This window comes from Pseudonaja textilis, chromosome Z (assembly GCF_049901715.1).
Source record: "Pseudonaja textilis isolate UNSWEBS1 chromosome Z, rPseTex1.2, whole genome shotgun sequence".
Classification (NCBI taxonomy): Eukaryota; Metazoa; Chordata; class Lepidosauria; order Squamata; family Elapidae; genus Pseudonaja; species Pseudonaja textilis.
In genome coordinates, this window is record NC_142008.1 from 91,868,885 (window position 1) to 92,157,242 (window position 288,358).

A 288,358-nucleotide genomic window follows, 5' to 3' on the forward strand; every position below is an offset into this window, starting at 1 on the left:
TCTATTGGACACTGAAAATGAAATTGACAAAGTTCTATTTTTAAAAGGAGTGCATCATTGAAGTGATTATTTCTCTTCCAATAGTAGCTCTTTCCAAGCCTCCTGTTGCTTCAGGAGGTAGACAACACTTGGCAGATATTGTCAATTCAAAAGCTAAGCAGGATTGGGCATGATTAAAATTTGTTTGGGAGTCTACCAAGAGCTGGACTTGAAACTACAGAATAACCAAACAAGAATAGAGGGGAAAGCAGCCTATCAAAAAAACAATGGTAAACATATCCATCCAATTGCCAAGACAATTGTATGATGGGTTCACGTATGCATAAGGAGTTACACTTGATTTTAAGTCCATTTTCCCAAATGTAAAGCTCAGGAAAGTTAATAGGTGAAGAACTGCAACTTCTCTGATAGAAACAGCATAAATAATAGAAGTAGGTAATAAATATTATCTATTTCTAGATGAACTCTAAAATGGGAGCCCATAGAAGTTACACATGCCCGTGAAGCAAAGTCTGAAAAAATTCTGCTCAAATCTAGTCCCATAAATTATCTGGATAGGAAAAAAAGTGGGACAGATATATAAGCTACTGCAAGATACATAAGCTATTACAGGTTGGATAATCTTCAGAATAGAACTATAATAAATATATATATTCACAAGGAAATATTGGCTGAATGGCAAAATGTATCTTAGTTTATGAAATGCTCACTGCTATAAGGGAATACTTATACTCCCTGCTTCCTGAGAAAAATGTTCGGCTGGATGCCAGCAGCAATGACATATCTTTAATCATGGGGTTGCTTCATTCATATGGAAAGCAGGAAGGGGGGATTACAATGTTTACTGAATGGGAGTGGGGGAGAGTAGCTGAATTCTTCCCATTTCTCTGCTGTGTCCTGCTCCAGGCATTTTTCTCATGTGGTGAGGGAAAATTCCCAGGACAACAAACTGTGACAGAATTGGGAAGGATTCAACAGCCTCACCCATGCATTCCAAGTTTGAAATTAAAATTACACACACCTATAGATGCCATATAACCCACCTAGTCATGTTTAACACAAACCTGTACAAAAATAGAACAAGACTTTTTTTAAATTAGTTGCATGTCAGAAATAGTAAGGTTTCTAGGACATTCCTGCCAGCTTAAAACATACACACACACACATTAGACATCCTAGTTCGTTATTTTAATAGTAATTTAATTCTTTCTTAGAAATTGGTAATGTAAAAAAGAGGTGCATAATCTTTTGACAGGATATTTTTTGGGGGTCCCATTTAACACGTTGAGGAAATATAAATGTCTCAGAAAGTGTTGAATGAGGGGAATCATAGACATGAGATCAAGGCCAGAAATTTTCATTTTGGGGGGAATAGGTAGAGCACAGTTATGATCCACTTTAAGCCCGTGTGAGGATTTTAGTTTTTATGTGTTTCTGCTTCATAATGTCAGGAGATGATGCTGTCCATTATCAGCAGTCATCCCGCCAGCACAGAAGTAGACATTCGAGGCCATCAGGGTTTCAGGGCCTTATAAGATCCCCAACATCTAATAATATTTGCATTCTACAGAGGATCTACTTTCTGGAGGATGATAATGTTAGCATTTCAGATACATTATCTTCAGTACTGTAACCTCTGAGACTAATTCTAAAAACAGAACATTGGTGTTTCATGATAAATGTTTCTTAGCACTTTCTTTAAATTATAATTCCATAGAATCTTGGAGGACTGTTGTAGGGCTATCTTAGATGCATTTTTTTTCACAAGGACAAAGAATATGTTCGAATGTGTCAAAATCAGGAAAATGCAGCATTCATCTATGATTCTGTGAAGTATCATTCATAGGAGTTAGCCAAAATGAGCTTGGGGACAATTGTAACACAGCTAACTAGTTTCAATAATTTTGCTTTCATTAATCTATAGTTCTAATCTAGTGCTGTAAAATTCAGTATAGGGAAAAATAATTACTCCACAGAGTAAATAAGTACATATTAACAATAGATTAATCCTCAGAATTGATTCTTCTAATATATACGCTGTATACAATAGTTTGGAGAGCCAAGGCTTTTTTTCATAAAATCACACCTGTATATGTTAAGCTAGAACATTCTCAATTACAAAGGCTGTGTTCACACAATTAAGCCTTAGTTAGTTGATAAGTTGGCGTCAAGAGCTGGTTTCACTCAGTGCAAAGATTCAGATCATGGTTTATAATCTCAGTAATTGAGTTCATACATTGAACATTGTAATGTGGCTTCTTTAATTTCATATACTGTAAACAAAATATGTATAAATAAAGACCAGAGTCATGTTTTTTTTTCTGTTGCAGCTTCCTTGCAGAACTCAAGCAGGCTGTCTATTTAAAAGGTTGTCTACACACAGAGATATTAAGCATACCATTGTTGTTTTTATCTGAAAAAGGGACCAATTTTGTAGATGTTCAAAATTGATTGACAAAGAACAGGAGGAAGTTTGTCTAGCAACTTTTCCAGTTTCCAGCCAATCAGTAGCTTCAACTGCAAACAGGATGAACCGGTTTCTCCTTAGCTTGATTCGGGGAAGAATGTATGTCTAACCATAATACTGTGAATGAGCTTCATTAGCAAGCTTATCATTAAAATTATGTACATCTGGATTCACTCTTTATACAGTATTTGTCTTGGAGCTAATTGATAATAACCCAGGAATTGTATATTAAGTGAAAATATAAAGGAGAACAAACTCAGTATTCAGTTAATCAAAGTTCCAAGCTTAAAAACCTAACTGCCATTGAAGTGCAATACTATTCTTAAAATTACAGATAAGAACCATGTTGAATGTTTGCACTGGCTACATATACTCCCAGCACACTTCAAGGTATTTATTATAGCTAATAAAACGCCATATCTTTTGTATTATTGATCTTGAGACCTTTGTCCCTTCTCTTCTGTCCCATAATACTATATTTTCATATAGATGGGGAGGGGGGGAACACCGTCTAAATGTCATCTAGGGTAAGATATGGTCAACAAAACTCTACAGTAACAACTTTGGTGGGGTTCAGAGGCCTAAATCCATTCCCAAAGAAACATTAAATCTACTCCAAAAGAAATACAAGATAAATTTGGAAAATATTAGAAGACCTGCTTGCTTTGTGACTTAGGAAGGAATAAATGATATCAGTTACTAGTACACAGATTATTCTAGTTTGACTAGCACTGATGATGTTGTCTTGTTTGGGTAATGAAACATCTGCATGAAAACAACCAAGCTCAGAGAACACCAAGAACCCCTCAATTCTAGCTTGCTTGTTTTTATTTTTGCTTGCTCTATCACCTGCCATGAACCTTTGGGATGGAATCTCAGGGGTGTTAAACTGGCGGCCCTCAGGCTGGATGGTTCATGCACAGGCTATGCCCACCCCAGCTCTGCAAAGGGGAAAAACGTCATGATACATCATGTAATGGCAATGGGATGCCAGGAGTTTGACACCCGTGGAGTGTGCCAGAAAAGTTTGTTACCTTTTTTATTGCCTATCTCCGAAATTTTTAATATTACAAAATTATCAGATAGTAATTTGTCCATTGGTTTCCTTCCCAGGAAATATGGGATATAGATTTTCTGGCATATAGGCCCATATATAACCCTTAATACTTCTTAGGGAAAATAAGAAAAAAAATCACAGGCAAGTTCATTTGATGTGTTTTTCTTAGTAGTGGGAATGTTAGTTGCTTAGAGATTGCTTGGATATTTTATGAAATCGAGCATTTTTTAAATCAACTTGTCTATTGACAGAGAAAATGACTGTACAAATGCTTCTCTGATTGATATATATTCAGCTAACAGATAGACATAGGATTTGGTAAGCGGGCCAATAATGCATGAGTTATGAAATTCCTCTAAATGCTTCTTGCAACTTAATGCAAGGTATTAAAATCCTAATCTACATTTGCAGTATGTAGCTCCACATCACACATACAATAGAGATATTGAGTATTTCAAGCATGTGCTGTGATGCACATGCATATGAATAATAAGCAAGTTTGGATGCTCTTCAAAGATGGCCAGAAGCCGGTGAAATGGATGAGAATGAGAAATGAGCAACTTAATTCCGAGAAAAGGGATGTGATACTGGCTAAAAATATGGCTGATCTCAGCAGTAATTTGCAATTGGTTATGGAAAGGTCTGCTCAAATTTATAATTTGGGGGGTTCCTTTTGGTCCTATAACCATGTAGGTTATAATGATAGCTAGAAATATGCTTTGTTTGGATATGTCAGTTTGCCTGGTAATCATATGGTTATCTTCCAGGCTAAACAACTGTACTAGACAGCCCAGAAATCTCAGCTTTTCCTACTGACTTCCTAAGTTTAGATTAACATATAAGCTTTCTAAAACTTTTATGAATGGGAACAGATTATTTGAAGAATATTCCACATGTTATAAGGCTACTTTTGCCTTAAGGACAAATTCAGAGGTATAAATATGTAATAAATCTCAGAGATCACAAGGATGGCATTTTTTTATAATGACTCTTCGTTTTGAGAATTTCCTTCCCTCAAAACTTTGTTCAATACCCTAAGTTTAGCAGAGTTCACTGTTTTATCAGATCTTTCATTAAATTGTCTCTGGCTTTCCTCTTCCATCCCCAAATGGTTCTGCTGCTGTTTTTAGAAATTCAAAATACATTTCTATTGTCTTGTTTAAATGCTATTTTCCTGTATGCCACTTTCAAAGGACATACCTTGAAAGGCAGCTTATATGTAATTTTTTCCTCTTTAACTCTGCAGCCTTTAATTCTGGAAACTGCCTAAGATAATTACAATAAATAAATTGATCACTGGGCAATCAACTTTGTCAGAAATATTTTTGTCTGAGTACTGTCTTTGTAGCAAGCAACCAAATATTAAAAAAACAAATACTTAAAGTAGGAGTCACCCCAAAACAAAACAAATGAACTAGCAACTGTTGCTGTTTCTGGAGACTCTAAATTCAAATAGTTCTTTTAAAAAAGGAGGATTTCTTGCTTTTAACATTTTCGTGCACTTTTTTGGTAGAAACTGCTGGCTTCTCTCTTCTATCTGTCAAGGTCAGCTTCTCTTAACAACATCCTGTCTATTGTAATGCTCAAATAGCTTATGACCTGGCTTGAGATTGATTCCTTAAGAGCCATCAAGCCCCATCCACTGCTGTAGAATAAATTCTTTTTCAAATTCCTTTCCTGAAATGCTATTTAGTCCTATTTTTTCCTACTGCCTTCTCTGAATACAATTTGGCAGGGTACCCCTTGAGGCTGTTTGAATAGAGATTGGTTTTAGCCTTAAATGTGACATTTTAAAAAAGTTATTTTGCACTGTTTGTAACAAAAACAAAAACATAAATACTAGGGGGTAGCAAAAGGTTATGGGAACTGTTTAAGAATATTTTTTTTGAGCAGTCCTTTGGCTTTATCAATAAATCTTTGCTAGATGATATAGACCACATATTCTCAGAAGCTCTGTACTTTCCCATCTTTTTCCTACTCTGGCTAAAACTTTGTTTTATATTCTGGTTTTGAAATACAAAACCAAAAATATCTTCTCCTTCTCTATTACTACATCAGAGCCCCTAACTTTTTAATAATCCTATTACTAGAATATATCAATTAATCAATATCCTATCCTGTTTCTTATTCCATTTATCGCTTTCTATATCTGCCAACCTTTTCATATAGACTCTTTGATGTACTATTTAGAGTGAGGATGGGAGAAGATTCCACAGAAAAATCATATCCTGGAAAATCGCAGATTACGACGAGTGAAAGAATTTATATAATCAGCAACTGAGTTATCTTACCCTTCTTGCAAATTGGCTAACAGTTGATGTACACCAGGGTTGAAAGGATGTGTTGCAACTTCACAGCTTTAAACAAATCCAAAGAATAAAGGGGCATTAGAAAGAGACTGTGAAGCAGAGGCAGTATTCAGCAGGTTCTGACCAGTTCTGGAGAACCAGTAGCGGAAATTTTGAGTAGTTTGGAGAACCAGCAAATACCACCTCTGACTGGAGATTTTACAGTATCCCTTGCCATGCCCACAAAACTAGTATTTAAAAGTTTGAATCCCACCACTGCTATGAAGGTGATAGATCCAAAATATAGGTAAGAAATAGATCTGGTCTGAATGGTCACCAGCTACAGATCTAATCACAAAAGCAAATTCTGTTTTGTATAAAACTTTAAGGGAAATTTTTAAGATGTGGGTTGGTCAGGTTAATGGTAAAATCTGCTTCATGTTCAGTTAGCTCTCATTTCTTACTTGGATATATGGCTTGGTTTGAGATTAGAGAAGGCTTTTTACCAGAGGCCCAAATACTGGTTCAGCTCCAGCAGGTCCGACTTTAGGTTCAGGTTGAGGAAGTGATGGTGTAGGATGCTGAAGCAGAGTGGTCCCAATGGTCCGCCTTCTTCTGAAACATTCTAAAAATGCAAACCTTGCATTGGCAGAAGATGGCACCATATGGTGGTACCATAATACCCTTGAGCCATCAATGAATCCTGGTTACTAATGCATTGTTATTTTAGATGCATCCCTTTAAGAGCTTGAGATCAAATGTATAAGGGGCTGGTGGAGGATAAGAGATGAACATTCATTTCTAATATTGATACATTCTGATATATGCTTTCTCTGTCATCAGAATCTATCCTTTATGCCTGGAACACAAAACACTTTCACAAAGGCCACCTTCCTTCACCTGCCTCTTCAAATCCCCTCTTTTCTTCTTCTTATCTCTTTTCTTCAACTGAAGGAGAACCTACTTGAACCTACTTGAATCCCATTCCTACCTATGACTGCTCACTATTGAATCTGGGCTGTCAGGAATAGTAGCTACCATCATAAGAGCTCTGTTCCCATAACATATGGAACAACAAACTATGAACACATTTTAACATAGTATATTGGGCAAATCCAACCCATATTCCAAATGTCATACAAATAAAGAAAGATGGGTTGAATGTACCATGGTTAAATTAACAGTGAGTGAATGGATTATATGAACACAACCAGTGAAGCTTTTTGTTATTATCTTAAGGATATGGTTTTTAAAAGATTTAATTTCCCCATATTTCTGTGTAGTAATTATTAGAACAGGCTGCTCAGAGAGCTATGAAGGGAAGATTACGAATGACAATCACATGATTGTGAGGTGTTACAATCATTGTAAGAGTGAACTGGCTTGCCAAGCTCCAAGATTGCAATCACATGACTGCAGAGATGCTGAGGTGGTTGGAACTTCAAGGACTGATTGTAAGTCCCAGTCATTAGCATTGTTGGAGCTTAAAATGGTTGTTGAATGAGTTGTCATTAAATAAGGATTATTATCTCCTGCTTAAACTATTAATTTAACAACTATTCAAAGTTACAATAGCAGTGAAAAAAGTAACTTATTACCAGTCCTCGAACTTATGATTGCTGCAGCATTCTCATGGTCATATAATCAGATTTTGGGCACTTGACAAACAGCAAGTATTTATGATGGCTGCAGTACCTTGGGATCCTGTAATCACCATTGATGACCTTCCCAGTTGGCTTCTCATGAGCAAAGTCAATAGAGCTTGCCAGATTTGTTTAATGACTGTGTGATTAATGGAATATCTGCAGTGATTTGTTTAACAATCGTGGCAAAAAAATATCATAAGATTAGATGTGACTTAACAACAGTCTTGCTTAGCAGTAGAAATTTTGGTCTCAGTTGTGGTTGAAAGTTGAGGATATCTATACCTGTAATGTAAATTCTTTGACCTCGCTGCAAGTTATTTCATGCATGCAAGTTAAAACTTGTTGAAGTACTAAGCTTGGGTCTAGTGCAAGGTGAAACATTATAAACACAAAGGTTCTATTAGAAAATAAAGTACAATAGAGGATATTGATACAAATAGGATAGATCTGACAAAAGGAAGGAAGGATGGCGGCTGAAATCCCTTACACCTTTGATACATATTTCCTTTTAGGAAATGCAAAATTATAAGGTAAACTTGCCAGATGCTTTGCAGATTTTAACTGGTAAAGCTCTGTGCTAGATGGCTGTACATTGGATCATTTGTTAAAGTCTACAGGTGAAGCTACTATTACATAAAAGCAAGGTTAGTTGACAATCATAAAGGAATTGAGAGAAGCTACAGACATTTTAAAAATTGGGTATGTGGGAGAGCAATTTATTATAAACGGGCCCCATGGAAGCTTGCTGAAAATTTCTCATTATTTCTAAATGATAAGGTCTCCCCTCTTCATCACCACACCCCAGTCTTCCAGTATTCAGTTACAGTCATTGCTGCTGACAAGCAGTCTTGAAATTAAAGACTGATATATTTGCAAAAGAAATTGTAAATACTAGGTGGGCGTTGAGGGGTGGGGGAGTGAGGGGGTGGTAATTGCATGAAAGTCAGTTTTAACAAAAGGGAGCTAATACTCATTAGCTATGCAATAGGTTATGAATCTCCTGGGGATCAAGGAAATGTGCAGAGTTGGGTGAGGTTGGACATACATTGTTGATTTGAATAGAGGAGAATGTTGTTATTAATGACAGCTGAAATAAAACACCCAAGTCTCTTAGCCCTTTCCAGGAACAAGGGAAATACTATTTTGGCATCTTTAGTATAGGACAAGGAGAATATTTATGACAATAGTTAAACTGAATTATTCAATTATAAAAATATAATGTAGCCCTTTTCTGTAGTGTAGCCAGGGGAGTGGAAGAAAAGACAGGTGAATAGGTGTGTTCCTCTTTTGATACAAAAAAAGTAAAATGCAAAATAAAATGGTATGATTCTGCTATTTTTTGACATCAGGTTATATTCATGCCCATGAAATTAAATGGCAAAAAAATCTTACTTAAGACGTGCTGTATCCTTTAAAATTTTGAAACTATGCTAGGAGACTCAAGTGGGAGTTGTACTTCAGAGCATTAAGAAGGTGGTAGATTAGGCAATGCTATTGTACATAGACATATAATAAACAGAAATATATTTTTCTCATTCAGCAATAACATCAAGGTGCTATTCTTTTTTTCCTTTAAAGGATAAAATTACCATGTTCTGTATGACAGCAGTAGACTGAGTTCAGTTTTGTTAAACTTATTCTATTTTTTTTATTTAGTATTCCTGATGTCCACCAGATGTTTAATTATATGGATTCCGTTTTCAGGCCATATGCCAATGATGTGTCTAGTCACATATAAGCTAGCACTAACATCTTTAAAAAGCTGGATCTACCAATGGCCAGAATATAACACTTGCCTCAGGTGTGAATTATTGAGTGGTATTGGCTAATACATGTTTGCTAGCGTGTATTATGCTAGCAAACAAGTATAAGAGCAATTGGTATTTCCAATTTCTTGTTTCAAGAGCCCCAATGTCTTGGGGAGTTTCAGTGTCTGCATTTTGACAAAGACAAGCCATTTCTTGCTGCTTTTTTTCAGACAGAAAATTGTCTTAGGTCAAACCTGCTCTGAGGAAACTGCTGTATACCAATAATGTATTAAAACGTGCCATTATAACCATCAGTAATGTTGCAACCTTAATCAGTACAATCTGAGTAAACTTTGCAAGAACTATTACACCAATTTTATAGGATGTCCACACACTTCCCATTTGTTGCACGGGTTTAGATGATGGTGTTAATTTACAAAGCCCACAATGGTTTGGGTTCCCAGCACTTGCAGCAATCCAGAGTCAGGCCTTTTATAAAACCTTATTAGTGTGCCCTCGTGGCAATGGGCTTTTCCAGCAATTCTGGATTGCTGTTCCCAAGGAAGTATATCTGGTGCTAATGTTATTGTCTTTCAGCTCCAGGTAAAGTCAGAGTTCGATTCTCTCCCCCTTTTAATATATCTGTTAATTATAAATGTTCATGCTATAGAAGAACTTTTGACAATTAGGATGGCAGTCATAATATTTTTTATTTTTATTTACTCTGCTTTTGAGTTATTTTGTAATTTTATCAGATGCCAATGCTTTGTATGCCACCCTGAAAACATTTAGGCTGGATTTTTTTTTTGTTGTTGACCCAAAATTTATTCATCTTCTAGTGATTTCTCTGAAAATACATAATGGATTTATATTCCCAAGAAGGGTTGTGGAATGCTACAGAAGGATGAAACTAGGAGACAAAAAATGGTACTGCTTGGAAATAAGTGGATATTAATCACTGTTCCAGATCAAAAAGCAAATATTACAGGCACCCCTGTCTGAGGATGCGACCTGGACTTTACCTGTATGTTCCTCTGATGTCCACAGTTGTATCCAAACCACCTCTTTGAATGAGAAAATCTGCATTGCCCCACAGCAGGGGAAGTTTCAATAGGCAAATAAGCTCTGATTATAAGCACATCCTAAAGAATTAATTTTAAAGAAGAAGAAACAATCCAAGTCAGGCATGTGCATCACAACTGAAACATCTGGGGGAATAATGTGGCTTTGGACCTGACATATAAAATTATTTGCTTTGTTTCTGTACTATAAAACCACAGAAATTGAAACAAACAATTGCCCCCTTCACCAAAATATCTTCTCAGCTTGCAGTGGCCATTTTTAAAAACAAATTATGCAACATCCTGAATTCCACAACTATAAAATTTGGGGCTAAAGGAAAGAGAAAGGAGAACATAGTGAATTAAAACAGAAGATGATCTAAGAAAACCTTATAAAGAGGGTATAATTGTGTTAGCAGTTAAGACTGGTAGAGAATATGGTGCCTTAATCCAGGCCTACCATATTATCTCCTCTGTAAACCTTAATTTTTTTCAACAAAAACTACCTGTCTCTTTAACACCTTCATTTCAGGCAGGTACAGTAGATTAAATGTTTCTGCTGTGCATCTAGGTCCAGTTAAAAGGAAATTACTGCACCTGTTGAATATTTGTCTCTCATAAAGCAGTTTATTGCCAGAGACATCTTTCCTGGAAATATAATTAAAGTGTGGAAGTCTTAATTTTACGGGAGAAGTTGCATAATTGAAAATGTGAACAAAAGCCTATATTTATTTAGGAAGCAATCATAATTAAACGTTTGGTCAATGAAAAACATTCAGAGGGCAAGCTGTTCCATTGGTTGATTGTTCTCAAGGTCAGAAAGTTTCTCCTTATTTCCAGGTTAAATATCTCCTTGTTCAGTTTCCATCCATTATTCCTTGACTGGCCTACAGGTGCTTTAGAAAATAGCTTGACCTCTTTCTCTCTGTGGCAGCCCCTCAAATATTGGAAGACCGCTATCATGTCTCCCCTGGTCCTTCTCTTCACTAGACTAGCCAAGCCCAGTTCCTGCAACCAGTGTTAGTAAGAAAATAGATAAAAAGGCTTTTGGAAGAGCATGAGTTATAAAAGGAAAAAAATGTCTCTCCCATAAGAATCCATGTTTTGGGAATAGCAATTTGACAGTAAAATCATCATCTAGATTCTAGAATCTTCTTTGGGATGCTGGTATGGAAGAAAAATGGGTGGGTGGTGCCTTAAAATCATCTTCCTGAGAGCTTCTATCTGGCTGCCCACTGGGACAGAATTAAAGACTTTTCAAGCAAAGTTGAATGAATTCTGGTTTTAATCAGCATCAGAGGGAGTCCAATTATAATCGGGATGTTGGCAAATTACTGATATTCCTGGGTTTTTCAGGAGGAAGTGAATCTCAATGGAGGCTCAGATAATTAAGGATTCTAGGGTTTCACAACTACCCTTCAAATGGGAGCAATGGATAATAAAATTTTGTTGTATAGAAAAGAAAACAGCAAAGAAAAATGATTAATACCAAGATAATGCTCATACATGAAAATAGAGAATTTAAGATAAATTCAAGAGAATTGGCTTCAGAGGAATTTACTTTTCAAGGGTTTTCATATCCACAAGTAGGAAACAGGTTTAATATAGATAAAACATTATCAGGTATGGAAAAACATGTAATGAAATTTGAAGAGGGATTATAGACAAATAATAAAAATGTATTTGCTAAAATGTGCAAACTTCTGTTGAGAATTTGAAATGAAAGAAAGGCAGGCTGAGGATTCATAGAAAAATGGGCTAAGCATTTTGATTATAATATGCAAATGGATCAATGAGAAAGAATGTGATTAAAAGGACTAAAGTTAACATTGTCTTATAACTTAAGAGAGATTTTTTATAAAATGATGTTACATTGGCATAGGTTATCAGAGAAATTATCTAAAAAATATAAAGGCTCTTTTAGTTGTTGGAAAGCATGAAAAGATATTTTTACCATGCCTGGTGCACTTGTAAGAAAGTGAAAAAATATTGGATACAAATAGACATCATGGTGCAGAGTCAGATTTTAAGTCTCTTTCTGAAGGCCAAAAGGGATCTCACTCCAGCAGCAGAGATTCCAAAGAATGGAGGCCATAGAAAAAAAACTAACAGTAATAGTATAAGAGAGTTGGAAGGGACCTTGCAGATCTTTTAGTCCACGGTCCCCAACATTTACACCTTGGCAGCCCAGTAGGGGGGAGGGGAACAGGCCCACACAAGTGGCGGGCTGGCATCTGCGGATGTACACACCAGTCCGCCACTCATGCAAATTGAGCTGCATACATGCACACATGCACCATACAACTGCCCACACTGCCCGGTTCCAAATAGGCCATGGCCCGGTAGTGAGCCATGGCCCAGGGGTTGGGGATTCCTGTTCTAGTCCAATCCCGGGCTTAAGCAGGAGACCCTATACCAGTGATGGCTAACCTTTTCCACATTGAGTGCCAACACTTGTGCGTGTGCGTGCATGCGGTTGCATGCCTGCACCCATGATGCAATGCACATGTGATTCCTCCCCTGCACATGCATGCATGACCCCTGCGTATGCACCGCACACCTCTGTGCATGCAACCCTCCCACATGCTGCATGCCTCTGCACATGTGCGTGCTTCTCCTACACACATGTCTCCCCCCGCGCATGCACAGCTGATACCCGACAATAAGCTGGCTGGCGGGGGGACGCACATGCACAGTGAGGCTTTTCCGGGTGACCTCTCAGGTGCTGGCAGAAGTGGTTCTGCATGCCACTTCCGACACACGCGCTATAGGTTCGCCATCACAGCCCTATACCATTTCTGACAAATCATTGTCCAATCTCTTCTTAAAAACCTCCTCCCACAATTTCTGCAAGCAAGTCGTTCCACTGATTAATTGTTCAAATTTCTCCTTAGTTCTAAGTTGCTTCTCTTCTTGATTAGTTTCCACCCATTGCTTCTTGTCCTGACTTTGGAGAATAGGTTGACTTTGTGATATTCTTTGTGAAATTTAAACTGAGATATTGAAACACTGCTATCATGTCACCCCAGTCCTTCTTTTCATTAAACTAGACATACCCAATTCCAGCAACTGTTTTTTATATGTTTTACCTCCAGTCCCCTAATCATCTTTGTTGCTCTTCTTTGTGCTCTTTCTAGAGCCTCAACATCTTGTGACAGCCAAAACTGGGTGCAATATTCCAAGTGTGATCTTACCAAGGCATTATAAAATTTGTGTGGCCTTCATTCTAGGCAGGGGTGGGATTCTACCAGTTCACACCTATTCGCTAGAATTGGTGGTTAACATTCTAAGCAGTTCGGAGAACCAGTTGTTAGAAGAAATTTCTGGCCTAATCCTGTAAGGAAGGCAGGAAGGAAACATTCTGGTGTTGCTTACAGAAACTGCCTCTCCGTTAACCCTTATTACATTCTTGGCAGGACTAGACTTCCTGTCTCAGGAACTTCTCTGGAGTTTTTTTCCTCCTTTGCTGGTACTTTGCTTGTGTGGAGTGATCGTTCAAAGTTACAATGGCACTGAAAAAAGTGACTTATCACCATTTTTCACACTTATGACTGTTGCAGCATCCCCACAGTCATGAGAGGCCAGGCGAGGAGATGTGTGCCTCGATGTGAGTGATATTGAGTTGACCACGCCCAGTCAATAACATGACCACCAAGTCACATCCACCCAGTCACATGACCACCAAGCCACGCCCACCAACTAAAGCTATGCCCACAGAACCAGTTGTTAAAAATTTGAATCCCACCCCTGATTTTAGGCCTCTGTTCATACAGCTGAGTGCTGCATTGTCTTTTTAAAGCAGCTGCAGCACGCTGCTGCCTCATATTTAAGTGATTGTTCCTAGGATTCCAAGATCCCGCTTCCAGTTACTACTATTGAGTCAGGTATCACCTATACTATACCTGCGCATTTTGTTTTTCTTGTCTAAATGTAGGATTTTACTTTTATCAACACTAAATTTCATTTTGTTAGAAAGGGCCCAGTGTTCAACTCTACCAAGTTCCTTCTGGATCCTGAGTCTACCTTCTGGAGTATTAGCTATTCCTGCCAGATTAGTGTCATCTGCAATTTTGATGAGTTTCCCTTCTAAATCATTGATGAAGAGATTGAAGAGTATTGGATCTAAGACAGAGCTTTGGGGGCACTCCACTGTATACTCCCCTCCATGTAGATGCAGTTCCATTGAGGACTACACATGTGGCTTTTTTAGCCAATTACAAATCCATCTGGTAGTGAGTTATCTAACCTACATTTTTTCTATTTTGTCAAGTGGTAGGTTGTAGTCTACTTTATCAAATGCCTTACTGAAATCCAAGTAAATTATATCCACAGCATTTTGCTGTCCGCTACACTGTCATCTAAAATTTCTTGACAAACGGGATCCATGGTAGGTCTACTGGATGAATAATCAATTAGAGTAGGCCCATCAACATTTGTGTATATATATGGTAATTGCAGTTAAATTATTGTGTGCAGAAAATTGGAAAAATACATAAATATCCATAATGGAGGAGTTGATGTAGAACTTGTAGAAATGACCAAATTGTTTGATTGGAGAAAGAGTAACAATAACTATAAAATACTGGAAATCCTTTATGGAATTTTTGCTGAAAATTGATAAAAAATAAACTGGTGATTTCTGGATTTATCAATTAAATTGGAAGTTATTTCTTTCAGTATCTCCCCCCACTTTTTTTTCTCTGTTGTCTATTGTTTTCAATAGTTTATCTTTCTTTACCACTTTTCCTCTATACTTTTTCATATTTATTTTTAACATTGTTTTTTTTAAAAAAATCTTCTTTAATTAAAAAAAACTATAGAAAAAGAAAAGAAAAGGAGAGTTGTCTGAAAGCCAGAATATCTGGCTTGCAGTTCTTCCTCTTGGAGGAGAAAGAATATTTCTGGGAAAAATAACTAGAGATGAATTATGAACTCCAAACTTTGCCTTCTGAATGTCTTGTGCTCAGTTTACCTCAGGAACTGATCATGGCTGTGCTATGTTGGGAGCATTATGGGAGATGCTTACAATTGGACTCTCCCTCTTTACAGTGTCTTTCTCTTATGTCTTTCTCCCACCCTCCCTCCCCATAGGGACTGTTTACAAGCTACTCTTGCTTACTTACCCTGAGCTATCCCCTAGGGAGAAAGGTGGAGGTTATGTGTAAATTGTGTTATGTACGTGGTGTGATGATCTCAGCTTGACTAGGGGCTTATCAGGGCCAGACGGAGCTTGCACTTGGGGAGGGGGGTGGCCAGACACTGCTTATTTGCAGAGGATAAAGTGTACTGTACAGGCAGAGGCAACGTCACCCAGGCATGAAGTATCTTTTCCTTCCACTCTCCTCTCCCCCCACACCCATCCTGCGTCTACATAGGACACTGGCTTGCAACCCATCCATTCCCCGGACGGCAAAGTTTAGTTCTCAAAGGATGGCCAGATCTTTCCCTCCCTTCAGCCAGTTTTGGGTGGAAAGAATCGGATGTTTTGTCCCTATGACAGAGGAGATTGGGATTATGGTGAATGCCTCTTCTTTTAAGATTTGAGGGTGATTGAAGTCTTTTGGGGGGAGGGGGCATGCAATGGCAAATTTCCTTCCCTATTCTTCCTCTCCATTCCTGCTTGAAGTCACCAGGAATTGAGCTCAACTGTAAAGCCTGTTTACCTTTTTTTTGATACAGTAACATCAGGAACATCAGAACTGCCAGCAGGCATATTAAGCTGACCACTTTTGAGCATATATGAAGTTATCTTCTTCCCCCAATAAGAACAAACTGTTCTACAGTGACCTAAGTGTAAAATATGCCTATGATGAATGTGTGTATAGGAGCATAAGTCACTGATATGAAGTATTTTCAGAATCTGCCTGAGGACAAAGTGCATCTGGGTTCTTGGAAAACAAGAATGTGGAGAAAAAAAATTTTTTTTTTTACAAATGTAGGCAAATGACTTTGAGAAAAAAAGTCTGGGTATAACCCTCCTTCCCACTTAACTTCCTTCAATCTTGACAACAGAGCTGGCCCCAAATGTTTTGCATTCCATGTAGAGAAGTTGATTGGGCTGGTAGTTGAGGCTTGCTTTTTTTTCAACATAGGCTCTGCCACTGCACTCAAAGGCAATAAGCTAAGGAGGGGACAAAGAAGCACACAGTCTTATTTATGTCTTATGCCCTGCAGCTACCTCTCAACAAGGGCTACTTGAAAGAGTCACCTTGCTTTGCCTAATAGCTGAGCTGACCCTGTTTGATGACTGTCCCTAACATTTTGGCTGTGAACCAGGAAGTATTATTTTCTATATTAGCTATCTTGGTTTAGAAGCACTCAGCAGTAAAGAAAAGGGAGAGTTACTCAGAAAATTCTGATATAATTTAGGCCCCAACTTTGTTTTCTGTCTCCAATTATTAAATTCTAGTTAAGGTCAATTATAGGTTCTTCGATAAACCACAGTTAAGTAAATCATGGTTTAGTACAATGTACAAATTATCTGGGAAAATGAAAGGCACAAAGGGAGCAGTGGAGAGAAAGATTCATAACAAGGAAAGGACTTTGCCTTAATGAACTTAGAAAGGAAGGAGGGGAGGTAGAGGAAGAGGAAGAGGAGGGAGAAGGAGAAGGAGAAGGAGAGGGAGAAGGAGGGGAAGAGGAAGAAGAGGAGGACAGGAAGGAGGAGGAAAATTATGCTAAGAGTTGTAGCCAATTCTATTGTTTTTTTTTTATAAATGTACACACTCCACATACATTTTTTGTTCAAAGCCATGAGTGTTGCTTTATGTCTATGACATTTGAAATTACTTTACCCAAGCATTGTACAAAAGCTAATAATTTGACACAGTGCTTTCTTTTCTTTAATTGTCCAAATTAAGGTCTTCCAGTGGGAAAAAGAGTATGACACTGATGCTGATTCCCAGGATTCCTATGGCACTTTAAAACAATATTTTTTTTTTTATTCTGGGATTAAAATTGCCGCCAAAATTGCCATCAGATGAGAATGAAATCTGGGGAAAAAGCATATATGTTACACTGGGGGTCGGGGGAGAAGATCTATTGGCAGACTCAAACCCTGGGTGAACAGACTCAGAATAAAGGTTTTTGCAGGGACAGTAAAGAAAATCTTCAAAATGGCGTTTGTAGCCATGCAATCAAGTCCTTTATACATGCACAAAGATTGCAGACACTTAATGACTCAGGATTTGGCTGTCTGTCATTGCATTTAAATGTCATGCTAATCCATCGTTCCATTTGTTTCATTTTGGTTTACTATGTTGTATAAAACACACATATAGTAGTTTGCAAACTATCAATTAATAAAAAAAAATATATATCCCTTTTTACAAGCCAGTAATCCCTTAAATCAGGACTGTTATGTCCTGAGAACTCTAGGAGTTCTCACTCAGGTCCACTCACTTTGAGTGGGCGTTCTTCCCCTTCCTCATTGGCTGGTTCTCCCCAGCAGCCAGCTATAAAAGCAGGCTGCGGGGTCCAACCAGTCGCTGATTGCTGCGAGCCAGTTCCTGGCGTGGCAAGCACGGTCAGCCCTTTATTGTTATAATAAAGTATTGTTGCACTCATGCTCTGGTTCAGCCTCTCATTGCTCAAACTTAACAAGGACAACTGTATGGAGCTATCCTGTTAATTTTGGTCAATTCAGTAGATCACGCTTAGGTGTAATATGCATATCAGGCTGGCATAAAGTAGCTTTATGCATATACATTAAAGAGAAAGTTAGAAGGAGAAATTGGAATTCAGCAGGTATTTATAACAGGAATTAAAATGAATTGTGGGACAAAACCAGCTTTCATTCAGAGGAAAATTTTGGTTTGGTTTTACAGTTTATATTTTTTTCAAAGCTGTGAAAAAACATGGATTTAGCTTAAATGGCTGTGAAATTTAATTGGTTGAGTGATTGAAAGGTTTTGTATACTATCTCCAAACATGATAATTAAAATGCCTCAATAAAGAATATACAAGAGGTGTGCATGTCTACATGTTTAATTTATGGAATTTATGCATGTAGAATCCAGCCTATCTTTGAGCAGAATTTGATGCAAAATCAGGATGTGTAAGCCACTATTTTATAATTAATAAGTGTTAGATAGTTCAGTTCCTTAGACATAGTTTGCTGTTTATGTCAGTAATGGATTCTAATCACTCTTTGTATGTAGTTCTTCATTGCATGTAACTATGTAGGTAAATGTATTGTTGGCAGAGGCACCACCAGTACTGTATCTTAGGACTAAATCTAAGGGACAAATTTTTTAGGGCTAAATCTAAGGGTGAAATCTTTAGAACTTTGTCCAAATGTCAAATCCCAAATCAGGAATAACTGAAATAACATTTCCAGCATCTTTGGGCATGCATTTCGTCAGTCATGAATGGACTATTACTATACCCCATACATTGAGACTTATATCAAATTGAAAAGTTTGGAAAATTAGGAAAGGGTGCTCCTAAGAGTTTATCCTTGGAAAAATTATGAAATTATGTTATGTGTTGCCAACCCTTTTTTAAAAAATACTCAAGATAGTCACTCAACTTATATACCAATTGTCTCCTCTGTACATTTGTAGTTAGAAAGAAGAGATTGACTCCTCTTCCCTATTTTCATATGAAGCCTCCATGGCTATGAGAACTAAGAAGGTTTTGCAACACAGCTCTTTTATCAGCAAAGTTCAATTTCGAAACAATCACCTTCACCAGAGCAGATGCAAAGAACTTGGCTGTTTCTTCTGATTTATGTACAGTCAGCCAGGCAAATGCCTGTAGCAGAAATATCTTAGAAAGTTCCAGAATATTTGCATATTCCCTCTGTGTGTGTGTGTGTGTGTGTGTGTATCAGCAAATCCTGCCATCATATTAAGTTGCACAATTTAGAAGTGTATGTGCTTCTTTTGTGCATGTATATTGGGTTTATCTTATATATCATGAGTATCTCTGTACAGATTTATGCACTGAGTTTACATATAAATCAGTTTACATGATGATTATACAGAGCAGGTGCATTTTTTAATCATTTAAGTATACATAATCTGTGTACATCTACAGTTTGTATGTGTGTGTGTGTGTGTGTGTGTGTGTGCGCGTGTGTGCATGTGTGTATTGCGTGTGTGTCCATCCAGGCTGGACATTTATATATGATGTATGTTTTGTGCCACTTTCACAGTTGTTTGGGTTAATTTGTAAAACATTTTCATCTTAGAATCATAGCACTATTGCAAATGTGTTTATGATATCAATATCTTGACATTTTTTTCAAGTTCTTTGAATATGATGGAAATCTGTCTAATTCTTCCCTCACAAACTTATTACTCCCCTTAAATTCTTCAGGCCAAGGATCTTCATTTCTTTTACATCTCATTTTTAATTTTTCTTTCAATTCTTCTACAACTTATTTTCTCAGAGATTCTTTATGAGAAGACACAAGTGTAATTCTTTTGGATTTGCAATTGTGCCATTGAAGACTCCCTGGTTTTCCATTATTAATCAATCAATATTGTTTTCTTCTATAGATCTGAATAGTAGGTTATAAATGTTTTAAATCTAAAAGAGGCAACCAATGAAGTTCTAGCTCCAGCTTCCCAGCCCCAGAAATATATATACCAAGACTGAAATATGATAGCAAAATGGACATTTCTCTCTCTCTCTCTCTCTCTCTCTCTTTGTGTGTGTGTGTGTGAGAGAGAGAGAAAGAGAGAGAAAGAGAGAGAAAGAATGATTCTGTATCCATGTACAATGAACTTATTTTTAATCTTCAAAAACCCAGTTTTTCAACCAGTAATCCCTACCTCTGAGAATGTCCTTGGGTTCTGCTCTAAGAATTTTCAGTGGCAGAAAGAATCAGTTATTAAAATGTGTTCGCAGCCAGTGGAAAAAAAGAATATCTTTATTTCAGTCATCAAATAGTATATAGCGGATAGTACTTAGTACCTAGTTAATATGATATAATCTACAGGGCATGAAGGGAAAACATAAAACTACAAATAAGCAAACATCTTTCTCTCCTCATCCAATAGGCCTGCTTTCACAAAATGGTTATGCAGCAGATATTTATGTCTTGTTCTAAGGTGAGGAAAGAGACAGTGTTCATATGTTATACTAAGCAAAATGTGGATGTGATCTGAGAGCCCATGGTAGTTTATACAATAAAACATAATAAACCAAAGCAAGGATTGATGTTTTGTTTGAATTCACTCTAAATCTCCAAGAAGAAGGAAAGAAGAGGCAGATTCCACTTTCCTAATCAAAAGAAATCCTTTTTCTCTGGCCTGAATAATTTGCCACTGCCCTGCAATTAAAGCTATCTCTTTGAGCACAAAAGCCTTACTTGCTTCCAAACTAGATGGGTAATTTGCACAGAGAAATCACCCCAAATATCCAGGTTCATTGAACAGTGTCATGAACTGACCGATAAGATGTTTATTGGTCTATAAGAGTGAGTTAATAATTATAAAGATTGTTGATATTTATAATTTATAGATGTGGTCCATAATTATACCAAACATTTTTACTGTTCAGATAAATTCACTAAAGTTGCAGCAAATGTGAGACTTCACATCTAATGAAGAATAGTGAACTCCCATGTAATTCCAGAAGACATGCAGAATTGATACTATGAAGTGAATCTCAAGTTTTGTACACATTAGAGAAATTAAAAATCAAGGTTTTATAAGTTGAAAAATACTAGCAGTGATTCAGTGGTGGGTTTCAAATTTGTTTACTACTGGTTCTGTGGGCGCGGCTTAGTGGTTTGGCATGACATAGCTTGTTGGGTGTGGCAGGAGAAGGATAATGTAAAATATCCATTCTCTCCCAACTCCTGGGGGAAGGTTACTGCAAAATCTCCATTCCCTCCTCACCCCATTAACCTGCTTTCCAGCTCCATTTTCCTGTGCAGAGCAACAAAAGAAGACCCAGCTGATCAGCTGGGACTTGGGAGGCAGTGAATAGATGGGAGCGGGGCCAGTCAGAGGTGGCATTTGCCAGTTCTCCAAACTACTCAAAATTTCTGCTACCGGTTCTCCAGAACTGGTCAGAATCTGCTGAATACCACCTCTGCTGTGGTTAAGTTTGAATGTTAGAACTATTTCCCTTTAAAATTTGAAGCCTCCTCTTCATAAAGCAATCAAATCAAAAAATACTTGGCTTTACTTCCAATTGCCAGAGATGATCAGTACAATGATGGTTCATTGAGACCTTTGGTGATGGAGAATGAGTCTAGGTGCTTCAACCTTTCCATCTGTTATTGCCATCTTTCATCTTTTATCAGTTTTATTGTATTTTTTTTTGTTTGATTGGGGTGAACCACCCAGAGTTGTTGTAAACTGTATTTGAGTTTTAATAAATTGTTGTTGTTGTTACTGTTACGGTAGCATTACCTTTGTGTTCTACCTTGACCTCCCTGGGTATATTTTTTGGCTGAACAAGGCACAAGCTATGTCTTTGACATGATCCAACAGACCTTTAAATTCTCTCAAGCCTATAACAGCTCCTGCCACCTCCGTTTTGCCAGTGCTCCTCAGCAGACACACCAAATGGTTCTTCTGAAGTGGATTAACAACCAAGGAATTTTCACAACTGGATGGTGCTCATATAATTATTATTTGGATCTTTGATTCTTTTCTTCCTTTGGATTTTTAAAAATTGTTATGCTATATAATTATTTAATCTTGTGAATAAATAAGTAAATAAATAGTCATCTGTTCAGTTGAGTTGCTGCTCCCTCCTTATGTCAATTTTTCATCTTAAGGTCCTTCTGAACACAGTTTGCCTTTGGCGAGAAGACCAATGCCAAGTACTATACAGTAGGTACTGAGGAGCTCCACCCTTTTCTAATTCTTGTTACTGTGCCACTATCTTCTCCTAGCAATGGGCCCACACCTTCCTTTTTCTTCCTTTTACTACTACTATTGCAAACAAAGCCCTTTTTGTTGCTTTAACTTCTCCAAGACAGCTCTCTTTCTGCCACAATTAGCTACCAGCTGATACACCTCCCTGGTTTCCATACCAGTTTCCATTTCCTGTACCATTTCCATTCCTTTTAATGCTTAGTTTAACTGAAAGCTCCCAATGCATCTGTGATAGTTTCTTCTTTTGCTAAAGCTTAATTATTTTTGTAATCGGAATGATGTGCAATTATGTTTCCAATTTCTTATTTTCTAGCCTTTCCCAACTCTCCTACCTTCCCTTAGACCTCAGGAATTGTGTCCATGTGATTAAGCATTTTCTAGTTATACTAAAATGGATACCACAAAACTTAGCATATTCAGTTACTATTACGTTAGCGAAGTATTTCCCAACTTTATCAGTTTTAAATGTGTGGATTTCAACTTCCATTGGAGGTTGGAGAATTCTGGGAATTGAAGCTCACACGTCTTAAAGTTGCTAAGGTTGAGAAATACTGCTGTAGTGTTTTGTACTCTAAGATGCCATTATCATTCAGCCACTTCTCTTTCTTCAGAGGTCTCCTCGGCACACTCTTATGAAGTGATTGAGCATTCTAGATTAGACCATTCTTCAGAATGTCCTCTTTGGAGTATTCTTAACAAACTTGTCAATTTGGAAAGGATTTCTTTAAGGATAACTTGTTTATAAAACACCGTGGTGATGCTAAGCAGAGCAATGGCTATACCTTTATGGCAAGGGCTGTGAGTTTGCCAGATTGCCAGTTAAAGCAAACAATACTAAACTTCAAGACTCCAACTGCATTTTTCATGCATATCCCAGTGCCAAATAGTAAGAGTGTCTGCTGCTAAATTTTCAGCAAGTGTGGCTCAGGCTGCCCAATCCATTCTCCAGGTATATAAAAACAAGTTCATAGCTAGATTGTGTCATTGAATCTAAATTCCATAAAATAAATATAGGCTGGAACTGAAATAAATAAGAGGCAGAATTATTTTATGCATTTGTGCATCAAGCTAAGCTGCAGTTCCATTTATTATGATTTGTTGAATAAACAGCAGTGGCTGGATTTGTTCATAAAGTTAAGCCAAAAATGCTCATTTTCAGACCACACTGACTTGCTCAACATGCTCAGCTAATATCAACCACTTGATTTGTGTTCTTGTCAATCTATTTGGATATAAAGTGTCAAAATGACTAACATTAAGTAAAATTTAAGAGAAATAATGAAATAAGGGCACTTTTCACTATTTTTTAAAATAACATTTCGCATTAATATGAAATACTAAGATGCTTTACACTAATTAAATGTTCACTTGGGACTTCTGAGGCTTAGTGCAATAAAATACATCACTGGAAAAAGCACTTTTGCATTTTTCAGTCTAGAAAACTTTCATTGACTTTCTATATATAATCTGTATTTTCCGGAAGACTAGTAAGATAATGCAAGAAAGCAATGAAGCCATTCTTCGCATACAGCATCATCCAAATTCTATGACTTAAATTCAAGGAGACTTAATGTTTATGAAATAATTTCATTGGTGTATCATTATTTTGCAGGGAGATATTGATATGAACTATACATTTTTCATGTTCTGATCCATTCAAATTGATTTATAAAACGTGATAGCAAAATGATGGCATGGTAAATAAACATATCTAGATTTGCTCATAAGCTAAATCAAAATAAAAAAATGGCTTAGCAGGATATGTGAATCTTGCCACATATCTTGCCAGATTATTAAGGAAAAAACACCCTTGAAAGTATTTAAACAAAACTGAGGTTGCTGCATTGCAGCAATCAAAGTTACTATGTTCTTTCTTTAGAATTCTTTATTAGCCAACTGTGATTGGACACACAGGGAATTTGTCTTTGGTGCGTATGCTCTCAGTGTACAAAAAGGAAAAAAAATACATCATCAAGAATCATAAGATACAACACTTAGTGATAGTTATAGGCTACTAATAAGCAATCAAATCATACTAGGAAACAAATAAAACAATATAAATTGTAATGATACAAGCAACATAGTTATAGTCATATGTGGGAAGAGATATTATAGGAAGTGTTATTATAATCTAGTAGTACAGGAATAATAGTAATACAGTCTTAGTAAATAAATTGACAGTGTTGTGGGAATTAGTTGTTTAGCAGAGTGATGGCATTCAGGAAAAAACTGTCCTTGTGTCTAGTTGTTCTGGCGTGCAGTGCTCTATAGCGTCATTTTGAGGGCAGAAGTTGAAACAATTTATGTCCAGGATGTGAGGGGTCTGTAGATATTTTCACAGCCCTCTTTTTGACTCGTGCAATATACAGTTCCTCAATGGAAGGCAGGTTGGTAGCAATTGTTTTTTCTGCAGTTATAATTATTCGTTGAAGTCTGTGTCTGTCTTGTTTGGTTGCAGAGCCAAACCAGACCGTTGTAGAGGTGCAGATGACAGACTCAATAATTCCTCTGTAGAATTGAATCAGCAGCTCTTTGGGCAGTTTGAGCTTTCTGAGTTGGCGCGGAAAGAACATTCTTTGTTGTGCTTTTTTGATGACAGTTTGATATTAGATGTCTATTTTAAAGAGATATGATAGAACCTAGAAACGTGAAGGTCTCTACTGTTGATACTGTGTTGTCTAGTATTGTAAGAGACGGTTGTATAGGAGGGTTTCTCCTAAAATCTATCACCATTTCTACGGTTTTGAGTGTGTTTAGTTCAAGATTGTTCTGGTTGTACCACAAGACCAGTTGTTCAACCTCCTGTCTGTATTTAGATTCATTGTTGTCTCAAATGAGACCAATCACTGTTGTATCATCTGCAAACTTCAGTACTTTAACAGAGGAATCTTTTGAGATGCAGTCATTGGTATATAGAGAGAAGAGAAGTGGAGAGAGTACACAGGTCTGGGGGACACCTGTGCTAATTGTATAGGTATCTGATGTGATTTTGCCTAGCTTCACCTGCTAGGTGAATTCAATATTCAAAATTCATGAACTAGCAATATTAGCTTCTGCTTGGAAACAATCAGTAATCCATAATAATGTATAGTTTTGATGTAGGATTCTGGGGCTTTATTATTTCACTTTTGATGCCTTTGTCATATAAGATAACCATTATAAATAAGTATAGAATGATGAAAGAGATAATAGAACGAGAAAACAATTTCCCAGTATTGTACTAAAAAGTAACTTAGTAAACTGTAAATCAATTAAATAACAAGGATTAAATAAGGAATATATTATCAATGACAAAAGATTATTGAAATGTGATCCAACAATTTATAAGAATCCAATATTAATGCACAAGATTGGGAAAAGGAGCCTGGTGATCCCAAGTAAGACCTTTTGAACTTCTAATCAACTTCTGCTAATAGTGACTTTTTTTTCATCTTTTCATGGGGTGGCGTGTTCAGCTTCTTTGATAAAAGACCCAGCTGAATTTCTTACTTCCAGGAAGAACTACTTGTGGTGTCTTTGGACACAACTTTACATCTTTCTCATTCTTTAAAGCAATGTATTTCATTTCAATCTTGGCAACTTTAAGATGTGTGGATTTCAATTCCCAGAATTCCCCATATCTAAAGTTGCCAAGTTGAGAAACACTGTTTAAATCACAACAATGCCCTCTAAGCTTCTAAAAATGAGTCCTCTTGAAACTGCCTTCATTGGAGCAGAGATTGTTTACAATTTGTAAACAATCTGATTGGCTGATCCAGTTTTAAAGCAAAGTTCAATCCAGTCCAGTCCCAAGTCTAGTCAATTTTCTCTCGTCTCTCAACGATTTCTGCTATGGATATGACATAAACACTTCCACAACAGCTTTGCTGTAGCTGGCATGCTCCTTACTCTCTGGCCACTGGGCAAAACCACACATTGCCATTTTTTTCAAAACTTGGAATTAGCAGAGCAGAGCAAAGTCAGGCAGGGATTATTCAAAATACTCTTAGTTTAACATTCCTCAGAAGAACTTACAATCTATTTTTAAGCACAGGTTTTCTTCTTTCTTGAGAAAGTGTTAAACTAATGTTTAAAAAAAAAAACAGGATTAGCACACTCTACAGAGAATCCCAGTGCTGCAAAGAAAATTGATTTAAACCAGGTTCTACCTGAACTTATTGCTGATTCTATCCCAAAATTAAAGGTTTCTGCTCATAGGAGTATACTTTTTATGGTTTTTGTTACTTGGGGAGAAATGAAACTTGGGGACTCCTGGTGCCATTTTACATACTTGGTCAGTTTATGTCTACAGAGATTCTCAGTCATCCAAGTAATAGTTGTTTCAAAGGTGATTTTTTTTAAAGAAGGCAACTGTCCAAGTTGCCTTTTGAAGAAAAAAAAAACTCCTTTGAGACATACTTGGTGGGTTATTTCTGCTGTTGCCATGATCAGAAGTGGATCTGTTGGCCTCTCAATAAGATATTTAGCTAGAAATCCATTGATTGTATGCATTCCGATGGTTACAAATGGCTACCGAATTCCACTTGTAGAACAGGTAGTCCTTGATTTGCAGCCGGTTTCTTAGTGACTGCATGAAGCTACAACTGATCCAAAAAAGGGAGTTACAATCCGGATTCAATGGTCCTCTCTGCGCATGAGTGAATTTCTGGTGCAAACATTTGTAGCCATTTGGTCATGTGACCAACCCATTTTACATCCTATATCATATCGAAATAGCTTGACTGATAGATCTTAGGGAAAGAAGAGAGAGCTTAGGTGAAACAGGAGGAAACACTTTTCCAATGATGATTGTATCTCCTGTACCACCATTGAGACCTTCCCTTGGTCTATTTCTGAACCTGGGTTTATTACTTTTCTAAATCTACGTCCTGAAATAGTTTGGTTGACCACTTGCAGGAAGAAAGGATGGGTGAGGATTAAAGTGGGAGAGAGTTCTACCTCTAGTGATAAGTTATGGACAGGGAGCACCTCTCTATCCGTAACTAGTAACTGGGGCACCTAGAAAAGCGGTCCTATACTCTCTCTCTCTCTCTCTCTCTCTCTCAGGCATCCGGCCATATCCAGTTGACCTGCCACAGGTTAAAAAGAGGTTGTTTTTCCTGAAAGCGGATGATATTTTGTGGAAGGAAAAATAAAGCCGGGAGAATTCACCAATTGCTTTTGAAACCTTGCCCAGCATTAAAAATGAAGGACAGTACCAGATCCAGGCTCAACTGTTGGGACAGGGGTTCCTTTTCCTTTGAACTTTCTCAAGGACAGCTTATTAATACAGTCTTGAGGCAAAGCCCTTTTTGTGCATCAGTGCTCTGAGAGGCTTCCTGCAAGTCTGTAGGTTAACCTTAGACATCACTCCTTTTGAAAGAGTGGTGTTCAGACTGGGATTTTGGCGTTGAGTAACCAAACACAATGGTAAACATTTTGATAAGCTAAAATGTTACATACAAATGGCCGACATGAGGGTAAAAGGAGCAAGGCTACAAGTCCTCAGTGCTATGTGGAGGAGGCTGCTTCTAAATGGAGAGGCAACTATGTTATTCCTGAATACCAGCTGCTGTGGAATAACAACAGGAAAGGAGTATACAGCGCATCCACGTCCTGCCTGTGGGTTTCCCAAAGGAATCAGTTTGGCCACTGTGGGAAACAGGATGTGGCATCCAGATAGACCTTTGGTCTGATCCAGCTGATCTCCTTGGGCTCTCTTGCACGCAAAACGGAATGCCATATCTATCATGAACGACTGAATGAATAATCACACAATAATTTTTTTTAAAAAAACTTGTTTTAGAAATGTGATGGGCTTCTCTGATGTTATATCTGAGAGGGGAAAAATTAATTGAGACAATTTGTGCAACAGGCACATACTGGGACATTTAGTACAATATTTTTTCCTTTTAGATCATTGTGTCTTTTTTTCTGCCTGGTAATGATGCAATTGATACTATTTGATTTGATCATGTCAAGTACTGTATTATAGTTTCTATAATATGTAACATTTTTAATTTAAATCATGGCAAGGGGTCCACAGAGAGGGGTTTAAAAAAAAGTGAAGATAGCAACCGGAACAATGCAAACAAAGCCCCTACCCTGCTTTAAACATATGCTAACACATTGAAAGGGGTAGGATTTGAGTTGAACTTTTTGACCTACAAAGCTGGCTGGGGAATTCTGGGAGTTGAAGTCTGCCAGGCTTAAAGTTGCTAAGGTTGGAGACCCCTGCTACAGATAACCCTACATCTGCAAGTCTTTACCCCTCTATCCCCATTTTCTCCTTTACCTCATACACACGAATTGTTCTACAAAGTAGCATGTGCTATTTTAGAAGCTACTGGTAGCACTCAAATTACGACCACAATTGAGCCCCAAATATATGCTGTTAAGTGAGAAATTTGTTGAGTGAGTTTTGCCCCATATTACAACTTTTTTGTCACCTCTGTTAAGTGAATCATTGAAGTTGTTAGAGTAAACACATGGTTGTTTAAGTGAATCTGGTTTTCCATTGACTTTGCTTGTCAGAAGTTCGCCAAAGGGAACCACATGACCCAGGGACACTGCAACCGTTAAATATATGAACTACTTGTCAAACATCCAAATGTAAGTCATATGACATAGGGACGCTGCAATGGTCATAAGTGTGAAAAATGATCATAAGTCACTTTTTTTCAGTTCCGTTGTAACTTAGAACAATCACTAAACAAACTGTTGTGTCGAATACTACTGAGATGTAGATTTGTATGCGTTAAAAAAAAGTTATTGCATATCAGTGTTTCTTAAACTGTTAATCTCTCAAGACTTCTTCCCAATTTTAAAAATTAAAATTGATGCATTCTCTGTCACTACTTTGCATGATTGTTTGAAAGAATATCCATTTTCTATTAATTTTCAACACAGACTGGTGGATAATTTTGATTTCACAGCCCTGCAGAAGATATTGTAAGACATCCAAGGGTCCTAGGACCATATTTTAAGAAATACTGCCTTATATCATGCAAACTGGATATAATACAGATAGTGTTGTGGTTAGCCAGCAGCAGGTGCAGACGGCTGAGGAGAGTGAAGACTCAGATGAGGGGCCAGGACCATTAGGGAGTGGACTGCTGCCTTCAGAGATTGTGGGGTCTGGCAGCAGCAATGAGGAAGTTCCTGAGGAGCCTGTGCCAAGTGCATGTGCACGCAGGGCTGCTTGTAGGAAAGAGCAGCTGCAACAGCATGGGCAAATCGGGAGTAAGGCTGCAAGGTAATGGCCCCTCCTTAAAAAAGATAAAAGCCAGCTGTGAATCAGACGTTTTTTGTAGGAAGTAAAAAAGTTTTGAAAACTCCAGCCTCGTGGACATTGCAGTATCTTAAATTGGTTATTGAAGACTCTTGTGTTGTAAAATATTTCTTATCTGTTATTCTTGGCAGCCTCAAACAGTTTTGGCGAGGCTTGTGCTTATCAAAGTTAATTAGTTTGCAGCAGCCTTTTAACCAGGGATTCATAAGAATCATTAAAAGGTTTCTGTTCCCTTTGGTTCGTGTTTGTTTTATTGGAAAAGGATTTGGGTCAGAACAGATAGTCCTCGACTTACAACCACAATTGTGCTCAAAATTTTGGTTGCTAAATGAGACATTTCTTAAGTGAATTTTGCCTCATTTTACGATCTTCCTTGTACAGTTGTTAAGTGAATCACTGCAGTGTTAAATTAGTAACTTGGTTCTTAAACGAATCTGGCTTTTCCATTGACATTGTTTGTAAGAAAATGGCAAAAGGTGACCACATGACCCCAGGACACTGTAACAATAATAAATGTGAGTCAGGTGCCACATGTCTGAATTTTGATCACGTGACTATGGCAATGTTGAAATGGTTGGTAAGTGTAAAAAACAGTCATAAGTCACCTTTTTCAGTGTAACTTTGAACAGTCACTAAATGAACTGTTGTAAATTGAGGATAACTGTATGATGTAAATTGAGATACCTGTATGATGCAAGTTGGTAAGAATTTAAAAACCTGTTGAAGCAGACTGAGAAAGGGCTGGGAGCCAACAGTGTTAAGAAAAAATTAAACCCAGATTAACAAGGCATAGTTCTTGAGTTAGTGATACTGTTGGTAAGTTGTATGTTAGGCTATGAACTAAGAAAGATGGTAAGAGATCTGGACGCAAAGGTGGCATTCAGCAGGTTCTGACCGGTTCTGAAGAACCGGTAGCGGAAATTTTGAGTAGTTCAGAGAACCAGCAAATACCACCTCTGACTGGAGATTTTACAGTATCTCTCCCCTGCCACGCCCACCAAGCCATGCCCACAGAACCAGTGGTTAAAAAAAAAAAAAGAATCCCACCTGGAGACTAACGCGTATGATTAAGAGAACTGGGTATGTCTAGTCAAGTGAAGAGAAGGATAGGGATCATATGACAGCAATCTTCTCATATTGAAAGGGCTGTCACAGAAAAGAGGGAATCAACCTATTCTCCTAAGCATATGAGGTCCAGACAAAAAGTAAGGGGTGGAAGATCGTTAAACAAATATCCAGTCTAGAATTAAGGAAAATTTTGCTGACAGAGAGAACAATTAATTAATGGAATGACTTGCTTCAGTAAGTTGTGGGTGCTTCATTGCTGAAGTCTTTCAAGAAGAGACTGAATGGCCATTTGTCTGGAATAGTACAAGACAGAGTGGAGAACGATGGCCTTTTTATGACTTGTGGACTTCAATTCCCAGAAATCACAAATAATAAAAGGTCCATCGTTTCCCAGCTCTGATATAGTTTCCTGCTTGAACATAGGGTTGGACTAGATGACTTCTAGGGTCCCTTCCAAACCAATTATTTTATGTTCACTGAGGAAATAGTAATAAGATTCTACTGATAATTGATAATTGGGCTAATTTTCATCTAGGTTATCTTAAATAATGAGTACCGTTGTTATTCTTTACTCTTTTTGCTCAAAGACTGCATTCACATTACATACAATCTAATTGATTGTTCTGTTTATACAAGTGACTTAGGTTCACACAACACAGTAAGACAATTATATCCTACAATGATCACATCAGCTACCAAGCCTAAATCAAATAAAACAGATTACGGCTTAATTATGTATTTCAATACTGTTTTGTTTGCTTCAGGCTTAATTATGTGTGAAGATATTCAACTGTGGCTTTAATAAAAAAAAAATCCAGTTTAAAGTGTGGCATAAACCCAGTCAAAATTACTATTACTAAATGCTAATATTAATATGGCAAAAATTATAAAGCTATGTGAAATGCTTTCAAGATTAAAAAAAAAGTCCAGTATAGTATATAAATTATACTGAAAATCCCAGCTCTAGCCACGTGTGTGGTATAGCTCTGCCTACTTCATATTTGCTCCACCCACTACAGTTTTGCTCCTCTTAAAACGTCTGGAGGGTAAGTAGTCCCCTCTTACAAAGGTTGTTGACGTCTGCCCTATGGTAAGAAGAGCATACTTTCCTAAGTACAGTAGTGAGTGTTGTGTTTCGTTTATTTCCTCTTAGGCTCGTGCGCTTTTTCAACTGTATGACAGGCAGAACTTGGCATGCAGCTGGGTAATCACTGGCGTAAACACTTTATCTGTTTGATTCTTCTTGGTTGCACAAGCTGTAAAAGTCTTTCCAGCTGGGGGTAGAATTTGGCCACGCTGACAGGGAACTCTAGATTTATTCATATACACATAAGGTGTATTTTTTTTTTAAAGATTGCTCGAAACAAATTATTGCTAGGATTGGAGTAGAATGTACCCTTATTTGGAAATAAGCCTAGTTGAAGAAATCGGGACATAGGTTTCCGAGAAAGCGTACATGGACAGAACGCTCGGATAAGCTCTTCGCTGTTCGAACATGATGCGAATTTCCACTTTTTCATATATGCCTCTGTAACGCAGAGAAAAATGTGCACGGGGGCTGCGAAGAACCGTGGAAGGCGCGGTGTTTTGCTGGGGATCGAACCTCCTCCCTCCTTTCCTTTGCAGGAGGAAAATCGCTGTGCGCGCGGCGGCCGTTCTGGCACAGCGCGTCCTCGGCCTGCAGGGTGCAGGCGTTAGCCAAGGCGGCCGCGGTGGCGGTGGGGAGGGATGGGGAGAGGGGGAGGAGGAGGAGGAGCCAGGCCGGCCTCCTTCCCTTCGGCTCTCGAGTCCATTTCCCCAGCTCTAGTGACACAAACGCACCAGGCGAGCGCCGCTGCTGCCCGAGCCCGGATCTTACAAACCCCTCTTGGCCGTCTTCTCTACCGATCCCCTCCCTTGGGGCTGCAGCGAAGGAGCGCGCGGGGAAACTCCAGCTTGCGAGGGGAGGGGGGGGCAGGACGCCAGCTTCCTGCTTGCAAAGAAGGGGGGGCGGGGGGAGAAAGAAGAAGACGGAGAGCAGCCGCCGCCGCCGCCGCCTCCTCGCCAGAGGTAGGTTACGGGGGTGAAAGGAGCGAATTGCGGATCTCTGCGCTTCTTAAGGGAAAGCTTCGTATACGCTTGTGAACCCCAATATGTCTTCCCTTCTCGGCCCCCCACCCTCTTCCAGCTGTCTCCACCCTGCACTCCCCGTCCCCTCGCAGCTGTTCCTGTCACTGCCAACGTTGCAAATCTAGAAGAGATTAGGCAGGGGTGGTGGGAAAAAGATGCGCCCCCCTCTTTTCCCATATAGGGATTTTTCGCTTGTGGAATCTTGTGGAGTGAAACCTCGTCTCCTCTCCCCCCCTTTAATCTCATCATTTAATGTTTCTCCCTCCCGTTTGGCTCACGCTCTCTCTCTCCACATACATACATACATACATACATACATACATACATACATACATACATACATACGTACGTACTCCCTTCTCTTTTCAGCAAGGGAGGGAAAGAGGGAAGACTTTAAGGAGAGGCAGAAATGAGAAAAAGGGAGACACTTTTCTTTCCAAAGAGAGACGCTTGTTTATTTATTGCACTTTCTGGAGATCGGTGCTGATTTGGGATTTCTGATAATTTGGGGGGGGGGGGAGGCTAAAAATTGGTTTGTTCAGAAGTGATGATCTCAAAATCAAATTTATTTTTAACACCCCAAATTAAGAATTTGCTTACTAACACTAACCCCCTCCTCGCAAGAGATGGTGGCAGGGTTAATTCCCCACTTTTTTTCCTTCTTGCATGAATTTGATTTCTTACTGTTTGCATCTCTGGTACTAATCTCAGGAAGGTATCTCTGTTTTTGCATATTGTTGTTTTTAAATGCAAAGATTGTTTGCAAAGGCTGAAAATAGGAAATTAGTTTTGACATTTGCATTGATGGGGGGGGTAGAAGAGTTAGAAAAAAGGAGGGTATTTTTTTCTATTTGTGTTTAAAGGGGGAAATATAGGTAAATATTTTCTTTAAAAATAAGGACGTTTGGCATGTGGCTGGTGGTCACAAGTCTAGGGGGGCTGTAGGGGGGATTGCGTTTTTAATGTTGGCAGCAAGGCCCATTTTCTGGTAGAGCTAGATTTAACTTTCCTATTCCATTTTTTTTAAATAGGGGAAGGGCTCAGGGTGAGTGAAGTGTCCCCCTTTTGGCTTGAGGGGGTGGTGGAAGGGGGACTTTGTGTTGAAAAGGAACCCATGCAGCAGGGATCCTGTTCTTAAAGAAAGGGGGATTCTGAGGGGCGACTGTGCTGTCAGAGAGACATCTGTCTGTAGGGGAACATGGTTAGAGTGGCGGATTAATCCTGAGCATTTAATGCATGTCAATGTTTAAAAATCAGAAGCTTTGAGATGTCTGCAAATGCTTCTGCGTAGCTCTCAATTTTATTTAAAATTGAAAGAGAAAGCTGAGCAGAGATTGATAATAAATCTAAATTATATCTCAGTTTATGTCCATGTTGGTCCCAGTCAGCATGCAAGTTTTTGCATGTGTCTTGAAAGGAAGGGCCTTGTGCCGCCCTGCCTCCAGTTTTGTCAGTGTTGCTGCTTTCCCAGCTTTCTTTCCTCCCCTGCTTTGTGAGGGAGAAAATGGGTATACATCAGTTTGCTTATGGTGCAGGTTGATGGTTGGGGGTTGTAGGGGAAGGAAAGATAGCTATTTTTCCCTTTAAAGACCAGTCCAGAGATCACCCCTTGCGTGGATCATCAAAAGGTAATTAGGCAGGTATCTTTTCAACCAGATACCAGCAGATGTCTTTCAACCACTTCTGACATTCATATATTATTGATTGTTTTTTTTTTAAAAAGCAATATCCAACTGGAATGTAACAATTTGGCGGCAAATGTGGGGAAAATTTCTTTCTGGTAAAGAAGTCAACTTCCAACCTGGAACAAGACTAAAGGCATATTTATGGGGTTTTTCATTGGGCATGGATAGTTCTAGTTAATTTTTCTACTAAGTAGGAAGATTTTGTCATATCTTTATTTGCCACTTCATCATCCCATGGCAATTACGCTGGCTTCACATCCAGATCTCCCTTTGCAAGTTTTTTTTAATTGCTGCTTTATGTAGTATTAATTGTCGCTTTCCTTTCCTCTTTTATCCTGCATATAGAAATGTGGGAGAATGAAAAAATATATATTAAGGTTGCCTTTTAATATCATTAAAAGGGAATGTAATACTAGCAAAGTTTTTTTTTTTAAATCTATAAAAGACTTTGAAGGAAGTTACAAGCATTAAGTGGATAGTGGTTGCCCTTAGAAGAGCAGAGGTCATGATCTGGAAATGACCTCAGCTTTGCCCACCCTAAAACAGCTTGCAGTGGCAATAAGCAAGTAAAGAGGTTAGTGCAGGCCAAGAGTATGACTTATTTAGAAGTCAAGGCAGGGAATTAAAACCAGAATTTTTTTTTTTTCTTATATTAGAAGAGCGACTTTTGTGAACAAGGCAAAAAGGTAAGGCAACCATGAGGTATTCTTATTGCTGTGCATCTACCCCATACGTGTGTAATATGAATGCAGATCTTCGCACTACTTAGACTGAAGGTAAACCTTCTATGTGTACCATATTAACAATATCTGAATCTTCTACCAACTAGCAATATTAATGTATACATTCAAAATGTGCACAAGAGCAATTTAATTAATCTCGCTGTAGTATGTAAAAACACTCTTGCTAGATTTGAAACTTGTGTGTGAAATTCTTGGTTTTTCTCTCTCTCTCTCTGTGCTCTCTCTCACACTCTCTGCCTGCCTGTCTGTCTCTCTCTCTCTCACACACACACACATTCACTCACACTCACTCACTCTTAAGTAGTTATCACCTTCTGGAGAACAAAATTAGCTTATGACCAAATTGCATTGTTCTAAAATGTTCCTCCCCTTAAATTGGCTTTGGAGATCAAGCTATGATGTCTATAGATTATAGGAACTATAGTCTGGGAAATTTGGCAGGCATCAGATTAAGGACAACCATCTGAAACAACTGGAACTTGGCAACAAAATGGGAATGTATAGTTTTAGCAGCTGTTATGAAAGAGAGAGAAATAGCTTTTAAATTTCACATAAACGGAAGAAATACCACAACCCCAAAATTGGTGCCCTTTACTTTAAAACAAGATATTCAGAATCAGTTGTGGTTACTTGGCCAAGGGATGTTGCTCTTCCCCCCAACTCACCCAGTGATCTGTGTTAGTAGACGTAACATTTTGTTTTGATTATGGTTCATATGTAAGTTAAGCTTGTCTTGGAGAGCAGTTATAAACTTGTTTTTGAGATGGGGAGGGGGGGGGAAGGTCTCATACATTTCAAAGATGGGTGGGTGCTTTGCCCTGCTGCAACTAGATTTGGGCAGTATTTAATAGATCCCATTTAAGGCTTCTAGAAGTGCTTGCATGGGGATTAAATTGTAGTAGGTGATACATAATGTGGTTTTTCCTGGTAGCTTTGCAACAACAACCAAACAGGTTTCCCTACCTGTAAAAATTAATAGTTGAGTGCTTGGCTGAAGTGGCTGAGCCATGGTATACTTGAAGTGTTCTAGCATAGTTTTTATATATCAGTGCCATACTGTCCTCTTCATCTCACCTGGGTTGACCTTTGGCTAGGGTGACCCTGAAATGCTTTTTTTCAGGACCTCCACTCCATATTGACTGTGGTTGAAGCTTCAGGTACTACAGAGAGTACAATAAAAACTACAGAAACTATTACAGACTCAGCTTTTCTTTTCACACTTACATTTGTAAAATTTCTTATTATATTATAATTGTTCCCATTGCTCTGAGATGTCCCACATCAGTTTCTACTTGATGTCACTGGCTTCTGGGTTAATTTTCTTGTTAAATGTTTTTATATGCTTTTATACATTATTATTACTCTCTACTGTTTTGAACTTATCCATTGTTCATATTTACCTCAGATTGATGCAGTGAGCGCATACGAGCATGTTATGGTGATTGGGTTTTTTGCTTGCAGAAGTGCTCTATTTGATAATATTCTGTGTGTGTGTGTGTGTGTGTGTGTGTGTGTGTGTGTATGTGCTTTCCACATAATCCCGATATCATTAATGGACAGTTTCCATATCTGCTTAAGAAAAGGCAAATAGCCTTATGGAGGACAAGACTAAAAGGTAATAACTTGACCAGGACCAATTGAAATACATCATTTGATTTTTATTCTTGTATATCAAAATCTAATGATTTCTCCCTTAAATCATCCTGTTGTCTGCTTCAGAAGAAACTTTAACCTTTTATTAAAGACCAACCAGAGTTTTACTAATGTAATAGAAGAGTCTTCCCGAAGAGTCTGTGGGGGCAGACAGCCATTGGCAATAGCACCATCCTGTGGTATCTGAAATTGAGGCCAGTTGGTTTTCAAGTTGTTGATCCAGATATGGTAACTTTTCCCCATACATGAGGAAATTTTAGGAGCAGGCAGACCTAGCCAAAAAAAAAAAAGTGTCTCACAATTGATGAATAAGAGTATAGTATATGGTTGCTAATAAAGCCATTTCCTATAATGTATGCTTTTTCAATTAATATATTATTTCAATTTTAATTGATGCAATAATGAAAATTATTAGCAGAATTCAAACATGGTGATTTTTTTGTGACATCATCTGCTATGCTGATAGACATAGGTGGGAGTATGCCAATCAGTAAAATCGTGATTTCTCTTATGATATTAAATGACTTTAAACTCATGATTTATTTTAGAGTTAAGGATCACAAGTGTAGTTCAATATAATTATGAACAGGAGAGCATCATTTGTCTGTACTTTGTATGATTTAGTTCTAGTTTAACCAGCTGAATCTCTCATCAGTTGATTGAGATGCAATATTCAGACAATTTAAAAAAGGAATAAAAATAAACCAGAAGCTTTCCATGACTATCTTTCTAACCTACCAGTATTTATTAAAATTGGATTTGCATTGTATGTAGCCATTGTCAGGTGGGATTCAGGGTCAAAGTGTTTTGCAAATTGTTCAATAAAGAAAAAGAATGTATGTTTGTATGTAAAGTATTTGATATTTGAATATTACTCCTGGGTTCTTCACAGTCTTTAACTAAGGAAACTGCTATGTCAAAGAGTTTAAGAAATCCATATATATACTATCTTTATAATGTATATTGGATTTTTTTCTCTCTTTAAAAAATATATAGAAAAACTGATGTCTAGAAATGAAGTGAGGCATTAAGTATTTAAAAACTCACTCCAATATCAGAGATATTTCCTCTTTATTTTTATGTTCAATGTTGAGAAGTGTATAGCACTTGAAATACTGTATTGTTAGGAAACATAATCCTTTTAAACAAATGTTGATGGAGTAGATCCTAATAAAAGTACTTTGAACCTAGATGACAGTTTCTGTTATTAAGAGTGTGTCATTTCTATAACTCAGTAAATCTTTACAACAGTCCCGTTAGATGGGTAAATATTATATTGCAGATGAGGGAAAAGAGAATATGATGTTTCCTAAAATAACCTGATGAATTCATGTCAGGAGTGAAATTTGTTTTGCACAAACGACTTACTCCTAGCCATTTTGCCAAATGTGGTAATCATGAATTCTGGGTTGTGTTTCTTTAGATTGTATGGTTTAGAGACAATTCAGATTAGTTTACTGTGTTTGTTGCCTTGGTTCTTTTGATTTCTGCCTGTTTTGACTAGGCAAAATGCTGACTTTGTGCGGGCAAGCCCCTCATCATGGTTTTGGGGAAAATACATCTGATTTCTGCAATGTTCAGGAAAGACCAAACTGTTGGAAGGAGCCATCAAGGAGCTGATCTGGGGAGAACTCCTTGATTAGATGCAAGTCAAGTGGTCTAGCTCCCCTCTCAACCCCCCTCCCACTGCTGTGGCCTAGCCTGTATTAAGGCCATGTACAGTTCTGTACAAACATAGTATAAGCAACCTCAGCTGAGGCTTGGTCCTGCCCCAGGCTGCTGCCTTCTTTTCAAATCTTGTGTCCTTCTGAGAGCTTTCTTGCATGCTCTGTCTTCTGGAAGTGGGGCAGAGTTCACTATTGCTGGCATGAACGGTGGCTGTGTGTGGGTTAGTGCGTGTGAGTGTGGTACATGGGCGGAGATATGTCAGCTGAAACGCACGTGGAAAGCCTCTGTCGCTGTAGTTTGATTTAAATGGTTGTTTCCATCACAGAGGAAGAAAAAAGGAGGTGCGGGGTGGGGTGAGGGAGGTGAGGGATAGACATTATTTGAGAGGCAGGAAAAACGAATGTTTAGTCTGAGGATGCTTCCAAGGAGGTTAGAGTCGTACAGGAACACCACCGGAATGAATGTTCAAGGAGAAAAGCTGTGTTGGGTGAAGATTGTCACATTTGTATCTTATGATTCTTGATGTATTTTATTTTTTCTTATGTACACTGAGAGCATATGCACTAAAGACAAATTTCTTGTGTGTCCAATCACACTTGGCCAATAAAGAATTTCTATTCTTTTTTTAAAAATAATTTTATTGTATTTTTTTCACAATGACAAGTCTCTTGTACATTTTTACAACACTGTGATACTGACCATTTCATGTATATCTACATACATTTCTACTTTTAGTTCTTATTTGTATTGTCTAATCAGCTATACTATTTATCCCAGACAGTATGGTATTCCGATTCCTCTCTATTTTGCAATTCCAATGTAAGTTTAACCATCTCTGCACAAACCAACACTTACTTTATTACCATACTGGGGTACTGTCCAATTTCTAATTTTGTGCAAAAGCAATTCTTGTCCTGTCACTATATGCACTATAATATATTTGGTTTTTTCATTAAGTTCTCCTCTAATTATTCCTAATAAAAACGTTTCAGGTTTAAGTTCAAAAACCTTAAGTTTGAAGACCTATAATTTCCTGTAGCCAAATTTTATTTTTACCCAGTATTTCCTCGCTTTAAGGTACAGCCACCACATATGAAAGTAGGTAACATATTTTTGTTTGCACTCGCAGTATTCTAGATTCATATTTGGGTATATCTTTGCCAATCTTGCCTGTGCTAAATGCCAACAATAAAACATTTTATAGAAGTTTTCCTTGTATGCAGCAGACATTGTTAATTTATAATTTTTTGTCTGCAATTTTTTCCCAATCTTCTAGTTGAATATTATACCCAAAGTTCCTTGCCCAGACTATCCCAGATCCTTTTACTATTTCTTCTTCTCTATCGAATCTTAACAAATAATTATACATTTTCATTATAAATTTTTCTTCTGATCCTAGTAGAATTTTATCTAATTGTTGTTGTTCCCTATCAATGCCATATTCTTCTAAGTCTTTTTCTTATATCTCCTCTGCAATTGTAAATATGGCTACCAATCTGTATTTATTCCTTGCTCTCTCAATTTTTGTTTTGTTTTCAGCTTCCCTTGTTTGTCTAATAGTTCACTGTATCTTACCATTTTGTCTAGGCCAAGTATATAGTATTGTCTAGCCAGCCGTGTATTTTAATGTAATATTTTTTCTTGATTTTCCCCCAGATCTGTATAAGTGCATCCCTAATTTGATGTCTGTGAAAATATGAGTGTGTTTTGCTTTTTTTCTCCCAGATAAAGGCATGCATCCTGTCTGCAAATCATGGCCTTCTAATGTTAAAATTCTTTTATTTTTCAAATGAATCCACTCCCTTATCCATGTTAACGCCGCGGCATGATAATATAATTCCCAATCTGGGAGTCTGAAGCCACCTCAATGCCTACTATCCTGCATTAATTTCATTTTTATTTGGGGTTTTTAAGAATTCTATTCTATTCTATTTACTCTCTCAACCCTCATTTGTTCAATCTTGGGCCTACCTCCTTCCTATTTAACCACAGGAGTGCTTTCTCTAGAACTCTTTTCCAATTTGCCCCATCTGTAGAGCTGTGACTGCAACTCCCCTTACTAGTAAGCACAGTGGCTATGCTGGCTGAGATGATGGTTTGAACTCCAGGTTCTTTTGAGGCTTATCAGACTTGGTGGGAATAATTATTCCATTTCTGCATTAGAATTTAATTCAGGCTTCTTCACAGTATGGAAATTTGCCTCATATGGCACTAATACACATGCTGTGATAGTAGCCATTCCTAAATTTACCAAGGAATCTGGAAGGAACAAGGAATCAAAACAGGATAAATAAGCTACCTTTATTGTAAATAACTGATCACCATTTAGCACCTAGAAGGACCTGCATCCTAGGCAAAATACTTGAAACTAGGAAAACTGCCTATTTTCTGGAGTTCAGTTCATCTGCTATAGCTACCTGGACTTGGTTTTCCCTTTCAAATACTTTTTTGGTAATGTCTAGGCTCACTTTTTGTAATGCATCGAATTCGTATTTTTTTGGATCAGTGATCTAGATTTCCTGAGATATTTAGCTGCCCGAGACTATATATGGAATCTTCATATCACATATAGAAAATAACTGAACATTTTGTATATAATATAAAATAACTTGAACATATTGTACATTTATCTTGTTGATGGAGCAATACTCCCTATTATCTTTAGAATTTTAGTTAGAGGACAGGTAGGGTGCATAGCACACAGGTTTAACATTCACTATTCATTGGGGTACCTTATCTGCTGACCTTTCTCATTATAAACAGCTCACAATGTGGTATAATATTAATCCTAGAACAGAGGTCACCAACCTTTTGGACCTCAGGGACTACCAAACTCAAAATTTTAAATCCCGCGGACCAGATACCCTGGGAAAATCCCCCCAAAAAATCTGCAGGAAAATCCCCCACTTTGTTTTCTTACCAATCGATCATTCTTTATTTGGGATCGCAGGATACCATCTCCAGCTCCATTCTCAGGGGGAGAGAGAGAGAGAGAGACAGACAGACTTTTGGCTTCACGCAAGGAAAGCAGCAGAAGTCTTTCTTTCTCTCCCCCCAAACTCCACCAGAAATGAGTCTTTGCCAGCATAGCCTCTTGAAACAGGAGGCCTTGCGGGGTCCCAAAGACTCATTTATGACAGAGTTTTGGGGAGAGAAAGAAGGACTTTAGCTGCTTTTCTTGTGTGCAGCCAAAAGCAGTAGAAAGAAGCGGAAAGAAGCAGCCCAGTGGCCAGGCCAGGCACGTGTGGCAAGTTCCCCCTCTGCCCTTTCCCCCTCCCCTCACTACCTCATGTTGTTCACAATGCAAGCGACTCAAGCCTTGTGTTCCTGCATAGCCTGGATTAATTGCTTTGGGGGGTGCTTTGAGGTGACTTTTCTCTGCAGACCACCAAAATTTTCTCATGGACCACCAGTGGTCCCCGGCCCATTAGTTGGCAACGAGAGTCCTAGAAATTTGTCAGGATAGAATGACAGTGTTTAATTATTGAAAGAAGAAATATTCATACTCAGAATTATACTGGAAGTTTGCATGCTATTTTAGAAAGAAGCCAGAACCTTAATTCTGAATTATGTTAATTATGTTAATCATTAATATATGGGAAATCACATTGCACATTTGTGGGACATTCATCACTACATAAGAGGAAAGCATCAGCATGTGTGGAAAATGCCATGGTGTGTAAGGATACATAGGAAAATGAACCCCATTTTGTTTTGAACATATTCAATAGGTACATGACACTGATTTTTAGAAGAGAAAATTGGGATGCGGGTGCTGTGTGGTAGGCCAGGGATCCTTCCCCGCTTGCCTGCCTTCACCCCTAGCCTACCATGCAGCACCTGTGCCCCAGATGCCCTCCAGATCCTTCCCCGCTGCCTGCCTTCGACCCTGGCCTACCACATGGTGCCCGGCCCCCAGCTGCTTTCCGGCTTCTTTTCCACTTGCCTGCCTTCACACCTGGCCTACCATGCAGCACCTGCGCCCCAGATGCCCTCTGGATCCTTCCCCGCTTGCCTGCCTTTGACCCTAGTCTACCATGCGGTGCCTTTGCCCCAGCTGCTCTCTGGTTCCTTCCCCACTTGCCTACCTTCGCTGCTTGCCTGGTAAGTTGTCATGTATAGGGACAAAGGGACCGAATGGGAGCCTCCCTCCCCTCCCTCTTTTGGACAGTTTTAGAAAGAAAGGGCTGGGAACTTAAAGCTTCCCTTGCAGGCCCTGCCTTGCTTGCCCCCGCTCTCGCCGACAGCTCCAGGCTGGGCAGCATTTTGGCTTTCCCAGTTGGCCGCGACCCCAATCCCTGCCTGCCCTTCCTGCTGCAACTGGTGGCAGAGACGAAGATGAACTAGGTTGAGCCGCTGCTGTTGGGCCACTCCTACAGCCCGCATCTTGTCCCGCCTGGACTTGCCTGCCCCAACTGCCAGCAGATTGGGGCGGCCAGGGGCTGCTAGGTTACACTGCCCAGATCACCCCTCTCCCACCCGCTCGGTCAGGTTGTGGGAATGCCTGGCCTTCCAGCTGTCCCCCCACCCTCTAGAATGGCAGGGGCAGAGAACAAGGGATCACCTGGCAGCGGGGAGGGAGAGGGACAAGTGGCGGCTGCTAGCAGAGAGGGGAGAGTGTGAGATTGGTGTTTCTGGGCTGAGGGGAGCTGGGAAACGTCTGGGTCTGGTTCACTCTCTTTCTGTTGCACCTGCGTGTTCTCCAGCTGACGTGAACGGGTACTATGTGTTGCCAGTGCTTCTGCTAGTATGCTGAGGCTTCATTAAGGTGAGGGGGAAGGTGGTTGTATAGCCATGCACTTTTGGTTGCCCACTGCCACCTTCTTGTCCATAATTTCCTGGCAATGCCCATGACATCTCCTGGCTCTAACAGTTATGGAAAATCCGTGTAATATCATTAGAACAGAAGGTATATTAAATGTATGGCAGAAAGTAGAGTTTGGGTGTGTGGGGTTGAAGGTATATAGTTTTAGAAGAGGTGTGTGTGTGTGTATGTGTGTGTGTGTATGTACACATGCAGTATATATAGTATCTAATGTATCTTTTTGTGTGCCTATACACATTATACCATGTAATGTGTATGTACACATATTGCATATATACATAGGATTAAATAGTGTATTTTAGATGTTCAGTAGTAGTAAATAAATAGAGAGGGACCTTGTATAATTTTTGTTGGTATACTGCTGTTGGTATTCTGCTGTTTAAAAATTATTAATCGTTTGTGTCCCATTTTCTTTTTGCTGGTCTGTGATCTTAATAAAGATTTAATTGAACAACTTAGGACTCTCTTCTTCAGTATTCTGAGTGACTTGATGGATACAAAAGAGATGTCTGTCTGCTAAATCCATAAATGAGCAACAAAAGTAAAACAACAATAAAAAGGTATCAAGTGAAAAGGAGGAGATTTCCTTTTTAAAAAAAAAAAAAAAATGTTTGTAGTAGGAGAAAAATGCATTTCAAATATGAGGGCCATTGTGTCTATGTATGTATATACATGAAAATATATCCAGATGAAAATATGCAAATTTATACCTTTTTAAAAATAGTTTGAAATGGTGCTAGCGAAGACTTTATAATGCAGGCATATCTAAGGACAGAAGGGCAGTGTTATCCTTTCCTACTACACACTCGGATATACAAGATGAAAAGCAACCCAAAGGGATAGATGTATGGCATAAAGGCAAACCTTGTTTGTGTGTGTGTGTGTGTGTGTGTGTGTGTGTTGTGTGTGTATGTGTTTAAACCAAGCAAGTATGGTGATGCACTAATATCATCAGAAGGGGGAAGGCTAGAATTTAGATTCTTTTGTACCAATTTGGCGAGGTGCTGGGCTACTTGAAGGAGCACTTTTGTCTACACATTTCTTACATCTTATTTTATATAGATGGCATTCCTTAGGGGTAATGCTTGTTCTTCTTACATGCCCTCGAGAGCATCATGTGGGTTTTTATAGATATTAATATATATTAACCAGCTCTTGAATAGATGTTTTTTGTTAGCCATTAATTTGCTATGCTGCAACAAATTAATATTTTTAATGTTGTAATGTAAGCTGTCCAAAGTTGCCTCATGGTGAGATGGGCAGCTAAATACACAAATAAATAATAAAATAAATAAATAACAAAATAAATAAATAAATAATAAAATAAAAGTAATCCTTGACCTGTGACTGTAATTGGGCCCAAATTTACAGTCATAAGTCATTGCATTCTTAAGCTGAAATATGACATGAATGGACCTGATTTTTTTTTGGCATTTTTTTGCTGTAGTCATGAAGTAAGTGCCACAGTTGTTAAATGAATCCGTTTTATTTCTTGAGCATTTTTTGTTGGAAACCAGAAGTAAGCATCAGAAACCAGCAAAGTACATTGAAAATTGTCAACGTGAGGTGCAAAGGGCTCCAAAGGTGAGCTGGTTGCCAAGCACCTATACGGGTATATGGAGTAAAGCAAAAAAACAAGTCCTTGGCTTCCATACATCATGAAATACATTCCTGGTGCCCAAGATTTTGAGTTATATATATAGCCTATGCCTATATTGGTAGTCCTCAACTTACAACCACAATTGAGCCCAAAATTTCTGTTGATCAATGAGACATTTGTTAAGTAAGTTTTGCCCAGTTTAATGACTTTCCTTGCCCATAGTTGTTAAGTGAATCTTGTAGTTGTTAGTTACTAACCCAGTTGTTAAGTGAATCTGATTTTCTGATTAGCTTTGTTTATCAGAGGTGGCAAAAGGTGATCACATGACTCTGGTGCAACCATCCTAAATATGAGTCAGTTGCCAAGCCTCTGAAGTTTGATCATGTAACAATGAGGATGCTGCAACATTTGTAAATGTGAAAAATGGTCATAAATCACCTTTTTCAGTGATGTTGTAACTTCATTGTTGTTAAATGAACTACTTTAAATCAAGGACTACCTGTAATTGTGGGATGTGGTCATTTTTTAAAAAATCAACTAAATATTTGAGCTGATTAAAAGTATAAATATTTAATAAGGACAATGTCAAACTATGTGTTACATACCCATACCCACATATCTAATGGAGATACAAAGAAAAAAGTAGTTTGGAATATTGACAATTTGAGCTATGGAACATGGGTGTTCATCATCTTCTATATCTTTTAAATCAGATGTTTTTGACACATATTTACGAGGAGGGGAAAAGCAATTGTTTGCTTTTTAAGCAAAAAAGCAGCCTGAGAGCCACAGATAATAATAATAAAAAATTAAGTACTCCTTGCCTGTTTCTCCCTTCTTAATTCCCTAAATGGGAAAGGGAAATTTTCAACCTACAAGGGACAACTTGATAGTGAAGAAAGAAAGTTGCTTATAGCTATGATTGTGTCGTGGATATAGAATGAATTGCTGCTAGTTTAAATGCATGATTTTGGACTTTAAGGTGGCAGGAACTTATTTTTTTCGGGTTGCATGTGTACTGTTCTGTCAGTAATGAGTCTTCAAATCAAGCTTTACTTTGATTCTTAGTGATTTCAGGATATGTTCATGTAACTCTCTTGGTATTAGTATAAAAGTGGTTCACTCCTATCTTCTGGGACTTTTGATTTGTTTGTTTGTTTTTTTCAAGTCTACTTGAAATCTTGGGTTTCCCCATTCACGTACTAAGTAATTTCAGCCCAATTTTTCCAGATTAATCAAGGTTAGTTAGGTGTTATACATCTCTGTGTTTAAAAATGAAATTTCTGACCAGCTTGATATTATAATAACTTAAAAATCAAATATGGTCTCAGTAGGGAAGAGCAACGTTTAGGCATTTTCATATTTGCATCTTGTAAGTATTTAAAAGTATTGGAAGTTGGATGCCGTATTCAGAAATAGTTGCATGTGGTCTATCTGAAGGCTCTGTGGTATGCAATAATCAATTAATAAGAACTAGAAAGGCTCTTTGAACCCTGATTCTATTTTGTGGTAGCCTTGTTTACTTATGGCTATATTATCTATATATTAGGCCTGGGGCTTAGTTTTGTGACAGCAGGGTCTGAGTCTGACACAGATAGTTGAAGCTCATGTGGGTCAAAGGTAGGACACATGGTCATGGATAGACTGGAAGTCAAATATCAGTTTATTTAATTTGGTTTTGAAAACTAGAGTTGAAGCAAGGAGAGGGAAGCGGTAAGTTTATTTTCATTTCATAAAAATCAAGTCTAACGCTAATGAATAAACTGCTTACCAGTAGATTCTATGCCAGTTATCACAGTGGGCTGTACTTCGTTGATTAATTCTCCCTTTTAGCTAGCATCTCAGTCTTTTCGTGTTGACTGGATAGATAATGTCTGTTAAAAGAATCATTTGGAAAAAATGAAAACATTACAATTAGTGAGAGCAACTCATTACACAGAATGTAGAAAGCTGAACGCTCCTCCCCCCATTAGCATTCAGATGACGTATAGGATTTTAGTTTACAACTCATTGTTTCAAATTGTAGGGGTAAAATGTTTTTCTTTAACTCCAATATGACCTGTGGCATCATATTAGATCTAACTATAGTACAGGAATTAGTTTTGCAAACCCTGTATGTTTCCATTGGCTTACATCTAGTATGATAGTTTAATGTGCATCTTAAAAATTGTGGATTATCTGGTAATGAGACTTTCATATGTGTATTAGTAAAAGGTAATGATTGGATATCAAGTATTGGATGTCCCAGCATAAAACTCTATTTGGTGTTTACAATGCAAGTCGTCCTTGACTTACAATCACAGTTGGGATCAAAACTTCGATTGCAGTATCCCACAGTCATGTGATTGTCATTTGAGACTTTCCCAGCCAGTTTCCAACAAGCAAAGTCAACATGAGAAACCAAATTTGCTTAGCAACCATGTAATTCACTTAATGGCCACAGCAAAAAAGTTTTAAAATTGGACACATCTCATTTAATTGCTTTGTTAACAATGAAAGCTTTAATCCCAACTGTGATTGTAAGTCAAGGACTACCTGCATTGTAAATATCAAATAGAGTTTCATGCTGGAATATCCAATGTTTGATATTTTGCTAATACCCTTATGAAAGATCCAATCAGATCCAATCAGGATCAGAATAGAGCTGGAAGGGGTCTTCTTGTCCAACCCCTTGCAATTCTATACAATTTCAGAAAGGCTATGAAAGGTTTCTTAAAAACCTCCAGTGCTGAACCTAGAACTTCTGAAGCCAAGCTGTTCCACTGGTTAATTGTCCTCACTTGTTAGGAAATTTCTCTTTAATTTGTTTCTTGTCTTGCCTTTGGTGCTTTGGAAAATAAGTTGATCATCCATCATAAATATATACCAGTATATTTGCCAAATGCCCAAATATTAATCATGTGATTGTGGGACACTGCAACACTCATAAGTGTATGGAGTGGCTATAAATCACTTTTATTCAGCACTAATATAACTTTGAATGGCCACTAAATAAATTGTCGTAAGTTGAGGACTTCCTGTTTGGCTAAATGCTCAAATAAGCAATTTGATCTCATTGTTATTTTGGAATAGCCAAATTTTGCTTGGGAACCCAAAAGTAGGGCTGGAGAAAGAAAAAAACATGTGATTTTATGTAGTATGACTGGAAATAAGACACATTATACTATATATTTTTATTGGCTGTAAAATACCTGAAGCTTGCTGCATCGTATACTAAATTGCAAGTTTCCTATGGCTAGATAAGAAAAACATCTTGATGAGGAATCCTAATTAGGTGTTTCTGATATTTTGAATTTTGTCCAAACCAGAGTTAGATCTGAAATGATATTAACCACAGGCCGAGATGGAGAAAAATCTGGTGCCAAATTGGCTCACAAAACAGCCTTACTCCATTCAATTAATCAAAAGGATGACACAACACTTTGCTGGGAACAGTTGAGATCACTGCGATTACCTTTTGGTTCCTTCCACATTCAGAGGCTATAATTTCTAGCCAGGGAGATACGATGCACCTCTGATCTTAACCTTTGCAATAAAGAAATCCAACCTGTTCTGTTTTGTAATGCCATGGGACATATCTTTGTATTTCCTGTAGATTTCTGTAGATGAAGCTTGTTATTGAAGCCCGTTTATGCACCTATCTCTCCTCTTCATAATCGGTAAGATTTCCTATTTTTCAAAATTTGGAACTAAAGCAGTAGCACTTTTAATTAGGAAAGTGAGGTTCCAATATCACCTAAAGCAGGGATCCCCAACCCCCAGTCTGTGGCCCAGTACCAGGTCAGAGCCTGTTGGGAATTGGGCCTCATGAGCGGTGGGCAAATACACACACACACACACCAGTACGTGAAGCTCTTTTTGTGCCAGCAGCAGGCACACATGTAAACCATCCTCTCTCCTATCACCACAGAGTCGGAAAGATTGGGGGCCATTGTCCGAAAGGATGCAATTAATAAGTGTGTTGTACTGTGTAAAATAGTTATGTATCCTTGCATTTTCTGTGTGTCTGATGAGGAATTCAGTTCTCTCCCCTTTTTCATCTCCCTATTCGAATTTCCTTTTTCAATTGTCAAAAACATCAAGCGGTGGTTTCTCTTGCCTCTCTGCCAAAAGAAAAAAAAAACTAAATATAAATTAAAAAACTTGGGGGGGGGAATCTTATTTTTATTGTCACTGCTTGTTGGGGTGGTAGAGAAAATGGGAGGAAGAAAGGAGTGATAGTGGAAAAGAACTGATCTCTTTTCCTGGGTGCTGCTTCTGTTACTACTTCCCTTTGTTGCTCTGGGTGCAATATCAGGAAACAGTGCTGCAGCAGATTGGGCTGAATGACCTTTTCTCTGCGTGGCACAAGTGTTGATAGCTGTACTTCTCTGCTGGCTGATTTTCGGGGATAGAGGGTCTTCCTTGGAAGTCAAGCAGCTTTTGCATTGCTAATTCTAAGGGGACTGGTTTGGACAAAACTCCACAGCACTTTTTTGTACGGCTGTTGATAAAAATAGGATCACCAACATTATTGCCAATGTTCGATGACAGATATGGCACAAGAAGTAGAAGAATTATTGATGTATTGCATTACTTAGTAATTTGTTTATCTAAAATTACTTATTTACTGGATTTAATCAGTCACTTTGAGACAGCCTATGCAACACTATATAACATAATAAAATAATCTCAGTTAATACTCCAAGATCAAACCCTATTTCGAAAGCAGCAGGAAAAATAATCATTAATTTAAATCTGGAACAAGATACTTTGGCTTCTTTCTAGGGCAAAATATAATACAAGACAATTCGAGTAACTCAAAATTGTCCTGAGCTACAGCTTGTTGATAAGCCACAGTGACTATGTTTTGAACACATGCTAAGCCAAAACCAAATAAACCACTTAAGGCTCAGCATACCCTTGAACTTGAATGTTCTTCATTGTGCATTGCCCCATCTGGACTTTTATAGGGATCTGGGCATTTTCATTCCTTTTTCCCTAAAGGAAATCTGTTAAAGAAGGAAATATAGAATAACTGCATTGACACATTGTGCTAAGCTAAGATGGTTTGGTTATTTTTCTCTTAAGCAATATATAACATGCCCACTGCAGACAATGGGTTCACTTAATGACCATGGGTTCACTTAACAACCACCATAAAAACGTTACAAAGTTGCATCGGTCATAGAATGATCTGTTTAACAATTGGAACAACTTGCGACCATAATCCTGGGCTTACTTATGGTTGTAAGTCAAGGACTACTTATAAGCAGGTGCGTGCAACCTCTCTTCCTATTATAGTCCTGATTAAAACTCAAGTTCTCTCCCATTACCAATAGCAAAAATCTGCAGGGACAAAGACTTAAAATCTTATCCTATCCTATGGTCCCCGTTGACTCAGAGACTCATCCCTCTTTTCATGTCTGCTGTTCTTTTTTAATCCGAAAGGTCTAAAGATGTTATTAATTTCATCTTGAATTTCGCTCTTAAATTTATCACTCCAGCATAGCTATGAATGGGCCTGTGTTCCCCTGATCTAAGTGCTGTTAATGGCTACAAGTTACAATATGCATCTATTTTTAGAAGAAAGGCTTTAGCTCTGTGGTAAAGGAGTAGATCTTGGAACCTCTAGTCAAAAGGATCACGTAACAGGGCTGGGAAATACTTCTGTCTGACATTCTGCCTGAGACTTTCCCCAGTCTGGTGCCCTTGAAGATGTATTGATTTGGTACGAACTGGAGTACAAAATATTGGGATAAATGGAATATTCAGCTCATTAAATTTATACCTCATAAACCACCCACACCTGCAGAATGTGGACAGCAGTGAAAATCTGAAAAAACGTTGAGAGGAAATAAAATTGGTAGCCTTCAGCCATTCCAGCTTAAAAAAAAAAAACAATTGGCAAGATTCACACAATACATTCTCACCCCTGAAATAAGGCTAGTTCTACCCTTTTCTATAAGATTCTCAAGACCTGGCTTATCTTAAAGTGGTATGTATTTAATTTTCTCTCCTGAACCAGATGGTTGTGTTTTTAATATAACTCATTGTTTTTATATATTTATTGTTTTATTTTAATGATTGTACACTGCCCAGAGTAACTTCCTATGAGGTGGCATACATATTAAATAAATACGCTGCACTCGATTAAAGTAGGAGTTGATAATTTGTGGTTCTATGTGTCATAGAACATAAGCGTTGTTTTACCATATTGTATGAACCAGGACGTTAAGTTATAATGTATAATTGGGCGCAACACATACCGTAAGAAGTATTTTTAATTTGAGTTTGTTTAGCAGATAAACCTGGACCCTGATTTATTTTTATTTTTTCATCTTATATGTTGGGAAATTCACATAATATGGTAAACTCTAAACCGGGTTGCTGTGCTCAGACAATATGTTGAGTCACTAACTACCTAACTCAATTTTAGTCTACTGCAGCTTTGTATATGAACCCAGCATTTTTTTTTTTTCATATACTAACTTCTCTTTGTGGTTTGTTGCCCACTTCATCTTTCTCCTTTTCTCTCTTTCACTTACAAATCTTTCTCTACCCCAAACCTCATCCTATCCCAATATATTAAAAAACACACCATTGTGTGGTTGGTATGTTGATTGCGGCTTATGAACTGCCAAGTGAAATCCTATGATGTAAACGTTAAAGAGCCTTTCCTAATCTGATACCTTAATGTGTTGCATTATAGCTTCCAGAATTAGCCTCTAATTTAATGGGACAATGGCCTTAGGTAAATTCATGTCATACTTTCCTTACAGAATTATAAGGATAGTTGAGATAATGTATGTGGTGTGCTTTGACTGCTCACAAATAAGCAATATAATACTTTAGCATTTGCTTCTGGGCCATTTTCATGGCCCACTGTCCCCTATTTTCATGGGGCATCTTTTAATAGAAGGCCACGGCCAGTGAGTGATTTAGATCCTTTCCCCTCCATGTGCTCCTGCCTTGTTAGAACCCATATATACATCTTTAAAAGATTCTTTAAGAGATGGTGATTCTCAGAAAGTAGATGCAAAATAGCTTTTGCTAGAGCAGAGAAACAAATGTCTGATTTTATATAGGTGCAAAGGATACGAGGTTGTGCAGCTCATTAACCTTCTCTCAACATCTACCTCAACCAGGGCGATCTTCCTTTCAACTGCCACTCCAAGAAAGGGTTCAGAGTGCCATTGCCTTAGTCTCATTCCAGCCCCTCACCAAATACACTACACTGGCTTTTTTGCATTAGTAGTTAGAAACCAGATGTGGGACTGAGCCTGGTGTTGTGCATGAGCATTAGGAAAGGCTAATAGAATTGAAAAAGGGGCTCCAAAGACTAAAACCTGAATTTTCCAGTTTTCACAACTAGTCAGTTAAGTGGTAAACCTCTCTCTTTATGATTATCGCTTCAAACAACAGTTGGCGCATTGGTCACCTGATCACAAAGTCAACATATCCGAGGGGGAGTAGTGAGAAGGATGTCGCCATGGGACTAGAGGAAGGTCTCACCCTTGTGTAATGCCAAGAGGCCTCTTCACACCACAAAAGCTGACCTCTTATTTCTAATACTGTGTTTCTCGGAAGACCATGAGGCCCCTCCAAGCTGTTGAACACAAGTTCCGTATCTAGTGGCATTGCAAGCTACATTTCCTGTCTGGGATTGTCTTTGCAACATCTTTGCTTGATGGAGAAACTGAGGCCACCCTTTTCCCCTTAAAACTATTTCTGCCCCCCTCCCCAACTGCTTTTTTACTCATTTTGCTTCTTTACTATCTAGGATGAACTATTGTACCAGTTACTGTGGAGAAGTTTGCTTAATTTTATTTACTTTAAAATAGTTTTAGTGTATAAGTTATATAAATAAGTTATCCTTAACAAAGGGAGTAGGACTTAGTCTACTAGTTGATATGTTGGTTTCTTATATTCTCAACTTTCTGGATTCATTCCCCCATTTAAAAAAAGTGGGGGGGATGTCTAATCTTGTTAGAGTTGTTCAACATGACATAACTTTTCCTTTAGATTCCAGACAATTCACTAAATAGTTTTTAAATTTAAATGTTTTATATTTTGGTTTTGCAATTACCTGTTTACTTAAAAGATTGTTGCTTTGGTCATTCTGCTTTGTTTTACTTAGACCCTGTTTACTGATTTTCTTGCTGTGAGACAAGTAGTGTATTGAAACAGCCTTTTGAAACTTGATGCTTTCCAAGTGGATTGGATTACGTTTTTGCAAACTGCAGTTAAAATTTCTGGAGTGTGCCAGGTTAGGGAAGCCTGTGTTAGATTCATGCTTATTTTGGATTATTAGGAGCATAATCTGTGATGTGAGAGCCACTTTGGTTAGTGGTTAAGGTATCAGGTTAGAAACTTGGGAGACTGAATTCTAGCCCCATTTTTACCCAAAAAACCAGCTGGGTGGACTTCAGCCAATCACACACTCAGTCCTAGGAAGAAACAGATGATGGCAAACCACTTCCCAAAACCCTTGCCAAGAAAACTGCAGGGTTTGTCCAACCAGATGTCAGTTGTCAAAAACTGACTTGAAGGTGTACACACAGAGACAAATAAATTAAATAAATCTGTGAAGTGCTGTCACAAAGCCTCTATCTGTACTTGAAGAGGGTCAAAAATGCTTTTAAAACAAACTGTCCTGCAATTGCTCTTTTGCTGTGGACTGAGGAAATCATATAGTGGATGCTGCAAAATTTCCTGTTTATTAATATACTTCATATAAGGGGTGCTGTTTGCAGTATATTTTTACCAACTAAATCAACATTTTACAATGTATTGCTCTCTCTACTTGAAGAACTAGAATTCCCACCATCCCAGTCAAAATAGGCCATTTTGTATAATTAAATAATGAATTTAATTCCTGTATGTGACCCTGTAGAAAAACTGCACATATTTATACAAATGAAGTATTTATAGAGTTAGACGAATTCTTTGGAAAATATAAACATTCTTTAAGGGAAAAAATTGAAGCGGGAGACTTTTAGTTAAGACAGTGAAAATGCTCACTGGGTACACTAAGCTGATTATTAGTGGAAAATAAACATTAAAATATTGGTAAGGAAAAATAAAAATTTAGTGCAGGTAATCCTTGGTTTATAACAGTACATTTAATCATCATTCAAAATTACAACAGCACTGAAAAAGGTGACATAATCATTTTTTACACTTTTCACATTTTTCATCCTTGCAGCCGTCCCCATGGTCAGATGATCAAAAATCAGAACTGACTCGCATTTATGACAATTATAGTGTCCTGGGCTCATATAATCCCCTTTTGTGACTTTCACAAAAGTCAATAAGGAAGCCAGATTTACTTAATAACTGTGACAAGAAAGGTTGTAAAATGGGCCAAAATTTAGTTAACAACTGTCTCAATTAGCAACAGAAATTTTGGATTCAATTGTGGTTGTAAGTCAAGGACTATCTGTATTATGGAAGCTAACATACCTTTCTGACTGGAGTCTGGAACTGAAGTATTCTATGTTGTAGCATTTTGTTGTAGATACCAATTTTTAAATTTCAGAATTCCTAATTAAGTACTCAAGCATTTGGAAGTAAATGGAACCATTAACTAAACAACATAATTTATGCATACGACAATGCATACGACAAGCTGCTCACAAAAAATATATATAATTTTGAAAATTAAGGAAAACAAGACTTTAGAAAATGCCCAACTATTTTCATCCAGAAAGAAAAGAATCTCCACAGCAGTTGATTTGAGAGGAGAAAAAATATAAAAGGCTTCAAACAACCAGAAGTTAGATGGACATTGTGCAATTCAGTGTTAAGTCTGTGCCAACCTTTAAGAAAGCAACTGGAGGGAAAATCAGCTTATCTCCCCCTTCTCCAACCACATCCATAATGAAAAAGTGAAAATTGAAAGCAGATAATTGTCCAAATTAAGATCCTGGCAGCCTATAATAAGTATCTGATAGGGTTTAAAAATTAGAGATGTAGCCAGTAAAAATATTGCCTACAATGATGCTTCAGAGTTTATTAAGTCCTTTGAATTTTTAATATTTCTGCACAAATATGACCTAAAACATGATCCATATAAGTCCTAAACTTACATTTAGAGGGCCCAATTAAATAAATGAATAAAAACATTGTACTTGTTCATTAGGAAAATAATCCAAAGCTACTTATTTGTGAGTGGCAAAAGTATGTGAAACTTTGCTTTCTATAACTGGGTTGGGCAGCACTAACTGCAACTAAATTTTATGGTGGACTGGTGATCAATCTGGCACATTGGTTTGGAAGAATTTTAGCCCATTCCTCCTCTCAGAATACCTTAACCTCTGGAATGATGGAGGACTTCCTTGCATGAATTGCCCACTTCAGGTTCTTCCACATTTTCATATGATTCAAATTAGGACTTTGACTTGACTATTCCAAAACATTAACTTTCTTTCAACCATCTTTGGTTCTATGACTTTTGTGCTTTCAGTTGTTACTTACTGCATAACTCATTTTCTCTTGAGCTTCAATTTCATGGACATATACTGTACATTGACATTTGCCTGTAGTATTTGCTGACACAATTCCAGATTCACAGTTGTGTTAATAATGGCAAGCTATTTGATCCAGTGGCAGCACAGCAGGCCCATACCAGGATACTGTCATCACCGTTTTCACATATGTGGTAAGGCTTTCATGGTAGTGTTTTCACCAAGCATAATGCTTTTCATTCAAGCCAAAAATGTCTAGTTTGATCTTTTATGTCAACATAAATTCTTCCAGTAGCCTTCTGGCTTATCTGCACAGACTTTTGCAAAATGTAGATGAGCAACAATGTTCTCTTTAGAGAATGCTTGTTTTCTTGCAACTCTGCCATGCACTGCTCATAATGGTGGTCTCATGAGCACTGACATTCACCAATGCAAGAGGGGCCTTTAGTTCTATGGATGTTAGCTTGAGATTTTTTGAGACCCTTCCAAGTATTACATGCCTTGCTCTTGGCATGATCTTGATTGGTTAACTACTCTTGGAGAGGTAATAATGGTGTTGGATTGCCTTCATTTGTATACAATCTCATGACAGTAGATGGGTGGAGTCCAAATTGTCTTGGAAAAGTTTTATAATATTCCCCTGCCTGTTGAGCATCAACAACTGTTTTTCAGAGATCCTCTGTTTGAGTCATTACACATTTCCACACATCTGGTCAGGCTTTGATAACAAATACCCAGAATTCTTGTCCCTACACATATCTGATTATCATTGATTAAAACACTGACTATTATTTTTCCTTTAAATGAGCTAATGATGTTAGAGGTTTACATATTTTTGCATTACACAGAGGTTAGTTTCAATAAAGCAATAAACAAGTGTAAGGTTTTGACTTATTGACTTAACTGAATTATCTTTATGCTGTTTTAGGACGTGGAGAACAGATAACTTTTTACTGAAAATGCAAATGGGTTCACAACTTTTAACTACCACTGTACATAAGAAAGTTTCAGAAGAATTGGGAAGGAAAGGAGGTTAAGACCCCATCCCTTTTTGCACTTTACAGAATTGTAATGCATTGTTCCCTTTCCCATGATTCTTTGCTAAAAGCTTTTTGGAGGAGACTGGTTTCAATTTTGCTGTGGGGCTAGAATAGGGGTGTCAATCTCGATTTAATTAAAGGCTGCATCAGGGTTGTGTTTGACCTTGGGAGGCTGGGGGGCATGGCTGGAGGTGTGGCCAGCTTTACGTCAGATGTTGAAGTTCCGTTTCAGGCCCTGATGGCCTCTTGCAGTCCTCTGCCAGAAAAAACGGAGCCGGGGAGACTTCGCGCAGCTGCAGTGACCTCCCGCAGCCCTCTGACAGCCCTCTCCCCGAGCTCCATGTTTGTTGGCAGAGGCACCACAGGCCAGTCCTTTGTTGTTTCCAGGGCGGACCCACAGGCCAGATCTAAGTACCCTACGGGCCTTGAGTTTGACAGCCCTGGGCTAGAATGATCTTTCTAGAGTCTCCAGTTTGACAGTGACCAGACAACAGCTGTGTTCCAAGAAGCCCTGCATATCTTCTGGGTTTCCCATTTAGATTTCCCATAATAGCCACAGTAGCACTACTTTGAAGGGCTTGGAAAAATTGAAATAGTGGCTAAATTCACTGTTCTCTGCTACTTAGAATGAAGGAGAGTAAAGAAAACTGAAAAAAAAGCAGCTGTGTCTAACTCTGACCCTATACAGTTTCATTAGGAGGCAGCTGGCTGTTTCTTGGGGACTTCATGGCTGAGACGTCAAGCTGATCCCTATTGGCCTTTTCTTGCTGTTTGCCCCAATAATTAGAGCTATCTCCCTAAGTGGAGGATCCTTTCTGATGGCATTATTAATAGCCAAGTTTCTACTTTTTACAGTTAAGTCATGGTAAATTATGTAAAGTCCGATTTCTTGAAACCTTTGTCCTCCTTCTCCTAGAATGGCCTTTCTGTCCTTTAGTTTTTGCTGGGTACGTAACTTATGTTGCCCAATGGTACTCTTTGCTTTAAAAACAAAACCATTCCCATAAAGTTTTTAGACAAGAAAATCAACCTTGAGGTTGCTCAAGGAAGCCACCCCCCCACCCACCCCTTCTTTTTGGCTTCCACTCCCAAGTCAAAAAGGTAAAAGATAAAAAAGGGAAGCTTAAGGGTGGGGGGAAAACAGCAAGTCACAGCTTTTATTAAAAGCTATTTTTCTTGTTTTTCTGGGTGGTGGTGGGTCGGGACTTGACATGTAGAGAGGGGAACAAGAAAGAAGAATCCTTCTTTTCCCACAAGAAAATTGAAGACATCGGAATTTTATAATTACTGTGGGAAATAGGGAGTTGTAGCAGACATATCAATTAGGGATATTCAGGTAGTCCTTGACTTATAATCATTTATTTAGAAAATGTTTGAAGTTACAGTGGCACTGAAAAAAATTGTCTTACAACCATTCCTCGCATTTATGATCATCACAGCATCCTTACAGTCGTGATTAAAATTTAGAGACTTGGAAACCAGCATGTATTTGTGATAGTTGAAGCATCTTGGAATTATATGATCACAATTTGTTACCTTTCCAGCTGATTTCTTGTGACAAACTCAGTGGAGAAGCTAGATTTACTTCATGACCACAAGATTGACTTAACAACTGCAATTTTCTTCTTCCTAGCATATTCCCGCAAGTGCAGGTCTGCTTTTCGGATCATTGAATGCCACTTTGCACAGTCAGCTACATCTCCAGGGTACAGGCCCACGACTTGCATATCACTTAACAATTGCAATGATTGGCTTAATTTTGGCAAAACAGATTGTAAAATTAGGCACAATTCACTTATCAACCGCCATGCTTAGCAGTGGAAATGCTGGCCCCAATTGTGGTCATAAGTCAAGGACTACCTGTAGTAATCAGGTTTGTACATATCTGCTCATCAATTATGCAAGTAATTAAAAACCTCTATATACAAGCAGCCTTTCTTTAGTTGAGACCGGCAGCTTGGTTGTTCAGCAAGGTAATCAAGTGGATTACAAATTGGGGATGCGGTGGCTCGGATAAGATGCTGAGCTTCTCGATCAGGAAGGTCGGCAGTTCAGCAATTCAAATCCCTAGCACTGCATAACAGAGTGAGCTCCCATTACTTGTCACAGCTTCTGCCAACCTAGCAGTTCGAAATGCTAGATCACGGAGACGTCTTCGGACAGCGCTGGCTCTTTGGCTTTGTAACAGAGATAAGCACCACCCTCGAGAGCCAGAAACAACTAGCATGTATGTGCAAGGGGAACGTTTATCTTTATATACAAGCAGTCCTATACAAGCAGTCCTTTGGTTGTTCAGCAAAGTAATCACCAAGAGGAACTACAACTGAAATTACAATCTTATTTTAGTTTTCCTTTGCTTTATCTGCAAAGATCATAAATGTGAGGATTGTCCATAATACTATTTTTTCATCTTCACCATAACTGAATAGTTGCTAAATGAGACAGTTGCTGTATAAGGACTACCTGTCTATATCTCCTTTGATTACTCTTAATTCAGGTTGAGTGATCACCATGTACGGTCATTTTAGGCATTGTAACTAGTGCCTTCAAAATACAGGACATTGCTTATCATTAAAGCTGCCTTGTAAGTTTTTAGACGATCACAGTGTAGTGACAGTGTTACTGTATGTGTAGCAGTTTCAGTTACCCGAAATGTTTCTATGAAAATGATGTGAGTGACTGGATTCACATATTGTGCAAGGACATGTTTTCCTTAACTGTGTTTAGTAAATAAACACAGCTTAACTTCATATGATTCCAAGGCTATATTCATACCAGCTGCTTAAGCCCCTTCTGAATTAACTTAGTTTTGGGGTTAGCACAATTTGCTGAATCAAACTAATAAAACAGGTTGGATTTATTCAAGGTGGCTGAACCACAAAAGAACTAAGTTTGGTATGTTGTGCAGAGGCAGGAATCAGAATTTTAGTCAACCTGGTAAGCATGTTGTATGGATCCAGCCCAAATGTTTCTGAACTGAAGTTTCTATCATCCTCATTTGCCATACTTTCTGAGAAAGTTGTATATCTATAGTATGCAGAACAGAACAGGTTCCCTTTCTCTGGTTTAACTTCTTGTCCATCTGTTACATGGCCAAATCTGTTTTACATGGTAACCTTTCATGTGATATCTACACCTTGGATTCTTTCAGGTAACTGTATTTTTCTTAAACTGATATCAAATTAGTTTATTGTAATGTTGTTTGTCATTGTATGCCACTGTACTTCACAAAGAAGTTTAAGCTTTGAAGCCTGGCTTTTAAAGTACAATGGTTTCATTACATTAAGATACAAACAAGCATATTTTGGTTTAGTATAACCTGTGAACCTAGTCATGTAGTTGTGCAAACATGGAGGAAAGAAAAATACAGAAAGAGATAAGTGTTTTTACTGGATAGTAAAGGGTGCCATCAGAATATGAGATTCAAATTTCCATGTAAAAATCCTCCACTGTTAGATTTGAAAAAGAGGGGATTTTAATTATATGGAAAGAGGAAATGATTGAAAGTCTGTGATGTTTGTGAAATCATTCCTGTAAAAAGTATTCACATAATAGATTTAAGAGCTTGGATAATCCAATCTTGTTTGTGGGCACCCTGAAAATCTACCTTTGTGTTGTTATTCTTAGAACTGCTTTTTCTGGTAGCATCTGAAAGCTGTGAACTCAAAAGGATCGATTTCCCCCTCCCGTGTCTTGAGTCATGTCAACCCAGGGACTTATCCCGTCAGTTCATGTCCTACAGATATAGGTCAGCTGTTTTCTGGATCAATTGCCAGGTCTGCCTGTGATGGGCCAAAACAAGAGAGTTCCCTTTTTGCTTCCTATTCTTGGAAACGAGAATATGCATGCACATCACATGATCAGTCATTGTCTTTTCATCATGTTCTTTTTCTTTACTCATCTTTGACAAGTTTCACAATAACTCATCCACCCCATGCAGGGGCGTGCATATTACAGGGAGAATATGGTGTGACCTCCATTAATACTTCCATGTTCTTACGTTCTGATTCTTGTTCTGACCTGACAGAAGTGGTGTTGGGTAACCTGGGATTGTGGTTTTGTTGTGGGGACAGGCACTCTAAGTGACTCATTGTCTTTTCTACTGCTGGGACCACTCCGTTGGCTTTGCTTATGTCATCCTTGTGGCATCCTCCTTCCAAACCAGAGTGCTGGCAGTTTCAGCAGCTGCTGTCCCTAAATACTTCGGATTCCAATTGGATATAGTAATGGAGGGCTCAAGATAGATTGTCTTGGGCAGCAGAGGGAGAGAGCATATATCAAAGGACCTGGCATACGTACACTCATAAGTTCATTTGCACATCTATTTACACAGAGCTGTGTGTGCATTTCCTTTATAAGTTGGAACAATCCCATAACTTCTCCACCTGCAAGCCTTTTCCCATCAAAACATAAGATCAAACCTGACTGAAATCCATATCTGGATGCATGGACATATGCCACTTGTCTTTTGCAAGCATTGTACTGACTGGATCTGTTCACTGTGCTAAGTTAAATATGTGATTTGATTGATTTTGACTTAGCATGTTGTGTGTTCCTAGCTTTTTGACTTTCAAGGCTTAATTTTTTTCTTGTCATATTGGGTGAGGTATCAATTAATGGTTCAGAAAATCACGGCAGAAATCAACCTCTGGTTTTCTACAATTTTATAATCTAAATGTATTTGTATGTATGTGCACATGTATAAATTTCCAGGGTACGGTAAGATAGCAATAGCAATAGCACTTAAATTTTTATACCACTTCACAGTGCTTTATAGCCCCCTCTAAGAGGTTTACATAGTCAGGCTATTGCCCCCAACAATTTGGGTCCTCATTTTACTGACTTTGGAAGGATGGAAGGCTGAGTCAACCTTGATCTGTTCAGAATTGAACTCCTGGAGTAAGCAGTGAGTTAGCTTGAATTATTGCATTCTAACCACTGTGCCACCATGGCATCTTTATTAATGAAAAATAAAATAACAAACCGCGTTATCTTGATGCTTTCTTCCTCATAATCAAGTCATATTTGCTACAATTAATCTTCCAAATATATAACTACAGCCAAGCATCTATATAGCTGTGATGAACTTGATATTGTTAATGTATTACATCAAAATGTTTAATAGTCAAGTAATAATGTTCACTCAAGTATTAATTTTATTCTCTAAAAGTATATATTGACTGGAATGCACATTTCAACCAAGCCACTGTACCCGTACCTCAAAAGGTAAGTAAAGATGCAGAGTGAGAAAAGTACTTCTTCAGAAAAGCTAACGGTATATATTTTCCCTTGTTTTGGTGCAATTTTTTTAAAAGGACCAATTAAACATATATGGTAAGTAGCCTTTAGATTCTATCACATACACTGCCGTCCTTGTAAGCCCATAAGCCATACACCAAGTTATATCTATTTAATCAAATTTTTATGGCAATTCATCTCATGGAAAGTGACTCTGGGCAATGTGTTACAATCCAATAAAACAGAAAATTTATCTGTCGACTTTAGTGTATATTTCTTCTTATGCTAAGTAAACATCGATACTGGCAATTATATTTTGATTGTCAACTGTTAGAGTAGAATCCTCCTGGAACTATCAAAACCAAACTCTTTTTATATTTAATTATACAGAGTATTTTTAAAAATCCATCTGGCTATGGAATAATGATTCCCAGATAATATGCTGAGGCATACAATATGTCAGTAAAATTGCTAGGGTGCCGTAAGTTAATAACAATAACAAGGATGAAATATTTTTGATGATTTGAAAACATTTGTATTACTGAGTAGACTTCCTTGTGTTTCTCTCCACATTGGTTGCCCTCACATTCATTTCTACCAGTAAGCCTATATCTGAGGTGTTTAATTTTGCCATCCTCAGCATTGGCTGATATTGTTAATTGCTTCCAGAATAATTGGCACCATTCTGAAAAGTTAATAATTGTTATCACCTGAATTAAGCCATCATAACTTGTTCAATGAACACAATTTAAGACAAATCATTACCTCTGAGATCTTATTCTATAGTATAATGTGATTTTAGTGTACAGTATATGGTACAACTCTAGTGATTATAATTTTATAAGCCATGATTTATGACTTAGCACCTCTTGGTAAACTCACCAAACTGTTTGTTCATCTATCCTGTTTTGCAACCTGAATTAATCTCTTCAAGGTTTCAGAAGACTCTTACTTGGGAATGTTGGAAAATGAACCTAGCTCTATTGACTTGAAAAGCAGATTAATAACTATTTGCTTTAATTTGAAAGGATGTGGCCCTTTGACGTTAGTTGACTTTTATCATGTATATATGACTGAAACAGTAAGAGGATTTCTCCACAATTTTTTATATTAGAATGTTTTCTGGAAAAAAAAATCTGCCTCCTTATCATTTGTGATGATTCACAAATTTGGTGTGTTTCGTCCATGCTGCATCGAGAGCCCAGGATGGGTTGATTCCTTCCTATGATGCCATAGCTGAGTCTGTACTAAGATATAAAAGATAGCCTCTGGGAGAGACCCCAGCTTTTGACTCAGCTCCTTTCAGTCAGTAGCTGTGTCTCTGAAAGTGTTCTGTTAGATGCAATCACCAGCAATCTTCAGTACTTTTTTCCTCTATTCAAGCAGCTCCCAGGGATCTGGGTAGCTGGTCTTTCAGGAGAGCCCTGTAACGTTGGGAGCAGCGTCACAGAGCTCTGTGCAGGCAAGCTGGCAGCATCTGTAGACCTCCCTCACGCCTGCGGTTTGGAGCAATCGTAAAAACGATTGGCAAACTGATAAGAGCACAAGCCAGCTGATCGTGTGGCTGGTTGCTGTGTTTTTCCCTTGCTGACTTCGCTCGGGGCTTTGTATAGCCTAAGGAGCGATTCTTCAATCTTGGAGCCTGTTTTCCTGTAGTCGGTGGCCATCTTGGATTCAAGCCTTCCACCACAAGGTGAGCGGCCATTTTGTAAGCCCGGCGGCCATTTATACCCTAAGGGGCTTAATAGAAAAATTTCTAAACAGCTTCTTTCCAACGCAAGAGCCTTTTTTTTTTTACAAATGGAGCAAGATAAGACTCTGGCAGAGCTTTCCCCCCCCCCAGTGGAACAGTCTCTTAAGCCCAATAGGAGAAAAAGACGTAGGCAACGCACCCAATCAGTCCAGAGGGAGGTGGCTGCTAAAATCAAAGCTAAGGCTCTAGCCCCTAAGAAGGCAACTCGGGCTGAATTGAGGGCAGGGAAGTACAGACATGCAGCTCTAGAGAGGCAGTTCAACAGAACTATTCAACAGAAGGGAGTGCAACTACAGCATGTTTCAGGTGATACTCATGGACCCCAACCAAGCCCTCCCAGAGGAGGAGAAGTTATCTATGAGCCTTTCCATCCTCCATCCTGGTCTCCTGAGGCTCTTGCAGTACAGTCAGATCCTCAGGATTTAAGCAGATCTGGGCCTTATTTCCAACAGGCTTTTCTGCCCTATGCTCCTCCCCCTCCATCCAGGCCTCGAACCTCTCCTCAATCTAGGCCTGAAGCCACCTTCACTCCCACAGCAGTGGGCCTTCGGCCCTCTGCCTCTACCTTTGAGCTAGACCAAGGGATATCCAAGATGTAGTCTCATCAGCCATTAGGCAGGGATTGGCTGAAGGCTTCAAGTAAATTCTTCAACCTCTGGAAAAGGTTCGGGCCCTTCTCCCTTCTCAATCTATAAGTTCCTTGCCTCATCATCCTGATTTACACAGGCCTCAGGACCCCAGGGTCCATTCTTCTCTACCAGAATGGGAGGAGGTTGATGAGGAAGGAAGGCCTTCACCATCTGAACACAGTTACTCTTCTCATTCAGAGTGCAAAGAGGGTGAGATTTTTGACCAAAATCTTTCAGAGGAAGAGGATTCTCGTCCAGAGCAGACATCCTCTGCATTGGTCTTCAAACCTACTCTCTTCAAACCATTACTCAGCAAGGCCTTGGTCACTGCCAAGCTGTCGCCAGAGGAAGTGGCTCCCGAGCCACAAGGAAATCCCTCTAGTCAAGGGGATTCACTCTTCTCCAAGCCTGTATTGCATGCAGAGGTTTTGCCTTCTCCCATTTTGTTCCTGGACATGGTCAAGGAACAGCGCACTTCTCCTTCGGCAGGTCCTCGCCCATCTTCTCTAGATAAGCGTTTGTACAATGTCAGCGCAGCTCTGGACAATGCCCTGGCACTGCCTTCTGTCGACATTCCGGTTCTGGCCTCATTCTCATCTTCTGGCACTCCCACGGAGCCAGAAGATATCCTGAAACCGGATGATAAACGTTCCGAACAGACCCTCAAGTGCAATCACCAGGCTGCTGCTTGGGCTGTTCGGGCTTCAACAGCAGGATCCTTCTTCACCAGGGCATCCATACGGTGGCTGCGCCAACTCCAGAATAGATTGCCTGCTTCTGACCTTCAGTCTCACCAAGGCCTTAATAAGATTATTGCAGCGGCGGAATTCACTGCGGATGCCACTCTCAATTTCACCATATTTGCATTAAAGGCCATGGCATCTTCTGTAGCAGCAAGAAGACTTTTATGGCTCTGAAATTGGCAGGCGGAGTCACGCCGAAAATGGAAGCTGGCTTCAGTCCCTTTCGCAGGCGATAAGCTTTTTGGCGATGCTCTGGAACCTTATCTCATCGAAACCAGAGATAAACATAAAATTCTCTCTTCCTCTGGGAAGAAAGCCGATTATCGCTCTGCTCCTTATCGCCCTCCTGCCTTCCGAGTGGAGACCTCATCTCGCTTCCCCTGCTCTCACAGACCATACTCCCAATGCCAAGACCAACAGGCGGAAACATCTGGCAGGCAACAACCTGCTGGTAAATGGCCCTTTCGGGTGGGGAGGGGGGCATTCCTTCTGTCGCTCTAAGTAATCCCTCGTTCTCCCCACCCATCGGAGGTTGCCTAGCCTTCTTTGCCTCCAAATGGGAGGAGTCAGTGATGGACACCTGGGTGCTCAGCACTATTGGGTCAGGGTTACAGTTGGACTTCCTAAACCCCCCAATTTTTTTGATCTGTCCTGTGTCTCGGGACATTTCCAGGCAAGCCCTCATGAATCAGGCCATTCAGCACCTTCTTGAAATCAGGGCTATTCAACCTGTTCCTCCATCTCAACGGGGATGGGGCTTTACTCTCACCTTTTCATCGTTCCCAAAGCCTCGAGGGTGGCGAGCCATCCTTGATCTAAAATTTCTCAACCAATTTGTAAAATACAGGCGATTTAAAATGCAGACTCTGCATTCTATTTTAGAGAACGTTCAGGAGGGCGACCTCCTCTCTTCCATTGATCTCACTGAGGCTTACCTCCACATCCCAATTTGGCCTCATCATCGCCAGTTTCTCCGTTTCTGTTATCAGAATACCCATTACCACTATCGAGCACTTCCCTTTGGCCTCTCATCGGCTCCAAGGGTCTTCACAAAGGTTCTGGCAGCATTGGTGGCATCTCTGCGTTCTATTCCAGTGAGGATCCAATGCTACTTGGACGACATTTTGATTCTTTCCTCTTCCATCCTTGTGGCCCATCGGGATCTGCAAATTACCCTGTCATGTCTCCAAAGCCACGGATTTTCCATCAACACCAAAAAGAGCCAGCTCTCTCCTGCAACAAAATTACAATATTTGGGAGCAGTCATCGATAACATGTCGTGCCAGGTTTTCCTGTCCCTGGCTCGTGGAAAGAGCCTTGCAGAGATCATCAGCCAGATCCAGCAACATCAAATTGTCCCCCTGTCGCTGCTGTCCAAACTTCTGGGGGAGATGGTTTCCTGTATTGGCATCGTCCTGTGGGCTCGGCTCCACTCCCGAGCCCTCCAGTGTTCCTGCTTCCCTACCAACTAGCAGGAACCAGCCACTCATCCATCAAGGTCCCACTCCCGCCACAAATCCGGAGATCTCTCAATTGGTGGCATTCCCCATGTATCTGGAGGGGACTCCTGTTCAGGGACCCAGACAGGCTAGTGATAACCACCGATGCCAGCCTCCTGGGTTGGGGTTCCCATATGCAGGGCCAGATAGCTCAGGGTGTTTGGTCCAGATCAGAACAGACCCTTCCCATAAATTGGCTAGAGCTCGGAGCTATTTTTCTGGCTCTCAAGCATTTCAGGCAATCAGTGACTGGCTCTCATGTTCTAGTCCTTATGGACAACATGGCTGCAAAGGCTCATGTCAACCAGCAAGGGGGGGACAAGGTCAAAGCCCTCATGAGAGAGGCTCTACGGCTGGGGTTATGGGAAGAGAAACACCTGTTATCGATCTCGGCGGACCATATCTCCGGGGTCGACAACTTTCAGGCCGACTGGCTCAGCAGGAGCCTAGTCGACCAGGCAGAATGGTCCATTCCTCCGTCTCTATTCAGGGATCTTTCCCTCAGATTCGGAATACCGGAGGTGGATCTTTTCTCCACTCCTCAAAACACCGAAGTCACCAGATTCTTCACCAGGTTTCCTTGCCAGGGAGCGGAGGGGACCAATGCTCTTTGGTGCAGATGGCCCAAGGGTCTCCTCTATGCCTTTCCCCCACTTCCCATCTTTCTGGCAGTAATTCGGAAGATGTTGGAGGAACGTGCGGAGCTCCTCCTCCTGGGAACCTATTGGCCAAGGAGGCCCTGGTTTGCGGACCTGGTCAACCTATCAGTGGCTTCTCCTTGGAGAATCCCTGCCCATCTAATCTCCCTTCACCAGGGGCCCTGCTCCACCCAGAGCCCCAGTGGTTCAAGCTGACCGTGTGGCACTTGAGCGGCAGCGGCTAGAGGAGGCTGATCTTCCAGAAGGGGTCATCCTCACTATCCTGGCTTCTCGCAAACCTATAAGGCGCATCTATGATGCCACCTGGAAGGCTTTTTCCCGATGGTGCCTCAGGGAGGGTCTTTCTCCTGCTTCAGCCCAGTTGGCAGAAGTTCTTAGCTTCCTTCAGCATGGGCTGGAGAAAGGTTTGGCCCCCAACACCTTACGCAGGCAGGTTGCGGCCCTCTCCTCAGTCCTTTCATGGGGTTCGCTTCCTTCCTTATCCCATCACACTCCAGTCAGGAGGTTTTTGAAAGAGGCTTCCAACCTGCAACCTCCGGTGGTTCACAGGTATCCTTCCTGGGACCTTCATTTGGTCCTTAATGCCCTTACAAAGTCCCCCTTTGAACCCCTTAGAACAGTGTCTCTCCGTTTCCTGACTGTGAAGGTAGTGTTCCTTGTTGCCATCACTTCTGCCAGGAGGGTTTCCGAGCTTGCTGCTCTTTCCATCAGACAGGACTTTTGTTCCTTTCATGATGATAGGGTTGTTCTTCGTCTGGACCCCTCACTTATTCCACAGGTTAACACCTGGTTTCACAGATCCCAGGACATTGTTTTGCCTGACTTCTGGCCTCTCCCGCACCATGACTTAGAGCAGCAGTGGCACATGCTAGACGTAAGAACGGCTCTTAGAATATACATTAAGTGCACTTCCTCCTTCAGGAAATTGGAAGCCATGTTTGTTTCCTTTTTCCCTTCTCACTTGGGGCACGAGGCCTCTTCTCCTACTATTAGCAGGTGGGTCAGGTCTTGCATTTAGCAGGCCTACAAAGCTGCGGCCCTTCCGGTTTCCGGAGGTCTGATGGCGCACTCTACCAGAAGCACGGCCACTTCTGCTGCCTGGGCAACCCAAGCATCCTTGGAGAAGATTTGTCATGTGGCCATATGGACATCCCTGTCTCCTTTCATCAGACACTACCATCCGGATGCTTTTGCCTCAGCGACTACAGCCTTCGGCAGACGGGTGCTTCAATGAGTGGTTCCACAGTCGGTGTGATGAGCCAGACGAGGACCTGCCTGTGGACATGCAAGCTTTGGTATGTCCCATCCTGGGCTCTCGATGCAACATGGAGGAGAATGGGCGTTGGTAGAAGATACTGTGAACGCCCTTTCTATCTATGCAACGAGAGAGCTCAGCCCCTCCCGTGATTCGTCCGGAGAGGGTAAGACATATTTCTGTGTTTATTTTGGGCTTTCAGAGACATCTTTCAGTCTGTCTAGTATCTTCGCCAAAGCTGGGGTCTCTCCCAGGGGCTGGCTTTTATATCTTAGTACAGACTCAGCTATGACATCATAGGAAGGAGAAAACCCATCCTGGGCTCTCTCGCAGCATAGATAGAAAGGGCGTTCACGGTAACTTCTACCAACGCCCGTTTCCTTGTCTGGAGTACTATCCTTTGTAATACATATTTTACAGATGTATGTTCCTGGTTTATTTAGGTTTAAATTTTATGTATAGTCAATGTATTTTTCTTGGTGTTATTCATATAAATTTCATGTATAACATACTGTACATATCTGGAAAGTTGTTTTAATAGCTAAAAGCTGTTTCTTGAAATAATGGAGTGTGAATGAAATATAGGGGTTAAGTTGTTGCCCTAGGAGTAGGGAAACCAAGGTTCTAATCTGCCCTCAGCCATGGAAACTCATTGGGTAACCATTGGCCGGTCAATGTCTCTCAGCCTAACCTATTTCACAAGGGTTGTAGCTATGGAGAAAATTAGTCAGAAGTACTATATATGGCTCTTTGAAAGATAGGATGTAAATAAATACTGGCTTCTGTAAATTGCATTTAGTGTAGCTATTATTCAAACCTTTTTGAAGCTTTGATTTGTTCTTTAATGTTATACGTGTAAATAATAACATAACAGCATGCATTTCCCTTATATTATTTTGATTTTAAGGGGGAAAGCATTTGAAAAGCTGTGGTACTGACATTTTAGCATTTTTGAATAGAAATGCATGTAAATATATATGATCTATAGAGAAAGTCACCTAAAATGATAATTATACTGCTAATTTTAGATTTGGCTCTTGTTCTTTCATTTCATTGGTTCAATTTGATGTGTGTTTATTCCTTATAATGTATTAATTTTACAAGACAATAGAAAGCAGTAGAAGGAAACAAGCAGAGAGGCCCTTCAGTTCAGTTCTGGCACAGGTGAATGAACTAGCTGATGCAGAAGCACACTATTACACTAGTTACACTCTTACACTGCAAGCCATGTAACAAAACTGTTGTCATGTTCTTAGATTTAGCCACTGGATATGTACTTCATAATAGCTAAAGCAAAAGCCTGTGACGTGCTTTAGATGAGATACTGTTTTTTTTTTAAAAAAAACTATAATTTTGGCTGGGTCCATAATATGACATTCAAATTACTAATGGGATTTGGTACATGGAATGTAGATACATTTGCTGGTTTCTCTGGTGGAATATAGTCCAGAGTCAGGAGGGATGGACCCTTTCCTAGACGGCAAAGAGACAATGGAGTTTGGAAGGGAGGTAGGGAGAGTGCAAAGACGGATACTCCCTCCCCCAACAGTTCACAAAATATATCTAATTGTTGTGCAGATAGTTGCTTTATTCTAACATGATTCTGCTAGCAGTGAAACAACAATAAAGAACTACTAAGCACTAAGTCACTCCACATGTTGTGCTCAGTTCTTGGGTGTGATCCTTTCTGGCAAAAAAATGCCCATTCAGAAAAATGGGTTTACAGTTACCTGGTATTTGCTTAATGACCATAGATTTATTAATTATTGATGCAAAATAATGTGATAAATCAGGTCCAATCAGTTGGGTACCTCGACTTACAACAGTAATGACTTACAACTGGAAATCTGGTCCCATTGCAGTAGTATTTAATCTGTGCTTTATATGAAGAGCTAGATACTTACAATTCCTATAAATGTCCTATTTCAAATTGAGCATGTATTCCAGTACTTACTGTAGAATACAGTAGATAGAGTTCTGGAGATTCCAGGCCTATTTGAAAATCTTCCTCAAATGATAACAGTTGTAATTAATGATATGGTACTCTCATATTATTTTCTCTCAGCCTAGATGGAAAGAAAAGACCATGGAGTAGGATGTAGCTGGCAACATTTATATATGTTGGCAGGATTTTTCATCTTGGTGTCCTTATGCATGGGATTATCATATCCAGTATTTTGAGCTTGGCCAGTTTGGGGAACACCCATTTATACATGCTTTTTGTAATTAGAATCAGATTCAGCATGTGATTGAAGCAGGTAGAATTTTTAAAATAAGATTTTTCTAATAAAAAATGACACCCCCTCCCATTTGTGGAATTTCTTTACTGAAGAAGACAATGAGGTTTATTTATTCTGGTTTTAGAAGGGTAAAGAAAATCTTTGTGTAATCTGGCCTTGTTGTTTGGCCAGCTTTGGGGGGATAGGAAGGATGCAGGTTATAGGGTGCAAGGATGTAAAATTTTATTTTAATTAGCTATTGTGCAACTTTTTTCTTGGCAAGGATGGGCAGAGTAGATATTTACTGTTCATGACAGCATTGAGAAATGTGTGAATGTAAGAAAAACAGTTTACGCTTAGTGGTATAGAGAAAAATTGCATAGGCTTAAGTAATAGAAAATTTTATAGGAATATGAGAGTTGGTTGATTAATGTGCTAAAATAAATGGAATGCTTACAAATTGTTCCATGCGAGCAGGAAGTAAGACAAGAATGATTTTTGTGTGTGTGTAAATAGGTATGTAGATAAATTGTAATGATTTTTTGTGAGTGTTGTGGGTGGGTAGATATTATTTTTTTATATGTACTGTAAGCCAGGGGTGGAATTCAAATTTTTTAACAACCAGTTCTGTGGATGTGGCTTAGTTGGTGGGCGTGGCTTGGTGGTCATGTGACTGGGTGGATGTGGCTTAATGGTCATGTTATTGGCTGGGCATGGCCAACTCAGTATCACTCACATCAAGGCATGCATCTCCTCGCCTGACCTCTCATGACTGTGGGGAGTCTGCAACAGTCATAAGTGTGAAAAATGGTCATAAGTCACTTTTTTCAGTGCCATTGTAACTTTGAATGATCACTCCACACAAGCAAAGTACCAGCAAAGGAAGGAAAAAAACTCCAGAGAAGTTCCTGAGACAGGAAGTCTAGTCCTGCCAAGAATGTAATAAGGTTTAACGGAGAGGCAGTTTCTGTAAGCAACACCAGAATGTTTCTTTCCTGCCTTCCTTACAGGATTAGGCCAGTAATTTCTTCTAACTGGTTCTCTGAACTGCTTAGAATGTTAACAACTGGTTCTAGTGAATAGGTGCGAACTGGTAGAATCCCACCCCTGCTGTAAGCTAGAGACAAAACCTCACTAATTTGGGAATGAAATAGAACAGAACTCTTAAGTGTTTTCTTTCTCCTCTGGACCATGCTGTTCCAGAAAATGGTAAATCCTCTGAATCATAAATACAGAGATGTCCTGGATATGGTGAATTTTGCATACCCTAAATATAATTATGCTATGTTATTGGCAGAGAATACAGATGAGCTGCACTAAATGTTAAGTTAGATTGGGTAACACAAAAAGGAGTGTCAATATGAAAACATATATATTGAAGACCAAGAAAATGGAACACTTGCAAATTATATACAAGTGGGAAAAATTAGAGCAAGTAAGTAAATTTGTTTATCTTAATAAATATTTCTAAAGTCAGAGAAATGAATAAGGAAATGTTAATATGAGCAAATACCGGTAAAATTGTATGCAATCTTATGAGAAATGACTGTTTATTGAAAGAAGTGAAAGTGATTGGGGATAAGATATTGCTTCTGCCTATGTCCATATATAAAAGATATATCAAAAGAAGCATAATAATGAACTGAATGCAATGGGAATGGAGAACTTAAGTATGTAATAAAACAAGAAATCAGATCGAGAATGAATGGGTGGGAAATGAATTGTTTTAGACTAAAACAAGAGTGTTTTGAATATATAGAAAATAAATGAATAAAATAAAATATTAAAGTAAGTAAATATGCTTTTATTATCCATGCCTAGAGTTCAAAAGCAATAAAACATTTAAATGTGTTAGCAAATGCAGTTGTTCTGTAATCCATTTTTGTAAATGCTATTGTTTGCCAGTACATCTGCAAGACCAGCCAATATATATTTATACCTATTCTCACTACGCTCTTCCTGTTACTCACATACACATCCTGACTAGATATCCCCCCCTTTTTTTGGTCTTTGGGGAGTAATGGACTTGTACTATCCTTATAAACTGTAAAGTGTTTTCCACATTAAGCTAAGTAGGCCAGGATCCTCACACAAGTCAATTAACACTGTTATCTGATGTCCTTTTCTTCTCATCCAGATAGGTGCTGCCTGATAATTTAGATCAATCTACAAATGAGATGCTAAAGGAAGAAAAGTGGGAAATGGGGGGAAATGATAAGTTGTTTGAGTAAGATGAATATAGAACTTTAACACTTCTAATTGAATTTGTGTTAATGTATAGATCCTTAGGCCATCCATTGCAGCCTTATGTTGGAAATTTTGGTGCACAGGTGGTACCCCAGTTAAGAATCAGTTCTGTTCCTAAGCCTGCCTTTAACTTAATTTTGTATGTAAGATCAGAACTCATACTTATAAATGGGCTGCCTATTACTAAAAATGGCAGATGGCATTCCCCTTCCTTGAGTGGACACACTGCTGAAGCCATGCCATGTTTTCTTGAACTGCTGAAAACAGACTATATATTAAAAACATGGAGCTTCAGCAGTTCATGAAAACATCGTGTGGCAGTTGCAGTTCATTAGCTCAAGGAAGGAGAATGTTGTCTGCCATATTTAGAAATACTGTAGCCAGCCCATTTGTAAGTACGAGTTGTCCATAAATCAGACATTCTTAGCCCAAGGATACCCTATAAAAAAGATGGTCTTCATATAGCTCCTCACGTGAAGTTTAATCGACTTTTAAATAAATTAGAATCTTTCAAATGTTTGGCTTGTTTCCATCTCCTGAAATTTGAGTTTGTTTAATGTATAGTGACACTGATGCACAAGATTGTTTCAGAGTATGGAAGAAAAGATCCTTGCCCTGAGGAATTTACAGTCTAAAACAGCCTTATCCAGCCTGATATGCTACAAACATAGACAGACTATAACCTGAAGCTATTATGACCCTAGAATTTCTGAATTTAATTCATTTCCCCTCCAAGGGATTTACAAATTGAGGTTTTTATGATATATTCTAGAATTTTCCCAGTATTAATATCAGACCAGCTGATTTATAGTTTGTTGAATCATCTTTCCTCCCATTTTTTTTAATAAACTCCTTTTCCTCTTAATTTCTTCTCTCATGGGATCCAACTTACTGTTGTACTGGGTTTGTTAAGACCTTTTTTAAAAGTCCAATTTAAGTGTTTAACCTTTGCTTGTTTCTATTTCCTTTTAGAATAAAGGACAATAGTATTGCACAGTCATTCTATCCCTGTTTTTGTTACTTCCATTTCTCAACTGTATCCTTTATTAATTAAAATCTAATCAGAAGTTGATACTTTTGTGTGTGTGTCCCCATTCTCTAAAACAGAAAGATGTCAGTAAAATAAGTCAGGAATTTACTGGAAGGGCCCTACTTGGAAACATTTGTCTCCCAGCAGATGTTGGGGTAATTAAATTCTCCCATCACTATGATTTCATGCCTTTTTGAAAAATATTTGCAATTTGCTTTTGGAAGGCATCATCAACATCTCTTGGATTGGGAGGGTGACAGCAGACACTAATAGCAGTATTGCTTTTATTTATTCCTCTGCTTAATTTAATCCAAATGTTTTCTCAGTATTCCAGATTCTTTCATGTGCATTTCTAAAAAAGAATGGATATTTTTAACATAGTTCTATTTATCTTCCCTTTCCTTTCCTTTTGAACAAATAGTGTCCTTCAGTTACTATATTCCATTCAATAGAGTTGTGCTACCAGATAATCTTTTTATGTTTATAATTGTCTTTATATTAGTACATTTATTACATTATAAGCCACCCAGAGTCATCTTGATCCATGAGGTTGGTAGCATATAAATTTAATGAACAAACAAGCATACCTGCTAGATTGTATTAATTCAAACTCATCTTACTTATTTTATATACCCTAAATACTTATGTATGGATAGGAAAGACCATAAACTTTATGAATCAATATTCCTTCTGTTTTTCTTTAAAAGACTTCCTTTCAACAACTCTTCTGCAGTAGTTTTTAGAATGCAAAACTTCTCTTTTATTCAGTTTAAAACCACCCTGATCAATCATGACATGTTTTGGCTAGATGTATATTTTTATCAGTTCTTAGGAAGTGCAACTCATTCTATAGTTCATTATCTAAATATTTTCAACCATGATCTCAAAACATCAATTTTTCCCAGTATTTTGTAGCCAACCTACTTTGGTGTTATTTTTTTCTCTTTCTAGTTCTTCTCCATGGACTGGAAATCTGGATGAGAAAATCACCTGAGCTCTCAGGAACTTTAACTTCTCTCAGAGTTTTTCCACACACAAATATGTAGCATTGGACCTTTTCCTCAATGAATAAATAAACAAGCGTAATACTTTTGATTCATTTGTTTAGTTGGGTTCTCTTTATGTGGTTTCAGGACTTACATGGGGAACAGATCACATTTTAGGTCATATATTTGTATTGCTTTATGCAGCAATGCAAATATACAAAAGGGTTCAGAAATTTTAAAGCACCAGGGTACCTATTTCCTTCATGCTACTAATATATCAGACTTCTTTGTGTTACTCTGATGGAATTGGCATCACAATCTCTTTCCACCTTAACATTTAATGATGTGAGTTCTGGAAATTGTGATGCAATCTGTAGAGGCATTTTTGCACGTGAGGCTTGAAAGTGACTTGTGCTTAAATTGGTGCTCAAAGAGAACATGCAATTTGATTCCCTTTCAGTTATCTGTCACTTTTTCTGAGTCTTAATGTCATGAGTGCAAGCAGTCTTGGTCTTCAAGATGCCACTGAACTTGCAGCTGCTCTTCTAGTTTGTCACCTCTCTTCCGAATCTTTTTTTCTGGTTTGTCAGCATTGTTCTTGAACTGCGTATTAGGCTGGGTATGTTCCATACTTAACTATGCGCTCTGGATTTTACACTCCTTTAAATATAGTTGTTTTTCCTCAGTTGTATAAATCATCACATTGGCATGAATTCTCTTTTCCTTTCTCCTGATGAGTTCCCCGCTTTTTGTAAGTCATGGGAAAGGGCAGAGAAGCTATGCAGGCTGAGGAGCCAGGCTTGAAAATTTTATTCATTGCTTCTTTGGATTCTATGTTTCAGTAAGCATTGCCCATGTTGTTGATTTTCAAGCACATTTTTCCAATGTAAGAGTTGGAAACTGACTTTAAAAATACACACAGAAGAGGAAAACATAAGCCAAGCTAACCATTAAAAAAAATAGTTTATTCAAAATTGATCGTAGGCTGGGATTTTTATTTAATAAAATTTAATAGGTCAAGTCAAAGCTCATACAACTTGCAAATTTTCAAACTTTACACAATCTTAATCAGTTAAGATCTAAAAATAGAACTGATGAGGAAAAGGGAACAAAATAAGAATTTAATATCAAATCCCATGGTTGATGTTTACATTGAGTGGTGATATTTTCAAGAACCTGAATTCTGTACCTGGGCTTATCCTTTCAACTGCAACACATAATTGTTCTGGAACCCTGAAGATAAATCTTAGAAACTTCACTCTTCTCCCATGAGAAGAGCATCCAGAAGTGGGAGGTGCTTCAGTCTCTTCTGGAAAGTCTGGGCTTAAAACTCCGGACGCTCTTCCTCCTCCATGGGACACCTCCCCAGTGTCCCCCAGTTTTAGCTCAGTCTTTATGGTAAGAGGTTGCGCACTCCCTGACTGGAACGGTTTCTGATTCAGCTACTCAAATTTCAGGTTTGTTCTTGGGTTAATTTGGCTTGTAAATTTTTTCCCCAATTAATTTGCGATTTCAAGACTTGTGGCTCTATTAGGTTATCCCCCCGGTCAGCTGAGAGCAGTTCTTTGTGACAGGCGGAGCCTGCCACTCTACAGGCAGCCTGAGACGGCAGAGTCAGGCAATTAGCTTATCCCCCCGATCATTTTATCTCTGCGATCTTGGCGGAGCACTTGCAGCCGCGGCTCTCTCCTCCGTGCCGTTTTGACTGAGGATCATTTAGAGAGTCAGCAGCAGCGGCTCGTTAAACTGCACAGGCAATCAACATCGGAGATTCTGCCTTCCCGCCATTTTCAATGCCTGGCTTCAAGTTCGCGCCTAAATACACAGGCGCCATTCCCCACTGGTTTCCCATCTTGGGGACCGGGGCAAGTACCTTCCCACTCCACTTTCCTGGGATTATTTCTTCTTTATCTTGCTAGCGTTGGATAAGCAGGCTAATTCTTAAACAGGAATTTCTTTACAATTCCTTTTGAATCATTACATTGAAGTGAAGCCGCAAGTGCCATTTCAAACAGCGGGACGTTTTTTTGACAGGAAAGTATCCATCCAGATCCTGTATAGCTGGTTTCCCTTGTTGGGGACCAGGGATCCAGAATATTTTTGCTTGGAGCGATTGGGGGTTTCCCTTGTTGGGGACCCTTAGATATAAAAACTCATTTTTATATAAAACTCAGTATAGATCAGGGGTGGGCAAACTATGGCCCGGGGGCCACATCCGGCCCGCTGGTCTTTTTAATCCGGCCCGCTGAAGATTGGTACAGAATTAAGGTTTGATGTGAATGATTGAATGATTGCATTCATTTGATTTGACTTGTAATGACAGGCATTTCGACACCAGGTGGCGACCCGTCTGTCAAATTTTAAAAGTCAATGAGGCCCCCGAGCCAAAACGTTTGCCCACCCCTGGGATGGATAGATGGATAGATAGATAGATAGATATAGATATAGATGTAGATATAGATGTATGTGTGTATAGATATATAGATATATATATAGGCTTACACTCCTGGGAAACGTTCTACTTTCAACCACGGGATAGGCATCACTCCTAAGTACTACTACTACTACTACTACTAATAATAATAATAATAATTTAATAAAACAAAAAGAAATTAAAGTTAAAGGCACAAGAATCAGTCATCCACAATGGAAGGTGACAACGTCTTTCGCTCCAAGACAAATAAGTCCTGAGATAAGTCAGTGGGCCCCAAAAAGTCCTCTAAGGCAGTGGATAAGGATGCCCATAGACAGCACCAAGTCTTGGAAAGACAGTGGCAGAAACGGGCCAGAGAGGCGGACAAGATGGCTATGAGACATCAACCTTGCTGGGTTCCTTGCTACCTTTCCAGCAATCTGGAAGAGACACTTCCAACGTCTGGATAAAGGTACTGCACAATGTTCTCCGATCGCTCCGCTGGTGGTCGGAAAACACAATAAACAAGCAGTGTCATTTCAAGGAACCTTGCAGGACAACGATCACAACCGATGCCAGCCTGGTAGGATGGGGAGCTCACTTCCAATCCCACATTACACAGGGAACTTGGACTATTTCTGAACAATCACAAAGCATCAACTTATTGGAGCTGCGAGCAGTTCATCTGGCATTACGCAGTTTTCTACCCCTTTTCCAATCACGCCACGTTCTGGTCTTGACAGACAATATCACAACCAAGGCCCACGTAAACAGACAGGGGGGTACCCATTCCAAACTTCTGATCCTGGAGACTACCAGGTTGTTCAAGTGGGCCGAGACCAATCTGCTTTCGCTCAAGGCAGAGCCTATAGCAGGGGCCTTAAACACACAAGTGGACTGGCTCAGCAGGGCCATGATAGATCAGCCAGAGTGGCGCCTACACCCATCTGTCTTCCAGGAAGCAGTGCAGAGGTTTGGGCAATCGGTGATCGATCTATTTGCCTCTCCCCTCAACACCCAATTACCCCGCTATATTTCAAGTTACCCGACTTGGGGCGGAGGCTGTAAATGCCCTGTGATGTCAGTGGCCTCCCGGACTTCTATATGCGTTTCCTCCACTTCCTGTAATACCCAGGTTGATCCAGAAGTTATTGGAGGAACGAGTGGAATTGATATTGGTTGCCCCTTACTGGCCCAGGTGAACATGGTTCGTGGACTTACGGGACCTGTCGAGCCAACCACCTTGGAAAATTCCACCGTCAAGGGTTTCCCTCTTGCAAGGGCCAGTACTTCAACCGGACCCACAATGGCTCAGCTTAGCCGTATGGAGGTTGAGCGGAGCCATTTAAGGACCCAACAGATTTCAGAGGATGCCATTGCCAACATACAAGCATCCAGACGGTCCTCAACAAATTGTATATTCGAGGCTATGTAGTCTGCTTTCTGTGACCAAGGGCCTGTCTCCAAATACTTTATGCAGACAGGTGGCGGCCTTAGCCTCGGTGATATCCTGGGGTAACCTTCGTTCCATAGCGCACCATCCACATGTCCGCAGCTTTCTTAAGGGTGCTGCAAACTTACGACCTCCTGTAATTCACCGCTATCCCACTTGGGAGCTCAACAAGGTGTTAACTGCACTTACATTTGGCCCATTCGAGCCTTTAAGAACCGCTAGTCTCAAATTCCTGACATATAAGGTGGTCTTCTTAATTGCAATCACATCAGCAAGGAGGATTTCCGAATTGGCAGCATTGTCGATGAGAAAGGACCTGCGCGTGTTTCATGTGGACAGAGTCGTTCTCAGATTGGATCCATCGTTCACCCCTAAAGTAAATTCAGTCCTCCACAGAGCGCAGGAGTTGGTGCTTCCAAATTTTTGTCCGAAACCATCTCATAGACTGGAGCATCAATGGCATCAATTTGACTTTTGAAGGGTGTTGAGCATCTATCTGGACCGCATGGCGGCATTTCGAAAATCTGAGGCTCTATTCATATCCTTCAATCCATCAACTTTAGGACACAAGGTGTCGTCGACGTCTATAGGTAGATGGTTGAGAGCCACCATAGCTAAAAGTTATGAATGCCAGTCCATCTCAGTTCCTAAGGGCATTACAGCTCACTCAACAAGGAGTGCGGCAACATCAGCAGCATGGGCCACAAGGGCTTCCATAGACGAAATTTGCAGAGCGGCAACTTGGGCTTCACCATCGCCCTTTGTCCGAAATTATAAGATTGATGTCTATGCCTCAGCGGATGCTTCATTTGGCAGAAGAGTCCTGCAGAGGGTCCACAGAGTTTAGGAGTGGATTTTGATCCAGACGGAGTCCCTCTCTAAGGACAGGACAGGCTTTGGTATGTCCCACTTCTGGATGCTCTGAACAGCTCATGGGAGAAAGGGCGTTGGTACTTACCTGAGCTGTGAAGAGCATCCAGCCCCACCCATTTCTTTCCGTCTGGTGGGGTTCCGTTCCAGTCAGGGATCCAGATTAGGTGATGAGTTCTGGACTTTGGCACTCAGTCTTCGCAAAACTGGGGGACGCTGGGGAGGTGTCCCATGGAGGAGGAGGAGCGTCCCAGAGTTTTAAGCCCAGCCTTTCCAGAAGAGACTGAAGCACCTCCCACTTATGAAGCACCTCCCACTTCTCCCACTTCACAGCTCACAGAGAATGGGTGTATCAGGTAAGTACCAACGCCCTTTCTAATTGTAGCATTACACTGACAACTTGTATTGAACTGCTTATTCTCTCTGAAAAGTGATGTTGACTCTGCCACTTTTCAGTTTCATTACATTTCTGTGCAAAACATAATGTTCACTTCTGTATTAGTTTGCATTTTTAAAAAATAATAACATCAAATCCCAAACCAATTTTCATATCTATTTCCCCTAGCACTTTGTACACTTTTAAGATTATGTCTCAGTCAAGGAAATGTGAATTAAATAGGTTCGCAAAATAAATGGATTTCTTATATATGCCTACAATATTAGGTTTTGGAGGCTCTGTTATAATCAGGAGAGAATGTAAATAAGTAGTCACCTCCAACTGGATTTTTCTTCATTTGGTTCTATTGGATTTATTGATGTTTCTCTGATAATTAAACAAATAGTTGGCTTCCTTAGCATCCTCTTACCTGATCTACTTTAGGACTCTGGGAAGATGAGTTGTCGCAGTGGTTAATTCAGAAAACACCTTCTGTTGTATATTTTTACAACATGAGTGCATTATGTTCCTGGGATTCAAAATCATACATGGTACTTGTTGGAGGTGTCGGGGAAACATTTTGGCAAGGCAATGGGCATTTGGGCTTGGTAACAGGAGAAGGTGGACCATCTGGAATAAAATGTATTCTAGTTTTCTTAAATTTCCTCTTTTCTTCAATTTGATTTCCATACTCAATTCTTTCATTTCTCATTCAGTTTTAAAGTAATGGTTTTTGTTTAAATTTGTTGGAAATTGGTGGCAGTTAAGAAAGTAGATTTGGGATTGGAGAAAAAACTTAGGGAGTTGCTCATTGTATATCCATGTTTAAACACCAGTTTTATACAGGCAGACAACTCTGCTTCAACTTTAAAAGGGTTTCATGCATTATTTGGGTTATCTTCAGATTTCTGAGTTTCTCATATTTTTATCATCCTGAAGACAATTATGGTATGAATGGGACTGATTTAAGATTTTGGAATTTATAAAAGGACTCATATCTCACATATCTGAGTTCACTACTTTAATATTCCTCATATTCCTTTGGAGGAATAAGTTCTTTCAGGGTTGTTGTTTTTTAAATATGGCCTTTTATACAGCTCTGGGATAAGAGGTCAGATCCACTTTTTTTAAAAAGAGTACTGTGATTTGTTCCATTTGTGCTTAATATTTTGTAAAAACTGTGATGGTTATCATCACATATTAAATTGTAGCTATATAATATAACCATAGTTTAATGTGATGTATGAATCAGAGAAAGAAAAAAGCTGAATAGGGAGGGATGTGTAAACTGTACAGAATGATAATAAGATTCTGCTCAGAGTTGCTCACCAATGATTGTTCATAGAAGTGGAAGGTCATGAAGTCATGAACCTCTTATTTCTCTCCTGATCAGAAGACCACATACACAATAGGGACTAACTTCAAGTATGCTAGAATACTATTTCTAGATTTTCTAACAAAGCAGTTCCCCAAATCCTCTATTATTATGACCCCAGCTCATCCTGGATGGCATTTAGGTTCCCATCATATCTGGAGGACACCAACTGTGCAGATGTTTGTACTAAGAGCCCTTAGGGCCAAAGGGCAAGTTTAGCTCTCATCCCTCATGCCCTTTGGATCATTCTTTTCATTTCCTCTTAATAGAAAATAGTTGTCATTCAGTTATATGATGTCAAAACATTATCAGTCTCATTACTTGTAATGAGCTTTTGTTTTAAAAGATAGCATACAATATTTTAAAATGAAATGAAGTACAATAAAACAAACTCTTTTGAGGTAAAATAAAAAGATTGACCTAGGCTTCTATATTTGATGTGTACCCTTCTTTAATTATTAGGGGAGATAAAAGAGAATTTGCATCTTTCGTAATTTGAACTGAAATTCCTTGATCAAGGTTTTGGAAGTTATGAATTTTGGAGATAAATTTATAAGATAGGTAAGATCTATTTATACTTCACAGAAAGCACAAATAATTGTTAACGGAAATGTAACAAAACCCTGTGAATTACACAAAGGAACAAGCAGGGATGTCCATTATTTCCTCTTTGGTTATTTACGTTTTTGATGACTTTGGTACTGGAAAATCCTTTAAAAGGAATTGAAATATAATGGACAGATTAAAATAATTTGGTACTTTTGTAGGATTAATGAACAGAAAATGAAGATGTTAATTAAATGTGAAAATAAAAGATGAACAGAACAGTTTTAAAATATAAAAGGTAAAATATCTGGGTATCACTATGATAGACATAAATTGTATACTATTTAAAAGTAACTGTTAAAATTTAGAAAAAAATAAAAACTGTACTAATATAGGAAAAATTGTAACTGTCATTGCTAAGAAAAATTTCTCTGATAAAAATGAGTATCTTACCAGAATGATGTGTTTGTTTCAGAAAATGCCTGTTTTGACAATTGATGCACCTTTTAAAGAGTGACATATATGATGTTACAAGATGCAAAGACAAGAGGAAAACTGGGTCTACTTGATTTGAAGTTTTAGTTTGCAGCCTGTTGTATGGTTTGAATGAAAGAGTAATTGTTGCTGAGAAACATATTGCTTTTGGAGTAAGAAAGATATGACATGATATATGTGGATTTTACAGATTATTATGTTAGCTGTGACATATTGAGAATTATTTTCATTAAAATAATTTGAGGGTATATCAGTATAGGGCCAAAGGAATTATTGGGTTTGTACCATGATAAATTACAAAACAGTTAGTTGTGGGAAGATTCATCCCCTGAACTCTGAATGTCCCATTAAGCACTTATTTTGGATTCAGCAATATTACCAAGCATTTAGCAACGTTCTTCAGAATCTATAATCTTAAGGGCTCCCTATATTTTTTAAAAATTAAACTGTTTCTTTGCAACCCAAAGAAAACTAGATTGAAATTGTTCAGTTTGGATTTTAAAAGTTTGCTTGTGATCCAGTTTGCTTTATTCCCCTACATTTATCTTATCCCTGCCAATAAATCTCAGTTGCAACTCCAAGCCCTTCCCTTGTATAGTTTTTTAAAATCTCTAAGATTTATTATAGCCACATGGATTCTTTCAGTTGTTGGCTCCAAGTCTCTCTTGCAGATACATTCATATCCACGTGTCCAAATTTCTGCCTTTTTGCCTGAATCTGTTTTTTTATGCCACAGTACCGTATCAAAAAAGGGCTTCCCTGCTGCACCCAATGCTCTCCTTCAGCCACCCCTTTGCTTCCAGGTGCATCTTGGCTCCCTTTCAGCTGTGGAGTTCGGCCATGGTTTGTTTTGCAGCTGCAAATATCCTGAGTCAGCAGGAAAAATCCATGTTGGGTGCAGGGATAGTGGGAATTGGGAGCCAGCCAGGCAGTTGCATGTTAAGAGGGTTATTTAAATGATTGGAAAAGGAACTAGTTTATCTCCTGCAGAGTATTTTTTTTTGTTCTTTGGGGCCTTAATTTGAATTTGGATGCTCACCAAGACTAAGCTTGAGCCTAATTTCAACCTAAAATGTGCAGAGAAGTGATAGGGATGTAGTTTTGTTTTCTGTAAAGAAGACAGGTTTTGAACATGCACAGAGCACTTTTCCTTAAAAAAACAAAGAAGCAGAACAAATTGCACACAGCTAGATGAACATATGCATCCTTGACACAACATAAAAGGTTATTTAGGCTAATTGAAGATTGGAAACAATTTTGCAGCCACGACTTGCGCTTAGTTTACAGGGCTAAGGAGATGGGGTCATGATGCCACTAAGAGGATACCTTTTAGGAGAAGTTGAAGGCCATATGGCACTTATTTTACCTTTAACACCTAATCCCCATCCCTCACAAAAGCACAGCTTTCATAAAAATGGAATTAAAAATGGAGGGAGCTGGGAGCACTTTGGGTGATGACCAGGATGTTGTGGCAGGATTACAAGTTGCTGTTGGCCATGAGTTGAAAATCCTGACAAGAAGGTTTGATTCACACATTGCACTAAATCACAAAATTGGTTGCTTGAGTTTGATTAGCATCCTGGGTGAAATCGTGATTTCAAACCCTGGTTAATGGTTTGGTATGTTTTGTAAAATCAAACTATTCTATAATGATTAAGAAAACCATTATGAAATAAAGCTTGGCTTAGCATAATGTGTGAACTATATCAGAGTCTAGTGCTTTAAGATATTGATAGTGGAGAATTGATTACAAGCTGAGTCAACTGCCCTTATTTTCACACCACTGTCTTGTCTTTGCTATAGGCTATTCCTATAGTCATTCTAGGTTCCTTTTGAGAATTTGAGGAAAAGACTGGCTTGCTGATCTTTTTAGCAAGACTCAATTATAATTAAATACAAGCTATGTTGTGGAGATAGTGGAAAAGTAAATTCATTTCTTGAAGATTTATATGTGTTGAATTGGTTTTGGATAAATTTCGGTGGCTGGTTTGCAAAACGCTTCCAATTAATATAAATGGGCATTGGCTATCAGTAGTTTGCAGTTCAGAGTATAGTGTTAAATCAGTCATTGTCTTAGCAAGTTAAGTAAATCAGATCATCATATTAAGCCCTAATTTATTTTTATATGGGTTTAGCATATTATGTAAATACATTACTTTTTTGAATTTATGTATCCACTCATCTCAATCTTGTGATCTCTAAAAAATCAAAATCACATACAATGTCCATTAACATTCTAGCCTGATGTCTAAGCTTAAACCAGATCTTTACAGAAGACTAACAGTGTCAGTGCCATCCTGATTTCAGGGGGGATGCTGTTCCAAAGAGCAAGCACCACAATAGAGAAGTCTCATTTCCTGCATCTTTTTCCCGGAAGGTATATGGAGCATTCCCACCCTGCAAGATCTGTTGTTGTTAGTTGTGAAGTCATGTCTGACCCATCTTGGCCCCATGGACAATGTTCCTCTAGCCTTCCTGTCCTCTACCATCTTTTGGAGTCCATTTAAGCTCACGCCTACTGCTTCAGTGACTCCATCCAGCCACCTCATTCTCTGTCACCCCCTTCTTCTATTGCCCTCAGTCTTCCCCAGCATTAGGCTCTTCTCCAATGAGTCCTTTCTAGAATAGACAAATTCCCATTCTGTGCCCACTGTAATAATCAGTATAAATTTTCTCCTGCCTACAGTTAGCTAGTCTGAAACCTGATGATTGGGACCTTTGTGCTGCAAGTTATTACCCTCTCAACATCCTTCTATTAAAAGGAAAAGTTGGAAATCAGATTAAAATTGTCTAAATTCATTGAATCTGGCAATTACTTCCTGAGTTCCTGAATATTATTATGTTTACAAGTTGAATTTAAGTTTAAGCAGATTTTGTGAACTGTGCCAATGTGTGTAGTCAGAAAATAGCGAGAAGTTGCTCTCCCCATAGTTGACCTTTAAAAAATAACCAGATATATTGGTCTGCATTTTGAGAGATCCTGTGGTTCCTGTTGCTCTAAAGGAAGACATTGTCTGGTAAAATGAGACTGATTGATATCAGTAAAATGAGGTAAAATGAGACTGAGTAATATCTTTGTAATAATCAGATGGTGATATTTTATTTTTCAGAAACCTTGGATGAAATAAGATAATTTGGAAATGTTTTAGTTTGGCATCCAGATTAACTTCAGGATTGCAGGTGAGTAAGCTCGGATACAGTATTAATGTAACTCATTCTGTGGCTTGTTCAGCTTTAATTTAGCATGTTTGTGCTTTGTTATCCAAGTTTTTGTGCTTTGTAAACCAAGAATCTGTTATTGTAGGTGTTCTGTGTTCTAAATGAGGTGTTATGTCTGCATGGTGTCTGTTTCTTAGTCTGGTTTGCCTTATTGGGTTGACATCGGTCTTGCAAGTCTCAATGTGCTCCCATTCCTCTTTTATCTCCATGAGAATTAAGGGTTTGAGGGCTGCCTAAGGCATTTTTAAAAATTACTTTCTTTCTTGACTTATTTATCTCATCATTGCCTTGCTAACCGATTTTCCCTATGCCCTTCATAGCCACCTTTATCACATTAGGCTAGTACAACCTTATGCCACAAGTGTACCGTCTAACTGGACCATCTTCCATAATTATCAACCAGCATGAACATTTTCTGAAAATTTTGAAGCTAACACCTCACATTGGATGTACCACGACCATTCTAACTCTGCCACAAAATCATCAACAAAATCCTGTACTAAATCTTGGTCTGAAACCCAATTCAAATCAGTCTAGATAATCTGTTTCCTCCAGAGTTCTTGTCAGCTGCAGACCAATTACACCCCCCCCCCTCTTCTCAGCAACCTTCTCTGAAAAGGGAAGATTGGAGACTAGTTAGTATCTATCAAAAACTGTTCGGTCCATGAATGTAGTCTTGAGGAAGGGGGCGCAGCACCCCCTCTTTCAAGGCAGAAAGCATCATTCTCCCTTTCAGGGAGGCCAACAACATGGTCTGGACTTAACTGTAGGCCACTTCCCTGGTCCTTTCACAATCTAAAAGGACCCAGAATCAAGTAAATAGGTGTCTGATCTATCAGCATGGAGAACACTACTTCCTCAGCAGTCTTCAGCTCAAATTCATTCCAAAATAATTCTATACATCATTCTCTTTATATAAAATGATAATGCCAGTCTCTTCACTAAATGGCTGCCTTCAGGTATGATTTAATGTATTGTTGTTTATATTAAATTATTTGTTGCCTGTTTTAAGTTTATTTTTTATTCAGTTGGAGGGGTTCTGGGATTCACCCAAAAAGCTTTCACAAGCTGTTTATCATAAACAATTATGTTTAATTTTTTAAAAAAAATATAATTCAATTATCTAAAAAATAATGAAATCTATAGCATACTTTCAAAATTAAATTCAAAAAGTGGACAGGTTTTACTTAACACCGGGAAAAATATTTTCCCAATAGTACCTAACATGAAAGATAAAATTGATGAAAGCACTGGATCATAAGGGATTGTGCAAATGAAAGAATTTGTTCCATTTTGAATGACTTTTTTGTGGTTTTGCCTAATAGTACATATCAGTAATGGCAAACCACTTGGGTTTTCCATATTAAAAATCTGGAAAATGCTTAAGTTGACTTTGCTGATGTGTCACACTTTACACCCCCACCCCCCCAAAAAGAGAGAGAAACAATTCTCTATCTGCTGTCACTCCATCTAGGCCTGAACAACAGCACTTAGCACGCCAAGTCCGGGCCTGATGTGGAGGCTTAGATCTTGACTTCAGCCCTAGCATCACCACTGCCACTCAAAAAGCCCTCCTTGCACCATTCCCCAAGGTGCATGAGGTTTGGGGAATGGCATGATTGTTCACTATAGCAGAGCACTCCCCAGGATTTTCTGCACACCACTTAGCCCCAGGGGATGTTCCTCTTTCTGTTGACCTGCCCTGTGGCCTGTCTTTTTTAAAGTAATTTTGGAGAATGCACTTCCATTGTCTCTGCAGCCCCCCAAAACTGTGTGAAAGCATGCCCAGTTCTTCTGTGAATTTCAGAGGCTGCAGAGGCCAGGCAAGAGCCTTCTCAAAAGTTACTTGAAAAAAGAAGGCCTTCTGTAACTTGAAGCAGCCTCTGCTGCCTCCAAAAATCACACAAGAAAGAAGTGTGCTTTTGAGAATTATTGTCAGATGTGGGTGAATACTGGTGTGACATCCAAAATGTCCTGATGTGTCACCTTTGACAGGTGTGCCATATGTTTACTGTAACAGATTATTCAATACTAAATGTTCTTGAATTGTTCTTATTGAGATCCATCCTAAATTGTACTAAATATAAAGAATATAATGGACAGCGATTGTGATTGGCCTGCTAAAGTACAGGCAAAGGAGTTAATTAAGTGAACTGTTGAAGTAATAATTTTAAAAAACCTATTCTATTGAATTAAGGATTAGTCATCATCTACATCACTTGTTTCCAATCAGTGAAATGTGCTCATTTGTGAAGAAATTGGAGGCAAGTATATTGAAAATGCAACAAAAATGTTTTGACATGTATTTTTTCTTATTTTATGATTATATAATGTATTTTTAATTTCATTTTTATAAATACAAGCACTGTAATTTTTAACTGAGATTTAGATCTAAATTTAAAACTAATTTTAGAATTAGATTTAAATAATATATTGTATTTTTTGGTGTATAAGACACACTTTTTTCCCTCCAAAAATAGGTGGAAATATCGTGCGTCTTATACACCAAAACTCCGCCCACTTGCTGGCCCCCCATCTTTTGCCTCTGCCTTCCAGCAATTTGCCTCCTTGCAGCAAACAGCCTGGTCTGCTTCAGCACATCCTGATTAGCACAAGCAGCTGACTTGGCCTCCCGACAAACAGCTGTCTCAGGCTACAGGGATCCCCATCGCCTATTGCCACCTTGGCACACCCCATTTTTGGCCTCCACATCCTGTTTTTGGCCATGTGCCCTGTTTTCAGCCTCCACATGCCCTGTTTTCGGCCTATTCCAATCCCCACCTCCTGGAAAGGGGCCGAAAATTGGCCACACGGAGGCTGAAAACAGGGTGCAATAGGCGATGGGAATCCCTATAGCCTGAAACAGCTGATCATTGGGAGGCTGATTCAAGTGACAATCAGCTGCTTGTGCTAATCAGGCTCTGCTGAAGCTGACCAGGCTGTTAGCTGTTTGTTGTAAGGAGACATATTAGGCAGAGGCAGAGGCAGAGGCAGATTTTTTTTTCCTTATTTTCCTCCCCAAATGCTGCCTTATATTTCAGAGCATCTTATAATCTGAAAAATATGGTACATGAGGAAATAGAAGTGGAACTCATGAAATTTGCAGACAGCACCAAGCTGGCAGGAATAGCCAACACCCCATAAGACAAGCTCAAGATCCAAAAATATCTTGATAGATTTAAAAGCTATTATTTGATCCAGAACAGTTACCTGATTTTCAAATATTCTATTCTTTGGTCGGTGATTAAGGAAATTATGGCCTTGTATCTCCAAATGTACCTGGATCAAATTGTTTTTCTGGACCTATTTCAATCAAAATTTCATCTAGGATTTTGTATTGAGGCTGATCTAGTCACCTTTGGGTAAGTGACATTTATCAGAAACAGGAAGGAAATATATCCCTGCTTGTTGTCTTGAAACTCTAGACTAGATGGTTTTCAGTATTATTTACCACTGTATCCTTAACCCCTAAATCTCTGGTCTGTAGTATGGTTACCTGTTCTGATAATATTAATATGAAACCTTTGGGAGAACATATTTGGAGCAGGACGCCATTAAATATAGAAAGAGTGTTTCACAATTTGGGAAATCTGCTTGAGCCCCAGTTATGAGTTAATTTGTAGACTGTAATTATAAAAAGGAATATATATGGAAAATTATGGCCACTGTGCCAGTAGATCAGATTCAGAAACCCTAATTCAAGCTCCCAATAGCATTTTTAAAGCCTTATATACATAGTGGTTGACTCTCTCTTTGACCACTTTGGTGGTGGCTCCCTTTCCTTGGAATACTGTATCTCACTTCCAGATCTATTACATTTTCTAAGAGCTGTGAAAATATGGTTCTTTAGAAAGGCTTTTGGGACAAGCAAGATAATGTCGTCTCTGAATTGCAGTATCTTGAATTAACTGATGGATAATTGTAGTAATTAATTGTTATTTTTACTTATTCCTAGTATAATATCATAAGCTATTCAGAGTTTACAGAAATGGAACAGCATGTAAGTTCAGCATGCTCAGGTATCCAAATAAAGAAGAAGAAGCCGTTTTGAAAAGTAGTTATGGTTAGGAAGTCAACTACGACAAGAAAGGACTTTCAGTTATCTTAATTTTGTTACGTTTTGTATTCCCCATTTATAATTGCTGCAAGCCACCTTAAATGTTGGACTAAAAGCACAATATAAATTCTAAAATGAATTAATTAATCGCTGAAGCCTCCAATTATGCAGGTGTGGGACCTGAATTAAATACTCTGTGATCTGCAAGGTAGTATGAAAATCATTAACATGGTACATGGTTGAAATATAGGACTCTGAGGAGCGTGGTATGGAATTATGTATTTTGGCCACATAGAATTTTAGTAACTTTGATAGTTGATGATAGCAACTTTTCAGCGTGGAATATCAAATTTTAAACTATCATATCTACAAAGTATGGGCCATTATGTTTGTAAACACAGCCATATGTTAGATATTTGAAGCAAGTTGTGGATTGCATTATATATTTATTTTTGAATAAAATCTAAGTGATAATTTGGCACAGGTGGAAGTTCTATAAGAAATTCATTACCAAACTACATAGTTCTTATGTTTGTTAGTCCTTGTGAGTTTTTTTGGAATATATTCTAAATTACTGGGTTTTTTTTAAAGGGGTACTAATCCTATAAGGAAATTTAATTATAAATGTATCTCCTGCATTACAGTCTGAGCGGTTATAAAATAGTGCTGATAATTTCTTCTACCATATTCTCCAACAACAACTATGCAACTGGGAGAGTGAGGGGAAAATATTTTTTTTTACTTTTCTTTACGGCTTTTTCTTGGCTAGTATGAAATGGCAAGTTGAAATGAAACGCTCTGCTATTCCAGTTCCATTGCTTATTTGCATATTTTGAAAGTGAAGGAAGAAGGATTTCATCAATTTGGGAAGGAAATGCATGTTGGGAATTCTATGGTTCAACTGTTATATCAGGGAAATAGGCAGTTGGGGTGGCTATTCTGTTATTGTCCATCTGGTGTGCGGCACATAAACCTAAATTCTCTTGTAAAATATTTCCATGCTTTTTTATATAAAAGCTTTTAAACCTCATTGGTATGAACTATTACAGTTGTCTTCAGCTTGCAACCACAATTGAGACCAGAATTTCGATTGTTAAGCCATGTAATTGTTAAGTGAGTTTTTCCCAATTTTACAACTTTTTTTGGCCATGATTGTTAAGCAAATCACAGCAGTTGTTAAAGCAATCTGGCAGTGTTAAATAAATCCTCCTTCTCCTATTATCTTTTTTGGTAGAAGTTACCTGGGGAAATCACAAAAGGTGAGCATGTGACCTTTTCAGCCTTCATAAATACATGCCAGTTGCCAAATGCCCAAATATTGTTCATATAGTTGTGAAGAAGCTATGACAGTTGTTAAGTGCAAGGACTATTTATAAGTCACATTTTTCAGGGCCGTTGTAACTTTGAACTGTCACTAAATGAGTGGTTGTAAATTGAGGACTACCTGTGCAGTCTGAAAAATTGTGTGAGACTACATATATTGATGCAAGGGGGACTATTTGACTTGTGTTCATATTTCTTCTAGGACTGGTTCTCAACTTGAATCTGTTGCATTTGAAATAACTAGTTCAAAACCCAGTATAGGTTAAAATTTTGACCTCAACATGCTCTTTTCAGACTGTAATTCGTATCTTCCCAAAATAGCAATTTAATGCATAGAACAGCTTGCATATCCCTAATCAAGCAAGTAAGGGATGCACTCTGCTGTGCCACAATGGGAATAAATTAGGGAATTATTTGCAACAATTCTAGAGTGAAAGCTTCCTTTTTGCGGCAAAAACAGTACTCTTTTTTCACCTGGCAAGAATGAATGTATTCTGGTATAAAGTTTCCATGGATTGATGAATAATAAATGTATTAGCTTTTAAAGTGTGTGCAACTTTAAAACCTCCCATGGCATGGTGAACTGTCTTGTCCTTCTACTCATGCCAGCAGAGGAGGCCTGCTGTGGATCCTGTCAGTCAAGGAACTCCAGAAGAGCCTTCTAACTCTCTGGAACATTTTGTCCCTCAGGGTGAGGTCTGTCTCCACCCCCCTGTTTCCCAGAGGCTTGAAGACCTGGCTCCGTTGGCCTGGGATCCCAATAGGGGAGTATAACATTGGAGCTGGCTACTGAGCTAATTAGCTGACTCCACCTCCTCCCTGTACTTTCTCTTCCCCCTCCTCCCATCTTTTAATTCATATTGTTTTATTGTTTATTGTTTCATTGATTTGTTATTGATATGCTTACATTTTTATCATTTTTGATAAATGATGAGCCTTGGTGACGTAATGGTTAGAGTGCAGTACTGCAGGCTACTTCTGCTGACTGCTGGTTGACTGCAATTTGGCAGTTCAAATCTCACTAGGCTCAAGGTTGACTCAGCCTTCCATCCTTCTGAGGTGGGTAAAATGAGGACCTAAATTGTTGAGGGAAATATGCTGACTCTGTAGACCGCTTAGAGAGGGCTTTAAAACACTGTGAAGCTATATATAATTCTAAGTGCTATTGCTACTTTTTTTTGTTTTACTGTTGTAAGATGCCCAGAGTAGCCCCACAGTGAGATGGGCAGCAAATAAATTTAACAAATAAAATAAACTCTCTAAGACAGAAATAAAAAAAAATCTGAAACCCTGGCATTGCCACTCTTCCAAATGTTCACTTTGAGGCCTGCAATACAGTGAAAGGTGGCAATACAAACTTATGACTGCAGAGAAGGGGCCGGCCCTCAGGGGGACTACCTCTCAGATCTTGATGTTCTGTCTAGTGTGATGGACAGATGGCCCTTGGGCAAGTTTTCTCAAATGTTCACTGTCCTTGTTTCTTAACTCTAAATACTTATTTGTCTTCTGGTTGCCTCTGATCTCCTACTGCCTTTTGAATGATGTTGGGCATAAACTTAAAAAAGAATGGAATGGATGGAATCATCCTTCATGATGAGAAAATGAAATGCTGCTATTGGGGAGAATTCTCTTCCCTTTCCCAATTCCAACTTGGAGGAGAAGAAAGGGCTGATTTTTGGCACTTGGCTGTTGAGAAGCACTTTGGCATCTTAGCACACATATGGCCAGCCTCTGTGTCTCTCCCGTAAGTTGAAGGGAGGTTGCTTAAAATTCGTTTTGGCTCTCCCTTCCGAAGGCCTCTATGGTTCAATTGCTCAACCATCACAGTCATTGTAAAATAAGGGAAGAAAATTGTGACAAACATGGGCCAAGGTAAAGCAAAGATGAGCGGAAGATTATTGTATGTAATCCCTATGAAAATCTGATTTTGTCAGCATCCAGCTTGCTTAGAAGAATATTTTGGGCTGTGAATAGGGCCCCAGAGTGCGTGCAATACAATTTGATGTGCAGTTTGCCTCAAATCAAATTAACATACTTGTGCATATCTTTTTCCTAATTAAGAATTTTTTTAAAAAAGACTTTAATTTGCAAATCCAAAATTAATAGAAGTTTTTATCCAGAAAAATTGGTAGATTTCAGAATGTTTAGGAATAAAATATGTTCATGTGTGGATCTGTCTGTAAAGCTCTGTTGTGGAAAGGAACATAGATACAGTACAAGTAATTCCTTCCTGTTGAAGTTTTGCTTGCCAGCTCCTTTGCAAGACATATTTAGTATGCTGACCCTGGCCCATGTTTATGTGGAAACTATGATGGCTTCCTATAAAAGATAGTTTGAGACAGATTATGCTGTGTTGATTGACACTGTTATATGCCTCCATCCCAGTATATAAACTTAATTTTATTCTCCAATCCAGACAAGGAGTTCCTGGGGCCTGGTTTTATGCCGTTCCTTGTTGGATGGAGGAATGGAAAATATGCACAGTGGGGAAGGAGTTAATTATGTTCTGATCTTGCTAGGGCAGCTAGTGTAGTGTTCTCCCCTTTTCTCACACTTTTAAAAAATATAATACATTACAATTCCCCACTATGTCTATATTCTACTTGCTATTTCTGCTGGTATAATTAATACTTAATCAAAAAAAACATGGAGGGAAATTACTTTGAAAAGTTGACATATCCCATATATGTCTCTCAACTTGAATTTGGCCCTAGAAATGCCCCCGTTGTCCTCTGTTGAAAATCTGGCATATTTTTATAGCATCACCTAAAGAATTTATCCCTTAAGCCCAAGTTCTTATGCCAATTAGATATTTAAATTGTCCTGTTTTCTGCAGTTCTTCTAAAAGACAAATGTATCCTATAGTGTCTCTTCAGTCAGGAAAACAATTAGGAATCTTTCTCCAGCTGGCATCTTTGAGATATGCTGAGAAATGCAATTGTCAGAATTCTTAACAAACATGGCCATGGGGAATTCTAAGGGCTAGGTAGTCCTGCACATCTGGAAAGAGCCAGTTTTGGGGAAAGCTAGTCTTGCCTGTGAAAACTGTTAATCGAATTTAGAGCGAGCATTGATTAAAAAAAACTAAAGATGCATATGTAGTTTGGTGATGCAGCAGATATAATATGATATTGCATAAAACCATAGGGAAGAGATTTCAGGTTTGATTACGTTTCCATTTGCAGGAAAAGAACATTATTTTCATAAAACAGTCTGTCAGATTTTTTTATTTGATAAAAATTATCTTTTTTATTTTTTCTAAAATCTTAGCTTTGTATATGCATAAGAAAGACTTTGTTTAATGTTTGAAATCTTTATGCATGTTTCAGTAAATGTTTTCCAATCTTGAGGAGATGCATTTCAGAAATAATATGTGGGATAGTGCTGTGTGCCTGGAAGAGTACGCCTGAGAATCTTCGGATTGCAGTGGGATAGAAGTATAGTTAAATAAGTACATAACTATATCAACCTGAAAAAGTTCCCATGCTGATATGGTATACTCTCTCCCCCCAAATACTGTCAGTATATCTGCATGTTCTGAAATAGTATCTTGAACTTGTCCTGTTTCCAATTCTGAGCAGATTCAATAGCTTGATGTATAATTTGAGAATCTTGTCATTTGTGTTTTTCAGTCAATTCTGTGTGCCGATCTTATTTAGAAACTGAAGTTTGTATAATTCCAGTCTCAAAATAATTATGCAACACTATTAAAAATGTTGCTAGGAATTAATTTAATATCCTGGCCATTTAAATATGTGATATATTTGCAATAAACATAGGAGAAGTGGCCTTGCATCTTTCAGTCACCTTTTTTTCATAGATTATCTGTAGCTGAATATAGGGAGGCCTCGATTTATAAGAGTTCATTTAGTGACTGTTCAAAGTTATAACATCACTGAAAAAAGTGACTTATTTTTCACACTTACGACCGTTGTAGCATCCCATGGTCACATGATTTACATTCAGATGCTTGACAACTGACTCCCATTTATCACAGTTGCAGTGTTCTGGAGTCATGTGATCATTTTTTGTGACCTTCTGATAAGCAAAGTCAATGAGGAAACCAGATTCACTTAACAACCGTGTTACTAATTTAACACATAAAGTGATTCACTTAACAAGTGTGACAAAAAAGTTGTAAAATGGGACAAAACTCACTTAACAGATTTCTCATTTAGCGACATAAATTTTGGACTCAATTGTGGATGTAAGTCGAGGACTACCTGTAATCATGGGATTTATTGCCCATGCTGGCTGGGTATGTGAAAATTGTTTTCCAGTGCAATTGTAAAGTTTTGAGTTGGAACCTCATAGATGTGATTGGACATTTTAATTTGCAGAGTGATTTGGAAGTATTTTTCTTGTAAATGACATTCAAAGTTATCATTTCTATTAGTTTTCTGTTCTTTTTAAATGGTGTTTATGAATATGTTGTACATCATCCTGAGTAGCTTCTGCAACTGAAGTGGCTTAGACACTGATTAAATAATACTACCATGCAGGATGCATACATCCAGGACATCAGACGTGACAGATTAAATGTAATATGTGTTCCATGGTTGAGAATGCTTATCTGTTTTGAGAGATGTCCACACGCACACCTACCCCCATCCGTTGGTCTAGCTACTCCAATCAGATTGTCCCATTGATGGTTAATTACCTTTTATTGTTCACATAGGCTTAGCTAAATCTTGCTAATTCCTTCTGATTTATCCTTGTTGATCAGTTGATATCCGTGGTAATGTGATGGGGAGAGGACCTCCATCTGTTCAAGCGTTGGCGTACTAGGGGTTCAATTGCTGCCTATAAGAATAGAGATTTCTTATTTTCCCACCATCCATTATTAAAAATGTTCCCAGTCCCTCTACTTATTTGCTGGGAAAACATCAGTAAAGGATATTCTCAGAAAGTTCTGGTAAAAGGGGAGCACAGAATGGAATAATAAAATCCCACTCTGCGTACTTTTTAGGTAAAAAGAAGACTTAAAAAGATTAATAGTAATATTTTCCATCCTCTCATAAAATAAATATATTCCACTCTTTTGCTGAAACTTTTTTATCTTCAAAAAACAGCAGATGCAATCCAGGTTCCTATCATACCTTTTCTAACCCAGAAATTTCTATAATTTCATGCTGTTGCCTAGATTCTGATTGTATTATTTTCCCCTAGTGATTAATATAAACAGTAATTAAAATCTATCTACAAAATATCTGGCAAGTCATTTTGTCTATAAAATGAGAATGAAAAATTATATACTAGTAGCCCACTTTGGGTAAGGCAGTCAAAGAGAATCAGGACATTGGCCCTCTAAACTAGATGGTATAAACTCTAAAGCCATGAATGTTTGTAATTTGTCATGAGAAGAAGTTCCCAGTAGGCAAAGATTATGTACTCTGTGTAGTTTCCTGAATCACTTTTATGATTATCTGAAGCAGATTTAACTATTCAAAATAAATAGATATTCACAAATTTCCACGATTATAGAAATTAATGAGATTTGGCTAATGTAGTATAAATGCTAAAGTTACTTCTTCAAAATACTACTTTTCAGTGGAATTTTCAAAGAAGTTTACAACACTGTTAAACAATTAAAAACAACTATTGATGTAGAACTTTAGTGCCTCTGAGATGATGTAATTAAGAATATAGTAAAGAGTTGCAAGGCTATGTCATCATAACAGAGAAATGTGGAAGTTGGAAATTTCTGGAAGAAGCATCTTTTATCCTTAATTACCATGCCTGACTACTAATGTAAAACTATTTGAAATTGATTTTAACAGTCTCAGTCTGACACTAACAGTCTTAAATGACACTTTGCAATTTGGGGAATAAATAAGAAGACATTGAAAAGTATTTGGGCAAATGTTTCTAGCTTAACCACATCTTCAGTACAATAATGTTAGCTCTGTTTACTCATTTGTATTGTTAGATGAAAGAGATTATAAAACCTGTAGATTAAAGTAACATATCTAATAGGAGGTCAACTCACCCGCCCAATTTTGCGGGGCTATGTGTGGAAATAATCCAATACTGTTTTGAATTATTATTTGAAACAGTTCACCAACAATTGCTGATGCCAGTTCAGTCCAATGTTTAAAAGTACTATAACCTGAAAGATCATAATATCTTGATATATTAGGCAATCAGTTTTTAGTGAAATGCTTGAGATTGTTCAAATTGTATTTTATTAATTATTGCAAATGGCCTAAGAAATGAAAATAAGTTCCTGTGAAATTTAGTCAATTATTCTGATGACAGGAGCCGTATATTATGTATCCAATTTACAGTGTTGAGATGCAGTGGTGGGATATCATCAAAAGCAGATAACTGCAAGCCCAGGTATATGAGGTAATTATAGCAGCTCTACATAAAGCCATTTGAGGAGGAAATCTTGCAGATATTCAGCCAGATAAATTTTGTAACATTTAACAGGTATTTCATTTTTTGTCTAGCTTTCCTTTACTTCATATATGGATAAAAAAGTAGAATTTTTGACTACTAAAAATGTACTCAGGCTAGGTTTTTTTTAGAATTTCTCTGCAATACTGAGTTGGAAGATGTGATACTGAGAGCTATGAATTCAGTGTATTCAGCTTTATAGAAGGATAAAGGAATAAGATTCTGTGACTTAAAGAAAGCTTGGAGTAAGGATATTTGGATTGCATTCATATCTCTGCTCCGAGGGGTGGGGTTTTCTATATGATTTTAGAAAAGTGTTTTTCAAACTTGGTAACTTTAAGATGTGTAGATGACAACTCCCAGTTTCCTAGCCAGAATTCTGGGAGTTGAAGTCCACACATCAAGACTTAAAAACACTGTTTTAGAAAAAGGAGGCAGTCTCTTATGTTTTCTTCCCAGCTCCTGATGTTGGAAACAGATGGAGCTTAGCAAACTGCTAGTGTTCTTCATAGTGTGGTTTGTTTTTTTTTTACAGAAAATGTATGGAATATGCAAAATTCAGGGCCTCAATCAACAGAGTTTCCACTACATGCATTGAAATGTCACTATGGAGAGAACTTTTCTTATAAGAGCAAATTGATATGAATTTGGTAAAGGCAGCTATTTGCACTACTGCGCCTTCCTGCCTTCACACAATTGCAGGCCACAAATAATAAAAATGTACATTAGCATAGTGAAAAATTCCTTGATTGTCTTTGAAGTCAAATAAGTGTTACACAGCCAAAATGCTAGTCTTGTGTTTGTAAAAAATGGGTTGTAAAGTTGTCTAAGCCAGCTACAAATTGAAAGCCTATTCTGTTAGGAGACATTACTGAGCAAATAGATTAGGGCATCTTAAATACAGCACAGAGGCTTGAAGTGGTTCCTGCTGTTCTTTTCTATTCTTGAAATAGTTGTATTTGGCTGAAAACTGAAGTTCAGGACTCTCCTTTTTTGTCTCTAGAAAATCTTTCCATCCATACCACGGCTTGCATGTATGAATATGAACAAGAAGTACAAATAATCCTTGACTTAGGGCCAGTTGCTTAGCACTGAAGTTAAAACACATCTCCCCAGAGAGATGTATGAGCTGATTCTGAAGTTTGCAAATGGCTGCTTCCTCTCATGATCATCTGATCACATTTTGGGCACTTGGCAACCAGCCTGCATTTATAGCCATTTGCAAATATCCAAATGTTTTTGCCAAAAACCAGCAACTTCCCATTTTTGGGAAAAATGGCACATAGCAAAAAAATGGTTTGTTTAACAACCACAGTTTTCATTTTACAAATCCTGCATTCATTTAACAACTGTTGGGTTAGCTTAAAAACTACTGCAACAAAGGTTGTTGAATAGGGTCAGTCACATGGCATTCCACCTTAGGACCATGATGACTTATGACCATAATGGCCAGATTTCATTACGGTCATAAGCTGAGGACCTATAGGTATATTGGTATGATTGTTAATTGAAGAAGACCTTCATTTCTTTTTCCTTCATTTTGATTCACTTATTTTCTCCAGATGACAATGAATAAAAGTTTCAGTCTGCTAGCAGTGGCCTGGGCCCAAGCCACATGCTGCAAAGAATCCCCGCTCCCCCCCCTAGCATTTCCATGTCCCTGTGAAGGACATGAATTCTGTGTATGTCTTTGGCATGCTGCCAGTCTCTATACTTGGCAGTGGCTGTTGTGCACCAATCCCGAATGTAATAAACACTCAGCTTGGCTCTCCCACCCATGGTATTTACACTTCGTGATATAAGTTCCATGGCTTGGCAGAAGTAGCAGGTGGGTGGGGGGACAGTTAGTGAGCTGGGAGTCTGCACAGGAAAGGCAAGGACGCTTGGGAAGGATGAAAAGCGGGAGTGATTTGGCTTGGAGGGCAGTTAGAGGTAAAATCTTGAGAATTGTTGACTGGAGATGAGGCCTTGCCAAATGTTTGAGAGCTAGTAAGGCTTACTGATCAAGGAAAGTGGGAATCAGGAGGAGGAGAGCCCTATTAATCTGTGGTAGAACACTTTTCTGACCAACAATTTTTATTAAAAAGTGTTAGCTTTCATGCACTGCGGCTCCCTTCGTCATGTGTTTCAAATCTTGCTTCTGTTGTTAATTCACTGGATGATGTTTGACAATCACCCTCTTGTCGCCCCACATTTGAAACAAGTGAGTAATAACGTATGCCTTGAGAGAGTGCAAAGGGTTTTAACAAGTTAACACATAGAAAGTATTTGCAGCCTTCTAAAATACTATGTTAATACTATTACTGTTTTCCCTATTTGTTTTTGGAAACTGGTTTTTTACTTAAATGGGAGCTACTGTTCATACTCACTTTCTCTAAGAACATTCCCCAGTTTTAACATGGTTAGGGAATGACAGCTTCTTGCATTGCATATCGTAAGGATGATGACATGACTTTCCCCAAAATTTATTTCAGGCAGATGTCACCAAACTGGGTTTTCAAATGTGCAGTTAACCTGGCAAACAATTCTGGTGAAATTGTAGCATTTGGGGGCGTGGGGAGAAATAAATCGGACAATTCAGCTTCAGAATGTTTTGATATAAATCTTTAGAATTCTAGTATGGATTGTCTTGAATTTGAAATTGTGTGTGTGTGTGTGTATTTGTTTTCACCTTATTTTTCAGTGTTTATATAAACGTGTAACTACTGTTTTAAATTCTAGCAGTTACAGAATTTGCGAAATTTCCAAAAGTAATAATTCCATATTTTGGGAACATTTCAAGTTTCTAAAAAACTGGAGAAGGGGTAGGCGCACACTCAAAAAGAAAGAGGTTTGATTGTGCTCAGAATACTTAGAACTGAGTGACATGCATCCTAATGTTCTTCCTCCTTATCCCACGGTTTCCTTTCTGCCGCCTTACATGGCGCTACAATCCTGTATTCCTGCAGACTTTATGATTCATGATTCCTCCTGTGCATACCTGACTGAGTTGAACCCATGGAATGAACTCTTTGTCCTATAAGGCTTGAGAAGAGAATGTTTTGTGTTCTGATACCTTGTATTGCTTCAGTCACCAGTATGTGCTACCTTCAGCATTATATTACCTCCCCTACCCACCACCCACAAGTTTGTTACATACCCAATACAAGAATCTCGAAGCCTCTTTTAGTTTTAACTTAACAACTCTATTTTTCCCCAGAGCTGGGAGCAGAATGCTAAATTCTGAAAAACCACCATGTTCTATTTTTAATTTTTCCTAGATAGCTAGATACCTCTGGGAAGTATATTGCCTGAAGTTTTGGTTTGGGCTGATAGAGAAGCTGATTTTTTGTAAATACTAGTGCTCAGCATGATCTACTTCACAAGGCTGTTGTAAAGATAAAATGACAGGGATGCATATGCTAGAGAAAAGTCATACTATCAATACAATTAGAGATGGATATATGGACACACACACACATACACAACTGGTTCCTACTTTAACAGTTTGCACACTCATCAACCCTGTTCTAGCAGGCAATATCTATTTTCTTATCCATACTACAAATTGTTTTGTGTCTTAATCCTCTCTTTCTCAAATCCTAATATTTGAGACTAAAAAATTAGCAGTTCTGTAGTAGTATTAATACTTGGGGCTTTGATAAGGTTTTTTATCTAGACTTTTAAACTAACTGCAGTATTTCTGAGGATCAACATTATTAACCCCAAATGAGGCTATGGAAGTAATGATTTACCTATGTATTATTTCTTTATTAGATTTTTATCCTGCCTTTTAAAACTTTATAAATAACTCAAAGTGGAAAATATATATAATATTCCTCCCTCCTCCTATTTTCTGTATAACAACCCTATGAGGTAGATTCGGCTGAGAGAGAATGACTAACCCAGTCACCCATCTGGAACTAGAATTCACAGTCTCCTGGCTTCTAGATCAGTATTGTAACCACTAAACCATACTGGCTCATTGCCTATGTTACTAGATGCATTCATGACAAGGCTATTTATACCTTTTACACTAGAAACTAGGAATCTGGGTATTTACTCTCTTGCCTGGTTCCCCTGAATATAGTAGAAATAGACCCCAGATACCTTTCTATTTTCTTCATTCGCTTCTCCCTTGGCTTTCAAATCAAAGTTGAATGTTGGGATTTTAAATTCAGACTTACATGTACCATTTGTAAGGGACAAGGTCACAGCACTGCGAGAGTTAACATGATCTATCTCTTTGTCTCCCCCCCCCGCCCCCCCCCAACAACCATATCTGTCTAGGGCTGGGTCATGCCAGAAACTGACTAAGCCGGATTGTGCAACAATTTTCCCCCACTGCACTCCCTGCCCCCAACTGCCTGGGGCGGCTGCTGTTGCTTCTGCTGCTACAGCAGACAGCTAGGGACTGGGGTGTGTGTGGCTGGGGGCTTTTCAAGGGGGAGAGGTGTGCCCAAGGTGGGGCAGCCAGGTGGCCAAGGGGGAGAACAAAGGAAGGGGGGCTTGTCTTATTTACCCAGCCTTGAGTATTTACTTGGGATGGGCAGGGAAAATGGAGGAGAGGGGAGTGGAGAGAGGAAGAAGGGGCCTTGAGTTGATGAATGGGGTTCTCTAGCAATTCTAGAAGGGGGAGGCTCTATTGAATTAGAAGAGGGGTGAAAGAGAGGCTGCAAATCTCTAGAAGGAGAAATCCTTAGCACACAGAACTTTAATCATGATTAGTTGAAATGAAATGAAAAAAAAAATTGAGGTGACAGCGGTAGAAAATGTGAACCTGTATATCAAAACCACTTTCTGTCCTTATTTTGGAGATTCAAGATTTGCTGTTATTGTATGAAATCCAAATTCAGGATAGGTTGGGATAGAAGAGTTTCAGATAGTGCCTGTTCTGTGACTATATTGGCACATTGTACTAACTAGCCCAACCTATAATGTAGTTTGCATTTAAGTTGGGTGCAAATTGTAAACCATGATTTATAAATTAGAATGATATGCAGATGTTGCTAGTTGTGAATTATTCAGTAAACCTAGATTAGTCAACCACTGTGATGTGTGTCAGCCTATGCTAGGAACTGTGTGTTTAAGAGCACTGGAGATAGAATGGAACATGAAATTTGCCGTGTCTTGCTTTTTGTTTATTTTTCTTTGTTTGACTTTTAATTTCACAGCAGCTTTGTGCAGTAGGTTAAGCCATGAACTAAATAACACAAAACTAAATAACACAGAAATGCCAAACATTAAGGCACTATTCTAGCCGGCTGCATCCACGGTCTTAGGCAGCTTTGATTTCTTTTTTTAACACCTTCCTGTGCTTTTTTTTGCCAATAGGTATGCAATGATATTATCTCCAGGGAAACTATAAGGATGATCCAGAGTTTCCAGATGAAGTGCTTATGACACAGTGTGCAATTGAATTCCATCCCTGAGCAGTAGCTAGGTGAAAAAATGGTGACATACTGAGAAAAGGTGTTAAACTTGGACTAATCAGTGGTCTAATTCTTGTTCTGAGAATGGCACAGGAAACTAAAGCTATATTATTGGAATGCAAAATTGACATTTGCTTCCAGTTTAAGTTACTCCTCATGCAACAAAACCTAGAGAAACATTTGGGTAATGATGTGGCTATGTTGGGACAATTTTAAAAATATATGATCTTTGTGGCTATTGATCATTCTTCCATAAGCAGACCACCAGCTTGGGGGAAGAATAGTGCATCAGCAAGGCAAAGAGACAGTATTAGTTGTCAAGGATAAATTGATGTTTTCCTGTGAGAACAGCTAAACAGCTGAGATCATGGAAAATTAACTGGTGCTCTTAAGGTGTTTATTTCTTTGCACAATCACAAGCTTGCACAACCAGGGTGTTTGCACAATAGTCAAGTTGAAGGATGTTTACAAGGAGAATGACAAATTTGCTTGAAGAACACCTGCAGACTTTCATAAAGGTTACTAAATTAATGGATAAGAGATTCGTGCTTTGAATATCATATAATTTGAGGCAGAGTAGCCTTCAGTGACCATTCTGTTGGCCAGCTATCCCAGTATGTAAGATATTCATATTATTCCTGCTGGAGAAAGGAGGTAATTTAAAAAAAAATGGTTTTCTTAATGCACAGTGTTCCAACTGTACAAATGCCCTGGGCAAACAAACTAGTGCACTTGACTTGCAAGATTGCAATAGTGGAACTCCCTTAGTTTATTTTATGCAGGATGCATTGTAATATGTTTCCTGTGATTATGGGGAGGAACTAGTTTATAAGCATTTAGTCTTCACTATTTTCTGAGAAGAATATCTATAGTTATCTACCTAGAGATGGATTTAATTGTTTTGCAGGCAAAAAGATCCAGTATTTGTAAAAGAAACTTGTTGGAAACCCTTGAGAATTATTGGTAGTCAAGTATAGATATAAAAAAGGCAATTTCCTGTCCAGTCGTTCCCAACTCTAGGGGCAATGCTCATCTACGTTTTCATCTGAGGAAATCAGTGCTGTCTGAAGATGCTTCCGTGGTCTTGTGACAAGCATGACTAGATGCTGAGGTGGATGGAACACTGTTACCTTCTCAGCAAAATGGTACCTATTTATCTTCTTTCATTTTGTATGTTTTTGAAGGTTTGCAAGAGTTGGTGCAGGAATAGGAGTGCTTGGGTCTCAAACTGCCAATTTTTTGGTCAAGATGCCAACATTTTAACCAGTAGGCTACTGCATGTATGTGGAGTACAATTTTCAGAGTTCAAAACATTGTCATCAAAGTATTTTTTAGAGGATACCTGCTTGGGCTAGATAATGAGTTTAGATAAACTGGTGTTTTGACTCAGTGCAAAGCTTCTTCTCTCCATTCCCCACAAGATATGTTTTATATTTAATTTTTTTAAGTTCTCTACTGAACTCCAAATTTTCCTTTATATACATGGAAACATTTTCAAGTTGCTCTTTTACAAAGCAATTGTGGGGGAGGAGAGAATATATTTATATAAGAATAATCAGGCTGTTTTGAAATATGGAAGATGATCCTTTACTCTCTTTGTTCATGTGGCGTGCAAATGTATAGCAAAGCTGAAAATGACTCTTAACCATTATGAAGCAACCACATTATCATTCTACCTTTGAAGTAATTTTGTACTGTGAGCCTCCGGCATCTTCTCCCTCAGGTCTTTTGCACTAACAGGTCACCACTTGCCTTTCTAGAATGCAGGCAGAAGCACTAGAAAACTGTGTTTTAACCACTGAATATTAATTGCATGCAAGCTTAGGTAGCCAAAGGATTTCTGTAGGCCAAACTTTTAACACTAGAAGAACAAAGTGGCCACCTAGGCATCAGAAAATACAAGGCTTTGAGAAGTTGAAAAGTAGAGGTGTGTCTCCATACCAGTGGTAGAATTGAAATTTTTTTACTACTGGTTCTGTGGGTGTGGTTTATTTGGTGGGTGTGGCTTGTGGTCATGTGACTGGGTGGGCATGCTTGGTAGTCATGTGACTGGGTGGGCATGGCTTGGTGGTCATGTGACTGGGTGGGTGTGGCCAACTCAATGTCCCTCACATGAAGGGGTGCCTCACCTGGCCCCTCCCCTCCCAATCATTCCTTGTCACCCAGCCTCAACTTATCTATACTTCTGTAAATATGTTGTTCACCTTTTTTGACTTTATTATCTGCATACTATAGTTGTACTTTTATGGACCACTGAAAGGAGGAAATGGCCCACCTGCTTTACTCAAGGGTATGATAGGCAACAGTCTTTTAAGGGGCTGCCACAAAGAAAGGGGGACAATGTATTTTCCAAAGAAGCAGAATGCAAACAAGAAGCAATGGATGGAAACTGAACAGAGAGGAGCAACCTAAAACTAAGGAGAAAATTCCTGTGAGAACAATTAACCAGTGGAACTGCCTGTCTCCAGAAGTTCTGGGTGCTCAATCACTGAAAGTTTTTAAGAAAAGACTGGACAGCCATTTCTCTGAAATGGTATAGGGTTCACCTCAAGGTCCCTTCTAAGTGTTATTCTGTTAGTCTGACACCTTTCCCAGGATCTTTACTCAGAGTTTGCCATCCTCAGTTTTCTTGCCTGAGCTGGGGGTTGGACTAGAAGACCTCCAAAGTCCCTTCAACTCTTGTTAAACACATGTGTATTTTATGCTCTGGACTATTGACATTGAATGCATGTAAACCCTGAAAAATATGTGGTAGCCCTGGGCAAAAGAAAGGCAGAAAAATCACTCTAGGTGTAGAGTGAAAATATTAACACATGATAAATAATGGAACAATTAAAAATAATAGCACAGAGTTTTATCTCTCTCTCTCTTCCTATTTCTTTCTTTCTCAACCTTTCTGTTTCTGTTTCTCTCTCTCTCTCTCTCTCTCTCTCTCTCTCTCACACACACACACACACACACACACACACACACACACTTAACAGACAAGCATTTTGGAAGAAGCTCCTTTAAATTTCTCCAAGGCTTGAGTGGATTCACCCACCCCCTGTCAGACTGCACTCCTTCTCACTCCAGCACTTTAACTCATAAGGGGAAAGCGATACTTGCAGCGTCCATGGGGAATCCTTGGAGAAGTTTTTAAAAGACCTGCTTCCAAAATGCATTTCTTTTACGTTGCAAAAGTGCTCCAAGGCTCGATTCACCCGCACTCGCTCTGTCAGACCACACTCTTTCTCATTCCAGACACTTTAACTCACACAGGGAAAGTGATACTTGCAGCATCCATGCCTTTCTTCCTTTTCCCTGGGGAGAAAGAGGACGTGGGGAATGGAAAGCTAGGAGAGCGATCACACGTGAGTGACCGGGTGACCGGTTTGGGGGCGTGGCCAGCCAGGGATCGCCACCGGTTCGGCGACCCATGCCAAATAACCGCTACCAGTTCGCCTGAATAGGTGCGAACCGGTTGAATAGCACCTCTACTTCATACCTACCAAGCTAGTCTACTGTGATGGTAAACGTGGTAGATGTGGCTAGGGTGCTGATTGGGGATGAAAGGAGCTGTAGTGTTTAGCATCCAAAAGGCACTAAATGAAGAAGGTTGGTAAATAGCATGGAAAAGAGGTGTGTTCTTCATCCCAGCTAGCAGACTATCTTGGCCAATGTTTCTTTTAGGCTAGAATGTTTTGGAGATTGTGGGGGACTAAAACTACAAACATGGGTAAGTTTTACCCCAATAGAATCATGAATAAAGCCCATTTTCTGTCCCCCTCTTATATTTTACTGCTTTTTAAATAATTGAAGTTATAAAAATGCAAATTTTTATATGCAGTTTTCTGTGTTTCCCTGTCCCTCTCTCTCCCCCAAATTTCTTGTGTATAGATTCATATTGGCCTCAAACATATGGAGGAGAAACACAAAACTGTTAGATTTTTAAGAGTTATATGACAAATTAATAGATGAAGGACTTCCCAGCATGGAAATATAGTGGTATAGAAGTTGCATCATTGAATCTCTGGGAAATGTAAGTTTAAGGATGGAAAGGAATAATATACAAAGCTTTTTGGCTATCATTAGTTCTCTTTGCTGTGGGTTATAGGTTTTTACATCAACATACTTTAATCTTTCATGTTAAAAGGTCTTCTGGCATACATATTCTTTTGGAAAGTGTTGAAAAGTGTTTTCCAAAGGAAGTCATGGAAAGAAAGGCTCAAGTGTTGGTGCAAAGCCAAAGCATTCTGAGATGGTTTCCGGATTCTCCTGCTTAGCTGTAACTCAATGATACTGCCAACCATCAATCAGTTACCAGTTCTATCCTTTTCTTATTTTAGCTGGAATCAGACAGACATATACCTTTCTAGTCTGCCTCTGTGCATAGAGTTTGCCCTCTGTTTTGATGCACGCTCTATGTATTACTTGATATGGTATTTTTATTTCCTTGGACTTTAATAACTTCACAAGTAGCTGGACTGTGGCATCTTGCTTCTTGTATGCCATAGTACTAGAGAATAGAACTTCCTGCACACAAAAATGGGATTCTCTGGGTTAATTCCCCTTGTTTCCAAGCTTTAGACTTTATGTTACTTAGACCAATTAAAATTAACCTGTAGCCTAGAATGTTTTCGTGTGGAACACAGGCTTCTGTGGTACATGAGACCACATTATCTAATTTTAGTATATTGTGCAAATTAAATGCACACACACACACACACACACACGCACACACACACTTGTTTTCTTAAGTTTTTGCGGCTATTTATATGTATGGTATTCAGCTTTGTTCAGGTATTTTCCCACATCATTATAGTTGTGCTTTTAAAGTTGTAGTGACGTTTCGGCAGAATCTCATCTGCCATCATCAGGCTTGTGTATTGTGTTCGTCTGTGAGTCAGGCTGAAGTCGATGCTATGACCTGTGACTTTCATGTGTTGGACTAGTGAGGAAGTGTGTTCCAGCTTTTTTACTGCATTTTTGTGTTCATCCAGCATCAACTTCAGTGGCGCCAAAACCCCAGCCACTATAGAAAACCCCAACAACAGAATTATCAGAGATTGAAAAAAGACCTGAAAGCATGAATAGAAGAGATGACTCCACCAGACTGTCAATTATCTGGAAGCCTGCACTCACAAACAAAAAAAATCTCCACACCACAAGCCAAGCAAACACCTGGGCTCAAACAGACACCCCCCCCGATACCTCCAGCTCAAACACACCCCAACCAGGCACCCAGATAAAACCTAGCTTCCTAATCAATGATAGCCGTCCATTTACCCAAAGCCAAGCTGCACTAAAAGCCTCCAATACAGGAAACACAATGTTGCCAGCCAATCAAGACAAAAAAATGCTACAAAACAGACAGAAGATATTAGAAACACCAATCAAGTAGAACACAACAAACCCCAAGACCAATAAACACAGACCAAGACTCCCAACCAATCAAGATGAAGAAAAAAACATTCTAATACAGCAGTAGGCTAGCACGAAATTTAAAACAGAAATGGCTGTGAAAGTCTGACTCACAGACAAACACAATACAGAAGCCTGATGATGGCAGATGAGAGTATGCCGAAACGTCGCTACAACTTTAAAAACACAACTGTAATGACGTGGAAAAATACCCGAACAAAGCTGAATACCATACATACATACATACATACATACATACATACATACATACATACATACATACATACTGTACATACATACAATCTTTATTGTTCAGACAGATGTGACAAGTTTGGGAGAATACTGTTAACCTGTCTAATTGCTAAAAATTTAATTTGACCCACTTTGGCTTCATTGTTATTTGCAATACACTGTTTGCATGGATTTTGAATGCATCTTTCAGTTCCTAGGCATTAAAGGTAAAGGTGAAGTTGCCCCCTATCCAGTTATGTCTGACTCTAGGGGGCAGTACTCATCTCCATTTCTTAGCCCAAGGAACCTCCATGGGTCATGTGGCCAGCATGACTATATGCTGAGGCACACAGAATGCTGTTGCCTTCCTACTGAACTGGTACCTATTTATTTACTTGCATTTGCATGTTTTTGGGCTGCCAGCTGGGAAGGAGCTGGGGATGGGACAGGAGCTTACCCTGTGATGTGGCCCTTGGGCCTTAAACACAGGCTGTCAGCTTTCCAGCTGACAAGCTCAGAGTTTTTAACCATGGAGCCATCGCTCCCACTTCTTGGGAATGGAAACTTACAAAACAAAAACTGTCAATTTACAAATCTTTGAATTCTGCAATCAAAGTAATGTGCATGTAACTAATCCTCAACTTATTTTTTTTTAATTTTTATTGGTTTTTAAAACAAACATGAACAAACAAAACATAAAAACATCAAGCCATCTTCCATATATATACATACAGCGTGCCAGTTGGTTTACAAATTGTTTTGTGCTTCCATTTCGTAGTCTTCAATTACAATTACATCGTATATACTCTTGTACTTTCAATCAAATATTAAATACATTAATATCATTATTAATCAATCATTTGACTATACTTTTATTTATTCATGTTTTACAAAATAATCATATTTTACTTAATTTGTTTTATAACAGTTCATATTATCATCCCAAATCTATCCTAAAATCATTTTGTAGATATAATAAGAAAAGAATATATCTTTATATCTTTATTATTTTCTAAGAATCTACATATTTCATTACTATATGTTATTGTCTAACCATTGATAGAATAGATCCCAAATTTTATAAAATTGTTTATCATCTTGTTCTCTAATTTCAAATGTCAATCTACTCATTTCAGCACATTCCAATATTTTCTTAATGATTTCATCCTGTGATGGTGTTTTCTCATTTTTCCAGTTTTTAGCAAATACAATCCTAGCTGCTGTTAATACATTTACAATCAGGTATTTCAATTCTTTACTATATATTTCAGGTAAAATTCCCAATAAAAAATCTCTGGTTTCAAATCTATATGCTTTTTTGTCATTTTTTCCAACCACGTGTGGATTTTACTCCAAAATTTTTTAGCATCCGCACATGTCCACCACATATGGTAATATGAGCCAGGTGTCTGATGACATTTCCAACATTTTTCGGATTTATTCTTGAACATTCTTGCTATTCTTGTCGGGGGAAAATGCCACCTGTAAAACATCTTATACAAATTTTCTTTATATGCTGTTTTGACATTGTCATTTTATAATTTTGAGACCACAGTTTTTGCCATTTCTCTAGATCAATCCCATACCCAAAATTCTTCCCCCAAGCAATCGTAGTTTCTTTAACTTGTTCTTCTTCTAGTTTAATTTCTAATATCCATACAAATCCATACAATTTTTTAATCACCTTTTCATCAGTACCTGTCAAAATCTTATCTAAGTCAGTCAGTTTATCATAGAAATCTTTTGTTTTAGAATCTTTATCATACCTTGAATGTATTTGCCCATATGAAAACCAATTCATCTTTATACCTTGTTCCTCTAGTTTTTGTATAGATTTGAGTTCACCCTTTTCATTCAATATTTCACCATATCTAACTGTTTGTTCCTTTTTGTATATTATAGGATAAGAAAATGCTTCAATAGCCGATTACCAGACTGGAATTTTCAAATAACATTGTCTTTTAATCTTCTCCCAGTTTAACCACAGAGACTCCTGTATATAATGTCTTCTAAAGTACCCCTGTGTTTTAGTTCCTTTGTACCATAAAAAAGCATGCCACCCCAATAACAGATCATGTCCTTCTAATGTCAACAATCTAGTATTTCTTAGTGTTATCCATTCCTTAACCCACATCAAATTTGTAGCTTGGTAGTACAACTCCTAATTAGGCAAACCAAATCCTCCTCTTATTCTAGCATCTTGCAAAAGTTTTAACTTTATTCTCGCTTTCTTACGACTAATCCTCAACTTATGACCACAGTTGGGCTCACAATGTGTATTGCTACGCGACAGTTAAGTGAATTTTGCCCCCATTTTATGACCCTTCTTGCCATAGCTATTAAGTGAATATAATTGTTAAATTAACACGGTTGTTAAATGAATCTGGTTTCTCCGTTGTCTTTGCTTGTCAGAAGGTGATCACCTGACCTCATGACACTGCAACTATCATAAATATGAGTCAGTTATCATCTGTATTTTAATCATGTGACCATGGAGATGCTGCAACAGTTGTAAGTGTGAAAAATAGTTATAACTTATAAGTCACTTTTTCATATTTCAGTGCTGTTGTAACTTTCTACGGTCATTAAATGAACTGTTATAAGTCAAGGACTATCTGTATACAAAGAATATACATAGCTCTTACATTACGTTGCTTCGCCTTCTTCAATATGGAAGGATTTGTACTCATATGCTTTATGTTGAAAGTTCCAAGTGAGGAGCTTGTTATCCCCACTTAAAATAGGAAGCAGTTTTTGTGTCAAAATCAATCTCATGTGGATTATGGACAATGATGGGTACCCTAATAAAAAGAGATAACAAACCAGGTGACTATGAAATGTAGTCACAAATAGCCATTTATCAAAAAGCAATCTAGCCTTCTTAGAATTCTGACTGTCATACTGCATAATTTTATTCTACCAACTCTTTCTCTGAAAAGCAGCAGCTTTCATACCGGATTCTTAAAAACTCAAAAGTGCTTAGAAAGTTGCTTACAGTGTCCTACGTGTCCTAATAACTGCTTCTCAGCCATTTTGCGGATTCAATTCCTGCAAGATACAATTGTTAAATAGTACAGATCTTTCTCTGTATGCACAAAGTGATGTTGCAGCTGAAGTCTGGGAGTAGTGGGGACATTATGTCAAGTTAGAGTAGGTAGGCAAAAATATTTTTAGGGGGATGGGAACAACATGATTCATAAGGAGGCTGAAAGACCCAAGTTGTTGTATGCTGAAAATTAAATATGTAAACAGCTGTCAGAACAACATAAAGTGAAGAGTTAAAAAACATGCATTGTGGTTAGGTTTTTACAACTTATAAAAATAATAAGGCGTAGATTTAAAATCCTAAAATGAATATATTGTTGAATGGTGAAAGAAAGGTGGTTTCTTCCCAAAAGATGATCCAAGTGAAAAACAATTTGAACCAAAAGTCCATTCTACAATATGCTGTAATGTTGAAAATCTCATAGACATGAGCAATTTGGGGCTCTTGTCCTGGAACCCTAAGAATTCTTATGAGCATGTAAATTTTTGAAAGTAATTATGACTTGATGAATACTTAGTATTTAGAATGGTCCAATATCATACGCCCTACTAATACAGCAAAGTATCGTATTTCCAGAGCTGAATCATAATTGTATGAGGTGAAATTTTAATGGTCATACGGTTGTACTCATTTAGGGCATAAGCCTATTTCATTACTCTCAGTTAAGTGTTTCTTATTTTAATATTGTCAAGCATGTGTAGTTGAGGATTATATTAAAAGAAAAGGGTAAAAAACTACCTCTGTCTCTTTAATGTGGAATAGATATTGGAAAATGATCACTATTACTGACAAATACTTTCTCACAAGGCAAAAGTATTCTTAGTCATAAGTTGCCATAATCAGAACAAACCACAAACAATAGATTGAAAAACAAGAAATGAAACAATGTCCTCACACTAGCAATAATACCATTATTTGCACCTACACCAAATGGACAAAAAACAAATCATGACTGTAAATGAGAATGAGTGTAATGTAATAGATCATAGGATCTCTGAGGATAGTTGGCCACAACTCCAGTCTAGCAAAAGATTCACCGGAAAACTTCAGTTGCTATCTCTCATTTTTTATTCTGCTATAAATACAGTAATTAATGATCGGTCAGTGTTTTTCAACCTTGCCATTTTAAAATGTATTAATTTTCAGCTTCCAGAGTTCCCAGCCAATGTGTTGACTGGAGAATTCTGGGAGTTAAAGTCCACACAACTTAAAATGATCAAAGTTGAAAAATATTGATACAGACATATCTTCACAGCTATTTTGAGACTTACAACTTGTGTCAATTCTGACATCATGGTGAAGGGAGCTGTGTGTGTGAATTGTGTGCATGAATACATCCATTCATCCATCCATACATATACCACTGACAAACTCTGAAGAAGAAAAGGGCGTTGGTACTTACCTGATAAGCCCGTTCTCTGTGAGCTGTGAAGAATATCCAGAAGTGGGAGGTGCTTCAGTCTCTTCTGGAAAGGCTGGGCTTAAAACTCCGGGATGCTCCTCCTCCTCCATGGGTCACCTCCCCAGCGTCCCCCAGTTTTGCAAAGACTGAGTGCCAAAGTCCAGAACTCATCACCTAATCTGGATCCCTAACTGGAACGGAACCCCCCAGATGGAAAGAAATGGGTGGGGCTGGATGCTCTTCACAGCTCACAGAGAACGGGCGTATCAGGTAAATACCAACACCCTTTCTCCCATGAGCTGTTCAGAGCATCCAGAAGTGGGACATACCAAAGCTTGGCCTGTCCTTAGGGAGGGACTCTGTCTGGATCGAAATCCACTCCTAAACTCTGTGGACCCATGCTGCTGATGTTGCCGCACTCCTTGCCGAGTGGGCTGTAATGCTCTTAGGAACTGAGATGGACTAGCATTCGTAACTTTTAGCTATGGTGGCTCTCAACCCTCTACCGATGGTCGTCGACGACACCTTTTGTCCTAAAGTGGATGGGTTGAAGGATAGGAATAGAGCCTCAGATTTTCGAAATGCCGCCGTGCAGTCTAGATAGATGCTTAAGGCCCTTCAAACGTCAAATTGATGCCATTGATGCTCCAGTCTATGAGATGGTTTCGGACAAAAATTTGGAAGCACCAACTCCTGCGCTCTATGGAAGCCTGAATTTACTTTAGGAGTGAACGATGGATCCAGTCGAAGAATCACTCTGTCCGCAAAAAGCACGCACAGGTCCTTTCTCATTGACAGTGTCGCCAATTCAGAAATTCTCCTTGCTGATGTGATTGCAATTAGGAAGGCCACCTTATATGTCAGGAATTTAAGACTAGCGGTTCTTAAAGGCTCGAACGGGCCAGTTGTAAATGCGGTTAACACCTTGTTGAGGTCCCAGGTGGGATAGCGGTGAATTACAGGAGGTCGTAAGTTTGCAGCACCCTTAAGAAAGCTGCGGACATGTGGATGGTGCGCTATGGAACGGAGGTCACCCCAGGCTATCACCGAGGCTAAAGCCTCCATCTGTCTGTGTAAAGTATTTGGATCTGGGAACATATGGGCCTTGATAGTAGGGCCGAAAGGAACCGCTTCGAAACGACTGGGGCGTTCTGTTTTCAGACCTCCGAAAAAGAGGGGGAAGCACTTTTTTCTTGTTTCTATTCTCTATAAGGAGGGGCTCCAAGACACTGCCAAATAATTTATCCCCTGATATTGGGGCTGATGCCAACTTGCATTTATGCTTGGTATTCGCCTGCCAATGCCTGAGCCATAGCAGTCTCCGTGCTGATACGTGAGATGCTATGGCCCTAGATGAGAATTTGACTGCATTAAATGTGGCGTCGGTGGAGAATTCTGCTGTTGCAATAATTTTAGCTATGTCCTGGTGGGCTCTGACATTTGACATCAGCAATATGTCCCTCAAGTGGAAGAGTCATCGTAGGGAGGACCGTGTAAAAAAGGACTCCACTGTAGCTGCCCTAATGGCCCAGGCGTCAGAAACGTGCGCCTTACGGAGTGCCAACTCTGCTGTCTTTTCTTCCGGTCTCAGGGCTTCCTTGGCCTCGTTGGGGAAGGTTGAACAAGAGGCTAGTGCCACAATGGGCTCATCCACCTCCGGCGTTTTAAGAAAATTTGAAAACTCTGGTGCCAAATTAGAATATCGTTTATCATACCCTACTGGGGCTGGGTATGATGCTGCTGATGCCCATTGATTTTGTACTAATTCAGCAAACATACGAGGGACAGGAGTAGTTTCTGCCTCATTAGCCAGTTGTGAGAATATTAGACCCTCGGATTCGTCCTGAGACCCTGTTGACAATGGATGAGGGTTTGATGTGCCTAGTTTAGCGGTGTTCTTTGCCTTGAACAGTAAGGATTTAAAGAGGTGCGGGCAAAAAAGGCCAGAAAAGGTAGGTTGGTCCGGAATGAGGCCTTCGTCGTCCAACATTCCCCATTCTAGTGGGTCAGCCTCTGACAACACCAAGTTCATCTGATGGATCAACCCCACCTCCATGGGGACATCCTGATCCTCAAATTCCACCTCCTCCCGAAGCCCCTGGGCTAGTATGTTAGGAATGTTGGGGAATACCTGAGTTTGATGTTGTCCCATATGCGCAAAGGATCGAGCGGACAGGGATCCCACATCTGAAGCGGCCGAGAAGTGTCTGGTCCTGATGAATTGCTGAACTCCAGCCGCAATGCCCCTTTGAATCGCCATCTCCATCCATTGCCTCATTTTGATGGGGATAGTCTCAGGTAATCCCTCCTCCTGTCTTAGGCCGGCAACTGTAAGGGTGAAGGTTGCCTCTGGGATTAGCCGGGCAGTACTCATTGGAGGAGATATGCCCATGGGAGGTTGTCCAGAAATAGCCTGCCTGGGCTGGGTAGATAAGTCCAAGGGCCCCAACAATGGACTTGGGTCCTGATCAGATTGTTGTGTCATAGCCATCTTGTCTGCCTCCCTGGCTCGTTTCTGCAATTGCCTTTCCAAAGCTAGGTGCAGTCTATGGGCATCCTTATCCGCCGCCTTAGAGGCCTTTTTGGGGCCCACTGGCTTATATCGGGACTTATTTGTCTTGGAGCGGAAAGCGTTGTCACCTTCCATTGTGGATTACTGATTCTCTTGCCTCTGACTTTAATTTTTAGTTAATTTTTTTTAAATTATTATTATTAATATTGTTATTAATATTTGTACTTTGGGGTGATGCCTTCCCCTGTGGTTGAAAGTAGAACACTCCTCCAGGAGAGTATGTGTGTATGTATGTATGTGTGTGTGTGTGCGTGCGCACACACACACACACACACACACACATACACATATACTCGCCCGTATACATACACGTGTGCCTATATCTATATGTAAAACTGTGCATATGGTAAACAGTATCTAAGGGTCCCCAACAAGGGAAACCCCCAAGCGTTCCAAGCGAGAACTTTCTGGATCCCTGGTCCCCAACAAGGGAAACCAGCTATACAGGATCTGAGGTGGATTTTTTCCTGGCAAAACAAAACCTCCCGCTGTTTAAAATGGCACTTGTGGCTTTACTCCAAAGAAATGATCCAAAGGCAATTGCAAGGAAATTCCTGTTTAATGACTAGCCTGCTTATCCAACGTTAGCCAGACAAGGGAGAGCTAAACCCAGGGAGAACGAAGTAGAAAGGTACTGCCCCAGTCCCCAAAAAGGGAAACCAGCCGGGAATGGCGCCTGTGATATTTAGGCGCGAACTTGAGCCAGCTGTTGAAAAAGGCGGGAAACCAGAATCTCCGCTGCTAATGTCTGAGAAGTCTAATGAGCCGCTGCTGCTGAGGCTTTAACTTGCGAGTTAAATGCTCCTGTCAGACGAAACGGCAAGGTGAAGTGAGCCGCGGCTGCGAGCGCTCTGCTACGATCGCAGAGAAGACGATCGGAAAGTTAGATAAAGTCCATGGAGTGGCAGGCTCTGCTAGTTACAAAGAAACTGTTTTTAAACTGATAGAGGCAACCTAATAGAGGCACAAGCCTGAAAAAAGCCAAATTAAATGGGGAAGATTTTTACAAGCCGAAATAACCCTAGAGCAAACCTGAATCAGAAAACCGTTCCAGTCAGGGAGTGCACAACCTCTTACCATGAAGGCTGAGCTAAAACTGGGGGATGCTGGGGAGGTGTCCCATGGAGGAGGAGGAGGAGCATCCCAGAGTTTTAAGCCCAGCCTTTCCAGAAGAGACTGAAGCACCTCCCACTTCTGGATGCTCTGAACAGCTCACGGGAGAACTGGGAGTACATTAATTGTATATACTGTTAGTGAACTAGCTAGGACCAGATTTTCTATTATATGGTTAAAGTAAACCGTAACTTACTTGAAGTTAAAGTTAGGTTATCTTTCTTGAATATAACAATTAGTGAAATAATTAAAACATATTCAACACTTCCCACCTCCTTGTGGTTGAAAAAGAGATAACTGATAACTCATGCAGCCTCATTTTATATATTAGTCTTGCCTTCCTTACCTGCTGAGCTCAAGATGTATTGGTCTAAACTGTAGTTTTGTTTAAAATCAAATCTTATTCGGTATCTATAAAGCACTTTTATAACGTACAACATGGATTCACCTACACTACAGTACAATGGACTTGCTTTCTCCCCTCCCACTTTATTGGCTTTTAAAACTGCAGGATGGAGTATATGTTTAACTTTATAATGTCTGTGTTTGCACAGCACACTTAACCAGGTCAGTTAAAGACTGTGGCTGCATATGTGCAATGTGGGAAACTTGCTTAGTTTCAACTTTGGATTTTTTCCCTTGGTTAGTTTGAGAGAAGGTGGTTGCGTTGTAGTGTGTTGTAAGATGCTACATCTGTTTAGTCAGCTTATGTATTGTAAAAACCCCAAAAGATTTAATTCAAAAATTAATACATGTATACTCAAACCATGCGTTATGCCTCCTTAAGCAAAGAATTGGGTGACACAGCCTTGAAAAAAACTGAATTTTTTTAAAAAATACTGTTAAATACTGTTTGTATGCATTTGTTAACTTTTGGCTCGCTGGTGTCATTCTCCCCTTGCAGGAAGATGGGACCTGTTTGATAAGCCCACCCCAGGTAACTGACGGATCTAATAGGTTCCAGAAGTATATTGGCATTTTCCCCAAGGATCTTGTGAGCAGATTATCTGGGGTCACTGGCTGGAATGGGTGGCTGGCTGGACTGTATTTCCCCTATGTGTGTTAGTCTAGAGAGCTCCTTGGTTTGCTGAGGATCACTGGGAGATAAATTGCTAGACTAGATATCTGGAGTGCCACTGGAAGACTTGGAGTGAGTCTACCCAGCATAATAAGAATCTACGTTAGGAACTACTTTGTGGCAGTAAGGTAGCAAAATATCAATATTTTTCTGCCCTTGTTGCATCTGCTGATAGTTATCCAGCAGTCCTATTTAGGGTGACCTGATCCCTGCTGTGTAGGGACAGACCATGGGATTATCTGCAGGACTGATGTAAGGAATAAGATGGATGTCTGGCAGGTAAAGTTGCTCAGTTCTGGTCCAAGTTGGAATTTGACTCACCCAGTCTTGTGGTGAGACCTAGGATAAGTTTAAGTTAGTGATTCCTGAGGAAATAGAAAAGATTCTTTGCATTTTTAGTTTGGCCACCTATTTCTTCGACCCAGGTCTTTCCTTGATTAGGTAGGCAGGTAGGCAGGTGATTTGTGGTTGAGTCCATGCTGTGAAGCCTCTTTGAGGAAGATATTCCCTCCAGATTGAACTATTGTCCCATTTTAACATTCCTTTCTAGGCAAGTTGTTGAAAAGGTGGTCAGACTACATCTGCTAAGGAATAATCTGGAGGAAACAGATTATCTGGGTCCATGTCAGTCAGGTTTCAGGCTGGGATTCAGTATAAAAACAACTTCAGTTGCATTTGTCAGTGACCTGTGTCAGAGCCAAGATGGAGGCAATGCATCCACCCTTGTGTTCCTGTATCCCTCAGCAGCTTTTATTACCATCATCTGTGTAGTCTTCTGGATCTGTTGTGGGGCATCGTTTAGTGATTCTCTTCCTTCTATGCAAATTCCAGTCAGTAGTTGGTGGGGAGGAGGCTGCTTCCTAAACTCTTCCTTTATTGGATGCCACAGAACTTGAAGCTCTCTCCCCTCCTGTTCAACTTCTGGGTGAGGCCATCTGCTGGTTAGAGGTTGGATATTATCAGCATTCTATTTTTTTAACCCCAGGTTGCCTAAGTGTGTCAAATTCCTGCCTTAATTCCTGGTAGCTGTGTGGGTATGCAAGAAAACAAAAAATCTGCCTCTGCCTCCCAGCCCCAGCATGTGGCTCATCAGGGCGCCGCTCCATTGTGCCCACCACTGGGCAGCTGAACAACAGCTGTATCTCGGCCTCCCATAGCCCTGCCAATTACAACAGGCTGGCTGACCAGAAACAGTGCTTTTGCTGCCTCCTCTGTGTCTGCTGCCTCTGCTGGGGAACGCTGGAACCTTTGTCGGGTTATTGCTGCCGTTTGTTGCCACTGCCTATAGGTGGTTGGATTGGCCTCCCAGAATATCACTAATTAGCTGTTTGAGGCAGTGGGGAATCACTGTTGCTGGTGCCACTTATTGCTGCCATGGCAGTTGTGGCAGGTAGTGGCGATCCTCGCTGCCTGGAAGAGCTGATTGGCCATATTCCAGGAAGCTGATCCAACCACCGAGCATCTGCGATAGCTGGAGAATGCTGGCAAAGGCTCCAGCATTCTCTGGCAGAGGCAGCAGACAGGCGCCCCGCATGGAGGCCGATAATGGGGCACACAGAGGCCGAAAATGGCCGAAGGGTGGGCATCGGCGGATGGGTGGGACATCGGCAATATTCACTCCATAAGACGCACAGACATTTCCACCCACATTTGGGAAACAAAACAGTGTGTCTCATGGAGCAAAAAATACAGTAGTTCACCAATTATACCCTATCATAGACTGAGAGGCCCATCAAGCAATCACTTCCTGATCACACCTTACTCATCTCATGGCTTGACAACTTTAACTGATCCAGAATGTAGGAATGCTAACAGTGGTGGACATGCTTCAGTATACTGATGTGGCACCCATGCTCCATGAGCTACACTGGCTACTTCTGTCCTTCTGGGTATGGATCAGGGTGTTCAATATGACTGAGTTATCCAAGGAACCACTTATTTTCTTTGGTCTCTGCCTTGCTGATGCAAGTTGATAGGAGTGTGTAATCCGGGTCCTCTCAATTAACAAGCCATTGTTTGGGATTCAGGAAGTGTGCCTTTTCTATTGCACCCTGGAGGTGACTCCATTCTGATGGTGTTCTACAGAGTCTTGAGGATTCTATGCATGTTAATTATAGCCCTTTATAATTAGGCCGTGCTTCACATTCAAATGCAAAAATATGTCTTGGACACTGCAAGAACACAAAAGTTTCAGCCAGAGTAATTTAAACAATTGTGAAGAAAGGACACTGCTGTCTCCATATGCTCCATAGTACCTCTCTTCCTTTGTAGTTGGAGAGATGCTCTGCTTTATTTCTTCCCTGGTGAAGTACTCTGCAGTATTTTGAGATATGTTGGTAGTATTTTTCTTCTTAAGCTATAGTTAACTAAGCCAGAGCTACACAATCTTCCCACATTTTATTACTTAGCATAATGTTGTACCATCACATTCAAAAAGTATTACATTATAAATTGCTGCTTAACATATTTGAGGTAGTTTCTAGAATCAAATATATTTGAGAATTTAAATTTTTGCCGAGCATTGGCTCAGGTTAAACTTCGGTTTTTTGTAGTTGATTGCAATAAACACTTGCTCAAAGAATAAATTGCCAGTATTTATAAAAGAAATGCTTGGACCCAAACTTGCTAGAGAATAATGTGTACATTATGAATAAAAGAATGTAAGCAATGAATAATAATAACAATATACAATTAATAATAAATGCTATAGTGCCTTTGGTATGTATATTTGCTCAACAAAACATAAGCCAAAGATGATCTTTGAAATACTGTAATGAGAAGATAGCATAATATTTATCTGAAAAACAATATTTCTGTTTTCAGGTTTGAAGAGCTGAATTGTAAATTGCTTTGTGATAGACCAGTGTGGTTTTACTCATGCTCAAAATACTTTAAAAAAAAAAAGAATGAAAATATTATTTTTGATATGTTCTTACTTTGCATGTATCATTAAAAGTTAATTCCAGAATAAAAATGTAAGAATACATTTCCTAAATCTTAGGTGAAAGACTCTCCTATCATAGTGGGAAATTCTACTTTCTGCTGTGGATTGAAAAGGACTGTAGAAACTCTAAGAACTTTAGAGAGGAAATGTTTTGCTAGTTTTGTATTAGTAATTGCACCTCTTTTATTACAGAAGTAGCACAGAACAAATCTATGAATCATCTCCTACTTTGCATAGAAAATTGAGGAGGGACTGTTTCCCTCTTGAGGATATAACGGGTTCTACAAACACAGAGGTTTGCCCATTGACACCTGCTTTGTGTTTCTTTTGATGCTCTGATAAATTGTCAAAACTTCAACTACGTTTTTCTTGGCAAAAGCTCCAGAAATTTTATTCACTCACATTATAGTTCCATGACATTTTGAGCTTGTTTATATTGTTGCTTTTTCATTGAGTTGAAGATTGGAATCATTATAAAAATGGAACTATGCTGCGATGAGACTGGAAGGTTGCCACACCCGAAAAATAGAGGAGCAATGAGGTAATTGTAATCCATGCAGTGGTATTCCCTGTAACTCTATAGTCCTTTCTTGAGGCACCAGTGATCAGGATCAAATGATCCTACTTTGGACACATTATGTGAAGACCTAGCTTTCTGGAGAAGGTTCTGATGCTGGGAAAGAGGAAAAGAAACTGAAGAAGAGGACAACCAGTAGCAAGGGGATGGACTTAGTTACAGATGGGTGTACTATTGAAAAACTTGAAGGACCAGTTTAGGAACAGATTATCATGAAGAATATCTGTGTGTCCAGCAAAAATCAATGAGTCAGAATCAGTCAGGCTGTGGTTTGGCTCACTAGCTGGATTCCCTTGGCATCCTCTCTTTTTCAGTGTGTGTACACTCTTACCTTCTAGAACTCAGTCCATGACTGGTGGATGCAGCAATGCCTTCAATAGTATGCCCGTATATATTAGAGAGTTTTCCAAAATCTCCCTGGTGATTTTCAGATTCCCTGCTCCACCTATGCTTTTCTACTTTTTCATTTATAATATGTGTTAAATTATAATTAACATGTATTTATTATGATATAGAAATCGGGCAGCAGGAAAACAATATACTGGTTTCTAGTAATATCTTTGTTTATAAGAGCTCCTTTCATTGCTACATAACCTCATGGAGATTCTTAGAGAATAAAAATGATCGTTGGCTGCAACCCAGGGCTTGCTTATTTATTCAATTTATTTATGAAACAGATTTATATAGCCATCCAATCTACTACATACAGTGACTCTGGGTGGCGTACAGCATTAAAAATCCACAGTTTGAACCCTACCCATCCCATGATGCCAACAATCAGCCAAATTACTTAATTAACTCCAGAGCCCTTTGACAAAACCATGTCTTTAGAAAAACAGATGGGGGAGGGTCAGTCTTATTTTGGATAATATTCCAAAGAGGGGAGCCACCACAGGAAAAGCCCTTTTTCTAGGTCCTACCAGATACACTTCTTTGATAGTTGCCAGTTGTAGGAAGTATCTGCCCCCCCGCCCCCCCCAAAATAAAGATAAACACAGGATGCTGAAGAGCATTGTCACCAATTTGCTGTTTAATTGCTTTATGGCAGGTAGCCCTAATATAGAACCCCTTGTTTATTAATGTCCAAGCTCCTCCATTCGTGACATTTTGTTAGATATTTCCACTATTCACAAAATGTGAGAATGCTTAAATTGTGGCTAGATATGTCTACGTTGTGAGTCGAGAAATACCCAGTTCTCTTTTTTCCTTACCTATGTACAATAGCAATAGCACTTAGACTTATACACCACTTCACAGTGCTTCGTAGCCTTCTCTAAGTGGTTTATAGAGTCAGCATACTGCCCCCAACCAACTGGATCCTCATTTTATCGATCTTGGAAGGCTGGAAGGCTGAGTCAGCCTTGAGCTGGTGGTCAAAATTGAATTGCTAACAAACAGCAGAAATAGCCTGCTATACTACATTCTAAACACTGTTCCACCACAATACTTACTTACTTACTTACTTACTTTCCTTCCTTCCTTCCTTCCTTCTTCCTTCCTTCCTTCCTTCTTTTTTTCTTTTCTCTCTTTCTTTTTCTCCCTCTCTCACACTTTCTTTTCCTTCCTTCCTCTCTTCTTTGCCTGCTTCTCTTTCTTTTCTTCCTCCCTCCCTTCCCTTTCTCTCTTCCTTTGCCCCCCTTTTTTCCCATTCTTCCTTCCTTAGTTGATAATCTCCAGTGGGTTCATGCCAAAGCAAGACTGTTACTCTCCTGTTTCCTAGTCATTGCCTTTAACAGCTATTTCAAATGGCTCTCCATACAAAATTGCAAACATAAAAACATTGCGGTGAACCAATTTCTTTCATCTTTAGCTCTTCTCCAATCCCAATGGTCTACAAATAAAGGATGATATTTCTTTTGCTGTTTTCTATGGTAGTCCTATTTTACCTTGTCTCTGTGGTTCTTTGAACTTGAGTACTGATCTCTTGGACTACAAAGACTTAGATGCTACTATATTCACTGAGATAATATATATATAAACAAATGTACTATAGGGACACAACAGCACTCATTCATTGCTACACTGTTATTACACAAGTAATAACAATGTGACAATGAATGAATGCTGTTGTGTCCCTATAGTGGTTTTGGCCAGATACCTTGATTTAATTGCCATCTACTTTTCATGACAGGTGTACATATTAATAGTTCAATGTGTTACTTAAAATGTGGACATTTAAAAAGGAAGAACCATAGTTATATATAGGTGCTTAAACAGGTAGGCTATATGTAATCCCATCATATGATCAGTACACTTCATATTGTATTTCTTCATTAGCCATTATTTAATTTATCAGAGATAAACATGTTAAAAAAGCAGCACAATCCATGGAGAATAGGTCTCAAGAATATAGCCAATTCTGTTTAATTTCAAAATTCTGATTGGAATGAGAAGGAAAGTACTAAAAGCATCCATCCCCCAACAATATTTTTCTATACCTATTCTATGAATAGGTGAAAATAAGTATAGTTTAAAAACTATAAAAGAGGGCTAGTACTTGGTAAAAATTGAGAATTGCTCTCTGTGTCCTTATGTTCAGTAGTGGGTATATGCAGGGAAGATGGAGTAGCTTTGAAGTAAATGAACTCCTAAATGATACAATTGTATCTTCTTTTATTGCCTTCTGAAACACAAGCTAAAGATAAATAAAGACAAACAAGCTGGATAAATAAATTCATGAATTTTAAGCCTAGACTTCTAGTAATCATGTCAGAAGTAAAAGCTGGCACTCTCCTTCTTTTCACTTTCTCCCCTGCAGTTGGCTGCTAATTCCAGAAATGAGGTGTCAGGAGCTGAAATCACACCACAGTATTATTTTCAGTATTAGAGTTTAAATGCTGCTTTCTAGTTTTGCCTTTAACCTTCCACAAAAGTAACTTTTCTACTCACATTCTTATTTTCATTAAAATGAAACAATAGAGGGACACATGCAAGTGAATAGTCCTCATGAAATTCTGTTTCGGAGTTATTAGATTCTGTAAAAGAATCAATATTGTGCAATTTGTCCTGAACTTAGAGGGAAAAAATTGAATATCTTTGCAGATTCTGCTGCATAACACATCTTATTTCTCTCCCTTCCCCCAAGCTTAGCATGTGGATTAATCATATTGAAGTTAGGCCAACACATCTTTCTCCTGGTATTTCAGCTGTTCCTGGCAGGGCCTCAAGTAGTGTGTTCCTAGCTGAATCCCCATCGCTGTCTTCATTTCCTGTATTTTAAGTGTGCCACAACTGTTGCAAGTGTGGAAACCACACAAGCACTGTTTATTGCATGTTCATTAACCACACTGAGGTTGTTTATTGCATGTTTATTGCATGTTCAATAACCGCAACGAGAGTGACTTGGAGGGAAGAATAACTTGATTCTCCCCCCTTCCCAATGGCAAATGCCATTCTGTCTTTTAATACCCTTTATCCCAAACGATTTGAATTCTGCAAATTCCTCCATGTTGCCATGGGCAACTGAAAGTAATCAATGTGTTCAAAATTTTGAATAGTTTAGGAATCTACTTTTAAGAGAAACAATACTTGTTTTCAGAATTTTCTTGTCTAGTCTGTTTTTTATAAGTTGGGGAGAACTTTGATGTAACATGCTGGCAAAAATTAAGTCAGTCTTATTGGCATGAATGAGGTAGTAACACTCCAATTGCAAAAAGGATATAGCGCCTCCCTTTTACTCGCTACTCTCCACCCGTCTATCTTTTTGTTATCATATTGATATATTCTCATTGTGTTATTTTTCATTGTTTATTTTATTGTTCTATTATTTTACTTCTGTTTACTCTGTCTTCATTTTTTCCTTTTTATGGTTGTAAGATGCCTAGAGTAGCCCCATGGAGAGATGGCAAATAGATTTAATAAATAAATAATATATAGAATCAGTGGTGGGCAGTCTCAGAGCAGAATGTCCAAACTTCCACAGGTAATTCCTCGATCTATGGCAACAATTGGGTTTAGAATTTCAGTTTCTATGCAGTGCAGTCGTTAAGCAAGTCATCATGTGACCAGATCATTTTTATTATGGTTGTTAACTGAGCCATGAGGTTGCTAAGCAAATCTGGATTCCTCAGTTATCTTTGCTTATTGACCGGGAAGGTCGCAAATCACAATCATGTGACTGAAAGGCACCGCAACTATCATAAATACTAGCTGATTGTCAAGCACTTGAATTGCAATCGCATGACCATGAGGGTGGTACAATGGTCATAGGTTTGAAGATGGATCTTGAATTACTTTTTCCAAGGCGGTTATGACTTTGAACCTTTGTTAAATGAATGATAGCAAGGGGAGGACTAGGGGTAGTCCTCCACTTATGACCACAGTAGAGTCCAAGGAAGACAATTGTTAAGTGAGATGTGCCCCATTTTATAATCTGTTTTGCCGTGGTTGTTAAGTAAATCTGGCTTACCCCATTGACTTTGCTTGTAAAAAAAACTAGTTGGAAAAGCTACAGCAGGTGATCGCATGATCCCAGGACATTTCATCTGTCAGAAATACATGCTGTTTGCCAAGCGCCTAAATTTCGATCATGAGACCCTGTTGCAACAGTAGTAAGTGTGAAAATTAGTCATGCTACTTTTTTTCATTGTAACTTCAAACCATCTCTAAACAAATGGTTGTAAATTGAGAGGCAGAATGTCAATCTCAATAATAGCAGTGCTTCATCTTCCCATATGAATTACCATGGATTTTCCAACTTGGTGCCCATGAGGTACATTGGAACTGCAGTTTCCAGCTTGTATGAAGGGAACAAAACTGAGCAAGAGAAAGGAGAATCCAGGACTCTCCAAATGTCAATGTTCATTTCTCCACCATCACCAACCAGCATTGCCAGGCATCAGGACAAATGGAAATTATAGTTAAACAACATATGGGGTATCAGAGGTTTTTGCTCCCATTTTACTATGTAGGAAGATTTTAGTAGGTAAGAACAACACGGAACCACAGAAATTTAACCTCAAGATCTTCTCTCCCCGGGGGTCAGCTTTTCAGGTATAGGAAATCTTCATTTAGTAACTTCCTCGTTTAGTGATTGTTCACAGAAGTAACTTTGAGACCAATCCACACATTTATGAATTTCCCGAGACTGTAAAGCAAAGGAGAGCTGAAGTAAAGTCATAAGTCGCAGTTTCATTTGGTGATTATTTTGTTTAACAATTGATTTGTTGGTTCCAATTCTGATCGGTATATGAGGATTTTGTGTATTCAGAACATTAAATTTACTTACATAAAAAGTAATAACTCCTTTGACTGAAGGTCAAATCTTAATAACTTCATGGACATATCTATGTACCTAATTTTCTTGATAAAAACAGAATGTGGCATACCATTGGGTTTTTTTAGATGCTTTTTGATGAGGACCTCCTGCTCAGAAATTTCCTGATGACTTCTCATCCAGGCAGATCTGACCCCACTTAACTCTTTCAAGAGCGGCCAGGTTCTAGCCAAAACTTTATTTTATTGGTACTTATTTATTAACATTTACTAAATTTATCTTAGCAAGGAAATGCAAATACATTTTTAAAGCTTATTTTTTATTTATAAAATGTACTAGTTTTCAACTAATATTTTTCATAATTTGTCTTTGTAACAGGTTGAATTATTCAACCTATGCATCATGCCTGAAAGAATGTGGTATCTATTCACATTATTAGCCATATATCTATGAATACATTGTATAGGATGTTTTGGAAGCTGAACTTAATATATGTCACAAAGATGTCTAAATAATGGCCTCTTATTGCAACAATACGCACTGCAACAGATAATCAGGGACCTTATAGGTCATCTAGTCCAACCCCTCCGCCCAAGCTGGAGACCCTACACCAGGGGTCACCAACCTTTTGAACCTCAGGGACCACCAAACTCATAATTTTAGATCCCAGTTCTGTGGGTATGGCCTAATTTGTGGTTGTGGCTTGGTTATGTGAGTGGCTGGGCATGGCCTGTATGTAAATATTATAAATATTTATATAAATATTGAATGTTTTATAAAGAAAGAGCAACCCAAAATCAGGCAAAGCAGGCAGATTGAGTTGCTCACAGAATTACAGATTTGTTCAGAGATCTATCTATCTGCAGTCTGTCTGTCACATAAAATGTGCTTGCAAGCAAACTCATAAAATTTGCTAGCAAGTAAACTCACAAAATTAACTCATAACACACCATGCATGTAAATATTGATTTTTTTTATAAAAAAGAGTAACTTTTACCCAAAAGCAGGCAAAGCAGGAAGATTGAGTTGCTCACAGACTTATTCAATGATCTATCTATCTGCCATCGGCTAGCTCAGTCTCTCAAATTTGCTTGCTGTCAGTCTGCACTGAATTTGCTTGCAAGCAAACCTTCAGTCCTAAGGGAGGTTTGGCTGTGCTGAGCCGAAGATCTAAAGACTAGCTTAAGAAATCCAACCATTTCCTCCTTCCTAGCTAATCTAAATCTCCCGGCACAGCAGAACAGATGATGGTTGGAAAAAGGAAAAATAGCAATTTAGCAGGCAAATTTACCGGGTAAGGAGTGAGTGGGCGGGGAGGGTTCCCGCGGGCCATGTGGGCGGTGCAGCATTGTGTTTCTGTGCAGCCTGGATTAATTGCTTTGTGGGGGTGCTCTGGGGGTGAGATTTCTCTGCGGCCCACCAAAATGGGCTGCGGCCCACCAGTTGGCAACCACTGTTCTAAATCATGTGTTGCCAGTAACAGAACTTTACATTCAAGTCTAGGGCTCTGAGTTAACAAGATTTGATGAATATGCTAAGCATTTTGTGGATTAGTTTCCACTTTCATGGGGATGACAGCAACGCTGATACATTGTCATCGCTCTTTAGCCCCAAAACCTGTGGTAGAAATCTTTTTTTTTTACTACCATTTCAGTGGGCGTGGCTTGGTGGGCGTGGCAGGGGAAGGAGACTGTAAAATCTCCAGTCAGAGGTGGTATTTGCTGGTTCTCCAAATTATTCAAAATTTTCGCTACCGGTTCTCCAGAACTGGTCAGAACCTGCTGAATACTACTTCTGCCCAAAACATCTGGTTCCTCCATGGCTTAACCGTGGTGGCATTTTCTGAAGACTCTCCTTTTAAGAAAAAAAAAATGATCTGCTGTCATTCCAATAATCTTCTCAAATACATTAAGGAAAACTGGTAATGAATACATTTTGTGATGAGGCCAAAGCTGGTATAGCATAATGACAAAACTAGGACAAAAATTAGAATACCGCTTCTGCCGTGTAATCTTTGGGTGACTATAGACAGAACTTCTACTATCTCTGCCTCTACAATTTTGGCAGGCAGTGACATTAAAATGAAGCATTTATAGTGTTATGAAACTGCTACGTAATTATAATTACTATTACACCTGTTTCCTGCTCTTGATAGTGTCACAGTTCAGACTAAACAGGACAGCTCTTATTTATCTGGCTTCACCTTTTCCTTTATGTGATCTCATCCCCTTGCCTGTGCTTTATTCCCTTTATCATCTGGATGAATTGATCTTCAGCTCCCAAAATTCCCAGTTAGGTTGTGGAAGCACTAGGATGTGATAAAATGGAAGATAACAATGTTTTGGGGGTTTTTTTGGGGGGGGGGGAGAAGGATTTCCTTTCTTTAAAAACCCTTTAAAAGGCTTGAAGATAATATCGCTACTAAATAAGTTTCTGCATTTTTGTGAATTATATAATTGCTCAGTATTAATGTGAAAGTGAACTTCAACCTTATAAAATAAACAATGGTGTGTTTTCAACATGATGGTTAAATCAATTAATAAAGGTAGAATGATACTTCTACAGCAGCTCATAGATTTGCATTGCTGAATTCAAAATAGTGTGTCTCCTGTCCATTTTCTTTCTAGTTATTAACTTCTTCCTTGTATACAGAAGGACTTGGTGATCTATTTTTTGATTTAACTGTGTCCTCTCTCCCATCCTTACCATGATTTTCCTTTCCCAACTTGAACTCTGTCTATATCCTTGCGAAATTTCAATTCCCAATTCATTGCAAGAGAGTTGAGTCCTAATGAAGAGGTCATTTGAGGATAAAGCTGGGCCTCCCAGCATTTTTTCCTCTCTCTTCCCCCAATTTTTTCCCCTTTTAGGGAGGCCAGCAGGGCTTGACTGTTTTCACATTTCCTTTGATGATAACACAGGTTTGGCAATGTGCCAAAGAGCTGCAGGTCTCCTTACAGAGAGCTTTGCATGTAACATGTTAAGGCTGAAACAGCAACAGCAGGAGGAGGGAGAATAAAACACTGCTTGGAAAAATAGGGGATGCAAGGAGAGAGGGGAAGTAAAGGAAGAGCTGAGGCTTAGCATATCTTTACTAACTGGGAATAGAAGAGATGAGGTTCCAAACAATAGCCAATCACTTATGAGTGGTTTGGAAAAAAACTGAGGCCATTTTTTTCTTATGTTCATATGTTTTCTTTCGTTTATATATCTATTACTTGCCACAGTTGCTGTGGTAATACTTTTTATATAAAGGTTTCCCCTGTCCAGTCGTGGCGGATTCAAAGGGACAGTGCTCATCTGCGATTCTCAGCTGAGGGAGCCTGTGTTGCCTGAGATACGCTTCTGTCATCATGTGGCCAGCATGAAAATATGGAATGGAGTAACCTTTTCCGCCAAAGTGGTACCTATTTATCTACTCACATTTGCATGCTGCTAGGTTGGCAGGAGCTGGTGAGAATAGCGGGAGTTCACCCCACCACGCGGCACTCAGGTCTCGAACCCAGGCTGTCAGCTTTCCGGCATCTTAACTGCTGAGCCACCACACTGCCCCTTTCTATATAATATTCCTGCTACCCATCTCAATATAATCTTACCCAGTATAATTTCTACTCTATGCTACATGTATAAACATAGAGTGATAGCGTGTCATAAATATGCTAAAAACTAATAGATGCATTAGGGCAACCTTGTTTTAATTTGTCTGAAGGAGAGATAGGAAGCTTGTGACCCTCCACAAGTTTCCGAATTTCAGCTTCCTTAACCTTTATCACCATGATAGTTGTGTATCTGGTAACTTTAGTTGATATCATTGGGTGGGGGCATATCTTAGGAAGAAGTCAGTGTAGACATTTCTAAATTGGGAGGTCCAAGGAATCAACTAAGCTAATCAACTATGTCTAGGGAAATGACAGATTATATAAATGATCACCATGTTTCAAGGATGCATATGGAGAACAAATTTTAGAGCTAAATCTTGCTTTTGAGCCAGCTCCAGCAGTTCTTCAGCTCTAGCTCCCTGCTAGGAAGAAGATGATCCTATTTAAGCCACAACTCTCCTATCTTTGGGCCATTACATTTTTCTAACAGGGAGATTTATTTCTTATGGACAAGTCTTTGTTAGTTATGCAAAACTAATAGTGTTCACTTTGAAGTAGAGTTTTTTAAAAACGAGGATAGACGCAATCCTTTTAGCAGTTTTCCCTCTCCCTTCCCCCATCTGCTTCTCAGCCTGATTCGTTTTTGACTTCGGTAGGTGCGTGTTTATTTTTGTGACCATTTTGTCTAGAGAGCCTGAGCTTCAGCACAGGGGATTTTGACAGGTTTTCTGATACTACTGGGCATAGAAAGAACCTTCTGCTTTCTCTGCGGTACAAGAGGCACATGGGGCTGTTATGGAACCAAATGCCAATACTTTTATGAAGCTCCATTAATACTGATCAGCTTTCCTCAGTCCAGTTCCTGGGGTGTGGTGGGCTTTTGGCTATGCAGCTTTGGAATTCTGACACTGCAGTCCTGTCATATCGGGGGATGCAAAGTTTGCTTTTTAAGAGGAATTTTACAAGTTCAGAAAAGAGATTTTTCAGCCTCTATCATCTGGGATAACATAACTGAACTAGGACAAGTTCAAGGCATTTTGCTTGGGGTCAAAGGCAAATGGATGCCCTATTGTGCTGCCTTCTATTCTCAAATTGATGGACAGAGAGTTTGCTTTTTCTTTTATCTCTAATAATGAACTAGAGGGAGGCAAGGCCACTTAGGCTTCACAAAACAGTGCTTCCACGGGCCACGACTGCTGTCTCATTTATTCTAATGGCAGATTCAGTGGTGAACTACATATCTCTTTTCATAAAACTCTTTATACCTGATGCTGAATGTAGACAAGAGAACATAACTGTTCACTACGCTGGGTTCATAAAATTTCCAAATGATTTGGTTTGGCTGTTGTGCGAGATGGACTTTGATCTGGTCATTTTTTCCATATACCACATGTCACTTGTACATGCTATTTCAAAGAGGCTTGTTCCATTGGCTCAGATTGTTGAGTTTAAAGTCCTACATCTATATTCCAATTGGCATGGATATGTTAGAGCTGTCCATAAAACACCAAAGCTGATAACAGAAACCATGTGGCTGCAGCTTCAGACTAAATAACTGATTGCATTTACCTGCTGTGGACTACTGTTTTTCAATTGCTGGAGTCACACATTAACTGAAATTATATTTTAGTTTCTTTGCGTGATGTGTGAACCCAGCTAAACATAAACTATAGGTATTATAAATTATATTAATCAATCAACAATGGCTCTTAAAATCCTGACTTAGTATATCATATGTGAATTCAGCTATGAAGTCCCAGAATAGAAGTATATAGTAGAATGTTGGTTAGACACTGAGCTAAGTTTGATTTATTGATTATATGCTGTCTAGTCATTTTCAGCTCCTAGCAACCACACTCATAGATTTTCTCTATGACAACTATCCCTAACCCGTTTTTTTATGTCTCCCAATAGAGCTCTCATCGCCACTGTAAACTAAATCCATCCACCTTGCTGCTGGTCATCCTCTTAACTTCCACCTTCCACCCAGCATTAAAGCCCTTTCCAGAGAGCGGAGACTTTCTATAATGTGTCCAAAGTAGGATAATTTGAGCTTGTGGTCATTTGTGCCTCGAGTGAGATGTCCGGGTTAATTTGTTTGATGAGCCATCAGTTTGTTTTCTTGACAGTCCACAGTACCCTCAGCCAAGTTACATGTTTCTAATGTTTTTTAAGAGGACAATAATGGGATCATTAATTATTTTTAATTATATTTTAATAAATGAGATTACCAAGCCTTACAAACAAACAAAAAAGTTAGTGGTTCTCAATGTCTGTTCCTTAGTAATAAAATGCAAGCATAATAAGAATCTGTAATGCTTTTTATTATGCTCTAAGGTATTATTTTTATTTTATTTTATTTTAATTTGATTTTTCAATTGCTTACAAGGTAATAGGTGTAAGAATAAACATAGTTATGAATACATGAAATGGATACATATAAGGAAAATAAAAGAAACAATAGGACAGGGATAGTAGGCACATTGGTGCACTTCTACACGCCCCCTTTTTGGTTACACTTATATACAATGGCTCTTATATGATAGAAAGACACTGAGATGCTGTTTATACTGTTAACATTATAACTTGTAGAAGGAGTTAAGAGTGAAAGATAATGGTTTTCTTAGAAAACATCGAACTTATTTGCAGGAACTTACTGATTAATAGCTCACATTCTTGATAATTATTCTATACTAGTTCTGAAGATTTGCAGCAAGAACATGATACATAGAAGCAAATGTTGCATTTCAACATTTTCAGTTCTTTAGAAAATCAATAATATTTATGATTATTGACCAGCAAAATTTAAAAGAACAAAACAAACAAAAGCCGAGTGAAGCAAATAAATGCAATAATATGTTAATTAATATACCAATAGTATACTTTAGGAAAGATTAAACCTCTAAGCTTTAGAGACGAGCTATATTGAACTCCCACTAGCTCTAGTCAGTAAAAAGGGATAAGGAGGTGAACTAAAAAAATAAGAGCACGAATTTATTAGCATCTGCATTACTGAGTCAGACTCATGAAGGAAAGCAACTATTTACTGAGCCTGCCAGATTTGAGCTGCAGAAATCCCGATGACCACCATTTGGCAAAAAAGAGAATTTGCTGAATTTCATTCCCGTTGTTTCGTCATTATTCAGATTTTTGAAATCAAGGCTGGGAGGGACAATATTCTTTAATATGCAGTATTATTAATATAGTTACTCAGATTTACTTATAGTAGGACCTGACTGGCTGTTCCCACTGAAGTAACTGAAATACAGTTTGCATTTTTTAGGTGGGACAAGTTCTCCAATGAGCTGTTCAGAGCATCCAGTAGTGGGAGGTCCTTCAGTCTCTGCTTGGATAGGCTGGGCTTAATTGCGAGGATGCTCCTCCTCCTCAATGGGACTCTTCCCAAGTGTCCCCCAGTTTTTGCTCAGCCTTCGTAGGACTAGACAGCTTTTTCCTTGGCCGGAATAGGAGCAAAGACTACAAATACTGTATATTGCAGGTTTGGTCTAAATTTCTACCAATTAGACTCCACATATCACCTAAGAGTCAAAGGAGCTTCTGACGTCATTCTTTCCATCTGGCCATCGGAGCTTGTATACAGACCGTTGGGGAGAGATCTTGGCATACTCACAGCAGTCTGAGGCAATTCCTCGCTGAAATTCCGATCATCAGCCCTTGCCGTTGCAACTTCTGTTTCTAGCCGCGCCATTGTAACAGAGTGCACAGCTCAACCAAGGCTTTTTTCTCCCTGCTGAGAACACCGATAAGGGTGGGGGCATCAGCGCCCTTCTTCACCCATCCTAGCCTCTATTTGCCATTTGCCATTTCAGGTGACTTCACTGTGAGGCAGGAGTTTGCTATTGGTCTGGTCTTGGCACACAAATTAACTGCACCATTTTGATCACTCAGACCACATGGTGGTACTCCACACTGTATTTACCGAGGCTGCTGAGAGGCATCATCCCCTAACAAAGCTCTCTTTGCAGAAGCCCAGGGGGAGTTTATACTCCATTATCCTCTTCTCAGGGTATTATTGGAGACTCCTAAGTTGGCTAAGCCTCACAGCCCAGTTATTCAGCAGCACAACAGCAAGCACCAAGGCCTGTGTCCATGTATACAAGGCAGCTGTTGCAGGCCTAGATGAATCCATAGGAGTTTCCTTCTTTATCTTGTCTTTTGGCCTGTTGTCTTTTGGTGTTCTCTAATTTGGCTGATCAAGGCGAATTTGATACAATTTTAATTAACTGTCTCTAGTATTAGTACAATAACATCGTTATTTTTATTTAAAAATTTTTTTCAGAAATTAAAAAATTATATTCAACAATAACAGCAATATAATAGTACTATAATATTAATACTACTACCATTATAAATAAATTTAAAAGAGAGGGAGCTATTATTAGTAGGGTTCCCTGTCCATCCCTGGAGCAGGCCCCTGGACGTGCCAACCATCCAAAACAAGTACAGCCTCATAGGCCTACTGCATCTCAACGGGTCGTAATGGCAAGTGGTAGTAGCTTTAGAGCATCAACTTCTAGAGCCATGATAAGAACCCAAAGCAAGTCAAAACAGTCCAAGAGACCTTCAAAGGCTGCAGAGAAAGACGCCAATAGGCGCCAGAGAGCGTGAGAAAAGCACATGAAAAAGTGTATGCGGGAGTCTGAAAAGAATTCCCAGCTTCCGTCTCCCTCTAGGCCGGCTCAGGCTCAAGAACCCCAGCCACCAATACCTGGATCTGTCCATGCCATCCAGGCACAGCACAGCTATTCCAGTCCAGCCTGCTTTTTCAATGATCGTGCCCATTGTATGATAAGCCCCTGAGGCTACATTTACTCTAATGGCAGGACAGATCAACATTACCCTCAGGTACCTCCCCAAGGGGAGATTTCTATGATCCCACACATGCCTCCTCAGAGATTACAAGACGAAGGAGACCAAAATGACCAAATGGAACAAGTTGAGCTCAGAGCAGTCCATTTGGCTCTTCGCAGTTTCCACATATTCAGACCAAGTGCATCCCTCATCTTAACTGATAATGTCACAACAAAAGCCCACATAAACAGGCAGGGGGGGTACCCACTTGAGACAACAGAGAGACTGTGCTTTTGGGCAGAAAAGAATGTGCTCTCCATCAAGGTGGAGCACATCTTGTGTCTGTCAAACACCCAGGCGGACTGGTTGAGCAGGACCACGTTGGATCAATCAGAGTGGTGCCTGCATCCGAGTTTGTTTCAAGAAGCAGTACAAAAGTTCGGTCAACCAATCATAGATTTATTCGCCTCTCCCCTAAACTCACAGCTCCTGAGGTTCATCTCCAGGTATCCAGCTCAAGGAACAGAGAGCATCATTGCTCTCCATTGTTGTTGGCCCCCCAGGACTTCTGTATGCTTTCACCCCTCTGCCGGTGATTCCCAAGGTGGTACAAAAGCTTCTGGAAGAGAAGGCAGAGCTGTTGTTGGTAGCACCATACTGGCCCAGGAGGCCGTGGTTCGTGAATTTTTGGATCTGTAATCAGAAGAACCATGGAGAATTCCACTGAACAGAGTCTTGCTCACTCAGGGTCCGATTCAACATCCAGACCCTCAATGGCTCCACCTAGCTGTATGGAGGTTGAGAGGAGATGTCTGAAAAGTGAGAAACTTTCAAACAAAGTCATCTCCACCATCCAAGCGGCCAGGTGCCTTTCAACAAACTGCATATACAATGCCACATGGAACATTTTCTATAGATGGTGTGTTAAATCTCACATAGACCCCACCTCTCCGTCAGTGGCACAAGTATTGGGGTTCTTACAAGAGGGCCTCAACAAGGGCCTCTCACAAAACACCTTGCGAAGACAGGTGGCAGCCCTAGCTTTAGTTGTCACCTGGGGAGATTTGCGGTCTATCTCACATCACCCATGCAAAACCAGCTTTATCCATGATGCCACCACAAATTTACAACCCCCAGTGGTGCACCGTTATCCAACTTGGGACCTTAATAGGGTTCTCACCACGGTCACGAAGTGCCCCTTTGAGCCCCTGAAAACTATGGGTCTCCATTTTCATTCATACAAGGTAATTTTCTTAGTAGCAATAGCATCAGCAAGACGTATCTCGGAACTAGCCATCTTATCAGTCAGGCAAGACCTCTGTATTTTTCATTCCAACAGAGTAGTTCTTCATCCAGATCCTATGTTCATCCAAAAAAATTAATTCAGCTTTCCACAGGGCACAAGAACTAGTCCTTCCCAACTTTTGTCTGAGAACAAATCAGGGCCTAGAACGCCAAAGGCATCGGCTTGACGTGAGATGTACTCTACGTATGTATTTAAACCTCATGACACCTTTCAGGAAAACATGGTCTCTTTTCATTTCCTTTCAACCAACCACTCAAGGTCTCCTTTTTGACAATAGGCAGGTGGTTGAAAGCCACGATTGCTAAGATGTATGAGACTCAATCATTACCAGTGCCCAGTGCATTCGACCAGGAGCATTGCTATGGTGGCAGCATGGGCCACACAAGCGCCAATAGCAGAAATTTGTTGGGCGACAACTTGGGCTCTCTATCACCCTTCATTAGACACTATAAAATAGATGTCTTTGCCTCCGCTGAGGCTTCTTTTGGTAGGAGAGTTTTGCAATGGGTCCACAGGGACCAGGAGGGGACTCCACAGCAGACCGAGACCCTCCTGTAGGACAAGCCAAGCTTTGATATGTCCCACTGCTGGATGATCTAAGCTCATTGGAGAAAGGGCGTTGGTACTTACCCGATACGCCTGTTCTCTTGAGCTATGAAGAGCATCCAGCCCCACCCAAATTCCATCTGGTGGGGTTCTTTTCCGGTCAGCAGTTAGACAGGGTGAAGGATACAAGGGTTTCATCACTTCAACTTTGCCAAAACTGGGGGACGCTAGGGAGGACTCCGATGGAGGAGGAGCATCCTCGTAATTAAGCCCAGCCTATCCAAGCAGAGACTGAAGCATCTCCCACTACTGGATGCTCTTCACAACTCACAGAGAACGGGAGTATCAAGTAAGTATCAATGCCCTTTTGCACTTGTCACTCCCAGGGAAGGAGATGGAATCCTCAAGACTGCTCGTCCGAACATCCATTTGTTTATTGTATCTTGCCTCCTCCTGACTTGTTAGGTAGTATGTAATTTGCATTGTTATAGAGTCAGTTTCTTTGAGGTAAGAATGGTTCCCCAGCATTGAAGCATTGTGCACTCTCTTCTGAAAAAACTGTTGAACTCAAGTGATTTGAACTGTTCTTCAGATAGTCGTTCATGGTTTGGTCCTCTTACAAATAGACTTTTTGCAACAGGTTCTACAGAAGTCTGAAGACCACTTAGACCACTTAGAAACCGCAGCTAATCCAAAATGTAGTGACCCAGGGATGTCTCAGTAATGGCCTCAGTAAGGCCATTGCACAGGCTGCTGGTAGTTTTCCAGGTGCAATTAGGATGCTAGTTATCATCTTTAAAGCCTTTTGTGGCTTAGGGCATAGCTATTTGAGGGACCATTTATTTTCTGTCTGATCTTTTCTACCTGTTTGATTTCACAGAGTTGGCATGTTCTTATATATTGACATGTTGGGTCAGTGGGAACCAGGAAGCATGCTTTCTTGGTCACTACCTGCCTCTGGAGCAGCATTTCCCCTGAAATTTGTTTTCCCCCTCCCCTGGTCTGATTTTAAAAACTCCTTAAAACCTGGGTTTTTGTGGTGGGCTAATTTGGATGGTACGATCCTTCAGAGAGCACTTGCATAAGGCTGAGACAGAAGATTGTTCTCTATTATTGCTGTCATTTCTTATTAATTGTTACCTGTTTCTAGTATTGTACACTACTTTAGAATCATTTCTGAACTGAAAGGTTGTACAAAACTAATGAATAAATAATAAATATTTAAATAAATAATGCTCAAGTGTTCATTGCAGGTGGGCATTAATGAAAGAAATACAATCTGGGCAATATTCCATGACACTGTTAGAAATATCTTGATAGCCTCATTTTCTCTTGATTCTTGGTCTAACAACAGGCCTTTCCCCTTTACCAAGATAAGATGCTAGCCTCCCATCACTGGGCATGAAGGCGAGGCAATAATTTAAAGTATTTTTCCAAATCTTTGCAGAATAAGTCACAGAATCACAGTGAAGAAACTGACTGGGGTGGGAGGATGATGGAAAGATGTCTCACATTGACTAAAACATTCAAATGGCTTTTCTCCGATCGTTCCATTACTGGTTACATGACTTCGTTTCTAGCATCAGAAGTGCTGCAAAAAGTAATTAATTTCATACCATTTTAGGCTGCCCATAAATAGTGAGAATAAGTGGGGAAATGCTGCTTTAACACCAGTATAGCAATGGATGTCTGGAGACAAGAGAAAGGCACCATCACAAGAAAAATGGGGATAATTGCTATTGTCAAAGAATAGTTCTTCCTTCGTTAAATGCATGTAGAATTCAGCCAATGTGTCAGTGTTCAAAATATTTTTTTTTCTTCCTTCTATTTTTTTTATTTGAAATATAAAATATATTCATAATAAACAAGCATGGACAAAACTGTATTTCATTCATATATTTCATCTTGCATTTTTTGTGGTTTTGAATTACAAAAATTGAGGATTTAAGAGGCTAGATTCAGAAATTAGATAATGTTGTAACCAGCATATTACAAGTATACATCAGTGAATTAGAACGTTTTAAAATTTTTGTTCCAAAGTCAAGAGAATGAGAAAGACTCAAAATAAAATATGAATAAGAAATTTGTTCTTTCTTTTTATCTTTATAAGGTCTCCTCTTCAAGCTTTTGACCCAGAATGCTTGCAGTTTGCCAACAGTGAAGGGGACCACAATGGGGCTTGCTTCATAGCATAATAGCCCCTCCTTCCTCAAATCTCAAATCCACATCTGTCGTGGCGACCGTGGAGTGTTGCCTCTGGGGGCGGAGCCCACCTTGGTCTCTCTTTATTGATCCTGGATGGAATTGCGGTGAATGGAACAGAAGCCCAGCACGGTGGAGTGCCTATCGGAGCCAGAGGACACCCGGTAAGGTCATCAAATTGATGGAACTCCATAGAGCATTAAAACAGTTAGAGAATGTTGGAGATTTCCTTCAGTGGTAGTTTGAAATCCTCTATTTAGTTCTGAATTTGTTCTAGAAATGCACGTGGTAAAGAGCTCTATTCTAGTTGATGGAACACATTAAAACGTAACCGTGTGCTGAAAATTTAAAAAATAAATTTCTATGAAGATCTCCAGGATTTTTTGAAGTACCGTATTTATCGGCGTATAACACGCACTTTTTCCCCCTGAAAATAGGGGCAAATGATGTATGCGTGTTATACGCCGGCGAACCAGGGAGCGGAATCCTCTTTAAGGGATCCCGTTCCCAATAGTGCCTAGCGGCGGCGCAGCGTCGTGACGTGATGTCAGCGCTGCGCCCGCCGCATATTTTTTTCCTGAAATTTCCCTCTTAAAGGGAATGCGTGTTATACGCCTGTGCGTGTTATACGCCGATAAATACGGTATCTTTGAGTATTCTTGATTCTCAGTTATCCCAATTTGACTCATTTCTGATTGTTGTGTAATAACTCAACTTTTAGGGGGAGCAATGGGGAACATATACCGTATTTATCGGCGTATAACACGCACTTTTTCCTCCTGAAAATAGGGGGCAAATGATGTATGCGTGTTATACGCTGATGTCCCATTCCCAATAGTGCCTAGCGGCGGCGCAGCATCGTGACGCTGCGCCCGCCGCATATTAAAGGGAATGCGTGTTATACGCCTGTGCGTGTTATACGCCGATAAATACGGTAGTTAGCCCTCTATGATTTTAGTGTTTCTCCATTTGATGCTATCTCTGCTGCTTTCTGCATTTACATCACGAAACATACAATTTAGCATCATATTCAGCATTTAGTGTACTTTTTACTGCTTTTTTAAAGTAGATCTGAAAAATTGGGCAATTTCTCACTACCAGCTTTTTTTTTTAATTGTAAGTCTTTCCTCATGCTACTTACTCATCCCTGAACCAGCAGAAAACTAAACCAGCATAAAACTTGCTGACTCCTATTCTGCCTTTCTATCCTCAGTTCTGGTGACATCCTGATTTCAGTTTACAGGCATGTTAAACAAAGCCTTTGGTTAAACTTCTGTTTTTGATCGTCTTCCCTTTTCGGAACATCAACAGCTAGCAACAAATGATCATAGCACTGCTAAATACCAGAGATCTAGTCATTTGTCAAAACCCAGTACCTCCTCAAGTTCATTATATGAAGCAATGAAACAGGAGTGATATTTAAAACCTGCTGCATCCCAGACTCCACAATCCAGATATCAGAGATGCTTGTTTGGAGAATTAGTTTAATTTCTTTTTTCAAAGGGGCACCAAACCATCTAGAAAACAAGCCTATGGGCAAATAATAATGAGAGGTGGGAATCTTCTAACAGCGACATCAACTCTTTATATAGAGGGAAAAAATGAAGGGAGCCATAAGGCACAGAAGGGAAAGGATTGTATACATGAAAGTAACCTATAGGTAGTGGGCTTATCCTACTCCCTTAAATTAACTCACTGTACTTTTGCTAACATGGATAGTTAAGATTAACAGATTGTATGCACCCTGAAATTATCACTGGTTCCTGACAATTTAAAGGAAAACATCTGTAGAGCTAGCCATGACGTAAGGCTGTCTTGTGTGTCGACTGTGAACAGGAGAAGGGCAACACCATGGGGACATGGCAAATCAGAGATGTTGCCAGAGAATGAGTTGTACTTAAAATAAGAATAAGAATAACCCAGCTTTTCTCATTTACATCTTATCAACTATGTAAATGAGTAAAGCTGAGTTGTTCTTGTTTTAATCAGAATTAATTATGAACTAGAAAAACCAGTAGGCAGCTCCTAATTGTTAGTGTGAGGATAATATTGCATTACATTACTACAATGGTTCTCAAAGCATGGTTTGTGCCTTCCTGTGAATCATGAACAAATTTGAAAGGCACCACACTCTCCCCAATTTGCTCAAATGCAGTAATATTTTGTAAAATTTCTGCTCTGGACTGGCTGTGCAAGAGGGTCAGGTACTTGGACAATGTCCTTTGCACTCATAGCAGTGGCTCCTGTAAAAACCCTTCCTTGTTTCAGAGAGCTATCCAAAATAACCTGTCCAGAATCTTTGAGGTCCTCTTGCCTAGTTTCCTTCCTCTATTTCTCATCTTGAGGATCATTGATCCTCATCTTCTTTATGGGCTTTTGGTTGGGTCTTGGCATTGAGCCTAAGTGTCCTCCTAAGTAGGCATTTCTATTTCTGACAAAAAGACAACACTTTGTGGCAGGGAGCCAGCATACTCTATAGGAAATCTTTCTGAAGTCCATCCCTTGCATACTACACTTTTTGCTCACAAAACATGGAGGCAACTCCCTTATTGGTATATATTTTTCAGTAAAGAAGTATGTCTCTCCCTTTCTTTGTTGTATTTTAAGAAGAGATTAGACAACCATTTGTCTGAAACATTAGAGGGGTTCCCGCTTGAGCAGGAGGTTGGACTAGAAGACCTCCAAGGTCCCTTCCAATGTTGTATTTCTGTTATTCTATTACATCGAATAGCCTATTTTTAAATTATTGGCTAATTCACGTGTGATTTGCAAAAATAGTTTATAGAGGTTGGGGATTGCCTAAACTAATTATGTTGAGAAACATGGACAAATCCTGTTGCTAAACTCTAGAAATTTTTGAGAAATAATGTATTGCTTTGAAAATATTATTGCATTGAAATATTTTGTTTCATCAACTTCTCTGAATCGATTACTATTAGACAAAGAGACAAATGTCAGGTGTATTCTTTTGTCAGGTGTATTCTTTTGATGCAAGTGGAGTTTTCTGAGCCTACGTTCCCCTTTGAAGGAGAACCATATCTCAAGCAGAGGCCTACTCATAGCACTGCCCTCTGAATATGGCTGAAACGGCTAAAATGCCCATGTGGGTGTGTGAACAAGGCTGTGAGTCAAAAGGCAGATTTGTGTGAAGCCTGAAAATAAAAGCAGAAGATTCAAAGTGCTAGTGGGAGGGTTCAGTTTCATAGTTTTAGATATACAGTGAAAAGCAGTCTTATTTTTCTGCTGTAGTTATTTAAAAATAAAGGTTCATCAATACACTCCTGAAGATTTCCTTCTTATCCATTTTCTTTGCCTGGGGTTATTCACATGATAACAACTGAATTGAAAGAACCTAAAAACAAAGGCAGGTAATGTTATGCATGTGAAAAAAAAGTATAAGTTTACAGGCATGTGCAATATGCACAGAGGTTGCAGTCATGTCATAAACTGATAGAGAAGTTCGTTTTCAGTCAAGTTTGTGAGATAATTTCCAAATGCTATAACTAGAGGCTGTCAATTCATACTGCAGTATCCTCAGTCTTTGTTTGTTTCCAGAAAGGAAACTGAATCGCAAATCTGGCATTAGATTAGGAATGTGAAATCTTAAGAAACTTCAGCGGGTTTTGTTTGTTTTCATATATTTCTCTCTTTTATTTTACTTTTAGAATAACAACAAAAGGTGAGCTTTTGACAAAAAGGATATGGGAATGACAAAAGAGGTTCAGCCTGAAAAACAATTAGGAAAAACATTTGACAGATTCAAAAGAGAGAAAGGGGCTGGCCAAGTACATTCTAGTAGTCAAATGATATGTATTAACTTGTCCCAGTCACGTATACTTCATCTCCATTTCATTTTCCCCAAATCACATTTGCTACTCAGCCTGGGAAGTAAATTGTGCTGTGACTTAGTTGGATAGTGTGGGCAAGATAGACTGTAGTTTCTCTGTGCTTGTGTTAACATAACATTCAGGTCAGTTATAAATCAATAGATGTAGTCATCTATCTGCACTAAGATAAATTTGAACCCTCCTTATTTTTCCTTTTAATAATTTCATTGATGGTATGAATCCAATTATTTGATTTATTTAGGGTTAATGCAGCCCACATAATACAGTAGAGACGTTAAATGGATCAAATGCCTGTAATAATTAGGCTGCGGCATTCTGGATTACTTTTAACTTCTAAGGGCAGCTCCATGTGCAGCAGATTGCAAGAATTGAAACATGAGGTACAAGGGAATGTGTGACCCATCAACAAAGGCTTCTATTCCAAAAGCAGCCCCAATGGGCACCGAGATGAAATTGTTCGAGGGTCTGCCTTTGTTCTTTAGGTTAGGATACATCAACTTCTGGGATCAACAGCATTCCATCTTGCTGAGGTTAAAAGCTAGCCTTTTTCTCCCTACCTAAATACTAATGGCTTTCAGGCACAGAGGTTGAGGGTTAATTGTATCTTCAGTTTAATCTGGAATGGAAATATCATCAACAAGCAGCTTCATGTAGAATAGTAGGAGAAAAGAAGATTGGGGTGGGGGGGGGGAGTATCAAGCCCTATAACACTCTACAACAGAGAACTAGCAGCTCTGCCTCTTCTCCCCCACAATCAATTGGAACCATTCGTGGAGAAGTATAAGAATCTGCAGGTGGTCCACAAGGACACACCATCATTAACATTACCAAGGACGGTTGAGATATCTAGCAAGGCCAGCAAAATCTCACTGGAAACGATCTTCCATTGGAGGTCATTTACAAGAACAGTCTGCCCTATCTTAATTCCAGGCTGAAGGTTGACTGAAACTCTCCAAATAATCTTCTTTATCCAGAACTCTGCAACTAGTCCTTCACCATCTTACTAATGTTCCCTAAAAAGGGAATGGAAGGACTGAGAGTTATCTATCATAGTCAGGTTTAAGGGGTACCTGCTTCAAGACAAATAACGTAAACCCTTTCTCCATGAAAATGAATGCAAAATATAGAACAATTACTATTATTATTTTAAAATTTTATTGTGAATTTATTTAATTTATGTATAATACAAATGCAATACAAATAGCATCAATTTAAAAATGAATTACCAATAAGGCCAACAGTGCAAAAATAAAATTCATGAAATTGCTACTGAAAATACATATATATATAGACCTTTCTGGTGAATCTGCAGACAAGGAGCCTGAAGCCTCTAGGGATGTGTGGCCACTATCAAAGATATATTTTTCCTTGAACAGTATCTGCCATAATAATTTTCATTTGACATAGGAATAAACGTATTGTCAGAAGGCAGGCACTTTAGAGGAAAGTAGTCAATCCTTAATAACCTGGACATAGATAATTTAAAGTATTAAAAATTAAAAGATGAAATGAATTTGAAAATGTCTTCATCACTGCAACATTATTGATTCCATGTAAGCCAGTCACCAGTTTCTAAGAGGCTGTTTTAGGAGTATTCAGAAATAATTTGGACTATTTGGGAGCACAAATGTGGCATTGACTCATGTCTGTGACTCTTTAAAGTGGCTTTATCTTTTCTCTGGATCATATAGTTAACTTCCACTACTACAGAATGATACAGTTCGTGTAAAAAAAATTGCAGATAGATGCAAACATACCCAAACCACTTAACCAAATTATTTATGAAGCCTTGTTTAGCTTTTTTAAATTTTGTACTGACCTAATTTCCTGAACTAGTTACCTAATAAAACCAATAGCCCAGCTTGGATTTTACTATGAATAACTGGAACATATTCAACTCTGTGACGATATAGTCACATATGACATAGCAACGTAAGTTTAGAAAAAAATACTTCTGGCCATCAACCCCAGATTTCTGAATAATTTCCAATTATCAATCACTGAGGCTTAAAGGAAACCCAGACCATAAATGGCAATCCATCAAGGATATATTTTCATTGGTCTGATGGTCCTGCTTCCATATCCATGTTTCTTCTAAACTAGGAAAACAATCTCAGCCAATTTTGCAGGTCATCCATATGTTGATTGCATATCAACGTGATGTTCAAAATACTTTCCTCTAGCAAGTTTCTTCTAGATCAAGGCTGTCAAACTCATGGCCCACAAGCTGGATGCATCACATGCTGGCCATGACTATGCACTGTTTAGGGAAGTGGGGAAAAGTCCCAATACATCATGTGATGCCACCATTATGATGTGAGTTTGACACCCCTGTTCTAGGTGTTGAAAAACAGAGTTGAGTAAATGATATCAGTGCAAATATTTGTTTCCTACAGGCCAGCTCTTCCATAGCTGATACTCTTGAAATATATTGGACTACAGGGTCAATATCCATTCTGTCTGGCAAATTATAACAGCCAACAACTGGGGTGGGGTGGGGAGAGATGTTAGCCTGAGAAACCTAATATAAATAGGGAGTCTGATATGATGCAAATTCCTGTGTTATATTTGAATCGTTACAGTAATTCTCATAGATGCAGATCCAGTTTATTGCATCATTCAAGTTCACCAGTATTCTTTGACTCAAACCATATGTTGTTTATGCTTGTGTGGCTATGTGTATGAGTGAGAAAGGGAGGGAATTGTGTGGTTCTTGGTCCCATTTATTTGCTAGCCAGAACAACTGTGATTTTGTCTATTTCCTAAGAAGGACTTGTCTCCATGTGTGCCAGGCTGCAAGCTGGGTCTGTTTATCCCTCTGTCTGTGGCATCTGGAAGTGCCAAGTAGAGGTGGGGATAGTTAGGATAATGAACCCATTCTCTGACACTGGCAGGGACTGGACCCTCTTGAGCCCCACAACCCAGCAGGTGTCTTTTGCTGCCGAGACTGCTGTCTGTCAGCCAGTTGTATTGCCACCTCTGTTTGCCCAGACTTTGCTGGCATGATGTATTGGCAGCCAGGATAGTTAAGCAAGGATGGAGGACCAAACTGTCTTGGAATTCTCCCATCTATCAAATCCTAAAGTTTACAACACAGTTTTTACTTTCTGCTTTTTACCATTTTCTCGTAGTGATCACTTCACAATGAGGCAATTTCTGTTTTTATAAATGGCTGAGGAAATACTGACTTTGCTCAAGGTCCTTCAATGTAATACTCCTCACAATTAAGCTATTTTTCTCCTATTTGAGATAATTGAAGGACAGGCAACCAAGTTAGGGAGCAACTTAAATTAATCCATCTGTCCTTCATGATGTACTTTCCCTCTCCCTAAACACACACGTCAGAGCCCTAACTGAGCAAAAGCAGTTTCCAGGTCTATCATCTCAGTTCTTGATAGCAATGTAACTGGTTGCTCAGCATCAAGACTGCGGCAAGTTTTGGTTCTCAGTATTTGTTCTTTGCCCAGTTGGAAGTTGGTACTGGGTCTGCCAAGACTCAAGTCAGGAGGATAAATATGATACAGTGGAGCTAAATGAAGAAATCAAGCTAAGGATAGAAAAAGAAAACTGAAAAGAACCTGAAGGAAACACAGAATGTGAGTAAATTACTGTAGGCTATAAACTCTCTATAAATGTACAAGAAAGTGAGTTGGGGTTAGAATTGTGCAAACGTATTATACTGAAAGGGACCTCTTTGGAGACTTTTGAGTTTTTTTCAGTGTTATTTTTTGGGGGGCGGGGGGAATAGCATTGAAACTTAGAGAACCCTAGAAGAAAAGATTCTTCAGATCACGGTGCAATTTTTTTGGTCAGATTTATATTCTATCTACTAAATAGGGCTGTAGGAAACTTTTACCAATATAAATTTAATATAATTTATAATATATAACAATAAGAAAAGTTTTTAAAACCATATAAAGGAAATTTGATTTTTAAAAAACCCCTTAATTGTCTCATATTAAGAGATCAACATATGGGGCAAAGTCATTTCCAAATTAAAAGTTAAAATATCTGTGTCGACTGATGTAGATTTGTAAGGATAAAGATAATCAGGTCTGTTATGGCAAGGAAGCCCAGAACCTAGGTGCCATCTACAAGAATGCCATGTGATTCTTGTGTTGATGATAGGTATTTCCAGAGCATGTTTGAATGGGGTAATGTCTGTCTCTTTCCCCCTCTCCAGTAATCCAAATCACGTAGGATAAAGTCCCCTAACTTTGGGTTTTGAGGTGTTTTAGAGGTACCTTCTCAAAATAATTGCCATAGCAGCTGTAGCCAGTTATAGAAAGCTCATATCTTGAAGAAGTACATGAAACTATATGTGACATGTACTTTTTATTTTCTAACTATGCCACAGGGGTCTGTCTGGGACCAAGAAGCATTGTTAGAAAGAAGGATTATGGTTAAGCTGGCCTGCGTTTTGCAAACTGCTAACTTTCCATTTTTTTTAATATAAAAGAATTTTAATAAATGAAATTAGGTCACAACCAAATCTTTAAAAAAAAAAAACAAATTTTATTAATTTTTTAAAGACAAACAAAACATAGGACATAAAGGCATAAAACCTTCTTTCTAAAAATTACTTATAAGTTTTAACAAGGCAAATAAAACATTATTTTTTAAGGCATAGTTCCAGATTATCACATTTCCATTTAAGCACATATATATCTTTTCCAAATTTCTCATTATTTCTCCCTTCACTTTTATTCAATTATATTTCTTTCTATCAAGGTTTTATTAATTCTCAATCAAATATAAACATTTATACAGCATAGTTCCAAATTATCACATTTCCATTTAAACACCTATATATCTTTTCCGAATTTCTCATTGTTTCTCCCTTCACTTTTGTTCAATTATATTTCTTTCTATCAAGGTTTATTAATTCTCAATCAAACATAAACACACAAAATACAAAACATAAAACAAGACATAAAAACATAAAACCTCCTTAATTATCATTGTACATGTCTTTTCCAAATTTCTCATTGTTTCTCCCTTTAGTTTTATTCCTCCAAGGTTTTATTAATTCTCAATCAAACATAGCTAACCAAAACATAAAACTTCTTTTGAAAAGTGGCTTAGCCCCAAGTTACATCTTTTTTTACAGACCTAAATCAAATTCATGCTCACTTTGTATACCATTCTTATCTTATTTAGCATTCTATATTTTCTATATAACTTCTCTCTTCTTTTCACTCTCTTAATTATATTTTGTTTATTTCATCTTATTTTAAAATCATTATACTTGTATCTTTTGTCCGTTCTTTTCCAATTATCTATTTATCACTTCTCTTTAACAGAAAATTTCCCCTGTAATCACTTTTAAAGTGTAACGCCTTTCTATCTTTCCCCTAAATTAACACTTAAAATAATACATAATTTCCATTCTGATTCTGCTTAGTACATTCTACATGTTGCATTTTAAAATAAAGGAATAATAAATTTATAAAATAGTTAAATATATAATTTCCATTCTAATTCTAATTCTACTTAATACATTAATTTAAAATAAAAAAATGAAATAGAAAATTTATAATAACATTAAGACAATAACAAATTAAACTATAACTAAACATTAATCATTTTACACATTCTCTTTGATATTTTATTGAATATTGAGATCTATCATTATTAAACATTTTAATATTTTAATGTTTTGTTAAATCTTATAATATTCCAATGGACTATTTCAAATGCAAATACTACAATACTATCTTATGTACTCTTGCAGAATCTTTCTTTAATTATACTCTATCCTTTATCTCTGAAAAAAAACTGCTTTTTTACATCTTGTTTCAGACCTTTGTGGCTTTTTTTCCCTTTTCCCCTCCCTTTCTTCTCCAGTCTGGTCTTTTTGCCGCCCCCCCCCCTCCACCTTTTTAACTTCCCCTTTCTGTTGTATTTCTCTTTTCTGTTGCTTTCTAACATTGTACCTTTTTTTCACCTTATTTTTCTTTTTCTTGGTTGTTTATAATATATAACAATAAGAAAAGTTTTTAAAACCATATAAAAGAAATTTGATTTTTAAAAAACCCCTTAATTGCCTCATATTAAGAGATCAACAAATGGGGCAAAGTCATTTCCAAATTAAAAGTTAAAATATCTGTGTCGACTGATGTAGATTTGTAAGGATAAAGATAATCAGGTCTGTTATGGCAAGGAAGCCCAGAACCTAGGTGCCATCTACAAGAATGCCATGTGATTCTTGTGTTGATGATAGGTACTTCCAGAGCATGTTTGAATGGGGTAATGTCTGTCTCTTTCCCCCTCTCCAGTAATCCAAATCACGTAGGATAAAGTCCCTAACTTTGGGTTTTGAGGTGTTTTAGAGGTACCTTCTCAAAATAATTGCCATAGCAGCTGTAGCCAGTTATAGAAAGCTCATATCTTGAAGAAAGTACATGAAACTATATGTGACATGTACTTTTTATTTTCTAACTATGCCACAGGGGTCTGTCTGGGACCAAGAAGCATTGTTAGAAAGAAGGATTATGGTTAAGCTGGCCTTCGTTTTGCAAACTGCTAACTTTTCTTTTTTTTTTAATGTAAAAGAATTTTAATAAATGAAATTAGGTCACAACCAAATCTTAAGTAACTGAGTTTCTTCTCTTGTTTCAAACAATGGAAGCAGAAATGGGAACTTCACAGTTCAAATTTTGCCATGAGATTCCTGCTATTATTTTTTAACTAAACTCTCCAGCTTGGAAGAAATTGATACTAGCATAGTTACTGTCAACTTTTAAGTGTACTATAACAATGTAGGGAAAGCACCACATGGATTCCAAGTATTTTATTTATGTAAGTATGATTAAAATTAGTACCATTATTTAGGTTTCTCTGCATTTAAATTCTCCTATATATGATTGCATTGTTGATGATTTTTTAAAGAGATTTATCTGAAAAAAAGACAGGTGTAAAAGGCAACTAAACCGTTCATTTATTTGTTTTTTTAACTTATTTCCATCCTGTCTGGAAAATTGGCAAAGCTGGCTGAGGAACTCTGGGAGTTGAAGTCCAGAAGTCTTAAAGCGGCCAAGATTGGAGACCTCTGCACTAGACCAAGGTGGCTCCTCAGTTTGGTTTATTGTTATTCCCTCCTTCCTGTAACTGCCCCAAGGCAGAGCTAGAATTCATGGTCTCCCAGTTTCTTTGTACACAAACATTTGAGTAGAGAATGTATTCTGTTGTGTTCATATGGGTTGATACTGAAGGACACCATAATCTAATTTTTGAAATTATATTTCAGACTAGCTATATGCTTTAGTATTTGAAACCAATATCATTTACGAGCTTAAGAGCTTTTCAGCAGCAGGAAGAGAGACCTCATCTTGTGAGTGGTAACCTGCAAAATACTCTTTTTCCTCCAGCCACTTCCCCTCCCACCTCCAAATATATCTGTCTGTATGTGGTAGTTTCTGGTGATGAACACACCTGGCCACTAGATGGCACCCCTGTTCCATAACTTATTCTTTTGGGGGTGGTGGTGTGGAATCTAATTAGGCACCACCATTCCAGAAGAAATTGAGACCTGTAGATAAAGGTCATGTGGAATAGATTTGAATAGCAATCATACAACCCCTGCACTGTGTAACTAGTTACAGCAATCTGAAAAAGGGCAATAACAATGTTTTCCTCAATGGTAAAGTTGGCATGCCAGACACGTATAAGCATAAAGCATTAGTATTGTCTCAGGCTCTAAAAGAACATGCATTCACAATCTTAATAACCATCAGAAGTGCAAATGAACAAACTCATAGAGCACTAAGGACTCTACTTAATAAAAACACTAGGCATAAGGAATCCAGCAATGGTTGACTTCAAAGTTCAGTTGATGCCTGCCAATATCTTATCCTCTAGTCTGTGGAAACATTGTTCCAGTCTCTGGGGCTGCCCAATTTTGCCAAAATTAATCACAATGAAGTGTATGTTAATATTTCTTTTGATCATATAGGTGATTCCCTCTTTGTGCAAGGAGCTCAAGGTGACATATCTGAAGTTAGCCAGTTTCATTCTCCCAACCAACTCTGGCCATTACAATTAGAGGAATGAGGTAACTCAATTCAAGGAACAGATCATTGGCAATTCCAGCTTGTAAATTACTTCTTTCAGGGTATTCATTGGGAAGTGATGGAATTAGAGCCTCCTGCATAATTGTCTTTCATCTTACCTTGTCCATATGGGCAGTTTATCAGACATCATTCAGAAATACCCAACTTCAACACCCATCACTCCTGGAAGGTTTTGAAGGTTGGGCTTGGCTAAAAGATGGGTGAGACACTTGCCTAAGGCCATCATGATTAATTGACCCAGGAATGTAATACTAGAATACGGTACTTCCTGTTTCACAGAAACTCTTTTTTCATGCTGTTGTACGGAGGACAGAAACTAACTGTATCATACAGGTAAAGAGGCAATCATTTGGTTTAGTTTACTTTATTGCCATTGCTCCTGGCACAATAAAATTAAATGCCACCTTCAGTGTACATTATAACTATAAAAATAAAAAACAAACACATCCTTCACGTTCTATACAATTGAACTGAAAACCCAATATTGCATTAATATTTTACTATACAATAGAATTCAACAGGGCTACTGCCCTGGGATAGAAGCTGTTTTTCAGCCTATTTGTCCTTGTTTTTATTATTTTGTACAGTCTTCCAGTTGGTAATAGTTCAAAAAAAGGGTTACCAGGATGAGTAAGAATGTTTTGAACTTTCTTAAGGCATTGGGAGCTATAAAGCTCTTCCAAAGAGGGAAAAGAGTAACCAGTGATCCTCTGGGCAATTATGTTAACCCTCTGGAACTATCAGCCACTGTACAATTGGCAAACCATACACAGGTATAGTAAGTTAAAATAGAAAGTATTCTTTCTATGATGCAGCCGTAAAAGGTCACCAGCAATTTTTCATTCAGTTGTTGTTTCTGAGAGGACTCCAGTAGTATAATCTCTGCCCTGGGGCCGTTTTGACCAGTGCTACAATATGAGTGCCCCAGGGCAGATCCTCTTTTATGATAACATCCAGCAAGTTAAAACTGGCCACTTGCTCCACTCAGTCTCCATTGATGAGCAAGGGCTGGATATCTGATCTATTCTTTCTATAGTCCACTATAAGCTCCTTGGTCTTATTGGTGTTGAGGACCAAGTTATTGTCTCCACACCACGAAAGCAACCATGTAGGCAGACTCATTTTCTGTTCATACAGCCCATTTTTAAACATGCTGAGATACATACATGGACCTTAGACTTTTCTATGTACTTATATGGGTTAGTCTCTATGTCCATGATGTATGTGAGCTGGAGGACAGAAAACAATAACAAATAATACCCTCTCCTCCCTCCCTCCCTCTCTCTTTCCCCACCTCTCTCTCCCTCCCCTTCCTCTTGCTTTCTCTTCCCCTCTCCCCCCCTCCCTCCATCTCCCTCTCTCCCTCTCTGACTTCCCCCATTTCACACACACACACACACACACGCCACCCATAGAAAAAAAATAACAGATTAAACTAAACCAAACAACTGACAATGGATGAGTCTTTCACTGACTTTCCACTAACTGATTTGCATGTTGTATGCAAAGCCAGCCATCATGAGATGCCTTTTTTACCTTTGTGGTTCTGAATATGGACTTGATGAGATACAACCAATGCTAGGTGAAATGTCAATGAGTAAATGAATAAAATGTTTGGTAATGTTAGTGATTATTCTGACTAGGATACACTTTTCTCCAATCATACTCTGGGCGGAGCTAATATGAGTAAACCACAGAGCCACCTGCTGCAAAGAACTGGTATTGATCTCTACCCAAAATATGTGATTTTGCAAGAGTTGGGAGAATCCAAGGTTTGGATTTGTTCAGATTTGGCCTGATGTTTGTTTGCATTCAGCAGCCTTCTCCTAAAATTCTGCCAACAAATCCCTTTGACCTCTGTTCGGATTAGCATTGATCCGGAACTTGACCTCTGCTTAATTTTCAAATGAGGATTACTGGGGCTTAAATTTCACTTGGATCCTTGATCTTGAGATGAAATTAGATGGGGCTGATAATGATCAATAAAATGCACTCTTCAAATGATCAAAAGGCAGAAGCTTGACAGAGAAATTCCAGGCACTGCTTTGCGCAAATGTTGATTTAGCAAGCATTATTCCCATAAATGGGATGTGGTGGCAAAGACGCTGAGCTTGTCTATCAGAAAGGTTGGCAGTTCGAATCCCTAGTGCTGTGTAACGTAGTGAGCTCCCATTACTTGTCTCAGCTTCTGCCAACCTAGCAATTCAAAAGCATATAAAATGCAAGTGGAAAAATAGGGACCACCTTTGGTGGGAAGGTAACTGTTCCGTGAGCCTTTGGTGTTTAGTCATGCTGGCCACATGACCACAGAGACATCTTTGGGCAGTGCTGGGTCTTCAGCTCTGAAACAGAGGTGAGCAACACCCCCTAGAGTCAGGAACGACTAGCACATATGTGCAAGGGAAACCTTTACCTTTTATCCCTGCATATTCTGTTGAGAATCTATGATAGGAAGCAAGGGAAGGATTTTGAACACTGATTGCAAACTGCTTTCCTTTCTGGAATGTTATGATATTGTTGCAGATTCCTACATTCTGTGATAAACATAACTTAGAGGATGTGTAATTAATTACTCACTTATTGCACATGACAGAGTATAGGTAAAGGCTCCACTCACACATACATGCTAGTTGTTTCTGGTTCTAGGGGACGGTGCTCATCTCCGTTACAAAGCCAAAGACCTCGTGCTCTCTCAACACATCGCCGTGGTCATGTGGCCAGCATGACTAAATACCAAAGGCGCACAGAATGCTGTTACCTTCCCAACCAAGTGGTCCCTATTTTTCTACTTGCATTTTTGCATGTTTTCGAACTGCTAGGTTGGCAGAAGCTGGGACCAAGTAATGGGAGCTCACTCTGTTACGTGGCACTAGGGATTCGAACCATCAAACTGCTGACCGTTCTGAGCGACAAGCTCAGCGTCTTAACCACTGAGCCACTGCATCCCCTATGACAGAGTATACGTTTGTGTAAAATATACAAAAAGGTGGGGGGGAAATCCTCTTCTGGATCTGTGGTGGACAGTTCAACTGAAGCTCTAGTTGCAACCCAGAGTGGACATGCCGCTGGAGGTTCAGACTAGATAGCCCTTTTGAAGTCTCTCTTTTTATGTTGGGCATGCCTTGGTTTTCTGAGGTGTTCTATCAAATGAAGTGCAAGAAGAAATGCCTGATGAGTTATGGGAGAAAGATGAAAAATCATCAAGCAAGAACCTGTATTAGATATTACACTATAGTGATAAAAGTGGCCAAATGTTTACTCAGCATTCATGCTTACAGAGATGAGGACAGCTGAAGGACTATCTGCAGAGATGCTGTGGGGAATATTCTTGTTACTTGCTTGATTTGCAAACACTTGGACTCCAATTGGACATAAACCAATAAGTTGAGGTGTTCAGGAGAAGGTATTCATTGTACTGCAGTTTGAAGCAACTTTGATTCTATGATTCCTAAGAAATTGGATAGGGTTCTTTAGCCTTTTAGTTCACCAACCTGTTTGTTAGATCCAGATTTCTCTTGAATGGCTAAAGCCACCCAAGAGTGATCTGTGGTTGGATTTAGTTTTTTTTGGGAGGCAATCCCCTCAACTTTGAAGAAGATGGGTGCGTTTTGTCCACAGGAAAACAGACTTGAATCTTATCTTCCAGTCTCTAACCTTTCCTTTCTTGGCAGCATGGTGGAGGCGGTATTGGTCTCTTGCTCAAAAGGACCCTAGAAAGATTATTTAGTATAGCGATAGCACTGGTCTCTCTTGTTGATGCCCTGGATTAAAGCTAGGAAGGGTGTAATGTATCTATTTTCATGCTTCTTAATCTCTCAGTGGCTTCCAGTATTGTCAATTGTTTTTGAATTGGCCTTAGAATTTAGGGAAGGAAGGCACAATTTTGCACCAATTTTCCTCCTTTCTTTATGACTGGCTTCAGTTGGTATTGGTAAGTGGGGAGAAATCACATCCATGGCCCCTCAGTGGCGAGGTGTTGCAGAGTTTAGCACTTTTCTCCCCTTCTGCGTAGTATCTACATAAAACTGTTAAATGAAGTCATCTACCAATTTGGAATCAGATATCATTAATATGTGAATGATACCCAACAGTCTTGACACCTTGCCAGTCAAGCAATGCATCAAAGTCCTAAGCCAGTGTCTGGAAGCTATAAATGTCTGGAAAGGAAGACATGTACAGGATTCAGATTCAATTCTTACATGACAAAGGTGCTGTGTTAGTTAATTAACTTTATTGATTAGTCCTTGGGCCATATCAAAGTGCAAAGTTCCAGACAAATTATTACTAAAATCTGATAAAAACAATTTAAAATGGAATTGGATAAAATACAATTTAGAATGAAATTTGAATAAACTCGAGTTTAAAATTGGTATAAAAATTGATATAAAATACAATAATTTAATATCTAGAGATAAATAAAGTAGGATAAAATTATCCTACACCCATCTACCACAAAGGGGCTATGTCTGTTTGGCCTCCTGGGTCTAGATGGATTCCATTGTTGATTAAGTGGGGTTGCAGCTCTTCATATGAAATCTGTGCACAGTTTGGCTTCCTCCTTGGATTCTCAGTTCTCAGGTACAGGGTGCCTTCCCACAGATATTTTTGTAGTTTTTACTAGCCCTGGAGGATCTTGAGACTGTCACTTATGCCCTAGTCATTTTATGATTGGATTATTGTATCATACTGTTTATTGAGCTACCCTTAAGGACCATTCCGAAACTACACTGCTCAAAAAAAAATAAAGGGAACACAAAAATAAGACATCCTAGATCTGAATGAATGAAATATTCTTATTAAATACTTTGTTCATTACATAGTTGAATGTGCTGACAACAAAATCACACAAAAATTATCAATGGAAATCAAATTTAGCAACCCATGGAGGTCTGGATTTGGAGGTACACTCAAAATTAAAGTGGAAAAAAACACTACAGGCTGATCCAACTGTGGTGTAATGTCCTTAAAGCAAGTCAAAATGAGGCTCAGTAGTGTGTGTGGCTTCCATGTGCCTGTATGACCTCCCTACAACGCCTGGGCATGCTCCTGATGAGGTGGCAGATGGTCTCCTGAGGGGTCTCCTCCCACACCTGGACTAAAGCATCCCCCAACTCCTGGACAGTCTGTGGTGCAACGTGGCGTTGATGGATGTAGTGAGACATGATGTCCCAGATGTGCTCAATTGGATTCAAGTCTGGGGAACGGGCGGGCCAGTCCATTCGTCTTGCAGGAACTGCTGACGCACTCCAGCCACATGAGGTCTAGCATTGTTGTGCAATAGGAGGAGCCCAGGGCCAACCGCACCAGCATATGGTCTCACAAGGGGTCTGAGGATCTCGGTACCTAATGGCAGCCAGGCTACTTCTGGCGAACACATGGGCTGTGTGGCCCCCTAAAGAAATGCCACCTCACACCATTACTGACCCACTGGCAAACCGGTTATGCTAGAGGATGGTGCAGGCAGCAGAACATTCTCCATGGCGTCTCCAGACCCTGTCACGTCTGTCACATGTGCTCAGTGTGAACCTGCTTTCATCTGTGAAGAGCACAGGGAGCCAGTGGCAAATTTTCCAATCTTGGTGTTCTCTGGCAAATGCCAAACATCCTGCACGGTGTTGGGCTGTAAGCACAACCCCCACCTGTGGACGTCGGGCCTTCATACCACCCTCATGGAGTCTGTTTCTGACCGTTGGAGCAGCCACATGCACATTTGTGGCCCGCTGGAGGTCATTTTGCAGGGCTCTGGCAGTGTTCCTCCTGTCCCTCCTTGCACAAAGGCGGAGGTAGCGGTCCTGATGCTGGGTTGTTGCCCTCCTACGGCCTCCTCCACGTCTCCTGGTGTACTGGCCTGTCTCCTGGTAGCACCTCCATGTTCTGGACACTACGCTGACAGACACAGCAAAGCTTCTTGCCACAGCTTGCATTGATGTGCCATCCTGGATGAGCTGCACTACCTTGTGTGGGTTGTGGACTCCGTCTCATGCTACCACTAGAGTGAAAGCACCACCAGCATTCAAAAGTGACCAGACCATCAGCCCGAAAGCATAGGAACTGAGAAGTGGTCTGCGGTCACCACCTGCAGAACCACTCCTTTATTGGGGGTGTCTTGCTAATCGCCTCTGCTTTCCACCTGTTGTCTATTCCATTTGCACAACAGCATGTGAAATTGATTGTCAATCAGTGTTGCTACCTAAGTGGACAGTTTGATTTCACAGAAGTGTGATTGACTTGGAGTTACATTGTGTTGTTTAAGTGTTCCCTTTAGTTTTTTGAGCAGTGTACAATTAGTCCAGAATGTGGCAGCAAGGGCATGGAGGTATCATGTTATGCCCATGTGACCCTTCTGCTTTGTGAAATGCACTGGTTGGCAGTTGGCTTCCATTTTCAATTCAAGGTGCTAGTTACCACTTTTAAAGCTATTTAACAGATAACAGATAATCAGAGTTGGAAGGGACCTTGTTGGTCATCTAGTCTATCTCCCTGCCCAAGTGGGAGACCCTACACCATTTCTGACAAATGGCAGTCCAATCTCTTCTTGAAAATCTCAAGTGATGGTGCTCCCACAACTTCCGAGGGCAAAGTGTTCCATTGGTTGATTGTTCTCACTGTCAGAAAGTTTCTCCTTATTTCCAGGTTAAATCTCTCCTTGTTCAGTTTCCATCCATTGTTCCTTATCTGGCCTACAGGCGCTTTAGAAAATAGCTTGACCGTTTTCTCCCTGTGGCAGCCCCTCAAATATTGGAAGACCTCTATCATGTCTCCCCTGGTCCTTCTCTTTACTACTAGACTAGCCAAGCCCAGTTCCTGCAACTGTTCGTTGTATGTTTTAGTCTCCAGTCCCCTAATCATCCTGGTTGCTCTTCTCTGTACTTTTTCTAGAGTCTCTTTTTTATAATGTGGTGAACAAAACTGGATGAAGTACTCTAGGTGTGATCTTACTAAGGCTTTCTAGAATGGTATTAGTACTTCCCTTGATCTTGATTGTATCCCTCTGTTAATACAATTTAGGATTTCATTAGCTTTTTTGGCTGCTGCTGCACACTGCTGGCTCATATTTAGCTAGTTGTCCACTAAGACTCCAAGATCCCTCTCACAGTTACTGCTATTGAGCCTGGTTTCACCCAGTCTATATGTGTACTTCTGGTTTTTCTTACCTAAGTGTAGGAGTTTACTTTTCTCTACATTGAATTTCATGTTGTTAGATAGGGCCCAGTTTTCAAGTCTGTCAAGATCCATCTGGATCTTGAGCCTATCTTCTTGGGTGTTAGCTATTCCTGCCAGCTTAGTATCATCTGCCAATTTGGTAAATTCCTCTTCTATTCCCTACTCTAAGTCGTTAATGAAGATATTGAAGAGTACTGGGCCTAAGACGGAACCTTATGGCACCCCACTGCTTACTTCCCTCAATGTAGACTTAAACCTATTAAGGACTACTCATTGAGTACAGTTTGTCAGCCAGTTGCGAGTCCATCTAGTGGTGGTGCTATCTATTCCATTTTTTTCTAGCTTACTAAGAAGTAGGTTGTGGTCTATTTTGTCGAATGCCTTGCTGAAATCTAAATATATTATGTCCACAGTATTTTGCTGGTCTACTAATTTGGTCACTGTGTTGAAGAATGACATAAGATTGGTTTGGTATGATCTGTTTTTAACAAACCCGTGCTGACTGCTAGTTATTACTTTACTTGTTTTTAGATGTTGGAAGATCTGTTTTTTTATTATCTTTTCCAGTATCTTTCCAGGTATTGATGTTAGGCTGATTGGTCTATAGTTTCCTGGGCCTGTTTTTTTTTTCCTTTTTTGAAGATGGGAACCACATCAGCTCTTTTCCAGTCCTCAGGTAGTTCCCCGGTGCTCCAGGATTTTTGAAAGATATGGTGTAATGATTCTGAGATAACCTCATGTCATAGAGCCGAACGATTTGATGCACAGCTTGTGTCCAGTTGTCCTTGCCTGTCCAATTCTGTCTAGCAGGGTGGGTACATTTATGAAACCTGTCAATTAATGTCATGTTACACAACCCAAGAAGCATGCCTACTCTGTTGGACATTTTGCCCTCTGTCCTCAAAATTAATGTGTATCCCATTCATATGTACTACAGGAAATGATTGAAGACTTAGTTGTTTTTCCAGGTCTTTGGAATAGGATGATTGTGGAGATACTTTTTAATGGACTTTTTTTTGTCAGAATGGTTATGGGTTTGGTTTTGGTATTTTGCTTTCCTGATTGGTGATATTTTTCATACATTGGCATAACTTGCTCTGAGTTATTTAGATTTTGAGCATAGTATACACGAACACTAAGGGATAGGATTTGCTTACAAGTTTGAAGTAAAATGCTCTATTCTTCTCTGTTTTTGCCCATTCGAGAGATCCATTATTTCTTGGATTGTGTATCCTTTCATAAAGAGAGGGTGGGGGTTGTTTAAAGGTAAAGGTTTCCCTCGCACATATGTGCTAGTAGTTTCTGGCTCTAAGGGCAGTGCTCATCTCTATTACAAAGCTGAAGAGCCAGTGCTATCCGAAGACATCTCTGTGGTCATGTGGCCGGCGTGTGGCTGAAGGCTCACAGAATGCTGTTACCTTCCCACCAAAGTGGTCCCTGTTTTTCTACTTGCATTTTTACATGCGTTCGAACTGCTAGGTTGGCAGAAGCTGGGACAAGAAATGGGAACTCCCTCCGTTACACGGCACTAGGGATTCGAACCACCGAAATGCTGACCTTTCTGATTGACAAGCTCAGCGTCTTAGCCACTGAGCCACTGCGTCCCTAGGGATTGTTTACATTTTATTAAAATGAGTTTGGCCACTATAAAAAGAACTATTTCCACATAGGGTATTCTCTTCACAGGCATTATCTGAGCAATTATAACTTTATTTAAAGATTTGATTTCTGTAACGTCCCATTCCAACAAGTGACTATATATGGATTGAATATCCAATTTTCCACAATAGCTGATTGTGCGGTGGGGGAACAAGTTTTGGCCTTGTTTGATACAAGCATTTAGTTGGGACGCTGGTTGTAAAGATGGATATGTATGTTGTGGGGGAAGGTATATATATGCTGCATATATATTTATCTGGTGTATTTATACCCTCCCCCCTTTATTTTACTTTTCAAAATATGCAGCATGGCACACAGGCCTGCCATCCTTATGTAGTATCCTTATACAACAACTTTAAATCTAAGAGATGGTGATGACTCAGACTTCTTACTGAATTTTACACTCAGGGAAGATTTGAACTTGGCAACCACAGCTCACTGTCTTAGTTCTAGCACACAAATATTTCAAATCAGAATCTGTTCCAAATCTTTCTTCCCTTCCCACCCACTGGAGTTCATAGGGCTATTCTGTCTCTTTTCCTTCCCTAGAAGCTGGCGCCCAGATCAAAACAATTTTTGTATTCCCTGCTCTTCCTCTTCTCCTCTCCGACATCTCCAGGGAATTCCAAAAGCTATAAGGCAAAATCTCTGTGCCTTTCTTTCGTGTTCTGCTGCTGGCACATATTGTCCTCAGGTGCTGTCCAGGCCTCCTTTGCTGGCAGAGGGCCAAGCACCGTCATGCAAGCCGTTGTGAGCAACAGCAGAGAGAGAGCATAGTTTGGCACTGGTTCCAGGAACTCCTGGTACAAGCCGTGCCTATAAGCTTTACGTGGATGAGAGGACATCCTGTTGGGTACTTTAGAAATGGGGAGGGGTATCAGTCTGGTCGTACCAGTCTTGCCTCCCCCCTCAACTTTGCAGTCACGATAGTCTTTTTTTAGAAGCTGCATTGTGTACATGCTGATATGTAATGTTTGCTCAAAGAGTGCACGTACACACTGCCAGCCTGCGCTGCTTTGGGCTGCTTCCCTGACAAACAGCTTTTTTTTTTCTTTCTATTTTTCCTTTTGCATATCCTGCTGCGGTAATTCAAGCATTAAGTCTACATTTGGTTGGATATATATTTCTGTTGAAATGCCTATTAGACTGATGTGCAAGTGCTGGTTCTTACAGCTGCAGAAAACCTGCATTGGGGCTGAATCACATTGTATTACAGATGGGAGCTCACATCGCTGAGGGGGTTTCTATTCCATTTAACTATAAATATCCTCATGTAAACAGGTGTGTTTCCACCTGGGTGGGTGGGGGATTAGAGGCAAAATTAACTAATTTTCTCTTAAATATAACTTTTCATGCTAAGGGAGTATTTCTCTTTGGAGAAGTATTAAATTGTGCAAAGTCATCCCTGTGGTCTGAGTGGTTCAATCCAATTATAAGCAGTTATCTTGCTTGAGGTTAGACTAAACATATGGGAATCCTAGCAGAAAAAGGAGAGAAAGATGAAGTTATCCCTGAAATCCAATTCCCGAATCTAGGGTAAAATTGCCCTACCTAATGGGCAATTAGGTATTCCCTAATTTTATAGGGAACTTAGATGCTGGATACCTTCAATTTCAAACCATTCCTGATATGGAAATCTCAAATAATATGTAGATAAAAGATACATAATGCAGGATATAAAATTGCCACATGTGGCTCTTCCCACCACAATTGTGATAGCCAAGTCAAAGCAAATTGTGCTTCCGTGTGATCAGTTGACACAGGGGCTGCTGAATGAGAGCTGTTTTTCATTTCTTGTAAATCCTTTTCAAAATAATACATTCTAACAACCATTTTGGATGCTTATGGTTATGTGCTATTATTATTACTATTATCTGTTCCTGCAACTTTCTTGCTCTTAATCCTGAGCAGAAATCTCCCTGGCATTTGGGCTGCATTTGGTGCATTTATGTCTTGTTCATAGGATTTTATCTGTAATGACTTCATGGGACTGTTTACCTAAAGAGACCTACCTGAGCTCAGTCTTGTCTTATTGGATGATTTCAGAAATCATTAAAAAAAATCCTCTTTGCCAGGTTTTTAAAAATAGTTTGCAAATAAGGTGGGGATTTTTTTTAATTGAACTGTATGAAATTGCAAAAACATGGGAGTCCCCCTCCCAATTCAGTTTGTTATAAATATACAGGTTGCAAAGAGGTCCAACAGGGTGTCTTCCTTGCTCCGCCTTCTTCATTCCATTTAGCACACAGCTGCCAATAAAATATCAACATGCAAATGAGAGTGCTTGGACTGGCAGATGATTGGCGGAGCTTCAGCTGAGGTCACCGTTTGTTGTTGTTTTTGATCCAGGCCAAAAAGGACATTTTGTCTTTGGAATTTATTTTGGAAGGAAAAGCTAGTGGAGAGACATGCATTTCTGCACACTTACTCACTCTGTTGGGTGGGGGTGGGGGATAAACCCAGACTATTACATGAAGAAAAGTCTATTCCCTGTATAAGTTGTAATGGCAGTGATGATCATCATAATAAGTCAAAATTTCACCCTCCTTCCATAGTTGTTAAAATCACCATGGTGGGGTGGAAGAATGGGTACTGATGTCATGCAGAATTCCTAATTAAAATTAATCATTATCATATTTATATTTTGCTCTGTTTAATATTTCTCACAATAAAATATTCATAATAAACAGATAAAAGAAAATGCTCATATTGGCCAGTAGCAAACAACACCTGGATTGCTGAATTCTGGAACAGTTTAAATTTCTGAGTGTTTTTTAAAGGCAATGTGCAATATTAAGCACATTGTAGTAATCCAGACAAGTGGTGATGGCAGTGTGAATTAATCATCAGGAGGTCTTTGTACTTCAGATAACCCTGAAGTTTGTATACCAACCATTGCTTCACAAAGGTCCGGAGGCTTCAGCTTCCATCTGACCACCAAGCAGTAGTTGCGGGTTCAGAAGCAGAGGCGGTATTCAGGTGGTTCGGACCGGTTCTGGCATACCAGTAGCGGAAATTTTAAGTAGTTTGGAGAACCAAATACCACCTCTGGTTGGTCCTGCCCACCCACCCCCGCTATTTCCTCTCCTATATTCCCTTGTTTTTTAAGCTCAGCTGATTTGCATGGCAGAGCAGATCAGCTGATCTAAAAAACAGCTTTGTTCACCAGCGCTGACACAAAGGGCAGTTTCTGAGCGCTGCACATACAAAGTATTCTCTCATAGAACTGGTAGGGATAAAATGTGGAATCCCACCACTGTTCAGGGATCCCAGTGTCATAGACCTGCTCTTTCAGGAGTGATGCTACCCTGTGAAATGACCATTCTGAAGATATCACTCAGTTAAAGCAGTGCAAACCCATTCAACTTGTTTCATCCTACCCAGACCCTTCACAGACTTTAGATACAATCTTTCAACAAAATGTCATTTGTTGCTTGGGCCACAAACTACCCAGCAGTTTCATGTAAATATAAAAAAAACAGAGGAGACAAACTGATCCATGCAGCATTCCACAGAGAGCAACTCCTTGGTCATTCTGGAACTGTCCATTGAAGAAAGAGCAGAATTTTTATGGGTAATCCTTGCTTAGCAATAATTAGGATTGTAAACTCATTTGCTAAGCAACCTGGTTATAAGGCATGCTATCACGTAATTGCACCAATTTATGATAGTAGTTGCAGCAATCCCAGTTTCTGTCATCAGGCAAATTCTGAGCAGTCACAGCATACTCCAGTCAGATAACCATTTATAATTTTCTGCTGGTTTCCGCATTGACTTTGCTCATCAGAAGCCAGCAGTGGAGGTCACAAATGGTGATCATGTGGCTGGGGAAGACTGTGATTTATAATTGCAAGCCAGTTGCCATGTGGTTATGAGATAGTGTGACAGTTGCAATATAAGAACCCATCATAAGTCCTCCTTGTTCAACACCACCATAACTTTGAATGAGTGTTCCAAAACTGAATCCCTCCCTGCCCATGGTCAAGAAGGATACCAGGCCACTGCTGTTGAGGTCTGCTGAGAAATCCAAAAATACTGTAATAGGCATATTTCTCAAATCCCATTAAAGGTTATCCAGAGGGCTACTGAAGCTGTGTCCATCCCATATTCCAGCTTGAATCTTAAGTGAAAATGGCCCAATAATCTGGTTCATCTAGGTTGTTCTGCAGTTGTACCCTGATTACAATCGCCTAACCATACTCAAGAATTGGTGATTAGATACAGGACCATAGTTGTCCCGTACAAAGAGATCCAAAAAGGATCTTTTCAGGCAGGGTACATCACAAAACTGTCTCACCTGTCTTTCCTGAATAGACGTGTTAACTACCTCTCATTCCAATTCATCATACTCAGATTCCTTGAAGAGTCAAGAAGATGGATCAAGCTCATATGTATCCAGAGATAGCTAAGAAAGTGCTATATCCATTTACCTCAGAGTCTAGGCAAGTTGATGTATCTGTATCACTATAATAGGCTCTCCCCATGAAAAGTCAAGCCTTTGCAAATTGGAGTGACCATCAGCAGAATGCTATGCTAACTGCTCATAGTGGGAAATCTACCTGCTGCTTCTACCCTAAACTAAGCTGCTAGCTGATAAGCCTGCCAGTATTATAAGCAGGGGTGGGTTTCAAAAATTTTAGCAAAGGGTTCTCTGCCTGGTTGCCGGGTAGACATGGCCATGGTGGGTGTGGCCTAGTCAGCCTCCTACACCACAGGGGGGGTGTTTTTGCCCTACCTAGGCTACAGAGGTTTTCCTCGAGGGAAAAAAGGGCGAAAATGCCATCTCTGGGCTCCGAAGGCTCTCTGGAAGCCAGAAATGGGGCCATTTCCAGCCTTCCCGAACTTCTGGGAGGCCCGGTTTTTGCCCTTTCCGAGCCTCCGCACACACCCTGCATTTACCTGCATCCAAAACGGGCCGCATGGGGATTCCTGGGGTGGGCTGGATGGGGCCAGCCAGGAGTGGGATTTGGGGGGTTCTCTGAACTGCACAGAATTTTAGCTAGGGGTTCTCCCAAACCCCTGCAAGCCCCCAACAGCCCACCCCTGCCTTTAAGGGAGAAATAACAATGCTTCATCTCAATTATTGCTCCAGCATAGAATCAGACTTGAATCTGTATTTTCTTTCTCTGGCACATTAAGAAGTCTCTCTTCCTGCTTCTTTTCTGAAGGTCCTCAGTAAGCATCCATTAGACTTGGCCAACAAGAGGGAGGCCTCTTGGGATAGTCCTATTAAGTGGCTGGATTGGTTTTTTCAGTAGGTAACAAGTTGCTCAACAGAACAGTCCATAGGATCACATGTTGCAAAGAATATATTCTTACATATTGGATGAAACTTGAAATCCTTTGTCTTAGTCAACCCTTCTGCATTTTAGATGGCATCCAGGCTTAATTTTTATAGCCTTCTTCTGGAAAATAATTTTGTCTCTTGCCCTCAGTCCTCTTGAAACTGAGATGGTGAGAGAATGATATTAGGAGCTAAGCTGGTATAATTATGAACACAGCTGAATAAGTTCATTTTTTTCTTTTGAACAATTGCGTCCAATTTTAAAAGAATGCTTTTAAATTCCTGCAGTTTTCTTGACAAGTTTTTTTCAGAAGTGGTTTGACATTGCCTCTTTTCTAGGGCCAAGAAAAAATGGCTGGCCCCAGGTCCCCCATTTGGTTTCATGTCCATGATGGGGCTAGAACTCACAGTTTCCCAATTTTTAGTCTGATGCCTTAATCATACATCAAACTGCCTCTCTAGTTTCATATAGCTCAATCTAGTACGAGAAATTCATGCATTTACTTTACTTTATACTGTCTTTCTCCAGGGAATTCAAGGCAGCTTCTAAAGGGATCTGTCTTCATTTTATCTTCATATCTACTCAGTGAGATAAATTGAGTTAGAAGAGAGTTACTAACACAAAATACGAAGATAATTTCATTGGCCAATAGCAGATTTCAGTATTGTTAGTCTAACATCTTAACCTGCTGCACCATACTAATTTTTTGAAATATTAAACTCTATGCATGGAAGCTACAATTTCTGCCCCTTCTCTGATTGTGCTAAGAATATTCAATTTTTATTTGGTCCTATTAATCAGATTTAGGAAGGTTTCACTCAATACAGTGGAGAGAACCACTTGGCCAATAAAGAATTCTAATGCACAGGATCTGATAATGTGAAATAATTAAAAGCTAGATTTTCACTGGCTTGTGGGTATTCCTGTTTACAGAAAGTCCTTGATTTTTGATCACAGTTGGGACCAGAATTGCCATTGCTAAGTAAGGCAATTGTTAAGTGAGTCACATCTGGTTTTACAATATTTTTTTTCTCATAGTTAAGTGAACCACTACAATTGTTAAGTCAATCGTGGTCATTAAGCGTCCCCCATTTGACTTTTACCTGTTTGAAGTCAACTGGAACTGCTGCAAATGGCAATCAGGTGACTGTGGAATGATGCAGCCTTCATAAATACGTGCCAATTACCCAAATTTTAATCATATAACTGTACAGATGCTGTGGAACTGTTTTAAATGGTTGTAAGTCACTTTTTTCAATGCTCTTGTAACTTCAAATGGCTGGCTAAATGAATGATTATAAATAAAGACTACCTATATTTTATTATTAAAACAAGTACATATTTTGCAGAGAAATATACTTTATATTTTAATAATAAAATTTTCATTTTTCCTAAGAGTATTCTATCTACATAAAAATTTTATCTCAGTCATCATACATGCATACAAATTATATGTGTATAATCATTTTTTTCTTCAGCTGTTTCTAATTGCCTGAAAACTTTGGAAGAATTATCAGAAATTTCTAACATTTATTTCAACAATTTTTTTTTCTCTAAAAACAATTTCTCAGTTCTTGGGTTAGAAAAAAAGATAATATAAGATAATATGGAATTTGAAATAGACCAGGAACTGCTCCCATTCATCTGTTTTCATTATGTATTCCTACCAATTTGTAACAACCTTTAATTAGGCTTTTCCCCAAATACTGTAATTTGAATCTCCTTTTCAAATTAGTAAAGTATACATCCAAGTTTAGTAATGCAAATTAAATATACATACACAAAATATTGAGTATACTTCCAAATATGTAGCTGAATTGGGACTTTTTTTTTTGTAATAGCAGGAATTTCCAATGTTTCATGAATTTTTCTTCCTCTCTTTCATAAACGCCTACAGTTCAACCGCCAAAAGGATTTACGTAGCTTTACAGCTTTCTTTCTACCATATTTTCTTGCTCCAGCAAGGTATTATTTTAAGGCAGAAAATTTCAGTTAGGCCAGTTAACTTGGGTTATGTCATTAAGTCCTAACCTTCACTAAAAAGTTGTCACAATTTTAAAAGGAATAATCATCCTGAGCTTCTTGGGCAAGTGTAATGCTATCATGACAACCTCTCACTTTTTTTTAGGGCAGCCATGGATCTCAGTGCAAGAAATATAACCTGGATTGGGTTGGGTTAGCTTCTTTTAAACGATCGCTGATAATTTAACTTTTTTATCTCCCGCATCTAGTCCATATTAGCTTGAGGTGAGAACAGTCTAGCAGGACTCTTATTTGTGAGAAGGATAGCACGGAAATCTTGGCCGTATAGGGGGTTAGCCATGCCTATGTGCATTAAAACATCTTCCCAACCACTTTATCACTTCTGCTCTTCTCAGATAAGTCTCCCTGTACTGCTTACACCTTCTGATTTCCTAAAGGGTGTAGGATAATGGAAATGCTGCACCATGAAGAAAAAGGGTGAGCTGAGCTCTGGTGATTTGGGAAAGTTTTGAGGCAGGTGAGCAAGAAAGATAAATTGTACTCCAAATTTCTGACAGATTCTCCCCTTTCTCTCTTCTTCGAAGGTGGCCGGATGGGAAACGTAAAAGAAAAAGCAGCCAATGTTCGGTGAAAAGCAGCATGTCAGGTAAGCATCTCTTCCAGGTTTGCCAGTGCTCAGAATTTTCAGATCAATGTGCTTATCTCCCCTGTGATACTACAAGACAGTACATTTCCTTGTAGTCGTGCCAGCAGGATATCGAGGAAGTGACTCACTTTTTAGGATTCTTTCCTTTGCTGTAAGAACGGGACTTTTATTTAGTAGAAGAGGATCGCATCCAAAGAGGATAGCCCTTCGTGAAAACTAAACCAGGGTTTGGATTGTTCTGTTTTTCTGCTGTTCTAAGCAGGCAAGAAAATCATATAATGCTATATTCAGCTGATAGTCATAGGTCTGTTTGGCTTTGTCAGTTATAAATTTGGAAGATGTGGCATTACCATTTGTAAGTCTTTTTATGGAGATTTGCAAAAGACTTTAGTAACAGAACAATTATTCCAACTTATTCTTCTTAAAAATGTATTTATTGTTTGTTTATGTATTTATTTATGTCATACATTTATTATTTTTATAAATAATTCAAGGCAGGGAACATATCTAGTACTCCTTACTTCTCTTTATTTATTTTCTCTTTATTTTCCCCACAACAACCTTGTGAGGAGAATTAGGCTGAGTGATTGACCCAAAGTCATCCAGCTAGTTTTTATGCCTAAAGCAGGATTAGATCTCAGAGTTCCTGGATTCTAACTTGATGCCTTAACCACTAGAGCAAACAGGCTCTCAAAGTTATTATTATACTTATGTAACAGAGCGTTGATATTCTAGAGGACTGGAGAAATTAAAGGAGTTTGGGGAAACCTGCTTTGACAAATTGAAATAAAACAATATCCCCAGAATGTATCCAACTTTGACTTGAACCTATTGAGGAGGTTTTTTTGATGTTTTTCACTAGTCCAGAAAAGGCAGTCATGGGGCAGCTCAGGATATCGGATGTCAAATGGCAAAGCCTGCAATAGAGAGATAAACCACAAAGAACTGGGGGCGGGATTCTAAAGGTGAGGCCACAGTGGGTCATGGGGCAAGAGGGAATCACATGTGGACTGGTGAATGCGAAAGAATGCCAGACCACATCTTCCCCAGTTGCGTGATTTCTTTTTTCCCTATCTCCGTTTAGCCTTCACCTCCCAAGACCTGGCCACAATCAATTTGTTTTTTATTCCCGCTCTTTAAAATATGCTCTTCAACACTTTATTTTCAGTTCTTGAGAGTTTTTTTTTTTAAATGATGCAGCAGCATAGCAAAACTTTTACAACCAGGAGGGATATCCTCTTGGTCTTGTGAGAGAGATGAGCAGGATCCAGACTTTAGCACTTATAGTTCAGTTTAGCTTTTGCATTAATCCACCCACCAGCAGCATAGATGTGATTTTATTTTTTATTTTTAAATAGAAGCTAAACAAAGAATATAAACCAGAGTTTCCCAATCTTGGTAACTTTTAAGACGCATGATCTTCAACTCCCAGAATTCCCTAGCCAGCTGTGGAACATATTTACTTCCATGTTTATAGATCTGAAGATGTGTGTACATGTGAGATACATACTAGAAATAACATTTTTCATTCTTTTCCCATAAAAATAAAAAAAAGTAAATGGGATTATTTCCCATTCATAGACTATTTGGATAAACCACATTGAAGAAAATTCTTTTCATAAGTGTTTAGCAGCTTCGTTGCCTTTTACCTGGCATTGCTTTAATTCAGCAGTTGGCAAATGGAAAGACACTACAGTGCATACAGTTGAAGAATGATCTATATATAAAAAGAAACATATCACAAGGCTAGGGAAAAAGGCAGAGAGCCCCTATATCTACATTATAGGTTCTTAGCTTTCTTTCATTTCTTCCAAGAATCTGACAAGTTGTAGTTCATTTCCTCTTTAGAAAATATTTCCCAGATTTCTCTACAGCAAATGAATATTGGGTTTAAGTTCATAATGTATCTGCCAGGGGACAGCAGAAAGGAAGCAGGTCTGTCTTCTTTCATCTGTGAGGAGACTTAGGGTCAAAAGGAGGCTATAGCAGGACTAAGACCAACCTGACTTCATTCCTCAGCCAGGTAACTGCTGTCTGTCTTGCTCTATTTCAGTTCTTTCCGCATTCTTTTTGTTTTTTGTACATCAGCTTTCAAAACTCTAGACAGAGATTATCCTGACTTTTAATATATCTACAGCACATAGAAAATTTATGTTCTTGGAAAGTTTGTGATTAGAAAATAAATCATAAACACCTAAGACCATTATTGTTATGAGTATTTTATGTACTCTCTTTTAAGTTGATCCAGATACATTGGCCTCCAACTCTCATAATCCCTCAACAGCATGACTGGGAGCTTTGCTTGGGGGAAGTTGTGTGGAACATATCGGCACCCATCAGTTTGTGGCTCTCTTAGAGACTGTACATGTCCTTTTGATTTACAAGTAATTTGCGTTTAGCAGCTGCCTTGTTTAGCAATCATTTGCGGTCACAGTGTTGATGAAAAAGTAATTTTGTGACCAGTCTGCGCATTTATGACCTCCCAAAGCAAAGAAAAGATGAATTAAGATCAATTAAGTTGCAATATCATTTAGTGACTACTTTACAACCAAGCTGCAAGTCTCACTTGTCAGTCTTGAAAGGAAGCATGATGAGATGAGCTAATTCTACTTTATTGCAAAGCAACATTAACAAAGTCTTGCAAGTCCGAAGGGGTAAATCTCCTACCATCTTTTTTACAGCCCAAGAAGTCTCTTCTGAGCCTCTTGCCGTTCTCTTATCTGACTGCTCCCTAGGCAGCATCTCTTGGCCCTGTCTCCTAACATCTTTCTCACATAGATTGCAGAACAATCTGCATTTGTTTGAGGTGCAAGACCCAAATCTTGCCCTTGGATTCCTTCTTTAATTTACCAGATTAAAACAATATCTTTTATCTGGTATTTGCAAAATATGCAAGCGGTAATGTACACAAATTTTTGAGATGTACGATATGATTACAACCTTTGGACATTTTTTCATTGTTCAGTTGTTAATAATCTTCAAATCATATGTTATATATATGGACTATACTGGGATATTGATTCCACAAAGCAGATAGGCAGGTAGGTGCCTAAAAGTCAAATCAGAGTTTAGTTTTACTCTTCCTTCCATGTTTCAATAACAGTCATCGTTCTTTGCTTTCATTGTCCTTTTTTTTAAATAACAGATGCAGGGTTATTTATGGGCATCTCTCATAGTAAGCAAAAATAAATAAATATCCAGGAACTAAGAACATATTAAGCCTAATAAAATGAAGTAACAGAACGTTAAGCCTGTGGACTGCAGTGTTTCAGAAGCACTTTAAAGTGTCATCCTTTCACATGTTTAAACATTCCTTCTAAATAAATGGTATAGCAAAGGGACTAAATTCGAACTGTTCTTCCTAGTTAGGTTTCTATCTGCAGGCATTTTTGTTTCCAGTCATCTGTATTTTGTAATTTAGTTGACTAAAGCCTAGTCAGTTTTGGGTCAAGTTCTGGAGTTGTGGGCTGGGTGGAAGTACGAAGTAAAATCTAAACAGAATGATGGACTGCTGTATCCAAGCTATACCCTCAAACTATCCTGTAGATAATTGAAATAATCAAAGTTTACCAATTCTATGCAAGCCAAAGAGCTATAACTGTAAAGTTTAGGATTGCTACAGTTTTACTCTAAACAAATAGATGAAAAAACTCTGTATGTGGGTGCCTATATCAATCTTATTAGCAATAAGAAGTGCCTGGAGAACAAAATGAAGTCCTTCTAAATTGCCCCAAATTCCTCTAAAAAAACCATTTAACCATAACCCTTTAAGATCTTTTAAAAATCTTAACTTTGCAGCTTAAATATATTATGAGTTGTTGAGTTAGGAAAGGTGCAAGGGGTAAATTTAAACCAGTCATAAAATTATTTGCTTATTTACATTTATTGACTGTCCCCAGTCCAGTGGATAGTCATTATTTGAGTTAATGACTAAACCACCGTTCACTTCCATTTATCTCCCCCTCAAAAATTAATAGAAGAATGAATGAGTCTAAAGGTAAAGATAAAGATTTCCCTGTCAGTCATATGCAACTTTAGGGCACAGTGCTCATCTCCGTTTTTTGGCCAAGGGAGCCAGAATCATCCAAAAACAATTTCTGTGATTAGATGGCCAACATAGTTATATGGCAAAGGCTCATGGATGGCTGTTACCTTCCCACCCAAGTGCTACCTATTTATCTGCTTGCATTTGCATGCTTTCAAACGGCTAGTTAGGGCAGCAGATGGGGCAAGAAATGGGAGCTCACCCCTTTGCGTGGAGCTTGGGCCTTGAACCTGGGCGGTTAGCTCTCCTGCTGCCAAGCTCAGCATCTTTAACCACTGAGCCATCACTCAGGTTAAGTAGATTCTTCTATTGTGTTATTTGTATGATGATATCATGATTTTCATAATATCGCTTATGTCACCTCCTCTAAACCAGAGGTCTGCAACCTTAAACATTCAAAGAGCCATTTGGATCCATTTCCCACAGAAAAGAAAACACCAGGAGCCAATAATTTAACAACTGGTGTGACTCCCTCCCTGCCATCACCCTTACCTTCTCAGGCCAAGCAAGGAGTGATGGGAATGGGAGGGGCCAGCCAGTGGGATCAGCCGACAGGGAGCTGCAGCCGAGAGCTGAAAGAGCCGCATGTGGCGTCAGAGCAGCAGGTTGCAGACCCTTGCCCTAAACAGTCAAGTCATGCAGGAGTGAGGAGTTTTGGGATGTAATGTGCTAAAATAAACATGCATCCAATTGAATAAATAAATGCTAAGCAGAATTACATATGACCACACACTTTTAAAAATACTTAAAATAAAACAATTAGAAGAGAAGATGTGGTTATCTTTCTTTTGTGGGTGTTCCAGCATCTGCCTGTTTTCAGTGTACATATGTATATTTGATGGTGTAAAGAAATGGACCCAAAATGTGCTTCTAGTTGTATTTGCAAACTTCCCTGTGATCTAAAACTATGATAAGGCAGAATTTCTGGTTGTGAGGAACTTTATAACTAAATTCGGCTAAACATAAAATGGTTTTTGGAGCTGCTTTTGGATAACAAGAAAAAGGCTTGCGTCTGCAACTTTGTAATCATTTGCCTTTTAATATTTGGAGAACTTACATAGGTTTATTTGTATGTTTGTTTATTTGTATCCTAGCTTTATTATTTTTACAAATAATTCAAGCTGGTGAACATATCCAACACACCTTCCTCATCTTGGGTTCTGCTCTCATTCTTGACCCTATGCTTGAAGAAAGCTGTCTAACTGCTTTTGTATTCTCAAGTATTAAAAACATGTTCCGCAAGTCACTTTTCACTTAAAATAAAAGACTTGCCAAAAGTTTCTTTCAAATTGGAAAACAATCTGCTCCAAATTCTTTCTCTTTCTTTTTGGAGAAATGGGGACAAAGAAGTTACATTAGTGATATCATAGCTTCCAGTCAATCATCCACTGCAAATAGAGGTAATCCTCAACTTATGACCACCACTTATTAAATGAATTGTGCCCGATTTTATGATCTTTTCCCCATAATCCTTGTACTGCAATTAAGTGGATCCTGGGGCTGTCAAAGAGAATCTGGTTTCTCATTGATTTTGCTTTTTAGAAGCCAGCTTGGAAGGTCTCAAATGGCTATCACATATCCCAGGCAATGCAACTCTCTTAAATACACACCCGTTGCCAAATGCCCAAACTGTGATAATGTGACTGGGGTTGCTGAGATGGTCATAAATGCAAAGGTTGGTCACAGATCACTTTTTCAGTGCCATTGTGACTTTGAATGGTCTCTAAATGAATGATTATATATTGAGCTCTATCTGTACTTCTGCTGCTGCCTTACAAGATAGATCCTTTTTGTAGATAGTCACCTTACAAGCCACCCTTTATAAATACAAAATCATTGTGTTTTCCTGTCTAATAAACCCTTTTTTAAAAAAGCCATTACAAGTGATTCTCAATCTATCTGGGAAGACTTCCGTAAGATTTTATTGCTTTTACGCATTCCAGAGATTTAGAAAGTCCTCTGTAGGCCAGAACAGAAAATGGAATTTCTTCTTTTCCTGAAGATTATTTGTGACCAGATTAAGCTCTGGGAAAGCTTAATCTGGGAAAGGATTGCCGGAACTGTTTTTCCAGGGCTGTAGGTACATAGGAGAGCACAGTTTGCCTGTGAAAGGCTCCATATTTTTTCCTCTGGCATATCCACACTGGGATACTTACTTAAACCATAGTAAAGTTTTTGATCAATATTGACAATATAGATTAATAGAATCACTTCATGTACAACCTGTCAGTATTCCATCTAAGACAGTGTTTTTCAAACTTGACGAATTTAAGATGTGTAGACTTCAACTCCCAGAATTCCCCAGCCAGCCTGCTGATCTAGGCCCTTTCATTTGGAAGTGCTCAGATCAATTGACTTACTAATTATATATTCTTTTTCATTGGGAAATTATAAATACCCAAGGTAAAAATGATGTTTTTTTAACTAATAAAATAATGCATTGCCAAGAGTCTATTAAATATATTTTATTGCACCTAAATTTGATTCAGTTATATTGTTTTCTATAAGTTTGCTAATGCAAATTTGTTTTTTATTATACTGGTTGTTATCAGCCCCTCCTTCCGCCCAATGCACAGTATTCAATTCAATTTTGCCTATGGAAATGCATATATCTGCCTATTGGAAAAATACATACAAACTGGCAAGTATATCTGTAGGAATATGTTAATTAGTCATTTTGAATTGGCAGTAGTTCCATTGTGAACAAAGTGGCATGTTTGTGTGACGTCTACATGTGATCTATAGGTGGTGGTGATTAATTGGGAAATATGTATTTTATATACTAAGGGATGTCCAATATGGAAATTGTAATGTGAGAATCAACTTTCAGCCATTTCTAGGAATCAGAGAAGTCGTTCATACAGCAGTAAACACATAATAGATATTAATAGCATGCTCATTTGAGAAGAGCATGAAATTTCTTTTCAACAAAGACCCACATAATCAGAGTTAAGTTGTGCGCCCACACACAAAGTTTCCAGACAAGCATGCAGTCCTTGAACCTTTTGTATATGCTGAGTAAAACTGTGGAGCTCCAGTAAGAAAACATCCTGCAGCTATCTGTGCATTCTTTAACCCTTCCCAGCTTTAATTTCAGAGAAGGGGGCCTCAGGGGAAATAGCAGGCAAAACAGAGGGAAAGGAAGCAAACAGAGAAAGACGGGAGAACAGATTCAACAAGTAGAGAAGCCCAAAAAGGTTGGAAAAAGGACCATAAGGTAGAGTGGTGGGAAGACGTTGCCTGAGGAAGGAAGGGAGCGCTGAACATTGCCTGCAACCCCCCCCCCAAAAAAAAATTGTTGGCTGGAGGACAGCCCACCTTTCACATCCTTAGGGTTAAACTGGTTGAGCCCAGAGCTGAATGGGAAGCCTTCTCAGCCAAAGTCAAGAAAGGTTCTGTGCTGCTGGTAGTAAGAATAAATATAAGTGAAAGAAATGTAGAGACGATAGGGCAAGCAGACAAAAAAAGGCAGCTTGGTTGATGAAAGGTAATTTATTATTGGCTCAGGCAATGAAAAATTAGATGCCAGCTTCTATGGCAAGGCTGTATAGTCTGCCTTCCTGTGATTTCCCTGCCCAGCTCCTTATTACAGCCACAGGAAGAGCAGTTCCTTTTGCCACAATGGTAGAGAAGCGGGAGAGGGCGAGTGGGGATTGGAAAAGTACGGTAGGAGAGGACATTGTTGTTTCCTATTGATGGGAAAAGTCAAGGTTATAGAAAGGGGGGTGGAGTAATTATCAGGGATGATCATGTCTGCCGTTTTCTTCGCCTTGCCTGGAATCAAAGGGCCTTTTATGGACATACATGTGATTATGCTTTCCTCTGCTCTTTATCACTATTTCAGGAAGCTTTCTGTGTTTTGGGGGAGGGGGAAGTATTTCAGAAAGATTTGGAGCAAGCAAGTTCCCTGCCTTGCCACTGCCTCCTGTCACCCAGCCGGGAAGTAGCACTTGAACAGCCTTGTAGACTCTACTGTGAGGGAAGATGGGCCATGGAGTTCTAAGCCTCCGCCTTCCGCCTGTGGTCGACAAAGCAGAGGGAATTTTATATCCTGACATTCTTTTAAGGCACTGCAAAATAGCAAATTTAGCTTCTTGTCCTTCTTAAGAGAACTGACGTTGAGGTTTAAGTGATTTTGTTCTCATTTTGTAAAAAACAAAGGACAGAGAACCTGAGCTGTCTTATAAAATGGTGCCCAAATTTCAGTTTTAAAGAAATAGTGGGAATGAACACTTTATGTAAACTTTATGTTCAAAGGACAAGTGCATTTAACTAACAGATATTGGTAAGTAGCCACAAAGCAGTAGTTGTTGCTATCTTGCTGTTTCTCTATGGAGTGTAAGTGATGGGCAAGAATACTTTCTAGTCTACTTCAATAGTCTTAACCTCTTGCAGCTGCTGTTTCATCTTTTCAGCTTTGACCTCTTGGCTGCTTTCTCCTACAGGGTACATCCCTAGCTATTTGGACAAAGATGAGCAGTGTGTTGTATGTGGAGACAAAGCCACAGGATACCACTACCGCTGTATTACCTGTGAAGGCTGCAAGGTAAAAAATGCTTGAAAAGGTGTATCTCAACCAAGGGCCTTCCACATTTGCACCTGATCACAGCAGCAATACAGCCCAGCAACCTTTTCTTCCCCATATCCTTCTGACATTGCTTTCACCTGAATCTCAAGACATATCCAAGGCAGCTTAAAGTCATCCTCGGTATACAGTAATACTTTGCTCTTTAATCAGTCAATAGGTTGTAATAGTTTCACCATGAGCCCAGTCTGATAGTGACCATTCAGTTGGTCTGCAATCAAGTGACCCTCTGGGGTTAGGAACTTTTGGCCATTTGGGCTGTTGCAGGCATGCCTCTTACTCTCCAGCCCTTCGGTGTTGTCTTCCAAGTTCAATCTGCTCCAGGCAGCATGAGTGTCCTTATTCTTTCAAACCAGATTGTTCCCAATTTCAGAGACTTGGATCAGCATGAGGGGAGCTATGTGTTGGAGCAGAACAGAGGTTTCTCATTGCTGTTTCATGATACAATTCATCCAATGCCTATCAGTTGTTTGGGCTAAGAGAAGAACAGAGTTGGAAGGAACCTTGGCAGTCTTCTAGTCCAATTCACTCCTCAAGCAGGAGACCCTATACCATCTGACAAGTGGTTGTCCACTCTCTTCTTAAAAGCCTCCAGTGATGGAGCACCCACAACTTCTGAAGGCAATCCGTTCCACTAATTTATTGCTCTCACTGTTAGGAAATTCCTCCTTAGTTCTAGGTTGCTTCTCTCCTTAATTAGTTTCCATCCATTGTATCTTGTCTTGCCTTCTGGTGCTTTGGAAAATAGGTTGACCCCCTCTTCTTTATGGCAGCCCCTCAAATATTAGAACACTGCTATCATGTCACCCCTAGACCTTTGGCGTACAAGTTTTACATGATTGCATACGGGTTTAGCACTCTTCAAAAATACTGCTAGACTTAAGTTCAAATGGAGCTGTTCTTAGTTGATAATCATGCTGACTTAGAATTCATGTCCACAAATCCCAAACAGTTTACTCTTCTATCAAAACTCATTTCTTTCCTGACCAACATCATCTATATTGAGAGTGATTAGAAGATATTTTTCTACTAGCTGGTGACATTAGGTAGGAGAGCAGGGGAGCAAAGCTTGGGATATCAATTCATCCTTATCCTGAATGTGTCTGCAAACTGTAAATAAGATCAGTGTCATTTGCTAACTGCATGTCAATAGTTGTCAATAGTAAATTTCATGCCAATATATTTTTTTGGTAGCTCAAGAAATGGTATATCACATTTCAACATGGCCGTGAAAAATTCCTACATCCTCAGTACTGGTAGTCTTCAACATATACAACATAATGAACATTAGAAGTTACAATGGCACTGAAAAAAGTGACTTATGGTCATTGGTTCTCACACTTATGACTGTTGCAACATACCTGTGATGACCCGTAGCGTAATACAAATGTAACAAAATCCAAAACGTAAATAAATGTCCTTTAATGCCTCCAACTTGGCCCCACTGTTCAATAATTCTCAGTTGGAGATAAAATTTATTCAAAAATAGTCTTCAAAAGAAAGCAATACAGTCTGAACTTAATGAGCAGATAGGGTTGAAATACAAAAACTAAAACAAACTACAATGAAGGAATTTCCACAATGGACCAGGATAAATTATTACCAACTTCAAGGCACAGTCTTTTGGAAGAATGCCAACCAAGATAACTTCAGCCCAAAATAACACACACTTTGCTTCTGGCAATGCTGTGTTTTAACCGTCTCTCTTATATACTATTCTCTCCGGCTGCAACCAATGAGGGGGATTATGGCTGCTTCCTTTCTTGTAAGCCAAGTTGTTTCCTTCTCCGTTCCTCCCTTGTGTCCTAGGATGAAGAGGGGATGGGCCTGGTTCTTCCTCTGCTTGCCCAGCCGGCCTCTGCCCTTCCCCAGCCTCCTCCACAACCTCTGGAGCCACACCTCCCCTCCATGTCGGCTGTTCCTCCTCTCCCTCAGAGTCCGACTCTAACAAGGGCATGACAATCCCTATAGTAACATGGTCAAAATTTGTGCACTTGTCATGTATTTATGATGGTTGCAGCTTCCCTGGTTCACGTGATCACCATTTGTGACTTTCCAGGCAACTTTCAACAACCAGTTAATGTGGAAAGTTGGATTTGCTTAATAACCAGATGATTCATTTAACATCTGAAGTGATTCACTTAACAATGTGAAAAAAATGTCATAAGATCAGGTATAATCCAGTAACTGCCTTACTTACAATAGAAATTTTGGTCCCAGTTTTGGTTCATAAGTTGAAGATTACCTGTACCTTGAATTAACTCATTCCAGAAAAATTAATTATGTGCATGATTCTGCTGCATAATGGTAAATCATCCCAAACATTTTACATGGCATCACACTGTTTCTTCTTCAGAAAGTAATGTGGGTTGTTTGGCCACTTGATGATAGAGGAAATAGACATGCAAGCAGGCATAACATACATTGACCAAGTGAGGAGAATTCATAAAAACCTTTTGAGCTAGCATTCAATACCAAGAAAAAAGACTAGACTAGAAAAATCGAAAAGGAGAAGATTATATCTTAAGAAGCTACAAAAACATCTGGAAAGGTTTGGCTGGCAAAAAAAAAGTTAGATCCATTTTATTTTCATGACCTCCAATTATATTTCCTAATTAGTATCCTATTATGTCTGATCTTTCCCGTCAGCCTTTCTCAATACCACTATCAGTACCCCAAATCTAGAAATATGACTAGTTACTTATCATATTTATAGGATATATGTATCTGCATTAAGGCACAGAGATACTGATTTGCTGAAATTTTTATAATGTTATGTCCCAAAGGTGCTTTTTCAAGAGGCAACTGGACTTTCTGATTTTGTTTTGAAGACATTTCACTTCTCATCCAAGAAGCTTCTTCAGCTCTGACTGGATGGTGGGAATTGGGAGGATTTATAACCTTTGCATACAGCTGGTCATTTGTATTCTTTTAGCAAGTCATTAAGACTTATCTGGGTCACCTTTGGGAAACCACCCTATGCATATATGGACTCCCCAAAATCCAAGAGGGAATTCCACTGAGACCAATTGTCAGCAGCATCAACTCTGTCACCTACAACATTGCAAAACATTGTATTAACCACCTTATTAGCTCCTCTAGTTGGCAACACCATCCATCACATCAACAATTCACAGAACATCGCCAGCAAGGTTTGGAACTTAAAACTGGACCCGGATGAGTCCCACAACAGGGGGGATAAGTCTGCCTACCAAGATGAGGTGGACCGGTTGCTTTCGTGGTGTGGAAACAATAACTTGGTCCTCAACATCAATAAGACCAAGGAGCTTATAGTGGACTGTAGAAGGAACAGATCAGACATCCAGCCCTTGCTTATCAATGGAGACCAAGTGGAGCAAGTGGCCAGTTTTAAGTTTCTGGGTATTACCCTAAAAGAGGACCTGACCTGGGGTGCCCACATTGCAGCCCTGGTCAAAAGGGCCCAACAGAGATTATACTACCTGAGACTTCTTAGAAAACAACAACTGAATGAAAAACTGTAGGTGACCTTCTACCGCTGCCCCATAGAGAGTATCTTAACATACTGCACCTCTGTATGATTTGCCAATTGCACAGTGGTAGATAGGAAAGCACTCCAGAGGGTTAACGTCATTGCCCAGAAGATCATTGGTTGCCCTCTCCCTTCTTTGAAAAAGCTTTATAGCTCCTGCTGCCTTAAGAAAGTTCAAAACATTCTCAAAGATCCATCTCATCCTGGGCACCCTTTTTTTTTAAATTATTACCCTCTGGCAGACAGTACAGAATAATAAAAACAAGGACAAACAGGCTGAAAAACAGCTTCTATCCCAGGGCAGTAGCTCTTTTGAATTCTGCTGTATAGTGCAGTGTTGGTGCGGTGATGGGGGTTTTGGTTCAATGTGTGGAGTGTGAAGGATGTGTGTTTATTTTCATGGTCATGATGTGCATTGAAGATGGTGTTTGATTTCACTGTACAAGGTACAATGACAATAAAGTAAACTAAACTAAAATGAGCCCTTGGTTTCCCATGATGTGACTTCTCTCTTCACGTGCATTCCAACTACTGAAGCTGTCGTGGTAGTGAAAAAATGACTTGTACAAGACAGCACCTTAGATGATAGAACCAACCTCAGCTCAGACCACATATGTACCATGCTGGACTTCTGCTTGACCATTACCTATTTTAAATACATTGAAGATTTCTACAGACAGAAACATGGCTGTGTCATGGCTTCCCCTGTGTCCCCATTGTGGTCACTCTCTACATGGAAGTGGTAAAAACCAGAGCTCTGGACTCCTTCACAGGAATTCACTAGTATAGGTATGGGGACAATACTTGAGCCAAGATCAAAGCACAGGAATTGGAAGTGTTCACCAAACATACTATACAAATTCTATGGACAGATACATTAAGTTCACATAGGAAGATGTTCAAGAAAATAGTCTAGTCTTCCTGGACTGTGTGGTACACATTAACAGTGAAGTTTATAGAAAACCTACCCACACAGATCAATATTTACATTTTGATTCCCACCACCCACTGGAGCACAAAATGGGTCATGAGAACCCTACACCACAGCCTACCAGGAAAGAAAAAGAACAAGAAGACATCAAGGAAGCCTTCAGAATGTGTCACTATCCCAAGTGGGCCTCCATCAAATCTCTAGAAAGACCAGACAGGAGCTCCTCCATAATAGATAATGAAGAAAAGAATAAGCAAAACAACATTGTCATTCCGTACATTGAAGGCACAACAAAAAAGCTCAGGAAGATCTTCAGCCAACATGACATACACGCACACTTCAAACCCAAGAACACACTAAGTCAGAAGCTTGTCCACCCCAAAGACAAAAACTGAGCAACGTGGTATATGCAGTACAATGTAGTGAGCTATGTGCAGATCTGTACATTGGGGAAACAAAACAACCACTTCATAAACAAAAGACACAACATAGGGGAACAAACACATTAGGACTAGATTCAGCAGTCAACCTGCATTTAAAAGACACAGGCCACCCTTTTGAAGACTCGAACTTCCAAATTTTGGACAGAGAGGACTGCTGATTTGAAGGAGGAGTCAGGCCATTTATGTCAAAATTGAACATCCTTCTGTTAAAAGAGGGGATGGAATATGACATCATCTATCTTCAATCTACAATACAATTTGTTAACCTAATCCCGCATAGTTTTTTCTCTGGTAATATCACACTACTAACTAGAGCATACAAAACATTTGCTAGACCAATATTTGAATACAGTTCATCAGTCTGGAACCAGCATTATGTATCTGATATTAATACAGTTGAGAAAGTCCAGAAATATTTCAGAAGAAGAGTTCTCCACTCCTCTACTCATTGCAGAATTCCTTATGCCACCAGATTTGAAATCCTAGACCTAGAAAACCTAGAACTATGCCTCCTTCAGTTCAATCTAAGTATAGTACATAAAATTATATATTGCAATGTCCTTCCTGTCAACGAATACTTCAGCTTCAAACCATAACCACATAATAGATACAAACTCAAGGTAAATCGCACCAAAGTTGATTGCAAGAAATACGACTTCAGCAACAGAGTGGTCAATGTCTGGAATACTCTACCTGACTCTGTGGTTTCTTCCCCAAACCCCAAAAACTTTAACCTTAGACTGTCCACTATTGACCTCACCCCTTTCCTTAGAGGTCTGTAGGGGGCATGCATAAGGGCACCAACGTGCCTACCATCCCTGTTCTATTGTTTCTTTTTATTTTTCTTATATGTATCCATTTCATGTATTCATAACTATGTTTATACTTATACCTGTTATAATCGCTTGACAAAATAAATAAACAAATAAATAAATACAGTCCTTTCAGCAGTTCCAAGAAGGCTTCACACCTATTTGCACCACACAGGTGACCTTGATGACCCAGATAAACTTCCAGGTGACTTTAACGACTCACTAAAAGAATGCAAATGTCCAGCTGTCTGCAAGGAGTATACAGGTGAAAGTCAAAAAATTAGAATATCATGCAAACGTTTATTTATTTCAGTAATGCAACTTAAAAGGTGAAACTAATATATGAGATAGACTCATTACATGCAAAACAAGATAGTTCAAGCCATGATGTGTCATAATTGTGATGATTATGGCTTACAGCTCATGAAAACCCCAAATCCACAATCTCAGAAAATTAGAATATTGTGAAAAGGTTCAATATTCTAGGCTCAAAGTGTCCCACTCTAATCAGCTAATTAAGCCATAACACCTGCAAAGGGTTCCTGAGCCTTTAAATGGTCTCTCAGTCTGGTTCAGTAGGAATCACAATCATGGGAAAGACTGCTGACCTGACAGATGTGCAGAAAATCATCATTGACACCCTCCATAAGGAGGGAAAGCCTCAAAAGGTAATTGCTAAAGAAGTTGGATGTTTCCAAAGTGCTGTATCAAAGCACATTAATAGAAAGTTATGTGGAAGGGAAAAGTGTGGAAGAAAAAGGTGCACAAGCAGCAGGGATGACCGCAGCCTGGAAAGGATTGTCAGGAAATGGCCATTCAAAAGTGTTGGGGGCTTTCACAAGGAGTGGACTGAAGCTGGAGTCAATGCATCAAGAGCCACCACACACAGATGGATCCTGGACATGGGCTTCAAATGTTGTATTCTTTTTGTCATGCCACTCCTGAACAACAGTCAACATCAGAAGCGTCTTACCTGGACTAAAGAAAAACAGACCTGGTCTGTTGCTCAGTGGTCCAAAGTCCTCTTTTCTGATGAGAGCAACTTTTGCATCTCATTTGGAAACCAAGGACCCAGAGTCTGGGGAAAGCAGAGGCACACACTGCAAGATGCTTGAAGTCCAGTGTGAAGTTTCCAGCCTGTGTTGATTTGGAGAGCCATGTCATCTGCTGGTGTTGGTCCACTGTGCTTCATTAAGTCCAGGGTCAACACAGCCGTCTACCAGGAGATTTTGGAGCATTTCATGCTTCCTTCCACAGATGAGCTTTATGGGGATGCTGACTTCATTTTCCAGTAGGACTTGGCACCTGACCACACAGCCAAAAGCACCAAAACCTGGTTCATTGACCGTGGGATTACTGTGCTTGATTGTCCAGCAAACTCGCCTTACCTGAACCCCATAAAGAATCTATGGGGCATTGCCAAGAGAAAGATGAGAGACATGAGACCGAACAATACAGAAGAACTGAAGGCTGCTATTGAAGCATCCTGGTCTTCCATAACACCTCAGCAGTGCCACAGGCTGATAGCTTCCATGCCATGCTGCATTGAGGCAGTAATTGCTGCAAAAGGGGCCCAAACCAAGTACTGAGTACATATGCATGTTTATACTTTTCAGAGGTCCGATATTGTTCTATGTACAATCCTTGTTTTATTGATTCCATATAATATTCTAATTTTCTGAGATTGTAGATTTGGGGTTTTCATGAGCTGTAATCCATAATCATCACAATTATGCCAAATCACGGCTTGAACTATCTTGCTTTGCATGTAATGAGTCTATCTCATATATTAGTTTCACCTTTTAAGTTGTATTACTGAAATAAATGAACTTTTGCACAATATTCTAATTTTTCGAGTTTCACCTGTAAATCCTTCCATTCCCCATCATTCAGTCAGAGCTGACGAAGAAGCTTCTTGGATGAGAAGCAAAACGTCTTCAAAGAAAAAACAGAAAGTCCAGTTGCCTCTTGAAAAAAGCACCTTTGGGGCAACCATGACTTGGATGACTGAGAATCTCCACAGACATCTATAATATGTTTTTGAATCTATATCTTCCTGGTCTAAATTTATTGTTCTGGCTACCACAATTCAATTACGATTATGTAATTGAACATATTAGAGAACACCAAAATATTTAAAACATTATGTCCTGGAGAACTTATTTACAATAAATATTAAATGCCCACAATGAAAGGAAGAAGAAATTATGTGATTTGATTAATGAGTGAAGATAGGAAACAGTAAAGAAATTGGGAATATGTGGCTGACAAAAGATTGTACAATGTTGTAAACTGATTTCTGCAGATAAAATAAACAGGGTTTTTTTTAAAGACAGGGAGGGGACAATTAACTTAATAAGAGCCTATGATGCTTTAGAGTCAGTGTTGGACTCTGCAACAGAAAATACAGGTAGTCCTCAATTCAGCCCAATTGCTAAGTGAGAAATTTATTAAGTGAGTTTCTCCCCATTTTACAACCATTCTTGCCACAGTTGTTAAATGAATGTTAAATTAGTAACACGGTTGTTAAATGAATCTGGCTTCCCTATTGATTTTGCTTGTCCAAAGGTCGCAAAAGGAGATCACATGACCCTGGGTTGCTGCATCTGTCATAAATGTGAACCAGTTGTCAAGCATCCAAATGTAAATCACGTGACCATGGGGATGCTACAATGATTGCGTGTGAAAAATGGTCATGTCGCTTTTTACAGTGCTGTTGTAACTTTGAACAGTCACTAAATGAACTGTTGTAAGTCGAGGGTTATCTGTACAAAGGACATTCTACAGCCAGGCATATGATTCACTCCATGGAATTTTTCCTACAGTTAACTAAATTGCAGTAATTTGAAGCCATATCTGAAGGCAATGGCCGATTAAGGCTGGCTGGTGCCCTAAACACTGACAAATCTTGGTGCCTCTCTCCGTGGGACATACTGTACAAATGAAGCCAAGCTTAGGCTACATAAAAGTTTTTGTGGTACCCCCTTTGGGCCTCTGGAGCCCTAAGCACATGCTTAGTCTGCTTAATGGTTAAGACACCACTGCTTGAAGGACCCTCCATTCTCGGTACAGAATCTGCCTTTTACTTGGGGGCTGCAGTGTGTCATTTAGTGATGGCCTCTTGTAATCCAACTCTTGAGATGGCCATCTCCTCCTCTTCTAGGAGGTCTATTTCTGGACTCAGTAGCAATATGACTTGGAATTCATCTTTTTAGATTCCCAGACATAGCACATGGATTTTTTTAATTCATGTTATTTTTTAATGCTATTAGACATTGTTTAGTCAGAAGTATATGAAACATGTGCTTGTTTGCATGCCTTTAAATTCAGCAGAGTGTTTTTTTTTAAATGTAAGTATAAGGGATATTATAATAAAAGGAATGAAATCTTCAAATCTTAGCCTCATTCAATTATCCCCCCTCCGATCCCTATTGGATCTGGACTATGAGGGTTCAGTTCAAACACAGTTCAAAGACTCCGTGCAACCAAAAAAAAAAAAAGTTTCCTTTTTATAATTGTTCAATTTGATAAATAACTACTTTGTATAGAGAGAGGCAAGATAATGTTAAGCACACACACATACACACACAGATACACACACACACAAACAATTGGTTGCATGCAAGACATTTTCTACAGTGGACTTTTAAGAATTCCTTACAATTTCTTGTAAGTACTTCAGATTGCTGCAAAGTTGTGTTTACTTTTCCTTGGATGGGGATGGGGAAAAGATGAGTAGACATTTAAAGATTCTGGTTGGATATTGAGTAAAACACTGTCATAAAACCTGATTTCAGTGCCAAATTTAACATGGAAATATAACATTTGTAACAATCTAAATATATCTTGGAATACACACAGAGTAAATTTCCCTCTTAGTTATTAGTCCATTCTGCCTCCTCCCTTCCTTTTATTTACTTGAAGAGCTATCCTAAAGCTGCCTTTTTCTTTTCTCTTTATTTACATATTACAAAAGCATATGTTTTACATGGTCTGACAATATGTTACTTTTAGTAGCTAGGACCTTCAGGGGTCTCCAACCTTGGCAACTTTAAGACTTGTGGACTTTAACTCCTAGCAAAGCAAAGCTGGTTGAGGAATTTGGGAGTTGAAGTCCACAAGTCTTAAAGTTGCCAAGGTTGGAGACCCCTGTTTTTGATAGGACTAATCTTCCCATTTTGCAGCAACCTCTATGAGGAATGAGTTAAGGTAGTAAGTTAGTAAATGTATAGGCTCACTTATATACATGACTCTGACTAGCCCATAATTAAAACAATTAAAATCAGTTTCCTGCAGAGAAAGGCAAAAAAGTTACTACCCTTATATATCCAGCTCTTTGATTCTTTTTCACAAATATGTTGTACCTGACATGGCTAAAAAGCATTACCTTTGCTTGTCTTTATTTACTTAAAAAAACACCCAAAAGGTAAAAGAAACACAGGCTTAGATAGAAAACAAACAAACTGTAGGCAGACACAGTGCCCTGGGCAGAAAATTCAAGTGGCATCATAAATCACTCAATTGTGGCAAAATGCCAGCCAGCTTTCGGTTGAAGTGTGGAATTAGTCCTGAGCTGAAAAAGTTTAACAGCTAATAGTAGGCTTAAGAGAAAAAAAAGGGGGGTTGGTAATGGGGAAGAAAAAGAACTAGCTCCCAGATGTGGTCTTTGGGAAAGTTTTTTTTTTTCTGAAGGCTCAGTGAAATAAAATGAAAACTCTAGAGAATCCAGTAGAAAGAGAATAGTTTCCTGGTAAACTTTCCTGTATTCATTCCTAAGAAACCATGGTACCAGAATATGGCAAGGTGACTATATTTTGGGTTAGAACCATAGAAACACATACCACTTGAAATCCACAAATTCACATGACAACCTACTGTTCCAAATACTAAAATGATATCTTTTTACCCCAGTCATTTTTATGATTACATGTCTGTCACTGATAGTTATAGCAGAAAAAAGGTCTCTTTAGTTAGAAAAGTCAGTAGCGCTACATACAACAGGACAGTGTCCTCTTTAATAGAATATAGAAGCTTGAGGGTTGGGGAGAGTAGAAAATGGAAGGTTAGAGGATCAAAGAATACATGCTCTGCTTTTTCAGAATTGCCTGGGTCTCTCTTCTACAGGGCTTTTTCCGACGGACCATTCAGAAAAATCTGCATCCAACATACTCCTGCAAATATGATGGTTCCTGTGTCATCGATAAGATTACCCGCAACCAGTGTCAACTTTGTCGATTCAAGAAGTGCATTGCTGTTGGCATGGCCATGGACTGTAAGGGCATTGCGCCCACTGTGGAGAACTGGGGAGGGGGGAGTTGGGGAGATGGGGATGGGAGTGGTTACAGGGAGCAGAGGAGAAGAAATGTGCCCAAGAATGGACGCACGTTAAAGGATCAAAAGAGGGAAATAATTGTTTGGTGTGTAAAATTGCATAGGGATCATCTTTGAATCCCTCCATTTTGAGCCCATGGAATAGCGTGAAAGCTGTCCTAGTATTCCCTAAGGTTTTAATTAAGCCGTCCTGTCAGATGGCTATTCATAATTCTCTTTGGCACCTTGGAATTGGCCAAATTGGTTGCAGAATTCTGATTGGCTCTATGTGAAGTTCCCCCCTCCTCTCATACCTCTTCATTCTTCACCACCCTCCTAGTGGTGCTGGATGACTCCAAGAGAGTAGCCAAACGGAAGCTGATTGAAGAGAACCGGGAGAGACGGCGCAAAGAGGAAATGATGAAATCCCTTCAGCACCGGCCAGAGCCAACCCCAGAGGAATGGGAGCTGATACGCATCGCTACGGATGCACACTGCAGTACCAATGCCCAAGGCAGCCATTGGAAACAGAAGCGGAAATTCCTGGTAAATTGTACTGGCAAATAGGGCACAGTTCTATTTGTCAGAATTGACACAATTTTATGTATTTCTTTTCATTCTTTATTTTGGATTAAGTGTAGTCCTTCCTTAACAACAATTCATTAGTGACTGTTTGAAGTTACAGCTGCACTAGAAAAGTGACTTACAGACTGCCTCATGGGTCCCTGCGGTCACATAATCACAATTCGGGCTTTTAGAACACATGATTGTTATTTGTGATAACAAGCCCACATGATTGTTATTTGTGACCTTCCCAGCCAGCTTTTGACAGGCAAAGGTCAACAGGGAAGCCAGAAAGAAGTCGCAAATTGCAATTGCGTGATGTTTCATTAAACAATTGCAGGTGACTCACCTAACAACCACAACTGGGACTGCTAGAACTGTCACTACTAAGCAGTGCAGTCACATGATGTTTCACTTAACGACCACTTTACTTAGCCACGGTTTTCAGTCCCAGTTAGAGTCATTAAGCAAGGTCTGCCTGCAATATTTTCTGCCCTATTTTTCTTTTGAAAGTCTATGTTTCTCTGTAGATCTCTTTACTCCACGCTTTCCCCAGGATCTGATAGATCAAAAGTAAGTCCAGCAGAATAAGTGAATATATGCATAATTTATGGGCACCAAGTTTGGTTACTAAAAAATATACATGCAATTTGACACATGCCTCTGTTTTGTGCTGCTGTTGGACTTAAGCATTTCTCATTCTTGGCAACTTGAAGGTGTGTGGATTTCAACTCCCAGAATTCTGGTTGGAGAAGAAGTCTTCACCTCTTCAAATAGCCATGGTTGAGGAACACTGTACGAATCATTGCAGAGCTAACTGTGCATCGGAAGCTGTTTTTCTTTGTGTTTTATTCCTTAACCATTGGAAAAAGAAGCAAATGCACAGTTAGAGTTCGTGTAATTAGAATTATGCATCTGGACAACATATATTTACATTCCACTTAACTAATTAAAATACTTAGTAATTACACATTTCAGCTATATGCTAGCTCTTCTGCAACTCTCCATTTATGAGTAAAAGTAAGAAAGCTACTATGAATTAGGCAAAAGCGGACCTTTGTACCATTAAAAAATACCATTTTGCACCAAAAATATCTTAAGTTCTATGCTAAAATCACATTAATCAGAAGACTCATGTATCCTTTAATAAAATGCTATAGATTTATTCCAAATTGTGAGCACTTTTTAAAAACTGAGGCATTTAGCTGTATAGGTGTCTCTCTTAAACTTTTTCTCATTCCATTTAATTTGAATTTGAATAAATTTTGGACCGGAGAATAGAGTATCATTTTTAACTCTTTTTTTTTCATTCATGCTCGTATATAGATTGTCAGGCTAATATATAAACTTAATTTTATTTCAGTACTGGTGATAAAAGCATATATGCCCAGCCTTTGAAAAAACAACAATATTTTATGCATTTAACATTATTTGCACTTTTGCTTTTGAAAACGTACAAATCTCTTGCCAGGTGATTAACATGAGAAAATTGGAATCCATCTTGAATGTTAACAATTCTACTAAGCTCAGAGTCAGCATAAACCTGATGATAAAGCCATTTTTACTAAGACTACTTTCTGTGCCATAGTTTAGCATGCTGTTTCTCAGCCTTGGCAAACTTTAAGTCAGGGGTCTCCAAACTTAGCAACTTTAAGACTTGTGGAGAATAGCTGGCTGGAGAATTCTGGGTGTTGAAGTCCACAAGTCTTAAAGTTGCCAAGTTTGGGGACCCCTGCCTTAAGTGTATGGTCACATATTGGCTGGAGAAGTCTGGAAGTTGAAATCTACACATCTTAAAAGTTGCTGAGGTTAGAAAATACTCATTTAGCAGATTCAGAGCTGCAGAAGTACCTTTGAAGGGTTAATTTGCTTGAGCAAATGGACACAGCTGTGACCTCTTAGCTCTGATCAAGGACAGATGGAATGGAAACCCCTCAAAGCCACCCCTCTCTCCTCTCCTATTTCTAAGCAGAGTGGGAATTGCTGGTTCGGAGTGCCCTCTGCTGGCCATAATTAGTTAATGTCAGGGCAGGTCAGGACATGGAGGTCACAGAAAGTGAGGCTTGGGGGTGGGGAGAGGAAATAGGCCAGCAGACTGAAGGGGTCATGGGTTAAGATTGCTCCGTCTGTCCCTGCAGCCTTTATAGTATGCAGCACTTCCTTACTGAACAGAGGAATTGGTCCCAAAATTTAGTCTAAAATGGACTAAAAAAAGTATTACTGTTCAGTTCATATGATGAAACTAAACCGGCTTTGTTCTTGAACTGCTTGTGTATAAGAAAGAAATTTAAACCTAAGAGGTGGAGGCTTCTGGGCCTTATGAGCGCATGGTTTGAGCAGGGTCTTCCCAAGTATGCCAAATGACTGGGAAATGAAGTTCCCACATTTTCAACGGAAAGCAGATGGAGGTTCTCCAAGGTTGGTGTTGCTTTTTCAAAAGCACTCAAATCCAGAATAGCCAAAAGCAGATGGGTGTCATTCTCAAACTGGTGCATTGGAGTAGAACCATGGATTCTCATCTTCCCAGCCTCAAGGGACTGAAAGACTGTATTTTCAGCGATGTGACTCTTACGTTTGCAGACTGTGTTATAGCAGAGTAATATCTGCTAAAGCTGGTCTTTTAAATTGCTTTTACTAATTTAATTTTTTAAAAATAAAATCTACTCAAATAATAATTAAAATGTTTATTAAAATATTTTAAAAGGGTAATATTATTTTGGTGCTAATTGTGGAAAAGATATGTAATGTAAAGAGATCGCCTTGTAAAGAAGTTGAGAGAAGGAAATGTTATTGACAGATAAAGAGTTATATTTCCGGTGTTAGGGCTGGATGATAAATTTCTTTTTGTCTGGGGTCTCCCAAGTTAGCTCTCTGAAGACATTTAATGCTGCTTCTATCTCCCACTTGTAGCCTGAAGATATTGGTCAGTCACCAATGGCCTCCATGCCTGATGGGGACAAAGTAGACCTGGAGGCATTCAGTGAGTTCACGAAGATCATCACCCCTGCCATCACCCGTGTGGTGGATTTTGCCAAAAAACTGCCCATGTTTTCAGAGGTAAGCAAAGGATGGCGAGCAACGAGAGAATGGAGGAATTTTATTATTTGGTTGTGAAGTTTTTAACTTCCAGAGAATTTCTCTTTACATTCTTCTTTTATCATAATTAGAACTATTTTTGGTTGATTGTTAGGAAGACATAGGAATACAGTATGTGTGTGTGTGCAGTCCTCGATTTATGATTGGTCGCTTAATGATATTTCGAAGTTACAATGGAGACCCCTCCCCCAAAGATACTTACAATCTGGTTCTGAAGTTACAACAGCTACCACCCTCTTGGAATCACATGATCATATTTTGGATGCTTAGTAACCAGCCCCTATTTACAGGCTTTTGCAATGTCCCAGGATCATGTGACCACAATTTATGGTTTTGTAGAAAACTGGTCTTCCATTTTTTTCGACAAAAGTGCCCCTGAGTAAACAATGGGTTCATGTTAATGACTTAATGACCACTGCAGAAAAAAAGATTGCAAAATCTGGTGACTTATTTTAGGACCATCATGATTTGTAACCATAATGGGGAGACTTTATTATGATTATAAATTGAGGAATATTTGTATGCTCACATTATCAGTATCTTTACATGCCAACTCTCCTCTCATCAAGTCCTGGTCTGAAAGATTTTGGTCTTAATAGGTTTGTTTCACCAGCCCTACTTTGGTCATATACTTTACTTCAGCTCTTTACATACACAAGAGATGATGGGGTATTATGAAGATAAGTGTCAAGTATAATCAGTTCGTCCTATGTCTGCAAGGTTAAGGGATGATCTAAATTAAAGGAAAATGAAATTTTATAAATATTTATATCACAGTATCAAATGATGTCCCTCATTTTCCACAATCTTTTATGGAATAGCTCATGAATCACTACAAAAGGAATAGCTTTTGTTACTTTAGAATGCATGGTAGCCCGAATAGATTTTCCTTAGTTTTGTTAAACTTAACCAACCAAGGAGATTCTTCAGCTATAGCAGATTTGCTTTCAGGGATACAATCATATGGCCTAGTTAGCTGGGCATATCATGATGTTGTCATATCCAGTTTGTGATTCCTGCTTGATTGAAATCATTTTGTACAGGAGAAATCCTTAACTAAAAGAGAGGGAAAATATTACACGGAAGCAGCAGATTGGCAAATAGGAACTCCAGGAAGTATTGAGAGTAGAGGGGCATTTGAAGAAACATTTGAGGGAAGAGGGGGCCTTAGCTGTCTGTTCATTCCCAAGGTGGACAAATGATGGTGATAATAATGATTCCAATTCCTGTATATCACCTATTCCAATATAAAGAAATATACCGTCAGTTTATACCAGAAGATCAATAAATATAACAGATGAGACAAGTTAAATAATACCCATAGTCACCCAGTCCCAGCGGCAGCGGCAGCCATTATAATTGAAAGATTTTCTGGAACGATACCATTTTACCATATCTAAATGCCATCAAGATAGACTATAAACCTGAGGGGTGGGGGAAGAGGCAGGGTGTTCTGAAGTCATAGAGCTACAGTGGGGAGTCAACTGCCTTCAGTCTCTCTGCATCGATGTGAAAGAACACCATGGCTGTTATGGTTAGAGGCATACAGTATGCATGGGAGCAGGGAACAGTACCATGTGGTGGGTATGCAGGTTGCCAAAAGTAAGACTGAGTTGGCCCAAATGTTGTTAAGGACCAACTGAAAGTCCCTTCATTCAACAACTGAGCAAATGGATGATTAACGAGGATTTACCTGTATTGCAGTAGTTTAGCCTGGAGATGATAAGGGTGTGGGTTGTACAAATGGAGAACATCAGGTAAAGCTACACTGAGTCCTTCCCTTAAGGAATTAATGTAGTTGGGCCTCCTTCATCATACTTTCAGAAAACAATTTTTCTGTTTTCTTCTTTTAGTCTTATTTAATATAGAGAAATTGAGTGGGTGGGTTTTTACAGCATGCTAAGACAAAGACAGGATTCAAGAACATTCTGAACCACCAACATCATTTTATTCTATACTAATGTTCTGTAAAATTATGATTATATTATACAGCATTATTGTTAACAGTGTAAAATATCTTTTTTTGAGAATTTCATACATGATGGCTTTAGATTAAGTGAATTATTTGCCACAAACTATCTTATTATGCCTGCAAATGTTCAGGCTGGATAAATAAGCCAAAATTGGAAACCAGGGACTTGGTCACAAATGCAGGAGAGAAGGAATATAGTCTCAGGCCGTAAATTGTAAATTTTTGAGAATTTATCATGCAGTAACCTGTTGTTTGTCGATGGTCTGAGAGCCATCCTGGGAGCATAACTAACTAGCTGAGGGTGGCAAATTTCAATTAGCTTCCTGGTGAACAGAGCCAGCTACTAAAAGAAGAACAATTCCTGCAAATAAGTGACTTTCAAAAGAAGCATTACATTTCCTACCACAACTAACTTCTGGCTCTTGGTTTCCTGCTACTTTGACCTAGAGAAGCGTGTACTCTTTCAATTTCTGGGTCCCACTATTGATAGCACAGCCACTCCTTGTCTTTGTATATTAAGAAAATACACCAATTTTCTCACCTAGAAAGTGTGTGTGTGTGTGTGTGTGTGTGTGTGTACAAACACTCACACATATATATATATGGGAGTATATATGAAAGCCATGCATTCCGGAAGCCTATTATGATCATGTTTTTCTCTGCTTTTAGCTGCCTTGTGAGGACCAGATCATCCTTTTGAAGGGCTGCTGCATGGAGATTATGTCACTGCGGGCAGCTGTGCGTTATGACCCTGAAAGCGAAACCCTGACACTCAGTGGTGAAATGGCTGTCAAGCGGGAGCAGCTGAAGAATGGTGGCTTAGGCGTAGTATCAGATGCCATCTTTGATCTGGGAAAATCCCTCTCTGCCTTCAGCCTGGATGACACTGAAGTGGCACTACTCCAGGCTGTGCTGCTCATGTCCTCAGGTATGTGTAGGGGATGGATTATGCTCTCAGTATGCCCCTTAAGTGATTGGCATTATTCAAGCATAGGTGACTCAAACCAAGGCTGAATATAGCTCAGTATTATCCCTGTTAATTATCAATAGCTTTGTAAGACTTCAGATTAAAGTTGTACTTTGCGGAGAAGGTAGAACTTGAACTTTTGGCTGCTTGTGGGCTAGGATCTTAGCTGCAACCTTTCCTTGAGGTCAAGGATGGGCAACATTTGTCAATGCCTAAGTGAGGCCATGATCATCAATAGGTTTGTATTTGTAGGTATATTTTTTTCACAGTTTTTCAAATCTCCAGCTACAGCAGAATATGTGTCACATTTGTGGGATTGGGGGGTGCTGTACCTGGCTAGTGAATAGTTGGAGGATTAAAAGGATATTAAATAATGAAGAAGAGGGTTAATTAATGGCTTCAGTCAGTCAGTTGTAGGATTAGTTAAAGTGGCCTGTGGATGTGTTGAAAAATTGAATTCAGGTTGGATGTCATTAACTGGACTCATTATGTTCAAGTAAGAAGGTTGCACTGAGAAACCAGAGAGAAAGGAAACATGGTAAGTTTAATCTGAGGGACATCTTGAAGATAGTATTGAGTGATTCTGATTGAGAAGTCATTCTCGTTATTTTATGACTGTCACTAAGCAACATTTGATAGAATTGCTTATTGACAGTCATAATATAACGAGACTATTATTGGATGCAGTACCAATAATAGTCATTAGGTGAGGGTTATCTGTATTCTTTTCCTGAAGGTCATTGTAACATAGCCGTAAGCATTGAGCAAGGGCCACTTTTAATCTCTGGAGATACATAGAAAAACTCTCTTCAGATACATAGAAAAACTGTATATCTAAAACACTAGAGTAAGAATAGGGAACTGTAATCCTTTGGGCCTAAAGTAGCCAGTCAGGCCAGTTCCTATAGAGTTTGACAAAGATCTTATCCTGCCTCACAAAGTCTTTGTCTCTTCCTGCAAGCTGTTGTGGTTAGCCAGCAACAGGTGAGGACGATGGAGGAGAGCCCACTCAGATGAGGGGCCAGGACCATTAGGGAGTGGACTGCTGCCTTCAGAGATTGTGGGGGCTGGCAGCAGTGATGAAGAGGTTCCCGAGGAGCCTGTGCCAAGTGCGCGTGCACGCAGGATTGATCGTAGGAGAGAGCAATTAAAGCAGCACAGGCGACTCAGGAGTAGGGCTGCAAGGTAATGGCCCGTCCCTCAAGAGGCTAAAAGCCAGGTTTGTAGACGTGTTCTTTGCAGAAGGCAAAGATGCTCCGAGATTCAACCTCATGGACATCATAGTTATTATTTAAAAACTCTTGGAAATTAGTTCTTATCTCTGGGTTTTTGGCAGCTTTAATAAACAACTTGGCAAGGCTCTTGTCAGAGCTAATTAGTTAGAAGCAGCCTTTTATCTGTGAAGAAACAGAATTTGTTGATTAAACCTTAAAAGGTGAGGTGTCTGGTGTTTGCTCTTTTGGAACCAGGTTGGGTCAGAACACAAGCACATTTGTGGATGCTCTCTTTTATGGGGGCGGGGGAGCAGAAAAAGCCAAGGAGGCTGAACGTCAGGTGCTGTGCTTTGCCCGTACGGAGGACACAGTTAATTCTAACCTGAGCAATGACAGTTTGGTAGATTTAGTGAGCCAGAAAGATAACTTGGGATTGGGACAACTTGGTTGGTTCCAGAGGGGCAAATTTACACATGCGGCTTCAGCCTGCCTGACGTGTGTCCTCTTTTTTTATTTGTTTTGCAGATCGCAGTGGGCTTATTTGCGTTGATAAGATTGAGAAATGCCAAGAGACCTATCTGCTGGCATTTGAACACTACATCAATTATCGCAAACACAACATTCCCCACTTCTGGCCCAAGCTCCTCATGAAGGTGACCGACCTGCGCATGATTGGGGCTTGCCATGCCAGCCGCTTCCTGCACATGAAGGTGGAATGCCCCACGGAGCTCTTCCCCCCACTCTTCCTTGAGGTCTTTGAGGATCAGGAAGTTTAGGGCATGAGGAGGGATGGAGGGAGGGGGCAAACAGGGTGGCGTGGGCGAATTGGGGACACGGGGCAATTTGGGGCTGGGGGCGATGTCTGGACTTGGGTTACAAGGCCCTCACCTCATCACCTCGGACACAACAGATTTTCATTGTTTTGTTCTGTTTTGTTGTTTTCATTTCTTTTCTTTTCTTTTTTTCTTTTTGTTTTTTTGTTTTGTTTTTCTAAATATTGCACGTCAGCATCGATGAATCCCCTGGATAGGGGAAGCAAGGGCATCCTTGGCGGGGGTGGGTGGGCCATGATAAAAGTCAAAGCTATACAAAATCTGGGTTATGAGGTAGACATGTGCAGTAGCCAACACATTCTTTGTCTAGGCAGATTTTTTTTAAAATAATAATAATAATAATAATACAATTCCCACCTGCCCCCTTGTTATGTCCCCCGTTGCCCAAAGTCATCTTTCTAGGGTGAAATGTCTGTCCTAAACTTTAGCATAAAAAAGAGAAAAACAATCCACATATTGTTCTCTCCCCTCTCCCTCCAAAATGCTTTGCCTTTCTCCCCCTTCTTTGAAGAAAAGTTTTCTGCCTCCCTCCACACATCCCCACAACACTGGAAACAATTGGCACCTCTTGAGCCCTGATCAAACCTCTCTCGTTTAAACGGACTTGATTACCAATATATATAAATATATAAAGACATATATATATATATATACCTTCTTTTGCACATAACAGTCCCAGGAAACGTCAGAGTGTGTTTGGTTGTTGTTTTTTTCTTTAAGAACTTTAGCATTTAGTTATCCTCCCTGGGAGGCTAAAATCGAAAATGCACTTTTTTTTGTAAAAGAAAGAAAGAAATGGAACCGAGAGAGAGAGAGAAAGAGAAATCCTATTAAATTATTAAGGGCAGGTGGGAGGAGGAAGGTCACAGATGTTTTGCAAAACAAAATAAGAGTAAACCTAAATTGAGGCTGAAGGTCCACATGTGAAGGACAAATGCACTTTGAGTGAGATAAAAATCCTTCCCCTCGGCTCCTCCCTTAATAGAGAAACAGAGGACAAGATCTATTTTATATTGCTTTGAATGGCACTGCAGGGCTTGCTTCTTAAGAGGTGCCTGCTTTGTGTTCCAGTGTTGAGAGGTATATTCATCAGCCTTCTTCCTTGTCCCAATGCCCTCTTCCCTCCCCAAAGCTTCAGCCAATCTACCTCCATGTTCAGCAAGGTGGGTGGATTTAACAGATTCCCACCCACGCCTGCTGCCCCCTCCCAGCTGAAAGGCTGCATGCAATGTTCCCACTGGGCTTTGAAATGGCCCTTGCTAATTCTTTGCACACGCTTTCCCACGCCACGTGGCGGTACACTTCTTTCTGCACTAGTATTCTTGCTGTCCTGCTGCACCCTCCCTTCAACGCCCTTCTCTCTGGGGAAGAAAATAGGAGAAATCCTAACCCTTCAATGCTCCAAGAGAATCAAAGTTAGGTTTCAATTCTTTCTTCTTTTTTTTTAATGGGGAGAAGGGGGAATGGCACTTAGCAATACAGAAAACATGAAGACGGTGAAATTAATGGGGACATGGCACACACTTTAAAACCCAGGATTGTACAGCCTTTCTGTATTAAGAGGTTGTAGGCTCTGCATAATAACTTCTCTTTCTCCTACAGCATTCCATGTCCCCCTGCACTTCTGAATTACTGGCCCTTTTGTAGTCCCAGTTGTATCTGTGCACATGGGAAGAAAAGGCAAAGGTTTCTCTTAAAAGGCTTGTTGGAAAGGTTATCCTGGCCTGATTAAGTCTAATTTTCCCTTTCGGAGGAGTGTTTGATCAATGAAATAATATTCAAATGCACTTCCTTGCACAAAAGGAGGATCATTCTGCCTAACTTGAACTGTCACGGGCAGAGCAATGCCCCAAGCCTCAGGTTGTATGAACTGTATCAGAGGTGATCCAGTTGGGAACTTGGAGGCAGGCTACCCACATTTGTAAAATTGAATTGGCCAAGCTGGTAAGAGAAAAACACCTCAAGTTTTTCAAAATAGGTATTGTTTCCATTTGATTTCAGCTTTTTTTTTTTTTGTCATTATTTAGTGTTGTGCTTATGTGGTTGTAACTGGTTGTTGGAAAATAGAACCTCTGAAGTTCTGGCCAGAAGTTAGCTTGGTGAGAACATCATTTGGAGAAGGGGAATACGGTAAATTGTGATCAGGCCTAACAACCCCATTTTAATAGCCACCAGACCTGCCTTTAATCCTGTATTTTTGCCTCTTGGCTGATGCTTGGGGAAGGTGGAGCAATTGGTACATAGGGCCATATTTGACATGGAACATCCAGTTATGAATCCCCACTCTAAAGATTTGCCCTTGGAGGAGGTATTTCTAAAGAGAAAAACAAAAACAAGATAACAACCACCAGCTTCCCGCTTTCTTCCTGTCTTTTTCACCTTTAATGTAAGCCAGACTGTGATCACCTTAATGCAAGTATTTTGGCACTTAACACTGTTAATAGATCAGACTTCTCTATCTCTCCTAAACTGCTTTATCTGTGATAGATCCATTTCTTGTCAACTTAATAGCCAGACTTTTTTTCTGCAACTGTAATATGATGTTACTCGGGAGAGGGATATATTTTTATTCCCCCCTTCTTTTGTTCTTTCTCTCTGTCACATGGTTTCCGTTGGAAAAAAAGAAACCCTTTACCTCTTACCTCATTCAAGACGCCGTGGGAAATGTTACACGTTGGGTTGGGTGCATGTTGGATGTATCATCTGAAGGTTCAGAGGCCGGCGCATGGAGAACTCAGCTCCAATTTAAGCTAATATACAGAATATATATATATATATATATAAATATGTATAATTTTTTTTAATTGAGAAGAAAAATCTTTGTACGGGTCTGTTCACAAAAAAGAAAAGAAAAATCACACAAACAAAAATTTGGGTTGGAAAAACATAATACTTTTGTTTGTTTGTTTGATTTTTGCTTAGTTTATATCATCTTTAAATGACATGGGGTTAAATGAGGAAGTAATTGCTGGCTTGAATTGAAGCGAGTCTGGGATCCTAAATGCCAGCTATCATACTGGATAATATTCAAGGCAATGCCTGTTCCCCAGTCATCAAATGTGATGTTGAATACAGATCTTAACAGTCTCATGTTTTTTTTTTCTTTAAAAAAAGCAAGTTTCTAACTTGTATGGCAGTAAAGACAGTTTATGAAGCCCAATGAAATCTCAGAACAGACCTTAAGTGGGATTTTCAGTGGTGTGGAATACATCTCTGGTACAAAAACAGGATACATTATGAAAAATAAGACCACGTTTGTGGTTTTTCTTAATTATTCCATTTTTCTTAGAGCAGCATTCAGCCTTTCTTGATGTGGGAGTTAGATGTTTGTGTTTAAAGTGTAGAGGAAACTCCATGTCCAGTTGTTGTTCCACCAGCTGTTTCCCCAAGGAATAAAACTGGGTCCATTGAAAGAATGTATCTTGAGAAGATGCAGAAGTTTTGCCTTGAAGATATGAGCTAATCCTGGGTTTCTTTGAGGGAGAAAACTTTTTTGTTCAGCTTAGATGTTGAAGAAACTTGCCTGAAACTATCCCCAAAGCCTCATATCCATGCAATAACAATTTGAAAAGCACCCAAAGATGAGGAACTTTATAGTCTGATTGGCTAATTTCAAAGACTGGTGTTTTCTTATTTTACTTATGTCATAACATGCTACTCCCTGTATACCTACATAATATGCACACAGTTTATTAGAAACTTAGGTTCCTTCATACTTAATCCAGCTCTTCTGAAATTAGATAGTTTACTCAGACCACTTAACACTGCCTCTCCTTGCTGCAACCCTCATTGTTCTGCCCTTCTCTAATACCTACCCGTCCCTTCTAAAACCTGTATTGGTCCGATGAAACAGGTTTGCAAGTCTTTGGTAAACAGTTCCCCTCTTACATTAATCTTCCCTGTGCAATAAAATGAGGTATGTGTGCTTGTGTGTATGAGAGACTGGCATATATATTGTGTTTGTTCCTGTGTCTGTGAGAGACGGAGGTTAATTAGGCTGAACTCCTCTAACCAGAAGGAAATCCTACCGAAATCACTGGATTTGCTTCAAAGTGGCCATTAAAATTCTTTTGCTAGGCCCTGATCCTATATCTTAAAGGTTTGACGGAAAATACCCTTTTTGGACTTGAATCAAAGACTCACTTTATGGACATAAGTTTCTGCCTTAAATGGAAGCAGACCAGTGTCCTCTGTAGCTCAGTATTCTTTCCTTGGGCGGGCAGCAGTCCCCAATGCTTCAGGCCGTTTCCCTCAGCGATGGCACCTGAGAGCCAAGCAGAACGAGAGGCTGGAGAGCAGTGAAATGAAGTGTTTGGGTTTCTGGCAATTCAGAATCCTCCGCAAAAGGTAGGGCTGCATTTTTCATAGAAACATCATTTTCTGCTCCCTCATTCAGAGAGTGAAAGACATATCCTGGTAATAGGGGTTTCTATGAATTGAATGTGGGACCTCTCTGGTGCCATGCAAGTGTTCTGCCATAGAAGTTTATATAGCACTTATCCACGTAGGTTTATATAGCACTTATTCACAAGAACAGCCTTTGCTTAGTTCCGGGTTGGAGATTTTGACAGCTATATCTGCTTTTGGTGGTGCAATTGGGTAAAGTTAGAGCATGGAAACTATTATCTCGAAGGAGTATTAGGTAAGGGAAGCACAGTATTTGATTAAAACAGGAGGAATTGGTTGTGATCCGTAGGTACCTCTGTGCTGCTGTCCTTGTTTTGCTTCAGGAGCCTAGAGCTCTCTTCTGTGCTAAGATCATCACAGTTTAGTAGGTTTTTAAATAGTGCCCAGTGTTAGTATAACCATCCAAAGCAGCTTCCCCTTTTTATTGATAGACTTTTTTTTTATACAACCATTACTCTTAGCCTACTGCATTATTCTTAGGCTGGCTTCATACGTTTTGTTAAGATACAATGTGATTTTCCTTGATTTTAGCTTAGCATGTTGTATGAAACTTAGCCATCTTTTTAAGCCATAGTTCATGGTTTTGCATGTTTTATGAACTCAGTTAATTTATTCATTAAATCATAGTTAAAACATATAATGTGTGAACTCAGCCTTAATCATCTGCTTTCCCACTATGCAAGACCCATTCTTATTCAGAATTAAATATGGATGCTTCCCTGTAAGGCCGTAAGGTTCCTTAGCTTTTTTTCAATGTTTTCTTTCCATGACTCTTCCAATGGAAATTTTTTAGGAATTTCTACAGATGTGAGTAGTAGGAACTAGCTTTCTGGCCAGAAAAGAGTTACAACAAAATCTGAAAACTTAAACTGAAACTCACTGAATAAATAAAATAGAGCATTAGCTATCAGTTTGTGACTCCCACCCACTGGAAACCCCTGCACTGTCTTTCGACTTTATGTAGTCTTGTTAAACAGTCTTGTTAAAACAGCAATATGCTGTACCAGGTTTTCAGGCAGGACCCTTTTCTACTTAACCATTTTCCAGTTGTATTTTCAAAACCAATCTGTTACTACTGCAATAGTATTTCAGCACCACATCCACCCACTGTCCATGATTGGACTGTTGGCATACAACTGTTGTAAAGAAAGAAAACAAAAAACTCCTTAAGTTTCTATGCATCTTGGGGATTTGGCTTGGAATCAGATCTCTGAGATGTGTATTTTCTAACTGGAATATTGAATAAATTTTGGCAAGGAAAAGACATTCAGAATTATCCGTGTAATTAGGAATTGAACTCAACTCAAGCTACTTTTTATCTTTTTATACTCTTCCCCCACATCTATTTATTCATTCCAAACTGAAAAGATTTTAATGCATCCCAGATATCACAGAAACGTGTCAAAAGGTTTTTACTGGCTAACTAATTTTCTATCCTTATTCATATTTCATTTAGGGAGAGGTACAGCTTTCACTAATGTATCTGCACTACACAAAGCTGGTTGGTATTCCCAACCCATTCTTATCCATTTCAGAAATTGAGATGCTTTGCAAGGTATGTAATTTCTAAGCCTCAAGCATGTTTATTAGCATATACCATCCATACTGGCACTTTTCTGTTATGAATGAGCTGCTATTGAGTTGAAGGTGATCACATAAACAATGTTTTTACTGAATTGACACATTCGGTAGTTCTTAGGATAGCTGAATGTGTGAAATCCTCCTTGGGTGAATGTAGCATCTGAAAGAGCTGAGTGTTGCTTGAGGGAGATTTGAGTCTTTAGATGCACATACACAATCAATTCAGTTGTCAAAGGAGTTTGAAACAATATCAATTTAGTTAGGTTAGAAATGAATGTAAATATAAAACAGAGTTGGACTGATCAGCTAAAAAAATATCTAATAACCAGCATAAGGGCAGGTTGAAAAAGAACCAGCCATTTGAAATTCTCTTCTTAAAAAATTACTTCTTTTTGCTCACTTAAGATGGAATGTTTGTCCCAAGCTGGCACCTACTACAAATGTGGCTATTTCTGTATCTTCCTTTGGAAGCAGTGAATTTGTGGCCATTGTGCTTCTTACATGGCATTTTGAAAATTTCTAGAGTATTCCAGGATGCTCTGCCCACTTATTTAGGCCAAGAAATCCTGCACAAATAAGCATGAAGAATGCCTTTTCTGAGGAATTTTCAAAAGTTGTTGCTTTTTTCTGCAAGAAAACTCTAGCCACTTTGATGAGTTTTCTCCAAAGAAAATCAGAATGAAATTATTAATTGGCTCAAACATCTGGGTTGGTTCTAAAGTTCAGCTTCCATAAATTCCATTTAATTGCGTTGAAGCCAAAGTATTGTGGACAAGATCCCAAATAAATCCTTTTTCAGATCACTTTTTAACTGATAAACTTATCTTCAGCCTTAATTTTATACCATTGTATTCCAAGTTGTCTAAATTCTCATGGCATCCGAGTGAGGGGCTTGTTGCTTCAAAAGAGAGAGTCAGAAAAACAAGATTCTTGAAGCCGAGCATTCTGCAAAACTTTACAGTGTTTGGAAGGTCTCATAGTTCTTCTTATTTTCAGTTAGAATAAGAATAAGCAATGCATAAAAAATAAAAAGCTGATTTTCACCTAAAATAACAGATTTTAAGATCTTCTTCCCCAGCCTTCCTGCCAAAAACGTTTCCAGTGTATTTGACACTCATGCCTCAGGTCAGCCCCTTTATTCTCTTTTCTTTCCCTGCTTTCTCTCCCACAGATCAAGGGGCCCCAGCTGGACAGTCTCAGCTGAAAGACACCCGTTATTTCCTAGTGCTAGTTCTTGACTTACTTGACTTACCTCAGCAACCAGCCTTTCAAGTTCTTACCCCAAAATCTGCCACATAGTTCTTTAAAAGAGAAAAATAAACCTCTGGAGGTTAATTTCTTTTGATAACATTGAACTACATGGTAATCCTCATTTATCCCTGGCAATTTGGTTGTTAAATGAAGTGGTTGTTAAGTGAAACTGATTGTGTTTGCGATCTTATGTCAGTTTCCTTTGCTTTACAGGTTATAAATTCAAGGATTAGTTGCAAGGATTAGTTTCAACACTGTCATAACTGTGGCAGTTGCTAAACAAGGACTACCTATATACTTCTGCTGCCTGCAAAGGGCTGCAGAAACTATGGCTTTCTTCCCATTTATAACGCTCCTTGCCAGGCTGAAAAAGTTTGCATAGGTACCGTAACAAATCTGCAATTTCCCCCTTAACCTGGAAGCCTAAAAAAACAGATCTCACATAATCCTCCTATCATTACCTAATTCCAAATCCCACCTTCAGTTAGAACTAATACCCTTCCTCCCTTTTTTTTTTTTGGGGGGGGGGGGTTGAGGTGAATTTGCTTTACTCCCTGTACTGTATGTACTATACAGTAGGTACAGCATCCTCTTTGCCAGCCCAGGGCCCTAACAGATTCTTCTTCTTTTTTAAAAAACTTGGACAGTATAAGAAAAATGAATGCCACCCAAAGGCAAGTTATTCTGCACTTGTAGATTGAGCAAAGGCACAAGTTGTGAAACAGCTTAGGCATTGTGGTGCTGCCAGGAGACCCTGCTGAGGCCAGAGCTGGTCACATGTATCTTTTTTTTTATCTCAATGGGTATGTTATTCTGACAGTTGGTGGTGTTCCTACATAAACATCTTCCTGGTATATGAGAAAGATACACTCTGGTTTATGGTGATCCCAGATGAGTTCCTAACACCCTATCAGCATTGGCTCGTGTCTAAATGTGTGTTTTACTTGTGTAATAATGAAAATGAGGCACTTGTGAATCTGCAGTGTAAATTATCTCAGATGTATGGGTGTCTAATCTTGTGGTTTTAAGCTAACAAATTCTGTATGTATTTTAATATTTTTAAGAGGTACAAACATATCTAGTACAAATTTGTTTCTCTATGAAAAGGTCCCTATCTCATACACACATGCCAGTGTGTCTCTGCTTTTATCATGCCGGTTTTGCATTCCCTGTTTGTTCTTTCCCATACTAAGATTATATTCCTGCTGTGCCTGGCTGAATATACCTAAAAGCTAGAAGTACTGAGCCTTGCCTATTCTCTGGGTTCAAACTACTCTGCCAAGCACTTGTGGCAGAGTTGAGGTATATCTTAAATGTGTTTCTGTGTGTTTGCAAACGTTTTCCTTCTCACTGTTAACCTTACCTCATTTTCCCCATTCTTGTTTGTTTCTCTCTCAAACATATTTGTCATTTGGCCTCACTTCAGTAATGTCTCATATTTCCCCATCTTGTCAGGGCAGCTGAAGTCCCATTCAAGCCTCAGTGCCCCATCTTGAGGTCAGTTCTCTACACTCATCTTTCTAGAAGCCTTAACAATATTCTGTAAGTTGCCAGCAAGGACACAGTTTCACACATCAATCAAGTGAACAGTCTGTTCAGCATTTGTACTTCTGTAAATATTTTATATATAACCCAACTTGGAAACTAGTTCTGCCTTGAACAGGTGTAACTGGAACATCTTATCTTTGAAATCTACAAAGCATGTAAAGATGCCCCTGATTATCAGAAAAGGGGAGGGGGGATAATAATTCCTCATTGCCTTATATCAAATAGTACAGCCTCTATAAAATAGTATTTTGGTATTCTCCTTTATGAATTTCCCACACATACTGAACTTCAAGATGTAAGATCGGCTTTATAGTCCCTGAGAAAATAGTCACAAATATTATTATATTGGATTAAGGAGCCTAAACTTACTTAGGTGTGAATATATGAAAAGGAACAGCTTCTAGACACCTGAAACCAGTGAGACTGCTCATTCATTTCAGGGAGTTTGTGCAGAACCTCCTGCTCGACTTCATCTAGAGCATATATATTTAATAAGTATAGTTATTTCAACAGTGCACTGATATCCTATATATATATGAAGTGTAAACTCCACCTGCACTTTTGCTCTACATACCTGCAGAGTCTCCTTCCAAAGTCTCAAGTGGAAGGCAGCATAGGGGGAGACAGAAATGTCAGCTATTTTTTTTTTTAGTTTATTTGACTTGGCTAATTATACTACTTTCGTTGATGTGTTTGGTTGTCCCTTTGAGACTCTGAAAGGAATGAGAGAGATGGTCTGTCCAATTAGAAACATTTCTGTGATTTCAGCTTAGCGTCCACTGTAGAGTTATGAACCCTTCGTTGTTCTTGCCTAGCAGGCTGAAGTGATCTGGTTAAATTCTGTATTTCCTTAAATAATTTGAGAAGCTAGGCTTTGGGGTTTTTTTCTTAAGATAGAAAGCCAAGCCTGGGGTATTTAAAATTAAGAAAATGATTTTTCCTCTTTTGAGACCATGAAGCTTGGGTGATGATCTGGTTGACATTTATATGATAATGGCTTGTAGGATAGCACTATTGTTAGATAGCAATAGTTTGTGAATGAACTAGCACAGATTATCATTTCAGCTAGAATTTATAACACTAGGCTAATTCAGACTTTATAGTTTCAATCCACACCTATGGAGTACGATCAAGTAATAGCTTCATTTGGTTGTGTCTTACAAGGAAGAGGCAAGAATCTCTTTTTCACAGGGATTACTTGATTGGTAAGACTAAGACATTATAGCCAAAGTAAATCTTTTCAGCCTGGCCAACATCACCTCGTCAGCTGTGAGGAATGAATGCTTTTGCACCCTTTAAGCTTTTAAAATGGCAGAGATAGTTCTCAACTTAAGACCACAATTGGGACTGAAACTTGTCACTAAGCGATACAGTCATTAAGCAAGTCACACTTGATTTTATTATCTTTTTGCTGCTGTCATTATCCGAATCATTCAACTGTTAAGCAGATCCGACTTCCCCTGTTGATTTTGCTTGTTTCAAATCAGCTGGGAAGATGACAAGGCAGTTACATGATCCCAGGGTGTGTTGCAACAATCACAAGTTGCCAAGAACCGAAGTTGTGATTACATGACTGCAGGCATACTGGCAGCAGCAATTATCAGATCAAGGACTGCCATAAGTCACTTTTTTCAACACCATTGTAACTTCAAGTGGTCACTAAATGAATGGGCGTAAGTCAAGTACTACCTGTAAAAAAATTTAGGTTCTGGATTGTAGTTCTCATTTAAAACTCTCTCTTCTCTCCATCACCAGCAGATATATAACACCACCTCCTAGTGGGAGCTGAAATAGCTTTTGTTTAAGGAGTTTGAATGCAGAAAGGTAGAATTTGCTTTTTTCTCCCCTCCTCCTTTGTACTAGAGATTTATATATGCAAGAAAGCTGCTAATGGAGAAAGAAGGCCTCTGACTTTATTCCTGTGTGCCCATTTACCTATAGAGGGCACTGTCATCCATCTTATGTCCACTGTGGCACTGTCATCCATCTTATGTCATCTGGAGTAGGATACATAGGCTGCTGCCTGGGTCATAAGTTTAACCTTAATGTCATGTGAAGATCTCAGGATGTGAATCCCTCCCACGATACTTCATACTTTGATACTTGGCCATCTCAGGTGTCATTTTCCCTATCATGCCATGCTCACATTTTGCCCGGAGTTCAGTGCAAGGAAGACAGTATCTCTCCCACCTCCCTTTGTTTGCCGTGCCATTTCTATGCGGGTGGGAGCCACCCTTCTTGGAGAGAAGCAAAATCCTTTGCAATCTGTAGTAAAGGTGTTGTTGCTTCTCAGGGCACAATGCCCCAAAGTTCCTTCCTCCATCCATGTGGGGCACTTAATGACTATGGGTAAGAAGCAGGTTTTTTTCACGTTATAAAGCTATTCATGTGGGGGGTGGGGTGGGGTGGGGGGGAGAAGCTGATTATTATTCCCACACCTCCTCTCAGTATTTCTTTGCCAATACATACCTCATGCAGTCCTATAAATGGTATCCCCACGACCTTTTTCACCATCACCCCAGCCGGTCTGTCTTTTCTTTCTGAAAGGGTTTTTTCTTTTTTTAAAATTTTGAATCCAGATTATCATAAAAGATTATGGGAAAATAGAAAGGAGTTTCCAGTAAGGAAGCAACTTTGTAACTTAACTTTATACTTAAACCCCAATATACTATGCATCGTGGTTTTCCCCTCGCAGTCCAGAGCAGGGAAAGAAACTGTGAGCAGGGAATTAGTGAATGTACATTTGGGAGATGGGGTTTTCTGAAGGGGGGGGTTTGGGTTGGTGGGGATAGAGTTCAGAGGGAAGGAAAAACCAGGTGGGTGAAGTATTCCCTCTGCCTCATCCCTTTTCCCTCCCTCTCCCTTATTGTCTTTTTCTGTTTCTGTTTCTGTTTTTCTTCCTTTCCTTTTCCTTTTTTTGCATCTGGGAAGCAGGAAGCTGCTGATGTAAAAAATACGACAATCACAATTTGTCTGTGACGTGCGATTTTGAAAAAAAAAAAATAACCCTGACAAGTCTGGGGCAGGGGAAAAAAATAACCCTTTTTGTGTTTTTGGTCAGGATTTTAAAGAAAGATATTTTTATGGTAATTGTTGCCGGTCTATTTTACTATATATTTATGTAATAAATATATGATTAAAAAACAAACAAACCTACCCTTAAACAAAGACAAAAAAAACTCAACAGCCCCAGCTGACTTTTGGTGTTTCATTTCTGGTAAATGGTAGCTGGCATAACATCCTTTCTTTTAACTGCCAAAACTGAGTACAAGGTTGGGCTGAAATCTGTTCCGCAATTGTTTTCTTCTACCATTTTACCCATCAAAGCCTGTCTTAATGGTAAAACTTCAGTTCCCCTATACACAGAAAGCTTACCAAGCATTCAGGCCATGGAAAAAGACGCTAATTTCCAGAAAACCTCATTTTATTTAAACTTAATCTGAGGATGGGTGATCATGCCTTTTTTCTTTCTGCTAGACAGGAGTATTTCAAAGACGGTGGCTTAGTTATTTCCCTTGCATTTCTATTGACAAGGGACATTATTTCAAAATAATTTTGCCCTATCACAAAGGGACTCATAGGTCTCCTACACCAGAAAGGAAAAGATGAACATTTTAAGGAATAAATAAGGCAGGTGAACCTAAATTCACCTAGTGGCTTTTACAGGACTTCAGAACACATCACCCACCCTCCCTAGAAAAAGCCAACAGGGCTCCAGTTACCTGTCTCTATCTAAGACTTGCTTTCCTTCTGGTAGCAGCCAAGGATCATGCCACACTTGATCCCGATCCCCACAGTAGTTTCAACTTAGGAGAGCAACAAGTGAACAAAAGGAGGAAGAACAACCACCCAGACAGTTTGCTTTCATTGTATTTTTCTCCTGAAGTTGGCACCACAGCCTGGAAGAGAAGGGTATTCTCTTCACACAGTTCCAATATACAAGGATATATTTACAAAGGCGGTTGTGCTGTTTGTATCTGAGCAGGCAGTAGGAGCAGCTGCTACACTCACATAAATAGATAGCCAGGTCCAGGCTCAAAATAGTCTGGTTAGTGCAATAAAGCAGGGAGAATTGGTCAGGAGCCTGGACTCGCAGTATTTCTGCCCGCACTCTATCTTCTACTGAGCTTCAATGCGGAAGGAAAGCAGCTTTTCGGAGTGCATGTTGAGGGTGCGCAGATCAGGCAGCTTCAAGAGCAATTTAGTAAAACGGGATGTCTCCTGGGGGTGATTCTTGAGGATGAGAGCTCGCAGTGCTCGGATCAGAGTTTCCTGCAGCTGTTCCACTGATGCTGGGTTCTCAATGCCTGAGCGATCTACATGGAGAGGAACGGACAGTAAGTACTGCAGAGGAAGGCTGCAAAAGAAGTACGTAAAACCAGAGTCCAGACTGCAGTATATCAGAAATGTCTAGCCTCCCTCCAGGTCACAGGAATGCCCAATTGTAAGAGAAAATCATGCCAGAGATGACCTGCAAATCACAATCCTTGAAATATAGTTGGCTATTATCTCTAAAGAACCATCGCCATGCATCTTCGCAACAAACAAAGGTTTTGCTAAAATGTAATGTTGGAGGGAGAGCTGCTGGTATTGAAGAAGAATATGGAGAATTTCAGTTACACCTACAAGGTTTCTAGTATTTGGAAGGTAGGGACTTAAAAAGATTTGTGTGAGGGAGCTGGGGGTTAGTTACATTGGGTAGCGAAGAATCACAAATCTGGAGGTATGGAAGCCATTGGCAAGGACAGCAAATGAATGAGAACAAGGTATGCTGGGATCAAACCAATCTAGGTCAACGGATACTTGCCTGCAGAGATAAGCACCACTGCTGTGAAGAGGCCCAGTTCTTCTTCAGATAGTTGCAAGGCACTAAGCTTCTCACTGAACTCAAACATGGATGTTAACAAGTCGTCCATGCCCATCCCCCACAATTCTTCAAGGTTGTACTTTGTGCGGCTCATGAATGTTACAGTCTGCTCCTTGACATTGAAAAGGGAGGCGAACCGAACCATCAGCACCTAGGGTTGGAGAGAAAAGATAAAAGAGCTTTCAGAATATAATATGCTCCCATAAACACTGGTCAAAAGCATTTTTTTAAAAAAAACACCAAGGTGACATAAGAAACATCTCCATACTTTGAGATTATAATTACAATTTAGGAAGGATTATAATTGCAATTTGTTCCGTCCATGAAGAATCAAATGAAGAATCTTACTGTATCAATCACTTGATGTCTTTCACTGCTATAAAAAGCCCATCAATATAACTACTTAAGAAGAAAAATGGAGGCTTACACACACTCACACACAGCTTCACAAAGGTCTTAATTGAATGCTGTGACCAAGTTTTCCATGAATAAAAGTTTTAGGATGTAACTCACCATTTTACAATACTCGAGTTTCCTGCCAAGAATCTTCCAAGATGCTTCCAAAGCCAATGGATTAAAGAATCTAATGCAAACTCTCTATCATAGCATAAGCTTGAGAAATATGATAATCTCATGGGCTAAAGCATGAAGTTACTTTTAGCTTTCTCCGCTATGAATATAAATATCCACATTCCCAGTAAAACATATCTGCCAAATTGGTACGAACTATGTTGACGGCTTAATTTTATTTTGAAGTCATAAAGGTTTGACTATAATGTCAATAAATAGGTAGTGACATTGGAAAACATTTACATAGTAATACCAGGATCAGTGGCATCCATAGGAACTCATTAAAAGGCAAAGGTGGTGTGCCACAAAAGCCACTCATTTGCAGTATAGATGAAATGAAGATACAAAAAGACAATTTCTGATACTGCTGAATTTGCACAAACAATCCCATAACCTGCAGTCATGTTGGTAAGGATTAGCCCTAACCCTTTTCTCCACTATTAATTTGCAAAAAGCATTCTAAGGATCAAATCACAAGGTGGTTGTTCTTCTTTCAAAGATCTCAAAAACGATTTGTCAGAATTTCAGCCCAAATTCTTTTCCTGGTTTTTCAAAGTACTTATTTTGCTCTTGGTGTGGCTAGATTACAGCCTCCCAGAAGCAGACTGTCCTGACAACAATCTTTAATTATTTCTAATTAATTTATATTTGAGAAAAATGCCAACATATAATGTCTTTCCAATGCTTTCTCAGTACTTTAAAAAAAAAGAGATGGAAATTTGCGATGGGATTTAAAAACAACCTTTGCTCTGCACTGTTTACAAATGCGCAGTAGGTTTTTGGGAAAAAGTATTTCCCGGTACAGATTATTAATAGCTTGTGACTAAGGAGGATCTAAGTGTAGGTGGAAATTTTCCTACCTCAAATGTGCCAGCTTTGAGTAGTGAGACTTGGTCGTGTTGTGACAGCTCCTGAAATCCCGGAATGTGTTTAGCAAATTCCACAACTTCTCGTACAGCTGACACAAAGCTCAGTGAGAAATCCTCCCAAATCTCCTGAAATGTGCGGCCACTATAACCATGAGGATGACAATTCACTGGGCAGGCCTGTTGGGAGGGGAAATAGTCATGTAAGGACAAACAAGGGTATGGATTTAAGTGGTTGGAAATAGGTAAGCCAGCAAAAAAGAAAGCTTCTAAGCACCATTTTTGGCTGTTTGCATACATTTTTTCCATTCTAAGAAAAAAAACTTTTCCTTTCTTACCTGCTAATTGTTATGTACATTCTTAAATAAAATCTTAGCAAATTTTAATTTCCTTGTTGTTGTTGCTTTTTTAAAAAAACATGAAAGCTCGTGCAACCGCAGTGAAATACTGAGGATTTTCAGTACATTCCATGCCTATACTTGAACAAGCACGATCCATCTCCTGCCAATATTTTTGGGAGACACCTCCTAAATCAGGGCAATCTGATTGCACACCCAAGGTTTTTACTGGGGCAAATTCTCTGACCTCTCATTCAAACAGAGGTCAAAAGGCTCTGAAAAATTACTGAACGCTACTGCAAATGGTGGGTATTATTTTTCATTCTCAAAAACATTCCAGTTATTGTTTGGTAAATGGTCCACAATCATTTATGAAATAAAAAGAAAATCTGCAGAACAGATTTTTCTTGAAACTGAAAGCTTCAAGAACAGAAGAGAAAACAAATACTCTTCCTTAGGTAAATAAGCAACTTCTCTTAAGGTACCAGAACAACTAATCCAGTTTTAATAAATAAGTATCCAGAACATAAAGCAGTGGAGACAAAAATACACCCAAATCACATGGTGAATAATTAACCAAATAGCTAAGATAAACATAACTATCTTGATTTGAATTTCATTCCCATCCCAGGGAAGTTCTTGATTTTCAGGCCACATTAAACCCAACCACCAGTAGCAGCAGCAGGAAAACAATTTAGCAACCATTGAATTTGAAAGGCAAACGAGAACTTCCATGGCAAAGTAACACTTACCAAGAATCTGGTTTCGCCTTGCCTAAGGGAGAGGTCTGCTTCCCCAGAGGGACAAAACCTATGTCCATGGATATTCTGGTGACAAGCAGGACTAGAGGCAGGGCCAGCGTTCCAATTGTCGTTTTGAAGATGCAGCCCATTGGTGCAGTAGCCATTACTCGACCAGTTGTTGTCCCAACTAGGAGAACTGTTACTCCCTGTGGGTGGTTGGGGCCCTGTAGCCAGTTTGTCATGGGCATAAACAAAAATTTCTTTGTGGGCTTTAGCCACTTGTGCGATTACATCCTCCATGACATCTCCAGGGCTTGGGGATCGTGGAGGTGTCAGCTGCTGAGAAAACTGGGAGAAGCAAGGAGAAATCTGGGGTGGGGAAGCTGCACAGGATGGTGGGGAAGAAGGTGCCAGTTGAGACTGGTGGCCCAGCAAGAGGGTACTGGACTGCGAGTGTCCTGTGGGCAGATTCTCAGGGAGGCACTGTGCACTCAGTTGGTTATTAGCCATGTTGTTCATTGCACTCTGCATCTCAGCCAACATCCTTTGCTTCTCACGCTTGGGGATGCGCCCAAATCGTACAGCTGCACAGGATGCAGAAAAATAGATGACAATACATGAAATGTTCCTGTGGAATCCAAGGGTCAACACAGATATTTTTAAAACTGCAATCTAATCCTTGGCTTTTCTTAAAAGCACAAACTCTTACAAAAAGCCCAGAAAGTGAAGCAGGGATAAGGTAAACTTCATCTTCAAAGACTTTCCATTGATGGAGCCCAGGAAAAAGCCTATGTGCCTTATGCCCACACATCATGCTTTTCCTTTTGCTGACAAATGACACAATAGCAGGATAAACTATTCAGTTTATCTATTTATCTATTCAGTTATCCTCATCTGGAGATTTCACGCATATTGAATTGCTTATGGTTAAGTGGCATATATCATTGTCATCATTGCAATTATACAAAGTAGCTTGCCATTGCTTCCGTTTTACTTTTTTCAACATAAATTTCTGGGATTTCCTAGCCATTCTCCATCCAAGTACCAACCAGGTCCAAATGTGCTTAGTCCTCCTTTTAGAGAACAATCTATGCTAGCAAGCAAATAAATTCTACAAGACTGAAACATTTGCTCTGTCCAAAAAAACAACCACCCCCGACATAACTTTCCCCAAACCCTTCAGCAATGCTGTCCAAGTGCACCATGCAAGAGCTCTCCCTCGGACCTTTTAGGGGCCCTCAAAAGTCAAGAGCCAAAGAGTAGATCAGAAGAATTACAGATGGAAGACAACCCAAAACCTCTGTATTGTAGTGCATATGATTTACCCTTTGGTCTCAGATCTTCTGAGGTCACCCTGAGATCCCACCAAAAGGTTTACAGAAAACTAGACTGTTGCTTTTCCCGAGGTCTCTTAATTTCCTGCTGCAGGAACTCACCATCACGAGACATGCCAACCCTCAGACACTTCTTAAAGCGACACTGCTGGCAACGATTCCGGTTGATGCGGACGATGCTGCAAGTTTCATTTTTCAGGCACTTTTTGTATTGGATGTTCTGCTGAATGCTGCGCCGAAAGAAACCCTGCAGTTGTGAGGGACAGGTATTTTATTTAACCTGGACAGTGAGCAGCTAAGTCTGATTGTTAATTCTTAGGGTGTGTGTTTCAATACACCCCTCTTGAAATTGTGAAGCAGAGTGTAACTGCAAGTGCTTTGGGTGTAAAAATTCTCAAGTGTATTCTTTTTCACCCAACAATTCTGCTATGTGCATGGCTCTAAGAAAAAAAGGGTAGGAACCTCAATAGCTTATAAAAGCCTAGAGCAATCTCAACCATGGCAACTTTAAGACTGCTGAATTTTAACTCCCCAAATTCTCCATATTAATTGAAAGTTGAAAATTGAAAGTTGCTTTCAAGTCTTAAAGTTGCTAAGGTTCAGAAACCTTAGTCTATAGTGTAAATCTGAGAGGAGAAAAGAACTACATTTGCTATTTACCTCCATAAAGTCTGACACAAAGGTCTTTTCTCCATAGTAATTGCAAGTAACAGTCTCTAAAAATAGTGCACTGCATTGCCTTTTTATTAAAATATTTTTATAGTGGAAGCAGAATTGACTGCAGAAGAATCTTATGCTCTGCTTAACTGCATGTCACTATCTAAGGTATTCTCGCAGCTATGGCATCTAGAAATGCTGACAAGTTTCATTATCCTCAAATAATATAGCTTGGAATGCCACTATTAAGTAACAGTGCACCTGGATGGAGAGCCTCAAGCAGTCAACTCTGAGGCAGTTCTAATAGAAGAGCAGGTAAGTAATCAAATCACACTATAAATCTTTGATGTCACTAATACCAATCAATAGACAGACCGGATCTCTAGAGCATAACATGCTCAAAAGTGCTACTATGCTCACAAGCAGCTCTCGATCTCATCAAAGACTTAAAAATGATATTTTCTCATAGATTCATTTATGTGAAAAAGACATATTTTCTCCTTGTTCAAAAGTATTGGAATGTCTAAGTATGTGGAGGTAAAAACTTTACCTTGCAGCCTTCACAGGCATGGACACCATAATGGAAGCCGGAAGCAACATCACCACAAACTTTACATAGAAGGACCATCCCATTGAGTTCTGAAGAAGAAAGAAAGACAAAGGCTATGAGATTCTTTGTTTGAAGACTGGATTCACAATTCTACAACTTCAGTCTCTCCAACACTGGTGAGCTTTCACACATTGGATGCACATAGTTGTTTTTGAGGAACACAGCTGGAATCAATGTTGTCAGAAAGGCAACACTGATAGATTGAAGTACCTGAATCCCAGAGTCTGCCAAAACAGTCGGTGGTAGTTGGTGGAACTGTGAGCCCACAACTATCCTGTGAGGTGTGGTCATCTCAACACTCACTCTCAAATCCATGCTCACCTCAGCATCCTCAATCTGATCCCATCCCCCAAAGCGCAGCTTTCCAGTTCATCACTCACTCGTGATGCTGCTGCTGGTGCTTTTGATAGGGGAGACACGCCTCCCATCATCCAAGGTCACTTGGAGTCCCACTGGAGAACCTCCAGAGCTGGAGGAAGAGGAGGAAGACGACAACGACGGGGAGGCATCATCGCCAAGTCCAGCCGAACTACCCCCGTAGAAGCGCTCCAGAATCCTGCACCAGAGATCCAGTGGGCGAAGGTGGGAAGTAGTTGGGAAAAGTTGGATGGGAAAACAGTTGGCAGCTGCCATTCAAACTGTCACTGCCACATAAAGAGATGGGACTGGTGCGGCTTGGGGAAGATCCATTTGAACCAATGTAACTGATCACACCACCTGCATAAAGAGGAAAAAAGAAATTTATGTTAGTCTCTCTTACCTTAGAGCACTTGAATAGTCTCTCAACTGATTGTTTCTGTCAGTTAACTGTATGTCTCTAACATGCTATCTAGGTGAAGACTAATCTCGGTCCTCAATATTAAAAAAAAATTTGGAGCTAAACCTGAGGTTCTGGCCTGACCCCAAAATACCTCTAGTCATTTAGGCTGGGAATTCTGGGAAGGGGCATTCTTGCACATTAGGAGAGTTCAGGTTAGGGAAGAATGACCAAAGAGACAGGTTTTAAAAATGCAGAAGAGAAAGGAAAGGAGAAAGAAGAGAGATGGAAATACCTTGACAAATGCTGATTTTTATCTTGGGAAAACACTATTAAAATAGGACATAGGAGAGATTTATACATTTCTGAATGTAGTAAAGAAAATGTTTCATTTATTATACTAGCAGAGGCAATGTGGTTCAAGAAATGCTTAGTGAGCAAATAGCTGAAGACTTAGCAAGCTGCTAAGGGTAATAAGACTAAGCTTCTCACATATATCAGAGGATTGATTTGGGATTAAATTGTTTCCCTATTTCATATACAGCTAGTAATCTAGATCTACTGAGTCATGTATGTCAGGCAAGAATTCCACAAGAATACTTTACATTCTATCTCAGCCAGATAAACAAATGTCTAGAGGACCAACATGCCCACCATTCAAGGATGTGTTAGTAAGATTCTTGCAGTAGACATTTAGATTAGATGGCCCCCAGATACCTTCCAAACTTTAAATTTCTATGGTGATTTTACCTTGTTTCTTTTCTACTGAATCAACTGAGTTTCAAGGGTTTTATCTGGGAATGCAGAAGCATTTTTGATTATCAAGAGTAATCTCCAATTAACATGATACTTTAAGAAAGGTATGTCAACTCTCATCACCTGCAACTACGATATTTATTTCCTATATGCCTCTCATACCATACTATTTGGGTGAATCATCATATACAAAAAAAAAGTGGCAATTAGTGATCAGTTTACATTATGGACAAGCAACTTGCGTAAGATGCGGCAGAACAGTGAATGGGAACATAGTGTCCGTATTCTAGAAAGCATTTGCAAAAACTGGACCGGAATGGGAGTACAACACTACTGTAAATAAACTAGGAGTAAGAAAACAAAGCAGCGCAGTCTATGAGAAGTATGGCAGACTTTTCTTCCCAAACACGTCTGGATAAAACAAGTTTATTTCCTAGCTGCAAGCTCTGAACTCATCTCACCAAAATTACCATATTTATTTTCCAACCCAATTCTTTCTGCTTTCAGATGTTGACCTATATCTTAAGCTGCAAATGGGGTGGAATAAGGAAAAGCAAACAACTTGTAGCAATGAAACAGGCAGCCAAAACTTCACTGAAAAACAGGTGGAAGCCAAAATAATTATTTCTTTTAAAAAAAATCCAAAAGATCAATTAAAATGGGAAGGTGGTGATTAAAAAAAGACTCAAGGGCCACTTGCCAGGAGGCAAATATTCCTGCCAAGGAATCTTGGAGCAACAAAAACAAAATCATACATGCCAGAAGGCTTATAAACAAGATCACGTGGGCGAAGCACATTCAGTACCCAGGTAAGGCCTTTGGCAACAAGCCAGTCTTGACTGGGACTGCCAAGCTTTAGCCCCGCCAGCTCAGTTATTCGGTGGAACCCAAGAGTTGGGACAACTTGCTTAGGTGAAGCTGAAACAATACCAGTTAGGGCTGGCAATCCAAAAGCAATCTTCTTTGCCAACAGGGAAGACGGTGGCATGAATTAATCTAGCCTTTCCCAAACTGAGGTCTTGGCAGGGATTTCTGGGTCTGCAGTCCCAAAATATCTGAACTGCTAGAACTTGCCAATCATGCTTGGCTGCTCCATATGGCCATCACATCCTATCAAAAAGGTTAAGATGTCACCAGCCTTAAAGCAAGACAAGATCTCCCAGCTAAGGTCTTCTAACCTTATGCGACTCTTTTATTATCATAGATATTTATCACCCCAACTGCCCCTACAAAATATTTTCCACCCCAAAAAGGTACTAGAGTGAAGAATCCTTCTCCAGAAGGAAAAAAAAAAAAAACCTCTGTAATACTTTCCTACAAAAATAAAAATAAAAAAATGCCCAGGCATCTTTTAGAAATTGCATTCTTTTTATTTGGTATGCTTCCTGCATTACTAAATTTCCTGAACCTGAAACAACACCAACCTTCCAGTTCTAGTGTTATGGATAATATCAACCCATTCCAGACATTCTCCCCCCCCCCCCACCAAAAAAAAAAGAAACATTCCTTTATGCTCTGAGATACCTGTTGGGTTAAAAAAGGATCTCTAGTAACTATCCTCTAATCTTCTGTACATTTGGAAGATGGCTTCTGATCCTGTTGAGATTGCAGCTTCTAACCTAGAACTTAATCTTCTTAGACAACAGGGAAGATCAGGATGAGGGTTAAAGAAATGGGATAATGTCCCCAAATCCTTTCATTCATTTCTACCTCTTACATTACAGTATAAGGGGTTTTTTTTCTCCCTATTAAATGAGCCAGAGGTAACCTGTTCTATAGAAATTAGGTTTCAATGAGAGTAAGTGAGGAAATGATGTCTCTTTTTCCTTCTGCAGCTTCAGAAAATAAAAATGGCAATCTAGGTGTCAACTGGAATCTGAAGATTTCCCCCCCCCCCCAAAAAAAAAGTGGGGGGAGAGTAGCTTATGAATGAGATTCCTTACCAGAAAAAAAGCACTAATTACAGTACTGCAGCCAAAGGAAATTCTCAGTAACTTAAAAGACAACAAACATTCAAGAAGCAATTTCACCATTCCCAGCTTAGACTGCTCCAAATGTCATGCAGCCCAGTATTAATCTGGAACTTTTGTCAATCTCTGAATTTAAACATAATGACCAGGAAAGTACCAAGGACAAACAAGGATGAAGATAGTTTAAATTACAGCATCTAGTTCAATTAAGAACTACTGGGCTGCAGGGACGTGGAAAGCAGCCAACTCTTTGGGCCGGTTAAGGCAAATATCTTCATCATCTTGTCTCTGATTTGGATCTAAGGGAGCTACTGCCAAATTGTAGGCTCAGGCCCTTTTTCTCCTCTGCTTCTGCCCTCTCTTTTACAACAATCTTACTTCCCTATTTTTTAACAGGTAAGCAGCAGGGTTTGAAAACCTGCCAGTTCACACCATGAAGGGTGGAGTGGGGAATCCCAGTGGAGGAAACTATGCACATGTGCGGCTGTCCCTCCCAGGAATATTAAAACAGACCATCCCAGGTGAGTCATGGAAAATAAATAATGCTTGAAGGCACAAGACAGCACTGAAAGTTACGAGCACATCAAGCTGGAAAACTTCCAAATGGGTCTGAAGAAGGGAAAGGTGTGTCATGTCTGTTTGCAATATATGTCACTAGTTTACCCAAGTGGAGGCTCGGGAGTGGCTATGGATAATATTGGAGCATTGCCAACATGTTAGTCTTAGATACAAAGCTAGAGTTTGTCAATTTGTTCGCTTCATGAGGACACCACTCAATGGACAGCTTGTAATAAAATTGCATAAGAGCTCTTTGGATATATAAAGACGTCAACAGTGCAGGAAGAGGAGAATTTGATCACTTATTGAAACAGATTAATATGTATATTAATGTTATATGAAAGATCCCTGTGGTGTGATGGAATAAACACTAAACCAGTGCTTTAACCATTTTTGTGGCTAAGAACAGGCTCAAACTTACAGTTGCAAAAAACAGGCTGAGTAAAGTTTGTAGAAAAAATATTTGCTGTTATACTGATGTTTATTAACCCCAAACTAAAGCATCCATTTACAAACCACTTTCACGAAGAAATCCAAGCCCCAACACATACCACTGCAAGTATATGAGGTGTGGATAATCCCAATCCCAGTGGGTTTATTTCTAAAGAAATGTACAATCTAGCAATATGGATAACTGAGGAAGCCCGCTCAATTTCTCTTGTACTGTGATGACACCATTACCTTAAAACGAATGCAACATCAGATGTTGCATCAAGTTCAGCTACTTGCAGTTATGTTCATAAACTTTCCTTGGCAGCTTCACAGCAGCTAATCAGTGTCTTCTTCAAAAATACATAAGAGAGTGTGTGTTTGTATGTTTTAAACTTCCCTATCCAGACTACAATCCAGGTAATTCCTGTCAGCCTCTTATATACTATTTATCAAGGTTAGCTAGGAGCTGCCATCAAGTGTGGTTAGTGGTGGTGGTGGGGACGGGATTAGCCTCAGAATAAAATGAAGATAAACCACCAGAATGGAAGAGGTTCAAGGGTTGGGATGCTAGCATTACTTAAATGTTTAGTTTATCTTGGGCACATCCCAAGATGCAGGTTTCACTCACGCAGTTGGCATTCGGACAGGCCTCATGACTTAACCAAAGTTTTCATATGTCCCAAAGATCTTAACAGCCGTTCCTCGCTCAGTTTAATGAATAGGGGACACGACAATAAGCTTGGCAGGTCGGACGAGTCTCCCCAACGTGTCCCGTCCGCACATGGTTCCCCTGCCCTCCTCCCTTGTCCCAGCTCTGCCCCTCACGCTTTGCCCTTCCCCTTGCTCTCCATTGGTTCCCATTCCTCCTCCACCCACCAGCAAAGGCCACCCAAACGCCCGCCCAGGAGGGAGGAGAAAGGGCACTGTTTCTTCCTGAATGTTGACGTTCAAAAATAGGCGTGGCTTAAAGATGTAATTGAGGCGGGATAGGCCAATGGATGGTAGAGGCGTGGCTGGTGAAGAAAACAAACTTTGCACGTGGCCGAGTCTGAACACAGGACACGTGAGACTCTCGATAGGGGAATCCCAAAAAAAGGGTGGGATGCCATAGGGGGCAACGCGATTTCAAACGTCGAGGAGGGGAAGATCCCTGAGAGTGATATCTCATGGCGATAAGCACAACGGCGAGATGGGAATATCGAGAGAAATTACGAATTTCCTGACTCTCCCAGAGGAAAGTTCACTGAAAAATAATTGCGAGGCGCAACAGGAAAACAAAAAGGCTCCCTTCTCTTCCGGATTGCCCCCATTCGCCATCTGCCCCTCAATTCAAAGGACAAGAAAGGGCGTCGCCCTGCGACGATTAGTGACCTAAGTCCCGGGCTCTGCCCTTTCCTCTCATTAGGAGGAGGTTGATCTCCTCCCTTAAAACTGGTATCTAAACTTTACTTCCTTTTTTACCGATCCCCAAGAGGGAGCCACAGTGCACGTGTGGCAAATTAAACGATCTTTGACCTGGAGACGAGAACAGGGTAGCAGAAAGGATCTGAGCGATTTTTCTCCGGACTTTCCTCCCACTTCCTAAAATATATTCTGTGGTATGGCTGTTTGGAAAGGCTCCTTTATCCTATGTACAGTTAGTGCAGTTCATAATAACTTCGTACAAAATCGCCCTATTTGTGTGTGGGGGTGACCCCTGCCTACCCTTCCAACTTACACTGATTAAACATAGACTTCGTTTAGCTGGGGTGCTGGTGCACAAACCAAAACATATCGGAGGAAGCTGAGCACCGAGAGTGGACTTTGTCCTACACAAAAGGGTATCAGAGGTAAGTGTGCGAATGAGGAGGGTTAAAATCACCGGTATTTTAAGGACAGGGAAATAAAATCGACATGGGAATCCGACAGATGAAAAGCAGGGGCTTACCTGGGGCATTGTTGTTGTCATCCAAAGTTGCCATCCTGTTCAGCTGATAGTTGTCATTCATATCAAGCAGCGATGCAAGTTGAGATTCGATTGGTGAGGAGGGAGGAAAGCAAAGGGATCTCTTTCCCCTCCTCTTCCTTCTTTTCCCCCTGCCCAAAGTTATGTTGCAATGCCAAAGAACCTCAGCTTGCACGGGATGATGGAGACTTGCTTCTTTAAACTTCGTAATTTGCACCGGCACTCGGATTGGAAAGAATTGGAGCTTGGCTGCGCGTGCAAAAGATTCTCTCACGCCAGCCAGGAGCTCGATTATGCCGCTGCCTCTCCCTCCGCCTGCAAAATGTTAATCTACCAAAGCTCACTCTCTCCTTGCAGCTGCGCAGACACCAGCACGCGGCTCAGGAACATCCACCATGTGACTCCTAGGGAGAGCCTCGTGTCCCAGTGACACACTTTCTACTAATGCTGCCGCAAGAGCGGGCACATTGCATTGGGCTTCTTCACAGGACTTGAACGCAAGGGTGGCAGGGAATTGTAGTTTCCCCTGTACAGGGGTTTTGGGTTGTTGTTTTTTTGCGCTTGCGCAGTTTTTGGTCACGCTACACCTCTAAGCAGTGACTTTGCTTAATATTTTTCTCGCGCCTGCTTGGCCGGAGAGATTAAAGTTGTTGAAGTTTAAGCATACACATAGGGAAAAGGGGAAGTATCCATGAAAAACGTGATGCTTTAACGTGATAAGAAGCTCTGCTCGCTCGCCCTTACCACAATTGACTGCCAAAGTTAAGGTTGGCAAAAGATACTGAAATGAAAAAGAATTTTTGTTCGGGGATTTTTTTTTCAGAATAAGAATGGACCTTCTTCAATGCGGCCGTTTTCTCCCGAGTTTTTCCTCTTTCGAGTAGCAAACATCATCCCGTTTTGAAAAATCACTGGTGCTTTTTGATAATGTTTTTGATCATTATTCACACACATACCCAAGTTTTGTGCTGTCAGTCATGCTGTCGAAACAGTGCTCAAATGGAAATGGGGGTGTTGCATCTCTATTAAACGAGATTGAGCATCATACGTTCCTCCGGAATTTGTTGAATTCCAAATCCCCTCAGTTTGGCTGGTGATGAAAGTAGCAGTCTAACTAGAGATCACCATATCCACAGCTCTTTTGGGTAACAGTATTGTAGCATCCATGAGCTTTATACTTCAAGTCTATAATCCTGACCAATATCACAGTGATTGTGGAATGGTGAAGCATCTGGAGGAAATGAATGAATTTCTAGCTTATGGACATCAAATGCTTTGTTATGCTAATTTGGCTTCTCTGAAAGTGGCGTTTAAAATGATGTTTACAGGGATTTATTCTTAATCTAAAGCATCTTTCATCATCACCCATAATCTTAAAGTAGGCTGGCTGGAAAGTTCTGGGAGCTGAAATTCAACCATCTTAGAGATGCTGAGGTTGAGAAACCCTGATGAAAAGACAAACCAGGATCAAGATGTGCCTTTATTCTAAGAGTAAGGTATGATATATGGAATTTTCAAACTGTACCTCATCAAAAGCTGAGCAGCTATTTCCTGGTTTGCAGGCAAAAGATGCTTCCCCCTCTTCCTAGGCAACATTACTGTCTTAAAAGCAACTCCTCTGCCTTTTGTCTTCCTGATGTGCTAGTGAAATAATAGTTGGAGTTGAACTCAGCATATCTGGAGAATACTAACTTCCCTTTTTAAAAAATAAATGAAAATGAAGGAGCTATTTTATTCTCTCTGCAGTGGTGTGATATAGTCGTAGCCAACCTAATAACACTCAGATTTTTTTGATCTAAACTGCCATCAACCCCAGTATCCTGGCTAATGACAAGGGGATGTAAGAATTGTAGTCCAAAAACATCATAGGTTGCCTACCCCCACTTTAATATGTTCCATGCTGTCTGCTCAAGAGTTTCATTGAATGCCATGTGCCTTTTGAAGCAACACACCTTTGGCTGCATTCCTGCACTTGGATTTAGGTCCCATGTTGTAATCAGGTCTTCCTTAAGGGATATTATTCACTTCACTGAGACCTGGGAGAGTCTAGAGCAATTGCTGAGTAAGAGAAGGCAGGCACTGTGAAACAATGTGTATTGTGTTATGGTTCAGAGGAATGCATGCCACTGAAGACAAGGGAAACCAGTGGTTTATTGTTATCTGCCCACTCTGGTTCTCTTTTAGTACAAACCAGTTCAACTAGAGTAAACACATTTTCCAAAAGCATGCTTTAGACAGCACCTACTATGAAAGTGTGACTTGTGGAAAGTAGCACAATTCCCAGCTGTTTCCTAAAGACATATGCCGCACCATGATACCTACTATTTATATAGCTCATCTTAAATATTAATAGCATCTCCCTTATAATAGTTAAGTGGCCTCATTGCAAGACAGGATAGTATCGTGGCAGTAAGGAATCTGAACATTAAAGACCTGTCTAAAGATATTAAGACAAGCTATATGTTGGCTGAAATTTAAAGGAGAGGATTTCTCATAAGAGACAATAGTCTGAGCCACAATGGTAAGATATTAGATACAAGCTCCATGTTGATGCCCTCTAGTTTTGAGACTGCGACTTCCATAATTTCCTTAATTTTGGGTGCAGTCATATTCTAAAAGACATCAGATTGGAAAAGAATGATCTCATAGGGGAAAATTTGCTAAATGAACTCAGCAAACATACACCTGATTGGGAAAGAGCTGCATGTATAGATATGTCTATGGCAAGACATAGGTGGAGCACCATTGGCACTAATCGTAGTGTCGTAGCATAACACAGCATTCTTCCAATATGATAGGGCAATATTGACCAAGTGTCTGGTAATTAAACTATACATAAATTTTGGGAACTCCCTTTCCACAGAGAGTTCAACAAGGATTTAATCACGTATACTTTATAAAACATTAATTAAAATGTTCCCGTTCCTTCCTATTTCAATTTTCTCATTTATTTTATTTCACTTATTTTATTCACAGACATTTCACTAAATTACACTATTTTATTCCTCATTTTAATAATACGTTGTTTCCAATTTTCTAAAGTTATTTCTATTACTAATATAACAATACAATCTTATGTACCTTTACAGAATGCCTTTTTCAGTTAGATTTTCACCCATTCTCTCTAAATAGGTCCTGTTTCTCTGTATCTTGCTCCGGACCTTTGTAACTTCTTTTCCTTTCCTTCTTCCCTCTCTTCTTCTCTCTCCCCTTTTTACCCCCTTGTCTCTCTACCTCTATTTATCTCTTCTGTATTCCCCTCTCCTGTTGCTTTCCAGTATTATACTTATTTTTTGAATTATTTTTCTTCTCTTTGGTTGTTTTTTTAAGTCTTAAATTCTCCATACTCTTTCCCCCTTTCCTTTTTCTTCCCCACATAAAATTGCTTGTTCATTAAAGATGGCTTCTTCTTTGTCCCAGTCTTCTTGTTTTGCAGTCTTGTTATTTCTCATAGTTCCAAATCTCCATTTCTAAGAATTGAAAAACGAAGCCAAAAGAGCCCTTCCCTTCTTCTGCATCTTCTTTGTACTTTTTAAGTTCCATTTTCAATTCATCCAGAAGTAGTGCCATTGTATAAATTTTTAAACAACCACCCAATTGATTTTAGTCATTCAAATATAATAACCAAGAATCCAAAGATCACCAAATAATCCAAATACACGCAAGCTGTTCCTTTTTTGCTCTTTTTTTTCACTTTCTCTTCCTGGGGTTACTTTTTAGTTGCAAAGTTTCAGTTAAAATGTATCTTTTAGAAGTCTTGTTGAAGTTTTACTGTAGATTCTTTTTAATTCCAGGCAGTCTCCTCCCTCTTCCAGATTCTGCCCTTATTCTTTTTCTCTCCCTTCCTGCTTATGAAAAATTTTTAATGTCCAGAAATCTTTATTATCCCTTTGGCATTTTGTTTTATTTTCAGTTTAATTGCCTATTGATGTCAAAGCAGATTTTTCCGATTTCTTATTTAAGTCTCTTAGTTGTCAGTATAGGGAAGGAGAGAGAAGGAAAAAAAAAAAGCCAAATCTTTCCCTTTTCACTTTCCTTCGCTGCTTCCGAATCTTCTTTGGGAGCGATGTTATTTTTTGTAAGTTTAAATTCCAGGATACCTTAGTTGTTGCTTTTACAATTTAATCCAGTCAGCCAAAACTTTCACTTCTTATCTTCCTCCTGCACATTCTTTTCCAGTCAAGTTCTTCTTTGAGGTGGCCATTTCTGGCCACTGCTGCAACCGCCTTCGGGAAAGGGAGTAATGGCCAGCTGAGGGCCATTATGGATGGGGAGCCTCTATGGGTGGCTTAGCCCCGAAACCAGCTGGCTTGGGGTGCTCCAGTGGCGAGCCCAGACAGAAACCTCGCACAATCGCGGATTTCTGTCTGTCGGCGAAGGAACTCAAACCGGAATTTTATAAAATATAAGTGAAGGGGGGGGGGGAATTAACTATGGAAAGCTTATGATTGTTCCCATAGAAGTATGATATTTAATTGAAAAGTAATGTTAAAGATGTTAAGGCTTTAATGAATATTAATATTAATGATAGAATTGAATTGGAATGGAATGTTGTTTTAAATATATATATATGTGTATGTGTGTGTGTGTGTGTTTATATATATTATAATATATTTATATATATTATATATATATATATATATATATGTATGTATGTATATGTACGTGTGTGTGTGTGTGTGTGTGTGTGTGTGTGTGTGTGTGTATGAATACAGTGTGTATTTTAAGAATGTACCAAGCAGAATCCAAATGGAAGTTATGTATTAAATTGAATGTTACCACTTTAGGGAAAAGATATAAAGGCGTCATACTCCAATCAGTAACTACAGGAGAAATTTTGTTTAATGAGAAAAGATAATAGATAATTGAAACAGGACAGACAAAAAATATAAATACAATGATTTGAATTGAGATGAGATAATTAAAATAAAATTGAGAAAATTAAAAGAGGGGAGAAGCTTTGCAGAAAATGTAAAATAGTAATAAAATATGGAATAGAATATAAAAATGAGCATGAACCTGAATTTGTGTCTGTACAAAGAAATGTAACCTGGGATTACGCTACTTTCAAAAAAGATGTTTTATTTGTATTTTTTTTCTCTTTTTGAAAACTCAAATAAAATTTACAAAAAAACCCAACCACATGGATTTAATCAGAATACTTTAGCCACTGCATTTTCCAAAAGGTACACGATGGATACCTCAATGACCATTTTAGTTTCCTATGTCGTCTTAACTTGAAGAGCCCACCAAATTTGAGCAACAAAAATCTGGATGACCATTAGATGGCAGTAGAGTTAGAGTGTTCTGTATTTCTTTGTGCCTTCTAGTGGTCATTTGGATTTGTGAACTCCAGATCTGGTAGTCTAACATGTGGAGATTTTGCAAACCAGAATTTTAACCAACACGTAACCTACAACACAAATTGTCATCTCTCTGAACCTAAAATAATTATCAACCCAAGTTTGGAGAACAAGTTAGGACTAAAACTAATTTAAGAGTTATGACCACTTTAGTATCACATATTAACCTTTAAAATATTATACAGTTTGCAATTAGGTTGCTTTTAATTTCTTTCCATGCAGTTATTTGTGTAGTACATTATCATTTATTATTCAAAATAATATGTGAATCCAAACTATTTTCATCAGGATATTAAATCTTATTTTAATAATAGTTTATTAAAAATTAGAGATATCTAGGTTTACGCAACTTCCCTAACCATGAAGTAAAAAAATATTTTGAGCAGTTCCATTGTATAAACCAAGCCATATATTCTAATTTCACTATAAACCCAAATTAGAACATCTGTTAATGATCTATTCTAAGAATTAAGAAACCAAGTGAAATACATGACTATGAAATACAAAAAAAAAATATGACCTGGGGTAAGCACTATATTAAATCATGGTTTGTTAATGGTTTATTGGTGGGTTCACTTGACACATTAAACTATCAATCACAATTTAAACTACAGTAACTGAGTTCCCACAATTTACTGTGTATGTAATCTAGCCTACTATGTATCGTCAGTTCCAAAAGCAAAGGCAAAGGCAGTGAAGTGTAACTGATTCTTTATTTGTGTACAACTAACAGACAGAATCTTGCCAGAATACAGCTATAACCTTCTATTAGGTACATGCTGAGTAATTCTATGGTATGGCTACCATTCAGGACTGTGCATTATTTTGGACTTCTTTGCAATGTATGCTACCTCACTGTAATGGAACCTGCACCTGGAAAATGAGAAAGTGGGGGAGGGAGTCTCATCAAGGTTCCATTACAGTATTACAATTTATTATGGATTAGTGTGAAGTATGAATCCAAACAAATAATGTGTTTTACGTGAAACATATTTGCTTCAAAGCATTATTCTAAGGTGGCTATTTAATCTAGCACAAGGTTAATCTACAATTAGAATCTGAATCTCTGAAAATCATGATAAATCTAATCTACATCTTAAAATATGTGAAAACCTCTTTTAAGGACCGTTTGGGTCAGGCATTGATTCTCAGATTTTATTGCACATTATCTGGCCTGATGATGTATAAACATGGAAGATGAAGTTGTCATACAAGCTGCTCCTTGGTTCACAAAACCATGGACTTTATTTATTATACATTTATGTCCTGTTTTTCCAGGTAGTAATCCTCCCAAATATCTTATATGTAATATAGGATATAATGATTATGATAATATCAGGTCTGACAAATATTCTTAATTTGCAAAAAAAAAAAAAAGTATCTGGTCTGGTGATTAATTTCCCCCATTGTAGCATAAGCATTATCTGGAGTCATAAGACAAAACTTACCTGTAATACAAACTCTGTCTCTTACAGACTTGCATACAATATCATGTTGAAAGGAGAGATGCTTATAACTCCCAGCTGGGGAGCTTTAGTCTTCATGTCCTGACTATGGAAGAGAAAATGGCCCAGGAGTTCATGGAATTGTCCCAAGTTGTACTGGCCCAATTGGTACCTGTTGCCTATATGCTTGATCTGATTTTTATTTTGGAGAAGATATTTCAGTCTGAAGGTAGAAGACATTTCTACTAGTATTTCTTCATGGTCAGATTACTTCTTGGTCATCCTGAGATTTAGTACCTCTGATCTCCATGTGGTGATAGAACCATTAAGATGTTCCGCCCCGGTGCCTTATGCTTGGCCAACCAATGATCTAATGACAATTTCACGGTGTCCATGATCAACTATTGGAATTCAGAGTTGGCTTGGATATTGGGTGTGATTGCTCCTAAAATGATTTATTCATGCCTGCTGATCAAGGAATGCTTCTTGAATTATGCAGGAGCTTTGGAATTATTCTTGGAAACTCCCATAATATACATTTGAGTTGGGAAATCAAATTGTGAAGCGAAAAGGGGCCAAGAAAGTCAATAGAGAATATCCTGTCCCAAAAATGGAGGACCTCCTCCATCTTAACTATCCTCTTTCAACTTAACTTTTGGGGTTGTGCTACTGAATATGTTGATAATAATGGGGTGGTTGTTATTATTTGATCTTAAATTTTATGGTTTTATGATGCAGTTTATCTGATCTGAAGGTTTAGCTGAGATCTGAACCCAATGTACAGGTAGTTATTAGCCAAAAGAGTTATCTTCTATTTTGTTGCATGCTGAACACAACATGGGTTGTATTCATATGACCTAATGTAGTCAACTGTTGGGCTAGGTAATATGTTTTGGAAAAGTGCCCTTCCCAGTCAAATGGTGTGAAAATTGTGACAATAATTTAAGCCTAAACCTAAACCAGTCAAAAGTGGGACACTTTTGTCCAGTTGCCCAGCCTACTCAGATTTCCAAGAAAAAGTACTCAACTATGGAGAGACAGGAAATGCCACATTTTCCACAACGGAACCTACTGCTGAATACGCCTCCAAAACCTTGTCTGCAGAGGTATCCAAACCACGAACACCCAATCGGGCTACTGTGCTCACACATCCTACAAGTCCTTGGAATCAAGAAGAACTCCAAAACAAAATGCAGGCGGAGCTTCTCACACCTATACTCTGACAATATTCAAATGCAGTATGACAAGTTGCCAAATGCAGGTAAGCCAGTCCAAACAACATGGCTCAGGTTCCCTGAAAAGATGATGCTTGTTGGGCTGCTTCCTGGGGCCTGTCAATCAGACATGCCCTGGATGCCAAGCACACACCTTGACATTTCTATACATTTCTCTCCTCTCCTTTTCTGGGTTGCCTTATGTTCCTGTGGATATTCAGAATATGGTTCAGGCCTTTCAGTGTTTTTCCTCACATTGAAGACTGTTTCCCTTACACTGAGTATGGAAATAGCTTTCTTCTCATGGGTCATTCTGGAGGGATTGCTTCACCTGGTTAAAATAATTCCTTTTCCATAGATCTATGCTAAAACCACATGCTCTTACTCAGGGATGGGATCTGACCAGTATAACTACCAGTTCTGTCGCTCTGCGAGTCGTGCAAGTGCAATTTACAACCTGCTGAGCTGCCCGGGACAACTGAGCAGCGCTGTGCAAGTGTGCAGCGGCTGGAAAAGCCCTTTCCTGCTTGTTCAACCACTGCTGTGTCGCGCAAAGCAGCTTCAGTTGAAAATGCAGGAAATAAAGGTCAGGTAACAGCCTGGGCGGGCGGGTGGGCCAAAATAGCAGCAAATATAGAACCGGTTCTATGTATGCTCTCTGTTTGCTGCTCTTCAGAGCAACCTGTTCTACAGAAGTGGACAGTAGAATCCTACCCCTGCTCTTACTGGGTTGCATTATTTCCATCCAGTCTGTATTTTGAGACAGTACTTAGCCCTAGAGCCTATGATTCACATGCACACTATGATCCCACAGCACTCTGAACCAGGATGCTTAGAAGACTTAGCATTGCACAGTACATTGTTTCATTATTTTTGTTCAGTTCTTGTGTCTCAAGTGTGTTGCCTAACCCAGGCTACCTATACAATTTGTAATGGATTATGTGAAATGGATTAATTCAATAAGTGCATTGTATAAGCATAACCAATCTGATCTCTTGGGGTAAATGTAGCAATAACAGAATGGAATGATTTCTTGCTTTGAGCATCTATTCCTGAGCTCCTGCAGTCTCTCTCCAAACTTCTGGTCCTCAAAAGCTGAGAAAAGAGCTACCTTAAAAGGCTGAACATTATAAAAGGCAGACAATCACCAAATGCCAGCAAAGATATATAGAAAACTCAACCCTTTGCTTCTGTGATGGTCATCTAAATTTTGCAACTCAAAACTGGTAGCCCTAACCCAGGTTAACATTTACCAAACTTAAATTGTGCTAACCGCAATTGGTCTTAACTGGCCTCTTCAAACATATGTGACACTGAGAAATTTCTGCATCCATGAAAACCCCAAGTCCCATGCTGGCCTTTGTTGTGCAAATGCATATAGAATGTTTACATGGGTGACAGCGTGGCAGTTGCATCACTTTTGATTTTGCATGTTTGAACTAGCTTTGCCAGCTATTTATAAAATTTGCAGGCAGGTGCAAGTTTGAGAAAGAAGTAAACAGATTAACATCTTGCTTAACTTTTAAACTGTTTGGCTCCCACTATGCTGCAAGATTTTGCCTATCTGATATCTTTATTTTCCAGTTTTCCTCGTTATCTCAATCAATTATTTCCAAAAAATGAAAGATGTTGAGAAATCTTTTAAATGTGTATACAACTGTGAGTGAAATTCTGATATTGGGAAAGTAGTATCCAATTGCAAAACAACACAGAAAATTTTTTTAAAAGTGTGCATTTTGTTTTGCCAGATTATATGTTGACGTATTTGCTGACTGAGTGAAAAACTTCCACTACATTACACAAACTTTCTGGATCAGGACAATTTGCCCCAAAGTTTACAGAACAAAGGGCAAAGATGAGACATGCCCCTTTGCTTGTTTTCTCTTGGCTAGAGTTTAGGGTCATCCTTTTGGGAAAAGAACATTTGTTTTTTCAGTGTGACTAGAAAGTACCCTTAATACTCTGAACAACCCAATGCATTAGGTGCATTTTTCTACTGCCATAATACCAACTATTGGCTGTCAGGACATCTTGTAGCAGAGTATTTGTAACTAATCCTCAAAGTTCTGACCATTGCAGTGCCATGTCACGATTGCAATCTAGCCTGGCTTTACAACCAGCCTGGATTTTTGACTGTTTCTGACTATGCATTGGTCACATGATCGTTTGTAACCTTCCCGCAGGCCTCCCACAACCAAATGGGGAACTGGCAGGAAATCACAACTCATGATCATGTGAGGTTCCTGCTTAATGACAGCAACTGGGGACTGCTGGAACTGATATCGCTAAGCGGCCGTCCATTGTCATTGCACTTTATAATCATGAAGGTTAACAAAGGAAATCCTCAATTACTGTCATTAAACAAGGATTATCTAAGTTTACAGCTTAGTATTTTCTGCAACCCCAGCCAATTGATTTATTATATTCAACTAACCACTGCTTGCCATATGTAAAACAGTATGTTTCCCCCCTGGAAGGGGCAGGGTCTGGATTCAAACCAATTTCTACCAATAAATTCACAGGACACAGTTCAGCAAAAGAATCTCATTCCTGGCTGGACTTAACTAATCCTGGTTTATACTTAAAGACCTAGTATTTGGATGGGATATCCAAGCATTGCAGAGTAGAATACACACACAGAAAGCAAAATTAATTTCGTATTACTACCAAGGAAACTACATAAGCATAGTCCTCAATTTACAAGCATTCATTTAGCGACTACTTGAAGTTACAACATCTTTGAGGTGCGATCAAATAAGCAGTGTTGTAGACATTAATTTTGCACCCAGGAAGAAACTAGTGGGATGCACAAGGACATCAAAGGAGGAGTGACCACCTTATGATGATTTTGTGGGAACAGATGGAATGCTGTACAACCAGTTAATAGAATGATGTGTTTATGCTCTTGCAATTAACTGCATTTTTTCCTAGAGGATAAGATTCCAAAGTGTTATTAGGATCAAAGTTTCATGTGTGTTTAAGCATTGAAATATCTGCACAGGAGCATCTTTTACCTATGTACCAGGTAAGTCAGCAATTCAGCTTTACCCATTAAGGAATTTATGCTGAATGAAAATGCATAATGGCAAATTGGCATTGTTTACTTTTTTTTTTCCAAATTAAAAAAAGCCCCAGAGTGCATAGTAGAGCAGCTAAACTGTCAAATTGTGCAAGATGGTACAGATTCCTGCCTGAAAATTTATGCTGGTTGTCAAATGTTATTGGGCACAATCTAAGGAGCTGATATTAATGCTTAAAGCCCTGAATGGAAGTGCTTGGTTACCAAAAGCGCAAAAAGGGGCTTCAGAGTATAAAAGTTGGGAGCGTCTTCCTCCAACTTCTTTGGTATGAATGGCAGCTGCCCCCCCCCCCCAAAAAAAATAGGTGTTTGCATCTTTGCCTACCCCAATATTCCATTTTTCCTAAGCTCCCAGAGCACTGGGCAACTGAAAATCTATCTGACTCTTCCTCCCACTAAAAACTTGTCAGTCTCTTCCTGGCTGCGGAAGAGGCCTTCCTCTTTAGAGCTGATTTATCTGGCACATGCAACATGATTTTCTTCTATCTCATTGTAGGAAGAAGAGAGAAGTATACTCTTAGGAGCTGTATTTAATTCCCACTCTCTCTCTGCTTGTAGGAAAGTAGTTCCAGACCCCCAATATTAGTATTAGTTTTACGTCTTTAATTTTTGTTAGCTGCCCAGGGACTCATTAGGATAAAACAGCATGCTAAATAGTCAAATGAACAAAACACAGTTGCTGAATTCAAATTACAGGTTATACTGAATGAATAAGCCCTACTTACTGGTTTAACATGATAACCCCATTTGTACCTAATGTTACAACAGTGGCAGCATTCCCACAGTAAGCTAACAGAATTTCCTGACAATCTCCACCCATGCCCCCCTCAAAAAAACATGCACCAAACTTTCTATCCTATTGGAATATTGTTGAATGTTTCCATTTAATAGGATACACAAATAAATGCTATTAAAACTTTGTTTCTACGTACAATGAAACTATTTTACAAGTGTTACTTTCTGCATTGTTGTATATAATCCTACATGTACACCAGAATTTTCTACAGTTGAAGCATCTCAATGTGCTTGTTCTTAATAATGGTCCAATCCTCATGTGCAGCTCCTGTAAGTTCAACAACACAGGTAAACATTTCTGGTACCTTAAGAGCCATTCTGTATAATGATGCTGAATATCCCGTAAATTATCTATTATTATGTTTTTCCAACATAGTGCCCCCTAAAGCATCTTCTAATAACATGGCATCTGAAATGTATCACTAGTTCTCCAGCAGTGAAGCTATCACTACTACTCGATAATCAATTGATCAACTATGGCCAAGGCTTTTTAGAATCTTCAAGGGAATTTTTACATATACTAAATTAAAATATGATTTAAAGTTATTCTTATTCACGTGTACATAACACATATACACTCTCAAAAAGCTAGATCTGCGATGCAGTAAAGCTTAATTGTTTTTCTGGATCCTGGAGCAGCGCAGAGCAAAACTTTTCTGCTTCCCTCACATAGGAAGATTTTTTTTCCCCCGCCCCCCCCCCCCCCGTTTCAGTATGCCATACTGCAACACTGCGTTTCTTGAGACTGCAGTCGGTCACGTTTTCCTCCTGCAATGCAGCGTTTGCTATCCAAAGCGAAATCCCTCCTCCATGCAGCGCCCCGCTTCACCGAGAAGAATTAGTGCGCCTTTGGCTCGCCGCCTGGCCCTTTCAAAAGTTAAGCCTCTGCCTGAGACATTTGGCACCTTGACCGTTAAAGCGGGCGGTTTTGCAGCAGCTTGTCGATGTCATCGCCCGCCCCCCTTTCACCGAACGAACCCATCGTCAACCCACCGTCCCTGAGGGTTTCTGTATTAAGAAGCGGGGAAGCAGAGGTCTGCTGCAGCAGCAAGCCGCGCCAATAAGTTTGGGCTCGCTGCCCGGCACGGAAGCTTGTTTGACCCTCGCAATCACGAGGCGATCTAAATACTTTTGCACGGCTGGGGAGGTCAGAGCTGGGGCGAACACGATCCTCCGCGTCGCGCCTTGGTTGCTCGGAGGATGCCTCCGGCCGAGGGCGCCACTACCAGGAACGAAAGAAAAAGGGGGAAAGCAGATCAATCCCGTTCTCTCTCAGGGTTGGGTCAAGGAAGGCGATCACCTCAATTGGCTTCGCGGAAAGGAAGTGGAGCGGGGCAAGCCGCCCGAATAGCTCATGGCCAACCCTCGTGATCAGGCCGAGCCGAGGCTGCAATCGCGGCAGCAGCGACCACCAGGGGAAGGAGTTGGCTTAGCCGCGTGCACAGCCGCCGCTCGCTTTCTTTCCCTTCTCGTCTGCAGCTGCTTGAATAAACCAGAAGGAAAACCTGGCAAGGACTACAGAACCCAAAGCAGAGGTGGACAGGCACGGGCATCCAAGTGGGACAGACATTTCTGCCCGTAAGCAGTAGACCCGCGCCCGCAACCCATTGGCCTTCCTATGTATCTGGTGTTTTCAAAACTTTGGCTTGATTCCTGTTGTTTTCAGAACATGATTTATTACTTCCTTTGCTCAGGCAAGAAAGGGGAGTATGACACTATTTATTTTGAACGTTGGTAGGCTTCCTTTCCAAAAACTGGTTTAACGAAGCAAGTAATAATCATGCATCTTTTCCTTTAAAAAATCCAGTCAAAATGCTTTTGAAAAGCTAAACTGTTACATCTTTAGGTTTGGTTAGAAAAAGGTTTGACTTTAAATAGAAAATAAGGTTAGAGGTGAGATTCCCTACCCCCACCCCCTTAAAAACATTCTTCTGTACTGCCAGCAAACCTCAGAATAAACATACAAGCCCACAAATAACAGATAACAGATAATCAGAGTTGGAAGGGACCTTATAGGTCATCTAGTCCACCCCCCCCCCCCCACATCCTAGCAGGAGACCCTACACCATTTCTGACAAATGGCAGTCCAATCTCTTCTTGAAGATCCTAGACTAGTACTTCATTGGCTCCGGCAAACAGAGAAGCAACCCCTGATAATAATCCAAACTTAGGGAAGATCTCACCTGCTCAAGGTTGACTCAGCCTTCCATCCTTCCGAGGTCAGTAAAATTGTTGGTGGCAATATTCAGACTCTGTAAACCACTCGGAGAGGGCTGTAAAGTGGTATATAAGTCTAAGTTCTATTGCTATCTTCCTTCCTGGACTTCACACATCCTCAAAGCCCACAACTGGAACATCCCCATTTACATATCTAAACATCAGTCTGCTTGTCATTATATATAAGTCTACTGGTAGAGCTCTAGTGATGTAGGCTGCCTTCAACCATTGTATGCAGTTGAATTAATAAGCTACTCTACTGACAGCAAGTGTCAGTTTTATGTGTATTTGTGAGCCAGTTCAGAAAATCGGACCAAGAAAATTCTTCTAAAAGTTTGAAGAAAAGAAATAATGCTGGGATAACAACAATTTTACAGGAAATACATGATACCGTTTGAAATATCATTAGGGAAAACTTTCTGCTGGGTCCACCTAACAGGCTTCTCTAAGCAAGGCCCTTCCAAAAAAGCTTTTCTACAAAACTTAATAACTGATCCAGAGTGAGTAATACAGCTTCTCATAATATAGTCAGGTTCTAAAACCAACGTTTTGCAATGGGGAGTCAAGATTAAATGACCAACAGTCTTGGTACTAGAATGGGATAAAGGAGTCCAGACCTGATGTAATGAAACTGCATCCTATGTAGGCTACCACTGAGGAATGTCTAGATCATTGTTTCTGAATCTTGGCTACTTTAAGAAGTCTGAATTTCTATGCCTCGAATTCCCCAGCCAGCATGGCTGGTCAGAGAATTCTGGTTATTTGAGTGCAGATACCTTAAAATTGCAATAGTTGAAAAACACTGGACTAGAAGATTCAAGTGCCCAAAATATAGCAGCTATGTGGCTAATGACAGTAGTGTAAAAGATAGTGACCCCAACCTTGTGCATCCCTAAAACTAATCAATTTATAATTGAATTGTTATGCCATCAGTGTTTAGGGTATAATATTGAAAGCCTTCTGTGAATGAACACATAGAATTGGACTGCTTGGGTGACATAAACATATCTAGATCCAACACTGCCATCTGCATTACTTTTGACTAAGCTTAATCATCAAATGTTCTCTGTGTTTGTCCTCTAATATGGTTTGTTCTTTTGCATAAAATGACTGAGTGAACCAAAGCCCTATATGCAGTCTTTTTTTGTGTGTGTCCCTTGGAATTTCCTCTGAAGGCCAAAGCCAAATATTTGCAATATCTGTAATGCTGAAATTAGAAACACTCAATGATTGCAGAGAAAGCCAAGAAGACCCAATGCTACACCAAATCAAGAAACCTCTCCAAAAAAAAGGGACTGGGAGTACAAAAAAAAACCAAAAACCCAGCACCCCTGTACTCTACACCCGAAATTCTGGCAAAGGTTCACTCACTCTTCATCAAATATTGCACAATTTCTTTTGATGCTCCTTATTAAAAGCTTGTCCATTCCTGATAAAAATATCTCCTTCCTAGTCCTACAAGTCATCACCTGCTATAAACATATACATAGGAATAGCTGTACACTGGAAATAAAGACTAAATTAACTAATCAGACAAAGTTAACTACAGATTGAAATGCTTCTGAACTTTCCCTCTGAAATTGCATAATCACTATTAAAATACACACTGGCTCCCCATACCTTCCTTATGAGTCCAGGAAGAAGTAGAAATGAATGTCAAACAATGGCAGAGATGGTGTGGATATGGGCCAGGCACAATTCCCTGGTGCTCATTCTTGTTTGGAGAAGTCCAAAAGGGTCTCTTGGTAGAGTGTCCTTTTTTAAGGCCGAAGGACAATAATTGCAGAGCTGTTCTTAATGGGGGGGAGGTGATAAGGAGTAACAAAATAACAGCTGGAAGGGATCTTGGTCTTCAACTCCCTGTTTAGGCAAAAGATCCTATGCCATTTCAAGACAAATTGGTTGAGGGACTGGAGGCTAAACCATATGATGAAGAATTGTCTTGTATAACAAAGAGATGGGCTAGGTGTGATATGATTGCAGTTTTCCAATATTTGAGGGCTGTCACAGAGAAGACGGTGTCAGCTTATTCTTCGAAGAATCTGAGGTAAGATTCTTAATCAGCTGTTCCTGGGGGTGGGGGAATAAAGATCATTTAAGAGAGATCCAATCTAGAACCAAGAAATCGTTTCATGACACTGAGGGCAATTAATTACTGAATGGCTTCCCTCAGAAAGTTCTGGATGTTCCATCACTGGAAATTTTCACAATTAGATGGGATAACTATTTATCTAGAATGTTATAGGGTCTCCTGTTTGAGCAGAGGGTTGGATTAGAAGACCTCTAGTCCTTCCAACTCCTCCTCCTCTCCCCCCCCCATCAGTGGGGGACAGTGTTCTGGACTAAAATTGGACACCTGTCCCTCTAGTCCTCCATTAGCACTAGAAGCCAACTACACTGGATAAAAAGCAAATCACATCATGCACTGATCATTTTGCTGTCGAATAGGCAAGCACCCTAAGTGTAGCTTTCCCTAGATGACCTAATAGGGTCTATTTAGATTGAGGTCAGCAATCTGGTCAGCTATCCAGATTAGGAATACTTTTGAAAGCAGTTCTGAGAAAATGTTGCAAAGTAGGGCATAGCTATCCATATATTGATTTTATTATGTGCTATCAAGTCATTTTTAAAATATGTTTATCCCGCCTTTATTATTTTTATAAATAACTCAAGGCTACAAGCATAGCGCATACTCCTTCCTCCTATTTTCCCCACAACAAACTTTTGAGGGGACTTGGGCTAAAACAGAGTGACCAGCCAAAAGTCACCTTAGTTAGCTTTCATCCCTGTAAGGTGAGACTAGAATTCCAGTTTCCAGTTTCTAATGCTTTAACTACTAGACTAAACTGGCTCTCTTTTTTGACTCCTAACAACAACAACATTGATAGATTTCCTCCATAGCAATCTATCTCTAATTTGTTCTTTCATGTCTCCCAACTACTCTTGCCACTGTCGATCCACTTGTGTCCTTCTCTTTCCTTCCAGCTTTCCCAGATTAGAGGAAGCTGAATCATTGCATAATATATCTGCAGTAGGATATTTGAGCCTGGTCATTTATGCCTCAGATGAGGATTCTGAGTTGATTTATTTGATGATCCATTGGTTTGTTTTCTTCATGATATTCTCAAGAATCTCTTCCAACACCAGAATTCAGAAGCATCAATTCTCTTCCTACCCTGCTTCTTTAAAGTCCAATGTATAGGTGCATGAAAATGAAATGCTTGCTTAGAAAGATTCTGAAAAGATTAACATTTCTATTACTGACTACACTGATATGCAATTTCTCTCAACATATGTGGAAGATGCTAACCTGGTTTCTCCTTCAAAAACCCCTGTGACATAATTTGATTTTAGGCAGGTTTTCTCAAACTGTGTGGGCTGCGCAGCAAGCAATTGAGAGGGAATTCACCTGGCTCACTGTCAAAATACATGCCAACATTTTGCCAACAAAATCCAACATATAGATTAAATTACAAATTGTTAAGCAAGTCATATATTTATTTCTTGCCCATTGTAACTCCACTGAAATAATTTGTTTTATAAAGAGAGGGGATCACAGAACTGCAAAGTTTAAAAACCTTGGTTTAAAGATTGAAACTATCCTAATCCATGAACATCGTGACTTTATAGAAAAATCTGAATTCAAATCTCCCTAAAGTGAAACAAGAATAGCGAGGTCAGACATAGTCAGGGACAGACTTGGGAGAAGCTCTTCTCTCCTTCAAGGCCTTGGCCTTGAGATAAGGATTCACATACCTAGACGGAGCGTTGTTGTTGTTTTTTTTGCTCCATACTAAGGGAAGAAAGTCCCCTGCGCTCACTTTTATGCAGAGAGAGACCACGCCAGATGAAGCATAGGTTGTTGCCTAATTCCTCTTGCATGGCAACAGAGAAGTATTGTGAGGACTGAAAAGAATAAGAGACGGAAGCTTCCAGTAATTTGTTCTGAATCCTTTGCAGGCCACTTCAAGCCTATAGGTTAAAGGTTTTCCATCCTTTTGTGTACTTTGGGAAAACAGAAGAGCAAATACTCCAAAAAGTGCTTATTGAAATCTGGATAATTTAAGATAAATGAAACTGAAAGCCTGAGTTCTGGTAAGTTCTGAAGTTTGGTATTTTTATTTTTTAGGAGGGCATGGTGTTAGGATGTAGCTGTTAGGATGTTGACTATCCTGGAAGAAGCTTCAGGTAGACCTTGATTTAACAACAGTTCATTTGGTGACCATTCAAAGTTAAAACAGCGCTGAAAAAAGTGACTCATGACTGTTTTTTAGAATTACAACCATTGCAGCATCTTCATGGACACATGATAAAAATTCAGACGCTTAGTGGCTGACTCATATTTATGACAATTGCAGTGTTTTGGGGTCGGGCTACCACCTTTGTGGCTTTCTGACAAGCAAAATCACTGAGGAAGCCAGATTCATTTAACAACCGTGTTACTAATTTAACAATTGCAGTGATTCTGTTAACAATTCTGGCAAGAGAGGTTGCAAAATGGGATAAAACTAAGCAACAAATGTCTTGCTTAGCCACAAAAATCTTGGGCTCAATTGTGGTTGTGAGTCGAGGACTACCTGTAGCCGTTTTTACTTTAAAAGCGGAAAAGCTTGAGGAGTTTATGAAAATATATTATTTATATATATTTATAATATATAATAATAATATTATTTTATTATTTATAATATATTATTGTACTGTATATTGTATGAACATATATGAGGTAGTGTGTGAAGTGCCCTGGTAGCCTTGTGTGTTCTTGTGGAGCTTTGAGTTAGAAGATGGAGTTGCGTTGGGTGTGGTGTAATTTTAGCTGCTTGTGAAACTGAGATAGTCTGGAATGTAGGGCAATTCCTTAAATAAGGTTGTATTCCCTTAAAAAAAAAAAAAACCCTTCTAGGCACAGTACTGCAGTTCATTCTGCAGAGCGATTTATAACTCTTCTTCCTAGAGAAAGCCAAGGAGTCTCTTCCTTATTGCTTTTTGGTGCAGTTGGATGGCTTTGCAAATGCAGCCACGTAGGCACAGAACAGTTACAGAATACCAAATTTGCATCAAGCAATCGAGGGTGCCCATCATCTATTCTTCTGTGTGTATCTTGCCAAAACCCTGCAGAAACGTTTTTATGAGAGGAGAACTTTGTAGGTCAGTTCCTAACCTTTGATTTCTTTCCCTCAGCCCAGTTTCACATAGCAGCTATTTCACAGTGCCATAGTTACTTGTCATTGTTTTTAGTTCCTCAATAAAGCTTCTGAGAAATTCAAAGTCAGCTTATAGGCCAACAATTGCACATCTAAGAGCCTCTGTGATGCAGTGGTTAGAGTGCAGTACTACAAGTTAGTTCTGCTGGCTGCTAGCTGCCTGCAATTTTGGCAGTTCGAATCATACCAGGCTCACGGTTGACTCAGCCTTCCATCCTTCCGAGGTGGGTAAAATGAGGAGCCAGATTTTGGGGGCAATAGGCTGACTCTGTAAACCGCTTAGAGAGGGCTGTAAAGCACTGTGAAGCGGTATATAAGTCTAAGTGCTATTGCTATTGCCAAGGCACTTTGGCTGTTCTTCCCCATACCAATTGGTGTCATAGCCTGCTACTCTCACTTGAGCAATAAAGGCATCTTGCACATGCAAGGAAACACTTGGTCACAATTAGCACTGAGTAACTCGTGGTTTCCTTGCCCATTGGCATGCTGGCTTGAAGAAACTTGTTTGGCAGCTATTTAATAACTGAGAAGAGATTAGCTGTGGAACCTGGATGCACCATCATTTAAGTTAATGATTCACTAGTCTGTGATTGTTACACATCACTATAGGATGCCAGCTTTTCTGCAGGCCACTACAGTTATGCTTTTAGCAATACCTTCATAGGTAAGGATAGCAAATTTTATCTTAGTACCATGAAAAGTTTTATTTGCAGATTTTTGCATGCGAGACTAAAGTGCTAAAGAACAGCTGTGGCCTTGCTTTGGTCTGTTGGGAGCTATGTATTAACAATCTTTGACATCAGACTAAGCCATTGTGGGATTTATGTTGTTGGGCTTGGCTTGTAATAGGCCATCAGGTGCAAAAGAAGGTCAAATATTGACTCCTGACACTTTTGGACAGACAGATAGAAATAAAAAAGTTGGACATGAGAAATTTCCTGACAGTAAGAGCTATGGAAGTGAACACTGGCACAATTGGCATAGATGGACTCACTTACTGGAAGTTTTCAGGTGAATAAGAGATGGTCACAATTTCAGGAGGGATCATTACAATTGACTTCAATCTTACTGAATGACTCTTGAGAATAAGTTTTAATTATTAATAAAATAGCACCATTTTCTCATATGAAAATATTATTCGATATTATTCTAAAATTCCAGGTTAATCATCTTCCCTCCTCATCCAGAGGTCAGTTCTGATCTTCAGGATGAAGATAATCAAAATACCATATCTTCCAGAATCATTTTAATGTATCAAATTCTGTTCTCCCCTTACATACTGAAGTCAACTGGATGACTTTGGACTAATCTTCCTCTCAGCCCCAGACTAATTGGTAAAAAAATCTATTTACCAACTTCACTGGACCAATATAGTGATGTACAATCAGTAATTTTCAGTAGTAAAAAAGAATTTCACCTGAAATGGACTGATTCCGCCTGATAATTTTATACACAAAGATACATATGTGTGCATATTAACAGTTATGAGTTGATTTTAGGTACAACAATAATTACATTTTAATCTTCTGGTCACCCTTGTTTGGGGACTACTTCCTGCCCTTCTCACATATCTTTGTAGAACCCTATGGAAATCTGATAGCAAAGACATCCCAAGACTATTGGAATTTAATTTGAAATTCCAGCATTATTATGTTATGCAATTCCTAATCATTTCAATGCAAGGAAAACTCATTAATAGGCTGTTTCCAGTAAACTAGGAATTTCACTATATCTTAAAAGTAGCAATACACTATGTGGGGATGTTGCTATATAATACAATTATTTTCATTTCATGCCTACTCCAGAAGTTAATGGGAACCTGTCATTAATAAAGAAGGGTGAGAATACTTCTATTATAAAAGCTTAAATCTTCACACTTGACTGTTTTGAGATGTGCGGACTTCAACTCCCAGAATTCCCAGCCAGCATATTACTTGTTTTTCTATGTGATGAATTATTATTGGGTCTGATTAATTTTCAGTATTAATTAAACTGGGTAGCCACATCTGGATTGCCAAAATTTGTGGCCCAAATTTAAACCCTAATGAACTGCTTTTGTGGTCCAGTCTTAACCCCTAACAAATAATCACTCGCTACTGTTTTCCCCAAATCGCAGTTTAGTCATTTGAAAGTGTGCAGCTGCAATCTGGAACATATTTTCGTACTGATGTCAGTCAGGTGTTGGGTTGCAATCTCCAGGTGAGAAATACTTCTCTAATGTGAAACACTTAGTCTGTTCTTCCAATGAGATACTTGTGATTTAATTGTTCCTTAAATTTAATTGCCTGGGTTTGTACAACACTGGACTATAATCTATGTATGGAGCCTGGATCTGCAAAATATGCTAAAAAGTAGTTGCTTATCATGGTTTAAAATCTGTGGTTGGAATATCAACAATTCCCGATATGCACACGAAATAAAAGCAAAGAGGATCTGGAGTAGCCGGTCCTGAAAGTCCAAGATGAAAGTCCAAAATTTGGATGTCGTATCTTAATATGAAGAAAACAAAGATAATGACTACTGCAGAGAACACATAGGTCAGAATGCAGAGTTGAAGAAGAGACTATCAAAACAGTAAACGAATTTATCTTCCTGGACACTAAAATCGATCGAAGTGGTGACTGCAGCCCGAGATCAGAAGACGTACAACACTTGGAAGAACTGCAATGTCAACTTCACAACCAAATGCAGATTAATTAAGGCAATAATTTTTCAAATTGCTACTTATGGCTGAGAAACTTGGACTCTGAAAAAGGCAGATAGGAGAAGGATGGACCTTTGAATGTGGTGTTGGAAGCAACTATTATGCATCCCCTGAACTGCAAAAATAACTAACAAAGAAGTCGTAGACCAAACCTCACCAAAAATATCACCTGAAGCCAAACAGAGGCTGTCATACTGTGAACATGTCACGTGAGTGGACTCTCTTGAAGAGTCTTATCATGCTGGGAGCGATTGTTGGAAACAGGAGAAAGGGCTGTCCTATAGCCTCTGGCTGAATGCTATACAGGATGACACCAGGGCGACCATGGTGGATCTGAAGGAGACAGAGGAATATGGAGAATGCTGTGGGTTGGGCACAACTGAATGGCTGATGACAGCAATATTTGAACTATCAATTACAGTTTATATATTGATAAACAGCTGATTTATGGCTTAGCACATGCAGGTTCAGCTAATGACTACATTAGCCATAGTGAAATAAAGCTTAGGCAAAGGCATACCAACTTGGATATGTCTCATAGCAGCTTCTCCTAACATGAGGTTCTCCATATTGTATCATAACTCCCCAACTAGCATCTGCTAACTGGGGAATCATAACAGTGGAAGCTCAGCAAAACTGCAGAGTTCTAGTTTGGGAAACCTGGCTTGGTTTGTGAACTTATTTTGAACTCATTTCTTTGTTGTTCCTCTCAGTGGGGAATGTTTATGCTAATACCTGCCAGGTAGGTTCACCCAGCATCCTAAATTAGAAATCCAGTTTAACAAAATATAATTGCAGTGTTCCCTAACATATTAAGATCAAGCAAACCATATTACATGTTCACAGAATGTGCAGTGACTACAATACGGTTGGGTTCTCATTATATGATAAAACTACGAACTATCAAATTCCATCCTGGTAATGAAATTCTGGAAATTTTAGCTCACATCTCTTGAAGTTACTAACTTTGAATTACTCTGGTCTAGATAGTGTATTGAATAATTGTGGGTCCCTAAAACAGAGTGATCTAACCTTTACAATGCTAAGAGCAGTTATTTAACATATACCCCACCCAACCCCACACACAAACAGTCATTTTTGTTGGGAATAAGCGGGTTTGGCGATTGCTTCTATCATGTTTTCTCTTTGAAGTCTGATTTAAGGCAAAGTGTGGCTCAGCCAGCCAAATCGGTTGCTGTGGCTTTTCCAGGCAGTTGCTTGCCAGTAATCCAGGGCTGTCTTTTACAGCTCCCCATGTGAGTTGCTCTCTTTCGTTGCTTGTTTTCCAGAGCCATCTCTCAGTAAGCAGTGCTGTTTGTTTAAAAAAAGCCTTGCCTCTTTCGGTCACGTGTTGCTGCCATGTGAAACACAGTCCATTTTTAGATACAACTTCTTCACTAGACTTCTCTGCTGCAGTAACATGTGCCAAATGAAGAGGCGGGGATATTGCACGTGTACAAGCAGGATACTAGCCTCTCTCTCTCTCTCTCTCTCTGTGTGTGTGTGTGTGTGTGTGTGTGTGTGTGTGTGTTGTACATTTCTTTGGCTGTAGAAACTTCCTGTTACAAAGCAAGGCATGTTTTATTTTTGCTAGCTGGGAGCAGGAGGAGGGAGAGTTGTTTTTGTTAATTCTGCTTTAGTTTGTTCCTTTTAAAGTCTAAATAAGGATTTGGCTTAGTTTTTGTGGCTGGAGTCGGGAAACGGAGCTCTGCCCCTAAACAGGACATCTCCATTTTTGTCATTGTGGCTATGTCAGTGTTCCCCTAGTGGGTGAAGGAGGAGACAGGAATTTGGCAAGGAAACTCCTTGATGCAGGGGAACTGCGGTACCGCCAAGTACGAGTTGTTTACATCTGCAGTGGCCCGAGTATGCTGTTTGCCTCTGCTGAGAGAAACAAGGGAAATAATGGAAGTCCAAGTGGACAAATACTGACTCTATGAAGGGACACAGATTCCACATTTGTATCAGCACAAATGTTCCACATGTTTTCAAGAAGCACAACACTGTTTTTGAGTTTGTATTTTTTTTAAAGAGAGGGAAGTAGGGATTTCAAAACATGACCCTCTTTCACAGCCACCTAAACAACAATGATTGGCTGCTGGATACCTGCTTTTTATTCCCAAATCATTGAGGATGCATTTGACATATCCCAAAGAATATTACTCAAATTAGAATTATTACATAATATGTTTTTTATAATACATGATTGTTTCTATTGCACAAAGGTAAGCGGGAATATTGTATTTGCATGCACATTAAATATACCTTTGTATTAATCACGGGTAAAGCATTCACTTAACAAACATGCCCCAGAAGACACAGTAAAATACAGGTGGCCACAACAGTTTTTTTTTATTCTTTACAACCTAATGACATATTACAGAGAAAAAAGTAAAGAAATTCAGTACTCCACCAGGCTATCTGAATATTATCAGCAGGATTGCTTTCAAAAAAGGGAACAGAATGGGATCAACTGTGTGGAAGAAAAAAGCAATGAAGGAAAATTAGGTGAGAAGCTGCAACAGGAAAAAAAAATCTTGGTATGAGCGAAGAAGCTTGCTGACTTCTTCATTCTAAGCTGCGATCTCAGTTATGTAACCTAGAATGGAGCTATTAATGGTTTGGAAAAACATCCAGAAGTCAAGCTTTGCCCTTCTGCTTTGTGTTGCAGTTGGGCAGGGGTGAAAGTGCAAAATGAAGTTTTATCATTTTTTCATTTTAAAACAAAGTCTCTTCTTTCCTCCCTCCCACCTCCATACAAATGAGAAGCAAACAAGGATGCTAATTCTCAAGTAGCTCTGTTTGGTGGCAGTTTCTGCACTTACTGATTGTCCAGGTGATTAATTTCAGGTTATGACCAAGATTTTCTCTAATCAGAGTATAATCCATGATTTGGAAGACACTATTAATCAAACATCCAATGCTTTACTCTATTGTAACATGCATACACCTGCTAAAATAGTTCTCCAACTGAATGGCCTATATATTCCCTGGAATTTGCCAGTCTGCTTCCCTGCCAGGCAGTTACAAAAAGTATAGCAGCTGTCTACAACCATTTTCCAAATTTCTTCCTTCAGACACTAATCCCAGAAGTGAGTTTCTCAATAGCTAATAATAAGGCATTGAAAGTCTTCATAGTAATTTTAATAAAGTTTCCATTGTTGAGTGCTTTAAAACACTTGGTAATAATTACTATTACTGTATGTGAGATTAATTATATTTCTGCTGTATAATTCTTAGTTTCACTGTTCTCTAAACTCCATGGTTTTGTAGCTAATGAGTTCATTCCACTATACTCAACTGATTGCAGTTCTTGGAGGAATTGGATAATTGTGACAATAATGGTGAGGATGCTATGGGTAACAGAAGCCCAAAGGCATCATAACAATGTCCAATGTGCATCTGAACCACCTTGAGATAAAAATAGAGTTGCACTGGCATATTGAAAAAAGATAAAGCAAAGTCACCCAAATGCAAGTACACAGAGAATCTGGACAAGGACTGCACCAATTGAATATCCAGAGCCACCTAGTGGCCACAGGTTTATAATATAAGAGTAAGACTGCCCAGCAAATCAAAGTTATGTAAATAAGTAACTATATAGTAGATAAAAGAGTTTCTTTTGTTGACCCCATGGCAACAAATTCCAAAGGATATTATTTTATTCACAGCAAAATCAGCAGGGTTTTTAGAGACCACCCTAGTACACTGTGTTATAATTAGAACATGAAAACAACTTTGGTTCTTTAAAATGATTGAGACCCTTTCGTTATTATCACATTGGAATCTGAGACAAAAAATTTATAGCATGCTACAAACTTCACATAAGAGTGACTCTGTTCACACAATACAGTGAACCGTAAACTTATTACAGTTTACCATCACATTGCACAACTCAGTCCTGAAGTCATTTAAGTGTGCTGTGCAAACTCAGAAAATGGCTCAACTGAATATGGGTAAGTAAATTGTGTAACCTCCAGCTATGTCTGTAATGGGAAGCAGATGATCAAACCAGATTCTTGGCTGCATCTGGTTGTAAATAGTTGTGACTTAAATTAGGCCTCCTATCGCTTGACGAAGGCAGAACTTTGATCCAACTGAGCTGGATCAACTGAGCTGGATCCACTATTATTGACTTTTTAAAGGAAGTGTTATTGTTAGTTTATCCATGGCTAACAAGTTGTATAAATATACTATAAGCTATAATTCTTAGTTTTGGCTTAGTTGCTTCTCTAGCCAATTAAGGTTTATTTAGTAACCAGGATACACAAATGATACTTTGAGTTGATATGTTATTGATGGAAGAGAATATTTGCAACAGAGAATTGAATTTATGCACTTCAATACTGCTGCAATCCTGAACATTCGAAAGGCTGAACCACTATTATCATGGACAGATTACAACATATTATGGATTGTTTTCCTATATGATCAATTATAATGAAAACATACCAATCTGATATAAAACTAGACAACCAGATCAGGAGAACTCTCAGTTATCTTACAAAGAAAGGTCAAATCATCAAAGATGACAAGTGGCAAATCAAAAGTAGTGCATCCATCCACCCATGTTTCTATGGATGTCCCAAAATACACAACAAGATACACCTCTCCCTCCGATTGTATCATTAGCAGGTACCTCAGCTTACAACATTGCCAAAAAATTGACAGAAAAGCTTGGATAGTTCACAGAGAGAAGCAAATATCCATCAACTCCTTACCACAATGCCTCCAAATAATCAAACCGATAGCAATAGATGAAGTTGAAATCATGGTTTCATTTCATGTCACAGGACTCATTACATCCATTGACCCAGAATTAGTCAAAAAATCCATAGCTGCAGTACTTCACAGTACCCCTGACCTAACTAAATATACCAAGATAGAAATACCCAGAATTATTGTATCTTATCAACCTGACCACATACTTTCAGTTTGATGAACAAATATATCAGCAACACAAAGCTATGGGATCAACCTCTTCAGGACTAATAGGACAGATAATAGTAATAATATCAGCAGAAATAATAGTAATGCAATGCCTGGAATCCATAGAACTCCCATGCATACAAAGTATGGATCTGATATATAGATGACACCTTTGACATAACAAAAAAGGATCAATTAGAAAAACACACACAAAATTATCAATATCTTCAAAGGAGTAAAAAATGAGAAGAAGAAGAAAACACATTCCCCTTCCCAGATGTTCTCATCAGCAGTGATTGTAAATTAGACATACAGCTTTATGGAAAACTACCCACACCAACCTAGTGTTTCACCAACAATGAACCTCCCACTAGAAAAGTTGTTTAAGAACACTATTTAGACAAGTATGAACATACTATAGCAACCCTGAAGATCTGAAAAAAAGAATCAAAACTTCCATACAATGTTCTTCCAACAGTATTTATTTTATTTGGTTGTCAACTGCTTACAAGATAATAGATATAAGTAAAAACATAGTTATGAATACATGGATACATATAAGAAAAATAAACAATAGGACAGGGACGGTAGGCACATTGGTGCGCTTATGCACGCCCCCTACAGACCTCTTAGGAAAGGGGTGAGGTCAATAGTAGAAAGTCTAAGGTTAAAGTTTTTTGGGTTTGGGGAAGAAACCACAGAGTCAGGTAGAGTATTCCAGATATTGACTACTCTATTGCTGAAGTTGTATTTCCTGCAATCAAGTTTGGTGTGATTAACCTTGAGTTTGTATCTATTGTGTGCTCTTGTGTTGTTATGGTTGAAGCTGAAGTATTCATTGACAGGTAGGACATTGCAATGTATGATTTTATATACTATACTTAGATAGGACTGAAGGCAGCATAGTTCTAGGTTTACTAGGTCTAGAATTTCGAGTTTGGTGGCATAGGTATTCTGCAACGAGTAGAAGAGTGGAAAACTCTTCTTGTGAAATATTTCTGGACGTTCTCAACTGTTTTAATATCAGATACGTAATGTGGGTTCCAGACTGATGAGCTGTATTCGAGTATTGGTCTAGCAAATATTTTGTATGCTCTAGTTAGTAGTGTAATATTACCAGAGAAAAAGCTACGTAAGATTAGGTTAACAACTCTTAATGCCTTTTTGGCTATGTAGTTACAGTGGGCTCTAGCACTTAGATCATTAGAGATGAGTACTCCAAGATCCTTGAAAGAGTTTGGATCATCAACAAGGTCTTGACTATTCAGCCTGTATTTTATTTTCTGATTTTTTTTTGCCAATATGTAAGACAGAGCATTTATTTGTTGAGATTTGAAGTTGCCATTTGTTTGACCATTCTGATACATAGTCGAGGTCTTTTTGAAGGGTAGCAGGGTTGTCTGTGGTGTTGAATAGCTTTACATTGTTAGCAAAGAGAACGCAGTTGCTCTTAATATGATCACAGAGGTCATTTATGTAGAGTATCAGGTAAGTTGGTCCTAGAACATTGCCTTGGGGGACACTACTGTTGACAGGTAGAGAATTTGACAGGACGCTCCCAATTTTGACCATTTGTTGTCTGTTTGACAGGAATGCTTCTATCCAGTTATGCAGGTGTCCAGAGATACCATAAGATTTTAGTTTTAGGAGTAGTTTGTCGTGTACCACAGAATCAAAGGCTTTACAGAAGTCTATGTAGATTTTGTCTATTGCTTTGCCCTGATCGAGTTGTATAGTCCATATGTTTTTGCAGTGTAAGAGTTGCAGATTGCAGGATAGTTTTTTTCTGAAACCAAATTGTTTATTAGAGAGTAGGTTGTTTGTCTCTAAGTGGAGGATAATGGATTGGTTAATAATTGATTCCATGACTTTACAGATGACGCAGCATAAAGAGATTGGTCTGTAATTTTCAACTAGGCTGGGGTCTCCCTTTTTGAAGATGGGGATGACCGTGGCTTGTGACCATTGTTTTGGCAAGGAGCTGGTCCTGAAAGATTTTTCAAAGATTATGCTTAGAGGTTCGGCTATGGCAGTGGATAGCTTTTTAAAGAAGTAGGCACATATTCCGTCCAGTCCAATAGATAGAGGTGGTTTTAGGTTGCATAGTGCTTTTTCAACATTGTCTTCTGTAAAATCGATATGTATTAGATCATTGTATCTTCATCAAAAATTGCCTGACCACTCAGTATATCACAGCTGAACCAATGCAAGTGTGAAAAACATAACACTGCCATATGTAAAAATATTTTAGAAACCACCAACAGACTATTAGAACCACCTGGCATCTCTGTGACACACAATCAAACTAAAGCCCTCATATTGTAAGACAAACAAACCGTTCAAAAGAAACAGACCTAACAAAATAGGAGGTGGAGTTACATTATATGTAAAAAGTTACTAAGTATCTATAGAAATGCACAAAACCAAGAATGAAAACCGCCCCTAGAATACATATGAGTCAATATAAAGGAAAAAAAGAATGGCATTGCCATAGTTGTATATTACAGGCTACCCATCCAAGCAGAAGAAATAAATGAACTTTTTGCTAAGCAGTTAACAAATATAGGTAACAATGGGGGACTTTACTCTGACATCAACTGAGAAACAAACTCTGCATCAAGTTGAAAATCAAACAGGTTCCTGACCAACTTAGCTGACAACTTTGTCATCCAAAAGGTAGAAGAGAGAACTAAAGGGACAGCTATACTGGACCTAATTCCTAATAACAGGTTGAAATTGCCAAATTAATGCAATATAATGCAAACACAAACAATAGAACATAATAAAACAAATGTTTTAGATTTTAAAAAAGCTGATTTTAACTTAGGGAGAGCTTGGGAAACATTCCATGGATGAAAATCTTAAAGAGGAAAACCACTATATAAAGCCCTAATAAAAAATAATGCATTCAGTTTTGGTCGCCATATTACAAAAAAGATGTTGAGGCTCTGGAAAGAGTGCAGAAAATAGCAATAAGGACAATTAGGGGCCTGGAGACTAAAACATATGAAGAACAGGTGCATGAATTGGGTATGTCTAGTGTAATGAAAAAAAGGACTGGAGTGACATGACAGCAATGCTCCAATATATAAGGGGCTGCCACAAAGAAGAGGCGTTTGGACTCCCAACTCTGTTATTTGGTTATAACCCAAAGTGCTGTGTGCATCTGCTGACTGTTGTTGCTTTATTCCACAAATCATGGGAATGTAAGTATTTGAAAAGATACGGGATTTAAAACAGACTTTCTAGAATCCCCCAAATATTGATCAGCAATTATTGGGATAAGCCATTATAGTTTAATTAGTAATATAGTTACACTGCAACATGATTTTATGGCCAAATTCTGAGGAAAGTAAACTGGAAAATCTGATGGTAGTTTGGAATCCCTGAATATTTTACATAGAACATTTCCTCAACAGAAGAGTACAGGCAATTTTTTAAATTCCAGACTACAAGATATTCATTTTATTACCAGTAGTCTACAGGTAGTCTTTGACTTAAGACTATTCATTTAACAAAGATTCAGACTTCATTTAACAAAGATTCAATCTTGGAAAAAAGTGACTCCTGACTGTCACAAAACCCCTGCAATCACATCTCTGTAATTTGAGCACTAGGCAACTGCCTTCCATTTACAACAGTTGCATTGTCTTTTGAGCACAGGAACATGATTTGCAAGCTTCTCAGCTGGCTTCCCACAAGCAAGGTTAATTGGGGAAGGCAGACTTGCTTAATGACTATATAATTCACTTAAGGATGATAAAATCAAATCTGGTCATGTCATGATGAATGTATTTATGATGACTATGATCATGATTTATCACTTATATCTTTTATGTACACTGAAAGCTTATGCATTGAAGACAAATTCTTTGTGTGTCCAATCACACTTGGCCAATAAAGAATTCCTATCCTGTCCTATCCTATCCTAGCATGACTTGCTTTATGACTGCACCAATTTAAATAGAAATTCTAATCCCAATTTTAATGGTAAGTCAAGGATTACTTATACCTTTTAAACACATTTCCAATAAAAGAGTCTTCTTGAAAAAGATTTTGGCAGCCACTTAATTTATGTGTGAATTGAAAGGAAGAAGTCACTCTTAGCTAGGTCCACACAAGATATTTAACTTCAGCATAATGTACTCAAACATTTTTACTCAAGTCACACAATGAACCATGAACTAAGCAGAGTTACACAATATACCAGGGGTGTCAAACTCACAGCCCATGGGCTGGATGCGTCACACACTGGTCAGGCCCAACCCCAGTTTAGCGAAGTGGGAAAAAGTTGTGGTAACTCACATGACAATGCAATGTTGTCACAAGTTTGACACCCTTGCAATATACTATGTTAAGTTAAAATGTGATTCCATATCTTGTGTGTTTGAATCCAAGAAAGATGGAAATTCAGAAATGGCTCACTGCTTATTTTTAAAAGTTATTGTTTTAGGGTTACACCGAAGATTTGGTTCTAGACATGTCATTTTGAATCCCCGAGAAGCTTCAGATAAGTTCATTTCTGCTTTGAGTAAAACATGACAAATGCAGGTTTAAAATATTTATGTTCCCAACTATTTGATTCTAGTAGTTAAAACAATGTCTTCATTTTGACTCCTAAGCAAATGAAATCCTTTTGACAGTACAGTAGGCACAAACCTAGACTTATCAGGTCCCCTTCAAGGGAATGCCACATATAGCACATAATGGAAGGAGAACAGAGAGTGAATCAACGTGTTAAAATATCTCTTTCTAGAAATGAAAACACTCCATGCAACAAAAACTCCTTGGCATCCAGTAACAAATAACTACAATTATAGGTAGTCCTCAACTTATAACCATTTGTTTAGTGGCCATTTGAAGTTACAATGGCACTGAAAAAAAATGTCTTGTGATCACTTTTCATACTTACGACCTTTGCAGCATCCTGATACTCTTATGATCAAAATTCAGATGCTTTGACAACCAGCATGCATTTATAACAATTGCAGTGTCCTGGGGCCATGTGATCACCATTTGTAACTTTTGTAGCTGGCCTCCAACAATAGTCAATGCGGGAAGCCAGATTTGCTGAACGACTGCAAGATTCACTTAACAACTGACATGATTTGTTTAATAACCGGCAAAAAGATCATTTAAAAAATGATCACTTAACTGACCTATTTAGCAACATAAATTTTGGGTTCAATTGTGGTTGTAAATTGAGGATGATATGTACCTCCCACTAAGGATCCAAAATCTATCTATATCAGTCCTAGTTATAACTATTTGTTTTAACTCACTGGGAATATAACCAATATAACTATGGACCATACTCATTTCTATTCAACATCTGCATGAGGCTGCTGAGTAAAGTCATCCAGCAACATAGAGTCAATATGTGGAAGATATCCAGATTTACATATCAATCCTGCTCTGAAGAGTAATTCAGTAAAGGTTCTGTTCAAATGCCTCAAAATTATAAGAGTCGGGATGGGCAGAAGAGGTTTAGGCTCAATCCTAAAAAACTAATTTCAAGGAATTTCCAATTGCAGGAATTTATCAGATTTAGTTCTCAGTGGGGTTGCACTCCCCCAAGTGGAACAGGTAGGTAATTTGGGAGTCTTACTGGGTGGGACTTTCAGCTCCTGCTCAATAAGCAGGATAGACTTGCACAAATCCAACTTGTGCACCAATTGTGACCTTCCCCAGATTGTTGTTGCCTTTCTGTCAGCCATGCATTAGTCACTTTCTATTTGGCTACTAGAATATGCTCTACACCAGGGGATCCCAACCTTGGCAACTTTAAGTCTTAGAGACCCCCGCTCTACACAGATCAATCTTTGAAGATCATTTGGAAGTCAGCACCGCAAGAGATTATATTATGATTTAGTACAATTCCACCCACAAGGAAACAATTAAAAATAGAATGTGTATTACTAGTAAGGTTTTTTTAAGCCAATAGTAAAGCAAAAACCACTATCAAATGTAAGCCTATTCATGTGCAGAAAGCAAAATTGTGGAAACATTAGAATACATATCCTTTTTCCCTTAGTATTGTAGTGAAAAGATTGAATTCACACATTAAGTCATTATTCATTTGTTTGTTAAATAAGGCAGTACTAACTAGTTCATATATGAAACTAAGCCACAAACAAATAAACCATGTGAGTGAACCTAGCTTGCAACACTGTACTCTGAAATAATTTTATCTCAGTATGTTATGTGAATGCACCTTATGATTTGAAAGCTGTTAGGCTTAGTTTTACATAGAAATCCTGCCAGGCATAATCAACAGATCATAATTTAAAGATCAGTCTAGAATGGAAAACTGTTGGGGTACATTAAGTCCTATAATTAGAACATTGAATAACATAGTTGGAAGGAATCTTGGAGGTCTTCTAGTCCAACCCTGTGCTTGAGCAGAATTCTCTATACAATTTCAGAAAAATAGCTGTTCAGTCTTAAAAGCCTCTAATAATGGAACACCAATAACTTCTGAAAGCAAGCCATTCCACTGTTTAATTGCTTTCTCCATTAGGAAATTTCTCCTTCATTCTAGATTGCTTCTGTCCTTGATTAGTTTCCATCCATTGTTTTTTGTCCTGCCTTCCGATGCTTTGGAAAGTAGGTTGATTCCCTCTTCTTTGTGGTAGCCCCTTAAATATTGGAACGTTGCTGTCAGGTCTCCCCAAGTCCTTTTCATTAAGCTAGCTAATTACTGCAACCATTTTTCATTTGTTTTAGCCTCCAGCCTCCTAATCATTCTTGTTGCTGTTCTCTGTACTCTTTCCAGTGTCTCAACATCTTTTTTATGCCGTGGTGAACAAAACTGAAACTAGTATTCTAAGTGTGGTCTTACTAAGGCTTTGTAAAGGTACTAATACTTCAAGTGATCTGATTCTATCCTTCTATTAATGCAGTGTACAATTGTATTGGCCTTTTTGGTTGTTGCACACTATTGGTTCATATTGAAGTGATTGTCCACTAGGATCTAAGATCCCTCTAACAGGTACTGGTATTGAGCCAGCCATTTCACCCATTCTGTACTTGTACAAATAGTTTTTCTTGCCTAAGTGTAAAATCTTACTTTTCTCAACACTGAATTTCATTTTGCTAGATGGGGCTCAGTGTTCAAGTCTGTCAACATCCATCTAGATCTTGAGCCTATTTTCCAGTGTGTTGGCTATTCCTGACTGCTTAATATTGTGTGCAAATTTGATGAGTTCCCATTATATTCCCTTATCTAAATCATTTATGAAGATATTGAATAATGCTGGGTCTAAAATAGCACCCTAGGTACCCCATTGCTTCCCTTCCTCCGTGTGGATGTAGTTCTGTTGAATACAGTTTGTCAGCCAGTTACAACTCCATCTGCTGGTGATGCTATCTATCCCTCATTTTTCCAGCTTACCAAGAAGTAGATTGTGGTTTATTTTATCAAATGCCTTACTGAAATCCAAGTATATTGTATCCACTACATTTTCCTGATCCACTAATTTAGTCAGTCAAAGAATGAAATAAGATTCGATTGGCATGATGTTTTTGATAAAGTCATATTAGCTTCTGGTGATAACTTTGCTTGCTTCTAAGTATTTGCAGATTTGTGGCTTGATTCAAGGTCTTCCCAGGTATTGATGTCAGGCTGATTAATTTGTAGTTTCCTGAATCAGTTTTTTTTTTTTGTAGACGGAAACCACATCAGTTCCTTTTCAATCCTCAAGTAGTTTCCCAGTGCTCCAATAACTTTGAAAGCTGCCAGTTCCCTCAGAACTCTGGAATATAATCCATCAGGACCTGGTGATTTGAATTCGTCTAGAACTGACAGGTGTTCTCTTATCTTATTTTTAATTTATACTCCTATTGTGTCTTTTACGGTTCTGTTTTTGGTAAGTTGGATTTTATTATCTTTTTGCATGAAGACAGACGCAAAGAATGAATTAAACAATTCTGCTTTCTCTCTGCTACCTGTTATTTCCTAGCTATCATCTCCTATTTGTATACTGATGGTTTCTTTGATTTTTCTCTTGTTTTTTATGTATTGAAAATACTTTATTATTTTTGACATTGGTTGCAAGTCTTACTTCATGCTGAGCCTTAGCTTTCCTAACTTCATCTTTGCAGGTTCAGGCTACTTCTTGGTAATCTGCCTTAATTATGTGTCCCTCTTATGGTGTTGGGAAATTAGGGTTATAGTTATGGTGATGGGATGGGACAATTGTCAACATTAACATTTTATCTCTTTTCCTCCTGTCTCTGCAATATTAAAATATGGGAAAAGAGATTTTATATTTAAGTCTAGATTAATTTTTCAATCTAAAATCATGCTAGTAGTAGGAAATATTGACAAGATAAAGAATTTTGCATTGTCTGTTTTTATGTGTAGTTTCTCTTTGCCTTGTTTCAGTTTTTTTCTGGCAGATATTTTATTTGGAATGTTGAATCAGTTTATCTTTATGTAGTCTATGATGTTAGGTTAGTGTAGTGAGGCTTCTGAAGAATATTTTATACCAAACGTCTTCATTCAGAAAATTGGAGAAGGCTTCAGCCAGGAATAGGCAGATTATTGGAGTTGTGGGCACACTTGCAATTTTGAATATATGACACCCATGTAAAATGATTCTTATGGGAAATGTTTATCTATTTACAAAATGGCTGCCATTTTGCATTTAGCTTGGTCACAAAGTACATTAATCTAAATGCAACTTGGTGAAAATGTTCTGTACCTCATCTACCCTATTTTCTTTATTTTCCCAATTTACCTTTATTTTTTCTAGGCAGGCAATTGTGTTTCAAGGTAAAAACTATGCTGTTGTCACCCATAATTTTAATGACATAAAGTGACGCAGAGACATTTAGGTTACCATGAATGTACGATAAGGATGAATGTAGATGGAGCAACATCATGCAAATGTTCTATAAACAATGATGTCATGATATATATAATACTTGCTACCCTTCCTGTGAAAATTCAAGGATGGAATTAATTGTTCTGTGCAGGAGGACTACTAAGACAAGTTCAATTCACACAATTTGCTGAGCCTTAGATTAAATTCATAAGCCATAATGCCTAGATTTGCATATCATGTTAAGTTGAAACTACAGGCTTTTAGGGTTTAGATTACGTGTAAGACAATATTTGTGTTATAGGAGTTTAACAGATAAGAGCCTTAAACTGTAATTTAAATTACTACACTTTAAATGTGAAAGTTTTTTTCGGGAATAAAATATCTGGGAGACAGGAAAGAGAGCTATTTCTGGCAAGGTAAAAAGCTATAGCTCACTTGACATAGCTCCCATAGTGCCTGAGTATTAGCCAAGGTTCATAAGATGAAGATTCATGCAATATCTAGAAGACCATAGGTTCTTGAGCAAATGTACCATTTCATTTTTAGTAAATTCATCTGCATGAAAAAGGTGCCCAAGGAAAACCTCAGTGTGTGTGTGTGTCAATCTGATTGTAACAATGGACGCAACAAAGCAGTAGGTGCAAAGTTGGTGGCCTGCCTCAATTCCCGCTTCCTTAATGGAACATGCCCTGAATGTGGAGACTGCTCCTTGCTTCATATTGCCACATGAACAAGGAAACCAACATAAATTGGAGAGAGGAAGGGACATGCCAGCAATCACTGTGGCGTATAGCGGTGTTAGATATGAAGTGCCAAAAATGCAGTGCAGTTTGGCAGTTTGGCAATGGTTGCTTATAATGGAATGAAATCAAGAAGCTATCTTTTCAAACACTGTCTACAATTCCTGACTATTTTTTTTTTATATGGAACAAAGTTTTTACAACTTTTCAAAACCCCATTGTGGCCTTGTGACTAAACTGAAATCCAAGCAAAAATATGACACTAAGAGCACTTCCTTGTTGTCTAGAGATTAGGGATCCATCAAGAAGACAACATATATGGAAATTATAACGTACATAAACATTATCAAACCAGTTTTAATAGCCTTCCAAAGTTGATGTGCTTTTGTTTTAACTCATCAAACCCCATAATAGCAGAGCACTAAATGCAGTATTATTTTTTCAGAGTTGTTTTTTTTTTGTAGTTGCTTTTCCTTTTTTCCTACAGCATAATTTTCTATTTGCAGTCATAATTACTTTTAGTAAACTGATGATTTCTCATGTATTATTTTGATGTGTTTCTTAGTTTGGGCTTCAGAAAGGCTGCTGCTATAGAGCTTCTGATCCAGTATAGTTAATTGTGACTTATTCTTTTGGATACTTCTTTTCATGGCTTTAAAGACAAAATTAATGTGGAGGAAACAGCTGGCAGATGATAAAAAATACTTTACAGTCTGCTTTACAGTGATCTTGTTATAAGGAAAAATAGGAGTGAACACTATCACTTTGAACTCCTAAATGAAAAGATACACATCTAGTAAATAAATATTGTGTATAATATTATTGTGCATACTATAAACTGTACAGACAATCCTGTATCTCTATTTCTCATTTTGACATGTTAAAAGTCATGTCCTTGATATGTAGTATGTTCAAGGATGTTGTTCAGCCAACTAAGTCTGGTTGTGGAAACTGATTGTAAGCTTGGTGGTTTTCTTGCAGATATTTCATTACTGAACTAGGTAACATCATCAGTGCTAATACACCCAGAAGTAGAAAAAGAATCCGTGATAGCACTACTACATAGCACACCCAACCAACCAAATACACCAAGATTGAAATGCCCAGAATCATGGACTGTATCAATCTTATCAACCTTTACCTGACCACATACTTTCAGTTTAATGGACAAATATATTAATAAATCAAAGGAAGTCCCATGGGACCACAATTTTCTGGACTCATAGCTAAGACCATAATGCAATGCCTGGAATCTACAGTGTTCCCACACATACAACCCAAAGTATGGATCAGGTATGACCTGACCACTCAACCTACCACAATTCAACTCATGCAAGGTGTGAAAAGGATAACGCTGCTATATATCAAAAACATCTCAGAAACCACAAATAGACTACTACAGTCACATGGATCTCCATAGACACAATCGAACTTAAGTCCTCTAAAACTTCCCAAATAAACCAAAAGACCAGCAGCTCCAGAAGAAAAAACAGGAGTCATCTACAGTAAGGACTGCAAATGCCACTATGTAGGACAAATATGCAGAAGGTTGGCAGAGTGCATTGGTGAACACGAACTGGTAGTCAGAAGACATGAAAACTCCTTATTTCACAACAGCTGGATAGATTGAAGTGGGAAACTGTAAGCATCCTAGATCAAACCAAATCTAAAAATGCCAGAGAATTCCTGGAGGCCTGACACTCGGACACTAACAGGCACAAAGAGATAAACATCATCTACATACCATTCAAAAGAGACAATCAAAAAGGAAAAAGGTTTGCTCCTGCCCAGCAGTCAACACCCATATGAGCAGAGATTAACATCAAGATTAACCACTAGACCAACAATCAAGAGTACCCAACAATATCCCAATCAAGGAATTACCAATAAGCTAATAATAAACAACCTAATTAGGAAAGAAACCTAATCAAGAAACCACCAAAAACACTCCAACCAACACTGTCAAGTTAAGCCACTAGTATATAAAAATAAAAGCAATCTCCACTCCTTTCTAGCACTGATGATATTACCTAGTTTGGTAATGAAACATCTGCAAGAAAACCATCAAGTTCAGCATGTACCAAGGACCCATATTTCAACTCTGAGCTACAAATACTTTCTTTTATTGATTTTCAGCTCTTTCTGAGCATCACGCTAAGTCCTAGCAGTGACTATATGCCTGTTTCACATGAGCTCTGCCTTTCCTGTACCTCTTCTATTTCTTGCAGGAGAGAAGGACATCATGCGATAAGTGGTCAGCTTGCTGTGCGGCTTTGAGTAATTGGGCTTTCTTTACAATTAAGTGCAGGACAAGGGGCAGTAAGTACTGGCCTTCTGAGCTTGCTGGTAGGGGAAACAGAAGCAGACAGGTTGTTGCCTAGTAACATCCCTGGCCATTTATATTCTTTTTATTGAGGTAATTCTTTTTTATTTTGCAACTTCTTCACATCTGCTCTCTTTCTCTGTCATAGTTTACTCTGGATAAAGTATGTTATAATGAAGAGATTATTGCATTCTATATAATAATATCAGCAAAGTTAAAAGCTATAAGCTATTATAGCTTTAATTTATACTGTATGTGTCTGTATTTTCTTAATTTATATCCCTCTTTTACTCTGATCAGCTCAAAGCTCCCTCCTCCTATTTTCCCCCTTTCCTGTGAAATGAGTTGAATGGACAGAGAGTGACTCATCCAAGATTACTAAATTGCGTTCTCTGCTGAAGGGAATTTAGAAATTTCCAGTGTCTAGTCTAGCATCCCCAAATTGCTTTTATTATTCATATATTACTATTAATGAAAAGAGAGCCACTTTGGTAAATGCATCAGGTTAGAGACTGGGAAACTGAGTTTTAGTCCTGCCTTAGACATGAAGACAGCTGGTGACCTTGGACCAATCTTTCTGTAATCAGGCAATTATAAAGGCAGCTTTACTTGGAACAGTTTGCATCCTGCAACGATATCTTTAATACCTTCAAACAACAACATCTGCCTATTCCAGTTCTTGGGAAAGATTCAGTAGGTGGATGAAAATGTCAAATCTAATCTAAACAACTGGCTGACTGTGCTTTGACCCATAATAATAATAATGAAAACTTTACCTTGGGATGAAGAAACACATTTGAAAGTATATTCTACTTAAAGAGCCATTTGATAAAAGAAAATGTCAAGATTGGCACATTGTGCAGTATAGTTTAGTTCAAAGTTATCTGCATTCTCAAGGAAGGAAATTATGTATATGGAACAATTCTTAAAACTCCATGGTGTTTGAATTTCATCCTATGTGGATGCAATACATAAAATGTATTCTCTAATACACCAAAACAAACAATAGTTAGAATTATTAGTTATGGTTGAATCACAAGCAACTTAGCAGCTATACGTTTTTTTAAAAAGTTGTTTTACAAATGGAAATGCTATCAAAATTTATTCTAATAGAGGCTGACCCAGATAAAATAAGAAGAAAACCTGATGGGAAACTTTTTTGATGGGTAGCAAGATTAAAAATCAGGAATGGGATATGACCAATACAACCGGGTAGATAAAGATGACTGCCTTATTTAGCAGTTTAGGGGTGTCAAGGAAAGCAGCAATGAGTAGCTATTTACTCATTATGGTATTACCATTCTTATACCAATATGGCTGGGAGAGATGCCCGTGAGTTCAATATTCAGATTTTCTCGCTTTATGTGAATTTGATGTTATGTAAATTTTCAATAATTTTCATCCCAAATTGTTATTGTATAATTTTTTTTACCAGCAAAATCAGCTTGTGCCAAACATCTGGAAATATGCCAAAACTGCTGAAGCATTTTCTGATTAAAATCCCTTTTATATACCTTACCCACCTACTTACCATTGTTGATGAGAGGTTATTCTATTTAATACATCCTTACTTCTATAATCAAAATAGCTATGGTATTACTGTTATTATTGGGTCAAAGGGTCATCAACATCTTATACAGTACCTTTATTCAGAAACAAAAGGAAAATATCAAAAAGTGTGTGTATGTGTGTGTAACATTAGAAATAAAACCGGACATATTACATTGCACTAAAACTAATAGAAAATTTTCAGCCCTAGCACAAGCTTTTAACCTGGGCAAATACACTTGTTTGAAATACACAACAAATGCCAATGAAACTTGTAATGTGTGATATGCATTCTGCCTTTGTCTGCAATAATAACACTGTCCCATAGAAATCCAACTGAAGAAAAGATGGAGAAAATATATTTGCTGTTCATAGAGTCAAGGAAGAGCAGCACATTTCAGCAACGGAGCAATTAACAACCAGGCTCTAAAAATATATGAGCACATTTGTCAACACATCTGGGTTACAAAATTTGTCACCTTATCCCCTCTTCCCACTGATTCAGTGTCTGGCTTTATGCACATTTATTTTATTTTAAAAAATTGGGGGAATGAAACCCTAGCAATAAAGCGAGGGAAGGTTTTACTTAATTTGAATGATTAGAGGCAACATCTGTAGCTCTGTTTCAAGTAGAAAAATACTTTTGTCATTTTTAGAGTTTACAGTCTCTAGTTTCTCATTTCAAAATATATTTATTGGGCAGTTTTAATGTGCAAATCAAGCATGCATTGCATCAACAATTCTCATTCTGTAGGAGAATTTCATATAGTCTAGGATTGGTAGTGATGAGGGTGCTCATGTAATAATATTGATAGACAGTGTGTATGTGTGTGTGTGTTTCCCCCCAAATAAGACCTATTCTAAAAATAAGCCCTAGCATGATTTTATGTGTGCACCTAATACAAGCCCTACCATCCCAAAAAGTACTTAAGAGCTTGCACAGCTGTCTGGCCACCCATTCTGTCTGATTGCTCATGGTGCCACAGCTATGAGGCGAGGCAGGGAATGGTGGAGCTGCCACATGTGCTCTGTATTGGCTTACCTCAGGGCCTCCACAGCCAGGCTATCCACATCCCAATACCATCCCAAAGCAGCAGCACTACTTCTTGGCTGCCAGCCTAATTCTGCTTGCTCACGGCCTTAACAGCGCAGGAGGCCAAGTGTCATGCTGGTGCCACGGCCACAAAGTGAGACAGATGTTGGGGCATTGATTGCCTGCATGGGACAGCCCAACCCCTCACCTTGTGGCCATGGCACCAGCACGTTGCTCAGCTTCCTGATCCTTTGTGACCATGAGCAAGCAGAAGTGGGCCAGCTGCAACACGGAGTCCTGCTGGTTAGGACTTTTGGAGCTGCTGCCGTGAGATGAGATAGGTGTTGAGGCATGGGTTGGGGTCCTGAGATAAACTAGTATGAGCTCCACACACCCCTACCCCCCACCTTTTGTGCCAGCACTGGTACATTGCGTGGCCTCCTCCCTGCCATGAGCAAGGAGAACTAGTAGACCTCCCATACACAGAAAAAAATAAGACACCCCCCGAAAATAAGCCCCAGTGCTTATTTTGGGACCAAAAAGAAAATAAGACCAGGCTCCTGCATGCACATGGGTCTGCTGGGATGGCATGGACAAGGCCGAAGTGACACATGTGCCTGCTGCCTCCTGCACACCTACCGGAATAGGATAGGCAGGACTGAAATGACATGGCTCCTTGCCATTTCTAGGATGGCCATACTTACCAGCCTTTCAAGTGTGTGCACATGGCAGGGGGGAGATGTCCAGCAGCCGAGACTCTACAACTGGAGCTCCAAGAAAGAAAGAGGCATGGCAGCAGCAGTACTGGCACCTGTAGCAGGCAGAGTCGGGAGAGGCATGTGATGTGAACCACTGGGTATGCTTATGTCATGTGGCTGGGGCAGGGCAGGTGGTTGCCTGGCACATCCAGCAAGCCAGACCGTATGCCTCTCCCCAGTGCCTCTGCCTCCAGCTACTGCTGCTACTGCAGGAGAAGACAAAATGAGGAGGGTGTGGGGCAGCTGCTGCCTATTCCATCCCATCTCTTTTGGCTTGCAAGAGAGCAGGTAACCCTTGGTCATCTCCTTGGCCCCCTCATGGGTCTTGCCTTTGGCCTTGTGTGGAGCATGTTCTCCTTGTGCACCCTATACTCCTCAGCACCACTGAGGCCACCTGTCCACATCACGCTCTTCCTCCCCACCCCCACTTGCTGCTTGGACAGCCATCCTGGTGCTGGCAGCAGGCTCCTGAGCTGCAGCGTGCTTCGGCTGAGGGGCCAGCAGTCTGCGTTTACAACTGGAAACCATTCCCCCTGCACATAAAGGGCGGCAAGTGGTAGCCGACGGATTTCTAGTTGTAGCTGTCCCATCCCCTGCCTTGCCTCATCCTGTGGGACAAGACTTCCGCCCACTGTTCCATCCACTGGATTCCCTACTTAACCCTGCCTGAACCCACAAGCACCACCCACATGAGAGACATCAAGCGGGCCATGCCCAGTCAGTCATGACCACCCCAACTACACCTCTTCCCTGTCCATGCCTTTCCTTCCCAGCCCATGGAGGACAACCACAATGCTGATCTGGCCCTCAATAAAATTGAATTTGACATCGCTTCTTTAGAGAATCATGTAGTATTCTGAATAAAAGATAATGTAGCATACATCCAAGCATAACTCCCTTTATTTTGAAAAAGTAATAGTTATCTATAGTCTGTTCTTGTGATGACTGATAGTCTCTCAAAATAACCCAAAACATACATTAAAATCTGGTAAGGCCTTCAACTTAACTTCACTGTTTTATTAGGCACAGTTTAAAGTCACAAAAGTAAATAATGAGGCAAAAAGAAAACCAAAACAAACTGCATTGACGAGAATTCTGAAGCAAGCCAAGATAATCAATCATACATTCCAGGAAAATAACAGAGGAGAGTCCATGGGAAGAACACCAGCAAAGATAAACCTCTTTCAAAGGAAACAATAAACTTTGACTCCAGCAATTCTGACTACACAGTTAGAAACTTATATACATAGCTCCCAGCTGCAAGCCACGTGGAGGATCATGGTAATCTCCTCTTGAGTAGACCTCGCTTTTCCCTGATCCTCTGCTCCCTGCATGACCTAGGATGGATAGGGGATGGGCCTGGATCCTCCTCTACTGCTCAGCCCTTCAATCCCTTCAATCTTTCTGATTAATTTATGTTCACTAACTAATAAGATGGATGAAATACTCCTTTCAGATAGATGCAATTCTGATTTCTACAATCCAGCAGCCCTCTACTTCACTGAAACTTGGCTAAATGAGGAAACTGATGACAACAGCATAAACATCCCAAGATTTCAGATAGAGCCCAAGGTTTCAGATAGATAAGATTGCAGAGTCATCAGGTAAAAAGAATGGAAGAGGCTTGTGTTTATATATCAACAACAGCTGGTCTCAGGATATAATTATAATATATAAATTCTGTTTGAAAACTTACTTTACTTATCAACTGTAATCCATTTTATTCTCCACGTGAGTTCTCCTCATTTGTCCTATTTGCTGTGTATGTTCCTCCACAAGCTTGTGCAAACAAGGCATTATGAATTCCAGCTGACCAGATTGTAGAGGCTGAAGCCAAATACCCAGATTCTCTTCCCATTATTTTAGGAGATTTCAACCAAGGTAACTTAAGGAAAGAGCTTCCAAAATATTTTCAACATGTAAATTGTCCCACTAGAGACACTAATACTTTAGACCATTGCTACACAACACTAAAAGATGCTTATCAGTCTTTACCACGAGCAGCTGTGGGACACTCTGATCACTGCATTCATTCATCTTGTATCTGCTTACAGAAAGACTTAAAACCACAAAACCAACAATTAAATCAGTGAGGACTTGGACTGAGGAGGCAAAGCTAAAGCTACAGGCTTGCCTAGATTGCACTGATTGGAATGTTTTCGAAGATACCTCTGCAGACTTAGATGAGCTCACAAATACTGTAACATCATATGTCAGCTTCTGTGAAGACCTATGTGTACCGACCAGGAACCTGCGAATATACAATAAACCTTGGTTCACAGCTAAATTTAAGCACCTACGTCGTTCCAAAGAGGAAGCCTACAGAAAAGGTGATAGAATGCTGTACAATCAGGCCAGAAACATATTAACAAGGGAGATCAGAGCAGCAAAAAGCTACTCTGAAAAGTTAAGGAATCAGTTCTCAACAAATGAACTGGCAAACATGCGGAAAACTCACTAGCTATGGCAAACCTCCTTCCCAGGCAGAAGGAAATCAACAACTAGTAGATGATCTGAATGTGTTTTACTGCAGGTTTGAAAGGAAACTTCAGCCACCTATCTCCACAACCCCCATCTCAAACACACCAACAGCCAGACCTCTCATCTCAGACACACCAACAATAGCCAAGCCTCCTACAGCTGACCCCATCTCAGACACACCAACAGCCAAACCTCCCACATTGGGTTCACCATCCCTGGTGATCACAGAAAAAGAAGTGCAAGATCTATTTCACAGACAAAACCCAGGAAAACCACCAGGCCCAGACAAGATAACTTCTTCTTGCTTAAAAGTCTGTGATGACCCATCTTCACACGAATCTTCAATAATTCACTAGAGATGTGCTATGTTCCTTCTTGCTTCAAACGCTCTACTATCATCCCAGTGCCGAAGAAGCCCTCCATTAAGGAACTAAATGACTACAGACCAGTTGCTCTAACATCTGTAGTTATGAAAACCTTTGAAAGGTTAGTCTGTCCCACCTGAAAAGCATAACAGACCAGCCACGCCACAGAGCAGGTAGGGAAAATTTTTGAATTTCACACCTGCCTACAATACTAGACAACACAGTATCAACAGTACAGATCTTCAAATTTATTTATTTTATTTTGTCAAGTGATTATTAGATAACAGGTATAAGTATAAACATAGTTATGAATACATGAAATGGATACATATAAGAAAAATAAAAGAAATAATAGGACAGGGATGGTAGGCACGTTGGTGCGCTTATGCACGCCCCCTACAGACCTCTTAGGAAAGGGGTGAGGTCAATAGTAGACAGTCTAAGGTTAAAGTTTTTGGGGTTTGGGGAAGAAACCACAGAGTCAGGTAGAGTATTCCAGACAATGACCACTCTGTTGCTAAAGTCATATTTCCTGCAATCAAGTTTGGTGCGGTTAACCTTGAGTTTGTATCTATTGTGTGCTCTTGTATTGTTATGAAGTATTCATTGACATTGCAATATATAATTTTATGTACTATACTTAGATCGAATCGAAGGCAGTGTAGTTCTAGGTTGTCTAGTCTAAAATGTCAAGTCTAGTAGCATAAGGTATTCTAGGTTCTATCATATCTCAAGACCTAAAATGGACGCCTAACATCAAAAACCTCATCAAAAAAGCACAACAAAGAATGTTCTTTCTGTGCCAACTCAGAAAGTTCAAACTGCCCAAGGAGCTGCTGATACAGTTCTACAGAGGAATTATTGAGTCTGTCATCTGCACTTCTATAACTGTCTAGTTTGGTTCTGCAACCCAACAAGACAGACACAGATTCCAGAGAGTAATTAGGACTGCAGAAAAAAACAATTACTACCAACCTGCCTTCAATCGATACTGCATGAGTCAAAAAGAGGGCTGTGAAAATATCTACAAATCCCTCACATTTGGGACATAAATTGTTTCAACTTCTACCCTCAAAATGATGTTATAAGGCTCTGCACATCAGAACAACAAGATACAAGGACAGTTTTTTCCCGAATGCCATCACTCTGCTAAACAACTAATTCCCACAACACTGTCAAATTAACTACTAAGACTGTATTACTATTCTTCTCATCCTTACTAGTACCTATCTTTTCCCATTTATGGCTATATCCATGTTGCTTGTATCTTTATTGTTCTATATTAATATACTCCAAAAGATGAAATCTGATTGGCCCACACGGGCCGCTTTCCGATTGGTCTACTGAATGGCTGTGATTGGTTTTCTAAGAATCAACCGCGATTGGCCGAGCCAATCGCGGGAGATTCAAAACCCTGTCATTGGCCGACAAGCCGTGAGCAGTCCCTATATGAAGGGTTGCCGCGGCTCCAAGGTCCTGTACAGAACTGTACAATAAAATAAGAGTTTGAAGTACACTGGTCTCGTGTCTCTCATTGGGACCGATCTACCCGATCTAACATTTATAACTTATATTGTTTTTATTGTTTTCTAGTACGATTTGATTGCTTATTAGCAACCTATGACTAAAGTGTTGTATCTTATGATTCTTGATGAATATATTTTATTTTTTCTTTATGTACACTGAGAGCATATGCACCAAAGACAAATTCCTTGTATGTCCAATCACACTTGGCCAATAAAGAATTGTACTTTATTCTATTCTATTTCACTCTCTCTAGTTCTTCCTAAAACATACCTATTTTCATCATTATTCTACACTTTCTGGATGAGTCTAATCTATTATGATAAGTCATTTCTAACTGAATAAATGACAATTGCTAGGTTTCAAATATCCCCATGAATGTTTTGAGTCGCACAGCATATTAAGCCAAAACCAAACAAATCTATGTAATTCTTTGTTTCCTCCTTGAAGCTCATTAATTGAATCTTGGAAGCTTATTCCTATGTCAAAAATTTATGTACATTAAAAGTAATATCATTTTCAACGTACCTATTACTTTGTCTTCATTCTTATCCACTTATATCCTAAAATCTTGAGCATATCTCCCCCCCATCGGGTATTTTTTGTAACTTCATAAGCAAAGTAAAAATAAATGAAAGGGATATGTAAACTCTCTGAAAATTTAGTTATGGTAACATGGAAATATTGGGGACACAAGTTATGCTCTAGGACAGGGGTGGGCAAACTTTTTGGCTCGGGGGCCTCATTGACTTTTAAAATTTGATAGACGGGCCAGGTCAGCACAAGATTTTTTGGGAATTGCCCCCCCTTCCCCCCCTTCTTCTCCTCCTTCCCCTCCCCTTGGAGGCCCTCTGAGTCAGGAGTTGCTACCGCCGGCGCGGCTCCGTGTGGCTCCAGTCCCATGTTGCCTTGGGAAGGGAAAGGCAAAAAGGAAGAGCCGCGGTGGTGCTTTGCAATGGCAGCAGTGGCACTGGAGGCTCAGGCTCAGCGGCTCCTGGTTTTGCCTTTCCCTTCCCAAGGCCACACGGGACTGGAGCTGCACGGAGCTGTGTTGGCGGTAGCAACTCCTGACAGCCCCAGCCGGACACCTGAGCGGAGCCCAGGCGGAACTGCCTGTTGCTGCTGCAGGCGCTGCTGCGGGTGTCTGGCTGCCCAAGTAAAGAACTGCACCAGCTCAGGGCAACTGTGAGGAGCAAGAGGGGAAGCCAAGGTGCTCATTTCATAGCAGTCAACTTCACTCTCTTTTGCTCCAGTTAGGTGCTCCTGGCATGCACAAGGAGCATGAAGGGAGGCAAACACCACACGGATGCGTTTTAAAAGTCAGAGAACTTTGCCCAAGACTTCTCGTGTATTCAGGAGCTACACCTCTCCCAACAATGAGTTGGTGGTGATCTAACAAAACGTCTTCCAGCTCTTAAAGATTGACTTTAAGAGCGCCCCCATGGAAGAAGCCAAGAACAAGAACAAAAATAGAGGCAGCGGGGGCAACAAGGGCATGTGATGGGTCCCTCCACGGTCCCCTCCCAGGTGACAGCCAGGGCTTTGGCACCTACTTTTTTCCTGAGAGGTGTGGTGTCTGCCTCCCTTCATATTCCTTGTGGAGGGACACACATGCCCCATCACCCCTGCCGCCACTACGTTTGCTTGGCTTCTTCCATGGGGGCACTCTTAAAGTTGACCTTTAAGTGGTCCTGGAACATCCGCCCACCTGCCCAGCACCCGCCCTCCCAGAGCATGCTTTCTTTCTTCTGGAGAACATGCCTCTTCCAGCCCGGCCTGGCCTGGCCAGCCAGCAGGTGACCACATGTCCTAGGGCTTGTCGTGAGATGCCTGCAGCATGCTCTGTTCTAGGTGTCAGGCCCAGCAAGTCCGAGCAGCCGGCGCATAGAACAGGGTGGTGCCGGACCATTGGAGAAGCAGAGCAAAGCCAGAGATTAGTAGCTGCCTCTTTCGGCGCAGGAAGCTTCCCCAACCACCCAGCTGGTCTCCTCCTCCTCGGCCTATACAGAACAAACAGGCAGAGAAGGAGGAGAGCAGCTGGCCAGCTGGGGAGGCTTGTGCTGCGAAGGAGGTGGCTAATGATCTCCTCGCTTCTGCTTCTCCAACATCCGGCACCGCCCTGTTCTATGTGTCAGGCCCAGCAAGTCCGAGCAGCCGGCGCATAGAACAGGGTGGTGCTGGACCATTGGAGAAGTGGAGCAAAGCTGGAGATTAGTAGCTGCCTCTTTCGGCTCATAAAGCTTCCCCTAACCAGCTGGCTGGTCTCCTCCTTCTCTGCCTGTTTGTTCTGTATGGCCAAGGAGGAGACCAGCCGAGAAGTGCGCTGCCAGGCAGGGGCCACACGGTGCAGGGCAACACGCCACCGCCCGGCCCTGGTGAGGGAAAGCAGTGGGTGTTCCCCGGCGGTGGCCTCAGCCCCGCCACCAGGGAAGTGGCCGCCCAGCTCTGTGTTGTGTGTGTGATTTTTTGGCGCGCGGCACGGAGTCTCTTTTGGCCGGCCCCGATTTTTTTTTCAGAGGGGAATTTTTTTTTTCAGAGGCGGGCCGTATTAAAATGACCAACGGGCTGGAAGTGGCCCGCAGGCCATAGTTTGCCCACCCCTGCTCTAGGAGAAGTTGTTGTGCTACAAGTTATGTCTGACATTCACTATTTAAATTTTTTATTACTGTTTAAAACATTTTCTTCTTTTTAATTTCCTCTTTTACCACTTCAATAAAACAGTACTGACATGTTTAAAACATGTCACTAATAAAAATTTAGATGATGTAACAATTATGATTTTTAATTATTATAAATATAGTAGTTTTTAGCTATAGTGAGTATTAATAAATGCAGTGTGTTTTGCTTATTATGCTCTGGATGGGTATAAAGCAGACAGAGCAACTCCACAAAGCATCCATACAAAGTCTTTTTATTGGTTCAGGCATCCTTATCAACTCACAGTTATGACATGGTTCTTCTTAGTGTCCAATCCTTTGCACATCTGCATTATGGTATAGAAAGATAATAAATCTCATCCCCATGATGAGATTACATGGTAATGGATTCAGGCAACAGTGAGGGAGCCTCCCCCATCCCAACAAGGGTCAATTTAGTGACCAATCAGGATTACAGGATTACATGAGATGGACTACGTTTCCCAGGATACCTTAACTACATTTACCATGATGCGTTCCCTTAAGGGAACAGCTTTCAATTACTAACTAACTATCCCATTAACTCTAAACTATCTGGACAGCACATTCCCTGCCTGGAATTGTAAATTCCACTGACTAAAGTAACTGGATAACTAAGATAAACAGTGAAGAGTAATACTAACTGAATAGCAGATAACTATATAACTAAAATAAACAGTTAGCTATATAACTAAGAGAACCAGTAAATAATAAAGCATCAAACAAAGCAAAGCATGCAAAGCTTGAGGTTCAATCTTCGAGTTCAGCCTTTCTCCGCAGCACCACTAGGTCAGTGACTGGTCTGGTGTAGAGCTTCTTGGTGAAAGTTTGCTGGTCACCTCTGACAGCCGTTTAGGGTGGACAGGTACTCTTGCTTCCAATGGTTCAAAGGGGTGTTGACAAGCAGTTGAATTGGATATTGAGAAGACATCTGCCCTTGTAGAGCATATTCGTGAAAGTCTGGTGGTCACTGGTTGCTGGCGGCCTCTTAGGATGGACCGGCATTCTTGTTTTCAATGGTGCTAAAGGGCATCAGAAGGCTGTTGGAATGGATGGTGCAAAGGCATCTGCCTGGGTTGGGGCCTGCATCTGATCGACACCGACAATTCCTGAGATTCCCCAGCCCAGGTCTGTTTTGAAGGCAAAGGGTGAGTATCTTGGGCCTCTGACTACTTCATTGTGCGCTAAGGTGTCAGGGGCATCGAATCCCAGCAAGAGCAAAATCTTGGCTTCAGGATCTGGGGGGGAAGTGATGAGCCATATGCTTCAGGTGAGGTATGTTGCTAGCTACCTCTGGTGTTGCAATATGGCTACGTTCATCTAGTATCCCATCCCATTCCAACACAGGCAGCAGTAGAAACTGGGAACTTCTATCTAATGACTCTATACAGATTCCAGTAGCTGTGTGTTTTGGTGCAGTGCACATTGATATTGTGAAGTGCACTTCTTCCTTCTGAGCATCAAAGAGGTCAAAGAATGTGGACCTGGCTAGTGAGTGATTGCTCTGAGGATCCAGTATTACATACATCTTCACTGCTACTTCTGGGCGTCCATCAGGGTAGACTTTGGCTAAGCAGATCTGACGACACGAGTGAGGGGCTGGTGTGTTATCGCACATTGTTGTGCAATTGACACTCACCACTGGCTCTGATTGTGAGGCGCATAGTGATGGTTTTCTGTTACTTCTCTGTGAGGGCAGGTCATCTCTTCGTATGACGTCCTTGTAGGCATAGCGTTCTGGCTCAAGGGCATGTGTTGTGGACAGTATGTGGGTCGCCTCAGAATACTTTATGAGGAGGTCATTATCCGTCCCCAGATATGTAGGTAGTACCTCTTGAGGTTGGGTGTAGGTTCCACACTGTGCATTAGAGTTGTCTTGTGGTTGTGGCGAGAACTCTTTTGCCTGTGGATTGAGTGTGGCAATTGTGGTTGGTTGCATGTCAACTTGTTGAGAAGTCAATCACTGGTGGGTTAAGTTGCTTGTTCAGCAGGCTGTAAGACATTGGGGTAGGGTTGCTGATTCTGGGAAGAGAATTTTGGACTTTAGGTCATACAACATCAGTTGGGGAAGATTTGCTGTTGGTGGGAAGTGAATCTCATATTTTAGATCTTACAATGTCTGTTGCGTGACTGAGGTTTAGAGTCTGTGGTTGAGATTCACTCCTATGCTTCCCTTGTTGTGGGAGACTTGTAAGTAACTGAGGCGGTTCCACCTGCTCATTTCGAAGCGAGTGCTGCTCATCCATGTAGGCCTTGACCCATGTATCAGGGCTCTCTTCTCCCAACTCTTCGAGGTCGAAGGTGAAGGAGGCATTGTCAGCCACCTTCCTCAATGCTGCAGCCTGAGCTGTTTTTGTTGCCAAGTCCCTTTGTCATTCGGCCAACTCCAATTGGGCCTGAACTTTGACCAGTTCTGCCTGTTGGTTGGCTTGGGCTTTGGCCATTTCTGCTTGTTGTTCAGCCTGGGCTTTGGCCATTTCTGCTGCTTTAGCTGCTACTGCCACCTTCTGCCGTATCACCTCCTCTGTTGCGCGTAGATCTGCATCTGCTACTGCAGTTTCTACTTCAGCTTCTGCAGCCCAGTCAGCATAACTTGCTGCTTTGGAGGCCTCAGATACACTGCTGCAACGGGAGGATGCTCTGGAAAAATGGTGAGAGCCAGCAGCAGAGATCTTGACCAACTCTGTCCATCCGTCTGCATGATGGCGATACTGCGTGTTCCAATCCTCTCTGAAGCTTGCCACCGCAGGTTGGGTAAGCTTCCTATGCCGTCTGAGGCCACAGGTTTTCTGGAGTATCGCCGCTTCTCCAGAGGTTTGGACACGTAAAACAAGTTTTTGGGAACCAGGCTCCACGCTTACGTCAAGGGTGGGTGGAGGATTCGGGTTCTCTGGTACATCAGAGACATCGGTCATGGCTGAAGAAGTTGCCATGGTTCAAATTGGCAAAAGGTGAATTTTGGAAAATTTAGTGGTTTTCCATGTAATTTCCTTTATTTTGCCAGGGGATGCTGTGTGCAGGTAGCAAAAAGTAGGAGTTTTTGCTAAATTTAGTACTTGAGTATGTAGGTAGCGCTGCACAATATGGCTGCTTTTTGGGTGTGTTGCGTGCTTGCTACACAAGTGGGCGCTATAGGAGGCGTTGTCGCTAAGTCTGAAAGATGTTAGAGCAGAATGTAGGTTTGCCCATTAGTGTTGCTTGCTGCACAAGTTGGCGCTATAGGCCGTTTGGTACTGGCTAGGTCTGGAAGACACTGTTGCTAAGCACAGGTTAGGCTGCAGGTAGTACTGGAACTTTGAATTAAGTTGCTAAATGTTTCCGCCATAGTTACAAAAAACAGAATTTTCATTAGTTAAACACTGGTAAAATTTGGGAAAGTTCCTCTAATTCTTGTGAAAATTCTTTGAATTCTCTGGGAAATTTCTTCTTGACCACCAAATGGTGCTGTGGACTGCCTTGCCGGAGTCTTTAGGGGGTGAGCCCCAAAGGAATTTATTGCTTACTCGGCTGGAAGAGAAATTCATCAAATACAACACTCCAAAGGTTGCATGCAGTGTTATACTTTTAAATTTTCTAGTATAGATATAAGATGGATAAACTCTAAAGAAATTGCTCCTTTGTTCATATAGCTGCTTGAATTAGCCTTGTGTCTTGGGAGGGGGGGGAAATGTGGTCCTTTGCTTTGAAGACGGTCCTTCAACTAATGAATTATGACCCCCAATAAAACGGCCAGAGAGCAACAGGGCCTCTTTTAATTGCCTTTTTGAAGCAGCCGAGCTTAAGAAATGCTAAGCTTTTCAGTTTGAATGAACAGAACAAATTTAGCTTTCCTTTTAGAATACAAGATATTACTTTTAACTCTTCATCTGCATTTGAAGAGTTTGTAGGTAGTAGCTGAGGGAAGACATGGGTACATGGGTCATACCTGGCTCCTCCCTTTGTTTGCAAATTAGTTCTTTCTAAGTTAGCAAAGATGTAACCTGAGACAGAGAAGCTTCTCTTCATGAAGAGAGGGGAGGGGGGATTTGCCCCTTGCTGCATCCACAATGAGGTTTGAGGTATAGATACAAAGGAATAGCATGCACATTTATTCTTGGCTTCAAAATATCTTTGTCTTTATCACAAAATTCAAATTACTTTTGCTTCACTCTACTTCTTGGAATCAAGATTAATTATCTTTCTACTGTTCTGCTTATTACGATCTGGATGGGTATAAAGCAGACAGAGCAACTCCACAAAGCATCCATACAAAGTCTTTTTTGTTGGTTCATCAGGCATCCTTATCAACTCACAGTTATGACAAGGTTCTTCTTAATGTCCAATCCTTTGCATATCTGCATTATGGTGTAGAAAGATAATAAACTCTCATCCCCATGATGATTTAGGCAGCTACATGGTAATGGATTCAGGCAAGAGTGAGGGAGCCTCCCCCATCCCAACAAGAGTCAATTTAGTGACCAATCAGGATTACAGATGTGGCCACATGACATGAACTACATTTCCCAGGATACCTTAACTACAGTTACCATGATGCATTCCCTTAAGGGAACAGCTCTCAATTTCTAACTAACTATTCCATTAACTCTAAACTGTCTGGACAGCACATAGTGTCAACTCTTACCACTTTACAGTTTTATTGTATTAACTATTACAAAAACATGCTAGAAATAAAATGGCTTCAAAATATCTACATTAATAAAATACTAATGGTTTAATTCTTCATGATTCATGTGATGTTTGATAAATCTTTAAGTTAATTATTGATATGTCATTAGTGTCTCTTACTCGATTTTGTAATAATTTATTAACATCAGATGATACCCAAAGTTGATTAAATTAAGCTGCTATAGGAATAATTGAAATGTGATTCAAGGTGTTAAGTTCGGAAGGTCGGGCTTATAAAGACGAGAGACTCTGGTTCAGTAACAACAGCTCTTTATTTTTCGGCTAGAACAAGCTCAAAAGAATAGCAGCCACGGCGGCTCTTTTATAGAGCTCGCCAGGGCTTGGCGGCCAATGACATTGCTTCAAGTCTCCCGTGCTTGGTTTCGACCAATCGCGGCAGACTCTTAGCGAGCCAATCATAACTGCCCTGGTTGTCCAATCAGGTAGCGGTTGAAACGGACCAATGGGAATGCAGGGTTTCAAGTCTGCTAATATGGAACACCCCTCCCCTCTTGGTATCATCCAAGGGATGGGGTGACGTAGTCGCATAGGTAGGCGGGTCTCCGCACCTGCCTACTTGACTTGTGCACTTCATTTAGTCTCTGGTCGTCGGCCAGTTCGGATGGGCTCCGCGTCACTCTCAAACCTCCCGATGGAACTGCCTGGAAGGGTGAGCCAGGCCTATAGCTGCAACTCCTGCCTGGTTCGCTCAGGTTGGTCGAGTCGTTCGCTCCGCTGCTCCCGCCTGGATTTTCTGGGCTGTTCGAGCTTGTCCGGCTACTCCTTTCAGGTGAAGCACCCATCTGCAACGGCTCTGTGTATTCAGGTGAGTATGGTTGGTTTATTGTTTGGCTTCTGCCTGGGGGGTGTTCTGCTTGTGTTGAATTTTTTTCTTTTTCCATGTTTGAGGTTTCCCCCCCCCCGCCCTAATTTCTTTGTTAAAGTCTGTGCTGGCTAGCCTTGACTGTAGCTGGTCGATGTGGCACTTCCAGCTTCGCCCATCGGTTGTTTCTAGGCAGTATGACCGGGGCCCGGTTATTTGGGTGATTTGTACGGGTACCCAGAGAGGGTCCCCGGTGAAAATTTTCACGAAGATGGTGTCGCCGATGTTGAATGCGCGATGTCGCTAGAGGAGCCGGGGGGGTTCTCTGGATTATAAGTGGTATGCAATCGGTCGAGTGACAAGCGGAGTCTTCTGCCCATAAGTAATTCTGCTGGGCATTTCTTAGTGGTTGTGTTAGGTGTGATATGTTGTATCAGCAGCATTTTATTGATTTTTTTCCTGGATATTGCCGTCTTCAATTTTTTGTATGGTTTTTTTTGTAAACTGAACCATTCGTTCCGCCCGCCCATTCACCGCTGGGTGAGCAGGCGACGTTAATGCATGTCTGATGCCTCGGGCCGCCAGGTATTGTTTGAATGCCAGTGCTGTGAACTGTGGCCCATTGTCAGACACTATCACATCTGGCAAACCGTGTGTGGCAAAAAGTTTGTTAAGTTTAGCTATGATGGCCTCTGTTGTTGTTTTTTTCATAGTGCAAACTTCCAGCCAATTTGAATAGGCATCTACGGTTATCAGAAATGTGTGTCCATGAGTGGGGCCGGCGAAATCAAGGTGGATTCGTGACCAGTGGCCTCTGGGTGTTTCCCATTCCAGGAGTGGTGCTGTGGGGGTGGGGTGGATCGCGTTTGTTGGCAACTGTTGCATGCGGCTACCCATGTTTCGATCTGCCTGTCCATCCCTGGCCACCAAGCATAACTTCTTGCCAGGGCTTTTTTCCAGACAATGCCCGGGTGCCTTTCATGCAGCATGTCCAGTACTGTGGTTTGTAATGTTTCTGGTATCACCACCCGATCTCCCCAAAGTATGCACCCTTTTTGAGCAAAGAGTTCAGTTTGCCAGTTCCTGAAGGCTTTAAACATTCGTCTTTGTCATTTTCCGGCCAACCCGATTCTACCCAGCTCAAGACTCGTGCCAGCTGTCTGTCTTTTTTTATTTCGCAGGCAATGTTTGGTGTGGTGAGGAGTGGGCTGGGTAGGGTTTCTATTTGGAGGACTTGTGTGGTGGGTGCCGGGTCATCTTGCACGTCCGGAAGGGATGAACAGCTTAAGGCATCGGCGTGCAAAATGTCCTTGCCGGGGCGGTGTGTGAGCTGGTAATTATAGGCGGCCAAGAACTCAGACTACCTCATCATGTGAGGTGATAGGATGTTTGGGGTGGCCTTGTTGCCCACCAATATGCCTAGCAGAGGTTTATGATCAGTAATGATTGAAAAGGTTCTACCGTAGATGTATTCGTGGAACCTTTTCACTCCGGAAATGATCGCTAAGGCTTCCTTGTCCAGCTGGCTGTAGTTTCTTTCCGGCTTGGACAGGGTTCTTGAAAAGAAGGCAATGGATGCCTCTTTTCCATCTGGTAAGGTATGACTGAGGATTGCCCCCACTCCAACAGTGATGCATCGCATGTAATTGTTAGTGGTAGAGTTTCACTATACTGGATGAGGACTGCTTTGGAAGTTAAGAGGTTTTTTATCTGTTGAAAGGCGTTTTCCTCCTGTTTTCCCCAAGTCCAGGAGGCGGTTTTGTCCAACAGTCTATGCAAAGGTTCCGCCACAGTCGCCTTTTGGGGTAGGAAAACATTATAAAAGTTAATGAGTCCTAAAAACGCCTGAAGCTCCGCTTTGTTTTTTGGTCTGGGGGCTTCCTTGATGGCTTTGAGTTTTTTCTTGGTGGGGTGAATTCCGTGTTTGTCTAGGAGGTACCCCAAAAACTCAACCCTCTTGGTGCATAGTTGGCATTTCTCTTTTTTAACTTTCAGGCCAGAGTCTTTAAATTTTTGGAGTACTGCCCTTAGGAGTTTTTCTAGTTGTTTTTTATTAGCCGCTGCCACTAATACATCATCAAAGTATGGCACTACTCCCTTAATGCCTCGCAGCATCCTTTCCATGAGGCTTTGGAAAACCCCAGGCACTACACTGATGCCAAATTGGAGGGGGTTGCATTTAAATGCCCCCCGGTGTGTCACGATCATTTGTGCCTCGGCGGTTTCTGCATCGACCGGCAGCTTCTGATAGGCTTGTGCCAGGTCGAGTTTTGCAAAGACCCGGCCTCCCCCCAGTGAGTGCAGGAGGTGCTGGACTACTGGCACGGGGTAGGCACTTTGCTGCAAGGCATGGTTGAGGATGGCCTTATAGTCCCCACAGATTCTTATGGAGCCATCTGGTTTGATTGGGGTGACTATAGGCATTTCCCAATGGGCGTGGTCAATAGGCTCCAATACCCCTTGGTGATGAGCTTATTTAGTTGCTCGTCTATTTTAGGCTTGAGTGCAAATGGCACTCGCCACAGTTTGAGGCGGATAGGGGCGACATCTGGGTTAAGACTGAAGGAGATTGGGGACCCCTTGTACTTGCCTAAGGTGTTGTCGAAGACCTCTTGAAAGTCAAGTGCCGCTTCCCAATCTTCTTCGTTTGTGTGGTGGATACCAGCCATTTCTATCCCTAGTGGCTCGAACCATTGTAGCCCGAGCAAGCTGGGGCGGTCTTTGTCCATGATGGTGAGTGGCAGTATGTTGGTGCGGCCTTTGAATGTGATTTTGAAGTGCCCGATGCTGGTTACGGGGATGCGGTTTCCCTGGTAGTCTCTGAGAATCAGTTTTTGGTTGCTTAGTTCGTGTCGGCGTATGCTGGGTATTAGGTGCTTGATGGTGTGCCAGGAGACCATGGAGAGGTAGGATCCAGAATCCACCTCCATGGAGCACGGTTGGTTTTCAAAGTTTACTGTTACGTGTACCTTTCGGGCGTCTATGGTTGAAGAGTGGCCGATGACAACCGTTTGATGGGTCTCATCTTTCCGCGGCGCCTCGTTGAATCGTTTGGTCCGACCATCTCAGCTCCATCAACTGTCAGTCTGGCGATCCCGATGCTTTGGGGGGGTGCCGTCCCATCGTCTAGGGCTGCCGCCTCGGCGCCGGGGGCTGTGGTTGCATTTATTTTGGCATACTTTTGCGATGTGCCCCCACTTCTCACAATGCTGACAAATGGTGTCAAGAAAATGGCGTTCAGAGCGGGGGTGATTGCCTCCGCATCCAGCGCATTGGAATCCTGACTTACGACCCTGCCGGTCTCATCGATCACTTTCCAACTGAAGCCGGTGGATCTCTTCCTCGTTGTAGTTGCTGTCAGAGGGGGATTTGATGTTGCCGTGGTGGGTGGAGGTGGTGTGTTTCTCTGGTGTTGAAGCTGTCTCACTGACAGGATGGCGGTCGGTTCCATTTGATTGCCGCATTCGAGCCGCTGATTTGCGGGTGGCTTCTGTTGCCGTTGCTTCAGCTATGGTGTCGGCGAGGGAGATGCTGCCCTTTGCCATCAACTTGCTTTGTAGTGTGGGGTCTTTTAGGCCGAGGATGACCCGGTCGCGCATGGCCTCTTCTAGGTCAGTGAATCCGCAAAACCCTGCAAGGTCCCTTAGATCGGCCACGAATTCGCTGATGCTCTCACCCTCATGCTGGTCTCTTTGGTAAAAGTTGTGCCGGCGAATGAGGGTGGGCACGGCCGGAGCATAGTGGTTTCGGAGGATGGGTGCAAGGTCATCCCAATCCATCGTCTTGATGTCTGCGGGTTTCGCCAAAGCCTTGGCCATTTTAAACATGGCGGCCCTGTAGTGTGATAGGAATACAGCCCGTTTCCGGTTGCCATTGGCGTCTTTCAGGTTGCTGCATTCCAAAAACATCTGAAACCGGTCGATGTAGGGCTCCCAGTCCTCAGTGGCCGGATTAAAGGGTGCGGGTGGCATGGCGTTCCTGGCCATCTTGATGGTTGTTTCACACTGTTTACCACGTGCTGGATTGTCTCGTTGTCTTCTCTATCCCACCCTTGTCGCCAGTGTTAAGTTCGGAAGGTCGGGCTCATAAAGACGAGAGACTCTGGTTCAGTAATAACAGCTCTTTATTTTTCGGCTAGAACAAGCTCAAAGAATAGCAGCCATGGCGGCTCTTTTATAGAGCTCGCCGGGGCTTGGCGGCCAATGACATTGCTTCAAGTCTCCCGTGCTTGGTTTTGACCAATCGTGGCAGACTCTTAGTGAATCAATTATAACTGCCCTGGTTGTCCAATCAGGTAGCGGTTAAACGGACCAATGGGAATGCAGGGTTTCAAGTCTGCTAATATGGAATACAAGGTCCAGTGAAACTTCAGTGGAAACTAAACAATTACCTTGGCTGGAAACAATATACAGTATAAGATGTACTAAACAAAAGAGAAACACAAAATAATGAAATAAAAATATTTTCATATGTGGTGCACATTTTTTGTTCAATGTGCCAGCCTGCCACAATCTTGTCTTACTTGTCCCATCTGAATGTCTTAAATTTCCCCCCTCAGCAATATTTCATAGCTAAATGTATAGAATGTTGTTTTGTTTAGAAACATTAATTTTAAACATTTAAAAATGTGTATTTCTGCTAATTTCAAAGCTGTCATGTGTATGTGGCTGATTCTGTTGTTGGCAATATATCCAATAGAAAACCAGAAAAATAGAGAATATTCACTAACTCTTATAACATTATTCCTTTTGATGTCTGATATGATTAATGTAATACCTTCTTGAGTGTTTTTCTTCACTGTCTTACAATTTCTTTGCTTGTATTTCTCATGTACCTTTCTGGCTATATATATATCTACATGGAGGGAAGCATGTAGTGGGATACCCCAACATTCTGTCTTAAGCCCAGTATTCTTCAATACTGTTGCTAACTTAGATGAAGGGACAGAAGTGGAACTCATCAAATTTGCAGACACCAAGCTGTGGGAAATAGCCAACACTTTAGCACAGGATTGTCAAACTCCTGATCCGTGGGCCAGATGCATCACACGCTGGCTACACCCATGCCTGATTTAGCGAAGGGGGGAGAAGTCCCAGTACGTGACATGATACTGCCGTGATGATGTGAGTTTGACACCCCTGCTTTAGAAGATAGGCTCAGGATTCAGAAAGATCTTGACAAACTTGAACACTAAGCCCTATTCAACAAAATACAATTCAATGTTGAGAAAAGTAAGATTTTACATTTAGGCAAGAAAACCAAAAGCACAGGTGGTACTGGTTCAACAGCAGTTACTGAGAGAGGGATCTAGAATTCCTAGTAGACATCACTTAATTATGAGCCAAATATGAGTAGCAACTGCCAAAAAAGCCAACTCAGTTCTAGGCTGCATCAACTATCTACTGTCTACTATTGAGTTCACCCCTTTCCTAAGAGGTCTGTAGTGGGCGTGCATAAGCGCATCAACATGCCTACCGTCCCTGTCCTATTGTTTATTTTTCTTATATGTATCCATTTCATGTATTCATAACTATGTATATACTTATACCTATTATCTTGTAAGCGATTGACAAATCAAAATAAATAAAATAAAAATAAAATAAACTGGGGGATAGAATCAAGGTCACATTAAGTGTTAGTACTGCTTTGGTAAATATCGCATCCAGTTTTGATCACATTACAAAATACATATTCAGGCTCTAGAAAAAGTGCAAGAACAACAAGGATGATTAGGGGAATTGAGGCTAAAACTTAAGAATGGTATACAGATATGTCTAGGGTGGCTGACAAAGAGAAGGACTAAGGGTGACATGAAAGAAATCTTTAATATTTAAGGGGCTGTCACAAAGGGAAAAAAAGGGACACGGTGGCTCAGTGGCTAAGACGCTGAGCTTGTTGATCAGAAAGGCTGGCAGTTCGGCAGTTCGAATCCCTAGCACCGCATAATGGAGTGAGCTCCCATTACTTGTCCCAGCTTCTGCCAACCTAGCAGTTCAAAAGCATATACAAATGCAAGTAGAAAAATAGGGACCACTTTGGTGGGAAGGTAACAGCATTCCGTGAGCCTTTGGTGTTTAGTCATGCCGGCCATATGACCACAGAGACATCTTCAGACAGAGTGGGCTCTGTAACGGCTTTGTAACGGAGATGAGCACCGTCCCTAGAGGTGGAAACAACTAGCACCTAGGTGCGAGGGGAACCTTTACCTTTACCACAAGGAAAAGGGGTTCACTGTATTCTTCAAAGCATCTGAGGGCAGGACAAGAAGTAAACTGGGTGGAAGATCATTAAGGAGAGATCTAACCTAGAACTAAGGATAAATTTTCTGACACTGAAAACAATTAATTAGTGGAATAGTTTGCCTCCAGGAGGTATGGATGTTCCATTACTAGAGTTTTTAAAGAAGAGATTGGCAGTCATTTGTGTGAAATGGTACAGTGTCTCCTACTAGAGGTTGGACGGGAAGAGTCCCAAGATCGCTTTCAACTCCGTAATTGTGATATTGTGCTGAATCAAACTCTGCTGAAATAGATAGATGTGTGCCTAACATGCTATTTTCTTTTAGGATAAGCAGTTTTACAGTATGCTTCACATACTTTTGGAAGAAAATAAAGAATTAAAATAGTAAACCAAAATAATTATAAATAACAATCCAGCTAAAGCCTCTTTGTTTAGCCTTCTTTACCCACTTCTCAAAATTGTTTTCCATAAAAATTATTCTGCATTTCCTCTGCTTTCTTGAAAGATACACGCTTTGCTTCTCTTTAACTACATTTTTACAACACTTTTTTTCCTACAATATATATACATTTTATGCTACATAGTCATTCCATCTGTTGGAAGAAATATCCTTCTGGGTTCAGTTCCAAGTGGGAAGACACTGGAAACACGGTGACTGCTTGGAAAGATGGTTTTAGTGGTGGACAGCACCACATGCCTTGGAGCTCCTGAGTGAAAAAGGGAAGAGATGCTGAGAGTCCCTTGGTTTTATGCCCTCCCTGGGCTTTGAACTTGCTTCCTGTTCCTGTATCCTGATTGGTTGTTAGATTCCCATGGGGCCATGCAGGGGTGGCTTGGTTGAATCTTGCTGGGTGATGCAATCTTCCCAGGTGCCATGTGGTGAGAAGGGTAGAGAGCTAATCCTATCATGCCCTGATCCCATCACCCTGGTGTTGAAGGGGGGGGGCACAGAGCTGCAGGAAGCTGCTTTGTCAAAGACATGTTTCTTCTTTTCTCATTGATAGAAATACAATATTCTGCCTTTTTAATATTTCCTAGAATATTTCATTTTTCTAGGAGAGGGGAGGGTGCTAACTTTCTACACATCTCAGCCCTAATCAGTGGCAAGTTCAGTGACCAGCTGACTAAAAAAACATTATTGCATCACACTTTGAGTTTTGCTGTACGAATTAGTTAACAAAGTAGAAAACAAGTGGACTCTTCTAAGAAGCTCCCAATACTAAGAACCATCCTCCATTTTAAAAAAAAATTCTCATTTTTTTTCATCAAACATTCTCTTATAGGGATTTATCTAATTCACAAATACCATTCCTGTATTTTCTTGTTACTGGAGTTCCACACAATTCTGTGGCAATCTATAACAATTCTTTTCACATTGTTCCAAACAGCTTCTCTTATTCTCTTATCTCCACTTTAATTAATTCTGATAGAAGATCAATCTATGGATCAGACTCTCTCATCAGTCTTGTATTTTTTTCATCATGAAGGAATCAATCATGCCTTTAGATTTGTATTGATTCCTTTGTTATATATATTCTTGCTTAAATCACATACTATATTTGAAACAAACTATTTTATAAAATAACAAACCATCTTTTCATTCATTCCTGGATTCCAAAATGGCTGAATTTTGTTTCCCACTCTTGGAAGAAAGGACCACATGCCTTTGAGCTCCTGAGCGAAAAAGGAAAGGAATGCTGAGAGTCCCTTGGTTTTATGCCCTCTGTTGGGATTTGAATTTGAGTTTGTATTCTTATTGTTAGACTCCCATGGGGCCATGCAGGGGCAACCCTGTAGGCTGTCCTGAGTCCCAGGCTTGGTTGAGTTTTGCTGGATGATGATGTAATGAAAGGGCTTTGGGCAATTCTTATTATGGCTCTACCTGGAGAGGTAGATCTTTGTTATGTAAAATAACACTGCCCCAGGCCTTAATAGCCCATTGACAAAGGCGGGGGGAGTTTCTGCCTGTCTACTTCTCTTTTAGGGGAAATATTCTGCCTTTTTAATATATCCTAAAATATTTCTTTTTCTAGGAGAGGGGTAGATTATAACTTCCAACACTACTTTCCTAATATTTTTTTCGTTTAGATTGCAGCGTTTTAGAAGGTTACAGTTTCTTAGAAAATTTATTCCTGGTTCTTCTAATCCGGACATTAATTGGAGTACAGCACATAAATATCACCAGGCAAGGATTCTTACATTAATCCATTTCTACAATTAGCAAGGATACTTTCAGACATATATTAGCTCTTTCATTCCCTGTGTGCCTTTCAGTCTATAAGAGCAAACTACCTCAATTTTGATTAGCATTATATCTTCACTCTTTTACTTTTATTAGACCTACAATAGATATATATTGTTAACTCATGTTAGTTACCATTTCTATTTTAAGATGCAGTCTCCTGCATGCTTACTTGTTATCAGATGTGGCTATCATTATTGATCTCCTCTGTCCAGCCTAGGTTTGGGCAACTGAAATTCATAAAATATTAGAATTGATAAAGATGAAACCTTTCAAAGTACTACTTGATGGAGAGCTCTGTGGAAGAGGTTTGTTCACTCGTGAAGTTACTGTTGTATTCTTCTACCTTTTCCAATATGGGACCTCTCCAAATATGTAAGTTCACAGCTAGAGAGCACAGATTGAGGAAGGTTGTGATGTTTCCTTGGAACTTTGAACCATCGAATTATAGGCCTCGCTCAGAGCAGTCTCAAGGATAGTAAAGGTTCAGTAGAAACATTGACTAGTGGAGCCCTAGCTGTTGAGCTATGCCTGCCTGTTGAAATTCGAAGTGCCCTAATATAAACGAATAATACTTTTTTCCCGCATTCTCAAGGTGATCTCTCTGATTTTGGAGATACGTATTTAACGGCTATCTCATGCATTGTAGGAGGCTCTATATCCGCATTATGCATATAATATATTATAATATATTATAATAGATTAGCACGGGCTACAAGAGGCGGGAACGTCCTCAACGTAGCTCCCGCCGCTCTTGCGTTACTCCTCCCCGTCTTTATCTTCCCTTCTTCTCCTTCCTCCCCACCTAGCCAAAGTGTTGCCCCTCCCCCCTCCAGGGTGCTTCTCTTCCTTCCCTCAATGGCGGTTGGCGCATGCGTGGTGCCGGAAAGCGGCCCGGGCCATGGTGGCCGTTTAAAGGTAACTGATTCAACAGAACGGGAGCCCTGGATTTTTGCACCGAATTTCTCTCCTTCCCAACTCCGCCGTGTTGTCAGAATATGACAAATTTTCGGCTTTAGAAAAGAAGGAAAGGGAGAAACGCCTGAAAATTTTCGCGTCTCCCCTGGACGTTTCAGGCCATGCAACTCCCACCCAACCCCCTCAAAATAAGTATTTGAGGCGGCGAGGTTTTTTTACTCCCTTGCGCAAGAAAGCAGCTTACCTATATTTAGCCCCCACCCCGCTCTCGCTAAGACTGAGAGGAGTTCTTTGCCCTGTTCCTTAACGCTTTGTCCACCCTATTCATTTTACTAATAAAAAGTGGAAGGAACCTCCCTCCCCCCCCTTAATTTCCACAGCGCTCTTTCTGAATACGGGGCCACCTTATAACCAGAAAGGCTCGGGGGAAAGCTGGTAAGCGAGTGAGATATACAAGGAACCCGTTGGCTTCCCATTTCCAGTGTACGAGACACAACGTCGTGTGTTGTGTACGGCTGCTCCTGTAGTCTGTGGCACGCCGGTAACCTGTCCCACGTTCTCGTGGGAGGTTGCTTCCCAGTGAGGAGAATCCGCTAGAAAGGGAGGATTTGGGAGCTGGTTTGGTTAGCCCACAAGCTTCCTCTCTGTTATCAGTTTTGCTCGACGAGGGAAGACGTAATCCCCTCTCCCGATCTGTACCCTCCCCAATACCCACTGGGCACCGCTGTGTCCGTTAGAAGGAAAGAAACCAAAAGCCACCCCCTTTCTCGTTCCTCCTTCCTGCGGGGGGAGGAAAGCGTGAAGAAGCCAACGCACCCCTCCCCTCCATCCCTTGCAGAAGAAACTCAGTTTGATCTAAGCGGATCAGCTGCGTTTGTTAGCAAGCGGCCCCTCCGTTCCGGAGAGCCAGCAGGGCCCCTGCTTCGCTTTTCCTTACATCAGCAGGGCTGGCACTCCCGTAGTCTGGAAAAAGAAGAGTAATAAGGAAAGCAAAGAGATGGTTCTTGCACTAGCGGCAGGGAGTTGTGAAGGTTGGTGACTCGGGAGAAACGGCCGGGGGAAGGTGGTGTAGGAAGAAAGGGAGGCGATGGGTCTTGGTGGGGCGGGTGGCGACGACGGCGGCGCCCCAGGAGGGGTCCAGGTGGGGAATTTGGACCGGCAGAGGAGTGGAGAAGGGGGAGGCGGAGGAGTTGTGGCGGCAGAATCTGGAGACTGAAGGTGCTGCATCGCCATGAGATCGACCGTCTACAAAGCAACCGCGACAACGACAACGACGGGGCCGGGCTTGCTGGAGCCTGGCCCGAAGGAAGAGGAGGAGCCGCCGCCGCCGCATCTCCGCCAGCCTCCGCCTCCCCCGCAGAACCAAATCCCCGTGCCGGCCCCCGTGGCGGCAGCGGGCCCCAAGGGCCGGGCAATCGTTCCGGCCGCTGCGGCTCCCGGACAACAGCAACAGGAAGGTGGCGGCGGCGGCGGCTGTTGGGGCGGCCTAGTGCCCTCGCCGTGCCCGGCAGGCAGTACTCGGCAAGCGGGCGTGGGCGATGCCGCCGGCAGCTCCCGCCCCTCCAAGTACCAGGCGGTGCTGCCCGGACACACCGCTGCTGCTGCTGCTGCAGCCACCGTCGCCAAAGACGGCAAGCGCGGCGGCTCCCACGCCGGGCCTGGAGGACCTCCAGCGTCTCTTTCGCCACCGCCTCCGCCGCTGCTGTCGTCGGCTTCCGCTACGGCCGAACCCGGGCAGCCTCCCCCACCCCCAGCAGTGGCATCCGGGGGTTCTCCGGTTTCATCGGAACCAAGCGGCAAGTGGAAAAGTGCTAGTAGTAGCAGCAGCACCGGGAGCGGCGGCGGGAACAGCCTTCGGAAGAGCCCCATGGGGGCCGGCGGGGGCAACTCTAGCCAGGCGGCCTGCCTCAAGCAGATCCTGCTGCTCCAGTTGGACCTTATCGAGCAGCAGCAGCAACAGTTGCAGGCCAAGGAAAAGGAGATCGAAGAACTCAAAGCCGAGAGGGACACAGTGAGTTATGTGTTGGGTAATGTGGGGTGGGGGGGGCTAACGTTCAAATTGGAGTGAATTATATTCGGGGAAAATGTGGTAACTCCAGGGTTAATAAATGTTGGGTGTGCACTGATTTTTGAAGGGTTAGTTTTGGGACCCTGGTGTTAACAGTGGGAGGGGTTAATGTAAATGTAATGTAGGGGATGCATATGCTTATTGAGAGTGAATGTGTAGATGTGTAGAAAAATGGGGTAGGGCAAACTGATACTGATAATGGGTAAAGGGATGAGAGCAAAATATGATTTTGGCACCTAGTTTGGGGAAAGAGATTGGACTGTAGATTCAGATTTAAGCAAGAAGGATTAAGAATTCCACAGAGATATCCCCTACCAATCGCAATAGGATTCATTAGTAGAAGACTTGGTAAAGAGTTCAATGTAATTAGGGATTGACTCCTGAAATGGAAATCAAATGTAGGAATAGTATGGAAGAGATTAATTGTGACTAGAAAATAAGAGTTTCTTAAAATTCAAACATTAGGAGTTTCTTTTCTGTATAATCAGTACAACAAATAGCAATAACAATGTGCAACTAAAGTGTTAGCTTGGTAATTACAGTAATTGGACTTGTAATATTGATATATGCCAGGTTAAGCAACCTATAAGGTTAATAACCTAGAGGTTATGTCAAGACTTGGCTACCTGATAGTGCATCCAAAGGACCTTAGTACAACCCAGATATGTAATATTTGGAGATGGATTATGGAAAGAGCTGCAGCTATTTAGAAGGAGGAAGGGTATATGGCCCCAGGGCAGGAAGTCTTTGGCAACACCAGGGTTAACTTAAAGCAACAGATATTTGGGGAAGTGTATGGCAGAAAATGAGTTAATTTAAAGGGGGCAGCAAAAACAACCAGCTACAGTTTATGTCATGTGGACACCAAATGTGTAGAAGAAGGGTCTTTTAACTAGTACATTTAGAGCTGTAGGTTTGGTACTATCTTCTATCTCCATTCTTCTCTGGGATTTCCTTCCTCTCATTTTCCAGAAGCACAATCCACTTTTTAATTATGAGTGTTGCAGAAAAAACAGTATGTGCCACTCTGATAAGATATTCCTTTTTATCTTTGTCTAGACCAAGGGTCTTCAAACTTGGCAAGTTTAAGACTTGTAGACTTCAACTTCCAGAATTCCTGAGCTAACATGACTGGAGGAGGAATTCTGGGAGTTGAAGTCCACAAGTCTTAAAGCTGTCAAGTTTGAAGACCCCTGGTCTAGACCCTACATATCCTATCTTGCCCTCCCAGATGTAAAATGATATAAATTATGTAAAATTCTGTTGTTCAGAACCCATAAGTTGCAGTATGAGGACTGATGTTACTGAAGAATTAATCTTCTCCATTCAAAAGAAATGCCTACTCTAAGCATGGGAATATATTAGAAAGTGTCCATTGCTTTCTTATCCTGTTACTAATAAGTAAATAGAGTATGGCTTGAAGAGAGAATGTGGATCAGCCGTAAATGAAGATTGATTTATTTTGCTGTTTTTAAGAGTGCTATCTGAAGCACGAATTGCATAATGTACATTTCTTAGCTGTAGTCCCAGAGTCCTAGAATAGTTGTTTGATGGTTTATTATTTTAACTGTTCCTCCTCCAGCCCTTCTCTAA

At 39.7% G+C, this 288,358-nt stretch overlaps 3 protein-coding genes and 1 long non-coding RNA gene across 12 annotated transcripts in view; 2 read left to right on the top strand and 2 right to left on the bottom strand.

Moving 5' to 3' along the window:
• The first annotated feature begins 31,457 nt into the window (after positions 1 to 31,457).
• On the top strand, positions 31,458 to 195,845 carry THRA (thyroid hormone receptor alpha). Of its 6 annotated transcripts, XM_087917844.1 has the most exons (12): positions 32,224 to 32,494; positions 34,896 to 34,925; positions 48,324 to 48,387; positions 85,113 to 85,182; positions 138,366 to 138,621; positions 167,053 to 167,114; positions 175,605 to 175,705; positions 186,566 to 186,713; positions 187,092 to 187,297; positions 190,226 to 190,372; positions 193,053 to 193,311; positions 195,090 to 195,845. In XM_087917844.1, exons 5-12 carry the CDS (start codon positions 138,569 to 138,571, stop codon positions 195,338 to 195,340), a joined length of 1,227 nt encoding a protein of 408 aa, XP_087773970.1. In that variant the 5' UTR covers positions 32,224 to 32,494; positions 34,896 to 34,925; positions 48,324 to 48,387; positions 85,113 to 85,182; positions 138,366 to 138,568; the 3' UTR covers positions 195,341 to 195,845. The 6 variants fall into 6 exon arrangements, with proteins under 6 accessions (XP_087773969.1, XP_087773972.1, XP_087773971.1 ...); XM_087917843.1 differs by lacking the exons at positions 32,224 to 32,494; positions 48,324 to 48,387 and adding an exon at positions 31,458 to 31,491; XM_026717500.2 differs by lacking the exon at positions 48,324 to 48,387.
• On the bottom strand, positions 195,729 to 200,966 carry LOC148124150 (uncharacterized). Its single transcript, XR_015740353.1, has 2 exons — positions 196,052 to 200,966; positions 195,729 to 196,000 (listed from the first exon to the last, which is right to left on the bottom strand). It is a non-coding gene; the product is annotated as an uncharacterized LOC148124150 (long non-coding RNA).
• A 6,624-nt stretch (positions 200,967 to 207,590) lies between these two features.
• On the bottom strand, positions 207,591 to 221,033 carry NR1D1 (nuclear receptor subfamily 1 group D member 1). Of its 3 annotated transcripts, none has more exons than XM_026717499.2 (8): positions 220,570 to 221,033; positions 214,550 to 214,886; positions 214,110 to 214,198; positions 213,005 to 213,149; positions 211,578 to 212,152; positions 210,482 to 210,667; positions 208,992 to 209,202; positions 207,591 to 208,500 (listed from the first exon to the last, which is right to left on the bottom strand). In XM_026717499.2, the coding sequence occupies exons 2-8, from the start codon at positions 214,800 to 214,802 to the stop codon at positions 208,304 to 208,306; spliced, it is 1,656 nt and encodes a 551-aa protein (XP_026573284.2). In that variant the 5' UTR covers positions 214,803 to 214,886; positions 220,570 to 221,033; the 3' UTR covers positions 207,591 to 208,303. The 3 variants fall into 3 exon arrangements, with proteins under 3 accessions (XP_026573284.2, XP_087773966.1, XP_087773967.1); XM_087917840.1 differs by having other exon boundaries at positions 214,491 to 214,886; positions 220,570 to 220,929; XM_087917841.1 differs by lacking the exons at positions 214,550 to 214,886; positions 220,570 to 221,033 and adding an exon at positions 214,380 to 214,504.
• A 63,585-nt stretch (positions 221,034 to 284,618) lies between these two features.
• MSL1 (MSL complex subunit 1) overlaps positions 284,619 to 288,358 on the top strand; it is a 19,180-nt gene continuing 15,440 nt past the window's right edge. The window contains exon 1 of one of the 2 annotated variants that reach the window (XM_026717523.2): positions 284,619 to 286,708. In XM_026717523.2, the coding sequence (XP_026573308.1) occupies positions 285,929 to 286,708 (780 nt within the window). In that variant the 5' untranslated portion in view covers positions 284,619 to 285,928. The remainder of the gene's footprint in view (positions 286,709 to 288,358) is intronic. The other variant, XM_026717524.2, reaches the window with a different exon arrangement.

Bases quoted from the DNA above. Each gene is read 5' to 3' on its own strand.
- THRA (XM_087917843.1), top strand. From the start codon at position 138,569: ATGGAACAGAAGCCCAGCACGGTGGAGTGCCTATCGGAGCCAGAGGAC. The intron at 186,714-187,091 runs GTAAGGGCATTG...CCACCCTCCTAG, and splicing joins TGTTGGCATGGCCATGGACT to TGGTGCTGGATGACTCCAAG. The intron at 187,298-190,225 runs GTAAATTGTACT...TCCCACTTGTAG, and splicing joins AACAGAAGCGGAAATTCCTG to CCTGAAGATATTGGTCAGTC.
- NR1D1 (XM_026717499.2), bottom strand. From the start codon at position 214,802: ATGGCAGCTGCCAACTGTTTTCCCATCCAACTTTTCCCAACTACTTCC. The intron at 212,153-213,004 runs GTGAGTTCCTGC...CATCCTGTGCAG, and splicing joins GGTTGGCATGTCTCGTGATG to CTGTACGATTTGGGCGCATC. The intron at 209,203-210,481 runs GTAGGAAAATTT...CTCCAACCCTAG, and splicing joins TCAAAGCTGGCACATTTGAG to GTGCTGATGGTTCGGTTCGC.